Here is a 288,358-nt window from a genome sequence, read left to right on the forward strand (position 1 = left end):
GAAAACACAATGCTGTGTAGATAATAGAAAGATGTAGTTAATGATTCTTAGACATTAAGAGAGTTCATATACCCACATATTTCATGCTAATACTAATACTTAATTACCTAAATCTAATATCTATTTATCTCTCTTAAAAATTATAGTAGTTCTATTTGTAGAGGTTTGTTAACAGTAGTTAAATGTTCACTTTTTAAATCTCTGAATGTTGTTGTTTACGTAGTTTTTAGTATGTGCTCCGTTTTTTATTGAATCGTTGAAATGTTATATTATTTTAATTGATTTGTGATAACATTTTATTAATTTTAAGTATAAAATAACTATTCATCACTCCGTTAGGGCAATGCGGATTGATGAATTGTAAATTTTGTAATTTTTTTTTACATTCATTTTAATGCAATGTAAGTGAACGCACGCTCCACGTTCTCTGATCTGTCTTACTAAGAGTAGTTGAGATTGTTACAAGTAGAAAACATTAATAAAGCTTATTCATCATCGCTATTCAATTAATGTTTAACGTAGATCAATATTAATGTATTCGACGAATATTTAAAAGTAGTTATTAGAATTAAACACTACGATCAACAGTCATATCAGCCATTGTGACTCTTGATCATTAATAAATTTCTTTGTAACTACGTAATATGTACTGTGATTTTTATTTAATTACATTCCCCTTTCTATCAAAGTCAATAACGTCAACTAACAAGAAAGTAAGAGCAAAATTTTTCCACGTTGGATTTATTTCTAATATGGCAATACCAATTTTTATAACGCTTTCTCTACTTAATTCAAATAAACTAAAGGTAAGCTCAAAAGTTGTCATGCTATTATGGTATCAGACAAACAGCGACGACTCTTATAATTGCTGTGATCGTTAAATATCAACCGAAAAGTTAATAAACGTATTAGGTATAAACCAACTTGTTGTGTATGTTGCTGTAAGTGTATCTAATTCACGCGCAAGTCTATGACACGGTAATAATAATACCGTGAGTGAGAGAGATACAGTTATACACAACTCCTGTGACGTGACAAAGACAGGGATAACTATCTTCTGTCCCTTTCTGCGTACCAGGCTTTGGGGTTTGTTTGGAACAAAGGTTGTCCCCTACAAACAACCTAGGTTGTCCCTAACAAAGTTTGACATTCGTGTTATTTTTCGAAAATTGTGAGTACTTAGTGGCTGTAATTGTGTAAAAATATTTTGATATTTCAGTTTTAGTTAGGTAAAGTTTATAAAACATGGTATACTGCTGTATTGTTGGATGTAAAAGCCGTAGTGAGCGAAAAGAGGAAAACATAACCTTTCACTCGTAAGTACTGTAACTACGCACCTATTCAAATGTATTCATACAAAATAAGGAAGAAAATACAAAATAGTTGTTCTTTACAGTCTTTGTAATAACTAATATGTTAAAATACGTGTAAAATCAGCTAAAATAAAATCGTATTTTTCGAACATTATGCGCCCAAACGCAGATGTCATGTGTCAAATAATATACTGTAGATCTGGGAAACAAGCGGCCATATTAAACTTCTTTTCAAATTGGTTGGTTATTACCCGTAAAAATAATACCACCATCTTGTAAAAATTACCCTGAATTTAGGGGAAATAAAGTATAGTATTTGTAATGTATATAAATGAAACAATTCACATTTTTTATACTATTTTCAACAGATTTCAAAATGAGTAGTTTTTAATTCTGGTATATGCTGTGTTTTTTTTATTGATACTTTCTTATCCCGTTGATTTTAAAGAGTATATTTTTTAATTTGTCCCATGTAAATTTTATCGAAATCGGTTACTTAATTTCTTAGAAAGTACAATCAAAATAGTTAAATATTAAGTAGTTTTACATATAGTGTTCACTGTAATGATATACAGAATAATTTAAAATTATATGACTTTAATATTGGTATGTTTTTTGTAGCTTTTTAAGAAGACTGAGGGCTTCGTGCATATCGAAGAAAAATAGGACATCGTTTGAATGCTGGTCTAATGGACCTAAGACTGAAGAGATGCCGCGCTTTGTTGAAGCGGTACGCGGGAAAAAAATATCGGGAAATTCTTTTTTTTGGAGTCACTCAAGACATCCTAGATTAAGGCAGCCGCCGATATTGACATGGACCTCGTTCGTGCTGCGATAGACAACTGGCCGCGCAGATTGAAGGCCTGTATTCAAAATCACGGAGGTCATTTTGAATAAACTTTAGTGTCATAAGAATCTATGTTTTGTTAAGTTCATTTTGGTATATAAATAGTCACATAATGAATAAACTTTTTTCAATTATTTTATATTAAACATGTGACAGAATTTATGACCTGACTAAGTATTACTAAAAAATCTGTTTACCTAATCTTAGTCACATAAACAAAAAATTACGCATTGTTTTTTATATTTATTACATTTATTAATTACAATATAATTGGGAATATATAAATTGGTATATATTAAATTATATCGTAATTATTCATTTTCGGGACAAAATAAATAACTGGTAACCCCAATCCTTTTACTTATATATAGGTATAGTCTATAGTACTCTCTATCTGTCCCTTACGGGTGAACGCGCATGCCATATCTATATAATTCTTCATCTGAGTTCACGCGCAACATAAAGACAGAAGGTATTGTCAATTCGTAATTTTTTTTATTTCTTGGTAGTTTCTACAACTTTACGAATGGTCACTCTGGCGACATCTACCAAATGTAATTTCAAGACAGGCCAAAGAGGCCAAAGGACACCGATATCCAATGCCTTCAACAATTTTAAAAAAACATCATATGTCGACTTAGCAACAGGTTTTCAAGTGTAAAAATCGATTTTGAATGAAGAATTAAAATCAATTTCAGCAAATGAAAATAAATTCCAATTACTGTTTCGTACATACAAATTTCATAAACAAATTCTATAGGAATTAAAATTACAACTTTTTATGGACATTACAGTGCAGATGTAATTTTTTTTGTTTAGTCATACTCTATTCGTCCCAATAATAGTTAATGGTTTAATTAATCTAAAAGATTTCTAATGATAGTTTTAATTAAAAAACCGAGATCAATCATACCCGAAGGACAGTGGAAACTTTTTATCACAATCGATTCTTATTTAATCGAAATAACAAAAATCGTTATAGCATCTGTGGATGGACCTGTAGAAAGAAAAGTCAAAAGTGGCAAATTGTGAAACCATAATTTAACCTGTTACCGTTTTTTCATTAATTTTGTGTTAAAAAAGTAATCTCTGTGAAAACCTTACAATACAAGAATTAATAAGAGAGATATTTTACACGTAAATTCGATATTGCTTAGAATTTATCATGGATAATAAGTCTGATGAACAGTCCACTGCGGAGAAATCGATTTTTAATGCAATAGCGCAGGAAGATATGGACGAGTTTAAGAATATTTTAGCTCATCACAAGGGTAGTGTTGATTTGTTTGACGAAAATGGTATGACGGCACTTCAGCATGCCGCTTATAAGGGCAACAAGGATATGGTTCAAATGCTACTTGATAGAGTAAGTTACTTACAAATGATTTGACTTTTATAATATGATCTGGGTGTCATAATTGTGTATTGTACTTGCTAATCAATCTTTTTAGGGTGCGGACGTGAATTCTGGAAAACATGAATATAATTATACCGCTCTACATTTCGGGGCGTTGTCAGGCAACTCGGATGTATGCAAATTGTTGTTAAATGCTGGAGCCAAACCCACTGCAACAAACTCTGTAGGAAGAACCGCGGCTCAAATGGCTGCTTTTGTGGGGAACCACCACACAGTGGCTACAATAAACAATTTTGTACCTTTATCTGAGATCTCATACTATTCTATTCCAAGAGGTCAGCAGACAGAACCCTACCTCCCACCAGTGTTGGTGGATCCATTACACAAATTTGTACTCGGTGTCAATATTCATCCTGTCCGATTAGCACTTAATTTACAAAATTCCCCTGCTCTGCTAGACAATGCTGACAAAGCTAGCAAAGTGCTTGAATTATTAAGTAAAAAAGAGATGACTAGAGGAAGTGATACCAATGAAGTAATGGCCTTTAAATATCATTACCTTTCTTATATTCTCAATGAAATATTTAACATTAGAGATAAGCAAAAACCAAACACCGAAAATAAAGAGGAAAAGAAACACGATCCAATTGAAATATTCTCAAAGAAGTTACTAAAGCCTGGCAAAGATGGCATATCTCTGGATCTGATGGATGCATTCCTAAAGGACTGCGTAAGAGAGTTCCCATACAGAGAATGTACAACATTCCACCAGATGGTGACCTCTCTTACCAGTAAAGATCCCCCTCCTGCTCTGTCGGTGATAAACTGTACTATCAATGGTCAGCGTGGTTTCGTTGATGCAATACCATACTGCAGCACTTGTGGTGAAGAGAAGCCGGCTAAGAAATGTTCCAAATGCAAAACTGTGCAATACTGCGACAGAGAGTGCCAACGTCTACATTGGTTTGTGCACAAAAAAGCTTGCAACAGAGAAACTGCACCTGTGACTACGTCTACTAATACTAAACCAGTCATAGATGCAACAGAATTAACGTCTCAGTTGCAAAACCTGGTCGCTGGATAGACTTCCAGTGTTTATTATAGAAATAGTATGCTTCTACTTAATCTTTTCTACTGTAATTCAGTAATTTATTAACCGTCTGCTATGATTTAAATTTTACAGTATATTTCAATATCTGAAATGAATTCCAAAATATAAATGTCAATCTAATGAGATTCAATGAGTATTCTCTAACAGTGTTACAGTCAAATTTTGTATGAAAGGAAAATTTTATATAATATATATCTTTATACATGGTTTGTAACCATTAATTTGATATCAATAGTGTACTCAAGTTTGGTTAAACCCAATTTAGTATAATCGTACCAATATTTGATAAAATTGGTTTATCCATGTAACAGTTTTGGTTATAAAAAGAATTTAAAACTCATAAAACTTTTAGGTAGAAAATTCGATGTTGTGATTGCTTTCAATATAGTTCTGTGTGCATTTTAATATGTAAATTCTATTATCATTATTAGAGCTGAAGTGTCCTTTTTGTTTAGGGCACTAAAAATTATAATGAAATTGTTTTATATTTCAAAATAATCCTTACTTGAGTGTTGTACCTGCAGTAAAACACATTTTTTGTTGGAACAGTAAATGGAACATGTTTTCAATTGAGTGCTAGTTGGCATTGTCTTTCCTTATAAAAAAGTTTGTTAACAAACTATTTTAAACTTTTATAGATCCTGAATTCAATAAATAATTATCACATTCTATGTTTGTTTTATTTAAATTTTGATGCTAATTTAAATCCCAAGTGATTTAAAAAAAATTACTGCATATGTAATTATTATATTAATAGATGAGACGTGAAAATTTGACCGCAAACTGTAAAACCACAATTTATTTTTTAAAAGAAACACGTATGTTTATTCAATTTTAAAGACCCGTGCCTTTCGCGAGATGGCGCTGTTCGTATCAGCTTCACAATTCAAACGCTTCATGTAGATTAGTAAAAAGTTATTAAAATAAAACAAGCAAGAAGAATAAAAAAATATATATATTTATTGTCATTTATTATTATTAGAATGAAACATAATTTCTATTTACATTATTTACATAAATTATCAAAATAGTATTTTCACTTAATTCTTACTATGCTCATAAAATCTTACAACTAATTCCCTAAATATAATAGTTACTTCTTCTTTATTAAGCGATATTGTTATGAGTAGCTTTAACTTAAGGCACTTTTATCACATTACATAGATTTGCTCTAATAGCCATGAGGTAGGTGAGCGATGTGGTTACATCGAATATACTTGGCACAAGCTCATACTTTCTTTGACTTATGTCACCCTTCGCCAAGGAGAGCACTTATTGTGAAGTTCTTAACTCGACGGCAAGGGGCGGGAGCGGGCGGAGCTGGTGAGGGAACTCTCGGCGGCGGCGGTGGCAACGCTTGGCTCCAAGCGAATCCATTAGCCATAGGACTGCTCGCCCAGAATCCTAGGGGCATCGGCATATGAAATTGACCGAGATATGGTAGTTCCGGTGGATAAAATGTTGGTGGAGGTGAGATGTTTTCTGGTGGAGTGATGAGAGGTGCGGGGGACTCGACTAATGGCGGCGAACGAGGCGATGAAGACCGAAGACTGCCTTCTTCAGAGCAGGAAGAGGCGGCGTCGGAGCACGGCCTCTTAGGGTCGCTAGTGTCACCTCTGGCCGGCTCAGTGCTGCCACTGCTGTCGGTGTCCACGTTTTTCCTCTTGCATTTGGATTGACCGCAAGCTCTGAATCCTTTCGCGAACGGATTGTTGTCTATTTTCAATTTCGTGATGCGATCATTCTGTGAACAAAAAGTATTAACATTACTCTTCGGGCTCTGTCTCGCATAGTCTCATATTAATCACGGTCTAAAATTTTATGGTTACTCTTAGAATATCTTGATTAAAACCTTTAAGTACATATTTACATTATGTGATAATAATAAAAGTTAAGGATAAATATTATTAAATACAATAACATTTAAAAATAAGCAATTTTAATCTATCCTAAAATGTTTTTCACTTTATAAATGTAGCACAAACATAAAATTGATTTGATGAAATGAGATTTGTTTGTTTACTATGTTTTCTGAATTGACAGTGAAGGCGATGTATATCATATTACCTACAGTATTTGTGGGGAAAAGATGTTTTTTTATAAATTCGAATGTTCGGTTGACAAGTTGAGTGGGATAAGCGAGCTCAAGGAAACTGTCTTATCTTTTTGGGAATGCAATTTAAACATCCGTTTCCGCATACATCTCCTGCTGACACTAATAGCTGGTGAGGGATAATTGTTGCACATGTGCGGTGCGTTTGGCGACAGGCCAATTAGCGCGGCGCCGCTCGACGTCACCCGCCCGGGACACTGTGGCCCGTCCGGCGCCCAACTGCTTTGCAACACCGGAACGCTAGGCGACACGACAACCGCTCCACAGTTTGCGCAAATGGTACGGCAAAACTATATCGACGAAAAAACTCCTGTATTCTGTTTGCACACATTTCGGAATTCGAAATTATCTAGCAAAATCCTGACCGCAAATACGTTCCCAACCCGATACGTGAAATCACTTGTAAATGATTGTTTACATGAGTCGATAAGGCGGCGCCGTCGGGTGCCGTTTGCTCAGCGCGGAGATAACCGGCCGACTCGCCCAGATAATGGAGAGTGCTAAAAGCGTGTTATTAGACTACGAAAGTGCACTTTTCGTGGCGGTCGGTTAATACGAGAAGGGCGCCCAGGCGCCGCCCCCGGCCCGCCCTGTCGCCCGCGAGTGACATCATGCCTCAAACCTTCAGTCGGCTACGGTTTTTGCGGTACCGTTTCACATATTGGCGACTGTCGCCAGTTTTTTCTTTGACTTTTAGAAATGTGTAATTAGGTCCTGTGCATATTTAGTTACGATATCAGGCGTAAAGTTGGAGAGGTCCAAAGTGGTGTTGACATACGATGACGTAAGTAGAGGACACGGGCAGGACAAATAAACAGTAGGGGTCCCGTTGCGTGGGCATTGTGCCGTCATGCCACCTAGTTACGCTTTATAATAAAGAGTCGGACGGTGGCAAAGGGAAGTTTATAATTCGTCGGTAATTCGCAACAATGGGTAAACCGTGTAACGATAGTCCGGCTAAGGATAATGTGCAATGATACGCCGTGCGTCATTGTCCGGCGCGCGGTCCCGTTACTCGGACCACTGCAGGATTATCCCACAAAGCGGCCGATCGCCGTAATTGTTAATGTAAATGGAAGCGAGATGTGTTCGCGCCTCGCTGCAGTCAACATGAAGGGAGCCGCTGCGCAAAGGAGCCGCCACGACCTAATTACCGGCCAATGGATTATGCAAGGAGCCGCAGCGCCGACGCCGACGTGGCCGCCGCGTGACAATGCCGCGTCTGCCGCCTTGCATCACGCAGCACAGCGGGAGTGTCCCCACAAACAAATTAGTGCAGAGGATGGATTTGATAAATCTTATTAAATGCATCATGTGTTCTGCTTTATATTTTTATTCTACAACGCTTCGTGTTGAAATCTTTCTCTGTTAATTTATTACAGTAATACAATGTAAAAACCCAGCCCTATGTTTGACTCGCAGTCTTAGTAACTGCGCCCTAATTTTACTTAAGAAAAGTACTTGAAGATAAGAGCCAGTAGTAGCATCTTCGGAAGCATAACGGTTCTTAAAAGTTTTCTTGTAAACCACTAAAGAATGCCGTGTTATCGATATAGCACAAAGTGATTGTTTAAGTGTAACGGATCTATGTAAGATTCATCGTGTGAAACAATACCGCCTTGTGTACAGACAAGAGCGTCCAAATTAGACTGCTTTGTTTTTGTAACGCACAAGTGACCGATAGGCGCCGCTATTTCAAATTTTTTTGCTCAACTCCGTTTTCAAGACCATAAAAGCTTTGGCGCCTATAGTATAGCGTAAAAAATCGGTCGTACGCATAAGTGCAAATCACGCCCGGTTCTAAGAATACTAGCGTATTTTCTTGGTATAGTCATAAGTGTGACTGCGAGTTAGTAGCGGAGTTCCCAGTGACATTTGCTACTAACTTAATATAAACTGGACTTTAGTAGTTCTTGGAGTCATATTTATGATAAGATGAGATGGTGGAGAGTATTTTATACTTCTGGTAAACCCACCATTTTTACTTTACAGCGCTCTATCTATAAACATTATGGCTATAAGTTTAAATCAGGCTTTTACCAAGTGTAACTAAACATTTCGTACTGAAACCTGTTGGTGTAAAATTTCTACGAGTTTTGAGCATCATCATAAAAATTAAAAAAAACCCAGTTTTTTATCCGTAACGACCGCATCCGATTGTCTTTTAATTTCTACATAGTTTTAATACGACTTGAATTTTCTCAGTTGCTTCCTTCTTTCCTAAGAATACTGTCAGAGATATTATTACAAACCTGATATGCAGTAACAGCGATGAACTCAGTCTCCGGGAAGGAGAAGGCTGCGTGCGGCGCGCCCCACGCGAGCGCGGCTGCGTCGCGCGCGCGTACCACAACAGCACGCGGCCGGTACTTGTGCATCGACGTCAACACCATCTGTCGAAAATACATTTTTATTGACATACGAAGATTTTTCAGAACATTAAGAGTATAACACTTCGAATTATTTTAAAAGTTTATGCGAGTCAAAAAGAGCAATTTGGATAAAATTACCAAATTAATATGTACAAGGGACTTTAAGATCTTTGGTGGTCTTCAAATAAAAAATCTAATTAATTTTTACCAAAAAAAAAGCTTAAAGTTTTAAAGACTGATTGCAGATGCAGCATAGAATAAAAAAATTACCAAAGAGATACTGAAGAATTTCGATAATTATAGACGCGACGAATAAAAGCACCATTCTATTTGCAAAACAAAAACGTTTACAAACGAAAAGTAATTTGACGAACCATTCGTAAAACATTTTTCGTTGGAAGAATTATAAATTTAGACATTTATTATGTAGGCTTGGTTGTATGTGGGTGATAATAGTCGGTTGATCAATGCTCATCTCAAGGAATGGAAGTTTTATAGTCAATAAACTATTTTCGTATTATCTTTAAATAACAGTTAAACGATTGTTCACAAAACTTGTTGTCCAAATTTTTGCATGAAAAAAGCTTTTTCAAAATTAATTAGTGTTGATAGAAAATTGTTTGAAACGCTTAAGCCCGGCGTCAGATGTCGCGTCGGGCGGCGGGCGACGGGCGGCAGCGGCGTCTGCAATGGGCTCTTATCTACAAGTACTTGACGCGCGAAAATCAGCTACCTGCGCCACTTGCGACCTCTTGAGACATAAAGGGTTTTATACAATACTACAACTGTGTCGTATACTACGGTAATTCGTACTTTTACTTGCACTTTTATTTACTAAAAGTAAGTTTATATGATGAACAATTTTATTATTGACAGAGTATGCTTTTATCTTTTTTCACATTTAATTTCAGTATAAATATTTCGATTCGATAGTATATTAAAGTGAAATTGTCTTAGTATTTGTGTCTAATGTAACTTTTTGCAAATATTTTCTTTTTTTACCGCAAAGGAAACGATACGTGTAAATAAAAGATAAGCTTGTCTAGACGAACTAATTGGTGGTTGGTTTTTTTATCTTTAATTGCAGCTACTTTTCGTCTCGATTGAGTTCCACTTTACCCCATACTTATTTAACTTATGTGTTCTGTTTATTTTTAACTTTTTTCAAATTGAGAAAGAAATAAAGTTAAATAGGCTTAAACTAATTATGCCAAGCCTATTTCTTTTGCTTTTCAATTACTAATTACAATTATAACTTTTTTACGTTACGTTAAAATACATATTATATACATAACCTCCTTCTTTATGAAGTCGGCTAAAAAGAACGATCATCGCTTTCATTTGTTTTTAAAAAAAGGAGATATATTTTGTTTGTTTTTAACATGAATTTAGGCAGTGGAAACACGTAGTAACACATTTGATATATAGATAGTGACCTGACAAATGTGTTCACATGTTACCCCGAGGTGCGACGGACAGATTGACAGACGAACTTTAGAGTTTCACCGAATACGGAAGCTCGTCCATCAAGTGGATATGTATTCAATCAAATCAGATTGAAGTGCGTGATATTAAGGGAAAGATATTTGATTCCTAGTTTTTCGACTTTGATTCAGTTTTTTATAACAACTTTATGGAATATACAGTGGGAAAAGAACGAACTGTTGTTTTGTTTTTAACTATTTTAATTTTTATGTTACATTTGCTAAAGAAGACTATTTTTTAAACAATTTTTTGTCTGTAAAATAACATAGTTTAGACAATATGACTGAATATTCTTTGGTTATAAATAGGTCAAAGTTTATGTTTGTGAAATCGTTATTCTTAGATGCCTTCATGTTTTCAAATTATTGATGTGTCAACCGCGACTCCATGCGCGCGAGTTACAAAAAAAAGAAATAAGTAGCCTATGTGTTATTCCAGACTATGTTCTACATCTGTGTCAAATTTCATCAAGATCTGTTGAGCCATTCTGGAGATACTTTCAAACAAACATCTATCCATCCATCCATCTAAATATTCGCATTTATAATATTAGTAAGATTTTTTTTTTTCTCAAACGAAAAGACTTCAACGAATCTCGATAAATTTTTCACAGAAAAGACATAGTTTTTATTCCATTTGAATTTGAATGTACGACGCATAAAGCTATATAAAAATAGGCTTAATTTGTTTCAGTACTTTAACAATTAATATTTGTAACTGTCATGAATTTGAAATACAAATAAGAATAATTTAAAAATTATGTTAATTAACTCATAATAAGTGAAAACGGATCATAAACGCCTACAGACAAAGTTATCAAGCGATAAACATATGTATAATTAGGTATAGTAAAGCTTTGCATATATTTATTACAGTATTAAAAATGTCAGAAACGATAAGAATCAATTTTAGTACATTTAATATGTTTACCTGATGTTTGCAAACCAAGAGATCTTAATCTTTAATTTAATTTGTACCAAAGACAAGGTTTTAGGAGCGTGAAAAGATATGTATGATAAGACGGGGTTGTGTTGTGGGGGACAGTTTTTCTGCCGCGTTAGGGTCACATGTGCCGACGGCGATTGGTTTACAAGATAATAGTATGTTTAAATTAGTGAATATTCAAATATATTTAATATAATGTGAGCGTCGGTGGCTCAAGGGTAGGTACGTCAGTACTTGACCTGTAATCTGGAGGTTCTGGGTTTTGGTCCTGGGGTACCAATATATTTTTCGATTTACATATGTATAATTATCCGAAGTTCTTACTTTGAAGGAAAACATCGTGATGTAACCTGTACATATCTGCAAAGAAATTCAATATGAGTGAAGTCAACCAACCCGCACTGGGCCAGCGAGGTTGACTATGGTCTAGTCACCCCTAACTTAGGATAGACTTCGAGCCCTTCATTGTGAATCGATTATAAAAAATGATACTTCAAAGTTAAAATACTTAGTTCATATAAAATTACTCTTCGAAAAAAAAAACAATGACAACGATATACGTTTAAGAAGTGTTACGGCAGTGGAATTTCACTTAAAACGTCGATTTATATTTTATTATGAGAACATTTAATACCAATAATAAGCACTTCATTTTACCTATTAGTTTATCAGCAGCTTAAATGAGTTCTCACTTTCAACTAAACATCATAATCCATTCAATATAAGTAATTTCGGGTATCACTAATCCCTTTTGTAATTACAACCTTTTCCCACATAAAACAGTGTACGGTTCTTTTGGGTTTTTAAAAAAACGTTTTAGTAAAAAAGGTAACAATGTGCATAATAGAGACCCCTTTTATTTCAGGTGGCATGATTTCAAGTGTACAAGCGATGGGGATACTTTTCGCATGGCTGCTCTGGCTCCCGGCTACATCGGCCATTGTTGTACTGGACAAAGATGCCGCCTGTAGCGCTATTGCCTATTTTTAATTATAATTTTTGTACCAATATTGTAGTAGTATGTACCAAATTTGTGCCAAATTTGTAGTAGTAGTATTGTTGACAGATTGAGCAGCTTTCTTCCATCATATCATAATATACATACTAGCCAAGTAGCCTTATATAGGCTCCTCTTCTCATAAAAAAATAGAATTACTACAAAGCATTCAAATAAGTTTTTATTTATGCAATAAATATTTTACATCGTAATTTCTTTTTTTATAACAGTGATGAATATTTCAGTATGTGAAGCTTACGGTGATCTGGAAGTGTATAAGAAGGGCAATCAGGCGCAAGACGAGAACATTTTTTCCGACATGAGCCCAACTCCCAGCGAGTCACAATAGTGCGCGATATGATGTTTATATCTATTTAGACAGCCGTGAAAAGCGATTGTTTTGATAACGGATCACTGGGACGAGGTAGCGTATAAAAAATAAAGCTTTTTCTATAACCAGTATAACCAAATATGCTAAAGTACACAAGATCATTTCGAAACCTTGAGCCAGACTTTGAATAGGTAAATTTTTATTTTTGGTATTTGTATATAGATAAGTATATTACTTACATTTAACTTAAAATTTTCATTTCTATAATTACTGGCTACATAAAATATTTTTGTACTCAATCAAAATGTAGAGGCGTGTTAAAAAGTGTGGAACGCGAGCAAACTTGCGCCGAACAAACATTGATTCAGTGATTCCGAGAGACACTGAATTATTCACTTTGGAGGTGTTTGTACACATTGGACAGTGTACACTGCGTACATAATACTTTGAAGTGTACATGTCAAGGTGCAGTCAAAGAATTAAAATCGCTTCCCACTTAGGATTGAATATCGGACAGGGAAGTGTCACCATAATAGGTGTAATTTAACACGTTATGTATACTATGACATTTTTTCGACCTAATTGTATTGTAGGTGACATTTTACTGATATGGATATGAAATAAACGTCCTCTACTGTACATCATTAATTCAGCCGTCATTAACACTGTGTAAATACACAACCATTTCATGCCTCAATGCAACGCTTCTTTGTGTGTACAAACGCCTTTGTGTAAAAGAACCCCTGCAGTGTACAATTGTACTTGAACGAAGTTATTTATCAACCTTATTATTTGTATTATATGTTTCATTATTCCATATCATATTTGAGTATTCATACCATAAGTGATGGGCAATCGATTGAAATTTGTATTAAACTTTATTCCAATAGTTTAAAGTTTAAAATCGATTGTGTATTCAGTTACAAAGGGGGACGTGTATCGGTAGGCGTTTCCTTTGTTGATGGACGTGCACGAGACATCGTCACGACTCCACTCATGGTTTCAGATTAAAAATTTAACTAAGAACAGTTTAAGAGGACGCCTATGGGTGAACTAATAATGACTAGATTAGTGATATAAGATTATTATGAAGCTTAGCGAATGAAATGTGCCTTTACAGTGTAACTGTAACCTTGTCTATGATTATACCCAACAACATATGTGTACTATGTTTTTGTTTTTTCTTTTTTTTTGGTACCAGTATTCAATATTATATTATGTAGGTAAAGATGATTTCATTGTTATCTCACAACAGAAAACCGCAGTAAAATATGATCCACGGAGGAATTGAGAATCTCTTTCAAAACTTTATTACAGTATAGTAAAGTGTTATTTAAAATCGAATGTACTTACATGTCCCTGAGCGTCCATAGTGTTGTTGGTCAGCTTGAGCTTGCTGAATGAGATGGGATTGGCAGTCCAGTGGTGTCCGGGCGCGGGAGAGTCCGGGTGCAACATGAGGCGACGTGGCGACTGAGGCTCGGCGCCTCCCGCCGCTGCCCACGCACCGCCTGCCCAACGCCAGCGCCGCCGCCCCACCAGCGACAGCTCCAGCAGCACGCAGTACTCCTCGCGAGGGTCCAGACCGCTTAAAGAGATGCGCAGCGACGGGAACATGCGCCTGCAACAAACGAACAAAAACATTTTTTAGCATGTGCTGGTAAACTTTGTACGCGGGAAACTTTACTATTTAAATCTCTTATAATCTATAGAATACCAATTACTTTAAGTCCCGAAAAAAAAAACAGGACAAAGCGTATGATTTACTAATATATATTTAAAATGAAATTACATGTAACTATTACTTTTATCTAAAGTTTATTTCATAATCAATTATCAAACTATGAGTTAAACCCAAAGGATTCTAAACTATTACCACCAACAGAACACGACGCTTAATAAATAAAAGACACAAAACTAACATAACAAACAATAAAAGATAACACCGTACAACGGCTCTAAAACAAACCTAACACAGAAACAAAGAAGGCGATAATAAAATTACAGCTGCCATGAGGCGCGAGCGCAGACAATGGCCGGCGAAGATGTATTGAACATTTTATCGTGATTATAAAAGCATGTGATAGGAGTAAAAGTGTGGATCAACGAGGGCTTTTGGCACCCGTTTGTTCCCTCGTAAAGCGATGAAGAAATGTTGAGATACAAGTGGCGCCGGTCCTTATCAATGATGACGGACCACCGCCCTTGCTGCGGTATTCACTGACTAATTCTTGCTTATCCTGTTCACATATTTGCGATTAATATGCTATTAGAGGTGAAAAGCTTTAACCAAATTTTTTTTTGTATTTTTTTATTTGTAATATTATGTGTAAAATATTATGCGTCATTATAAAAAGTTATATATAGAAAATAACATACATTTTTTTAAGTGAAGTCAGTCAAAGTTTTATAGTTGTTTATTGTATCAAGAAGAAGGTAAATTTTTAGAATAAAATTATTATTAAAGACCGCTACACACCTTCCGTTTTAACTGAAGTTAAGCGAAATGTCAGTATTAATTGTACAGTTCGGCTGAAGTAGCGATTGTGTGTAGCGGACTTTAAATAATAAATAAGATAAATTTCCTGAATAATTTCCCATTAAAACTTCACATTCTTTTTCACAATGCAGATATAAAGGTTATTCCAGTAACTTCACTTTAATAACTTCCACACTTATCTATATTATTAAACAACATACATTAATATTCAATCGTGTGCTTTTGTCATCGCGTCAGTTTCCACACGGTATCGACCTGAGGACCATCCGTCATAACATGTTGGTATCAGTTGCGCGGGCGCCGGCCTCCCTCGCTAATGCAGCCTCCGATAACACACGCCGACAGAAGCTCAATTAACAACACACTAAATTAGCCCCCATTTAAAGTTTACGAGCACCGCTACCGCCTTACGTGTATCGATACAGTAGCGACTGCAAATGAAAGTCTTGTGAAAATATCAACTACAGTTGAAAAACTGAGTGGCAGTGGTCAACAACATCAAAGAAACATAAAGAGTATGTGAGGGATAACAGGTTCTTTTACAAATTTACAGAAGAAACACACGGCTATATTTTCCAGTGATGACTTAGACTTTTATCTTTCTCTTAGCTTCACGTTTCTGGAAATCAGTGAAGTGAGTCCTGCGTTAGGACTTAATATCGATTTGACGTAGACCATCTATTCAATGCAAAACGTTAGAAAATAGGAAAAATCAGTTAAGGACCTTTCTTATTTGCAACATACTTGTCAATTTAAGCTATACTCACTTGTACATATGTTTTTAAAACATTGTAAAATATTAATTTTGTCCAGTTGGAAATTTAAATATCTATAAAGTTTTTTTTTTAAATACTGCTCATTTAAATTACACAATCGATTTAAATAAACATTGATTCTTAAATATTGTTACTTTACGTCAATAGTTGAACTTACAAGCACAACGTGTACGAAGAATCCGAAACAAACAGACAAACACTCAGCTGAAACACAAATATGTACATGAATAGGAGTTGTGTTGACCGTACGACAAATCCGTTGGCCGGCTACCGTTCCTCTTATCACTCACCGGCCACTTATCGCACCGTTTGATGTCGCCGACAGTGACGCTACTCGAGCCAAGTTAATGCAAATGAAGCCTTATAAGCTCTCATTAAAAGCCTTTACAACATTAGCTGTGGCAAAGAAATTGTTGTACAAATTATGCTAATATTATTGATTGATCGGACACCATAACACACCTTACCTTTGTGTTGAGTGAAATTAGATCCAATGATTTATAAATGACTTGTATGAAGTTGTGATGACTAAAACTAACGGTATACACAATGTTACTGGTCAAGTTTCGACTCGCAGTTATTAACGAATGAAGAAACAAATTCGAAATAACAAATACTGACATTTAGATTGCATTTTCATAAAATACAATTTCATTTAGACTAAATATTTAAAATACACATTTTGTATTTGGCAATAAATTCCAAATGAACATTCCTTCATATTTGATGTTCAATGTAAATGTCAAATATTTAAATTTGATACTTTAACGATGCGATTTAAACGTCGATGCAAATGAAATAAGGAGACTATAAAAACGAGATGCCATAAAAGGCCTCTCGAGGCAGCGTTAAGCCTGGGCCTCGCCGCCGTCGGTGGGTAGGGACTTAGCGGAATACAATAGGACCACCAAAATCGCGTCGAATAAACTTTAGAGTGGGTCGTAAATCGGTAACGGCTCGCCAATTGCCGCACGGAGGCGCTAACAGCCGAGGAAGAAACCGTCGCATCCGCCCTAACATCCGCACTCGAAAACACGACGCAAAACGTTCGATGCCGCCAATTTTATGAGTTTGTTTAACATCGTTCAACAGTTTGTAAAGCCATCAGAGCCGTTGCTTTCGAGAGCGATATCTTTACGGCTGATTTCATGGGCTTTTTATCGCTCAAGTTCAATGTTAGGCGCAGGAGCCGGCTATTAAGTTGACAGTCGCGTCCTTGTCCCGGCACGACATCTGCGCTTCATTTACACAAATGTCCGACTACGACGATAAACAGTATCTAATTCTCGAGACGAGAGCAGAGCTACAAGAATGCCTACAAGAAGAACAGGGCCCGCTTACCCGCGCTTATTAGCGCGCACACGAGAGGTCCGGCCGGTTTTTTCGTCCGCCCAGATGTGGGCCTGGGCAAACACTCCTCCGCTATTGTCTGGATGCATAAAAAATTGGACACCTGGACGTGTCAAATTGTTCACTCGAGCTGTGTGAGCGGCCCGTGTGAAGCCCAGCCTCGGGTTCTCACGGATTCAGTGTTTTCTCTCTGATTAACGTTATAATGCTAGTAACAAAGATAAAAATTGCCTATATTATATACACAAGGCTAACAAAATACATAGGTGTAATTTTTTTTAATACATATATAGTAGTTAGGCACTTACAAAGATTTTTTGGAGAATAGAATAACAATTGTTAAAGTTTGAACCTGATTTTTTCCTGGCGTGTATTCAAACATATTCTGTATGTAGGTCCGATAACGTTTCATTCCCCTAAAATCAATTTGAAGCAATTTATAGTTAAATTAGATAAAAAAAAATAGTACGAAAGAATAAAAAAGACCGCCAATGAAGAAATCAAGTTTTAAAGCTAAGCTTCAATTGTTTTGATTGCAAAGTTATGAACTGGTAAGTACCGGCGATCAAAACAAATAATTGTTGCGTGCGGCCGACGCGACGTGGTTGTTCGCGCTTACGTCACCGCACAACCTCGCAAATTGTTCAACTCCTAAACTAACCGTCGATTCGATTCAGCCAAGTGGCTAAAGCGGAACTGATACTGAATGGGTCAATGCTGTATTACCATTTTATAATTCGATACATATTTAGGGTGGTTCGATTTCCTTTCTGTCTGCACGAATACGTGATACATATTCATAAGCTTGTAGTTTCAATACATACAAGTTGTTACAGGTTACACCTACATTATATTTATATGTCTGTCACTACTTATTTGTTAGACAGAAATAGAAACGCAAACAGCATCAAAGTTGCATTAGGGTTGAATGGTTTTATTTATTTTCTCTTATGTTGCTGTTGTTTTATAATCATATTATGATATAACTTTTCGGAAATTTTTTTGTTATTTTTATATCTTTTCGAGATTTTTCATTGCACTGAAAGTTTCTCAATAACAAATGCTTAATTAAAGGAACAAAATGCTGAAGATAGAAGCGAAAAAAACTTTGTCAGTATGTTACTTTACCGTTTTCAAAAGATAACAAAGTAATTCCGAAACTACATATGCTACGAGTTTGCCTCTGCAAATAGAGTTCACTCAAAAAGGAATAAGCTCGTAACTAAATAAATAAACCAATTTGGGCGCGCCCACAAAAAAGTAAAGGAATCGTCCCGAGATATCTTGGATTAGCATATTGATGGGCGCCGTCTATCTGTCGCTCTTTGTTTAAAATCAGCGACAGCACCTTCCATCATAACGATTTTTGACAAAAAGTCGTTTTATATTATTTTATTGGCGGTTTTTGCCGGTTGCAACTGCAGGTGGCTGCCGACAAAAAATATGTAGCGTTCGGACAATATCGGCTCATTATAAATAACTGCTTTTTGTTTAAAAGGTAGGATATTTATTCGGTGATTTATAATCTGTCGGATTTGTTTTGTTTCAATGTGTATAACATTATATTCTGTGTTCATTTTAAATTACATATCCATTGAGTAATTGAGCTACCACTATTAAGTATTGTTACAGCATTTTTAAAATGAGTGGAAAAAGGGGTTGTTGCGGAAGATTGACTAAAATGTAGCCGACATCATTCCGATCTGAATTATAACTAAAAGTTGCTATTACATCGTTGTTTTAGCAGATAACGGTAGTCGGACAGAGAAGAGTGCTACGACGGTTATGACAGGCGACAAAGCCTCGCCGCGGGCACCTGCGCGACAGGTTTATGCGCAACTCCGCGCCAAATTTACAGCAGGTCCACTAGCGCCGCCGCTCAGAGGAAATTGAAAATTTTTAATCACCGCGTCGGCGCCCTTTGCCAATAAAGTTGACCGCGCAATTGAATTCGTCTCAATATACGATTCGCAGATTGTAAAATGTTTCTTTTGTGAACACCGCTACATTACGATTCTCACTTACGCATTTAATTATGCATTTTATTATCACGACACGTAATATCGTTACCGCAAATTCGGCGTTTTACGTATAATAAAATCAGTTTCGGTTTTTGTTTATTGCATTACTATAAAGAGAGCGGCCGACTGAACTCGAAATAAGGTTGTAAATTTAAGTTTTAAATACAATCTCTCTCATTTGCGTGAAAATACAGTACACAACTGTAGCGGTACATTTTAAAGGATTTTAAAAATAAATAATAAAAATAATTGACAGTCAAAAATGTTACTAAGCGAGCACTCTAATAGAATTGTCACGCTTAGTTTAAGAAGATATTCAACGCAATATGAACTCTACCAGCAATATCATATTTTTTCATTACTTTTTGCACTTGACCAAAGCTAATTTGTTTCGTTGGAAACTTTCAATTTATACTTTCTAGCACTTTATTGTCGAGATTTATGCGTATTAAAAAAACTGTGTAATTACAACAAAGGAACAATGTAAAAGGTTTTAATGTCTCAAAGTTTAGCACACTGAAAGGGCAGTGGGCGCCGCGGCACGCGTTTCAAAGTAACTTCAAAGTTCGTAAATTGCGAACGCATGGTCCCGACAAACGAGCGGAGGTAATTTAGTTGACAGTTAGTGCGGGACTGAGCGGGACTGAGCGGGACGAAGCGGGACAAAGCTTATCTCCCGCCGCATCTATAGCCTATTATGCGCCTTTTGACGCCGTTTACTATAGACAGTAGATCGTTAAGATAATGCACAACAACTTGTACAATCTATTAGATTTAGATCGATTCGCTGTGCAGTGTCAGATAAATCGCTCGTATCGATTTGTTGCATCGATTCTGTATTCGAATATTGTGATTTCAGTACACGATTCTGGATATCAAAGGCGAAAGGGTTAAGGATTTATGTTTTATTTTATATTATTCTGTTTTAGTTAAGTGTTATGTACAAGTTACTGCTTCATTATTTCATTTTATTTGTACATACAAAAATCTGCAATTTAATTTCGTACAAAATAGCCAAACATATTTCTTTACAAAATCTTCAGATGTTGTGTATTACATTAAACATCTTAAAGATGTGCTCTTAATGTTTAAAGATCTTTCAAGTATCAAAATTAAAAAAAAAAAAAAAAAACAGTTACATTTTATAATCTGCAGCGCGGCGCGTTACGTATCCGCAAGTCCTCGGGTCGTCCCCGGCACGGCAGTGGCGAGTGGCGATCGCTCGTTAGCTCCCGACCCCGGCATAAATCACACAGTTTTATGAGGACTCACAATTTTTTAACATTGGAGTTAATGAAATGCGAGCGCAGTATGGGATCCGGCTAGCGACATTAAAAACGACAAACCATAAGCACGGACAGTTTCTAATTATAACCCTGTCAAAGCGGGGATATAAGAAAAGAATTGATGATCACCTGAAACGCGGTGATTCTTATCTTAGACAGAGATTGTATAGATACCAAGTAGCTCTTGTATTTTGATATTCGATTGGCCGACTATCGCACGTTGTAAAAAATCATATTTTTTTGTCATAAAAGTAAAAACGTTGTAAAACAAAAACTTATAAAATGATAACACTTTTAAGACCATTGAATCATTTTCTCATTTAAAATTTTTATAGCCCCTATAAAAAACTATATTGTTTTATTTTTTTATTTTAATTCACTTACCTAACCAAGTCTGTAATTGCTTAATCTCCATAAAATTACATATGCGATTCTACAACAGATTAAAAAAAATATCTAATAGATTTTAATATGGTTAGTTCAAAAATTAATTTGCAGAAAACTAGTCTTTCAAATTGAATATCATATTTATTTTCAAAGACGCCGTCTTTGATATAATCTGAGAAACGAGCTTAATTTTAAATATGATTTATGTACTACGAAGGAATAAACAAGTTAGCATGAACATTAAGAATAGTTAGTAGCTACTTAGTGCTTAGAACGCGTAACGCAGAACATACGAGTATTAATAAGGATCAAGCAAACGAGTACGAGTAGAAACGATCCATCTCAGGCAGGATCTCCGCTTGTCGTAGCGTGATGCCGTACGTAGAAGTGCAGTCAACCATCGCCCGATCTAATTGCAACCGTATGCCCCGGCTTTAAATTTCAATATCCAACGGAAGCAGAAAGTATCACGGCGCCTGTATTTTAGGAAGCTTTTCGAAGAAGCGAAAGGGAGATGTTCGCGAATTAACGCCGGAGGGAGAGGCTTGATGCCGCCGACAAAGAGGCCGCCGCACGCGCACGCCGCCCGATTCACAATTAAGCCAGTGTGTGTTAATTGATATTAATTCGGTTTGTATGGCGTAAGACCGTTGTTGATAGCGTGTTTTAATAAAACAACAAAATCTATGCGTAGGTATATTAACCGCAATGAATAAATTGTACAATCCCTTATTTGTTCAAAGGAAAACTAATTTATTTGTTGGCAATAACTCGAAAACTGATCAACCGATATTGATAACTTGCAACGATGGAAATTTCGACCACCACACAAAAAACTATATTATATACTAACTCCTACTAAATAGGTAGATATATGCTATAAAATGCAGCTAGTATTAAGAAACATTGCAAATAAGTAAAATATTACAAGGTAGTTTAGATAAACAATGTTCCTTTCAGATGAAATGTAGCCTATAACATTAGAATAATCTTGTCAACGTTTTTACGTTTTCCAGAATCCGCTTAGCACTTGTACATAAGCCGCATACTATAATTGTACTAAGAAGTGCGTCAAGGCTGTGATGTGTGATGTGGAGCACACAGTACAAACGCGCCGCCGCGTCACCGCAATTAGTGGGCGGCCTGCGACATCCCACTTGCGATATTGACATTGAACAATTGTTACATATTTCACAGAAATGTGTCTTTGACTCGGTGATTGTCTTCAATTTGCACCGACGTTTATCATTTGATGAGAATGTGTGTTTTAACGAGTATATTATACTAGTAATTATAACATACAATTCAACATTGCGTAAGTTTGCTTTTCTGGATTCAGGAATGGAACACATTCTTACTAATTACGATTACTAATTATAAATACGAAAGTTTAGATGGCTGGATGGATGGATGTTTGTTAGAAGATATCTCCGGAACAGCTCAACGGATCTTGATAAAATTTGGCACAGATGTAGAACATAGTCTGGAGTCGCGGGCGGTAGTATAACTGATAATTTAAAAAATTAATAAAGACAGTTTTCAATTCAGTTATAATTTTATTGTAAGAGGCAGTGAATAAGATTTTAGACGAACTAATAAAATGCAAAGATTTTGAAAGCGCAATTCGTGGCATTACTCATAAACTAGGTGTTGCTAGAATGACTGGGCAATGACACCAAAGAGAGTCTTTTATTTAAGAATCGTGCATCATTCGAATGCACCCATTTTGGTGAAGCGTACGCGCGGTGACAATATTATGTTGAAGATTACACTTTATAGCATACTATTATGGTTCTTAGTACGTGTGAATAAGAGTAACATTTGCTTCTTAATGCTTGTTGAGTTATCGCGTTGGGTTCCAGTAGCGTGGCGATATAGATCGCGGCGTGACGCGACGATACGCAGGCGAGACGATGTCGCGGCGATGCGATCATATCGCGGCCGCACGGGTGGCTGCCTACCCGCCTACCATTTGACGAACTGACGCTAATAGACTGCACAGAGGTTGATCTTTTTCTAGAATATAAACTCTTGTTACAACATGTTTGACAATATTAAAAGTTGAGAGAGAAAAATTTTTGGAAAATTAAATTGTTTATTCAATCAAGAATAATGAGTAACAAATAAAGTAGAAATATTTGTTTCCTTTTTGATACATATACTACAAGATAAGTTTCTATTTGATACTTTTAAAACCTATTTCAAATTATAAGTTACTTTTAAATCTTTCTATGGATATTTTTAACATGAATACATCAAGAACGAAATAAACAAATTACTGTAGACTTCATCTAAAATTATAAAACAAGTTGAAGAATCGACAAGTTCAAATAAAATACATTTGAGTTGAAGATCTAAATAGTTTGTGTTAGGGTTGTACGGTATGATATATGGCGGCGCCAGACAGCATTTACATACGGAACGGTAAGGACTCGCCGCGCCTCTTGCGCCTGCGCAACCCGCGCCTTTAGAGATCTTATCCCAAACTCCCGACTTACTTTTGTGCTCCGCTGACAATATACGTTGCAACTGTTGACATTTATTTATGTAAATTGTATATAAGGTAATAGAGATCTTGAGTTTTCTTTATATGTATAATGTAAAATATCTTTATAGGTAAAATTGAGTTATAGAAAACGATATGCTTTCTAAATTTAAAGGCAGAAGAAAGTAGAGTAATGTATGTATGTCATAAACACGAAATACAGAACTATTGTCAGTTTCCAAAAAAAAAAATTCTTTAGACGAAACAAATAAAAATTCCATTCAAACAACAAAAGTTACGAGCCATAGTAATACAATAAAAATAAGAAACGTATCAAATAAGAGTTAAGTCCGTCTATAAATCTAAATGTAATTAAACAAACTCGTGAACTATCATAAGTGTTCGTGCGTTACTTGAAATAAAACAAATTTACAACTCGGCCATGTTTTTACTCACGCTACGCGTACGTGCCTAAATTTTAATGATTGTTATGAGTGACGACGCACCCTGCCTCGTGTCAGACGTAATGGTCGCGCTGGGACACGCATTATGAACACGTAGCGCGGACCACGGGATCTTATCACTGTTTCTGGTATAAGATGCCATCAGTCCACAGCCACTGACTCGCCAGACTCCCAAACGTATGTATTAAGTTTCCAATCTCCCACGTTCAATTACTCTCTCAACCCACACTTCAAAAGACAAAAATTTAAATGTTCGTCAGCATATAAAAAATATTACTCGAAGCTTTGAAAATCTTGGCGAAATTCAAACTTTAAAAAATCCGGATATCAAAGTATATATCTTCGTTTGCAATCGCTAAAACTGTGACATGCGTCGTTACAAGTTGTTAGCGAACCGAATCGGAGCCCGTGAGAATAATTCCCGGCTTCCACGTAACATGGGTTAAACGCTCGTATCGAGAGATACCGATCTAACCCGCGCTGCTCGTTGGCGCCATAAAAACAAAACATCTCCAACACGACCACTTTCTTCCCCAAATTATTCGAGGAATTTACGACGTTTCAACCGACAAAATGTTATAACCTAATGAGAAATTATCATCAGGCGCGTTGTCTTCGAGCAAAAAACGAATCGTGCGCCGCACTGCACCACGACTGGGGAATGCGTATTTTTTATGGTCTAAATTCAATTTATCTTTTTATGTTTGTGTTTTTTTTTTGTCTCTGTATTCGTCGATTGTTTTAGATGGATCCAAAGACACGGGAGCCGTGGTGACTCCGCATATTTTACTGTCGTTATGTCGGATTTGGTAAACTGATGACTGTTGCGCTTTGAGCGACATACATTACTGTGTAGATAGAGGTTTGTGTTTAGTCAGCGCGTTTAATCGTTGCAATGGAATGTGTTGCTATCGAAGAGTTTCGGATGATCAAGGGTGGTGGTTGTTAGTCCCGGGGGTATTGCGATATGATCAGTCTGTGGCGACGGTAGAGCGGCGCGTGCTTCGGATGCCCACGCCAGAACCGCGCTGCAGCCTTCATCCGGAATTAACCATTACTTTCCATGACATTACACTTTTCATAGCAAGCGACAAAAGCCCCAGCGTCACCTAAGCTTTTATTAAGTTAAACGTCTTCAATCACTTTAAACTGTACAAACAACACTTTATAGATGTTAAAATGTAATTGTATTGTGCTACCGGATTCAAAAAAATCGTCTCCTCTTAACCTTAATGGGTTACGAGATAGTAAACGTATTTTTTTTCACTTCACTTCAAGTCCCAAAGTAATAGGCCGTACACCAGGAGCCTTTTGTATTTGAGAATAAACATTTCAGATTTATAAAACATTACATAGTTAATGTTTTTTTTTTATTTTAATATTTTCTATCTATGAAGTAGGTACTAGATGTTCACGATATAGATCTAGTCTGGCATGCAATCGGAAAAGAAATGCTAGTGTCATTTTTTGTATGTTGATAATGAGTGACAAGGTTCTGTGTGGTGGACGAAGAGCGAGGCGCCGAGGCCAAGGCTGTCATAATCTGATTATTAGTGGTGCTGGGCGGGGCGCGCGGCGGGCGGCCGGCGGCGCGGCAGGCGGCCGGCGCCCGCGCACCTCCCGTTCACTCACGCCAGCGCGCCCCCATGTGCGACGGAGACGGCCTGCGCCCCACGCACCATGCAGGCGACAAACGACCCGTGGTAAAACAAAAGGAATGCCGGCCGAGACGCTTTGAGGCGCCGGCGCCGCTCCCCGCGCTCTAATCACCCATTTTAATTACGACACAGATCAAATCAATTAATCGGTATTTCTGTTAAAGTGAGCGGTCGAGTCGGAGGTTACACACGGCGTATGTGAATCGGACGAGAGATGCCCGGGGTGATAACGCGCTTATTTCCATCAGTCGCATGGTTAACTCAAATGTCGTACAAAACCAGATCGACGGTGAACTGGGCTATGCTACGCGCAACGCTAGACCAAGGAATCGAAGGGAAATTGTGAACATGCCTCTGCAGCCTCGGACGTTTTTAATTATAACTTATGATTTTTTCAAGCGAATTCGGGCGCGCCCTACCCTTCGGATAACACGAAAATAAATAACGAGTTTTTGTGCCGTCTGTTTGTTTTTAAAATGGCGGGAGGTCCGCGCGACGACACGCGAGCGATCTGCGCCGGCGCGCCTCGCCCATTTGTCATATTTCGGTTTAGAGAAAAAACAAATAACATACTCTATCCTGACCGATGTTTATTTGCTCGTGCTATGATTACTGAAGACCTTTATTGTCTCTCTCAGTGGACAGATGAACTGTGTCAAACTTCCTAATCTATGTTTATTGTGTTAACTGGTTTTTGTTGCGACCCTTTAAGAATTTTAAAAATTATTTGTTTTGTAGCAATATGAAATATGTTACGTTAGATAAACAAAGTATTGTTTTCGCCGTCAACCCCAAATTATAAACAAACGAAGACGGAGCAACAATTGTTAGTGGCACGAGAACATGCTAACTATGAAGATTGATTGGTGCACTCTTTGTAGAGAATATTCATTAACAAGTGTGACCAGGTGGGAAAAGTATAGGGCCGTCATATAGTGCAAGTTTGAGCATATAGAGCTGGCATGGCGGCGGCGCGGCACAGGTGTCAGCCTGCACTATATACGTCGCCCGGCCTCGCTCTCACAAATGAACCGCCCAAATTTCACTGTTTGCGTTTCCAATTCACTCTACAAACTTTCGCCCCACTCTGGGCTATGATGTAAAAACTTATTTGAACGAGGCCTAAAAGCTTCGAGGGACGTTTAATTTAAATAGTGAGTTTGTATGCTACACGAATAACTCAATTACGGCTCAACTAGGTTTCTATAGGAAATAAATTAAATATTTTTAAGGCATTCCATTCGGTGTGGCGCCAGAGCGAGCAGGGCCGGCGCCGGCGCGCCCCCGGCCCTGCGCCCCGCTCCGCTCACCTTCATTAATACAAAACAAACAAAATTGACCTCTAGGCGGGCGCGAGCGGTTAACGAGATTCACCAACGAGCCGGATAAAGCGGTAAATTATCGGGAAGTCGGTTACGCGGTGGTCCTCGCCGGGGGTTATAGGAAAAAACTTGTAGCAGACGTGAGGCACGCAGATGATCTGAGCTAATTACAAGCCGAGGCAAAAAGCGCGCGCGGCGTGCGAACGGCGACAGGCCGCGCGGCGGACAGCGAATACTGCTTTTTTCCGAGGTCCTCGCAATAATGTCAATAGGGTTTGCTAAGACATTCTGGAATATCTATTTCCGATATGAAAACAACATAACATTTTGATATCAAAAGAAACTGCTTAAAATTGTACCTACTTCTTAGACGGTGGTAATCATTTTAAATCCAGTCGAAAATGGTAAACGACAGCCACTTCAGTGTTCCATACAATATTTTTTATTGAACTTGTATCTCAGAAATTCAATTCAATCTAACGTAAGAATAATCAAATTAACACAAATAAAAGTCATTCAGCATTTTACAATCGTAAAAAAGTACGTTTGCAAATAATTGTCCACTTAATACCATTTCAAATTTTCAATGTAAAAATTGTAATGGATGTGACCTCTTTGAAGATGGGCGCGGCCAATGTTGCCATACGCTAATGACTACATGAATGTATAATTACATGTGCAGTGTGCGGTGTGCCGTGAGCGGGGAGCGGGGAGCGCCGCAGCCGTAAGTCTCTGAGGAGCCCGGACCGCACGGACCGCGTTATTTCTCCACCGCTTTCCACATTATCGATGACGAAAAAATAAATAATTGAAGGGTTGCCGTCGTAAAGCAAACAAGCTTATAATAAGCTGTAATTTGTGCTCGGCCATTTAGAGAAATGCACAAATTACGGTTCGAATGCTGGGCAGCTGTTTGTTTTGTCTATGACGGAGGTCCGGACTTGAAAATTATGCGTTAACAAGCGCCGCGTCAGATTCGGCAGCCCTAATGGGTTTTCGTTAAGTTTTTGTTACAGTTCGGAAATATTTATGGCTATCGTGTAATGGCGTTTTGTTAATTGCGCGTCTGGGAGCCGACAGCTGCGTCGTTTAATTGACTGTACATTACTAATACGATGTTTTTCCTTCGCGGCGCAGGCGCAGGTCGCGTCGGCGCGGCAGGCTCGTTAGCTATGTCGCTGCTGATATTTCGTTTAGATATCAACAACGTGTTTAGAATTACAACCGTTTATATTTCTGTAACTATGTTTAACAGCTTTTTGTAGCTTAATGTGCTAGTGATGTATGTACTACGGATTTCTAAAATTAGAGATGTACTATATTTAACTAGTAATATTTAACTGTAGCTAGTGGTCGAAAAATTCAGCTAAACAATGTGTTTAAAAAACAAGTATTTTGTTAATATTCAGTTCTGCAATCGTATAAACTTTATTAAAGTCTTTTGGTTCTTATTTTCTTTTATGTCCACATATATTCTTATCTATAATTATAATGTCTCTATGTTGATATTTTTCTAACTGAAAACTCTAAACTTTTATTTGTGCAAGATAATTTCATATAAAACTATTTTACATATCATTTTTAAATGTAAGCTAATATTTGTATGCTGTTTAAATTTTTTTGAAGTCCGATAAAGTATTTTCAATAGGCGATTCACAAATTAAACGTTTGATCAAATATCAATTTATTATGTTTATCAGTTTTACATGCACATTTGAAATCCCGTATAAGTAAGGAGTATGTTATAGATTTGTACAATGATAATATTTAATTTTCTAGGTATCTTATTCACACTCATTTTAATGTTAATATTTTTATTATTAACAACGATTTATAAAATTTTAATTATAATCAAAAAAACGCTTGCGACATTTATAATTTTTGTTTTAAATATATTTACTTATTTTTGTCTGTAAATTGATTCTATTCGCGTTTATCAACAACTTTAAGGTAGCCGTTGACTATTTAATCGGGCGGTAAGTTAGAAAGCACTTTAATATGCAAATGAGACGAAATAGCGATTACAGAAAATTACTTTTAATGAAAGTAACAAGATAAGACAAGGAAATGGATGTCGTATACAAAATTCAACAGTGTTAAATAAATTATCGCAAGTTTTCACTACTGATTCATTCCTAAAACATATTCAATATGACACACAAGCTGTCGCACGCGACTCTGTCCTCGCGGCAATAAAAAAATAATTAATAAATAGCCTATGTGTTCTTCCAGACTATGTTAAACATCCGTCCATTCCTACATGAACATTCGCATTTATAATATTATTGTAGTAAGATTGTTATTTGCAATCTAAAATGAGGTTTTATACATTTGTTTAAAAACAAATTATCTATTTTTTCAATCTATTCGAAAAAAAACGGGTACAGAAACAAGTTTTTATAAACGCAGAATTTCACGGTTATATATTTAATTAGCACTTAAAGACATATTATATAATAATATATAGATAAGTTTTAATAAAATCGCTTGTAAGCTAATTGTTTTTGTAATGTTGTACCCGACGGTGCACCGCGCAGGGTGTCGCCACTATCGCTACAAGAGACAAAAGCGAAGTGTGGCACTTACCGGCCCCCCTTGGTGATGATCATCTCTGTGCCGATGTCGTGGAAGCGGCGCCACAGGTCCGCGTTGAGGAGACGCGCCTCACACGCCGGCGGCTCGGCCTCCGCACCCACTCGGTGCTCTGTACATAATATAAAAATTAACTAACGAAATACATGGATTCATCAGACGTAGAAAGATTTATCTCTGAGGGATTTTCTATCTTTTTTCAAATTTTATTTCAGTCTTAATTTAAGCTTAATTATAACCGAGGTTTACTTTGTAAATTGCATTTATTGTGCACAGTCCAAAATTTATAAATTGTGTCGTAGTAATAAATGTATAAAATATACCTATGTATTGTTATAATTCACATTATCCTTGAAAAAAAACATAGACAATACTCTTTAATACAAAATTTCGCGGTTAAATATATATGTAAAACTAGCTTTTACCCGCGACTCCGTCCGCGCGGAAAAAAAATAGAAAACGGGATAAAAATTATCCTATGTCCGTTTCCTGATTCTAAGCTACCTGCCCACCAATTTTCAGTCAAATCGATTCAGCCGTTCTTGAGTTATAAATAGTGTAACTAACACAACTTTCTTTTATATATATAGATAGTAGTATAAATATAATAATGGCATAGATAATAAAATACTTTACTAGGTTGTAAAATTGCACAGTTGCTTTGACCTTTTGAAACCGAGAATTTTTTGGGTTATCTTTTTTTGACAACTGTATTAAAAAGCAAAAGGATAGAATTCTTAACAGGACCGGGACGCCTAGCTTTATATTTAAGTAGATTAAAATTAATGAAAAAGTAGTTAATTTTTAAAATACCGATGAGAAATCACATTTACCTCATAGTCCGGAGTACAGATGCGGAAACACAGCAGTTGGTCTTTTTATTATTGAAGGAAAAGAAGAAATTTGTTATATTTGAAATTTTACGGTACTTTAATTCATTCCTTTGATTTATATGATAATTTAAATATTATATATTTTATATAGATATGAAAGTTATCACTTAATACGTTAATTACCTTTAAGATTTTAAGGTTATGCGTAAATGGAAATAATCTGTAATTAAAATTTTTACGTTCCTAATAAAGTAAGCATTATAAATTTAAAAATGTATTATCGAGCTTTAATTTTATTGGCCATAAAATAATGTCTGCTTTAAAAGCTGATTTCTGTTAAATAATTAGCTAGAAAGCTGTGAAAAATTTAATATAAGCTGTATTACTTCAAATAAAACAGTAAGACGTTGTTTAATTTAACTCTTGTTTTAACCCTTTGACTGCCGCCGATTGATATTGTGGACTTCAACGTGATTATAAAAGAGTATGTTTTACCCTTAAATATCTATCACAAAACTGCTTCCGATATAAGTACATTGTTATGTACTAGGCAAGATCCTATTTCGGAAGCCTACACATAATCATATTACAATAATTATGATTTCTGATATATGGTTAATATAAGTTGTTATAATGCTATTTATCAAATACACTATTCAGTAATAAAACTTTTTTCGGTGTGGAAACTTTTAATGATTTGATGATTAATTTATTAATCTTTTAATTTAGTAATAACTTTATTAAGAGACTAGATATCGCCCGCGACTTTGTAAGCGCGGAATTAAAAAAAACATAATAAAGTATCCTATGAGTTTTTCCAGGCTATGCTCTACATCTATGCCAAATTTTATCAGGAGTCGTTGAGCCGTTTTGGACATACCTTTAAACAAACATCCATCCATTCAAACATTCGCATTTTAGTAATATAAATATAATAATTGCCTAATTCAGATAAACAAGTCTATTAGATTTGTATTACTGAAATAAAATAGAATAACGTTATATTTTTATTTTTTAATATTACATCTAAATCTGTAATTAACAATTACATGCCAATTATTAATATTATTTAAAAATTGCTAATATCATGGAAGAATAAATTGCGTAGTGAAAAAGACTTCAACGGGCAACGTGTCCACTTTTTAAATTTTGATTATATTAAAAGGTAGAGATTTGATAAGACAATAAATCACAGTCATGACATTACTCATTTTATATAAATATCTGTACTCGTTGTTACATAGATAAAAATTTAACTGTCAATCGCATGATAATCAGATTAGATTTTGTACTGCAACTTTTTTTAATGATGAATAATAATGAATTCATTGTCACGTATTATTTTATTTAATTTACCAATGTTAAATAATTATAAATATGTTAGTAAATTATAAACATAAATTATTAAGACAGAATATAACAAAATTTATAAGTGCTTCGTTTACCAAATATTACAAAAACAATACATAATTTGTTATAGTATGTGACCTTAATTTAGTGTTAAATATTAATTTGCTCAGGCACTTACGTAGACTACTAAACGAAGCCGCATGCAGCATTTGCTGTCGAAGGAGGTACTCTCCAAAATGCGCTTGATCCATCATCATCGTATAACAAAATTAAAACAAATAAATCAAGTAATATCCAAACCAAAAGTCACTTCACAAAGTCATTACGAGCCCGCAAAGAAAATAAACAATTCTATAACAAACAACACAAACACGCGTTTAAAAAAGGTTCATAATTGTCAACGACAAAATTATAAGTAAAGTTGTCGTGCGTGATGCCGAAACGACAGCTGGGAACACACTGGACCGGTTTGAGCGTTCGGGCGTCGCGTACGCATAGCCACGCCTTTAGCATTCATTGGTTGTTAACCACCTAATGGCTTGCTATAACGAAGCCTTTTCGACTTCACACACCTTGCTGAGAGCTTTCCGCCCGCCCTCCACCTGAGACCCGAACGATTGTTACGATTGACGCTTAACTTCGATGCGTAGGCGCATCCAAAGAGAACCATTGTTACGTCTCTTACAAATGCGACATTGTCCGAATACCAGTCGAAAGCAATGTAACATTGATATCATTGTCTTAATTGTATTATTTAAATGAATTTTATTGCTTAATAAGCAGGTAATCAAATAAATCTATTTTACCTTTTTGATATTTATCAGTATAGACATTTAAAGCTTACAAGTTATCAATATAAACTTAAATAAATAAACACCGAATCTGTTAAATGTTAAATTTTAATCTCTAACCAACATATTTTTGAAGACATATCTACAGCTAAATTAATAGCTAATTTTAAACCTAACATTTTCAATGGACTTTGACGTTATTCTAATATTTTTTATATACTTTTTTTAGTTTAAAATTAAAAGCTTTTTTTTAAACAAACATATATTTTATCTCAATTTTTAATTTATTTGTTTTATATCCTAATTAATGAGCACCTTTTACAGTTTTTATTGTAGTTAAGATTTATGCCACATAATTAATAGTTATCGTGTTTGATGAATCTTTATAGTTTGGTTATATCAACAACAAGAAAAAACAGTCTGCTGGATATTCCAAATGATTAGACAGAGATTATGAATTTCCAATTTATATGTATGGTATGGTATTCTCAATGATGGTGATTCAATGTATGGTAGTCTCTCGTTAAAGTCCCTCAAAATATTAAGATAATAAAAAAAATTCTCAATTATTGCGTAATCGCTTAAAACACGTTAATATTCCATTGCCATAGACTTTCAAGTGTTCTACTAAAGATCTTCTCCAGAAATTCCGTTATTATTGTTGCTTTAAATCGATTGCAATAAAAAATATTTTTTTTATCTTCGATCTTTCGTTGTAATCAATTTGCAAAAATTAATTTGTAACGAAATTAATACCATTTTAATTATGCTAAAAGGAATGACAACATTAAATATATCGATAATAAAACATATAAGGAAGAAAATAGATTAACGAATACGAAGTATAGACCTCCCATTATGCGTATACATAAGTCTATATATACCTATAAATATAATTCGTAGACAATGACCGCAGGCATTTGATCGCGGATACATTCTATGTTCCATCCGTGATCTATAAAGAATGCAGACCGCCCACAGTGATCTTCGTTTAACAAAATACACGATCTAAATTAAATCTTGCTCATATTTAAATTTTCGATTTAAAATACTTTAAACCTAAACTAAATTTTTAATCAAAATAGTCATTTCAAAAATGCACCAGTACCAGACGGCTTATACATAATCTTACATTTTTAATGTGACTGAAATAACCTTATTATTTAATTAGCTCTTGCCCGTGACCCCGTCTGGACGGAATTAAAAAAAAACAAATAGTAGCCTATGTGTTCTTTCAAACTATGTTCTACATCATTGCTAATTTCAACGAGATTCGTTGAGCCGTTCTGGAGACACCTTCTAACAAACATCCATCCATTTAAAATTTCGCATTTATAATATAAGTAAAATTGTACTTCATAGTAAATTCTTGAAATAATAACAGAAATCACGCCTGTTATCCTGGAAGGTAGGTAGAGATTATGTACTTCCATTTGGCTCGGTCCTGTACCGTACACACCTCTCTAGCCTCATTCGTAATTAATAATAATTTTAATAATAATAATAATTTATTGGATTAACACATAAGTTACACTTTACAAGTATAATAAAAAGTTAATAATATTTTTGCACACATTTGTTGTAACCATTCCAAATAAGCTCGAAACTTGTGCTAGGACATGGTTTACTACAATAGTCCAAAGACCGGATTCGAACTAACCACCAAAAGATCGGTGATCCGAATTCTTGACCATTGTCGCTTGTCGTGTGTTGATTGTCGCTTGGTTTTATATTATGCGAGTGCGCTACCGCTTACAAATTTAAATTGTTATTATAAATTAAAAAACACGTTACAATCATTACAAGATATAAAAGTGAGGAAAAAATTATAGCTATGGTCAAATTCAATAGAAATGAGAAATTACATTTACACGTTTCACTGGCTGACAATGTCAATTATAATTGATATAAACATGTCTGTTTTTAATTAGTCTATGATTATAGTCTTATAAATGTAAAATTGTTCAGATAAGTTTGTTATACTTTCTCATTTTACTTTGAATTTGACTTTCACATGATTAGAAATTGCTTGTCGGTTTCGTCATTTTCTTAAATCTAGTCAGTTTCTATAAAACGTTTCAAATTATGTATTATATACGTATATATATTTTTACCACGCACAGCCGCGCTGTGGAATGGTCTGTCCTAGGTGGTATTTCCAAACTGTCACGACTTAGGGTCCTTCAAGAAGCGAGCATATCACCATTTCAAAGGCTGGCAATGCATCTGCGGTTTCTCTGGTGTTGCATAGGTATGTCCATGGCCGTCGATAAACACACCGAGGTAACCGCTAATCGTTGCCTCCTTCTCTTAATAAAAAAAAACTTTCTTTTCATTAAGAAGTCACTTAATGTGCAAGCAAAAAACCTAGTTGAAAGTTACATAAATTAGACAACATTACCAAGTTTATCTTATTTAAATAATCTGATATTTCATTTACTAATTTATTTGTCTGATAATCATTGATGTGAAGAACTGAATTATTATCAAAAAGTAAACATATATGATTTTAAAATTATATTTACTTTGAAACAAGTTGTGCGTTGATTTAAATAAATATTTAACAGTATTCATGAACAACTATCTAGTATTTAAAAAAAAAAACTAGCTACTGAGCGTAAGAAAAGATGAGATGATTTTAAGATTATTTGGAACATTGCTTTAAATAATCTGTACGGAGTAAAACAGGATTGATTTTTAAACTAATAATTAGGGTTTTCAATTATTTATTTTTTTAAATGCGCGCGTACGGAGTCGCAGGCGACAGCTAGTTTACACACACAAAGCACAGTTCCTGCATCGGTCTCTTAACAGTCTAAGTTTTTCCCTGATGAAGTCTGCCTATTTTAATACCTAGCAACAAGAGCTTAAAGTTTTGTTCTATTTAAAAGGTTTTATTACTCAGTTTTATTGTTAGTGTAATTTTAGAAGCAGTTTTGAATTATTTTTTAAATTAGCTATATTAAATTATTTAGTTAATATTACATTTTATTTTAAGATATTCCTCCCAAGTAAGGATAGCGACAGGCAGGCGGCCGGCTGTAAAAATTAAGCCAAAACTTGAGGGTTTGTAAAACCTTGTGTGCCGACCCTACTTGAATAGGAAAAACCCAGGGAGATGATGAATTAGGGTTTTCAATTACTATTGCAATTTTAGGTTTTTTTTAAAAACTAAATGGATTAAAATTATTATTGTGATTACCTTGGACACGCACAAAATCGTTCGACATTGATTACAAATTTTGCCTTAAAACTGTCGAACTAAAAATTGGAAATTAAAAAGATTTTATTAAATTATTCAAAGTTTCATGAGACATTATCATTAACTTATATAGGAAGGCTAAAACATATATAACGGATATATATACAATATACGAGTAGGTACATGAGTGTTTTAGCCGTTCCTATAGAGTTAAAGATTTTATTAATAAATTTATTAATTTTGAAAATTCGTCATTTTTATGGCAGATTACAGTCACGATCCTGTTTTTTAATCCCTTTTAATCTTTTAATCGCTATAAATTACATGGTATGTAATTTCTTGCCACACTAATCTCTTAGTTACTTCACATAAGTGATAATATGCATAAAGCATAAGTTCGTAGCAACTCATTAGGTTGGTATTCTAAAATTTTTCGCCTCGTTCACTTCCGGTGATTAGGGTCAAAGCGCAATGAGTAAGTGTAAAGACAATAGCTTTGATAAGGACAAGTGTGATAGGAGAAACAAAAGACGAGTCAGTGATAAGGGGAATTGCAATGGAATTGCAGTGACTATGTCAAGTTTAGTTGGAATGCCACACGTAATGTACTTACTGATAAGTTCGTGCTTCTTTCACAAAATTATGACTATGAATACCTATGTTCTTCTTTACTTGGTTTTCTAGTAAAGTTTATAAAATTTTGTTATACCAAGAGGTTTTCAAGTAATCAATTATATGTTTGTCTAGTTATGTCCCTAAGCAATAAAATCACAGTTGTTTAATAAAAAAAAATAATAAAAGTCATTTGTCATTTGTTTCATTACAAGTTAGCTTAGGTATTATCTATACTTCTATTTTACTAACGTTATAAATGGGAATATTTGAATGTATGTATGGATGGTTGAATGTATGTTAAAAGGTATCTTTAGATCGGCTGCATGGAGCTCGCTATAATTTGGTATAATGTAGCTCATAGTCTGGGAGAACAACATTTGCTACCTACTAATTAAGTTATTTAATCCTGCGCAGACGGATTCGCGGGCGACAGCTAGTATATATTATAAGGTGGAAAGATTTGTATTTTTGTATGTAAGGAATGAACTCATAAACTACAGGACTGATTTTATTAAAATCTTTTGACATTAGAATGCTACATTAGTACTGAGTAACATAGCCTACATTGATTACTAGATTTATTTTTAATTCAGCGCGGACAAAGTCACCCTAAAACATTACATAACATACTTCTAAGTTATTTACATTAATCACACTTACTGGCTATTGTCTATTCATTTTTGTAAATTAAGTATAAACTTTATCAATGGGCTTCTGAGACCAAAATCTCTATTTCAAACATATTGTAACCTCTGTTTTGTCAAAGATAATGACAGGGATGACGATACCTTTTATTCAGAGATTTTGGTCTCAAAAACCCACGGTTAAACGATTAATCTTTGTTCTGCCAAATCTCCATGTTGTGAACGGGAACGGGTAGCGAAGAATGAAGTCTTCTCTAGAGATTTATGATAATTATAAATTATTAGCAAATTTTATAATCAGTCATAAAATTAAAAAAATATATATTCTTGGGTAAACTTACATGTAAACAATTTTATAACTTAGATCCGTTTCTTAACGTCTACTCCGTACTTTTTACTTAATGTTGATTTAGGATACCCATAAAGTGAGTTGAAGCGAGTTATAAAATGTATAAAACAACCATCTCTCCAGGGGGCCACGTTATAGCAGTACGCACAGATAGATGTTAGAGAAATGATTGGGCTAACGAGACGAGACGGAACTTTGTAATTATTTCTAGTTCAAGTACATAAAATTAAAAAATACATTACATTGATGTTGTTGTATAAATAAAACTTTTAACGTTTCATTTGATGGAAAAATATTCCTACCCTCAATAATTTATATTTCGTGTTTGTTGAGATCCCAGGTTGAAAAACTACCTAGAGCGTATATTGTAAGTCAAGAAATACCTTTAATTACTACTTTAATATTTAATATTTTAAAACATTTTCAACGATTGTATAGGCTCGGGTTCGAGACTTCCACGAGTAACATGATGGGTATACGAATTGACGTTTTACTTTTTTTTTACTTCATCCATTTCCAACTTGAAATATTTTAATTGAGGCTTTTATTTTATAGAACTATAATTACTATTCTCTCTTTGTTATAGTACAATTTCTTCATGTTATAGTACTGTTTTTATGGAAAGGTATTTAGCAAAAATACAAAGATACGTACTGTTTCACGCTTTTTCACAAAAATCAAACAGTAGCAATTCGGAACCTTTTTAAAATCTCAATGCACGTTTAAAAGTGTACTTTTAAAATTTTATCAAATAGCGCCATCTGTCAACCAGGCAAAACATATTCTAATTCGCAGAAGATTACATGCACAAAAATTTACTGATTGTGGTATTTAACACAATTAAGAAAAAAAACTTTTTCTTTCACAAACGCAACATTTAAAGAAAACGTATTTAATACTTTAACATGATAATATATCTTTTGCAGATTCTAATTTATTTATTGTATTTGGCAACAAAATGAAATTTAATGTCAAACAATATCTTAGTCTCCGTCTTGGCTGAAATATTCTTTTAAATTAAATAAAACCCACGAAATAATAATCAAATATCACAAACATGATACTATTCGAGTGTTTCGACCGTTGATTCATTTATCTCGGCTTTAAACATGTGGTATGGTTTAATTGGTGCAACCATAAAAATATAGAATCTGTAATGTATATGAACAAGATTTTATCGTGACATAGAAACAAAGCTTTTTCTGCAGTTAAAATATAAAACATTGAAATGTTCTCTAAGTCCTTAACCAGTAAGGATACGTTCCTCGAGCAAACAAAGGCCGCCAGGGAAGAACGGGCATTAGAGAAGAAACGAGAGACGTCAGCTATTAAGATCCAAGCAATAGTAAGAGGATGGCTTGCTAGACAGAAATTTGTTAAGTTAATACTGTAAGTCTATTGGTGTTACTTATTATGAAAATCTCTTATGATTTTGGACATAAATAATAACTAAAATTTATAGTTTCACTGCATTGTTTTTTTAAATAGAGAATACTAGCTTTTACCCGCGACTCCGTCCGCGCGGATTAAAGAATAGAAAACAGGGTAAAAATTATCCTATGTACATCTCCTAGTTCTAAGCTACCTCCCCATCAATTTTCAGCTAAATCACTTCGACGGATCTTGTGTTATAAATAGTGTAACTAACACGACTTTCTTTTATATATATAGATTACCAAAAAGAATTATGAACTGTTTATTAAATTCTATCAAAAGTTGTATATACCAGTAACAATTTTTTTTTTGTTTCTTATTACTTGATTTATTGATATTGTTAATTAATTCTTTTTACTAATTTGACACTTAGAAACATGAGTAACTTCAATGTTTTAGGTCTGAATTGAAGTGTCTAATAAACATGGAAATAATTAGTGATATGCCTCATAGCTTTATCTTTTTAGAAAAGAATTTGATGAACTGCTCCCCGAAGTGAACCCGCATGGATCACAGGAGGAACCATCGCCTGCATTTGAGCTGATTCCAGCATTAGATGTGTATAAAGCATCATGTCGCTTATTCCTGATATTTAAACAACAAAGAGACAGAAAGAGATTGGAGAAGCTCTGCAAATATATTGTGCAAAGTCTCCACTCAGACTCCGTTAAACTTTCATATGTTGGAGTGTTTCTAAATAAAGAATACAGGTACAATACTTAAAGATTAATAATACTTATTAAGTTACTTATTTTCTACAATGGAAGAAATAATTAAACATGTTAAGTTTGATGTTCCCATTGTCTATTATAGGGTATTTATTAATAAGATGCTCAATTATCAAAAAAAGAACAACTCAAAACTGAGAGAGTATTGTATTTTAGCTATTTAGCTTTTAATTATTTAGTTTATATTATATTTTATTTTAAGATACTCCTCCCAAGTAGGGTCGGCGACAGGCAGGCGGCCGGCCGTAAAAAATTAAGCCAAAACTTTAAGGTTTGTAAAACCTTGTCAGCCGACCCTACGTTAGTGGGAAAAGGCCAGGGAGATGATGAACTGAGAAATTATTGTGACACATAAGAAAGAGGATCTATAAAACCCACTACCACTACATTATATATTTCTATATCCAATTAATAATATTAATCATTGTATTTTTTAGCTTGCAATGGATAGCACATATAAAGGTACTCCTTTACAAATGCTGTTTATATCTGGAAGAACTAAAACCCGAATCACCGATAGACATGCAGAGTATCCTCATACTTCTGCATACACTAATAGCCTTTACTGCAACCAACACTTGGGCTCTCACAAGACTTAAGAACTTTGATAAGCTCAGAGGTGGTATGACACAACTGTGTGCCAATATCATGGGATCATTGTTTCATAAAGGCTATTATTTAACATTAAAGGTATTTTTTTAAATTGCTTTTTATTCCTGTTTTTTTAAAGATTTTTTGGTGTTATATATTTCGAATTGTATTGTTTCAGTCTTTACTACTTCGTGGTTTGTGTCGTGAAAAAGTCAGCCTGAAAAATATCTCATTAACTGCAATAATTACATTGTCATTGAGACCGCTCGTTTCCGCACAGTTTTCGGAGAAATTACTCACAATGTATATAATACAGATCTTATCTGTGCCCACGCTAATATACCATATGCAGCAGATATCACCAGAGGTAAGTTGATTGCAATTCAGGACTCCGGAATATAATATATTATGGTGTCCGGAATGTGAGTCTGTTTCTAGTTAATGCAGATTAGTTTTATGGGCTCTATTTTGTATGAGGACAGTTTCTCGACTCACTCGAACAACTATATTATAAAGGAAACTTACTAATGGAACAAGAATTTTGTTGTATACTACACTTACAGTGGTAGATCCCGCAACTACAATATTTGTTGCGTGCACGAATGGGTCAGGTGGACCGGTGCAATACCACAACCACACAGAAGACAGGCGTGAAGTGGGAGCGATTCCGCGTTTCATCTGATGAGTGTGCTGGAGACCTAATTTTAGTCCTCGTTCCCTTCCCACCCTTTTCGTATTAGGAAAGCATGGGAAGGGGAAGTAGATTTGGCGGAAGTGGGGACGCATAGGAAGGAGAAATATCCTCTTTCTGTGCATCCTCTTCTCCGTTGATTAATGGTAGGCAACGCATCTGCATTTGCGGATGTCTATGGGCAAGGGTCGCCTCACTATTTTGGCGAATACAGGTGCCGTTTGTTCGATTGCCACCTTTTGGAATAAAAAAAAATACTAGTTTTGGTTATGGTAAACTATGAGTTTCAGCAAATTGAAATGTTTTGATTCTTGTATGTGAATATAATAATTATTCTTATGTATTTTTTTTAAATAGAATGAAAGGATTAGCAATATTATAATTCAAGTAAAACGATAGTGGAGCCTTCGTTTAAAATTGTTACTTGTTTTTTTTTTTTTAGTCAATTGCAGCATTTCGTTCGCACGCCATGTTTGACAAATGCTTGGAATTTTTGAGTACTGATCAAAATATGCGTATTGTATTCAACACATTGGAAGGGAATTACGCATTGTGTTTGTTGGCCAACCTGATACAGATGGCTCATATAGAGAGAGAACATGCATTACCAGAGTCTTTTTATCCCACTTTTGTGGTAAGTCTGTTCAATACTAATTTTTTTTTGAAATGTTTGAATTTTTATGTTTTAGTGGTCTTCCTTGGGTTATATTTTTAATAAGCGAAATTTAAATTTTTATTTTACTCCTTTTACAATGGAAGAAGATAATTATTATATTTATCAATTCTAGTTAGAGTTATTTACTTAGTAATTTTTCTACACGTAATTTATTTTTGGTGCATAATACAATATTATACGAAAATGTAAAATTAAACATAATTTTTCGAATCATCATATTTAAAAAAATCTCTACTTCTAATAGTTGGTGGTGACAAGATTTCTCGATTCCTGTCAACAATATGTGGTTCTCAAGAAAAGTAATCTTAGTAATTGGCACCCAGTCCTCGGTTGGTTTTCTCAAAGCTTCGACGCATTTTTGCCTCCCGCTATGGGAAATCTTCGCAACCAACTTGCTTTGTTATGGGGAGGACCGTTACTGAAGAAGATAATGGCAACTCCGCTTAAAGAAATGGTTGAGGCTGGTGTGAGTGGTGAGGAAGGCGCGGGCCCTTCGCAACCTTCCACACCTATACAAAGTATGAACCCAGCGGCATTGATAAGGAGAGCTATTGAAGCAAGGACTAGTAGGTAAGAGAAAGTATAATATGTATTATTTTTATATAAATAACTAACTATCCTACTTTATTTTAGACAATAACATGGTCAAAAATACTATTTAATACAAAAGAGTTTTCTTTTGGTCTCCGTAACTCCCCAAGTCCGTCCACCCGCAGTTAAAAAAAACTTAATTAGTTACCTAAATTCTATTCAGCCTTTCTGGTACCTGGATACCTTCTAAAAACACCGATCCATCTATTCATTCATCTCAATTTTCGCATTTATAATATTAGAAAGATTTCATTGGCTGATATTGTTGTTTATTGTCTATGAATTTATTTTGAAAAAGTTCTAGTGTTTGATGATACGAACATGTTTTCTTTTAAATATCTGTGATCACAGCCTTATAAAGGTAAAATTGTTTAAATAGGGTGTTAATTACTCATTTCCATTGAATTCCATTTGACATGTTTTCCTTCAGATGATTTAATCTTTGACACCATAATATATTTTAGTTAGTGTACTTTTCAGATCTAGTTCCAACAAGAACTTCAGGAGACTCGGTTCACCAGATAGCACGAAGGCAGCTCTCATCTGTTCCATGTACCATACCGCGCTGCAAACTATGACGCAAGTCAAACTGGATATACTCACAGGTATTATTTTGTCTGAAATATCTAGAAAAAGATCTTCAGTGGTTCAAGAGTACACTTGATTTGTAATCTGCAGATCCTGGGTTCGAATCCCCCATGTACTAATTTTTTTCGATTTTTGCTTTACATATGTACATTTATCCGACGTTCTTAAGATAAAGAAAAACGTAGTGATGCAACCTGCACATATCTGAGAAGAAATTCAAAGATATGTGTGAAGTCAACCAACCCGCACTGTTCTAGTGTGATTGACTGGCCTAGTCACCTCTAAGTGTAAGCTTCGAGACTCTCGGTGGGGATGTATAGTGAGCTGATGATGATGTTGTAGAAAAATATTTTTATTTTCATATGTTTATTCAATTTTTATGTGTTATCCGCTAGACTTTTCTTGAATAGTGAAGTCTTACGATTCAAATTGTTAAAAAAGCCTTTGTGTTTTTCCAAACTATGTTCTATATCCATGCCAAATTTTATTCATATCCGTTGAGCCATTCTGGAGATACCTTGTGCCGAATATCCATTTATCTATCCAAACATTTCTATCTTATATATATATAAAAGAAAGTCGTGTTAGTTACACTATTTATAACTCAAGAACGGCTGAATCGATTTGACTGAAAACTGGTGGGCAGGTAGCTTAGAACCAGGAAACGGACATAGGATAATTTTTACCCCCTTTTCTATTTTTTTTTCCGCGCGGACGGAGTCGCGGGTAAAAGCTAGTTTATAATATTGGTAAGATTTAGATACTGCTGGAAGTCAGGTATAAAAAGTTATGGAAAATTTTAGTTCATATTCAAAATGTTGTGATATAAAACATTTTTTTCTTCCAGGTCTTTGTAATCAGGATGAAATTTTATACTCGCTATGGCAGTTTCTATGCACATTGGGACCAAACTGCGGTCTGAAGTCTTTCCTTGATCTCTTAGCTGTAAATACGAAGACTTCTGCGCCTGAATTTCAGATGTTGATACTTTTCGCTGATTGTATGACGCATTATGTTACGTGAGTTATGTTTTTTGTTATATTTATTTAAATACAATTTTTTTATTCGTTATTTTGTCTAACTTTAATATTAAGTCGATTTATTGTTTTCTTTTTGTCTTTTTTGTAAAATGTCTCTTTTTTTATTTTCAGTATTTTGGACGATATGGAAATGTATGAGCAACAAGATCCATTCAAATTGGAAGACTTTATTATTATGTCACAATTTCTAAATATGTTTGTATACAAATCGATCATGGGACAGTTATTTGGTAAGAGTTTTTGGATTTTTTTTATAAAATTGTCTCAGTCGCGCCATTGGAAATGTGATCTGCGACTGCTTAACTAGTGAAATAAGGGTCTAACTAAAAGTTACTAGCAAGTTTTAACATGGCATTTTGTAGATGTATATTTAGAGGTTTTTTTTTCTTGTTCCCCCTAACATATTTTTGGGTCAGGGACCTGGGGTGGGGGTTTATCTTTATTTCTTTGTTAATAATTTAAAACATAAACGTTACATTAAATCTTATACCTAGGTTAAAAAAGTCATAGTAGAAATATTAAAACTATATATACAAAAAAAAAAAACAATTTAAAATAACACAAAAATCACAAATTAAAATTTCAATTATAAATAAAAAGTTTAAACAATAATAAGTACATTTTACACATATTTGGAGTTTTGTTTATAAAAGACACTTGTTGCAGATCTGAAGAGCATCAGCAGCAATGCCTTGTTCAGTTCTCTGCACACTTTGCTGCTGGCGCTGTACCGGCGCGACTGTCGGCGACCTTACGCTCCTCCACATCACTGGCTTGTACGAGACATACGAGATAACCACTTCATGGCTGACCTGGAGAAGGGCAAGAAGCCGCAACAGGTCTCATTCTTTCTTACCCTAGCTAAATATTCACTGATTTATATATACCTAGCGATGTTTAAATATTTGATAATAGCTGAAATTCTGTCTTCGGATATAATTTTTTAAGTCTAATTATTTTACTTAACCGACGTGCTATGATTTGATGTATGAATGTAGAAGAACATAGAGAGAGGTGTGCCAGGACCGCGCCAAATGTCTAAAATATTCCCAAACAAAATTTCATCCCCTATTTTTATTTAGCACCCTTGAGGGTAACATTTTTTCACACGTCTAATTTCATATTTATTTATATCAAATTAGCAGCCACAAAAATAAGTTTTAAACTTGTAACTGTAAAAATGACGATACTTCCATACAAACTTTCACCCCCACTTTCAACCCCTTTTTCGCGTTAAAATATAGCCTATGTCCTTTCTCAGGCTCTAGACTATCTTTGTACCAAGTTTCATTTAAATCGGTTCAGCCAAAATATCATGAAATTGCATTTTTTTTTCAATTTTATTAATTGTATAGGTATTTTGTCGTATGAGATTGTAAGAAGTAATTTTTATTTTTCTAGGTATTAGTACAGAAGACACCGCATATGATAGCGCATGGTGAACGAGTCAGATTGTTTAGACGAGCAGTCGCAGATGAAAAGGTAATCGATATCAGTCGTTATTATTCAAATTATAACGTTACTTTGTACAACAACGTTTTTGGTGTTCAACAAAGCGCGGCATCTCTTCAGTCTCAGGTCCATTAGACGAGCATTCAAACGATGTCCTGTTTTTCTTCGATATGCACGAAGCCCTATGTATTCATTTAACACCCTTTTCACCGTGGTTCTGCTTAACCCCATCTGAAGGGCTAACAGTTTCTGCTTACGTTTGGGATTTCTTTGAATTCGCGCCTTCACAGCTTTTATCACTGCTGGAGTCCTAACAGACCGAGGGCGACCACTTCTCGACCTGTCATCTACACTAGAGTCTTCATTGTATCATTTGATGGTACGATAAACGAATCTTTTAGTTATATTCAAATTTTGCAGCATGTCAAAAATTTGAATTGGCGCGTAACCGCAACTATGCAACGCAATAACTGCAACACGGTCTTTTTTAAGCGTCCACTCCATATTTAAAAATGAGTAAAATTCAAAAAAGTATACAGTTTTATTTTCATGAACAATTCGAAATTAGAATTCAATAAACTTTTTCGTGGCCAGCATTCTAAAAGAAAAGTTTTTACTGTGTGACAATACTTATGACCTGACTGTGTATTTAGGGTAAACACTTTTTCTTACATTACATATCCACTATACTTGATCCTTACAGTTTGTATGTATGAAATGTATGGAATTAGTTGAATTTGGTATGAGGTATAGATGGTGGTGTGCAGGTGGTGCTGGGTCTGACGGAGCGGGCATGTGTGTCAGGGTTGAGGTCAACATTGGTGACAGTGAGACGCGCTCGTCTGGTGGAGGACGGGTACCGTCAGTTGGCGGCGCTGCCGGCGCGTGCGCTGAAGGCTGTCGTGCGCGTGCGCTTCGTCAACCAACAGGGACTTGACGAGGCGGGTATAGATCAAGATGGCGTCTTCAAAGGTATTGAAAATTATTTAAAAAAATTTATAATTTTTTTTGGTAAAATTTTCAATGTTTCAGGATAATTAATAGATAACATGATAAAGAAGTGACAGTTGATAGATTAAATCGATCGACTGTCACTGTATTTTGCTTCGTAAACTAGATGTCGCGCGCGACTCGGTCCGTGCGGAATTAAAAAAACATATGTTCTACATCTGTACCAAATTTCATTAAGATAGTTCAGCCGTTCCGGAGATACTTTCTAACAAACATCCATCCATCTAAACATTCGCATTTATAATATTAGTAAGATTCATTCAGAAAATTAGCTCTACGTTTCATCCCATTTAGATGTGTTGTTGCCACTGAATTATAAATGATCAAAAATGTATGTTTGTTCGTTGCAGAGTTCTTGGAGGAGACGATCAAACGCGTGTTCGACCCCTCGTTGAACCTGTTCCGTGTGACGAGCGAGGAGCGTCTGTATCCCTCCCCCACCTCCTGCCTGCAGGAGAACCACCTCCAACTCTTCGAATTCATCGGCAGGATGCTCGGCAAAGCTGTTTACGAGGTATGTTTCTATTGGAATCCTACACTAATTTAATTTCACTAGATAAATTATACATTTAACGAATTGGATGAATATCGCTTTGTGAGTGGTTTTATTTGATATGCAATTTGCTGATTTTTTACAGTATGTCTAAACTCTAGACAAATAACAAATGTGCGGGATTCACGATCGGTCTGTGACATGTAATTTTTTTTAATGTAATTAATATTGTCCAGGGTATAGTGGTGGATGTGCCGTTCGCATCATTCTTCCTGAGCCAGGTGCTGGGTCAGACGCAGCAGGCACTCTACAGCTGGATCGACGAGCTGCCCTCGCTCGACCGCGACCTCTATCGCAGCCTCACCTACATCAAACACTTCCAGGTGATGATTCCAGGTTCCATTCCAGGTCCTTTCAGGTCACCTATTAGTAGACATTTTCATAAACATAAGCCTTTGTCTACCTTATAAATTAATATTTTTTTAGTAAATATCATATCTAGTCAATCTTTATTTCTAACTAGCTTTTACCCGCTACTCCGTCCGCGCGGAATAAAAAATAGAAAACGGGGTAAAAATGATCCTATGTCCGTTTCCTTGTTCTAAGCTACCTGCCCACCAATTTTCAGTCAAATCGATTCAGCCGTTCTTGAGTTATAAATAGTGTAACTAACACGACTTTCTTTTATATATATATATAGATTTACATTATGCCAGTACAGGACAGTAACGTTCAAAATCATCGCCAGCGATTGTATGGAATTGTATTCCAGAATACAATTGACATAACTGGCGTTAGTGACCCAAAACAGTCCATGCCAAGCCAACGTTACTGGCGTAATGTAAACCAGGCAGGCTTATAAATTAGCTAGTATTATGGTATTTGATACCAATAATAAAAATGTCATTAGTGAGACTTTACTGATTTTTTTTTTGTTTTCAGGGTGACATATCAACGTTGGAGTTAACATTTTCAGTGGATGAAGAGAGGTTAGGTGAGATTGTGACACATGAACTTGTACCAGGTGGTAAAGCGATACCGGTTACTAATGAAAATAAGTAAGTTACTAATAGAAATGTACCAAAATAAAACTCCTAAAAAAATTACTAGAATTAAGTCTTTGTTGAAATTACTTTACAATGTTTTTTTTTTTTTTAGAATAAATTACATCCACATGATGGCACACTTCCGTATGCATACACAGATCAAGGACCAGACAAATGCTTTCATTAAAGGCTTTCGGACCATCATCAATCCAGAATGGCTCTCCTTGTTCTCTACTCCTGAGGTAAAACTTTGTCCTAACACCTAAACTTAGTAAACAAATTGTTTAATAAAGTTTACTTAACTCACTTAAACATAAGAAATGAAGTTAATTTTCTACTTCGCAAAAAAACATTAACTAATCAGGTTTTAAATTTTATTAATATTTATTACAAAACTAGCTTTTGCCTGCGACTTAGTCCCCAAAATTAAAAAAAAATAGTAATATAGTCTATGTTTATGTAACAGTAAAAGAAATTTTTCAATTTTAAATATTACTATAGATTATACAAAAATCTGCAATTTCAAGGGAATTATAGAATTCGCCTTATCATGTGTTTATTTACGTTTCTGTACAGTTCTTAAATTAAGATCATTATCATCATCTCCTTGACCTTGTCCTACCTACGTAGGGTCGGTGCACCAGGTTTTTGTCCTCCAAATGAATCAGTCTGCCATCATCTCCATTGTCACCTTCTTAATGTTAAAGATATAATGTTTTACTTGTTGCAATGTATAGCTGCAGCGACTGATCAGCGGCGACAACGTGCCCCTGGACCTTCGCGACCTGCGTCGTCACACGCTCTACTACGGCGGTTTCCACGACTCGCATCGCGTCGTCTGCTGGCTGTGGGACGTACTGCAGCGCGACTTCACCGAGCATGAGCGCGCCATGTTCCTTAAGGTAACACCCCTTCGCCGCATCTCACCCATCCTAAAAACTACTCCACACTACTCATTTAGACTTCTCCACACTGATGCGAACTACGCCATACTACTCCTTTACACTGCTTCAAACTACTCCTCCACACTACTCCTTCAGAATACTACTTGACACTGCTTCAAACTACTCCTCCACACTGCTTCAAACTACTCCTTCACTCTCCCTTTCAGAGTACTCTTCCACACTACTCCTTCAGACTTTGCCTCCACACTACTTCAAACTTATCCTCTATACTAATCCTTTGCCTACGTTCGCACTAATCATAAACACTGCTCCTACACACTACTTCACGCTACTCTTTAAAACTACTCTGCGCTACTCTTACACTCTTTATGGAAACCTCTCTATGATGTTCTTTTATCTAATATATAAAATTCTCGTGTCACAGTTTTCGTCACCGTACTCCTCCGAAACGGCTTGACCGATTCTCATGAAATTTTGTGAGCATGTTCAGTAGGTCTGAGAATCGGCCAACATCTATTTTTCATACCCCCCCCCCCCCATTTTTTAACTACGCGCGGACGGAGTCGCGGGCGACAGCTAGTAATAACAAAATTAATTTTCAGTTTGTAACATCATGCTCCAAGCCGCCTGTACTAGGTTTCGCTCATCTGAAGCCTCCCTTCTCAATACGTTGTGTGGAAGTTGGTGATGATGAGGACACGGGCGATACTATAGGTATGTCACTTTTTTATAGTTAAATGTACTAAAATAATGTTCTCTAAAATGTTTACATTTACAGGTAGTGTAATTAGAGGATTCTTCACGATAAGAAAGAAGGATCCATTGAACCGTCTGCCTACTTCTTCTACCTGCTTTAATTTACTTAAACTTCCTAATTACCAGAAACGTAGCACTTTGAGAGATAAACTACGATATGCTGTTAATAGTAACACAGGATTTGAACTCTCCTAGATCTAGGCTAAGATATGAGTCTACATATCCTAGATCTCCAGACTTTAATACTAGATTCGACTTTGAAATGATTGTTAAGAGGTTTCAAGTTAGTTAAACTTAAAGTTGGTTATTATGGGTTCCAATAAAAAATGTAGACCCAATTTTTACTTATAAAAGTTAGTCATCACATTTAAAATCTCGAATATACCAATGTAATAATGCATTACCTGTTTTTTTTTTGTCTTAAAGGTTAGTTTAGTTTTTTAATTTTGTTTTTAAAAATTTCCACATTAAATCATTTCAAAGTTCTTTCGGTCAGTTTTAGCTAATTATTTTAATTTTTATCTTAGTTATTGGATAGTATATTTATTTTTATTTTATCTAATTAAATTAAATAACATTCAATGCAATATTTTAATTAACTATAACTATGATTTGATAAATGCTAAAAGAGGCTGAGTGTAACCGAATTAAAAATTAATCAAAAAATGTCAGAAAATACTAAAAAACATAACTATTTAATTAAAAGGGAAATACGAAAATGGTAAATGTGTAAAGTCAAAATGACAATCACTAAAGTAAGACGATTTCTGAACTTATATAAAATGCTCACTATCCCTTGTTCCAAATGAAAGCCTAATTTTTTTCAAACAATACATGCCAAACAATATTTACGCTAAAGCCAATAATTTCAAGTTAAACAATATATTGTTTCACAACCACACTTTTGTTATTAGGATGGGATGGGGGTAGTGGATTTGATGGAGGAGGGGACGCGTATGAAGAGGAATAATCCACTATCCCCTCGTTCCTCAAAGACATTTGCAATAGCGGATCTCTATAGGTAGCGGTCTCTTTACTATTTCGACGAATTCAGGTTCCTCACGCTCGTTTGCCTTATGATATAAATAAATAAAAAAACATACGCTATCCATGTTTTACAAGTTTTCTTCACTCTATCTGACATTATTTACATAAACATTTCCATGAAAAAAACCAAATATTTTGATGGCCTGATGTATGAAATTTAACGTGTGTATATTTGTAAGATTTAGGCGTTCTTTGAAATAGGATATACATTTTTGTATATAAACATTGTAACGAATTCTAAAGCAAAGCCAGTCCAAAGTATACATAATGTAAATAGACAATAATGTATTAATGTTTTGTATTTGTGTATATCTCCATTTTACTGTACAAAATCACTTAGCTCTGGTAGTTTAGTTGTGAACACGTATTTGAAATTAGATCGTAGGTAAATTTTAATATGTGTGCTCGTATCGGATAATACTTCTAATAATCTTTTCTTTCTTGTATTTTTCATAACAATTTCTCTGTCACGTTTCATATTTTTCAATTAAAAAAAAAATATGCGACTTCATTTCATAAAATCAAGTAGTATGTAAAACAAACCGATCCGATTACAAATATAATTAATTATCTAATATATAATATTCTCGTGTCACAGTTTTCGTCACCGTACTCCTCCGAAACGGCTTGACCGATTCTCATGACATTTTGTGAGCATATTCAGTAGGTCTGAGAATCGGCCAACATCTATTTTTCATTTTTTTTTTAACTGCGCGCGGACGGAGTCGCGGGCGACAGCTAGTATCTATGTAAAATACTCTCGGAACTGTTCAATTTAGTAATTTTATTTTAAAGTTTTTTGCAATAATCAAAGATTTTTATGTTGATTTTTTTTAGTATGATTTTTTAAATTTTATTTTAATATAACATTCAATAGACAAAGATAGTATTTTGTAGTAATGTTTCCAATTGTAATTTAAGTATTTAATATTAATATATATATATATACAATGATGTAATTATGTCATATAAGGAATATTTTATATTAGCCACATAAATATGTTGTATAACACAATGTGATTCTCTGTGATAAAGTCATTGATATTTATTGCAATGTTTTTTATTTCACCTTCCACCTTTTCAAAAAATATGTCTGTTAGATTTGGGAAGACAATAATTGTATACCGTGGAAAGATACCTAAACCGGAGCTGAAACATGAAGACGGTTTTTATCCTACAAAAAAGTTTAATAGATTGTCAATTGTGACATTTCTGACACATTCAGTATCGACGACTTGCCTAGAGTCCAGTGAAATGTACGACCCATGAGAAGACATCGTAAATATCGTAGTGACTTGGAACCTATTAATGCACGAATGGGCCGGGTGAAATACCACGACCACACAAGACAGGCGTGAAGTGGAAGCAGTTCCGCGTTTCGTCTGATGACTGTGGAGTCGGAGGTCTAATTTTAGTCTTCTTTAAGGGCCTAATTTTGGTCCTCTTAAAGGTAGGCAACGCATTTGCGAATGTCTATGGGCAACGGTTGCCTCGCTATTTCGGCGAATTCCGGTGGCCGTTTGCTACTTTGCCACCTTTTGATATAAAAAAATATGTATTAAACCATTTTAATTGTGGTACTAATAAACATTTGTATATCGACGCTGGAAAGCGTAAACGCTGTAACCCCGAAAGTATGAACTTTACAGGAGAGCCAAAAAATCATAACTCGTGAGCTGATACGTCTACAAGCACGCGGTATTTAGCAATGTTGTGTAGTTTGTGCTAACCTATAATAAAATCATTATCGTTTGATAATGGTTGAAATTATTAACGTGTGAAAAACATATTCGCGATTTCAAGGGTTACAGCGTTTATGCTTTCCAGCGTCGATATGCACTTTCTCAAATTTCGAATAAAGCCGTTACGCTGGTAACATTTGCAAGGGTATTTAACCTCTTTGGAAGACATTGGGGAAGTTACTGGATAACATACCAGTATCTGCAGTAGACTGATAGCAGCTGATGATATTCTTACAGTGAATCTTCACTGTCATAACACTTGTAGTACGACATTATTGCTATCCCTCTCATACTTTTGTAAAAAGAGAGGAATAATGTTGATAAGTGTCACGCCATTGGTTTGCCATGGGCACAGAGTGAGAGAGGTGTATAAAGTTCGTTGTACATGAAATCCATATATGCCTACCCCTTTGGGTTACAAGCGTAATGATCTTTTTAGAAATGTATGTTTAGGTTATCAACGGATTATGTTTTCAAGCTGAACTTGGTCTCACTTTTGAGATATGATTTTATGAATAAGCCTTATGATGACGAATAAGTAGCTCATATTATAAGCATTTAATGAGCATTGTGGTGTGACTTAGATTTTTTTTGTACCAGGTTAATAAGAGTATATTTTTATAGTTTCATAGGTATTGTACCTCCTTACTAAGAAAAAAAACGATATTTTACTACAGCTTGCGCTGTGTATATCCCTGCATATATAGATTGCTCATCAAGTTCTTTCCAAATTTTGCACTGATTGTATTGTACGGAACAATACAACAGCAGGCATACTGTACTGCAGAGCAGAGTTTGTTCCCTTCAAAAGAGGATATACACGACACGCCAAGCGAACTCGGTGGAGCAGCTGTTCATAGTGCTGTCGCCATTTTAACATGCCGTCTCTTTCTTGCGCCGCTTCCTCCCCCTTCTGCAAAAGAGTCAGTCTCGCTCGATTTTTGTAGCGTGTGGACGATCGCACGTATCGCGATTACAAAATTTTTACGGTCTCATCCTTTGTCCAAATAAACTCAAAACTGAGTTTTAATTTAGTACTTATTTAAACATAAGTAATTAGAATAAAAACATTGAAGCGAGACGTAAACTGGTGAAATTGACAGGTGTTATTCGGGACATTTGTGGTGTGCGTTTGTGGTTCCCGCATAGTCGTTCGAGCATGAATAATAAAGAAGTAAGCGGTGATAGCGTCGCGTTTCCGTCGGGAAGCGAGAGCTGGTGATTCCGGCACGACGGTCGGCGTGTGATGAGTCTGCGGTGACGGCTCGCCGCGGAGCGGTTGGATGGCGGCCGTAAGTGGCCCCGCGCGGCACTCTCGCGTCTCCATGAGTGTCTCCATGTCGCTGATGCAGGGCGGTACGCAGGCTGCGCCGCAGGGCGCCATCCTGGCGGCGGCGGCGCCCTACTACCAGACGCCGGCCATTCCCACCGATGTGCAGCCTGACCGCCCCATCGGCTACGGTGCCTTCGGTGTCGTATGGTAAGTTTTGCCCCTTTTCTCTGTACTTTTTTATCTCTCATTATTATTTTAATTTAAATTTTCACTTGACCTGCGATATGGTGTTTCTCACACAACTTAGTAAATACATTTGGTTAACCAATGGCTGTTCTATTTAACTTAATTAAAACTTTGATACTCATCCTAGACGTGGTTTCGTAAAAATATTAAATTTGTTTTTCTATTTCCAAGTATCTTACAAATTAAAACTATTTAAGTGACAAATTTTCAGTAAAATATTTGTCACTACAAAATTCAGTTGATAGTTCAGAGTAATATTATGGGTAGAGATAAAAAGGTTTTGAAACAGAAGTGTTTACATATAAATATCTCATACTTATGTAAATAATGCCAGAATTGAATTGTGTTATTACTTTATTACCTAAATTGTCTTTAAAAACTTTTTAAATAATGTTATAGTGCAAGTTTGATGTGTATATTTTGTATTGAGGAATTGACTTGTTCAAAGCATAATTTATTTTTGAATTGAAAACAATTTGAACATGCTTTGAAAAATATGTAACATTCTAAAGATCACAATGATTTGTTATGCATTCTTTTTAAATCTCACAGAAATGTATTTCCAAAGAATGATATTTTCAAGTATGAAGTTTTGTGACTATATTCTAATATTTAATTAATTTGAGACCACGTCTTGCTTATGGATCATCTATTTAGTGTAATAAAAATATTACACTTATTCAATATCTTAAGAATAGATTAACTTTATCAAACATAATAGGTACCTATACTATTATTGTTTCTGATATCCTAAAATTGTGCACCACTAATATGTGCATATTATTAATTTTCTTCAATGTCTAATTCATACAACTTATGATCTAATAAATAATTTGATTAACATAATATGTAAGTATGTTTGTAGAATCTAAATTCTTAGTGATTTTATCTGATTAAATGTGTTTTTTTTTAATTTACTGTCTTTTATCAGATAGAGAAAAGTGTGAGAGAGTTGAATGTAAAAGAATCATGCATTGAAAATTAGCCACATAACAGTATAATGTTTAATCTAGTATTTTTATGTCTGTCTTGAAGTATAACAGAAGTTAGTTTATTGTATGACTTGTAGGCATGGTGTTTGGCGCGGGAACGACGCCCATTGTCATGTTATATCACAATGCAACCGCGATACTGTTGCCTTTGCCCACTGTATTGTAACAACTGCTTATTAACATTGCTCATTAAAACCCAAACGAAAACATTTATTTCTTATCATACATAAATTATAGCGTCGGTGGTTCAATACTTAAGTATTTGACTTGTAACCTACAGGTCTCCTGGGTTCTAATCCCGCCATGTACTTATGTGATTTTCGATTTACATAAGTAAATTTATTCGACGTTCTTACGATACGATTACTCCCTAACCTAGGGATAGGATCCGAGCCCCTCAGTGGGGACGTACATTGCGCTGATGAATTATACGTTCATACAATCATAAGTTTAAAATGACGTTTGGATGACATATTTCAATCTGTCACCAGTCTTTTTTCTGTACAAAACGTAGAAAAGTTTAGCCGTTGTCTATGGTTTAGTTTTAATAAATACCAAAACAAAAACGGCCAATGAACCACATTATTTTATTAATAGAACCGTAATTAAACTTAGTTTTGCCGCTTTTATACCATGTCCATTGATCGTTAAATTCTTTCAATAAACTTTAAGACGTTTTTATAATGGTTATATGTGATTCTAAACCTATTTGAATAGATGCCAAATTTATTTTATTGTGGGTTTTGTGGTTGATAGATGTCGTCGACCCATACATATTTCACCTTAATATAGCCCAATAAATCCAATTCAAATTGCGACCAGAGTTGTAACTTTTGACATTAAATAAGTCTGTTTTATTTAAATTGCAAAGAATAAAAAAACTAATGTCGAGTCTAAATAATCTAAATAACGTCTTAATGCAGGTTTCATTGAAAAAAAAATTGTTTTAGGGTGCACAAACCATTTAGTGGTACACGAGAAGGGTTTTATTAAAGTCTGTCCTCTAGTGGTTTAAAACTCATTGGGGACAAACGTACATACGTTGGTTTTTATTTATATAAATCCAATATCTTAATGTGAATCGAAATTTCACGTCGTCCTTAAGCTTGTTTTCATTGAAACCTGTAAATAACAAGAACAGGTAACGGTTAAGTAGGGCCGTCTTTCGACTATAAGACTTCGCTCAATCAAGCCAATAACGTCGCTTTCAGAAACGAAATGACTTCGTTAAATCGAAAAAGAGCGATAAGTTTTTAATTTGGCGACACGTGAAACCTTTTAAAATGTAATTGAAGCCAACATTCACTTGCCGCACTGAGACGTATTAGTGGTCAGCTAGGTAGTCCCATAGTTTAATTTTAGTATAATACAAGCTGTATGTATCCATTTGAATTTTCTTTAACTTCACTCTTTGAAGTTGGCTATCGCATTTTATTACGATACGTCGTCACTCGGTACATTGCACGCTCAACATGTGCTCAAAAGTTAGGGGCTTACTATTTCTAATCTACGGTTACTAGTTGTGCTCTGTAAACACGTGGCGCTTGTTTGTAACCGCCGTTGACGTGTATTCGATTCAGCGTCAACAGACATAAGAGTGCTTTTCAATATTCATGTATTCCGCAATCGAGTGCACATTGAGAACCCTGATGTTTCTTGACTCCATGCAATTTTGCACTTTATTGTCGTTCACTGTAGTGGATTTTCGCAAGTCGTAGTCTGAAATCGAGATGGCTGCAGCGCCTGCGTGTAATAAATGTAATTAATTTTATACCTTCCGTTGAGTTGTTAAGGTCTAATTTTTAAAATATTGAGTAAGTAGATGTTGTGTGGCGGTGTGCGTGCAGCGAGGGTTGCGGTCGCCGGTCGCCGGGTCTGGGTGGACGCTTTATGCGGACTCGTCGTGCGTAGGCAGGGCCCTGATGGCGTTCGGCGCGTCGATTGTGTGTGAACGACCGCGACGAGGGGAGGCAAGCCTGATTATTCTGAATCGGCTTCGATCGCCGCTCGAGAGCCCTAAAACCCGGCCCGCAGACTCATCCTTCATCCTCTTTGCTAGTTCGTGAATGCAAATAAGATCTCGTTTAACATTATCATTTCGATTTATTTCTGTCCTTTCGTGGAGTGTCGGATTTCATTGGTAAAATTAATTCAATACTGGTACGATGTACCTGGTCTGTTGCCATTTACGGGGGTTATGCGTTTGATTCTTTAAGAAACAATTGCGGTATTGTGTCACGGTGACGAGCGACCGCGGTGCTGTAGAAAGCTGCGAACAACGCGAGCATCAACCAACAAATGTCCATGAATAGGAACAACTTTAGTTCTTATAGCATTTTCTCATAATAATGGAGAGTACATACTATTTACCTAGTGTTCACTTTATATTTGCAATTTTTTTCCAAGAATAAATTTCGAATGCAAAACCATTCTGCAGTAAAAACTGCAGAAGACCCAGCCTCTTAAATTTCGAAACGTTGTAAATTGAAACGCATTTTTGTGTTCGTAAATAAATACACCTAATTGAGACAGTTATTTTCGCTAGATATAGACAATAATGGCATAAAATACACTCAGAATGATATACGTGCGAGGAAAATTAATGAAAGAAAATGTGCGGGCAGACGGTGGTACTCGGCCTGATTAATTGCAAGCCGCCGGCCGGTAGCCACCACAATTGATCATAGGATGGATGCGTTTGCACGTCCTGCCCTGCCCTAATCGAACTCAATAAATTAATTAAACAAGGGTAGAAGGAGCAGAGAGAGGGGAGCAGATTGATCGGTGGAGGTTGTCCGGGCGGCACTGCGGGTCGCGCCTAGTTGCGCCCTGCGCCGTGTCTGATTGCCGCGAGCCACATTCAAAAACTTGATCCTTGCGCCTTTATGACCTGCTGCCGTGTCGAATAGAGCTCTGAACGTTCCCCTTGAATACAATTATAAAATTGTGCACTCGAAACTTGAACCACAATTTTCTCGTTGAGACGCCTCCAAAGGTGGCTATCGCTTAAGCTAAGCATCAACTTGTTTTTCCTTCAGTCACACGGACTTCAACTTTAGAGAAAGTTGTCTTTTGTGTATCCCTTTAAAGTTTTTAAAGCTGTTTTTGTAAGGGATCTCTCTACCTGCTTACAATACATGCTTGAGCTGGAATTTTTTGCGCTACCTGCCATTGGTTTTACAAATGGATTCTTATTACTTTATCGTTTGGGTTACTAGGATTGGGTTCTTATAATATTACAGTGTATTAACAAATATGTTACCGCAATAAATATTTCAAAATTTTAAAACATCGTGCTTACTGACCACTTTTTTTTAAACTGGAATTTAATGAACAAAAAAATTACTCTTCGCAATGAGAAATTAATTAATTTTGAAAATTTCATACCATTTTTGACTCTTGGTACAACAGTGTTCAATTTTTAAGAAACTGGATCGATCGGATTGGATTAAATTCCAATAGCTTAAATGTTGTTCGTTTAGCGGCATGTAATTGCATACCAAGAACGTGTTAAATACAATATTTGCTGCGTCTGTCACTGCTCATTCGTAACCGGGTTAATGTCGTGAAATGAGCGTCATATATTTGTAATGTTTTATTTAATTGGTTTTATAATCAAAAGGTTGGTATTATGTTAAAATGGTCGACAGCTAAATTTGATCTTGAATGATTTAGGCGCAAGTCATTCTCGTGATTTTATTATCTACGCTGTAATTGACGTCGTGGGAAAGAAACGAATAGATTGACTTACATCTGATGAGAAATTAAGTTTGATAGGAAGTGTATCGTATATCTTTTTCACACATAAAAAGGCACACAAGAAAGCAGTTTTGTAACTTAATAATAGATCATTCTTGTTGAAGATATATTTAGTTTTAGACTGAATTTATTAAATAGCACTATCTGTAACCATAAGTTGCACCGTTTATATACCGAAGCACCTATAGATATGAAAATGCAAATTTTAATTTAAAAAGAAGAACGGAGCGAGTGAGAATGAAGTTGCGGCTGACACTTCACACAGCGAACGAACTGGTTTTGAATGCATCGAAATTTATAAATCGACTACATAGACATTCAACGATCGTACACAGAACTTTGGTATGTAATAACAATACGTTCGTAATGTAAATCAGTTTGCATGACTGAGTCGACAGTTATTACAGATATATTTCCCATGCGGTCTAGACAAAGATTTTACCTTAGCTAAGTGTTTTTTCTGCTTCCTTTCCGTAATAGAATCGTGGAGTCTGTATTGTTTCTCGGCGGTGATTACTTTTAAATGCAAAGCTATAAATTTGCATTGAAATAACGTATCTGAAATACGCTGTTCAAATATTAATTTATCGTGTCTCCTTCGTGGGGAGGGCTCTCCCTAATGTCCTCGTAGATTAGCTCTTTATATCGACATTAGTATATATATTGCGTACGCTATACCATACTATCGTGCACTTTAATATTAAACAGCTCACCTTTACTGAGTAGAACAAGTGTTAGAATAGCTGAAAGTTGACGATATATAGGTGATTATAATGTGTAATGTGTAACTTTTGGCTGATCAATTTGAGTCAGTCATATTATACCTAGTTTTTTTTTAAGTGCTATAAAAGTGTATCTGACGATTTGAAAGTGTTTATCTTCACTTTGTAATTTCTGAAGCAATTAACGCTTAACACGAACACTTCTTAATAACATCACTTTCAACTGTTCACGGATTAAAGTTTAATTATAAATGGATAAGATAAATATGACTAATATTAATTAGTGACTAATTTTTTTCGTTGCTATTTATGAAGTAACACGATTCGTTTATCACATCAAGTTTAGAATTCGATAAAATTAATTCGAAAACATGAAAGTTACAAAAATTCGCGTCCACGCTAATATCATTTTTTTTCTATGGCGACAGACATGCCTTGTCTTGTCGTAGTTGTAGCAGAAATAATCCTTTTTATTAACTTTCTTTTTTTTTATAATATAGCGTTATTTTAGAAGGTCGTGATTTTATTTTTATATACGTGAAAAGTAACATTTTAGCGCTCGGAAATTTTCCTTTATCTATTAACTTTTTCTCTATTCGATTGATATATGTAATTGTATCACGAAATGAAAAACACGCAAACTTTTCCCTTGTCGATGTTTACGTCGCTTTGCAATGCTAGTGGTCGATGCGATTGTCTGCACGAAGAATTATTTGTTTTAGTTTCTTTATAAAGAAAAAAATGAAAGTTTCATGATAATATTGTGCGCGATTGTACACCGATGTTTGTCATTAACCTATTGTATTGAAAATGTTATGTCCCAGTTATTGTTCCTTGGTATAAAGATGGGACGGTCCTAGTCTGATCGTTATGTTATTTCTAGTAGTTTCGATTCATTACATTTCAAGTGTATAAACTTGGGTACGGTAATAGTCAATACTTTCAGCGATATTGTGCAATTATTTTTATAACTGACATCAACTGTATTACAATTATGGTCGACTGTTTTCTGTCAGCCGTTATACTGATAGCCAATTACTTACGACTAGGTCTGCATATTCTTGTATGATTACTACAGGTGTTCTGATAGTTGCAAATATTTAACCATCAGTGCGTAACGGATGGTCGTAAAATCGTGCTCGTAAACACTTCAACCACATGCTCGTAGCTATCGGCAGATGTTTCTTAGGTCCAGCAGTCACCAAGTCGGCCACAGGGGTCATTGACCTGGCAATTTTGTTTATTTACGCTACAACTAGGCTGGCGTTGTTAGGTGCGCGTGCGTACCCGCGCCTCGTTTACGTGCCATTGACTCCTCCTCCCGCGCTCCCCGATCCGCACCTCTACTCGCGATCGAAATAGCGCACCTCGTTACTGAGCACATTTTGCGAATCTACATGCCCATCTCAGATGTTAGATGCCAAGATTATGAAGTTCGAATCTGGTGTGTAATCAAAATAATATATTCTTTACTTTATATTAAAAGGTTTTCTACTTGTATAATGTATTCCTAGTACCTAAGTAGTGTACATTTTTATTAGCAGTAATTTTCAACTGTGGAAAATAATCGGTACCTTCAACAATGCAGGTACCAGGACGGTAGCGCGTATGTTAATCTTACCCTTGAACCAAATGCCTAATTTAAGTGTTAGCTTTGTTCGCGATTGCATTTTGAGGTCAGTGACTACAGTAGTCTGTTGCTATAAGATTAAACTCCGTTGTAACGAGTTATTATGAATAAATTATTACCTGAATGCGCACGTTTCTACCGTACAAAAACAATTGACTGACACTCATTGGCTTGTATTTATTAAAGATTAGTTTTTAGGCTGTGTCAATTCTATTCAAAACTAGCTTTTTCCCGCGACTCCGTCCGCGCAGAATAAAAAAAAAAAAAGAAAACGGGGTAAAAATTATCCTATGTCCTATTCCTGGTTCTAAGCTACCTGCCCACCAATTTTCAGTCAAATCGATTCAGCCGTTCTTGAGTTATAAATGGTGTAACTAACACAACTTTCTTTTATATATATAGATAGATATAGATTCAAAATATATCAATATGGCCTTAATTTTCTCATAATATGTTTATTATTGTTTATATTTGCCTTGAAACGTAGTAATAATACAATTTAAACTCCTTGGTTAGGTCAATATTTCGATTCTTTGACGAATGTACCTATTCCAGAATTGCTTGTTTGATATATGGCAGAATTTTTTTTGTGATCCGGTTAGTAAATAAGTACTTGGCATGCATTTAATTCAATTATAGTAGGTACTTAATTCTCATTAAGTTAACAAACTTAATAATGCCCTTCATATCACCTTATTCAGTTAAGGTCACCACAACTTTGTATATTTTAAGGAAATGTCCTTGCTAATTAAATACGCAGGTTGTAATTTATTTTTTTCCTACTTAATGTTGTTAAAAAGTAAATAAAGTATCATCTGCATGTATCAAAAGCATTGATTATGAAAAGATTTATTTTTGTTTTTAATAATTTTCTTTCAATTGTTTTCCCATGATAAGATAAAAGGTATATTTGTGATTAAAATTTTTGGTTGTATACCTTTCTACTGATAATTCTCATGGAATGAAATAATTAGATAGAAGAGTCAAGAATAGGAATTTTCAGCCGATGTTGCTCCTGTACTAAACGAAGTCTACCAATAGTCTATAGAAAACGTATAAAACATTGATAGAGATTGCTTGTTATCTTCGTGATGTATGAACATTTGAACACGAACGTGTCTTTAGGTGTATTTATAAATATACTACTATACTATAGCAATGTCAACTAACATGACTAGATCACGCGAATTGAACACTTGGTAATTGTTCGTTTCTCTATAATATCGTAGACACTACTGAAAGTCACCTTGCTTCCTTAATTAGTCATAAAGCGTGTTACGATCGGCTAACGCCTTTTTCGTGTAACGACCAGTAATAATTAAACTATTTTAGAACGTGCTTCAGTTATATAATAAACGTTCAGTAGGCGCCATTATCATTATCAGAACGATCGTCGAACGGTTCTCATTTTGTAAGTGGGATCTGGCTACGTCGGCCGTATCGGCTACGCGTACTTGAGCATAATTTAGAAAACACAATTAGTATTTAAATTGGGTCCAATATTCCCACTGTTTCTCCCAAATGAATTCCGCCAGGGTTCAGCCGGGGCGAGGCCGCCCCCGGACTGGGGGCGACGCCGTAATTTTTGTCTCCAGTCGCACCCGGGGGGCTTGGAACCCCGCCTCGGGTTGCTAACGCCGCCTTATCCCACATCCGTAACATGAGAGTCCCTTTTTTCGGCCTTCACAGACATTGTAATCGTGTACGATGTTAATGTTATAAATTGCCTCCGCTTGCGCTTGTTTTTGCTTACAGAATTAAATTATCCGTAATAACGAGCTTTAAATTCACCTATGAATTATAATTATTTTCATTAACACTTCAAGTTTTCTTTGATTTGCTGCTGCGATTACGTAATTCGTTTTACTACTTTCGCTTAGTTGTCGCAAGGTTTTCAAATATGACGCTACAATGTCACTACTTCATTAACTTGAGATTTTTACATTTTATCATACGACCTCCGTTTCTTGCCTCTTCGTTATAACGCGTGCAAATAGATTATTATAGCTCTTCTGCTCGTGTTCGTTTCAATATAAAGCACGTGTCTTTAATAATATTGAATGAAATTAAACGCATAATTATCTGCTGCTGTCTATGTTATAGATGTGATAGAAAATGCGGTAAACGGTTTGAGGAAAGTATATGACTCTGTCGTCATGCGGACAATACCATGACACTAGTAACATAAGGAAAAGATTTATGTATTAAATTGGACTTGGAAACTAGTCTGTATGAAATATAACAAAAAATAATAGCATCATGTATTTAAAAATAAGCCTTAGATTTCTGTGATACATAGTAATTGAAAATTGTGTGCAAAAGTTGTGTGACGTAGTGGTGGGATCGCACACGACGTTCCCAGCGCCCTCCCGCGTGCTACGGGATAGCATCCATAGATAGATCCATCAATCACTTCCTTATCGAGTTTAAATTTTAAGACTAGCACCTATTTCCTTTACATATTATGTACGTCATCTAAACATAAGCGTGTCTGATGATAGATGTTAATATTAATTTTGTTTTATAACGTATAAAGGCAAAACGAAACTCGATTAATAATGAACGGAGACAATACTTATAGGTTGTCTGCAATATTATAAATATTTCCAATAAGCCAATAATAGGCCCGCGTGCATCAGCTCCCTTCCCGTCAAAGTTCCGTCAAAATCAGTCCAGCCGTTCCGGAGATTACCCGGAAATGTAGAACATAGTCTGGAAGACTATTTATTATGTTTCTTTTAATTTCTCACGGATTGAGTCGATGGAGACAGCTAGGAATTTATAAAGATTAGATGAGCATGAATAGGCGAAGTTATAATGAGTGGCATTGACATTTTATACTTGCAAGTAATAATGTTTATTGAAGGCTTAGTTGAATATAATTCGTTAATATATGTTTTTGAAAGTGAGCATAAGTTGTTTTTTAGTTGATCATTTCAGAAACACCTGTACAAAATATTGTAATTTTTGGAATTCTAGGGATGATATTATTTCAAATGACCAAGAAGTTTCAGCTGTGGTAAAGCACGTTAAACGTGGATTACAGAGTAATTTGGTCCAGTAATTGTATAACCGAAGTAATTGAACGAAATACTAAATAGGTATTATCTAATAGTTATTTAGTTATCTATCTAGATAGATGTTTTGTCTTTAACATATGAAAATATTTTCATATTCAACTTCTGTTTAATTTAAGTGTCATAACAATTATCTCATGATATAATAATGATACATTCTTGAGAGGCGAATTAATGTTTGCACCAAAGCTGTGTCAAACTAATCTCACGTAAGTAGCTCTCAACTCTGTTTCTGTACAGAGTTATTCTCGAGCGCTTTCATTTCCTTATAATATTTTCCTCGAATGCTCAGTTTGAGATAAGTCCGCATTTCACAAGTTTAAAATGTCGACTTTTCAGTAGGAGAAGTTTTGATATAAACGTAAGAGCTTGCTTCTTAAATACGATTTTGAGTTCATTTTCGTGTTTAGAAATATAACTTTTTTAACGAATATAAATATTAAGACTGTGACTGGCGAAAGTTGGTATATTTCGAATTGTTTCTTTTTCATGTTTATGGAAGATGTAAAGAACAAAAGATTTTCATAGATTTTTTGATTTGTGTGTTACAATTTGCTTATTAATAACTTGTCTCATTACTCATCTATACAATTGTACATATTAATAAAATTGGAGTGTCTGTACGTAATATCGAGAAAAAAATCATATATCGTACATGATATGTGTTTATGTTGCTGATAATGAAAAACATTTTTGTCTGTCTGTACGTCTGTCTGCAAGGCCGTTTGTTTCGTGTAATCTCCGGAATGGCTTTTGAATCAATTTTGAAGGCAGCTGGTGCTGATTACAGGTTTTAATTTAAATCTGCGCTAACGAAGTTGAGGGTGACTGCTAGTAATATAATAAAATACTTCGGGTATTGGATTACAAAGTTTGATTCAAAGCGCTTTTGTTTCATAGCCTCAAGATAAAGGGATTCCTATTGTTATTCTAATAAATTTCTCTAGCCTAAGGCCTAATCTGTGAATTGAATCAGCTGAGAAATATACGATTCAATTCGATAAAAATATTTATCATTTCTTAGAACATAATCTATATGTGGGAGATAATCCATACATAAAGAATTTATTTGTCGGAAAATTGTGAAAAAAAAGGAAATCACACAGAGTTCAAAATTTTCATTTTAATAACGTTTATAAATGTTTTCCAAAAAAAAACATACAAGGTCACACTAAAGACAACTAAGTTGACCGTACCTAATTACAATTTTACGTTTTCTTCGTTCTTAGGATTTTTAAAATCGACTCTAACCTAAAGTATAACGCAAAACTAATCTTTACATTTGACCTGAATCGATAACATTGCACGGTAACACGCCGCCTTATGTAACGGTTTGCTCATTTAGGTCTCAAGTGCGCGTTACTCTATACCAACATAAAAAAAAAAATTGTGAAGCTCTTCAATATTTGCCTTAGGATAAGGCATATTGTTATGTGAAGTCAAATCTAGACTCGTATGTTGTTTTGGTTTTTGGAACTAGAAATAGCACCAATCGATTAGAGAATCGGTGTGTTTATCAAGGCAGAATATAAACTGTCACACAAGTTGTAACCTGAATTAATAATTTGTAATTTGTACGTCGCATTTCATGAATGATTGAGCTTCTACTAGTTACTAGACCTTTTAGTTTTTTTACATACAGTGTGTAGTACGTAAGTGCAGTATGGTTACGCTATAAATGAGCACTGAAATTTAACCTGGCAATGAACGTTTGCACAAACTTCCTTCGACCTGCTTGTATTGGTAATAATAATATTTTCATTTAATACTAATTGCGAAAGTTTATTTTCCGTGACGTAATTCTTTCAGTACAAGCTATTTTATTAGTTTTAGTCATGTCTTTTGTTATACTCATGCCACTTTTGTATGTGAAAAACATTATATTTTTACTATACGTTATTGTACTAGATTTTCCTGTTACAAGTGAATAATATGTGACTCAGAACTAGAGAAGGTTGTATGTTTTCCCTAGCGAGTTGGCCGATGCCATTAAAATAAAATTCACTCAAAAGTAACATAAAAAAACAATTTCAAACAAAATGCATTCAAAAGTACCATAAAAAACAATCTCAAACAAAATACACTAAAAAGAAACAAAATAATGTCATGAAAACTTCTTTCTTTCCTACTTCTCTCTTTCAAAAACCCTCTAAACTCTAAAGAAAGTTCTCTTCTTTCTTGTAACATGTCTATATTGTATAATTATTGTTATTTCGCAGTCGGTGTCGGCCGAAGTAAATAGGTGACATTTTATATTTGAGATGTATTAGACATACTTACGTTTATGTCCCTACTTAGGCCGAAACCGACTCCAAAATAACAATAATTATACAATATAGACATGTTACAAGAAAGAAGAGAACTTTCTTTAGAGTTTAGAGGGTTTTTGAAAGAGAGAAGTAGGAAAGAAAGAAGTTTTCATGACATTATTTTGTTTCTTTTTAGTGTATTTTGTTTGAGATTGTTTTTTATGGTACTTTTGAATGCATTTTGTTTGAAATTGTTTTTTTATGTTACTTTTGAGTGAATTTTGTTTGAAATTGTTTTTTTACGTTACTTTTGAGTGCATTTTGTTTGAAATTGTTTTTTTACGTTACTTTTGAGTGCATTTTGTTTGAAATTGTTTTTTTTAAGTTACTTTTGAGCGCATTTTGTTTGAGATAGTTTTTTTTGTTTTGAAGTCGGCTATTTTTTTTTCTTAAAATGTTTGTTTTATTTCTCAATTTTTAGTGAATTTGAAGTTTAATTACAAATTTCCTTAATACGTATAAGGACATAAATAAGACAAATAAAGAAAAGGACTTTCCTATTTAATATGTGTGTACTTCAATTCAAAAACTAATTTAGAATACACCAGATAACCACTTATCCTTTAAACAATGAAATAATTATCAAAATCGGTATACAAATTGAAAATTAACGAACTAATACATCGTAGCGTGCCTTTAATTTTGTCCAGCCGCGCGCCGCAGTAGCATTTTTCGAATGCGCGTAGTTTTTAATAATTTAATATCTTCCAAACTATTGATCAGAATTACATAGTTTAAAGGCTAATGTAATCTGCATTTAATACTCTAGCCATCAAACATATTTATTTGGATAAGGATTCATATCGAATATAATATAATAGCGCCGTAAGCTTACGACGCTGTTTTTCGTGTGCAACTTAATCGAAGTTTGTTCATAATAACATGGTTTTTGTGAGACATCCATAGATGATAGATATATGCCACCTGAGACTTTTATTTAGCAAATTTAAGGATCTATAATTACTCGATACATCATTTTAATGTAGGTCATATAGTTTGACCTACGTAAGCCCAGAAAGCAAATTTGTGCTATTCATTGTAACGCGATGTAGCATTTTTCGTTTCCGCGTAATTTTATTCTTACGATATCTCCTAAACTATTTGACAGAATGATATAGTTTCAATTGCAAATATAATCTACATTAAATTCTCTTGATAATGAACATATTTATTTACATAAGGGTTAATACTGAACTTGAATAATAGCGTCGGAAATAGGGCATGAATTTAATTAATGTTTCTAAAGAAAAAAATGGTTATTGTGAGAAAACTATAAAAGATAGATATATGCTATCGCGGACTTTTATTTAGCACATTTAAAGAGCTACAATTCGCCATACATCATTTTTATGTAGGTCCTATAGTTTAGCCTACGTAAGCGCTGAAAGCAAAAATGTCCCTAATTTCCGCAACAAATTTTGAAGCTATATTCAAAATCTACTAGTCTTCTAGTTATTTAAAAAAAAAAACAAAAAAATGGGACCCACCTGCAAGCACTTCCTTTCGATTAAAACAATTTTTATCAAAATCGGACCGCCAGGGGCGGAGTATCGCGGTAACACACATAAAAAAAAAAAAAAAAAAAAATTCAGTCGAATTGATAACCTCCTTCTTTTTGAAGTCGGCTAAAAAGTAAAATTTGGTGATAGTGTTTTGTTACATCATGTTAGCAAAAGGTCACCAGAGACACAATTACTGTTAACGAGACATTCGAGCCTTCGCCCTTTGTGAATAAAACGCTTGTATCTGTTGATTTTTACCTTTTTTCGTTCCAATTTTTATAATCTTTTACGGTGCTATTTTTGTATTGTATTAAAAATATGAAACAAGAATGAAAGATTTGTATTATAAAGACGGGTCATCACATAAGATTATTGCAAAGTAAGTTTAGCTCTCGTTTTGTTCGAATTCGTGGTTTGGAAAATGTCACACATTTACAAAGGCAAAGTCTTTCCATTAGAAGTAATATAGTAGCTATTTGTCGTGTGAGCAGGCAATTTGAATGGTCGTTATAGATTACAACTTATGTTTTAAAATAATGACTCGAGACTATAATAGTAAAGTTTTCGGTCGTGTTTAGTGCGCACAGAGCGTGACTATGGAATCCGCTGTGAGGGCGGTTTCAACTCGCAGTTCATGGAGCCTAACGTTGCGAAATATGTTTACTGGCCAGTATAAAGCTGACATTATCCCATGTTTTTTTAAAACCTTCATTGGGAAAATTGTTAAATGAAAAAAAGTTACAGACACCTTAAGCTTTCGATGCATGTAAAAATTACGTAATTGTAGCAATGGTTAATGGCTGGCTACCTCGTCTCATAATAACTCTTGTCAGATATTATTTTGTCATCAACATGTGCCTATTGTTGTGTTAATAGTAGAGTCAGTCATTTTTGTTGCGATGAGAGCGCCACGTCTTTGCAACCTGTGTTTTAATATGTGGTTGAACATAAATATATTGATTGTCTACGCTATCTACCTTAGCAGGATTATAAGCCGTGAGAGTATTGATGCGCTCATAGTAGTCATAACTGGGCTCAATACTTTCATGTCATATTACCCGGAGGTAAAAAGATAATGCTATTCAAACGTTATGTTATTATAACAATTCATAATTGTAGCTTATCGCTGTGCGAGACCGTTAGACGACCGGATGGCCAGGTCATTGCGGTGCTCATCCGCACTGTATGACGTCATCTACCATGGCTATTGGGCCGTTGACCCAAATTGTGGGTAGTCTGATTAACAGCGTTAATGCTAATCCGCGCTGATTTTTTTGTTGACGTCGAAACATGAACCAGACATTTATATAATACGGCTTAATGTTTACAATATTATGTAACAGAGCCGTGGAAGCGACGCGTAAAGACTCCGGGGAGGATGTGCGTACTTACGATAGTTTTTGTTTTTAGTTAGGTACCAAATTTATAATCGCGCATCTAATTCAATCTTTCATCTTGTTTAATGGCTTTCTTTTTAATAAAAAATAATGATATATAGTTGGTTCTTTACACCATCATAAAGACCTTACGTCCCCCGATATTGTAGGTACTATATTCTTTTCTAATGCTTTCCTTCGTGGTGTGCATATATTGCCCGCTAAGTAGGTTTACAGTGTACTAGGGTGTAGAATAACTTAATAATATGGTGCAAAAGTTATATGCAATATTATCTTACTAATATTATAAATGCGAATGTTTGCATATATGGCTATTTGTTAGAAGATATCTTTAGAACGGCTGCTTGGATATCGTTGAAATTTGGCATAGATGTAGAACATAGTCTGCAATAATACATAGGCTACTTTCATGTTTTTTTTTTAATTCCGCACGGACTGAGTCGTGGGCGGCAGCTAGTAATAAATATTTGTAACAGCTGTAACACTATTCTATTAGTAAAACCTTAGTTGCTAAGTTGGGATCACATTTTCGCGCACTTACCAAACGGAAAGCAACTCGGTAGGTTATCAAACGGATTGTCCGTTGAATTATAATTCGTGCGCGGCGCTCTCCGCTGTTGAATATTCCGTACAGTCGCGGTACTCTTTCTACTCATGCGGCGACTATAAAACCCTGCTTATCCGGATTTTGTGCTCGTCCCACACAAGGACCCGCCGAGGTTAGGCAAACGTTGCATAGTAATCGTAGAGAAATTATACTTTGACAAATTTAGTTTCTCTTTGTTTGGTTATATTTAGTTTAAAACGATGTAGATCTGACTACATTAAGTCAGAACAACACTCTTTTATCCAACTCGTATTGGTTTATTTGGTCAGTTTTTTTTTTAAGATTGCTATATTGAAATGTAATGATCTATGTTACTTAAATACATCTGAAAGATGCTCGAGCTTCCAACATAGTCATACATAACGTAATTTTTTTTTGTGATATACATAACAACATTTTTTTGTCAAGGATTAGAACTCGGAACGCTTATTAATAACAACGTTTCTCTTTTAGATGTATTTTTGTAAAATGGAGCGTTTATCTTTCTTTTGGCGTAATGACGTATGTGAGCGGACTTGCATAAATCATGCGGGAATGCCGCTCGCAGTTTATACGATCTTTGATAAGCTGCGAGTGTTTTTTTTATTTAGTGACGCGTAGCTATTGAGTATTGTTGCCAGACTAAAAATATAATCTATAAATTTTTATAGTACGGAAATTTAAGTTGAGTACGGGCTTTTGTAATCTATGCGTCGTATTAATCTCCAGGACATTTGTAAATAATCTTTAAAGGATAAAGGACGCGTCTAATTAATCGGGATCATGAAGTTGACTTTGACTTCTTTTTCTACCTTAAGTTTTTTTTTAATATTATAAGGTGGCAAACGAGAAAAGATAATATTTCCCCTTCCTATGCGATTTTCCATCAAGGTTAAGGTTATCCAGCTCAGCGTAATCATCCAGACCGATCTGTTAAAAATCTTGCCTGTCTGTTAATGTGTTTATCATTTGATTTAAATCATTGAAATGAATTACTTAACTATGATGTTGTTTAATATTTTTTAATTATTAAGTTATTAATTTGTAATATTCTTAGTCGATAAAATTCTTTGTTACAACGTGTGCTAATTATGTTAGTGTAGCACTAAGTTTAATTATTACTGCCTGAGTAATGGATTAACATATTTAATAATATCTGGCACAATTGTCTATTTTAAATTTGATGAAAGGACATCGCCACAACACTATTTTATCTATAATTCGGTCAATTTTGCGTACCGTTATTAAAGCTCTTTGTTTTTACAATTCACCAATTATGTTTTAGATTGCAATACTATTATTAATTTAGGTGCTAAGGTGTGACTGCGAGGTAATTCTAGCAAATATAACGAATGCGTCGCACGGTTGCGAGATGCATAGAGGACGCGAGGGCGCGTCGCCGACGCGTTCGTTCTGAATCCTTAATTTAACTGCGCTCCGCTGTACCGGAGATGCAGCCGGAATGAGATTCCCTGCTTACAGTGACCATGTTTTTTTTTAAATACATGGACGTAGCTTTAACAGGTTATAATTAATATTTTTTTTAAAATTAAATTAATTCATGTTACTAAAAATTAATGTTGTGTTTAAAAATATGTCATTTCGTTTAATTTTATCCGTCTCGAAAAATAGACTTAAACCTTGACTGGTGTAGATCGTTAAGTTCTAAAACGTTGCTTTAGTTTGTGGCTTAGATAGAAACTGGAGACTTTCCGTATAATATATGTATATCGTGTGGTGCAACTATCGCCGGTCGTGATTGCGTTCTTGCGCGCCCCGGCGCCAAATTAACGCCACGTCTTGTGTCGGCCCGGTCTGCTCTATCGGGCCTGTCGTATCCTCCTCGTTGCAGTTGGTTTTCGAATATGCAAAAGCAATTAATTAATTCGCTATTAATGCTTCGTTGTAGTTTTTTTTTAATAAAGTTGTACGGTCTAAAACTAGTTTTGGTTATTAAAAAGTTGCATTAAAATGTCATGACAAATGATTTTAAATGCTAACCGTGGGTTTCTGAGACCAAAATCTCCGTTCAAAACGTGTTATTATTTCTGTTTTGTCAAAGATAGGTAAACAACGGTTAGCATTTCACAAGATTGGCACATGTAGTACCTAATCGCTTTTGTCTTTTGTCTGGATTTTTTGGTTACTATTTTTTATCCCCGTATGAGTAGGCTTTGTGATAGCATATAAAGTATTTAATATCAGAAAAATTAGTAATACAATTTGAATTCTTATACATATATTTTATGTACCGTTCGGTAATGTTTATGAATGATATCACGTACACTCGAAATATTAACCTAAAAACGTGACATGATTGACAACAGTATCATGTGGACTCAGACGATCATAAAATTTGAAATCTCTTGTATCTAAAATTAGTTTTTTTAAATTCTGATCTTGACACAGTAAATTTCGAAACAAAACTTACAAATAATTTAAGCTTGGCTAAAGTTTATTTAAAAAGTTAGTTTTCAACAACATGGAAGTTACAGAAATTGGCGAATACAAATATAGGTTAGAAACAATTTTGTTCCACTTTCTTTTTGGTTTTCATTTGATAAAAAAAGAAATAATTTAAGCTTGGCTAAAGTTTATTTAAAAAGTTAGTTTTCAACAACATGGAAGTTACAGAAATTGGCGAATACAAATATAGGTTAGAAACAATTTTGTTCCACTTTCTTTTTGGTTTTCATTTGATAAAAAAAGAAAACAATAGCACTAATAATGATAAGTCAATATTACTATGCGTTATATTTATCGTCGTACTAGAACATGGTCCTCGAACATTAAACAGTGAAATAATCAAAGTACGCAATTTATGCAATATTTGCTCATCGTTTGCTCTGTGAATAAATTGTTTCTACATTTGCGTTTAAAATGATTTGCTAGTCAAATAAACGTGATTCGTTTTCCAATTAGCTGTTTTGTTTGTCAGCGCGGTGTCCTCATGTTATGTTGTATGTCGAATTGTGTCGGTTAGTGCACGCATGCGCCATCACACACCTGCTTATCATGAATTAATGAATAAGGTCTATTTACCTGAACTAGTGAAAACTTGTTTATGGTTTGTACATACATAATTTTTTTTTTTGTTACAGGTAAGTGTAAGAACTACTGCATATAGCTATCATTATTACAATACTGCGTACTGGTGAGTTACAAATCTATATATATAAAAGAAAGTCGTGTTAGTTACGCTATTTATAACTCAAGAACGGCTGAATCGATGTGACTGAAAATTGGTGGGCCGGTAGCTTAGAACCAGGAAAAGGACATAGGATAATTTTTACCCCGTTTTCTATTTTTTATTCCGCGCGGACGGAGTCGCGGGTAAAAGCTAGTATTTTATAAAAAACACGATATTTTGCTTCAAATGAGAATAATTGTAAATATTATATATGGGCTCGCGTGTAAAAAGGTATATTTTAAATTCCCAAAGGACTATTTTAAATTTTCCAGTAGTCAAGGCTTTATTATGAACGTCTCTGTTTTTACTTTAATTACTTTAACTCGACAATTTAACAGGCAAGCAGGTGTTTAATTAATTATTGTTTCCGCCTCCAGTGCGCCACGCTGGCCCTCTAATTACGTTGGCTATTTAAAAGGAGGAATTATTCCTGCCGGCCAACGCGATTTTATCATCCCATCCGAGGGAAACGTGCGCTAAGATAAGCAAATATTTGCACACAAATTGCACAATGAGGTTTGATTCAATTCATTGGAACAATTTGACAATCATACCTGTCTGATTATGTCGTAGCTTCAAGTTATATTAAAAATTATGTAGTAGTCTATTCCTTTATCTCATAGGCGCTTCCCACTCGTATAATGTTCTAATTTTTAACTAGTGTGTACAGCTTCACTGCATAAAACTGCATATGAAAATATGCCGAGCCATTTGCGAAATTGTAACAGAGAGTGTGGCACGCAGGTATAAGAAGGTTCTAACCTAATACGTTCTGTTCTGATTGAGATCGTGACTACCTATCGTGGGTTTCTTAGAGTAAAGTCCGCGTTTAAAACATACTGCTGTTTCTATTTGTCACAGATAGTGAGAGGGATGACGATAAGTACAGAGATATTGGTCTCAGAAAACAATGGTTAGTCACATTATAGTTGCGGTCCTTTCAGTTGGGCATAAAGAGAGCGCAGTCGGGTGCAATTAATATGGCAGCAGTCGCTTCCACTAAACCAGCCCGTTAGCTTTTGTGTAATTTCACAGGAAGGTGCCGTCGATTTGTGCCTAATGACGTAGGTGTATACCTTAATTGGCTAATTAATTACCGATGCTTGTTCGTTACGAGATGGCGTATTTCGTGGGCTTAAGTGTTTCGACCCACTCTGATAACGTTCCAAGAATTAATTCCGTCCTATTAAATGTGATTACGTATGACGCTCTGTGACGAGAATACCAGATGTGTTTAGATTAAAAAACATTTTGATTTTAACTAGGTACTTAAATCGATTTATGTAAATTGTGCAAAAATCGATATTTAATGTTCTATTATTTTCTCATTTTTATTGTCTCATTGTTATATGCAGTCTTTGTGCGTTTATAATAATCCATTAGTATTAATTCATCGAAATTGAGTGTCGTTTTTCATTTTGAAACGAACAAAATTATTTCAAGGACTTCCATGGAATATTCGATACGGTCTGGCCGCCGGCGTTCATTAATTATATACCAACGAGCAGGGAGACCCGCCCGCTCCTGCACGTTCCTACTCATTCCTGCCGTCCTGACCGTTTCTGCCTCTTCCAACCTACGCATTGAACTAAGTAGCAGCAGGCACTACAATGCAATGACGTCACAGACAAAACGGCCAAAGCTTAGGCTAGGATCATGTTCCTTTAACTTTAATAGAGGCGTTATTTTGTTTTTTAAACAGATGACATAGGAAGTTAAAAACTCAACTGATAGTATTGTTAACCGTAGCGGAAGTGACGGAACCGATTTTGAGAAGTGAGGAGTCATTCGATTTGTATTCTTCCCGTTGTACGTCTGTACGTTGTGTGTATTCTCGAGAGTGTGTTGTACGCGTACAGCCTGTCGGGTTCTTAGTTTGAACACACTACTTCAACATGGATTTTAATTCAAGTGTCATGTGTATTATTAAATTAGAGCTTGAAACGCTAGTGCGTTATTAAGTCGGGAATTTAAAATATTCGTGAGCTCTCATGTAATTTAACGACGTCATGGGACGGCCCCGATTTGTTCGGCGACGCGTTTTTAGGTTTATCTGTGGCGGCGGCGGGCTGCAGCTTCGTGACTTGGCCCATCTATTCCACTCGGCTCTCTCCGGTTGCCGTCCGGTCGCCGCTTGCAGTAATTTTACCCGTTTCGAGTGGTCATTAGTTCCGAGGGGTCGTCTCTTGGGTTAGTCTCTGTCGCTCGACCATTAACATTAAGCGCATACCTGAATTCTCGACTCTAAACTGGAAGCTTTCATTGTCGTTCTTTTGGGAAATCTATTTTTAATTATAAATTGTTATCTACAAGCTACTAATGTTTATTTCAAACGATGAAAGTACATTCATCGGTTTACATAGTGAATAATGAAGTACATATCTAACTTTTTAGGTAAATTAAGTTCATGTAAAAAAGCATACCGAATTTAATAATAATCGCGCCGGTTTGTCCTCGTTCATACTTTAATCAAAGTTTTAAGTGAATTAGTACGTGTCTGGTGCGAGGTTTGTGTTGCGAGTTAGGTTGGGCGTGCGTTGGTCGGCGGGCGCGTCGGGAGCGGCGCCATGAGTTCGGGGAGCGATCACCGCGCGATCGATGCCCTACCCCAGAGCCCGGGCCCGGTGCCCGCCCGGCCTCGCTCACGTTCCATTAATCATAATAAGCATGGGGTCGCCCCTCGCAACGCCTCTATACCGTGCTGTAAATATTTTCGTCTTTATTGTTCGCCAAAGTACCTCGTCGATATGGAAAGAAATCGTCTGTCGACAACCCAATTAATTTTTTCCACAGTATTGATCATAGACCATTTTGTACAGCTTGAACTGCCTTGACTCACGCGCTAGGAATCCACTCTAGTGTTGATCAACCCTTGATCGATTGAATTATATCGATAAGAGCGATATACATCGATTATATTAACACGTTATCGAAAAGCGAACACAAATATCACGATAATGTCATGTTTTGTTTTGTGTATGTGAAAACAAAACTATACCTTTCCAATTATTTACTTATTTGGCGAAAGTAATATTGCAGCTGTCGGTTAAAAAGAAAATATTAATATCATGATCGGTGTTTTTACTAAATCGATCGCCTCTAACATCTTATATTTTAACGCTTGCGTGTTACAAATTTAACGATGTTACGAAAACGGCTGGTATCTTTCTATTTCAATATAAAGGAAAGATCGGAGGTGCGAACGAATTCACGGAATCCGCTCGTACCGTTATTAATGCATCGCTTTTTATGATCTCGACTACGAAACTAATCTCTGGGATCGGTCGTCGCTCGAGTTGAAAGGACGGCTTCCTTCCCCGAACGCGGCTACAAACTGGTTCCTCACAGGTAGAACGGCCAAAAATTTTACATAGACAAGATGTCTTTAAGGCAACAAACGTTTCGGCGTTGATGTAGATCCCTTAAATTGTAAAGCATTCCATATGTCTGCTACATAAACGTTTTTGTATTTTATGGCAGGTACTCTTTCGCAGTGCATGCCAAACTGAATTTGTCTTTAATTATAGGTTATACTACATGTTTTCTATAGAAATGTGTAGGTACCTATATTAACAATCACTAATTCTACCTTTGTCTTTGACATCCGATTTTTTTTTCTTATTCAAGTTAAAATGTAGTAGATCAAGTAGTAAAACCTCTTGAATCTTCAAGATGTCTCATGATGACTACTCTTAATCTTTATCTAAAGATTAAGAGTAGTCAGACATATATAAATAAGCATTATGCTCTAAATTTAAAAGAAAACAAGTGCAATTTGCTGAATTATTAGTATTTATGTAGCTTCTTTATGTAACGATTGGCGACCGATGCTCTTTATTTAAAAATAAACATCAAATACAAGTATTATTAGTAATTTTGTACCAAATCTGGAGAACTTTAAAACCTCAAGAACCTTAAAGCCTCAAGAATTCATATAAAAATAGATCGTTGAGAATTTTTAACTTTTCCTAAGTAATGTAAAATAAGAAATAGAACTTCTTAAATTTTGAAACAAAAAAACAATTTTGCCTTTGCACTTTTTCATTGCATTGATGTGCATAATATATTACTCTTGTATTGCATGCCATTTTTGAAGACTATGTAGAATCTTTCCAAATTACATTATACAATTTAATATATGTATGCGTTGCATATTGATTGATAAGATCTTAAAATTTAATGTAGTGATACAATGTTCATCTTTGTTTTATTGCGGGTGCCGTCTGCGATTTATAACTCGTTTAGAAGTAACGTACATTTACACGACGTCTATAATTTTGGCAGTGTAACGATCCCTTTCATATCCGTCCATAGAATTTAATGTTGAGTGAATACTAGATGTCTCCGGATCTTCAAAGACTTAGCCCCATTTAATAAGTTTCTTTATGCGGCACGCTCGTAAATTGCTTCTCGCAGGCCGCTGTCGATTTTATGGCCCTCGCTTTGAGCGAAGCTAGCTCCGGACTAATGAAGAAATTACGTTTCACCGGTCCCCGCTCCGCTTTCTACGCGGGTTCATTACTTAACTCGTATTTAATAATGGATGAACTTGGCTTCTACACGAAAAAAAGAGGTCTTCAGCGGCGCACTTTAAAGTTTTCAGTCCGCACCGTTAATATTTCAGTTACATTACAGCTAACGTCGATGGTAAAAGCATGTGGTGATAATGCAGCGAGCACTCTATTTAAAAAATTTCGTATATCAACTCAATGTGCGTATATCTATGCATATTTTATAATCTGTGAGTTAGTTACTTCAAAGCAAATTAATTATACTGATTTATAGTGAGTGGATGTAATTAAATTTATTTCTCGAGCGCTAAGAATTATGAAATTTTTAGTTAAGATTCCTTATTAAAATAACATTCCCCAAATGAAATATTAATCTATGTACGGACCATAATTCAAACAAACGCCGCGCGATGCTGTGGTCTTCTGGTCCGTGACTTGTGCACGAAAAAGTTTAGATCGTCCAGTTGTTTGCTCTGTGTCAGTTAAGACTAGATTTATTGTTGTATCTTCGTCTAAAGTAAACAATATTATCAATGTTTGTTCCTGAAGTGATTTATTTTATTTAATTGCTGCAATTCTTCAAAGTTATATTTTTGGATAGGAAATTATATTTACGTTTAGTGTTGGTTTATTGTTTTTATGCTTTATTCACAAGTTAACCAAACATCTATCGTTTAAAGCGTAGAATTTCTGAACATAACCGAGAATTTTTTTCTTTGTGGACAATGCTTTTAAGTCATTGACCGTTAAAAAAAATCTTGGTTTCCGTGACATGAGGACAATTATCCAGTAGTCTGTCACTGACTGTCTGCGTGGCCGGCATGGCCCACAGGAAACCGCGTCAGGTGACGAAGGATTACGACCCTGATCGATGCATCCGACAAGCTTCGATTACGCATCCAGTGCAACGTTACGCATATATTCATTACTTGATATTGAATGTTAATTGCAAGGCCCTTTGGTCCATTGTTGTCGATAACTCACAGCCTATATAGACTTTTTTATTTAATTGTTTTTTAATGTTCTATATCTCATATTCTTGGTAATTCTTTACTTTACTACCTGCGCTTGAATGTTTCTCAATAGCTCTATAGCATTTCCTCTTTTCATATAAAATTTAGTGATGGCTTTGGGCAGACTTTTTACATTATAGCATGTATGTCAAAATATTTTTTTTATTGGCAACGCATTCCTAATTTATAGGTTTTGGTGGGTTTTGATGCAAAAACATCAAGTAAGCCACTTCTTTTGCCTTCTCCAATAAAAAAGTAAATCCATCTAGAGTGAATAATACTTTAAAATACGTGATAACTTATCATTATTATATATGCGTTTTAAATCATAGATATCCTTTGTGTGATGCAGCGGCAAGAATTTGACGTCACAGTTTGACGACTGTATTGCACATTACACTACGATAATAATGCCTTGGCTTAACTCGGATGCGAAACGTATCTTTTTAAATTGAGTTAATTGTAAGATCCTCTCCAACTTATACCGTCTTAAACTTAGACTCGATTATGCAAGTTCATTTGAAAATTCCTCTCATTACTAGAAACGATTCGATTAATACTCGAGTTAATTCAACTATTTCCTCAACGTTACCGTTCGATCCGGTCTTATCTCGATTCGGATTCGGGGTTGTTGATCGGAGCTGCGAGAGGAGCGGAGTTTTATCCCCTTCCCTTTGGTTCCCCCTCGCCTCAGCCCCCGCCCCAGCCCCCGCCCGGGTCCGGCCCGATCGTCACTGAAACCCTTGGTGAGTTCGCAACCTTTACCTGACGACCGAACGTGAATAATATACGTAATGATTCCTTTAGAACGTGTTATTTTCGCACACCTGTTTCGATATTGCCTTTGCTTTGTTAGTGAGTGTTAAATGTCTACGTTGAACATTAAGAGAAGTTTTCTGTGCCAGATACAAACATTTTGATTGCTGACAACTTTATTGTATTTTTAACAAACAAAACAAGAAATAAAGGTGAGAAGCAATTAGGTGCGGAAGGTGTGTATAGACCCATTTCCTACCCTATATAAACCACTATACCGATAGCTAAATTTTATTTTTAAGAAAGCAAAGAAAACTGGCGAATCACGCACAAAAGTGTTTTGCATACAAAGAGTTGTAAAAAAGATATACCTTATCTGAAACCAGAGATTATAAGAATAAGGTGTAAATTCCATAAAATATACATTTATTAAGTTTTAAACGAAATCATAATTAGAACTGATTAGATTAAAAGCAGGCAAAGTTTACCTGATAAATAATTGAGCTCCGCGTCTGGGATTAAAGTTAATAACGATAATGATTAAAATTATTTTCATTAACATTAATCCTATTCAATTTATCATCAACTCGGTTCTGTGGAATACCACACTGCAATGTGCGCAGGTGACGTGAATTCCGTCGTGTTCAACAAACGCGTGCCGCTAAATTGAACCTCGCAGTTGATGCGTTACCAATAATTCGATTAATTCCCAAATAGTACTCGTTATGCTCTTGCAGTTTGGCGAAATTATTGTATTGCAATTAAATTTGATGTACTAAATAAAAAAAAATCCATTTGTTATCTTTAATCGATCTACGATAAAATTTATAGTTACCTTTTATAATTTACCCTGTTGAAGAAATATTATATTTTATGTATCCAGATTGTTTTCTTGACATTTTTTGTAATATCATTTTTGTTGAATTCTTAAGTCACAATTTTTAGAATTAGCACAACTTATTATTTAAAATGAGCGAGAAGGTAAAAGTGTTAAAGCAGTCTGGTACGGAACCTGTTTTTGTGTTTTCTTTTGGTTCGCTAGCGCGATAAGTGTAAATATATGCACAAGCAAACGAACTTAAAGCTCCTCAAAGTAATACTCATGTATCCTCGACTTCTTATTTATTATCTTACAGCGGGTAACTTATCGGTTGCGGTGAATGCTAACGAAGAATTTATCGTGCTATTTTACTAAGCTTATGGATTTAACGTCATTTGTTTAAGCAGAGTAATACTCTAGTGTATTTGGCACTTAATTATCGAATTGTAGAATTTCTGCATATAGAAAAACATGTGTTTAATCTGTTGCTATATTCACAACTATTGTAGTACACAACTAGTAGTAGTATTGTAGTCTCTGACTACAAGTTCACAACTTGTAGTCAGAGATGGAACACAATCTCACTAATTAACTTTTACAGAATAGAACACCTCGAAGAAGTGAATTTGTCAAAGTAAAGTATTGTATTTCACTACTCTTGTTATAGTATTTTATCGTAGCCTATAAAACGACGAAATGTTTTTGACGTGTAAAAATATAACTAGAATCTATAAAAACTGGAGTTTAATTTACAAGTTTACCAATCGTGTAAATGTAAATTAATTGTTTTCGTAAGAATTGCGCGTACGTTCGTGGCGAGGCGATAAAATATTTATATGTACTTACTTTTTTGTATACCAAAGACTTGAAGGTCAAATATAGGTACAAATATTTTTTTGGTTTAAAGTAAAATTGTTTTTTCTAAAACTACGGAGTAAAGAAAAAGAGGTTTGTAATAAAATGATTTGAATTATTAATAGTTTGCTCAAAAGCAAGCAGTATATTTAATCAATCTGTTTTGCTCACTAACTTTAATCCGTATTATGGGATTATCTCACGCAATATCGATGAAAACTCCTTTATAACGATTACCAATGTATCTGATTAAATTATTTTATTCAAAACGGAAACGTCGGCACGTTAGGGCGCCTCGTGTTACAGTTTATGAACGTTTTGTCGATTGTATTTGATGAAGAATAAATTGTAATGTATGGCCGTTGCGGTCGGAACAGCAGGAAACCATTAATGTGATAATGTCGCTTATTTATGTCTCTTCTTTATGACTTTGATGTTCAACAGTGTTGTGCAGACCTTGAATATGCGAACGTACTTGTAATTTCTTGATTTCAAGAACATTTACTTAATTTATTATTTAAATTATACGTTACCTTTAAATGTAAGTGCATAAGTTAAAAATATACTCGAGTGTCTGTTTGATTTCAACTAATAACTCACTACTATTTCTTAGATAATTTTTCTAGTAAGTCGATAACTTTGTCCTAAAATTTAAAATATCACGTGACGAAGTGATCGAATAATGATCATTACACCACTAACATTGTCGCGTTTGTTGTTCCAACTGACTCAGTTTGCGCAACACAAACAATTGCGTAATTTTGAAATCGACTGGAGCCCATTGTCCGGCTGCTTCCGCGCAAGGAGCCGCCGTCCTATTTGGGTTAATTGCGCCAGCCTGACGATCTAAATTAACTAACATTGTTATTCTAACCGCAGTAAGACATTTGTACCTTACAAAGATGCCTAACTAAATTATACATACACTTGTTAATTTATTTGATTGAACAATCCTAATTATTAACATCAGTCATGAATGTTACACTAAATGCAATTAACAAGTGTTAATTGATTTGCGGTGGAATTCTGAGACCAAAACTGATATAAAACACTGTAAGTATCTTTGTCAAAGAGAGGTATTAAATAACGTAGTCGATATTTTCTTTTTACATGGACTTTTTTCATCTTTTTAAAAGTTTTGAAATGTATGAAGGATTCCTTGATGTGTATTGTGGTATTTAAATAAGTTTAAATAACTTCGATGTTAATGTTCAAGGAACATATTTAAAAATAGTTATAACCTCCGTGTAATGACAATATTGTAAAGCGTTATATGTTTAACATGTTGAATATATTATACGCTAATGCCCTTAACCCAATCAGCGACTACTTTATTTCTTTAGGTGAAGGGTATGCTAACTATCAGTTGTTATTCCATACAACAGCTATATTGTTATGTAACGTTTGCGATACTGGAGCAAACGGACACGCGGCACTGTGTAGTATGTAGGTCGCCTCGGTGTCGACGCGGTGCCAACGCGCCGAGCCCGTCAGATGATCACGATACGGACAAAGGTCTCTGGGTTAAACGCACGCCAACATTATTATAGATGTACCTGACGCCTGATGTGATAACACAGGCAAAATAACATATAGGAGTCGATTCAATTCTTGGTTTTATATATAAAATAATATCGTCCCTTAGCTTACAATACCGCTCAGGTCGAAAATTGACGGTTTTCACATTTTAATGCCATTAGATGGAGCTATTCATTCCGCATCTAACCATTGATCACATGAAAATTCAAAGGTAAAGAAATATAGTAAAAAATAAACAAAAACTATAGGAATAATTATTTCTTAACCGCTAAATAGCGTATTTATTTATAAATTACAAAAAAAACTGATTTTTTTTAAATAGACAGTTTTTTTCGTCTTCTGTAAAGTTGATAAAAATGACTTATGCGGTGTTAGCTAAGAGACGATATATGAAGTAGATATTTACATCGTTCTCAGAATATATTTCTAAGAACGATGTAAATAGCGAATTAATCGTATTTCCAGATTCGATGAAAAGCAGATAGATTGCCAGCGGATAGATAGAATGAAGCAATTCATCTGTGTGTTCATCAACTTAATAAGCCTAAAAGATCCAACACTTTATTTTATTTCATTCTATTATTGGATAAATAGTTCTTTATCGTCGTGTTCCATGTCCAAATTTCATTACGGACAAGGACCCAAAAACTTCACCGAGCATTTGTATGTGAACAAATAAGCGAAAGCGGCTGGGAACTTTGGGAAATATTGTAAGGGTGTGGGGACGCAGCCCCTCAGGATGTTGAGGAGAGGGGGTGCAAGAAGGCGGAGCTGCGGTGATTGATGCCCGCTCGCAGCCCCTAGCGAATGAATGAACGGAAGGAGTTTTTCGCGTCTTGTTCGGTCTTTGGAGATTAGATAAAAATAAAAGCATTATATAAAAATATATTGTACGAGACTATTTTTTGCTGTAACAACGATGCAAGTGAGGTACAATGCTTTTAATTTCAATGGCCACACTAAGTAAAAAAAAATCTTACCTAAAAATGTAATTGACTAAAGAAGAACAAATGTTAGGAAGAAAAGATTTCTATATATAGACAATGATGGTAGTGAAAATTGAAATTTCAGGAATGCATATTTTTGCATCTCAAACAGGTTTATTTTATGACAATGATGGGAGAAAATTATTTTATATGTGACTATTGTTTTACATTGTAACCAAGAGGCATGTTTTATTTCAATAATTCTGGTTTAAATAGCACACAGCATACAGTATGTACAGTTAATATCTGCTCTGATCCGTGAATGTTATTTTTTAATAGTATAACGTGCGGTTGCGCAGGTGACGACACTTGATTAACTGCCATTCTCTATTCTATAAAGATATCGTCTATATTATGCGTTTCTAATTGTCTTGAAAAGATAAAGAAAAGAGCCGTGTCTTACGAGATTCGTACAACTGTCAGTCACTGATATGCACGATAAGAGTATGATGTCCAATGATGTAAAACACATCCTAATTTTCTTAAGTGAACGATCGTGTATTGACTATAAAAATTTAATGGATACAAAGAAGTAACGTATAAATGTAATGGCTCATATAAAATCGTACCATTTTATAGTTACTAATGTAGCTTGACACATAACTTCTTCGTTTAACTTGCATTACAACATAATACATTCCTCCGTTAGTTTACCGAGTCTGAATTATTTATGTAACAACGAGCTTTGTACTTCTTACTGTTGTGATATCAAGTTGTAACAAACAAACATAATACAAATAAGGAGGAGATTTGTTTGTTAACATGCGATAGATGCAGCTGGCAGTGTTGCATGCGGAGCGCTGACATACGATCATATGATTCTTCCGCAAATACCTGACCTTTATTTACCGTTGTTTCTGTATTAACGGCAGTCGTGAATCTTGTACAGCTAGGAATGTATCCACTGCGGGAAACTGGGAGCGAGATATGAAACAACTGGTCGATGTGTCAGACTTAGGTGTGGGTCATTGACCTTCCAGACATTTATTGTACCGAATATCCAGCATTGAGAAAAACAGCTATTTAAAAATGCCAACGAACGCATTAATTAAATAGCTTATGTGCTAATTACAGCTAAATTTTGTTATCAAATGCTCACAGAATTTCAGTTGTTAAAATTATAATTTAAAAAAGTAATGAACAAGTCTATCTGAATTTAACCATCTGACAGCGCATAATATTTAGTCACGCGTCGTTTTGAATTAGGATTTTAAACTGGCAAACTATGTCTGCTCCTCAACTTTCTTTGTAGTTAGTTTGTTTTACTTTGTTTTAATCCTCTTAAGGTTTTATTTTTATGAACCTTTTGTTCTGATTAAATATACATAGTAATAATAAACTAAGCTAAATATGGCTTACCTGAGCTCCTCTCCGGTCCATTGGCGTTGGACGCGGCCGATGACCCGGCCAGCCTCATTAATACGCCTCCTTAATTACCTTATTGAAGAACAAACACTCGCTCGGAGATAGTCATCTTCCCTACGCCCTTTGCATAACAATATCGATGAAGATTCCATATGTACCTACTCAAATGTTTTAAAAAGTATTTTTCGTAATATTATCATTTAATTTGAATTTAAATGGTCATGTGTTATGTTATTACAATTATTCTGATTTGAATTATCTCTAAATATTGTGGTTTTTTTGTGTTGGTATTTTGCGATTCTAGCACCTACATGTGGCCTTTATTTCTTGACCGTGTTTGTCCTATAAATGAATAATAGCACACAAATATTTATTTTGTGTTTACTATTCATTTTGTCTTGAAGGACATATAGCCATTTTTTTAAGCCACTGTTGACATTTAATATACACGATTATGGACATTCTGTGATGTTTTTTCTTGTTTGTTTCAGGTAAGCTATCGCGTTAAAGGGAGTGAGAGTCGTTCGATAGGTCTGTGGTAACGCACTGTTGATTTAATTACGCCTAGTTATGAGAATCCAAGTATCAATTACAGGCGACGCCATTAATTATCTATCCTTTTATGTGCGTCTCCTAATGTCGGCATCCTATATACAGCGTGTGTCAATAATTTCTTTCTACGTAGTATTTGCCAATGTTTCCGTTTTTGTAGTTATTAACACAACCGATTAGATCAAATTAGATTTTATTTATTTCATACGAAAAGTTTTTGCATTATAGCGTCGCGTCGTTACTTGAATGTTATCTGTAACTTATAAATAAGTATCTCTTGTTGGAATTAGAAATCCAATCAGTATTTGTATTGTTGTAATTCACGGTGTATATTTTTTTAAGTCGGTGATAAGTCCGGTTTCGATACAAATAATCTTTCGTAAACAGTATTTCCAACACATCTGTTTAAGACCACCTCATTAAAATAATTGATTTATTTATTAGTACAATTAATACAATGCCAAGAGTATTTGTATGGCTTTTTAATTTTTGTGGTGTACTATAATTATTTCATTGGTCCGTAAATTGCAATTATATCGATAGATTTTATAGTAGCTGCGTCAGTATGACGGTGTACAGATGTGTTACCACCCATGGCAGATGGCACGCGGCGCACCTGCGCATCTGCCGACTATGGGCGCCGACCTACAGGCTGATCGTAATTACAAGTATTAGTGTGTAACATTCATATGTACGTTTAAATAGAGCAGTGGAAAAAAGAGCTGCCTGTATTTTTTTTCATTCACTGCGGAATTTTGTGTTGCGAAACGTTACACGTTACAGGATTATGATGATTAAATTGTTACACCTCGCGTGTTACCGTTGGTAATAATAATTATTTGCATTAAATATAATGATATACATAAAGAATAAAATTAACTTTATCTCTAAGGTTTTTTCACTAAAATCTTTGATTTATTCGTGAATTCACTCTAATTAAACACCATCGACGATATTCCATTAAATTCACCATCTGTCCAATAAAAAATCGATTAATATTTATTCGATGTTCATTCCATATGAATAATGTATCTAGGAATCGATTAAAAGGCGCAGAAGCATTACTAACGGTTGCGATAATTTGGGCACCGAAACTGCGTGCTATCGTTCACTATCAGTTGCTAAAAATCGAGCGGTTTCCGATTCAGAACGGTACATTACGCAGCGCTGTGATGTGTGAAGGTGTTCTTTTCTCACGCTCGCTAGCGTTCTATTGGCAGCCTCTTTACCATTTATGTAGCTTAATGTTTTTATGAATAATATAGATAACTGTCTCACCTATAAAACGTGTAAAAACCGCATTTAGTCGAGTTAATCAGGGCTCGATAGAAACAAAACACAAATATCAAAAACATGTTGGAATTCGCCAACTTGAAAAATATGATTAGCCTGATTATTTAATAAGTCACACATCCAAGATTTTTAGCGAATAGTAATAGAAAAATAAAAAAGTAAACTATTTAATTCTTTTGCCTATTTATAATACGATGGTAAAAGTGTTAATAGTTTTAAAATAAGAACTACGAAAACAACGAACATACAGTGCGGACTAAAGGGCATTCACACCAAGGCTTCGAAGAAAATGCACACGTAAAAAAAACCACTTAAAAACCAAACCGAGCATGTCTGGCCCGATCAATTGAGTTTGCAGGCTGCGTGAGACTGCGATAGGGCCGGGTGCCCGGGCTCAGTGAATCACGCTAAGCCGAAATGTAAGCCGACGCCCTGACTCATTCCACATCCTTTCGTTGAAGCACACTAAAGCGTTTTATTAATAAATTATAGCGTACCAAACTGTTATGTGGGAACAAAACATTTACAGGTGATTCATAACGCCTAACATTAATGGCACCCTAAATTAATTAAGGTGATTATGATGAATATAATGATGCTATTATTCCAGTTTTTTAGTCTGTTATGTGCTCTCAGATAATTATCGTTAAGACGGTTTGATCGCAAAAGCAACAAAAATGTTGACATACGCATATCTTCCCAAAAGTTAATTAAGTTTGCTTATGAAGGTAAAACAAATGAATACTGTATAGAACTATTAAAATATAAAAACTATTATTCCTAGAAGGTATCTTGAATTCTAAACAATGTTCGTGAGACCGTAAGCTATGTCGCCTCGTGTATTTGACTATGAAATTCGAGCAGCTAACGTTTTACAATGGCCGCTATGTACCTAGATCGCTTAAGCCCGTGAAACTATAAACCGGACGGTACATTGTCGATAAACCGCAACAAAGTCTCGACGTCACTTTATCTTTGTATTAACGAGCAAGTTCTTTACGGCCCATAGATTATGCGATTAGTCTTTACCAATACTGTACATTTTATTAAATCACTAAAGCTTAATCAGTTATTAAAATAATAAGTGACATTTGTGTCACTTAATAAAAATATTACACTTTTATTGTTAATATTATTATTAGCTAAGTTTTGCGTTCTATACTTTACAAATAAATGTTCACAAATATTGGTATTAGTTGACGTAATTTTTATCTTTAAATTTCATGGAAATCGCCGACACTAGTAATACTTAAATTGTAATTGATTGCCTATCGTTATTGCAATTAAGGCGATTCCTTGTGCGACGTGGCGTGGGCGCTCGAGTAATGCGCTGCTTGGCTCCCTACATAAAGCCGGCAGTAGGCTCACGGACCCCACCGTGTTACGTCACCAACATAATTAATAACCTTAAATCCCGTGTTGTGTATTGTTAGATATTTGATGCAAAAGTATTTTAAAAGAAATAAACTAACAGCGAAATAGTGAATTTAACTCTACTTCTAAATAATCCTCGCAATAGTATAAATTCAAACCGAACGTAAGTAAACAAAAATGTAACAAGAATGTCAGACGTTCCGCAATGACGGATGGAGAGAGACTGCCTCGAGCAGCAGCGCACGCTTCCTTATAAAACCTTTTGTGAGACTACCCTCAACAGTCTGTTAGATATTTGACATGTCTAGTGCTGCGCCGATACACCGGCAGTGTTGATTTTTGTCTCTAACAGTATATAGTTTGATGCATCCTCTAATTTAACAGGATTATTCTTTATGTGGTATTATTATTACCTATTCTATTCAAATTAGACTATATGAGCACAATCACTTTACAGTTAAGTACTGATTCGATGGTTAGTGGAAATAACTCCTTCACAAAAATTAATATAGCTGTTAAAGTATATGGAAATTAATTAAAACACATGATGTAATTGTTTTAAAATTACTTACACACGGAGCTATTCGAGAAATCCAAATTTTCTCAGCTCTATAACCATGTGTTTTCATAACATTTCCTTGCGAATTGCTCAATCATGAAACATGATCGGGCTCGTAGCCGCACCCAATTTGTGAGAAAATTGCAATCGATATTTATTACTTTTAATCAGTCTTGGGTTCAAGTGACTCTTCATTTAAATCTTATTTAGAAACACTCTACAGAGACGTATTTAAACAATGGAAAAAATCATTCCGATAACTTAATAATAGCTCAATTTTCTTCCAATCTTATATTAGGAAGTAATTTTTAATAAAGATCAATGAATACAGCCACCGGTGTTTAATGTTCTGTAATATGTCATAGTATGCATTCTTACGTAATGCCTCAGTACATCCACAAATAATTACGCTATCCCGCTTAATCATTCGTTATGTGACTGCTGCGAACAAAGACGTATTGATAGCATTGATATCATTATTGAAATGTCACTTACACGTACATAGAATAATTTTCACAAACGTGCCAGCTAATATTTTATTATAACTGAAAGGAAATATAGTAACTGTTATAACTGAAATATACATATTAATAGAATTGTAGTGTCTATATGTAATATCGAAAAAATTATTATATTTCAAACACGATTTGCGTTGATGATAAGGAAAAAAAATTTTTTTTATTTTTGTCTGCGTATGTCTGTCCGCAAGACCGCGTTTGTTCCGGGTAATCTACGCAACGGCTGAACAGATTTTAAGCGCGTATATTATAAGGCACTTTTTTAATTCTGCGTTGATAAAGTCGAGGGTGACCGCTAGTTAAAAATATTTTTCGTAATTGATATGACCAATTGAAAAACCTAATTACTTAAAGAAGAACTCGTTTTCCTTTCTGACATTAATGTTAAACCACTGAAATGTGTTTTTGCCTTTCGTGTTTGCCTTCAATCTCCAAAATTCTTAATGAAACGTCTTAGAAAGAATTTACTATCGTAGATAACTACTGGTAAGTTCTGAGTACCTACCTGATAGGGTACGGATGGCCAATGTGTATTAAAAAAAATAATTATCAATAGAAAAAAAAAAATTCATAACTTTTCGTTTTGTTTCTTAAAGTTTAATAATCTAGATTATGTTTAAAATAAAAAATGATTGTTGAAATTGTTGAAAATTGACCTTCTTGCCCATTCTTACCCAACTAATAAAAGAATTCGTTTCAGTCTGCCGTATCTTGATTACGATGGAATGTTGAATCCGACGACTACTATGGTAAAAGGAATTTTACTTTTTGTCCAAGCTCACCTTAGTGTATTGTAAGAATTCAAATACGCGCATTCCAGTAGCGTCCTCTTATTGAGTGCTCGCTTCTCCGTCATTCTTATGTTTTTGTGTTGTTGCTATCTAAAAATTTGCTACCCGCTGTATGAAGATAAATCGTTTTCGATTGACACTAATGCATACAAATTCCTTGATATGTCTATTATACTTTGCGTGGTTAATGTTTAATGCATTACGGTATGTCTACAGCATTGGCGAAATAATTAGAAGCTAATAAAGGCCAATGTAAATTGTTAACATAAATGAAAGTTTATTTTTGTCCCAGTGACGCATAGTCAAACGTCTCTATGTTTCTTCGGCCGAGCCTAAACACTCGACCCAGTCATCATTCGCCGCAGTTAAAGTTTTAGTTTTTTAGGTACTGCAGATACCTACTGCAAAAATATCAACAGTCGAGCGAAATATAAAATGTAAAGAGAAAGTTATCTCTATATAAGTAAAAGTTATATATTTTTTGTCTTAAAATTATTTCCATTGTTATAATCTGTAACTAAATTTAACAATAAACTTAGAAAACAGTTTTTATAAACGCTGAAGTGCATGTTTTGTTCAAGAATACTGGATCCCTCAGGAGCTAATTTTTAAATATAGTAGCATTTAAAGATGAAATGTATCTGATTTTTCACAATGTAATTAATATAAATTAATCCGTGTCTTCCTGTCTATCTCAAAAAAAAGTTCAAAGCTATCGGAAATCAGCTTTCTACGTAAAATTAATTAGCGTGTTGATAAATTTATACCCGCTACACGTGTACAGCCGACCTTGTAATTTGTCCGCCTTTGATCTGCCTCTTGTACACTCTCAAGTGAAGTCAATTTAGTCTAAAAACATGATGTCCCTGGTTCGCACGATTTCTTTCATTTTCCAGTCAAGTAAATGTGAATATAATTTCCTTTCTATGTTCTTCTTTGTTCAAATATCAATAAGGTATAATCTTTTATTACTTCTTTCGGAATGTTTTTAGAGTATACCACTTTGTAAAGAGTTTTAAAATAATTTTGCCTTTTTTGAAACCTGATATGTTAATCATCAACTTACCTTTAATTTGACAGTTTTAGCTTGTTGATTGTTTATTAATTAAAGGAGGATATTATACTTTTTATGAAACTTTATCATCAGATACGTGATAACTTAGTAAGCTACGTGATAAGGTGTAAGTAATCGTTACGCTGATATTACAAATGTCATCTAATGGCCTTTAAGGCTCGCTAAGGTGACAAGTTTGCCGCTCGATTCATCGATTTCATCCATTAAGGGCGCATGTCCCCACTGACTGGCGCCCCGCTTGCGACTTGTTTGCGAAAATGTCACGTTGCCGAGTTTCCGGATCCCCTCCCACTTTCGCCCTTTTCGTGACCCACCCCTGTTATCTCGAACAACGACGTCGAACGCCGAGACTAGCAGGCTAGGCAGGGTTTTTAATGGTGGATTAAGTTTTTTATGTATTTTGTAACGTTGTTAATTTATAGAGAAAGTATTTTACGTAGATGTAATTTAAAAACAAAGCAATTCATTAGTATGACAAAATGCCGTGTATCATCATAAGTGGCAATTGTATTTATCTTAATTTATTACCATTAATTAGTTTGTCTTCGTTGCCAGCGTTAGATATTACATAGATTTTTTTAAATAACAAAATTCACTAACAGAGTATTCAGTAACGAAAGAAATTTAAGAATTCGTCATACGCTTAGTTACCAAGACAATGAACTAAAAGAAATACGTACGATGTCGCCGCCAAAAACTCTTACAAGTGCACTTGTACTTGGTAGATTGTTGCCCTTAAAAGCCCGGGCAGGGAGCGAGCCGCGGGGGGCGTAAAGATTCTCAAAGGACCCGAATTCCGTGTGCGCCCCAACTCTCCTTCCGGGAGGGAATTAAACTAAGAATGTTTAGTTTGTATTAAGTTTACGTTGCTACACAGCAAAACCGGGCCGGAGGCATGAAACAACATGTTCATATATTAAGAAAACTAGTTGTTGTGTTTACTATTTTACTACGTACAAAAAACAAAGTTGGGAACACGATTGCAGTCAACTAACTTATTTTGATAACATATGCGAGTTCAATTTTATTGAACTTACATTATTTGCTGTGTGTTTGTTAACGTAGTTGAAATAAATCTGCTAAGGTCGATGCGCTTATCCAGATTTACACACAATGGTGATGGCGTAGCGAGCGCACTGCGGACGCAAACTATGATATGTAATTGGCTATAGTCACTAGAGCGCGCTCGTGCCCCCCGTGCCGAATACTATTCGTTTGCTCACATTTTTGGAGGTATAGTAAATAGGGCTCTTTTCAACTCTTAAGCCCGTCATATCTCATCGGTTGTCACTCCACTGAGCGTACCTAAGCCTTCTGAATCGCAAGGGCTTGACGTACCCTCGCCCTATCGCCGACGGCCAGCGGCTCTCGGATTATCAAACTCACGTTGCGCCCTATCCGTTATGGTAAATGCCGAATTTTTTCCTCCTCGACTTTGTTGGGATGTACATAGGTAGCTCCTACTCACAGGGGATGTAAAGGTTTTATTATTGACTAGCTGTATCCGCAACTTTGTTCCTGTGAACTACAGTCTTCGGGTAGCATTTTTAATAACTTAGGTTAATTATTTTACTTAAAATTATAAAACATTCTAACAAAACATATTAAACTTACAAAATATTCGCATAAACACTACATATTCCCATACAAACTTTCAGTGTACAATTTTATTTTTGCAAAGTTAGCTTATGTCTTTTCTCAGGATATATAGGTAGACTATCTGTCTATCAAAGTTCATTTTAAATCGTTTCAGCAGTTTTGGCGTAAAAGCGAGACATAGTTACTTTCGCATTATTAAGTAAGGATTACTGAATAATTTTCATACCACGTGTTTTGTACTTTGTCATGTAAAACTAAAATTAAAGCTTGCTATAGCCATTTATCCATATGTACAATTAACAGCAGACATTATGTTTATACTATTAGCCACGCTTAATAATGATAAACATTATATTCTACTAAATTGGTTTTTCGTTAACGAATTAACTGCTTATAGAGATAATTTAGTTGTTCGTCGGGCTGATATCGGTGGTGGTGTCAGAGATGAGGTGGTGGGCACGTTACGTTCCGCTTGCTTATCAGAACGCGCAATTTCTTTGTTTGCCGCGTACGCAATTTCCTAAAGCACGGTAGACGGCGGCGGGCGAAAGGCGGCGCGAGATAAACCCAACAAGGCCTCGCTACGCCTGCAGATGGCAGATATCTTTCCCCAGCACTGAGCACACTCGCCTGCCTAATATTTCTTCCCGACATGTCGCTTTTGCTCTAAGAAACGCTATTAACTACTCTGTCTTGCTTTTTGTAGATAATTAAATCTCTCAGCTTTTGTAATTTTAAAAACACAAAATCATATAATTTTTGATAAAACTTTAACAAGTGGCGGTAAGGCGTCGAAATTTCTTTGAATGAAGAAGAAAAAAAGAGGGTTCACACATCTATTTTAGCCATCTGGTGTTGCCATACCAGGTAGACAGATAATGGTCAATAAATATAATATATGTAACTACTTAATGCTTTTGACATGTTATAAGTATTTATTTTAAAAAGTAACGTAAAATGTAAATAGTCGTAAAAAGTAAAGTTATTAGTTACTCTCTCCGATGCCCGGGCATATCACAAATGCTTTATGAATTCATTTTGGATTTATATATTTTTTAAATTACACACCAGTCCAATCACGCAAAAAATTACCGCAAATCCGAGCTGTTATCTGACGGACAAGGTTGCGGTTTTGTGTAAAAGTTTTTGTACATTTCGCAATGCCGAAATAAATCAAAATCGAATTTTAATTATCGTTTCAACGAAACATTGCTCGATTTCCCAGTAAACGTGGGATTAAACTTTTTATGTAAAATGTACATTAATTCATTATTTATTCGTAGCATATTAACTGCTGAAAGACTGACACTAACGAAATTGTATTGAAACAGTCTTGTTTAGACGCGTGGAGTTAACACTTATTAATCTTTGGAGATTGAAATATCTTACTAATTTGTATAAATGCGAAAGTTTAGATGGCTGGATGGATGTTTGTTAGAAGGTATCTCCACAACGGCACAACGGATTTTGATGAAATTTGGCACAGATGTAGAACAGAGTATAGAGCAACACATAAACTACTTATTAAGTTGTTTTTATTAAATCCGCACGGAGGTAGTCGCGGGCGACAATCATAACTAATAAAGATTGATGAAGATTGTAATCTTTTGTCACTAAATAAGAGTGAAACAAAAGTGCATGGTCATTGCAGTTTTTTTGCAAAATAAATCGCGAGCAGGTGTGACGATGCGGGGTGTGGTGGGGAGGGTGCGACAGCCCGGCAGGTGCGCCGGACATTAGCTTCGTTGAGGACACTGTTCAATCACAGAATAATGAATACATTTATTTGTAGCTTTTAAAAAAAATAATTTTATTGTCTTTACATTACATTACTAAGAATATAATATATCTTAGTGAACCTTCTTGTCCTTTAATTAAAAAATCAAGAGGTGATGGGTAAATGATTACTGATTACAATAGTCAACTTGGCATATCTTTACAGCTATATCTACATATAAAACTAGCTGTCGCCCGCGACTCCGTCCGCGCGCAGTTAGAAAATGGGGGGTATCATAATTCATAGTGAACATAAACGGTTACGTCTTCTCTGGCTCTAGCTCTATAAGTTACATTTGCGCTTACCTCTATTTATAATTGCAATGCCATCTGTTTTTAATCATAATTCCGTAGTCTAATCTTGCACTGAAGTTATTACATGTCGTAGGTTACGTATATGGTGCCATTAGCATACAACGCTTTACCTGCAACATTGATGCACGAAAATAGTCATTTCAAGGTGACTGCATAATATAATTGAAACATAAATAAATTTTAAGAGTGGATTCTTAGTCACGGAACACTAGATACTTTGGTGTCTAACACTTCGTTGTATTTGAGCAAATATTTTAAAATGTTTTTCTTAGTTTAGCTATGTCTATATTTAAGTAAAATGTACATATTTCCATACCTTATGTGTTCTTAGATGCAATATTGTGTTTTTTTTTGACTAGACAATTTTATTTTGCAACTATAATGTATTGGAAAATGAATTTAGTATTAGGGCTGTAGCAATTGTACATCGTCTCGTTCTCATAGCGAGGTAAGTTAATGTTGTGACGTCATCCGGCTGTCAGCCGGTCGGTCGATTCACACTGGTTGACGAAGGGGGGTCTTCATAATTTTTTAAACTATATAAGCTTCACGACGGAGATGTTACAGGAATTCAGAGAATTGTTACTAAAAAAAAAGCTTGCGGCGAGGGAAACGCCGTAGTTATAAGTGGAAATTACATGTCATTGTGCATCAGCTGAGCCATTAAAAAATAAAAATTGGTTTTCCCAGATTACACACAGATTTGTACTAAGTTGATACAACGAAGGCACTCTTGTGACTGTAGGTTTCGATATTGAGCGGTCAACCGCGTAAACCACAGGAGGCATTAGATGTCAAACGCAAAACAACCAGCGGTCTCGCTCGCCTGTCGCGCAAGTCGCACCGCTGTATTTGACCCCGATGTCAACCGGCTGTATTGCAGCCGATTTTGATGCGGTATCAAATCAACGTCGACCGGTTTGAAGTGGTCGCTTAATAACGTAACTCTGTACGATGTCCGTGCCAGTTTAGGAAATTTATCAATATTCATGATAAATACTCGATTGTACTCCTCGTCGAAGGTATTTGTACGTCACAAAGCCAGTTTAATGCGACCTTCAATTTGCGCCCCAGCTTTTGTTTTACGATTTGTTTTAGGACACATAAATGAATAAACACCAATCATCTGATATTCTTTATATTAAAGAAACGTCTGAACACGGCTGAAAACTAAGTCAACTAACTGAACATATTATCTTGTATGAACGAGATGAAGCGAGACGGAGCCGTGTTGATAGTGATAGATTTGTAGTTAGAACGCGTGGGGACGGTGCGGGCGCGGCGGCGTGGGAGCTACTATGATTTGTTTACGGCGCGATCAGCTGAGCGCATGACGCAAGCTGCTTCTATGACACGACGTCGCACGCGCACCTTTACATTTCTAACGTTCATGCCCTCAGTAAGATAACGGAGTTAAAAGACGATCGTGGTACATTTTGTTTCTGTACATATTTTAATACGGTTTTTTTTTAGAAAATCTCTGAGGTTACATTATAATGTATAAATTCCAATCTTAGACATTGTGACGTCATAGAGAACTTAACGCTATGCAAAAACGGTAGGCGCAAGAGAATGCGATGTTTAATTACTATTTTTATCTTTCCCGACTGAGTTCTGAGCGGATTTTTTGCCTTCTCGTCTAAGAATATACTGAACTCCTGACCGGAACGTTACGTAATTCTTTTCTTTCCACATTCTTCGAATTGCTGTGACTAGTACGTTAATTAACTTAAAGTAATCTTAATGTGAGTGTTTATTCTCTTTGATTTATTGTAAAGTTAACCTTTACTTGTAAGGTTAAGGTCTAAATGATAACGTGTATGACTTCATTTATTAACAGCTGAGAAAATGAGTCATTGGTTAAATTTTAGATTAAACACTAATAAGGCCTAAATTGCTTTAATATAGGTATGTCGACTGGATTGCACACATACATATTAGGTTCGATGAAGTGAAAAATATCCCCAAAGGAGAAAAACCTGGAACAAACGGAATTACGGACAGACAGACAATCAAGCAACGTAAATACAATCATGCTTTTTTATATCATAAGATGGCAAACGAACGAGCGGCCACCTGAATTCGCCGAAATAGCGGAGCGACCGCTACCCACAGGCATCTGTAATTGCAGATGCATTTCTAAAAAGAAGCTAGCGAAATATATATTTTTTCGATACATAGACTCCAATTTTATTAGTTGTATACAATCTGTTACCTAAATTTGAATATGTATTGCTGATGCGACGCGGTATAACATCGATCGTAATAAGTTCAACATTGTTGGTATATTATGTCCCCCGTAAACAAAAATATTAACAGTGGGTAATATAAAACTACGCGTTGTTTTCTTGCTTATCGTTAACGGAGGCGCACACGGCGATCCTCTGACCTTTCGATACTCGTATTTTTAGTTCAGACGCGCAGTATGAGAACTGACACGACAACGATTTGTCACATTCATTCTAAGCAGGTACCGTCGATAGGTCTGAAATTTGGTAGATGTGTTCACCGGACTTTTTAACGTGAGTTTAGTTATTATAATGAATTCTCTGTATGTTTATTATGTTATTACACTTTAAAATATATAATTTTGAATAAACATTATTAGATTTAGTTTGCTTTGATACCATGTCTCTTGCATAATAAATGCAAGTAAATGTGTACTGAATAAGAATTTCTTAATATTATCTTGGTTCATATCACATATGGTTCGATACGAAAGAACAAACTGAGGCTGATATACCCCTGCGGGACACGGGGTTTTGTATTTATAAATTCCAGGTAGAGCGGTATTGTTATGTACATCTTTGTATAACAATAAGTAAACGCCCTCAATCTATAGTTGCTTTGTATAAAAACCATTCGAATTTTAGTACATTATATTAAGCGTTAAAGCAAGTTCGTTGCCTTGTTTCCATTGTTTCCCATATACTTACTCGTATACATAATGGCGGCAATGTTTACTTTCCATTTTGTAGTTGTTACACTATACAACGAGTTCCGAATTACTTAGCAACACTAATTAAAATACAACAGCCAAATGAATGGTTTGAAGTAAAATATGAAAATTTAATGGAAACGTGTCATTATGTATTTACCGTAATAACTGTGATTGAAGTCCAGCTTTTGGAAATCGGTAAAAGTTAATTTCACAAACACACGACTATTATAGTTGGAAATTATAATTATATAGGCAAAGAGCAATTACCAATGTTACACTTTTTTTTTCTAAATAATACAGATCCTTTATACAAACTTATTCGTATTACTTTAAACGGTAGAGCCGTTTTAAATCTCTTGAGGATGTTCTCTGATTCTGAATTACTCACACATGCTTACTCGGTAGCTGTGTGTGTGCGTGCCAATAGGCTGGGTCGTTTGAACCGCGAAGCCCCACGTAGCGGCGGAATGAGGGCGCGCGCTATCGCCAGACCTATTCTAAGTTAGGTAATGCCGATGTATAAATATGTTAGGCTCTGGTTTAACTCGATCTCGACAGCGCTGCCGTGATTTAATAACTCCGAATATTTTAAATAGCGCCGTACTGATTTAATAAAATAAAAAAAATTGCGCTGTTCCATTTTGGGTAGTCTCCGTTTTTATACAAAGCTCAACTTAAATAGATTAAAAAAAGAACATCACCCACAGAAAAATAAAAGACTGTCTCACCCAGTAATAAGGCAGGTGAGGATTTTATATCGCAAACGCGGCTTATCACGAAAATAAGTGGCATCGGGAATTGTGGTTCGTGCAGCGATCGAATGAGCGAACAATAATACCGATATTATTTTCGAAATTGTAAATGAAACTCTAAAGTGTATGCGTAAAATGGAAATTGCACTACTAGTATTTTTATAATAAATGCGTTGTTGAACTTAACTTTAATAACACAATTCACAATGTATTAAGGTACTTACAAACTTTGTTTGTTGACGGACTTTGAAGAATTATTGTTTATTTTCATTGTTAACGAAGGACTGCCGCGTTTCAGTCATGGTTTCTTACTTTTGTCTTTATTAAAATTTGATGATTAATATGTTTGTTGAGAGCATTAAAGACATGACGTTGCTTATTTTAAACTGTAACATTCATTGGCTAAATTATAAACTTAATATTAATAACCTCCTTTGTTGTTTGTGCGACGATAAACTAATTTTATAGGTCAAGCGTCAGTTCCTTGTATCGACTTCCTGATGGTATCAGGTTTGAATATCTCGATACATTGCTGACTACAAATAGAAATTCATGTGACAGATTCAATGTACGATTGCCAGAAATAAAAACATCGGTCTAGATAACCGTCTTTTACTTTGCTTTTGACATAGTTTTTATAATTATTATAGACTTCTTTATAATTGTCTTGTTTTGCCATAAAACTATCTTGGTTTCCATTTTTTATTTATAGTCAACAATACCAATATGAACTTAATTATTTTTTCATTGATTTACCGCATATTTCTGAGACCAAAATCTCCGTATAAATTATACTGTTATCTCTGTTTTGTCAAAGATAATGATAGGGATGACGATATGTTTTATACAGATGTTTTGGTCTCGGAAACCAATGGTAAGAACTATTGAAAGGAATGGAAACTTGTAATAACGCAGTTAACAGCAATAAGTGTGCGCACTTACCAAGTAAACTCATACTCCTATTCATACTCCTACTCATAGACCTATTCTCATCATATTACTCCATACAAATTATTCCATGGACAAATAAGTGATTTTAAAACAGACAATAATTGTAACAATAAAAAAAGTTTTAGACAACTAATGGACCAAATCAGTAAATACATAGAGAATTGAATACTATTTATAAATCCCGATATTCGTTCTAGTGATGTATTTTTTGGACGTGTTAAAAAGTTTTTAGCACCAGACAAATACTGGCCGCATGACATTGATGGAGGCCGGCCGGTGCACTAAAAAAATGAGTAAAAAAAGTCCCTGATACGCTGACACTGACACAGTTACCCGCGTGGACTTCCTGCCCGTACCGCGCACCCCGCAGTCTGCTCCTCGCCCCTCGAGTATGCAGTACGTCTTGTTTTGTTATGTTATTTTTAATATGGGCGTGACGACGGACGACGTTCATTGAATTGTTTTCTGTCACACTTTTCGTATGTTCGGTACTTAAATAAAGTTCTTTGTTCTTCTTTGTTTAAAACGAAATGAGTTAGACTTATCACGATAATCTTTTTACTGGCTTTATGGTGTAATTAACGATTACACAAGTTTTACACATTTCTCACTATCTTTCAATATGTAAGGAGAAATGTAGGAGAATTTTGTGCTTCATTAAATAATTAAAAATACAGTTGTTGCACGAAGTTCGGCATCGACTGCGGTCGGTCAATTCCTCTTTTCCGTGAGATAAGTACAGGACCTTGTACTGGCCGGATTTAATATCGGGATGCTATAAATATTACAGAGCGATCGTCAAACCGCCCACGGGAAATTGGCCCAACCCCGATGTCCGTTATTATTTTGCATTATCCTACCATTGTATCGCTGCTCTGGCCAATTATCTCATGATTTCCCACAACTACACATCAGGGATATATTTGATATTTTCGGTCACCTTTATCGGCTTTGTCCTATTCGAAATTCAAATAGTTATTTCCTATGTTATAAAAATAAACAAACGAATTCCTAGATATTTGAATTGTGAGATTATTTTGTTGCTTTAATTTTAAAAAAATCCATTACATTTTTCCAGGAATAAAACATGCGTCCGATATTGTGTAGCACAATCTGATATTGACAAGGCGTGGGAGGAGGTCCTCTTTTGTCGACACATTTTCTGTGATCGCTTCTATTTATAGAGATTGTTCGTCCTTGTGCTAAAAATCTACTAGTCTTCTCTGAGTTACGCAAATAAAATATTACCTTAAAGTTTGTCAGAGTAAATGATTTGTTTGTTTACTCAATTAAATGATATTGATTAAGTAGGATTTTTTTTATTTATATACACATCTACGCCTTGTAAGGCAACTTTCCGGTTATACAATTCAATTCCGTATATTTTAACTTTTTGCTCCAAATTAAACAAAATCTTTATTTACTTGAGTAATGAAAAGAAACGAATCTTTATAATTAGACAAAATGTAAGCCGCAATGCTCGCAATGTCACGGTAAAGTTTCCTTTAAACACGCTGGTCACCGTCCTTTGTCTTTATTTATATTAGGGCTATATAAAGAGCCACGGAATAGCGGTTTCGGCTTTGTTCGTCGAACGAATCCGCTCAGAAATTGCGTCTCTCCCGACGCATGCCCTTCACAAAGCGCCCTCTGTGGCTTCATTCTCTCCCGTTTGCTGGTATTCGTCTTTCAGGGAATTATTTTGTGTAACCAACGACGTAGGATGGTAAATGTTTGCACGAATATTGCTAAATTTTGTGTTTAGTTTGATGACGTACGTTTCCATCTCTTAAGATATCGTTCATTAATGAAGTGAAACTCGAAAGGGGGGGAAGGGAAATCATGAAGAATCACGTGAAGGGGGATGGTCTAAAAAATTCGTGATTTTAGGTATATTCGGGGAGGGGTAATCAAAAACCTCATCAATAATTACCCGGGGGGTGGGGCGGTTGTCATAAAGATGAACGTGACTCCTTCTCCTTGATTTAAATGAGTAGATATTTCTTGTATAATAAGTAATAAGATTTCTTATTCGTGGGAGATACATCCACAATAATGTGTCGAAATCCTCCGCATAACTTCCCAATATATCTTAACTTTTCAGGTAGTAATGAATTTCCTCATCTATATAATACATTTGAAACTTATTACTATAAGAGGATACAAAGAGGAGAAACGTATGAAAGTTTCCGTTGCGGCGCCGCGTCGCCACATTACGCACGTGGAAAGCGCGTATGAATACGTAGCACATTGTATGTTTATATAGAGGCGGCTCAACCACACTACGTAGCCGGCGACAATGGGGCTTAGAAACGGCGCACATAGCTGCTAGTATAGCTCCGTACATCGTCCCCGTTTCGCCAAGGCTCGCAAGATATACAATATGAAGCCTTGTAGGTCCACCGCTTTTGAGATGCCATCTCAAGTTCCCTTTATACATTAAACGTCGTTTTTACTCTACTCTATTATTTTATTATAGCTCGATAGCAAAAAAAGTACGTGATTTTATTTCTTAAAGTTTTACCTAACTTTATTACCAGCTGTTGCTTGCGACTTCGTCCACATCGTTGCGGATTCACTTGGTTTGAAACATCAAATTTTCCCATTTATAATAATAGTAAGATTACTGCACAAATTTATTATCTAAAGTTAAACACAGAAACCAATAATGTTGGTATATTAGTTTTGGATTAATATTTCTATTGTATATAAACAACTTCATGTACATTTCTGGCTTGTTGACGTCATTCGGTGACTTTAAGTTGTTACCGTTTCAATAACATATTATTGGCACGAATCTTGCGAAGTGCTTTGTGTAATTACCTACATTAAATCTGCACGTGTCGCAAATGTTGGCGCCCTTTGTTTTACCGAACAAGGAGAATGAACGAACTGATGTTTATAAATTCATTTGACAAGAGTTTTTACAAAGGTTATATACCAGATAAAGATCAAAAGTACAAGTATCGCTTTTCAGTGTACCAATCTTCATCAATTGTACCGAAAATTAAATCGTTTCGGGTAATTTTCGTAGTTAGACATGAATTTTTAATATGGGTCGTTCTGTTTCGAAGTGTTTATAAAATAAGAAAGATTTATGCAATGTCCATGTCTATGTAAATATTTACTAGTGTTTTCAATATTGTTTTGCTTTAAACATTTACATAAGACTTGATAAATAGTTAGCCAGTCGAGAGATAACAAACATGCTCAGTCTGAACCTATTGAGCACGTCCTCTTTCGAGACGACACACCAATGGGTTCGTGTAAACAATTATATATTACAATGTATTTCAAATATAATGTCCACGAACCCGCGCCATATTGTGAAGCCATCTCGAGTCCATAAAAAGAAGGTCGAAAAAAATATGTTTATTTTTGTTTTGAATCTCCTCAGTTCATAAAATAATGTATATGCAAATAATTTTTGCTTAACATCTGTAGTTTTGTAGTGATTTTTGACAGATCGAAATTATTGTCTTGTTGCACATTCTTTTTTGAAACATACTGTATCATAAAGCAATCGCGACAGAAACAGGTCATAATAAGTCTCGAGGAATTTGCGTTATGCGCCGTTTCAATATGGCGTTGTGCTTTGTTTCTAAGCTTACATCGCAATAATGCGCCTCGTAAATTACTTGGAACTCCTTTTTTATTGTTATCCGCTTCCTATATCACGCCACTTGCCAACTTTGTGGCGTTCTGTCTCCTTGAAGCAATTACGCAGCTCCAATATAAGTTATTGTTGCGTTTGTTATTGCTTACAACAATGAGTGCAATTCCTTGGTTCCTCGATCTATTTACGTTCGGTATTTTAACAATAGTTATTAATCGTGTATACACAAAACATTAAATTACAAACTAAGATTCCAGTAATATGCTGTTTTCTTTAAATCGCTATTGATCCATATTTCTAACGTTTAATCACAATATTATATTTAACAAAAAACAAGTGACATAAAATGTTTTTGACACAATGTGATTTTGAAACCAAATTATGAATTAAATAGAAAATACTTTCGTTGTTAAAATTAATTGCTTATTTTTAATTTACGTTTGTATATGTAATTAAATAAAGGTAAGCAAGAACGTATCATTGCATACGTTGCCATGGCACATTTTGTGTTTAAGATTACGTGCACATATCCAAGTATTCATACGGGGCACGGCTCATTATGTATGTATAATTTACTCCTGTTGTTTTCTGAAATATTGTTTAGTACAGCTCTGGAAAAAGGCTCCTTGTTATCTCAGGCTTATGGCAAGATGGGTAATGTTTAATCAGACGCTACCTATCTTGTACTACAGCTGGCAGTTGTCTACATTTGAAGGTGATGCGCGCTTTTTAAATTTTAATTTTTAAGTAAGAATGTTCCTAATGTGATTATATCGTAAAGTTAAGTGATAAATGTTGGCGTGTCAATGATCTTTAGTATTGTAATTGGTTCGATATCTTTATCTAATACAACTATGAGAGTTATAAGTTATAGTGTTCCATTTTACCTAAACTACACTCGAAGTACATTTCGATGTTGATTTATACAGTGTGATTGTACATTACAGTACAATTACTTACGATGAAAATTGACGATGTTGCTTCGTGACTGCAACGTGTATCTTAATTGCTTTAAAAATTAGTTTAAGGCTGAATAAATGAATGACTTTTAGAACTTAACATTTAAATATATGCACGATTTATTATTTAATTCATTTATTTACACTTTTTCACTAGATTGTTTTGAGTTTTGAATCCACCTGTATGTATAAGGTTACATAAATACAAAGTACAATCTGATAGCAGAGATGGTCCCATGCTCTCGAAACCTTTGTAAACAGAAGGACCTGGTGACTACGCTCTGTAATCTAGTTATACGATAGTGCGTTGGTAAAGCCTCGCGTCACGCTTCCACACTACTGCGTAAGTAAGGGCCGGTTCACAATGACCATTTAACCCTTTCATAGTTTTCTGTGGTTTTAACATTAGAAATTGTATTTTGTCCGTAACAGTTCATAGGCTCATAGTTCAGGTAGCTTATATTGAATTCAATACCTAAACTTAATTTAGTTCTCTAAAATTTAACTCACCGGACGTATATTACGGACCGCAGCAAATAGCTGCGTTGTCCGTAATATATGTATGTCAAACGAATCATATTACATTGCATCAGAGATTAGTTCACTCGTAACTCATTGATTCTGTGAAGACTTTATGAAGTTTTATTTGTTGCACATTTAAAATGCAATTGTAGTGACGAATATTCCAAGTGATTTCTCAACGGCCAGTGCTCGCTTCTGGAATTTTCGATCGATTGTTTACGAACATTCCTCAAACAACTTGTTTGCCAATCTGCTGATAGTCAATCAAACTTGATCAAACTTGATATGAAATTGCTAGTAGGTATTTATTATTAATTATAACATACGTTATTTATAATATATATTAATTAAAATACATTACAGATAAAAGAAGTACTCAATTTTTGTAAGAGTTCGCGAAATGAATACAAAGTGATGTAGTTCTGTGATGTGTAAATTATTGCCAAAGGCCTATTTCCATTTAGTGTTTGGTGTGAAATGCTCCTAGTAATAAGCAAAGCTGGGTAATATAATATACACCAAACATAATAAAGTGAACGCGTGACAAACCGTAATACAAACATTCTAAATCGTCTCCGAGCGCTGTAAGCACGCACAACACTTACTACAAAGTCACATCATTTTTTTAAATAATTTACCTCATACTGAACTGAACTGTCTGAAAAGTCGAAAGTTTAATATCTAGTACTAGACATTAACCACCAAAAAAATCAAAGGTTAACCTAAACAGTAGACTAACTAAGGGACTCTTTCTGAATATAATTAGACAAAAGACATGTAAAAAAACAGAAATTCTATATTGTTAAAATAGTGGTTTCCTTCGAAAAACTCGAATAAACAGGTACAAGTATTTTGTATACATTGTTACAACAGTTTAATGTTTCCATTTAACGTTGCCAAAACTAGTTATCGTTAATTATTCCGCAGTCATTAATTGCTATTAACAATTGCGTGTCCATTCGGACAGCTATTAACATTGAATGATGGTGCGTGGCTCCTGGGAGTTATTGACCTTTACCAATGCACCGCGACCCGCACATTTCCTGTCATTGTTCACAATGTCCAACTCTAAAACAGGCCGAATTAGGTAAGTTTTCATTGAAGTAACACTTGGTATAACAATTGCCATCTCTTTCTTTATCTTAAAATTAAACAGAGATAATAATGTTGCCAAACAGGTGTTACGATATTAGAAATTCAAGATTGATTACTTTTTTGTACAAATGACTGTATTATCAAATCCTAAGTCTAAGAGCAAATTATTTGCATTACCTAATTCTTGAAAACTTATTCAAATTTCTATACGAGATTAACGTTTTTAAGTACGCAGTATGTACGTTAAAAACTTTTGGCATAAATTAGACTCCAGTTGTAGCGTACTTCAGTGTGTTAGTTAGTAACTATATTCTAAGTGACCCCGGGCAGAGCTGAAACACTGTTTCTAAATTACGCCCCAAGGTGTTTTCAATGTTGAAACTCCGACTTTTGTAGCGACTATTTTTATTATTTCACCTTCGTGAAGCAAATGAAAATAAAGCTATTGGTTCAAAAAACGGATGACTGTACGCAGAGTTCGGGAGAGCCCCAACACCATACTAAGAGGCCTCAGTGACAAGCCTGACTGCCCGATAGTGCGAGACTGTCTGTGACTGACTGTGCGTGTACACGTCCACATAACCGGCGACAGACCGTCTAGATTTCTTATAAATTTTAATTGGGATTAATGTCGTCTATTGTTTTTTTTTTGGTTGTATGTAGTATAATGAATCTGCAAAATTTTTTAAGGTGTGTGTGTGTAATGTTGTAATCTATATATATATAATAGAAAGTCGTGTTAGTTACACTATTTATAACTCAAGAACGGCTGAATCGATTTGACTGAAAATTCGTGGGCATGTAGTTTAGAACCAGAAAAAGGACATAGGATAATTTTTACCCCGTTTTCTATTTTTTATTCCGCGCGGACGGAGTCGCGGGTAAAAGCTAGTTATATATATAAAACATTAATGTAATATTTTTCCAATATGTGTATCTACCTATTATATGACATAAATAAATAAAAAGGCATTGATCAGGAAAGTATAAGTTTTTAGAAAGAACAGAGAGTGCCCTTCATGATGGGTTCATTTGAGTTTATTTTCTACGATGGTTAAAATGATTACATGTCAGTTACGAAACCCTTTTTTCGAGCCCTTGATTTTATAAGAGAGGGATGTTAAATGCCTACTAAATCAATCACATTGTTGCTATAACGCAATTTTGTAAAAAATGTGATATGCTAATTACACTTCAACATTGGAGCATTTAGTAGAACAGAAATTCCTTTTAATGCTTGTGTTTATACTTTGTACGAACATAAAAGTTTTACTTAGTCTGTGATCATTTCACCGAGAAATTCTACTGCAGTAAGATGTATTGTATATATTTTTTCAAAGAGATTAACTATAGGTTTCTGAAATCAAAATCCCAGTTTATAATTTATTGTTATCTTTGTTTTGTCAAAAATAATAACAGGGATGATGATATGTTTTATATAGAGAATTCGGTCTCAGAAACCAACAGTAAGAAGCACGGCAAGATATTTTGAAAGTGATTCGAATGTTGAAACGGTTACAAAGAAATGTGTTGGTCGTTTGTTTTTAACTGGCTACCGATTATATCGCGAATCCGTAGGGTTTGGCTGTAGCGGGCTCTGGCATCCCCATTTCCCCTGCGCGGATGGTATCGTGCCCCGCCGGCGATTACTGTCATGTTATTGAGCAGGGAAGGGTCCAAGTACGTTGGAATATGCATTTGGACGCTTTGATAAAACCGTCGGTACATTTGGGAGCTGTTTATTTTTATTGCATTAATAATTTGACCCTTTTTGATAACTTTTCATAATAAAATTCAAGCTCTGCTAACTACACTAATATCAATTCAGTTTTATGTCTGTTGTATTGAACGTTAATAGATCCTAATCAGAAACGTAACATAATAAGTAGTTTAATAAAAAATACTATTGAAATTAGACATTTAAATTATACATTTACAAAACATGAGACCATAGGTCTCATTATGATGTAGATAGATTTAATTTACAGAGGCGAACTCAGTTTCTCAGATTCAAGTTTGACAGTACGTGACTTAGTTAAGTTCGCGAACGCAGTGGTCGGTTTAAGGAGTTGATTTTTAGTGCTATCTTGACACGTTTATTTGGCGATGAGCAATGAATCAATGATTCCGACAATATTTGCAACATTCTGAATGTACGATTTAATTAATTTAATGTGTGATTTTAGCAATATAGTTTAGATATTAATGTTTAAGGTATCCATCTTCTTAATGTCTCCTAGTTACCAATCATTTAATGTTGAAGACGCTAGTTTAGTTTCACGAAGTTTTTTTTATGCCTTTTCCAAAATTTTTTTTGAAAACCCTAATAAGCCTAATATAAATGTATATTTTGTGTCAATGTTTATTAACACGTTTTGATTATTATCAGGGCGGTGACGGACCCGCGCGACGGGCGGCGCGTGGCACTCAAGAAGCTGCCCAACGTGTTTCAGTCGCTCGTCTCCTCCAAGCGCGTCTTCCGCGAACTCAAGATGCTCTGCTTCTTCAAACACGAGAATGTAAGTACTGCGAACACTCCTCTAAGAATCAACATCAATCACCCAAATATAGGTTTTTAATTTGCTGGGTACTAAATTTTTATTTTACTGGGGTGTTTTACACGTCTACTTCACGATAGTTCAGTCATGCATAACACTTATTTCTGAAAAATACATAGTGTTATTTCAAATGTACCTAATAACTGAATTGAGTGAACATTTTGCATTGTCCAGTATAATAAAATGTGAGTTCAGCCGACTTGCGCATTTTCGCTTTGAACCGAACAAGCGAAAACTTCACAAGGGAGCCAATTTTTCAATCATCCGCCATTTTCATTTTATTGAGTGAGCTTTTATCATGATAATGCGGCTCATTCATTATCGAGATATAATTGTGAAGCGGCTCGACCATATAATTTATTCATTTTCCCGTGTGTCTATCGATCGAGGTGTATTGTGTGCGGTTAGCGCGCATTTAACGCCGCGTATAAACAGGATTTGCACTGAAACGACAAAATTGGATCCTCAGTATGACGGGCCGTATTATACTGCGTGACTGCTTTGTGACGACAAATTACGCGTCACTCTCAGGTTTCATTAGGGCTTAGCCGCTCTCTCGCTGCCGTGCTTGCCGCGTCGCTCCTGATGTGTCGGTTTGTAGCGCTAATACACTAGTTTTATTACGCACAAATTTCACAAGATAAAATAATCATGTTTCTTTGAACATTTTGCTATTTTTTTTAATAAGATGGCAAACAAGCAAGCGGCCACCTGAATTCGCAGAAATGACGAAGCCAATAGACATCCACAACTGCATGCTGTGCCTACTTTTGATCGACGGAGCAGGCGAAGCACATAAAGATAATATTTCCCCTTCCTCAATATCCCCTCCTCCATCAAATCCACTTTTCTTTCCCATCCTTCTCTTATAAGAAAAAAGATGGGAAAAGAAAAAGGACTAAAATTACGCCTTTGGAACAATGTAAAATTAATTGGTACAATCAACCGATATCTAGCCTCATTTATCAAGTCGTCTTTGGCGAAATGTCTACACTCTTCTTAATGATACAGTAGAGTTAATCGTTAAAATTATAATAAATAATTATTGACTAGTGAAAAGTTAAACAAGGACTCAACGTTCTATGTGTTCGCTTCACGTTTGTTAGAACCAGAGGACATTTGTGTAAATTTTTCTATAAGGAAGTTGTAAATAACTTCAACTTTACGCGATTCATTCCTGGAAATGAAACACTGAATTATTGCGAGCAAACAAAAAGTGTAGAAAAACAATATTAAAGTTGTATACAAAGCAAAAATACCACAAAGGACAATGTTAAGTTTCCCGTTGGTTTTGCCACAAAGTGTTAATATAATCTAAGTAGTTCTCTCACAGCCTTAACGAAGTCCTATTTATTACTAGCGAGCGCCGATGATTATGTCAGCAATTTTTATTGTACCTACTAGGATAATGGCCTTTTGGGAACATTTTACCAAGAAATGGCGATTTCCCATGTAGGTTCAGAAAGTAAGCACAAAATAGCCAGAAACAAATTTCTTCTTTGTTACTGACCGCATAGGATTTTTATAGTTTGTCATGACATAGTTTTCTGAAATGTGACACTAACGCATGCGCGATACACACACACTCATAATTTACAGCGTTTTCCAGTAGTACAAATGGAATGGTAGTTATAAATTGATTTTTTAGTTGGAATGCATTTGGATATAATTACATTTCAGTTTGTGTAATATATACGGTGTACGGACATCTTTTGATTTAATTTTCTACCATTATAAAATGTTAAATTAAATTGAAGTTTGTTCAGTGCTTTAATAAACATATTATGAATGGTTTTTATATAACTTAGTTCTCAATGGGACCATCATTTATTTAAATTTTAAGACGACTATTACAAATAACAAAGTATTATGTAGCTATTTTGTTTTTGTAGTCTTTAAACTTTAAATTATTATTCCTAATAAATTAGGTTATTAATTTGTGTTCTCTATCCACAGGTACTATCGGCACTAGACATCCTGCAGCCGCCCAGCCTCGACTTTTTCCAGGAAATGTATCCTTTTCACTTAAAAACTCACGAGACGCTTTATTTATTGCCGCTTTTAAAAATACCGTGTCTTAGATATAAGCTACAACTTTGTTTTACTCGTCCGGCACGTTGACCCCCGCGTGTGGGCTACACTATAATGTAGTTTCTGCGAAACGAATCCTCTTTTACTTCACCTAACTTATATCTTACTTTGAATGTAAAGTGGCTCCTGATGTCGACGCAAAAACACTGCGTCTAAATTTAATGATTGAATTGTTGGGCTTTTTTAAATTAGATGCGGAAAAGACGTTGATTTTTTTATTCGCACAACATCGAAAACTATTAACTTCATTGGTTTATTGTCTATTTTGTGAACACCAATCATCTTAAGCGTGATATGCAAGGTTACTAGTTAGTAATGTCTTTATGGTTACAGTGAAATCGTTAGTATTTTCCCAAATCATAGCTGATAATAAACCACGTTAATTACGATATGTGAGTTGTCATCGTTTCTATTGGATATAACGAGTATAAAGATTAGACAAAGTTAATTTTTATATATGCTTTATTCTATTTGCGCGTTAAATCGCTGAATTGCGAATTTGAATATTTTTAGTAAACATCGTAAGAAAATACTTTTTTTGAGCCTCGGGTTATTGTAAAATAAGGTCGTCAGAATTTTCATTATTAGGAACCATTACTAGGGAAGTAAGTGAGGCTGGCAATTATCAATATTATTATCATAGAAAAAGTTATATTTCCTGTACTACTTTTTGACTTTAAAATACATATTAGATAACAAATTTCTATCTACCTATTGTTATTTATGGTTTCGATTGTAACTGAAAACAAATAATTTAAATTAAACGTTATCTCGATACTCGTATAGAAACATAAATTGAAACTCGGACGCGTAATAAAATCCCAGGCCAAACACGGTAACGGGGGGCGAAATTGATGTTACGGTGAGATACAATTTCACGCTGTCAAATCATTCAGGCGACCACCTCGCTCTAGCCGGGCCAACATTTTTCACCTCGCCTATCTCGGTGTCTGATTTCGTCATACTTCGACACCGTCTCGATTTATCGCGCCCGCTATGTCTACTAACCCGCACCCATCCAAACTGTCTAATGATTTGTCACAAGCGATAACTGAAAGAAGAACCATTTTTATTATTGTCTATTTCTGATTTGTATTAAATGTTATCTCGAAAAGTTCAATTAGAACTCGATATTTAAGGAAATGGTGTCGCTTGAAAAAAGTCACCTTTGCAAACATCAATTGAACCGTCCGAATAGACAGCACCTAATATTTGTTTTTTGGCTATATACCAATTAACGGTATCATATATGAAATGTTTCACTGACTTATCTCCGTGAAATTTAAACTAATTGACACCTATTTTTAACCCTCTAATTTATTTAGTTCCTAATTATACTGCGACAGCTATATAGACTACAGTTATTGGACATACGAATTTAGTTACTTCACCAGTACAAAAAGCAGTAGTAGATTTTGCAGTTTAATTCGCTATTTGCTTTTAAAGCCCGTGCGTCAACTTAATTATCAAAATAAGTTAAGTTAAAACAATTTTAAGACTTGTACCTTTGACTTTGGAGGCTATAGTTCTATTTCTCAATTTGAATTTGAAGCGCGGTAAAGGGTTCGAGGGTTCAAATTCCGCTATTTGATTTTTATTGTAATCCATAGCCTATTGCAGTCCTCGAGCTTAGTTGGAAAGTTACAAGAAATAGTAGTAAATTCGAAAGAATGTCCTATTTTTGTAGAAATATAACGATCTGACACTTTATAGTCTATATTAAAAAAGATATGCATGCATTACACAATTTATTTTTTTCGTTACTATCAAGATAAGTTTCTATGTTGGTGAAATGATAATGAAATTCTAAAGTGATCCTTGTGACGTAACGTTCATTGATAAATGGTGGTCAAGGTGGATTTATTTTTAATCCGTGGATATAAACGCTTTTTTATATCGGTACTTTTAAATAAAAAATTTATTTAAACCTGTCAAATGCCGCATGCTTTCAGTCCCGTGACTTCTGTTGAATATTATGGTGGTAATTTTTTGTACTTGTTTCAATTACTCGTTTACTATATTTTAAGATATTAATTGGTGTATTCTGAATTCTATTCGTTATCTGGAAAGTTGAGCGTCAATATTTTTGCAGCTTCCATTGCGCGCTGTTTAGTTTTTAATTTATGCTCTTCACATTTTTGATTGAATGCGAGAGTTGAACGGTCAAAATATAGCACCAATGGTATAAACAGCAAAATGATGGTATGGGTATGTTATAGGAAGGAAGAATGGCATTTAACAAGGAGAGTTTGACTTGAATGTGGAAGGAAATGTTAGGGAGCGAAATATTTGCCTCTAAGATGCTGTTGAAAAAAAAATTTGAAAAGCACTTGTTTCCTGGTTCGTCTACATGTACTGTATGTATTACTAAATTGATGTTATTATAAAACGATAAGTTACGGTCATAATTGGTTTCATGCTTTATAAGTTGTTTTAGATATGTGATAGATGTATAAGCTAAATTGGTTGAATCACTGAAAAAAATACATGAACATATTGTTAATTTACATGTTTATATTTTCAGTGTTAGTAGTAAGCTGTGTAATTTGATAATTGTTAATGAAGTTTGTTTAATAACGAGACTAATGTGTTTGTAGAATAAAAGAATATAAAAATATATGTGTTTCTGTCGATACCTAACTTAATTAATGTTATGATCCCTCCTAATGGGTCGCAGCCACAGGGCACGTCATCTGGTGTACGTCATCATACAATACGACTCCCTCGTCCGTCACCTCCCGTCCCTTGGCCCTCGCTCCCCGCTCTTCGTTCCTCGCACCCCGCCCTACGTCCCTCGCTAACAGACCCTCGTCCCTCGCCGCCGCCCAGACGGTCTGATCCCCTATTGAAAAGGTAGGTATTTATTGATATTGACTGGCTCTCGTTCCCTCTCCGAGCGCCCTCTCCCGCATCCCCGGCGTCGACGCGAAGCTACACCCCTGTACAGTGTTCGACGGCTATCGAGATGAAATTACGTGTATTTTGTTGCGGAGAGTTATTAAAATCAATTAATATTTATGTCCTTAGAGATTTAGAACAAAAGTGTCTGCTGTTAGAACGCGAAATAGTTGATGCATAGCCAAAGTTGATGCTTAGTTGTGGCAATACAAATAAAATAAATTGCGTCGTACAACATCGTTTATCCTATGTCGTCAATACTACGTGTTACAGGTAAGCACTGTTAAAAATCAATAACTTTCATGATTGCGTTTCAATTTCTTTTGTGACTTCCAGCAACGCACTTAATATTTGTTTTAGCATTCTACATCAATTTAAAAGATAAGAAGCATATTTATTGAATTTATATGAATTTTGAAATATTAATATTGTATGCAAATTTTCTTTATTTGTGCGCAATATGTGTTAGTTTCTATAAGGTTTTCAAACAGGGTTGGGAAAAACGGAATGGGTCAGTTATTGTAAGCATGATAATTAATGGAAATTGTAAAGGTTTACAATTGCCATCGTGGGTTTCCACTGCCGAAACACTTGTACAAAAACATATCGTCATCTCTGTTGTTCTCGTAGAGTTTGAGAGGGATGACAATATGTTTTACGCAAGTGTTTTGGTAATGGAAACACACGGCTTAACCTATTGAGTGGCGATCAATTTGTACTCGCGGCTCGTCGTCCCCGGTAACATCTAAATTTAAATAAATGCTTCCGACAAATGAAGCGCCGCCATTTTGTGTTTTCCCCCTCAGCCTTTCATTACTCTTTGCGCCGCGCCGAGGGTTATTTGCAACAATACCCGTGTTGGTTCATATTATGGATCTTAAATTATAGCCTTATTTTTTCGAGTTGCGTTTATAAAATTTGTTGAATAAATTTTAAGTTTTCGACGTTACAACTGTAATGTGGACATCAAATGTTGGCATTTTTACATACTTCAAAATTATGGTAGTCATAAATTTTTCTCTTTTTTATTATGTGTATATTTTGTGGTGATCTTTTTATAGCGTTATTAAGTTGATTTTTATTTGTGTGTATTTCTTATTTTGTCTACTATACATGTTGTTTCACAAGTTGTTGATGTTTTCGTTTTCGAAATATTGTTGAACTTGTTGTAAACATAATTTGCGATTTTCATTTTACTCGACTATGAAAATTATACTTTTATGTTATATGGAAAATGAGTTCGGATAGAAATATATTTTTCTTACGTAAAATAATTTTCAAATATTAGGTATGATTTATGAGTGTGTTTAATATATCGTTTGTTTTTACGTTTTTGTACGTTTTTTATAAAAAGTAGGCTGATGCATATCTTCTTTACTGTAATTGTTTCTTGTAATTTACTTTTGATTTTTCTGCATTATAATTAACTATAATTAAAGCCATTAAATCGCAAGTACTTTTTTATTTCATAAGATCGCAAACGAGCGAGCAAACACCTGAATTCGACGAAATAGGGAAGCGACCTCTGTCCGCAATTACTGATGCGTTGCCTACCTTTAATTGACGGAGGAGGGGACGCACAGAATAAGCATATATTCCCTTCCAATGCGATATTTTCCTCCGGCAAATCCACTTCCTTCAAGAAAGGAAGTTTTTAGTACATTCGAGTTTTAACTTCGGTTTGATGGATATTGTTACCGACTGTGTCCTCTAATTTATTTTAAAATACCTTGTCTCGAATAAATTTAACTAATTTCGTCGTAAAAGGGAGCTGTAAATTGTGGCGAGTCAAAGAGGAACGTTCGTCTGGGGCGCAGCTGTCTTTGAGTTGCGTTTGGAAACAAAGAAGGGAAATTGTTGGTTGGCAAGTACTGCGGCGCGATGATTGAACTTTGTTCTTTCGGGACGCTTTTGTCCGGAGAATTTCATTATTAGGGTTCCGCGCCCCATTGCTTATAATCGGTGTGTTATTATCGCTGTCGACGCTATTTTGGTAACTCTTAGTAGTTACCTTTGAATTTTGCACATTCGTCTCCGCTCCCTTTTACATTGGACATAAGATTTATTAGGGTGAAACTATAGTAAATTTTGTTTGAGTAAAATTCTTCTAGATGTGACAAGCAATTTACATGCTTTTCAATCAGAATAGATATATCTGTTGATTTTTGGAACGAAGTTCCTTATCGCGCGTTGTGAAAGGGGGCTAGACGGAAAAAAATCTTACGAAAAGTTGTCACGACACTTTTTGCTGAGCTTAATGAGCGCTACTTCACCATGGCAACGACGTGACAATATATAACGAAAATTCATAGAAATAAAATGTACTTCTTGTGAAGGCTTAAGTTTTTTATTCATAGAATAAACATTGGTTCCTTCACTAATTAATAGAAAGGAACTTCGTTCCATCCGGGTGTCCCTTGACACCTCTCAAGTTTTTTTTTTAATTTTTATTTCTGAAGACATGTTACTTTTTGAGGAAATTTAATATATTTGGTATAAAACAAAATGATAGCTTTGGAGTATTTTGTATTTTAAGATTATTTATAAAAAGAACCGAGATAAAACGGTCCTTTACTAAAATTAGTATTTCACGCTTGTAGATAAAATAGATGGTTCGCACTTTAACCGGCTCTCCAATCTTCTCACTCGAACATTATTTAACATAACATCCCTTTGTGCTTCCAAACAACTCTGTACCTCTCGTATTACTACTGGGTATAGTACCATTGTGATAGCACCATGCACATTTCTTTTGTCTCGCTGCCAGTTCATTTTGTTCCATTACGAGTTTCTTTTGTTCAACTGCTGGGTTCCTTTGTTCCACCTCGCGTTATTCCGTGACATCTTTGTGTGCTGGAGTCGTGCGAGTCGCACGCGCATCGTGCGCGGTGCAGCGCCCTTGCGCGTGCGCTTCCTAATTAGCGGGCGTGGGTTGCACGTACTAATATAACGCCGCGTCACGCTTTGAACGTGTTCTGTTGCATTAATATTACTGTTTCACACATTTGTTATATTTAGCGATATGAAGATTTATCACAATTTAAATTTGTATTAAAAGTTACAACTTCAATTAATGTTTAAGTTCTAATGCAATCATTTACATTACCTTTATCCATTTTCGGATTCTCTCTTGGTATTGGTTACAATTAAAGGTCGTTACTAGTACCCGGTGCGGTCGATAGGCCCACCGTCTGCTGTCCGTGGGTGACAGAGAATTGATTGAAAGTCAAAAGGTCATCCCGTCACGAGACTTGCGCTTGAAAGGTTTCCACACAAATTTAGGCATCAATCAGAGCTGTGTCGATGTCTTGACCTTCACCGCACAGCTATAGCCTATTAGCGCGAGCTCCGGTGTTTGATTGCGTCAACTATGTCATTGACTTTGTCACATATAGCGGTAATTACTATATCTAAAACTAAGAAAGAAACATTGAACAATTTTAGAGAAATGCAAAAATAAGACTTCATTTGCTTATCTACTAATGTGATTAAAACACCAATGAATCTTACTAATAAAGGGGACATAATATTTTTTTACTTTTTTATTATCTTCATTATGCTAACTGGACAGTATTTTTTTTGTATATCTGTTATGTATTTCTTTCATTGAATGAGTTGTTGTTGGATTTATAATGAGCAACCGAAGTGAGTCAAATGTCAAACATGCTGTTTTGTGTTGACAAATGCAAAAAAATTAAATAAACTCGAAATTGACTTCTTTATCTCTCTTCGTGGTGACATCCAACATATATTATTTATATGCGTGATTTTTTTTTTCATTTTGGACATGTTTGACTGTTGACGAAGTGATATATGAACACATCTTAAATGTGAATTGTAACTGCAAATAAGCAAAGGCCAAACATTGTCACCATTCTACTTCTTGAGTGTGTTAATGCCCAGAAATGTTCTATGGGCCGAGGGTAGCACCGAAACTGTAAGTTCTATCTACAGTTTTGGTACTATCTTTAGTCCCTTGAACTCAGTGCCGTCTAAATCATGTTAGAAGAGAACGTAAGAAAAATTTGTAACTCGAAGAATGTCAGATGTCGACGCCGCTCAAGTTTATAAATGGTGCATATTCATTAGAAGTAAGAATTAAGTTTCCAGAAGTTCTATGGACCGGGGGTAGTACCGAAACTGTAAGTTCTATCTACAGTTTTGATACTATCTTTAGTCCCTTGAACTAACTGACAACGTCAGAAAAAAAAAAATATACGGGGACTGAAGATAATTCTTGAAGATCGTCAAAGAAAGGTTAAAATGCAGTTTACCCTTTGGACTTAAAAGTTTAGAGTATTAGAAAAATTATGTAATCGCGTATGTGTATTGTTAAAAAAAATTCTAATTAATGTTGTTTCAAGGGGATGTTAAAATTCAGAGATAGCTAAACATTAAGAAAATCTGTTAATTTTGGCCTTCATTATGTTAAGAGTACATCTTTTATAAAACTGATTGAATCTCGAGCGATAAGTGTTGGCGTTGATTCATGGCACGTCGCGGCCCAGCCAATACGCCCGCATTGATCGCTCCAGGATATCTTCATACGTTATAATAAGAAGCACATTAATAAAGCACTCATGCTCCCGACCGGGTATTTTATTGGATGGCGAAGATATAAAGAAATGTTAGTATTTCAGCACACAATAATTACTATAGAGTTTAATTCAAAATGTCTAGAATGTTTATAACATATGCAATCGTTTCATCAAAATTATCATGATTGTAGAGTGAATAGTTGATTGTGTAATAACAAAAAGAAATAAAGAAGTTATTTTATTGTTCTCGTGACCAAGTAGTTTAAGAAGCATTGCCGCTTATTTAATATTCCCTTGTTTACTGATGTGAAAACACGCCGTGATTCATGATCCCACCAAGCTCGTTGGCGTTCGTTGTCAGTCGTCTTGCGACTTATCGGCGTCGATTTGAGACCAGCAACGTGTTTATTCACATAAAACATAATCATGTATATTATATTATATTATACATTTAGAATATAATTAATGTATTTCTTGTTAGAATATTTTTTTTATATTTTTCCTATGCAATTTGTTGTACCATAAAAATCTCGTATTTAGATGTGTTTAGTGTATTAAAGAAAATTTGTAAGTAGCATTTTTGATGACACTCTGGGGATAATACGTACATATCTAACAACAATTTTCTCTACAAAATCGGTCAAACCGCTTGGACAAATGTTAATACATGTGCGCAAACGTCTCTGTAAGTCGGGCATGAAATGTATGAGTCTAAATTATAAGTTGTTATGAAACGATAAAATTGCATTACACAAGATGTTTCAATGATCAAACTATTATTAAAACATGATTTTTTCCATAATAATTCAGGCTGTAATATTCATTTACACTACGCAAAAATATTAGTGCGTGTGTTTTTTCGTATAATAAAATTTAGAAACATTACTCTCGCCTCACTTCCTCCTTATTCAGTTAAAGGTAATTAATCATATTATGACTTCCATCCCTATTTATAATATGAGAGCCGTGCACAGATAAAAATGGTTAGCGGTGTAAGTGACCGCGCATAAATGTGGACTTGGCTAGGGTATTTATAATGGCTCGATTGCCGTTTATGGTTTACTTGCGCTCCACGCGTCTAGACCCCCTCCGCAACCATAACACGGACAGATCATATCAATTTTTGATACAGTACGATACCATGCTTCTGAAATGTGTAAATTACCATATGAACCAAAAATTATATAATTCTTAATTTGAAATCATTCGGGGAATATAATTTCGCATCTACGGACCACTGGGTGGTTTATTATGGTCATGTAATTGCAGTTAAATGTTGGAGTAGCCAGAGATGTATTAAGTGTGTATTAGTAATTGCAAATAAAAAGCAAATTGTCACGTTATACTTTCTAGGTGGTGCTAATTATTTTGACGTAAGAAATGCCCCAGGAAGTCCTGAGGGCTGAGGGTAGCACCGAAACTGTAAGTTCTATCTACAGTTTTGGTACTATCTTTAGTCCTTTGAACTCAGTGACCACGTCTGAAGCAAATTAATTACAAGAAAACAATTATATGAGGAAATAAGCAACAGATGTCGACTCCAGTCAAGTTCCCAATTGATCTATACTCTTCGAAAGAAAGAAGTTCTATGGACCGGGGGTAGCACCGAAACTGTAAGTTCTATCTACAGTTTTGATACTATCTTTAGTCCCTTGAACTCAGTGCCGTCCAAATCAAGTTAGAAGAGAACGTAAGAAAAATTTGTAACTCGAAGAATGTCAGATGTCGACGCCGCTCAAGTTTATAAATGGTGCATATTCATAAGAAGTAAGAAGTTTCCAGAAGTTCTATGGACCGGGGGTAGCACCGAAACTGTAAGTTCTCTCTACAGTTTTGGTACTATCTTTAGTCCCTTGAACTCAGTGCCTTCTAAATCAAGTTAGAAGAGAACGTAAGAAAAATTTGTAACTCGAAGAATGTCAGATGTCGACGCCGCTCAAGTTTATAAATGGTGCATATTCATAAGAAGTAGGAAGTTTCCAGAAGTTCTATGGACCGGGGGTAGCACCGAAACTGTAAGTTCTATCTACAGTTTTGGTACTATCTTTAGTCCCTTGAACTCAGTGCCGTCTAAATCAAGTTAGAAGAGAACGTAAGAAAAATTTGTAACTCGAAGAATGTCAGATGTCGACGCCGATCAAGTTTATAAATGGTGCATATTCATAAGAAGTAAGAATTAAGTTTCCAGAAGTTCTATGGACCGGGGGTAGTACCGAAACTGTAAGTTCTATCTACAGTTTTGATACTATCTTTAGTCCCTTGAACTCAGTGCCGTCTAAATCAAGTTAGAAGAGAACGTAAGAAAAATTTGTAACTCGAAGAATGTCAGATGTCGACGCCGCTCAAGTTTATAAATGGTGCATGTTCATAAGAAGTAAGAATTAAGTTTCCAGAAGTTCTATGGACCGGGGGTAGTACCGAAACTGTAAGTTCTATCTACAGTTTTGATACTATCTTTAGTCCCTTGAACTCAGTGCCGTCTAAATCAAGTTAGAAGAGAACGTAAGAAAAATTTGTAACTCGAAGAATGTCAGATGTCGACGCCGCTCAAGTTTATAAATGGTGCATGTTCATAAGAAGTAAGAATTAAGTTTCCAGAAGTTCTATGGACCGGGGGTAGTACCGAAACTGTAAGTTCTATCTACAGTTTTGATACTATCTTTAGTCCCTTGAACTCAGTGCCGTCTAAATCAAGTTAGAAGAGAACGTAAGAAAAATTTGTAACTCGAAGAATGTCAGATGTCGACGCCGCTCAAGTTTATAAATGGTGCATATTCATAAGAAGTAAGAATTAAGTTTCCAGAAGTTCTATGGACCGGGGGTAGTACCGAAACTGTAAGTTCTATCTACAGTTTTGATACTATCTTTAGTCCCTTGAACTCAGTGCCGTCTAAATCAAGTTAGAAGAGAACGTAAGAAAAATTTGTAACTCGAAGAATGTCAGATGTCAACGCCGCTCAAGTTTATAAATGGTGCATATTCATAAGAAGTAAGAATTAAGTTTCCAGAAGTTCTATGGACCGGGGGTAGTACCGAAACTGTAAGTTCTATCTACAGTTTTGATACTATCTTTAGTCCCTTGAACTCAGTGCCGTCTAAATCAAGTTAGAAGAGAACGTAAGAAAAATTTGTAACTCGAAGAATGTCAGATGTCGACGCCGCTCAAGTTTATAAATGGTGCATGTTCATAAGAAGTAAGAATTAAGTTTCCAGAAGTTCTATGGACCGGGGGTAGTACCGAAACTGTAAGTTCTATCTACAGTTTTGATACTATCTTTAGTCCCTTGAACTCAGTGCCGTCTAAATCAAGTTAGAAGAGAACGTAAGAAAAATTTGTAACTCGAATGTCAGATGTCGACGCCGCTCAAGTTTATAAATGGTGCATGTTCATAAGAAGTAAGAATTAAGTTTCCAGAAGTTCTATGGACCGGGGGTAGTACCGAAACTGTAAGTTCTATCTACAGTTTTGATACTATCTTTAGTCCCTTGAACTCAGTGCCGTCTAAATCAAGTTAGAAGAGAACGTAAGAAAAATTTGTAACTCGAAGAATGTCAGATGTCGACGCCGCTCAAGTTTATAAATGGTGCATATTCATAAGAAGTAAGAATTAAGTTTCCAGAAGTTCTATGGACCGGGGGTAGTACCGAAACTGTAAGTTCTATCTACAGTTTTGATACTATCTTTAGTCCCTTGAACTCAGTGCCGTCTAAATCAAGTTAGAAGAGAACGTAAGAAAAATTTGTAACTCGAATGTCAGATGTCGACGCCGCTCAAGTTTATAAATGGTGCATGTTCATAAGAAGTAAGAATTAAGTTTCCAGAAGTTCTATGGACCGGGGGTAGTACCGAAACTGTAAGTTCTATCTACAGTTTTGATACTATCTTTAGTCCCTTGAACTCAGTGCCGTCTAAATCAAGTTAGAAGAGAACGTAAGAAAAATTTGTAACTCGAAGAATGTCAGATGTCGACGCCGCTCAAGTTTATAAATGGTGCATATTCATAAGAAGTAAGAATTAAGTTTCCAGAAGTTCTATGGACCGGGGGTAGTACCGAAACTGTAAGTTCTATCTACAGTTTTGATACTATCTTTAGTCCCTTGAACTCAGTGCCGTCTAAATCAAGTTAGAAGAGAACGTAAGAAAAATTTGTAACTCGAAGAATGTCAGATGTCGACGCCGCTCAAGTTTATAAATGGTGCATGTTCATAAGAAGTAAGAATTAAGTTTCCAGAAGTTCTATGGACCGGGGGTAGTACCGAAACTGTAAGTTCTATCTACAGTTTTGATACTATCTTTAGTCCCTTGAACTCAGTGCCGTCTAAATCAAGTTAGAAGAGAACGTAAGAAAAATTTGTAACTCGAATGTCAGATGTCGACGCCGCTCAAGTTTATAAATGGTGCATGTTCATAAGAAGTAAGAATTAAGTTTCCAGAAGTTCTATGGACCGGGGGTAGTACCGAAACTGTAAGTTCTATCTACAGTTTTGATACTATCTTTAGTCCCTTGAACTCAGTGCCGTCTAAATCAAGTTAGAAGAGAACGTAAGAAAAATTTGTAACTCGAAGAATGTCAGATGTCGACGCCGCTCAAGTTTATAAATGGTGCATATTCATAAGAAGTAAGAATTAAGTTTCCAGAAGTTCTATGGACCGGGGGTAGTACCGAAACTGTAAGTTCTATCTACAGTTTTGATACTATCTTTAGTCCCTTGAACTCAGTGCCGTCTAAATCAAGTTAGAAGAGAACGTAAGAAAAATTTGTAACTCGAAGAATGTCAGATGTCGACGCCGCTCAAGTTTATAAATGGTGCATATTCATAAGAAGTAAGAATTAAGTTTCCAGAAGTTCTATGGACCGGGGGTAGTACCGAAACTGTAAGTTCTATCTACAGTTTTGATACTATCTTTAGTCCCTTGAACTCAGTGTCGTCTAAATCAAGTTAGAAGAGAACGTAAGAAAAATTTGTAACTCGAATGTCAGATGTCGACGCCGCTCAAGTTTATAAATGGTGCATGTTCATAAGAAGTAAGAATTAAGTTTCCAGAAGTTCTATGGACCGGGGGTAGTACCGAAACTGTAAGTTCTATCTACAGTTTTGATACTATCTTTAGTCCCTTGAACTCAGTGCCGTCTAAATCAAGTTAGAAGAGAACGTAAGAAAAATTTGTAACTCGAAGAATGTCAGATGTCGACGCCGCTCAAGTTTATAAATGGTGCATATTCATAAGAAGTAAGAAGTTTCCAGAAGTTCTATGGACCGGGGGTAGCACCGAAACTGTAAGTTCTCTCTACAGTTTTGGTACTATCTTTAGTCCCTTGAACTCAGTGCCTTCTAAATCAAGTTAGAAGAGAACGTAAGAAAAATTTGTAACTCGAAGAATGTCAGATGTCGACGCCGCTGAAGTTTATAAATGGTGCATATTCATAAGAAGTAGGAAGTTTCCAGAAGTTCTATGGACCGGGGGTAGCACCGAAACTGTAAGTTCTCTCTACAGTTTTGGTACTATCTTTAGTCCCTTGAACTCAGTGACAACGCCTGGTACAAATTTATCACACACTGTGTTCGTCAGAGTTATTACCTATTTTGTATTGTTGTATTGTAAAATTTAATTAATCGTCCTATTTGTCATTTAGAAATAAGAAAAATATGAACGAATCTGGAAACAAGTTGCTGAAATATACTAGCATATAAGTTATATTTTCATGTTTTGGAGTGTTCAATATTTAGTATTTATAAGTTATTGTAGAAGGCATTCGATGTGTTTTTAAGGGTAAAGTGTGGCTTAAAAGGTTGTGATCTAAAATGAGAAAGGTATGCTTTGCCATTTCGCACTTATTGAAAGATTAAAAAAAATTGTTGTGAATGTTAGTGTTTGCACTGCTTACCCAATTTTTTTTCTATATGACATCGTTTTTTCGATAGAAATACTACTACTTCAGAACTATGACCTACAACTGATTCTTAGTTAATCATTTAAATAAAATTTTTCTTCGATTTGATATGTTTTAAGGCTCAATTTGACGATCAGATCTCGTAATTCAACAGCTTGGTGCACTCAAGTTGTACCTTGAAGGAATAGCGCAACCAAATAGACGTTTCTGTAGGTATACGTGTTTTGTAAGTTAGTTCAAAACCTATTAGGGAACGCTGCTGTTGTGAGGTCAGCCCGGACTCGAGCGAGCACGTTTTATGTTTATAAAGGAGTCCCCGCGTTATAAATTTAGCCGGCACGCTGTTTACGCACTGCCTCCCGGGAAGAGTAACAATCGAGTATTAAAAAAATAATTGAGGTCTGCGCTGTGAAACGAAACTCATCTAGGTTCACTGTTGATGTGAACGAAAGCCGTAATAAAAAATAGCACTTACGCTCGTAAAAACACTCATAAAGCGCCGCTGTAAAATCTGATGGACACAGACAATGGAGGCATGCATTAGTCATCCTGAAGTATGATGTCGGTCAGGATGTAAGCTCACGATCCTGAAGCCTTGATGATTCAGTCGTTACATACTTATGAGCTTTACTATGAACGATACCTTCCAAACATATGTATTCAGTAACACGCTTCGAAGAGATTTTAATAAGGTAAAGTCTTAGGCCTCCAATAGGACAAAGGATATCTACTTTTTACGTTTATGTCCAAAACAGTTGATTAATTTTAATACGTTTTTATTCGTACGTGTTACCTACTGGTTCCGATTACAAATTTATGGATTTTTTTAATAGACAGTGCTCAATTTTTGTTTTTACAACACAACGCTATCGTGTCGGTTCTAACAATGCGGACGCTTAGCACAAGGCATTCTATTAGACATAACATGGGCCCTACGCTCACAGTACCTTGGCTTTGTTCATGTTACAATTAAGGCAAAAGAATCTCGTCATAAACTCATGGCTCATGTTTCACGGCATTCTTCGCTACACGCGTCCAACGTGACGTAAGCCGCTAGCTATGTATTACCTTTCATTACTCCGTATTATTACATGTAAATTCCTTGAAACAATTTAACAAGTTGTTCAATGCTGTTTTAGACTCTTATAGCTTTTTATTTTTTAAGTTGCAAAAGTTTCTAAATAATGCAATAATGACTGAGTTGCAACGGATTAAAATACGAAGTGATCTCGTGATACTATTATATTACCTTAGAATTTTAACCTTAGAATAGCTTCCTGATAATCTTGCAAGGATTTAAAAAATATCCGAATATTAACCAAGAGCCTTAAAGAAAAATGTCTAGTTGTTGCCTAAGTAATTAGGTTTTTTACTATAAAATTTATTATAAATTTATTAATTTTTTTTATTATAAGATGACTATGGGCGTCGACGAACACCTTGGTGTTCCCGCTGCTCGTTTGCCCCCTTCTCTTATAAAAAAACCTCTGTAAGGAGTATGTACAAATTGATCTACAATTACATTGCGTTATTTATTAAGTGTCGAACTACTAGTATTGAAAATGATTGAAATTAAATTTAATGGAAAACATCGGTGTAAATTTACATTTTGTATTTTGAATAATTAAATATGTACTAAGTTCCAATTTCCATTTCTCAAATTACTTCGTGACTAATTTCCCATAGACAGTTTAAACCGTGGCTTAGTGTTGAAGTCGTTGAGATAGGGCGACGGCCCTTCGCTTAATGTATTCAGGCAATTTCGGCGAAGCGAGCGTTAGCGACGCCGCCCGGGAGCCGCCCGATACCCGGGCGCTGTCTAGGCCCCAGATTAAATTTGTACCCTTCTGTTTGTCATTTTGTAGCTTTCATCTTGCCAATCTTTAAAAGATTTTGATTTATATACATTGATATATAAATTTGTAATAAAATAACTATACAACTATATACTTTGCTTTATGTATTTATCAAGGGATTTGAGAAGCAATATAACGATGATTAAAATTTATTTACTTTGGCAATGGAGGGCAATTATTTTAGGGTCGTATGAGCCCTTTATTTATTCCCTCTGTACACAATTCCGGTGCAAACTACCTATATTTCCTTTTGCCATCTCTCATAATGTGAGTTACTCTGCCGTTTTCATTCCATGAAAGTAAATAATATTATTAATGTTATTGCTCCTACTTTTTGACCATGTTCTTTACATAGGTAATGAAGTCTCTTTTTATTAAAATAATAATGTCTTTGGCAAAACAATATTTGATTTTAATTTTAGTTCCAATCCATCAACGTTCTGGTGCAATCTTTTTGGAATTGGTTGTCTAAATCTATCTTAGATAATTAAAAAAATGACTGACAAATAATCAAATTTGTCGTTACAATTGTTTTCATTTTTGAGTTGATATGATGAATTTTAAGTTTATTCGCTACGCTACATACAAAAGATTTCAGCCGAGCCGTAAAATTAACTTTGCAAATAGGGACATAAGTTTGATAGGAAGCGAGAAGCGAGCTCAGTCGGCACTTGGCATGGCTGAGAGGGTTCTTGGCGTAGGCCGTTCGCAAGGGACGGTCTCACTCCGTTGCCTTGGACGGTTGCCCGATAGACTTTAGATAACGCCCGCCGTATTGCGACGCGGGTATAGTTTGTGCAGTTTTTATGCTGACGCTCTTAACACTAAGCCTAGTAACTTCGTACTGCTTGGGTTGAATGAAAATGTCTAAATAGAAATTGCCTTGAGATATTACATAGTTATATTTCTTAATTTTCTTATTGTTTTGTGTATATTCTCGGAGTATGTTAGCATGTATTGCATGGTATATGCCATGGTATACCACAGAGTGCTAGTTTCTCTACTTCTTTAGAAAAATACGTAGAAACAAATTGTACAGCTTTATCGCATGGCGGAGCATGTGTCGTTTCATCTATGTATTTAGTTTACAAATCTCACAATCTAAAAGAGGTTTTAAATTGTGAGATTTGTAAAGGTTCAAATAGTTGCTAATCTGACTTGTTACAGGTTTGCAGTCTATAATTTTTTTTTTTAATTTGCTACTATTATCGGTGTATGGTCCGAAAGTCAGGGTGATAATTTCATATTGGTGTCATATTATATTGGTATCTAACGATATACAAGTTCGAAATACAAAACAAGTCTAAAACGATGCTAATGGGAATCTAAAAATAAAATTATAAAATATATTCCGTTTCGCTCTTTATTCGGTTCAGTGCCGGAGCACAAATGTATATTTCTGGTCAGTTTTGCATTCTTTATCGGTATATCTGACTCATTTCAAATACAGTTTAATATTTCTGGATAATTAAGTGAATTTAGTGGCGTGGTGCGCACGTGATTTTAACCGTTTTTCCAGTCTCCATAACCCACACATTTTGATATAATTTCCGAATGACCGCTTCTAAATTTGTGATGTATCGTGTTTTGTCGTGTTTTGTGTTTTAGTCTTGTATTTGGTAGGATTTTAAAAATAAGCTTCTTTTAAATTAAAACTCTGCCCATTACCTTGATTAGTATCCTGTCACTAATTCAGTTGACTGGGAAAACTGACAGTAACCGATATTTAGCAGCAGCAGTAGCGGTCTTTAAAATAGGTTTATTTTTCCACATTGTAACAACAAATTGTCTATTAAATTGACTTATAGTTTTAACTAACAAGAGCCATAAATTTAAAGATAAATTTAAAAATATAGATATACAACACTACCTCGTTTATTTATTTCGTTAATTTAATTGCAGGTTATGTTGTGTTTAAAAGAAATAACACTTTAAAGATACGGTAATAAGAAATAACTCGTTTACTATTAAAATATATGAAACAATACATTTTATGAGGTTATTGTCAAGAACGTTATTTAAAATAGGCATAAAGATATTTCTCTTTTATGTAAGTGAAGCCAAAGCGTATCAAATGTTGACGGTCGTCGTATACCCCGAGACTAAAAGATCACACGGGTGCGAAAGGGACGGGAAATCGGGAACGGTCTAAGATTACGTTTTATTATTGTCGTGGAAAAGGGAGCGCGGTCGTTTGCCTGCGGTTTCATCCTGGGACGTTTAAGGACTCTAACTAATGTCCAGCTCTAACACAACTCCAGAAAGAAATGGCGGACTTACGTCGACAAATGGCACTTTCTGACATGTAAAGTGATTAAATATACAAGAGATTCTTTAGATAGGCCGTGATTTGCATCATAGGGTGACTCGGACCAATACTTCATGTGTATAAATTGTTTTCAACAGTTCTTATAGAAATACTCCACTAAAAATAAAAACAATAAAAACTAGTTAGTTTTTTTTCAGTCTCAGCAATAATGTGCGAGATCCTAAGAACACGTAGTAAATATTGGAACGAAGTTCCTTATCGCGCGTTGTGAAAGGGGGCTAGACGGAAAAAATTCTTACGAAAAGTTGTCACGACACTTTTTGCTATAGTAAGTATGTTAACGACGAATGAGCGCTACTTCACCATGGCAACGACGTGACAATAATATAACGAAAATTCATAGAAATAAAATGTACTTCTTGTGAAGACTTAAGTTTTTTATTCATAGAATAAACATTGGTTCCTTCACTAATTAATAGAAAGGAACATCGTTCCATCCGGGTGTCCCTTGACACCTCTCAAGTTTTTTTTCATTTGATACGCTTTGCATGGATGTTAGATATATTCTGTTCTGAATGTGATATGAATGATATGAACTTTTTACGATTGCGTCTCATTTTATTGAGTTGAGAAAAAACCGTGGAATGCATAAAGTGGTTATAGATGTGGCGTCCAGTCCTTTGCATGGTCGATTTCTAGCGATTTATCAATGTCTTCCCCGTCGCGACATGCTCGAGTTTGCGCCTTGCTGCCGATAGTCATTTGCCGAACAGTTTTTTAAATTTACGACTTTATTACACTTTTTATCGTTGTTTCATTTGTACGTTTCTTATAATAACGTTGATGTTCAGTGTTAGGAATGAATTGCTACAGTTTTTTATTCCATATAGATGAATTTATAGCCCTGTGATTGTCAGTAGAAAGAAAATTGATGACATTATGTCTTACTGAGCTACTACTTCTTTACGTTTATACCCCTTATAACATTCTTTAAAAAGAAAACTGGAACCTTTACATATTATAAATTGAATCATATTCTATGTTCCAACGTCTCTTTATTGTTACACATTTTCAAGTTATGTTAAGTTTACAGTTTCCAACTAAATTACAAATGTCGATGATCCATCACTGTCGACTTTTTCTTTTCTACTTCATTTTAAAAATGTATGTTCCGGACACTCGAGCACTTGGTCTCATAAAAGGGACACCGTAACAACGCAAACGTTACGTCATCACAAAAACCGATTTGCATTTTAAAGGAATATTCATATATTACGTATAGTAATTAACACGAAAAAGGCGTTTTAAGTATGTTAACTGTAAAACTGATGATTTTGTTAATGCACGGATGTTTATTTGTCCATGTTACGGCGAGTATTGTGTTAAATATTCGATTGTTACTTTTGATTAGCAAAAACAATTGATAATCAAAGATGCTTACAAATAGTAAACAAAACACAGACGTATATAAATAATAAGGTTAGTCCAAGGAATTTAATGAAACATTCCAAGGAAACAAAGATGGAAACATGTTCATAATGAAATTATGTTTGTATAATCAAATGTTGTTGAATTAGCATTTCTGTTATACTGATTGATGTGGTCCTTAGTTTTTGATACTGAAATTAACTTGACATGATAGATCAACGTACCCTCAATTAAATTCCAGTACGTTTTACGTAATATCTAAAGACAGTAAAATCACCGTTAAAATTATCTCTCGCATTAAAAGTTAGTAGTAAAAAGACGTTCTGATAAAAACCGTTGGAGTAAATTGTGTGCGACAAACGAGCTATCGGTCGCGGCAGAGATGCCCGATAACGCACTCTGTTTCTTGCTAATCGACCTCTAGATAAGGCGCGTTTTATTTTCTCAATCGAACTTTAAACGGACTAGCGTTCTATCTGAATATTCTGAAATAAAAGACAAGGGAAATTCATCCTTGTTGTTTACCAGTTCGAGGTCAGATTGGTTTGATTGTTGGAAGTGCTCGGTCGGTTGTGCGTGGAGGATTTTTTGTTAGGTCGAAATGTATTAGGAGCGATGCACGACGGTGGTTTGGGTGCACAGCTGCACAACATCCGCCCGCGTCGTTGTATGCGTACACAACTGCGTTTTTGTGCTGTATACTCTTGTACCATCTACTTCTGAATAATGTAACGGGTATTGTGCTATGCTAATGGTATTTGCTTGTTTGACGATGAGGGTTGCTACAACCTTTTTAAGTTCTATTGCTTGGTAAAATATCGTTTACGAAGGTTTCAAATGCACTATTCCAATATTGGAATATACTAGACAAGTGGAAATTGAATACATTTTTATCAATAACGACGAGAGTGCGGATGTGGCTCTAGAATTACGAGTGAAGTTAATATAAAAGCCACACATATATGCAAAAAACTATACTTATAAAAATTCATTCATTAATATAGTTCTGTGTGATATCTTAAAGTCTCGAGTCTACATTATCAAAATTACGGTCTATGTGATGCTATATGTAATTCTTTGTATAACATTTCAATAGTTTAAGGTTGTTTATACATTACATAATCATTGGTTATACGAAATTCAGTCACTTGTTCGTATAAATTCATAAAACATTGTATAACTCTGGGTCCTGTCTCGTCACGTAATTAGGTGAACGCCTGCTCTTTATTACTGTGAATAAAGAGAAATTGAGTGTTGTTTTTGTCATAAAGGTGAGTGAGCCGTTGAAGGCGTGCGTAACTGTTGATAATTTGACTTTAATTACTTTCACTGCGGCCCGGGATAATAAAAATGGAATCGATTCACTACGACTCGGTGACTCCGAACGAGTAATCTCATTGGAAATATCATTAAATGTTAAAATAGATGAGCAATTGACTGGTAATAATCATTAAACTGTATTTATTAAAGATATTATAAATTAAATTGTTTAATTAAAGGTTTAAAAGCTGATTTTCAGCTGTCTAGTAGATTAAATTCGACCTTAGGAGTCCCTGGAGTAGTAGTATGAGAGAGTTTTATTATTATAGTCTTTCGGTTAGACAGTTAATCACATAACGAAACCGCTTAATTATCGCAGTTCACGGGTTTTAGGAAAATTGTATTGATTGTACCTTAGGGAAAGCGCGCAATAAGGCAGGGGTAACCGGGACGACATCTCGGCCCCTCAGTAAACAATTACCACGCTTGGCGTAGGGGTGCATCCCTGTAACTGGCTCCGGCTGGGCGATGCTCCTTTGCTTTCATGGTTTGGCCATTTCTTATGTATTTTCGTTTGTTGTTTTTTTTTTTTTTCAATACAATCAATAAGTTGGGCTCAAAGATCTTACGTGATTTTGTACGTGAGGTTTGATGTGGGGAAATTGGAAAACAGAAACTGATTAAATGGAATGTCGCCTTCTTCGTTTTTTATCCAATTTACAGTTAGTATTGCACCAACGTTTTAAAGTCCAATGTTGCTTTTATGACCAACTAGCTCATCAATCTCCGTTGAGCCGTTCCGGAGATACCTTCAATCAAATATCCATCCAAACATTCGCATCCAGCCATCCATCAAAACATTCGCATTTTTAATATTAGTAAGATTTCATTCCCTTAGCAACAATTCTTTTCTACGTCATATTTGAGCTCAAATCTTTTGCATAATTGTTCTTTGTCGTTTTTAACCTCACAGTTCTAATATAACTAGCATTTGGTTTTACAAACGCTACCACAATTCCCGTAATCACACTATTTTATCTCTTCCATTGTTCCTAATTATTCTACTGGACTTGATTACTTCAATCTTAAAGCAGCTTATAAGAGCCGCTATACACGAACTGCTTCAAGTAGTCGGTACCTACTGCAAACTGCTGACCATGACGGACCTTAACTGCTGCTCGCAATCGCTGTCTGCTTGAAGCCTTCAGAACGTGTGTGGCGGTCCCAAACGAGTCTTGTGTGCTAGTTTTGTGGTCTGTATCGTATTGAGATGCAGGGACCAAGCCACTGCGCACTACGTGACCGAGATTTTAAGTTGGATATCTTCATATTTTTTATGTCTGGCGTTTTTTTCCAATTTTGCTGGATTGAAAATTTAAAGCTAGAAATAGTTTGTTCTTGTTAAAATATGTCTTAAAAATGTTTATTACAGTACGTTACAGTGCATTGTGTTTATATTTTAGAAGGTAAATGCTCTCAAATATTTGCGTAAGGTAAATAAGAACGCTACATTTTAGTTGTTCCTAGCGCCTGTTCTAGTCTGGACGTTGGTTTCAGTAATACTTATCCAGAAGTTTGTACATATTTAAAGCAAATTAAGACAAAATAAACACAACCAGATGTGTATTTGATGGATTTGTGACAAAAATACTGGTTATGATTTGTTTAAACAGCAACTCATTAAAATTATTTTAATCCAGTATTCTATTCTGTTGCCAATTTCGACACTTTGGTCCAACTTGAGAAAATGACATGTGACGTCACCGTACTATAAATTGCACAGCGTCTACAAATAACTTGTGCTTTACGTGCGCAAAGCAAAAGGTTCAACTTTGTAGGTCAACGAGGGCCTTTTCAAGTGCCCCGAGAGACGGCACACGTAGGCCTGTAAACTTTGAATGTATGCGGTGTGTCTGACACGTGGTATGAAACACGAATATATCATATGTGTGGGAGTGCTTGTATGGAGGTGATTTGCACATCGCACTCCATACCGCGTACATTTAACTGATACGCTCTTATCTATCATTCCAGTTTTCTTCCAGTATCTTTTTAAATTTACTTGTATTAATGAGCGTTAAGAATGTATACTGAAATCGCTTGAAATATACATAGACATAGACTATATGTACTTTGTATAGCGTACCTGGTATTGTATAAAAAAACTAACCTCTTTTAAAGGACGAGGTATTGTATTTTTCATGACGCTCTTTCTTACAATCCGCTTTGCTTCATTCCTATAATGCGTATAAAATGTTGCTGATATAACATTCCCATTTTTGAACTGTCAGCCAATTTTGATATTGCACATCTTAATATATCCACGTAAAATATGTTTTACATGCAGCAATTTATAATAAAAATGTTCCTTATACAAAATAGAAAAAATGCTTTCAAACTTATCAAAATTTGTGTTTCTCCGATATTGGAAGTCGTCACCCAGGGGACGGATCCTGGAACACGCAATTTTCTTAAACCAACATCTCTAAATTGACTTGAGAAATAACTGACGAAAAGAGTTATTAGAAAATCGGTACTATATTATGTGATCGAATCTGTTAAAGATGCCATAGTTTAAATAAGTAAAATTTTATGCACCAACGAAGTTCAATAAATTGTATATTAAATCTTAGATTAACAACTACGATTGGCGAGGAATACAGTAAAATTTGGTATGGTCATGGTAAAAGATTCATAATTACCTCAGCGTAAAACTGTATTGAACCTTTATTCACGAAAAATAGCACACACAAGGCTATCGCGGTGTATAATCCTCGATATAGCTTTCCTCGTATTTCAAATATCCCTTGGCACACACGGTCTGCGTGTCCTTTAATTTTGATAATGGCCTTGCGGGGGCGGTCTGCTGCATACTGGCCGGAGATAAACGCGATAACGGAGACCACCGTCGGGCCGCGGTATTCAGCCTCCGTGTTCTCGCCGCCTTTAAGCCGAAGGGGGATATAGGGGAGAAATTCCCTTTGGCTCCGTGCCCACTCTGGCCCACCCTCCCCATGCGTGAGCGTTTATATTACGCTTCACTTGTCGCGCCTCGTATCTCAATACTAACGTAATTCAGTTTTGTTTTCGTTTCCATTACCGGCGTATGTACAGTGTACACATGCCGCAGGCCGCGTGCCGGGCGAGTTTGTTTACATACCTTATTACATTTAATTTGTTTTATTATTAGTTTATTAATAAAAGTACATAATAATATAGACAACCAAGATCTGTCCTGAAATGCAATTTGTAGCTGTATAATTTTCGTGAACTTTACGAATAAAAATAGTTTGAGTAATCTACATTAGGCATTCGTCTTAATAACAGATAAACTTAACATGATATAGAGATAACTTATAAGGTTTCTTATCTTCAGTGATATATTTTTAGAACGTATAATATATGTTGAATTTCCTTGACTAAGTACTTATACAGTTATGTGATTACGGAGCTCCTGCAAAGCGACTTGCACAAGATCATCGTGTCACCGCAACATCTCTCTGCTGACCACATCAAAGTCTTCCTCTACCAGATATTAAGAGGTGAGTACAAACCCCCCATATCTTATGACCCCTATGCCTTACTCCCCCGTGAAGCTTCTAATTGTGTTGCTTTAATTAGACGCTTTAGCGAATGTTACTCAAAGATTCACACGTTAGCAAATATCTTGCATTTGGTTCCTTTTGTTTTAGATTTGCAATAATGTTAATATAATTTTCTTTATGTTTTATTTGTGTTTATTTTGTTGCGTTGAAATTTAAATAAGCTGATTAGTTTTATTGCTATTTGTACATTGCGCTATTTATTTGATTCAGACTATTGCAAAATTTGTGCTGTGGTAATAAATAATTTTATCCTTTTTATTACGTACTTTGATTTTAAATAAACTATGTCTTCATTTGTTAACCTACCAGACATGAGAGTTTATAATGAAACACAATTTAGTAACAATTTCATTCATACTGTGTTTTTATATTATTAAACTTAAAACATAATAATAATAAGAGTAATTATAACGAAAATAAACGCTTTATTAAGCCATCTAAGGTGTCTGTCTCTAATGCACATATTTGTATGTTACGTGACGTTTGACATATAAAATTGTCTTAATCTTTGTTTTGGAGCGTACTGCAGACATAAAAACATTGACAAAAGCTTCATATCGGATATGAAGGTAGTTATATAGGTTATTGTTCTCTCGGAGCTCGCTTTTATGATATGGAACCGATTTAATGGTCAAAGTAATGGATAATACGGAATGTCGCTTAATGCCCGCCTCCCTTATACACTCGGGAAAAGTTTTTACATCACATTTACTTTATCTGGCTTAAATGAGACTTTTATTTAGTTATAGTCGTAAATAATTCTTGTTGTAGTCTATCAAATCACTTAACTAGAGCGATTTTATAGCATACAGACTTCAGATCTTAGATTAAATCCATGTCCTAAAATGTAAATTTCCGAAAAGAATGGTACTTGACATTTTTTTTAATTAGAAAGTTAGTTTGGCTGTTAATGATTAGTATCAGGTAGGTAGAGCTACGCGGACGCGATTATAAATGCTAGTTTAAATCCGGGCGGTCTTTGGGCATTTTCACAGAGACTTATATACCGTAACTTTTACTACATACCCCTCTAGCACATAGGCTGCAGCTGCAGTAAACCAATTAAAATTTCAAAGACATTTTTTGGAAGGGTGGCTCAAATTTTCTTTTAAATTTTGGGTGATGTACAGTTTTCGTTAGCTGTGTTCAAATATATACTTTATTTTAGTCAATTTCGATTCACTCAAACATTGAGAACTATTTTACCCTTGAACGACGATTGACGATGAAGTAGCAAACGCTCAGTGACGGAAACTAATTCAACTTTATAAAGTTTTCGCTACGTTAACAAAACTTGTGAGTATGCAAACATAATTTTTGCTGCAAATGAATGGAATCACCTCCCAACAACCGGAGTCATCTCGATTCCGCGTTATTAATTCTTGCAATTAATCCCGCCGCCTGCCGCCCGCCGCCTGCCGCCCGTCGAGAGATTTCCCGGGAGTGGAACGTGCTAAGGGAATCTAGAAAAATGTGATCGTTAAGCTCCCAGCGCTCGGCGTGTTTAATTAAAAACTTTATAGAAGTAGAGGCTCGACGAACCCGGCCTCGGGACTTAGAACTCAAATTACTTCAAAATATACCACCGACCCAGAAAGGCGCGGTTATAACGCACGTCGACAGCTTTTATTTCATCTCTATATCGCTATACGCTCACGGAAAATATAGAAGTTACTTCCAAAATATTTGCCGACTGGATCGGAATGTACTTTTGTCTGATTGGTAACTTTAAATAATTTAAAATAGCTAGCAAGGACGTAATATTTGAAGGTATAATAATGTAAAGAATTTTTCCTATTTTTATTACTTGAAATTTTACGTGTCGCCGGTTCGAGGCTCCTTTCAACTTGTCGTTTGCGAGGCACTGAACTGTATATCCTGGTTGCAACGTTATTGTGCATACTCGCAACTGGGGGCGGCTAGACAGTTTAACGATCTTGATATATTAACCATTGATTTAGTTGTAATTTTCTTAGAACTGAACAATTCAAGCGATTTGATGAACCTAGTCGCTTGCAAGGCTCGTCTAGACAGCGTTTGAGTTCCATTCTGGCGTATTGATTGCATCCCGAATATGTATGGCCAGTCCTGGTAGTCTGTAGATGCTGACAAGTATGCTAATGGGGACTCGGTTACGTGTCTACTATGGCTCGTTGTGCAGCCGGGCAAGGTGCTCCCCGACATGCCAGGGATGCTTTTAATATTGCTGCGCTTCATATTATAAACTTACGTCGGCTTTGTGAGCATAATTTTCGGCTTGCGTGAGATAGTCTCAAATATTATTGTATGTTGAGTTTATACATCTTCATATAGGGTTTTAAGTTTTAATAGCTGATTGGTTATGGTCGTGATATTTTTCAGAAATATCGGTTGGAATTTTCAGTTGTTTGACAAAAACAACAAAGAAATGCATTTATGCTTGCATTGAGTTATTCGGCATGTTTAATACCCATATTTCAAAAGAACACGAACAATTTTGTTACGCGCATAAATCCCGGAGTACGATTGAAACCAATTCTTTAAAACTCCGTTAATTAATATTGTCTGTACGAAAGGACGAGATAGAATCGTGTGTTGCGCTCCGACTAACGAACGAAATTATGGAAATGCGTCGCCTGACCGAACTCGTTGCTCTGCGTTTCTCTTTGCCATCATATCCACGCACTGTACCGACCGGGAGCCGTTTGGAGTTCACGTTCACTGCAATATAAAATAATTACTACAAGCATTTATTCTCCATACGCTGTCCTAAATTAAAAATTTTTATTTAACTAAAAGTTGTGAGCAAAAATGCAATATTCTAAAAAAAAATACGTTAATTGCGTTATGCTAAGCTTTATAATCTTAAGACATTAGTTTTTTTGACAGATTATTAAAAGTAAAAAAATGTTTTTTTTTTATTAAAATACTGTGAGAACTAGTGTCTCTGTGGATAGGCGGTCGACGTGCGCAATCTCCGTGCACATGTTCCCTAAATCCTAGCACGTCAGTTCCTTTACCCACATATATCATTGTAGGACACAATGACAGTATTACCTATTTCCACAGTCCGATGTGTTCCCAGATGTGTGTGTCATCCATCTTGGAGCACGGCTTATCGGAGATTGCTCAACGCGCAATTTCCCTCTCCCGTACGTCATGACTTATTCAAGTGTTATGTAGCGCACATTATTATTATCTATTTTGAATAATACATTCACTGTCAATTCTACTAAGGTGTACAAGACTATGGTCCCTTCAGTTGTCATAGTCGATGTTTTTACTTGTGCATAGTATTTTGTACTGCTTCTTGCTTAGAATGTTTTTTTTTATATCTATAATAACTGTTCCTCCAAACAATAAACCTTATGATAATAAACTTCGTAACTTAGTACATGTTGGTTTAGATCGCCTTTTTATATAAAACTTACTAACATCTAGACATTCAGCCAAAAAAAAAATACTTAATAAAATAAATCTAAAATGTGCTGGAATAACGAGACTTATAACTCAAATTCTTCTGTTTGTTCATCTGTGAATCTAACGGTTTGTGATTGTATGTAAGATGCTACATGAAAGGCGTTAAAGTAGTTTCAACTCACACCAAGGCGTGAGCAAACAGTGATATACTGTTACGAGCCTTATGAGCTTGAACACTTGTATTGATAACGTGTTCTGATAAATTATTGAACTGATTTGAGAACATGTTGGAATCGTTTTCGTTACGGGAATGACTAATAAAAAATCGACTTGATGTAATTATTTTAAATTCATATTTGTGATATATAAATTACGTTGGATTAAAATTGAAAAGATTCTAGTCAATATTCTTAGGTCGAATGCAAATAATTGGAATAATGAAATCATTGTTGTTTAACGGAAGTCCTAAAAAAATTAAAGTGGCCGTTACATCGAGTAAACTGAATGCTCTCATCGGACCGTTGTCCTTGTAGTGATAGGAACCGGGAGGTCGCGGTCTGTCGCGCGGCCATCGACCCCCAACTCACCAGCTAAAGCACCCGATGCACGATAATCACGATATACTGTTACTTCTGCTGTCCTGGTACTTTTATTGCACCTTTCTGATCCTAACAGAGCTTTTCTTCTGAATTGAACTAGTATCCCAAATTCTCTGCTACCTTGGAACTACTTATATTGTACTCCTAACCAATTATTGGCTAATTGAAAAATCTTTTTTTTTAATCGGACAATTTTTATATGAGAAAGGTTTCTTACTGGTTTCTAATCAATTTGATAGCAATGATTTGTCAGGATTGAACTCTTAATACTGTTAAACTAGCTGAATTAGCTGATCTATTCGGTATTTCGGCGAATAAGCCTTTGGTATTTTAGGTTAATTAAAATCCATTGATAATATTAGCAGTAGGAGCTGTAGAGCGTGGTAAAAGACGGTTGGTTTTAAAAAAAATATATTGAAAAATTGTTTTTTTTTTCTTTGCCGAGACTCGTGTATGTGAAAATTGATGTTTATCCGCTGGGAAATTATATCCGGCACGAGGCAGAAGGAGGCAGCGAGCTGTCGTTAATTTGTTGTGACATACAACCGCCGCTAGGAGGCGCCACTGCCTCCTAAACTGTCTCCGTACATTTGCGCTCTTGCCTAATTTGTACTTTGATTATGTTTTATTATCTTTATGTAGTTAATAATCTAAGATAGAAATAATCATTTAGAAAGTTAAGCAAATAATAACTTGGAACAGCTTACATATAGTCTTCCAGGATTTCTATGAAGTTATAGTACGTTGAATAGGTTCTTCGTTAACGTTAGACCGACTTAAAAGTGGAAGAGGTTCTCAATACGTCTGTAATTGGAACGAAGTTCCTTATCGCGCGTTGTCAAAGGGGGCTAGACGGAAAAAATTCTTACGAAAAGTTGTCACGACACTTTTTGCTATTGTAAGTATGCTAACGACGAATGAGCGCTACTTCACCATGGCAACGACTTGACAATATATAACGAAAATTCATAGAAATAAAATGTACTTCTTGTGAAGACTTAAGTTTTTTATTCATAGAAAATCATTGGTTCCTTCACTAATTAATCGAAAGGAACTTCGTTCCATCCGGGTGTCCCAACACACCTCTCAAGTTTTTTTTTGTTTAATATATTCTTGACTTGATGATATCTTCTGAGAATCTTGTAGATCATCTATTGGTAAATAATAACCAATGTAGAAGGTAATGGCTAAAATCCTTTTATCCGCACTTCAAAGTAACAATATTTTACTGAAACGTATACCTTTGTGTATTATATCTATTAAGCTTATCCTTACGTAGAGGAAGTGAAATAGCGTTCTCACGGGTATTTCTAACTCGAGAACATATTCGTGCTTGCGGCTTGCAGCACCTAGTTACAAGTCCGCTGCTTAGAACTAATACTAAGTGAAGTATTCAAGAACAGTATATTTTGCAGGGTAGCTTTGTAGCTGTTGTTGTTGTTAGCTAGCTTTTTAATTTAATTTAGTTCGTCGTACGTGAAAGTCTCGTGTTTTGTAGAACTAAAGTACTAAACTAGATTGATTTTCTTTGTCTATAGAATTACGCAACATCATTTGGCGCTTTTCATGTTGAGATAAAAAAGTAAAACCTAGTAAAAGTGTCTCTCCAAGTATAAGGGATTAGAGCTGCCTCTGTCAAAGATAACGTTGAATCTTGTGTCATTTCGTCGTACTTAGGTTCCGTTAAAATGCCGTTAATCCATCAATTTTTAATAGTAGGATTTGCGAAAAAAAAGTTGAGTTTAAAACTGACTAAGGCATTTTTCCTATGAAATATAAAATCCTTTCTAGTAGAAAATTCGTATTAAATTGTAATAACATTATCTCACCTCGACACGAATTTATTCTCTTTTTATTGCAATGCCAGCTTTTTGTGACAATCTCTCGAGACCAGAGCGGTGCTGCGTCGCGTCTAACGAGCAAAATTCTCGCCCCTGTCATCTATTATTTATGACTACGAAATCTGGCGCACTGTTAGGAAACCGTTTCATATATCCAAGAAGTGGGGCGTCCATCCGCACATATTTATGTTGTAGAATAATGCAGACATATAGTGCCTTCGTCCGGGAAATCTCTCGATATTATCCCGTTTCGAGTGGACAAAACTAGATTTTGATGTAGGAAGTCTATTTTATATTTTATCTGCTGCTGCTAGATTATACCGGTTTTAGGCAGTTTCATATTGCCTCTGGTTTTAAACTGCTTGCATTAGGAATTTATCGGTTGCAATGGTTAAAGATTCTTGTCGAAGCAATCCATTGTTTGTATGATTTGTTTTTATCAGAATCAAATACATATAGCAATTATGACTTCGTGTACTATTTTACTAGTAAGCTAGTAACCGCCCAGCTACCATAATAGGGACCCTGAAAATGTGTAACGGCTCATTGCATTTGTATATGACAATCGTATATGCATAACTCGCTTTGTGTGTTCAGTAATTGTGATAATATGTTACACAGCATTTCTATTCGATCACCAGGTCTAAAGTATCTGCACTCGGCCCGTATCCTGCACCGAGACATCAAGCCCGGCAACCTGCTCGTCAACAGCAACTGCGTGCTCAAGATATGCGACTTTGGTCTCGCGAGAGTCGAGGAGCCCGATGTTACGAAGAACATGACGCAAGAAGTTGTCACGCAGTACTACAGGTATGGAGTGAAAATAGATTTCACTTACTCTTCTAAATTATATGTGACTGTAATCCATAGAGTAGGTACTCAAGAACTATTTTTACTTTTATTTTGAGGGATTCTATTAAGTTGCATTAATAAGCTATTATCAAGATGTACAGACGATTTTGCTAAGGTTTCAAAATTCCGTAAGCTTATTAAGCATTGAAATACTTGTATGTGTCGGAACGTTCAAATAGGTTTTCTTTTTATATTAGGTTAATGTTCCAATTCACTATTCAGCTTAGTTTAGATGGCACACATTTGAATATTTCGCTCTAGAGAAAGCCAATCTTATATAGTGGATTTAAACGAACATTGGGCTTGATTGCAGTCTACTCGCTTCTCTAAAATGTTTTTGTTCTCGTTCCCTCGTTTAGTAAATATGGAAGATCTGAAAAAGTAAAATTTAATGCATTGTTTTTTAAGCTCAAACCAAAAGTTCTTTAGTTTTTATTTTTGTATCATTATTATGGAAGATACAGGAATTATATTAAAGCGACATTAAAATATTTGCTATTTGTATCCATACCCGGGTTTATTGCATTACCCGTTAAATAATGCGCTCATACATTTCATGTCAGGCAATTTATACAACGCACGTACGTACCTACATAAGTAGAGTATATAGGCATACATAGCAGTTGGAAAGTTCTCGCCTTTGCCTCGCTCAGCAGACGGGCTCTATATCGCCGGGATATTAAACTTTACGCCGCAATTTGATACCAACTGAACCTACGCTTATTTCACTTGGAATCTCACTTTGTCGTTTGAAAAAAGACGTATTCTCACTTCGTTATTTCGATACTTGCAATTTGAGCGAATTACGATTTATGATTCTTATGTAGATTATAATATGTAGACTAGCATTTGTTACAAAAAATTTTGGTTTCTAAGATTCGTAGTGGCAAATATATAAATCTGAACAAAAACATAGTATTATCCTTGTTTTTTTTTTTTTTTTTTAAAAAGAGGCTGATGTAGATTACAAATGTTTGGCAGAGAACTTCATTGGTTACAGAGAATCGAAAAGTCAAATATGTTGCATATAAGCACTTTTCGATTCTACTCACGTGCTGCTGATTTTGGATTCCAAATAAAGGGTGAATCCAAGGCTATAGAAGGCGCGAGCTGTGAATGAACGGAAAGACCTCTGTCAAATCCGCACCGACAACCAGGCTACGGCTGCCTTTGATATACTAAACTCAAGAAATTGCTAATTCAAGTGTACACTTATATACATATTAAATGGTAGCCATCTTGTATAGGTTTTCAAATGCTACTTATATTTTTATGTTGGAAAAGCCATTGTATTCATGAGTGACCATTTTAAAATTGTATTTGATGTTTTCTCATATTTCTTTAAAGTTGAAATAGGCCGTCAAACTTCAAAGTATATAAATTATAAACAATTATAAGTATATAAAATTGCTTCTTTTGTATCTGAAAATAAATAAATAGCGGTTTTTCCTGCCAACCATATGTCAATAATGACACAGCCAAATGGCGCCCCATTATTATTGCTAAGCAACTCCCCGTCCTTTGTTAATATCGCCCGAGTTACCGAACCCTTATAATTTATCAGATACCAACCGATACTTTTATTAATTCTCACGTTTACATAGGACTTGTGCACCGAGACATAATGCCTACATTAAATATGTACGCAGACTTTATTAGCTGTACTCTGGAATTTAATGAAATATTGCACCTAAATCTCCAAGTGACAATGTCTGAAATTAATGCTTTGAAGGGCCTCTCGTATTCTGTTGTTCTATATAGGCATTATGCTGAATATTTCGATCGATACCTGCGCCTGCAGAGCGGACTCTGGCATTGCACGGCAAAATACACGATATTTTTTCAGTCACTTATCCTTAGTGTATCGAAAGGCATTTATTTTTTGCCTTGGATCCTACTGCCGTCTTCTTGCTTATTTTTCTTCTGTTGCGAGGATCATGTAGTTTATATTATGATTTAAAATGTTGCAGAGCACCAGAGATTCTAATGGGCGCCAATCACTACACGGCCGCAGTGGACGTGTGGTCTGTGGGCTGCATATTTGGAGAGCTGCTCGGCAGGCGCATACTGTTCCAAGCTCAGAGCCCAGTACAGCAGGTCATACTTATATCTATAGTCAACTTTTCATTATAATAGTCATGTTATTGAAGTTTGGGGCAAATTATGTCTGTCGGTATTGTTTATAAGGGTAGTTATAAATAAAGTAAAAATAAATCAGTATGCATCTGAAAGTCGCAGCTTTATTACGTCTCCCTTGTCGACATGGTCTTTTTTTTGGCCTTGATTGCGAAGATTGTATAGCAGATAAATTAATTGGTAAATTTGATATTCCAGTTGGAGTTGATAACGGAGCTGCTCGGCACGCCGTCGCTGGAGGACATGCGGCACGCGTGTGCCGGCGCCCGAGCGCACATGCTGCGCCGCGCACCTCGCCCGCCCGCGCTCGCCGCGCTCTACACGCTCTCCGTGCAGGCCACGCATGAGGCTGTGCACCTTCTCGCACAGGTACCTAGACTACCCTCTCCGCTCCTCCGCTCTCCTGACATAGTGACAACTACACTCATCTCACTTACCATGATAAAGCTCTGGTGTAGATTTACGAGGATAGTTTTCTAATATAATCATTGTGTTCTTAATCATGAAATTAATGTCTTACTCCAGTTTTTCAACTTTGGAATAGTTAAAACCATCATGAATGAGTACATGCAATATTTTTCAGTCTTGTTAATGTTCACTTCATACTATATTTGACGCTTTCAGATGTTGGTGTTCGATCCGTCGAAACGCATATCTGTGGTGGACGCGCTGGCACACCCGTACCTGGAGGAGGGGCGGCTGCGCTACCACTCGTGCATGTGCAAGTGTTGCTACAGCGCGCCGCCCGCCGCGCGACACTACTCGCCCGACCTCGAGCCCGCCGCGCCCCACGCCTTCCACGACGCCTGGGAGCGCAAGCTCACCACTGTGCACCAAGTCAAAGGTAACTGCACCCACACAACACCCTTTGTACACTGCCTCCACAAAGAAAATTGCACTGTGGAGGCGGAAAGCATATCTTTTTTATAAACAATCTTGTTTGAGGTATAGCACTAGTCAAACCTTTTTAGTAATACTAACTTAGTGTAAAAATAACGACCACGAAACGGTAAATCGGTCCGCAGAGGAAATTCACAAGTTCATAGCGGAGCAGCTGCAGACGTCGCGGGTCCCTCTGTGCATCAACCCGCAGTCGGCGGCGTTCAAGAGCTTCGCAAGGTAAGGCGCCGCCATCAACAACCGCAACCAACAACCAACCGACACTAGGTGATTTCTTTGCGATACGTAACTAACACGCTCTGCTACAACGACCACCCGCACCCATGACCTGGGCCACGCCGCCCTTCCCCCGCCCACGTGCAGGCAACATTGACATTTCACACATGTCAACTGTCAAACTGACACTTGCTACCGTCTATGACGTTTTGTTTTTGTAATGATTCGTAATTGTGTAACAATTCTCTCAGTGTTACCTTCACGTGTCGCGACGATAATAAATCAGAAGATGCATACGGTACATCACAACTAGGTGTGTCACGGTGCGAACTGTTTAGTGTGTGCACGTCGGTGTCACGGCCATGTGCCATGTGCTACGTCGGTGTCGTTCATCCCGATACCACCATACACAAGCGATATGGTGGTCGCAGAAGTTAGCCTATGTCGAATCCTTTACACCGTCTTCCCATCTCTCCAATCCTAACCCCGCCTAAAGTAGTTGAGTTTTGTAGGTATTATAAGCCCTAATTATTTTATAGCGTCACAATAACTTTACGCGCCTACGGGTCGATTTTGCGAGAGCCCGATTTGTGCATGGATTTTGCGATTTTCTTAATCGAAACCCGTTACGCTAAATAACATTTCGCTCCCGCACAGAACCGTTGCATCCCAGCAAAGTCAACCCTATTGAAATGGAGCCTAAGATGCTTCAAAAAAATAAAGCTAGTCGGTAATAACGTTATGCTTTTTTCTGTGTGTTTGCGGCAGTTCTAGAGCGAGCTCGAAAGCAAAAGTTTGTTCCCCTTTCAAGACTGCGGCAAAAATACTACTTCTGTCGCCAGTGATATTTCTGTGCGCCGCGTAACGCGCGCCGATAACATAACGAGCCTCAGTAAGCCCGCACGCAGCCTGTCTGTCCATTACACTACCAATGCACTCGCGGACGCCGTTCGACAAGCCACCACTACCTGTGCTGTCTCTTCTTAATTCTCCTCTCAATAACTAAATTTGATTTATCTAACAAACCTTAAAAGACAATTAAATTCTTGTCACTTTAACTAGCATGTCTAAAGTTTTGCAATCAGATTTTATTTCATTTTTCAAGTGAAAGTTGTTTGCAGTTAGAGTTGACTTCGCGAACGGCTTTAGTGTTATTTCAAAAGGGTTGATCGTTTCGTTCCGTCTCGCGGCGGTTCGTTTGCATTGCATGTCTCACTGGTCCACCATTTATATACTACGGGTTCAAATATTTGAGTTTTATTTCTATCATTATTTATGGCAATCACGTATGATACAAATCGCATGCGACATTACGCCATATAAAAAAAATTGCATGTACACGGGTGTTCTTATTACTTGTGTGTTTTAAAAATCTTATCCTTGTCATATTTTTCAATTGATATAATTTAAATTCTTTCGTCTTTGTTGCAGTAAAATCGCAAATTACATTATTCCTTAAATAAACGCAATATTAACTAAACAAAATAATGTTGAATTTAGTTTGATTGAAATTGATATATCTAATTTTGTGGGCCGTAATGTTATTGTCTACCACTAACACTGTTTTCCAAATTTGTATCTTGTGGCAATGATCACATGATTCATATTTCGAAGACAGTTGTTACATATCCTTTTTTTTTGTGTTTTTTTTTTTGCGTAGTGCATGCGTAGACTCTACAGCGAGCACAGTGCCGAGTACTTGGTTGTGGTGATTTTTTTAATCTGTTGTTTCTCTTTACGTAGCTATTGGTCAGTAGAGTTTGGATTTGTGATGCAGTTTTACCGTACCAGTTCTCTTTTATTATCGTAGATAAATTGCCATTTGGAAGTTTCTGATTAAAAATCGATTGCAATATGCATGGTCTTTTCGGTTTGCTGACTCGACTTCGGATACAAGAGACAAAAAGAAATAGTGATTTAATTTCAAATGAGCCTGAATCGGCTGATTTATCAGTCCAAAATTAAGTTTACATGTGTTTGTTGACTGAGTCCGAAATCGAGTGAGGAATCGGCGTGGGCGTGGGCGTGGGTGTGGGTAGCGTAGTGGCGACTGGCTACTGGACTGACCCGGTTGACACACGCACTTTGCAGTTCGACGGTGGCGCATCCTTCCGAGCTGCCGCCCTCGCCTCACCAGTGGGAATGACGCGAGTCCACGCGCGCCCCCGACAAGCGACGCGCCGACTGTACCGACACGCGATAACCAACCTTATACACCGCGTCATTGAGATACTTTTACAGTGATTGGACCTGTTTGACATACTTTTAACACAATTTAATTGCAATAATGACGTATTTAGTTCTTTGGTATTGTCCAATCACTACTTCGAGGATCTTGATATGTTTCTTACTTATTGTGAAGATGAGTCTAGTATAAAATTTCTTGTTTTCTTTTATCGTAATTTGAACAAAATTAATTATTAATTTGTAACGTTTAGTTTCGTTTTTTATTTTTGTTTATTTGACTAGACTCGTCTATTTCTATACAATAAAGAGCCGCACCATACCTCATTAATGTGACTTCCAATCTAATGAACACCAATTTATATCGCATATAACTAATTACGAACAGAGAATAGTTTTAATGCAAACTTAGTATATTGTTACGGAGGTAAATTGCTTCGAGTGACGTCACTACCAAATATATTTTGTCCTATTCCTTTCTGATAGTATAGCATTATGCCAAGTATAGATGTAGATGGATTCCCTGTGAATATAGTTAAAGGAATCGGCGACAAAGTTTGCGGTCGCAGTAGTTGTAAATGTATGCAATAATATGCTTTATACAACGAAGTGTAGGGGTGAAAATGGCAAGCGACGCCACCAGCGATCTGGTCTCAGTGTTTACGATAGAATTGTTTGTGGGAAGATAACATTCACGTAGGTTAATCCATCATTTTATAAACGCGATTCCATTTTATATGCACTTGTGAGAGATAGTTGTGTGAGTGTGCGCCTTATTTGTGTTATATATAGAACTTGCAAGTAATGTATTGCAGTATACTTATTAATAATGAATAATCGTAATTGTTTTTAATTTTTTTTTGTCAAGTGTTCTATTTACGTTCTTAATGTCTATGTGTTCTGTGTGTATTCATAGTTTAAGGCCGCGCGCATACGTTGGCTTCGTACTTAAAAATAATAAACTTAAAAGCTTGATTATTTCAAATTAGACCCGTCTGTACGCGGCTTTAAATTGTTAATTTTAAGTGTACTATAACTCCAACACCATTGTATGTAACATCGACTGAACATTTTTACGTAGTTAGGTTAGGTTAGATTTATTAGTAATAAATTTATTAATATTCACCTGTTTTGTCAGAGAAAAGAAAAATGTGTCTATGATGATGACGTTGATACTTTTTTCCTTTATCTCAGAACATATAGTATTTGCGATGCGTAAAATATATATAGATGATTATAATATGTATATGTAAGAACTGTATTCAAATACCAACATAATGTAGCGTGACATTGTATAGCGATTTAAAAATGTAATAAATACATGTGTATTTTATGCATTTATAGTTAAATTAGCAATTTAACTGAATAACTTGTGGTATGTTTGTGTGAGTGACAATTTAAATGGGAATTTTTTTAATTATATTTCGTATTAAAATTAAAGTTAGTTAAGTGATTTAATATTTCCATATGTTTATGTAGAATCGAGGTAATACCGCGCTGCTGTAACTAGTATATAGAGACTGTGTGTGTGTCGGGACGTCGTAGCCTTAAAACTAGTTCAAAACTATATGAAAAAAAAATATTAAAAAATAATTAATTGTAAATAAACAAAGCTGTAGTTTTAATATTTAGCTGGTTTGGAATCTAAGCAGCACTCAGTTCCGGTTGGCTTTCTCGTTTGATTCGTTGCGCTACTGAACTATCAGACAATTTGTTTTTTTTTTTATTAGAAGGAATTGTTTCCAACGTATATAAGACATTGTTATCTCTCAGTATCAGTGACGCAACGTGTCAAGTGAGAACGTAACGATGGTACAAAGGAGGCGCGACCTTGTACTCCGCTTTAAACGACGGCTAGATGTCACTGTAAACCCATTTACTAATTGTTTATATAACAATGTACATAAATACAGTTTTAAAAGTTAAAAAAACGCAAATTAGATAATTTCCTTGCAGTTTGATTAAGATGGGTGCCATCTAACGGTACGTTTATTTGCGGAGGCGAAGGCTCGCGACGGACCCCACCTTGCCTTAATTCAGATAACTATCACTGTGATCCGTTAGGCGTAATTATTGGATTCTGATAATGACAAATAACAGAACTCGACACCAATTCGCTGTACATATAGAATAGTTATTATTGTTATATGTAATGACATATTCATCTTAGTTTTGCGTCGTTTGCTAATGATTCGCTTTGTGACGTAAGCTGTTGATGTAATGTAACTCTTTGTTTGTCAGTTCTTGTCTCTTACCGTTGGGTTTCTGAGACCAAAGTATCTATATAAAACATATGGTCTTTGACAAAATAGAAAAAAAAATGTTTTAAACGGGTTTGGGATCAGAAACCTACGGTTAAAGTCCTTTGTATGTAAATGAAAAATAATAATATGAACAACTTTTAAATATTAATTCAATGTTGTGAATGTCTCCGAAAATTTAAGAAGATATTTTTTTCATAAGGGATTTTCTAATATTTCATTCTTTTATATGTAATTTTACGTATATTGCGTTTCCAGACTTTCAGGGATCTCGTATATTTTAAGTTATAAGTACATTGTTCAATTTACAACACAATAGTGATCTTTAGTTTTTAAGAAGTCACATTTGAGTTCACACTTGTATCTTAATACGATTTAATTTCTAACTTAAGTCGGTCAGAACTTTTGTAATAGCACACTCGAATATCGTCGGCACTTGAAAGGAAATTATTTCCTATTTTTTTCCTTGTAATTATTAGAAAATAAAATAATAAGACTTTTAGTTAATATTAAAGTAAGCAGAATACGCTCTTAGTTTGTGTCGTGTAATCTGCTATTTAGTTTTGTATTTTAACTCCTATATATAAAAACAAACAAAAAAAAATCACAAAATGAAAGAAAACAATAATTTTCTTTATGTAAAAGTAAAACAATGTTTTAGTTTAATTATTACCAGTCTAATGTATATAGATATTTCGTGCACTGATGTCGTTTTTAAGTTCTCGTATTTTTAGATATTACTATGAAATGGCTGTATCTCGCTGAGAGGCGCCACTGGACTTGCAGTCGTTCGCTTCGCGCGCCCTCTGCAGAATTCCTATGTATAGTTGGATTTAGTTAATTTGACACACGACGACATTTTGTAGAATTGTGATTTAATTTGTCCTGACAACTTAATATGTGGAGGAAGGCGATTGTAAATACTAGATATGCGTTTCCGTCGGACAACGGAGATGGTTGCATTTTACCATTGTTGCGAACTGCCAAAATAATTTTGTAGCGTCAAGCATCGACCGACCAAACCTTACCTTGTAAACTGTCAGATTTCTATATGCATTATTTTACAGTAATAATCTTAAAATGTTATCTGTCTATATATTTCATTATTAATTATTCAACCGATAGCGTGTTCCGAGAAATGTTATTTTTTAAATCGTATTGCAATTTTCATTACTTATTCGAATAACAGTTTGTAAAAAAAAAACTATGTAAGCGTAGTGACAGGGCGGGAAATATGACAGCTTGCACGCGGAGGCGCGGTCGGCGGCGCGTAGGGCGGGCCGCGCAGCTCCCGCGTCGGCCCCCGCACTCTAACAATAAAACATTACTGCATATTTATCCACGAGTTTTATTTAAGACCCTTCCCTAAAAAAATAATAATATGATGATATGGAAGATAGTATTATATAAAAATCCAAAGTTTTCCATCCTTGCAAATGGATTTTAAGAATGACAATTTCAGTGTGACCTTCTATATAGGCTACACGATAAAGGTTTCCTTAAGGCGTAGAAAAAAGAGGGTGCTGTAGAAAACTCGCCCTAGACGCTAGTATAGCTAAACAGTTAAAGTCTATAGTAATATATGTCTGGCCCGGAGTTGAAACGATAATTTCAACGAGCGACGAGCCGCGTCCGCGAAATACCAGTCCCACTCACCCTAATGAAGGGCACCCGATGAACTCGAAACTAGTCACCGGTAGTGCCGACACCGGACAAATATAAGTGAATGTTTTAGCCGTTTGGAGCCAAAATTATATTTTTAATTGCCCATAGTAATGATAATGTTCTAGACATTATAATTCCATAAATTAGGCGGATACTTAGGTATTAAACACGTAACGGTGGATTTAGAATACCGTGTCTTGTATTGCTGTCTCTTTTTGATTTAAAAACAACTAGCTTTTACCTGCGACTCCGTCTGCGCGGAAAAAAAATGCACACAAGATAAAAAAGTTCCTATGTCCGTCTCCTAATTCTAAGCTACCTCCCCATCAATTTTCAGCTAAATCAGTTCGACCGATCTTGAGTTATAGTGTAACTAGCACGACTTTCTTTTATATATATACCCCTCACATCTATGTGAGGGATGACTGGTTCACTGCAGTCGAAGTTTTGATGATTAAGTTCTTTCCAAGGAACTAGGGTAATGCCAGATTCATAAGGTTTTTGTATGTAACAATAATTAATGTTGGAAATATTAAGTACCTACTAAAATTATACTATACAGATAAAATAGTATTCGACTTTTATTGCCACATATCGTTAGTTACTAAGGGAGCTTCTTAGTGTAAATTTCCTCTTTCTGAATATGGGAAATCTATTGTTCCTAGTTAATCAAGTAGCGAGCCAAACTTTGATCTTACAAATAATAAATTAGGGGTGGTTTCGAGTAACTCCGACTAGGGGCTAGGGTGCGAAAACAGGCTGGCGATAATTGTTACTTAAAACAATTTAAACGCTATTTCATTGGTTAACACCCCTAAAGGCACGCCGCCCGAGCACCCCCTAAGGCTTGGCGCAAGATGTCCCGCATTCCTTGCACCTCGGATTAAAATGACCCTGAATGTATTGTATGGAATACGTTATTGTTATAATAGTTACAAACTTTTATCATTTGAATGCGCATAAAAAGTTCATAAGATTATCGCTGTAGAGGCGGAATACCCCACTGAACATGTAAACATATGATAGCAATGTAAATATGAACATTTCATACATTTACATTCATTCAGACATAAATGTATGTATATCTACAGTAACATTATTATCACCAATCGTCCGGCGTTGACTTGAAGATTGATGAGGTCTAGGCCTTAAACGTAAGTAGACATTTCAATAAATATTTTGCGACGAATCAGACGCGTGTGAAGGCGCAATGCTCTTTGTGTTTGTTGTTTTGTTTTGTAAGTTATTTTTTTAATTTTCTTTACTTAATTTGACATTACGACATAAATATATTTGAAAAAGTAAACAATTATTGATTTGCGTTTGAACAGCAAAATACTAGCTATGAATATTAAAATTGCGTAGTATTTATAATTTTATTTACACCAAATAATAAGTAGTATATAATTTCTTAATAGATAAATATGACCATTTAATTTCTTTACTAAAAAAAACTATTTCTACTAAAATGCAAAATAGATGAAGTTTAAAAACAAAAATAAACATCAACAAGTTTCTTCCCAGCATTGGCGACAGCTAGCCCGAGACACAAACAATACAGAACCGACTATGAGTACAACTCAAAGACAGATGCCTTCTACAAACTGCATATTGCGACCGCAACAGACAATGAGGCGAAATCGCGTTGCCAAGAAGAAGGTGCTGAATTGATGACTATCTCTTCCCAAGACGATGTAGTACAAGTTCATAAAATGCTTAAGCAGTTCCCAGATATAGGGAACTATGTGTTGGTCGCATCCGATGGGTTGCAACATGAATCGGCCGAAGAACCACCACTTATATACAGTAAGTTTAATTAATTTAACATCGCAGTCAAAATAGAATACCCCAACAAATTATTTGAATTGATATCTAAATGTAATTTTGTACAGTGCCGTCTTTAAGGCAGGGCCCGCAGGGCCCTGGCCCGAGGCCCCGAGGTAGGCAGGGGCCCCACAATTCTAAAATTTTTCGATATACAACAACAAATTTTATAACATAATAAGAAAAATATCAAATCACACACTTGGTAAAATAGAAACAAGATTTAGAAAATTTGTTTAAAAATTTATTTGTGCACTAAAATAACAGTAATTATATACAGCTTAAAAAACTTTTTTTCTCGATTTCTTCGCAGCAAAATTAGATATGAGTTCATCAAAATCAATCGATTTTAATAAGTCCGATTCTATACTCATTAATCTTAGATGATTCAATCGTGACTGTGACATTGTGCTTCGATGATCGGATTTTATCAACTTTAATCTAGAAAATGATCGTTCACCAGCACAATTGGTGATCATTAGGGTAAGGAATATTCGGAGACTTATTTCAATATTTGGGAATGTAGACGTCAGAAATTCTTTCTTCAGTTGCAAGTATAGATCAGAAAAATGATAAAGTTAAAATTTAAGGATTTTCCATCCCTTACATAGGCCCCAGCCAGTACCTTGGCCCATAGCCTCGTTGATCCTAAAGACGGCACTGATTTTGTAATACTAACGTGCGTAAAATCTAGAACATCCAAAAATTGGATCTTCTTGTTTTAGTGGAAGATCCCGAGTGGTCTGAGACATCAAGGGGACAGTGTAACGTGGTCACTCGAGAAGGAATAGTAGAGACCTCCAACTGCGTCAATAAAAAAACATTTATGTGCAAAATTAAATCAATCGACGTCATCTATGATCCAAGATGCAAAGTCTACTCTTCAGGTATGTTAGTGGTATTTAGAACATGCGACTGTAACGTGAAAGAAAGGGTAAGGTAGAGAGTTCAAATTTTTTGACATAACTAAGTTCAATTCCTTTTTTCTACGTGGTTTTTGGCATGCAACCCATCAGCAGTTCCTCTGGTGTTGCGGATGTCAATGGGCGTCGTTGATCACCTTAGTATTCCCGCAGCTTTTTTTCCGTCATCTGTTATAAAAAAAATGAAGACCCCAACACTTTGGTTACTAAACTTCAGGAATTGAACTACCTAATTCTATTACAAAAATTAAACTACCTACTTGTGCTTCATCATCATCATCTCCCTGGCCTTTTCCCACTCACGTGGGGTCGGCACACAAGGTTATAAAACCTTAAAGTTTTGGCTTTAGTTTTTACGGCCGGCCGCCTACCTGTCGCCAACCCTACTTGGGAGGAATTTGTTAAAATTAAATATAATATAAAATGAATTCAAAATAAAGCAAAAATAAAAATAAGTAAGAAAACATTATAAATAGAAAAACTTTAAGTTCTTCTCGCTGCAGTTACTGATCCAAAAAAAAAAAAAACTACCTACTTGTGCTTAGGATACAAATATTACAACAACACGGGGAGCTGCTACAAGATCTCCCAGACCGCAGCGCCGTGGAACAGGGCTTATTTGGAGTGCCACGCCGTCGGCGCTCACCTTGTCATCATCAATTCTCAGTCTGAGCGTACCCAGCTCTTCAAGGTCATGAACGCCGCCCCGCGGGTCGCCACCTCTGCTGCCTCCTGGTTCATCCTAGCTGGTATTAGAGCAACCGATGCCAACAATACCAGAATTTTCAAGACTATTTTTAGTACGTTTTTCTGTTTTTTCACACACACCTTCGCTAAACCATTCGATTGTTTTGTTAATATGGTATTGCCAGACTGTTTCTAACCAATATAAACAATGAATCTTGAATCATTTATAATCCTAATAATACTTTAGGTATATAAAAATTGATAAATAAAATAAACACATGTTAACAGATCAGACATTGGAAGAGGCGGGCTTCGCTGAGTGGTCGCCCGGCGAGCCCAACAACGCTTCCGAGTCAGAGAAATGCGGCAGCATCTTCTTGAATGACGCCAAATACAATGACGTCGATTGTTCGCAACAATTCGCCTACATGTGTGAAACGGAAATCTGAATTAATCCGGCTTAGTATTATTCATGTAAAATTCATACGAGTATGTTATCATCAGGCTGCAGGCATTTTTCATTTCATTCAATTGTGTTGGTAACAAGATGTAAAGATTTCATATTTTCTTTAGTTAAAATATAGTTGTTTATTATTTGTTGCTCTTTTTATTTGTCTATTCTGAATTATAGAATATATCAAAAACGAAAAACGTTAGATGCAACATTCGAGTAAGAAACGTGTATAGAAAATTTAAAAATGATGTAAATAAAACATTTCACTTATTTAGTTGAAAGTAATCTTTATTAAGTAATTTAAAGTCTTAACTATCAGTCGGTTTATCAGTTTTATCGACTTCTAGTAGTTTATTCTGATCGTCAGGTGCGCCGGCGCCGGACGCCCGCGCCTGCGACGCCCGCATGCTCTCGCGCAGTAACATTGTTCGTCTCTGCAAATGATAAATATTTTTTTGCAAATATCTCGCAGATAATACTAGGTTACTAAAGGGCCAATAATTGTAAATCTAAAGTCCTTGTAGAGGTAATGATAACTTTTTTAGTAACAGTTAAGAAAACAATAAGAGGAGGAACTAATTTAAAAAGATTTAATTTTCCTATTTTCTTGAAAACTGTCTGTGTGTTAAAAATACTTTACAGTGACTGATAAAATATTTTTAAATGTGATGCAAATTTTAGAACAAAAGTAAAAAGAGTTTTACCATGCTCTGCCTTCTGACGTCTTTCTTCAGATCTTTTAGTTTTTCCTTGTTCTTTCGCTGCAAGAAACCGCACTGAAAAAATACACGCTCATTTATCATTTTAGGTTTTCCATACACCAAGGAAATTGTTTTAATTGTTATAAACATACCAATTTATCAACACAACTATTAAAGTATTTATATAATGTACTTGATATTTATTCACCAGTTTATGTAATATATAATATTATTCCTATTTACATATACATTTACTATGAACTCTGATTTAATTTTAAACAAAGAAATGTACTAAAAAAACTTTATAAACATAATACTTACTTCATAAAATATGATTATTATAATGACTAAGACAAGAATAGCGATTACGCCTGCGGCTAAATAGATCCAAATGGAGATTTGTGGCAATTCTACCCTTACTAATGTACTCAGCGCACTGAAATCATATTTCAAATAATTTTTAAGCGAAACAGTCAATTAATACCACGGCAACTCGATCAAAGTATAATATTCTTCAAGTTAAGAAAGTTAGTTAATTTAAACTCATAGTCTATGTACTTTCTATAATTTTAATCTTTAGTTACTTGCATTTGTAGTTTAACATAATCGGGGATAATGAATGTTTGTATCATCTCCCTAGTCTTATCCTTAGATGAACTTAGTGGAAAAGGATGTTAACTGTCTACCAATTTGAAAATTGTTTGACTACCACTATTATTAATTTGTTGAATAAGAGATTTAAAACTGTATCACTGAACTGAACCTTTATTTTACTCTTAGTGGTTTAAGTAAGCTTTGCAAAAATTAAACATTTTAGAGAAAACTTGCAAAAAATAAACTAACCTTAAAGTTTTTATTTCTTCATTTTCCAGTAAATTGAACCGCGTTGTGATACTGATATTTTTAAACTCTTCTGAAATATAAAGTTGTTGAATTTTAAACACTGTTCATGAAATTGCAAATATATATTTACCTATACATGTTTTAATAAGCATAAATAAAGTATATTCATACAAAAATATATTCACACAGAAGACAGACGTGAAGTGGAAGTAATTCCGCGTTTCGTCTGATGAGTGTGGTGCCGGAGGCCTAATTTTAGTCCTCTTTCCCTTCCCACCCTTTTTCTTGTAAGGAAAGGATGGGAAGGGAAGGTGGATTTGATGGAGGATGAGATGCATAGGAAGGTTAAATATTCTCTTTTTGTGCGTCTCCTTCGTCTATTGAGAGTAGGCAACGCATTTGCAATTGCGAATGACTATGGGCAGCGGTCGCTTCGCCATTTCGGCGAATTCATGTGGTCGTTTGCTCGTTTGCCATCTTGTAGTATATAAAAAAATTGAAAGAGGTCAAGGTCAGTCAGAGGTCATTTAAATTGAATACTTCGTGTAATCGGCAACATAAATTTTTCCAGTTTTTTTTAATTAAAAGTTTAAGTCCTTACTAACTTTGTTAATAGAGCATTTTTTGTCATGTTGTCATTCAAAGTTTAATATAACTTAAATGTAACTTTAAAATCTTGTTTCACATATGAAATTGATATCATTTAATGATTACTTACCATCTGCAATTGGTGGTATTCGTAAGTTCACCATTATGTATATTTTTTGATTTTTCCTAATTTCGTCTATCGTACAATATGACTTTAAGTTATAGTCACATGTCATATTTCTATTATTTGTGTAAATCTAAAATCAAAAATAAAGAAGTTATTGAAATAATATTGATAAAAAATAAATAAATAAATATATAAAATATGTAGTAATAACTGTAATTCAGGTACACAATAATACATACTATTATAGGGTTCTTGATTTCCGCATATTTACTTTCTAGTATTATTTCACTTTTCATGTCGACCCAGTTTGTAGAACCTTTGTTTGTAATCTGAGAATTAATGAGACTTCATGAGATTTTTAAAAGCTTATTAAATTGCTATTTAATATTTTTATAAGTACCGTGTAGAAATGACTGATTTCGGTGTCCAAATTAACGTGTGAAATATTAACAACTTCGGCCGGTATTGCTTCACTGAAAATAAATTCATCAATAACAAAGATAACAATGCCGATAAAAATATTAAGTAAATCAATACATATAAATGAAATTAGAGTGTTTGTATGAAACATCGAGAAAAAATATATATATTTTATACATGCTATGTTATGTTTTGTCTGTCTATCCGCATGGCCTCGTTTGTTTCGGGTAATCTCCGGAACGGTTGAACCGATTTTGACAGGACTATAAGAGGAAGGTGATGCATTTTAATTCAGCGCTGACGAAGTCGCGGGCGATCACTAGTATCCGGAAAATTACTAATGTAGGTACAATGATCCAACAAAATTTTATAACTTTGCTAACGAAGTTTGTACCCTTCAACATTTACTTCTTCTTACTGCTTCTTTCTACTCTATTCTTCTTGTGTCTCACATTGTTCTTTAGTGGTTACTAAACGAGTACTACAGTGTAGACTCAAAGAAATCTACCCTTAAACCAGAATTTAGAAAGTAATCATTTAAAAATTCTGGCAGTTGGTATCAAACAGAATTGTTGACCTTTAACTTTTGTATAAAAAACTAAAAATTTTCTGACCTTGTCAAAATTAAATTAGTAAGATCATTTTGTAACTCAATAACCAATTCCTCTGTTATTTTGTCAGTTTCGTTTTCGCAATGATTGTACGTGTTTACCGTGATGTTAATTTTTTTGTCCCGATTCGTCAAGAACTTTGTTTCGAGCACTATATTTGGTAGTTTCTGTAAAGAAAAAAAAGAATAATTAATACAGTGTCATCGTCTACCTTATGCCTTCGTAGGTTAAGCAAATGCTAATATTTTATTAGCTGTCATATCTGATTTCACTGCCGTCTCACTCATGTCATATTGTATGTTTCAAATATTTTAGTAAGTAGTAGTTTAAGTAACTAAGTAAGTACTAGCTGTCGCCCAAGAATCCTTCGTCGTATTAAAAAAGTAGTAGGTAGCCTTTGTGTTCTTCCAGACCGTGAAGATACCTTCTAACAAATATCCATTCATCGATACATCCAAACATTTCAATTTTTAATATTAGTAAGAGTAAGATAAGTAAGATTTAGAATATAACAATCTCCTTTCCCATCTCATTATCTAATCCCATACTCTTTCATACATCAATCCTGCACATAAGATAATTACCCAAGTTTCGTTTTGTTTGAGTGGAGTCCCAGGCTCACATATTAGATCATGCTCGTCGCGGGTGCAGCCGGGGGCCAGCAAGACGCGTGCGCTACTTATGCGTACACGCAAACATGCATTATATGCAGTTTCACCAGAGTTAATCATGATTAAATTGATGCTTTCGGTGTCCGTGGAACCCACTGTATATGGCAACCTGTTGAAAATGACTTAGCATAATACAAACGTTTTGCTAAATAAAGTGGAGAGGAACAGTAGAGACTCGGCGGAGCACATACGAAGATATAAGGAGAGGCACTTAATGGGGGAAGCAAATATTGGCTATCCAATAGGGGAAGTATAGCAGTGGAGGTCTTCATCATTCATCATCAGCATCCAGCATCATTATACGACCCCACCGAGAGTCTCGGAGCCTACCTTAAGTTAGGGGTGACTAAACCATATCAACCACGCTGGCCCAGTGCGGGTTGACTTCACACATATCATTGAATTTCTTCTCAGATATGTGCAGGATGCATCACGATGTTTTCCTTCACCTTAAGAACTTTCTCACGGTAGGGATCTTGGCTGGTAATAATTAAAAAATAGGTTATACTTACGTAAATGACGTCGAAGTTATTGTTGTTATATTTGGTACGCAGTATGCGGAGTTGCAATCTGACACCCGACACTTATCCAAAGCGAACAGAGAGCTGTGCTCAGCAATAATTGCCCGGTTAGCATCGAATCTTTCAGAGAAACTTGGATCATTGGTAAGTTCGGCTTTAGTCGCAATTTGTATTGGATGCAGCTCGGTATTTTTATCCTGAATTAATATGACAAAATGTCTAATTAAAGACTTTTTGTTTCTAAAACTATAGAGTTAAAATAGTTTACAACTGAAATATTATTTCTTTGTCCTTAAATAACGTCCATAGTACAAACTAAGATATGTACGCACATTTATTTTTGGTCGCATTATTAGTTGCATGAAATTATTACTTACTAAAGGAGTTAGCACTTGTATATCTCTACAATATACACTCATGTTTCTGTTCAATTTCTCTATATATGATATAACACCATTTTCACTTCCGTTAAATTTAGCGCTTGGGTGCATTATGTTTACAGTAACCAATATATCTGAAACAACAAAAACGTTTTATATCTCCTAATTTTTGAATTGATAAAGCAATTCTGGGTTAACTTGATGAAGATAGGAAAATAGATTAGGTATATAATGAAAAATAAACGAAAAAAGGGTTGGGACTTTCTTAAATGAGTCCGAACAAAATGTCTTTCTTCATCTTTTTCTAATTGTTGGTTTCCGAAACCAAAATTCCTGGTTTATCTGTATTGTTAAAGTTAATAAGAGGGATGATAATATATTTTATACGGGGATTTTGGACTCGGAAGCCAACGATAACTTGGCTATACTATGTTCACACATATGTGTACCAAATATCATTTAAATCCGTTCAGTACTTTTGGTATAAAAGCGAGACGGACAGACAGATTTACTTTCGCATTTTTAGTATAGTAAGGAGTATACCCCATTTGTTTCTTGCTGTTAAAATCTTACATCAGAAGTGCCGCTTGATTATGAATTAAAAACTTACCGGCTACAATTTCTTTTGGCTTCTCTGGAAATTTCGCTTCAAGACAGGCCTTAAATATAAACTGATCCTTCTCTGTGCTATTACGAATCTGAAACAAAAACCAAATATGATTATTTATTGAGCTTTGAGAACATACAATTTATATTTTGTGGTAAGGATAAAATAACTATGCAAATTAAATTGATATTAAAACAATTTGGGATCACACAATAATTAATAAAAAACAATTTTTTTTACTACGTTACGTGTGTTATTTTTAACCTAAAAAATATTATGTTAACATTAGCAGCCATGTAAAGCTATGTATAAAGCAAAGAGATTCAAACATAAAACTAGTTATAGAGCGGACATTACAAGCACTTTCTTTCGAATATTTTAATCTTGATTGCCTTATAATTGCCAGTACCATTATCTGTCAGAGTGTCAAAATAGAAAACAAAAACTCTACCGGTCCCGTCTATTGATATATGTGAATGTTAAATGTCTTTTATATAGCTGAGTTTAGTGAAGAAACTAATTAAAATTACCTGCAGATTTGGAAGCTTTGAGTAGACTCTTAAAAAAATCGAAGGAAAACAACTTAAAATGAAGACTTCGTTGGTTTCCGGTGCCCCGATCGCCAATTCTGTGCCAGACCAATTTTTATTTTAATGTTTTGTATATGTATTAATTGAGATGAAAGACTTTGGAACGCTTGTTTTTTTTACATAATGTTGTTAACAGTTTACTAATTCAATGTTAACAAAGTCAATCACATTTAACATTATAGTCAAAGAAGGACCAGTGTGAGGGGCGCTGCTATCGCTGTTAATCCTGTCAGAAATTATGTGAAACCTACATACGCATAGAAAATGATAAAAGAGAAAACATGACATGTCAGAAGCAGTACGAAAAGAATCTTGTGACACTTATTTGATATTGACTAGAGGGCGCTAGAGAGCTATCATCATTTAGTTTAACTTATGAGCTTATGACCACCGGGTCAGATATTCAAATCTATATACTTTCCAATTAACTTTAGTGTTGTATTTTTAAAATATTGATATACCATTGCAGCTGTTCCCGTCGTGATCTTGCATTGCAGTCAAACTGAGACCGAAAGTTCTAGATGTTACTGCTACTGGCTGCACCTTCTGCGTGTATTTGACATCCATTTTGTCTGTCAGAATATTCTTCGCTGTGTAAATGTAGACCGCTCCTTTACCGTCGTTTTCGTATGGCGCTGCAATCGCCACATCTGTAGTCAAAACAACAATGGTAATCTTTTCAAATAATTTGTTTCTTTTTTGACAGAAAAAGTATTAAAGTAGCACTAAAAATTAAGAATTACTGAACCATCTAATTGATCGGAATCAATATCTCCGAGGTTGATAATAGCACTGCCGAACCGACCGCCGACATCTCTTCCTATGATAGTCTTCGTTAATGTCAGTGACTGGAATCAAAAACACAAAATAAAAAGATACAAAGTAACACTACAGAAATACATTTTTTGTTTTTCTTCAGAAGTATCCTTTGTTTATGACTTAACAAACATTCGATCCTTAGTTCCTCCGTTTGAAACTCTGGCAAATTGTTTTTTGTCATAGGACGGTTAATGTTTTCTTAACCTTGGCCTTGGTAGAGCTTTTTTCGGAATAAAAAGTACTTTAAGTCCTTTTCTATGCTCCTGAGTAAAGTGCGAACACGATCAGCAGAGTCGCTGCGTATTAAAGATGGTATAATGCGCTTCAGTTGGCACGTAGGAAGCAAGAGTATTATTTCATTCGACGTGCCAAATCAAATGCTGGATACTATACCTTATCGTTCGGCATGTAAATATGCACAGCCCCGATATCAGCATCGTCGGTGTCTTCAGGTACATAAGTCGGAGCACCAACTAATAAAGAGTCGCGTTTGCCAGTTAGTTTCACGGTGCATAGAACTGCACCAAAGAGAGTTCCCAATCTTGAGTCCGAGTCCATTATCGTCTTGATATATACTCCATTTTCACTATAGAACAACAGCTGTAATTGTATAGATTATGGATCAAAAGAAAACAAACCAAAGACGGGCTTTGATATTATATGTTGAAAGTCAGTATGTCCTTATTTTTACATACAAAGAAAAGGTAACTAAGTACGACACTGATGATAAAATACAATGATGTCTAATAACCTAACCTTGTATGTATATTATCCATTGATTATATTACCTGACCAACTCCATTGTTACCATATGGAGTGCTGATAGCATAAGTTATGTCGTTAGAGAAGAAATTACCGCTGGCTATACCGTAACCTGAAAATAACGTTTTCATCAAATGTAGTGTCTAATGGGGCGAAAAACTGTATATTTATGATTTTTTTTTAAATAGTTCACAAATTATTTATAACAAATTGAAAAAGAATACTTTTTTGGAATCGCTAGAATCACAGCTTAATCTCGACGCTAGCGCCATCTACTTAGAGCTTTCAGTTCGCGCCATTCTGATTACACAAATGTCTAAGTTTTCACAATTGTGTATTTAACATTTCTTTATTTAATTTTAGCACGTTTGTTAGATTAGAATATAGACGGAAAGACAAATGACGATAAAATGTAGTGGAAATAAGAAGCAAAGAAAATTAACGAAGTTTTTAATACGAGCAACCCCCTACAATTATGTACCATTAAAATATTATTGAACGATAGTTATGATTTAAATATGTTGAAAATAACAAAAGATGTATTAATTATTCTTACATGCGTTAATCTTTTAATTAAATTATGTAGTGAGTAAATAACGATTAAAACAAAATTTTTCAAGGACTCGAAATATTTTCTTGATAATGTTGCGTTGTAAGTATAACAGTAAACTTACCAAAGTTGAAGAATTCCTTGTTACCATTTTGAGGCGATATTAGTTGTGGTGTTTTAGTAATATTTTCGTACTGAATTACCCGACCTGAAATGTAATAAAATATATTATACGATTGTTTTATGATTTAATACGATTTGTTTTTTTTTAATATTACATTATATATGCATTTGTTCTTGAAGATAGAAAGAAAGAAGAGGACGAATATAATATGAAGACGCGGATTCTATTTCATCAAAGATACAAATGCTATTGTACAATTTTCGAAACTTAATGTTCGTTTTAGGTAACAAAATAATTGGTGACGCCATTTAAGGGAAACATACGAGGCTTAATTAATAACCTAATTTTATAATTTTAGTTAACAATAACAAATTCAAATTCTTAGTCTTCCTTCTCATCTCATCCAATTATAAAATGGAAAAGATCTGAACGAAGTACTAAAATAACGTTATTCTGTACCTTTTACTATTCCTGGACTACCGATCAATATGCGGTCGTGTGCCGTGATTTCAATACTCCATCCAAATGTATCCATTCTATGTCCTGTTTAAAAATAGACAGATGTACTGGATGAAGATATGTTTTGTTTCTTGTATACATTCAATGGGACGTGTCTATCGCGGATTTTAATTTTTTTTTTTTTGAAAAAGCAGCCATCTATGTTTTTAAAGCAAATACTTAAATAGGTTTTAATAACGTACCATATGGAACTGTACCCTTTAATCTATCCTTCTTCGATATCTGAGGCATGGCTACCGTTTTACTCCCTTCCCGGAAAATCTTTGTGAAACATATTCCAAAAGTACCAAGAACGCTATCTAGAAGTAAATAATTACAATAAATATTAAATGCAATAAACTGTTATTTAAATGAGCGAAATACTAAAAAAATAACAAAATCATCTAAAAACAGCATTGATAACCATTTGGTGGTATTTTAAAAATACTAAAAAGGTCGTAGTATAAGTGTTGAGTGCAGAATCAAAGATTTTGCCAAAGACGTGGCATACTGTCCACTAAGAACCTTTGCCTTTTTAATTATGAAAATAAACGATTCCCGCGGGAAGTGTTAACAACATAAAACGTAAACGAGAATTTTTTTTCAATTTTCTACTTACCCATCGTAAGAACTGGTCGTGGAGCGCAAGTCTGAAATATAGTTTATACTATAGAAGTTTTCATAAAAACAAAATTACATACAGTTTTACTTTTTTAAATTACATTTAATAAAAGTTTTTATTTATGCCAAGATATATTGATGAATTAAAAACTGATCTTTATGGAAGCGAATAATTAAGCATTTTACAAGTATTTTAGATGAAAAAATTAAATAAAATTTAACCAAAAACATTAACATTTATTTATGTAAAGGTTAAATGAATAGAAAAAAAAATTATATAAAAGTATGATACCGTATAAAAAGATTTTCCCGTTTTAACTGTTGCCCCAAGCCACGGGCGCGTATTGTTGTCATCTGAAAACAAGTTTATTACAAAAATTTAATATTATTTGATAAAATTAGAAAAAAAACCCTTATGCCAAAATCGAAATCGGTGCTATTGTTTAGGCTAAAGGACATACATGCAAATTCAGATAAATAAAAACATTCAAATGCTCGAGAGACATGACCTTCACGAGTCATTCGGGTAAATATTATTATTCAATTGTTTTACCTGTAATTATGTTGATGTTATCTTTTATTATATGGTCTTTGTCTATATCATAAATATATATGTGTCCTGTAAAGTTCGCCATAGGAGCACTTATCACCAAACTGTAGATAGAAATGAACATATTAAGAAATAAATTAAATTAAATTTTTTCCTTCTTTTTTGACAGAATTAACAGCGATTGCAGCGCTTTTTTACCGGTTCAGATAACCTTGTCGCACTGAAACTACTATACAATTGACATTATCTTGTTAATAACTGTGTTCATAGTATACGTTTTTAAAATCTCTATTTTATTTTGTTATTCCAACTATCAACTATATAAATTTTTCCATTTGCTAATATTTTCACTATCCCATACAAATTTGGAACTGTGACTCAAATCAGTAGAGTCTTAATTTAAGCTCACTTTATATTTCTGACACGTAACGTATTCCTATGAAACTCTACATTTAAACATAATTATAAAATAACTAGCTATCACCCGCGGAATTAATTGAAAAAACTTAATTAGTAATAATATGTGTTTTTCCAGACTATGTTCTACATCTATGCCAAATTTCATCGAGCTCCATTGAGCCGTTCTGAAAATTCCTTGTAACAAACAGTATCGATCAGTTCATCCATCCATCCATCCAAACATTCGCATCTATCTTTATATATATAAAATAAAGTCATGTTAGTTACACTTTTTATAACTCAAGAACGGCTGAATCGATTTGACTGAAAATTGGTGGGCAGGTAGCTTAGAACCAGGAAACGGACATAGGATAATTTTTACCCCGTTTTCTATTTTTTTTTATTCCGCGCGGACGGAGTCGCGGGTAAAAGCTAGTTTATAATATTAGTAAGATTGGATTACCTTCGTATATACGGTTGGTAAGTGATACTATATCCAAAGTAAGAATCATTAGGTAATACTAGATTCATTGCTGGAACTATTGTTTTCATTGATTTTATATGATAGAATGCAAAGTTTGGTATAACGAGTATTTGCACAATGAGAACCGTCCATTTTATATCTGAAACAAATAATAGTCGTGGATTAATATGCTCATGTTACCGTAATCGTGAATTCCGTCCATAAAAAAAGATAAAGTTACTACAATAACTTTTTTTTAATAGGTAAAACGTTTTTGAACATTTTTCACGTGTTACAAAATCATATATAATTATACATTTATCAATCCCTCGAAGAAAACTAAGATCACAATGTCTTTGCACGTTTGGACAGTTTGATACCACGGCTACTTTCGTAAGTCTTCTAAAAACGTATCAAAACCTTCTATGCTATATTAATACAATTAAATAACTATAACTAAAATACAAATAATTAACTTACAATGCATCCTGCGTTTAATTAACGAAATAAATATATTATATTAGTGTCTGGTTGACGCACATTTGAACTACACTTGTGTTATGTTTGGAGGAATAATTGATTATTTTATTGTTTTCCTTCCTGTACACATATATGTTTGTTTTATAGATGCGGATTTAGGCATTAAAGTAAATTTTTTCGAATATAAATCTGTGGAGTCTTCTGTTAACCTATTTAAATTTTGTTATTTGAGCTAGTGACTATGTTAAAATTTCTTTGCAGTGAATTTTCTGTCGTAACCCATGTATTGTTAACTCTCTCATACTGTTTGTAAAAAAAAATAACATGTTTTTTTAGTTGAAATCGGTTAGCCTTTACTTTCAACTATCAAAATCTTTATAATAAAAAATTAATATTATCGGTAAAAGATTCCATCTAGTTTTAGTTAAAAATATTTTGTTACTTTATTCTTTGATTGTTTTCGTGGTTTCTATAATGATTGCAAGTTCTAACATTACTCATAATTTAGTTATTTTTGAAACAACCACCATAGTACATTCGATACGAAGTCAAATCGCTGTCTAATGTAGTTCAAAGTTAATTTAATGCTTTAAAATGTATTTGAAATCTTTATATATATTGACTATAGTAATTAATATGGTTTTTGGAGTGCTTTTTCACGAGCCATCGTCATTAAAAATAATGCCTTCGGAAGATATAGAAAATATGGCATTTGGATTTTCAATCGGTTATCAAAAATCCGGGAAACTGGGTAAGTACTGTAGTTGTTAAGCCAACGAAGACATTGTTAGCTCAAATAATCGTCAAATCTCAACAATTTTAATGTTATTTAAGCTATAACCCAATTGTTATAGTAATCGGTGCACCGTATAGCGATCTGAACGGACGAGTGTATATATGTGCTATTGAAGATATATTAAAAAACAACGGCATCTGTGAAAAAGCTAACATAGACGTGGAAAGACTCACCGTAAACTCTACTAGAGGTAATGTATTCTTCTCTAGTTAAAATATACACAAGGAAACAATTAAACCATTTCATATTTTTATGCAGATTTTGTTTTCTTTTTTATCTCTTCCATCTTTTCTATGGTATCGGGTTCTTTATTCAACAGTGGAATCGTTAAAATCAAAAGCAAAAGCGGCATATGTAGGGCGTGGTCCTTCAAGCAAATTATTTTCTTTATCTATGGCCGGCAATGCACCTGCAGTTCCTCTAGTGTTGGGGATGTCTATAATAGTTAATGATCAACTTGTTTGCTTCCTTCTCTTCTAAAAAAGCTACGTCTATGTAGAAAAATTTCAAGTTATGATTTTATTTTTAGAAGATTATCCCGACCGTCATTACTGTCTTGGTGCATCAATTACTGCAACGGACGACTACTTCTTGGTAAGTTATCTTACTTTTTTTTTTCAAATCAAACGAACAAAAATTCATTTTATTTGTATTAGCGAAAGCAATTGAGTTGGATTATACCATAGTATGTTCTACTTGTGCAGACTTGTGCCCCATTTTGGAAGTCATCGTATGATAAAATTCAGCCAGTCGTTACCTCCAGCTCCTATGGTACTTGTTTCATTTACAATGGTACAGCATATCTTTATAATGGACCTTACGAACAATTCATCAAAAACAAGATCAATAGACGTAAGTATCTAATAATAACAAGGTTTAGTACGAGTTTGTAAAACAACTAGAAATTGCAGAATTAGTATGCCGTCGATATGGAAATGTATAGGAAGTATTTTTAAATAGCAAATCTACTATTCTATTTAATTTTCTGTGGGTTACCACTATCGTTAAACTTGTATGAAAACATGTTTTCATTCGTCATTAACTTTGAAAATTAAAAGACAACGATATGCTTTAGTACAAATGTTTCGGCAGTTAAATGTAAAGGTAAATTGTTCCAGTAAACTACAAATAGTTTAAATTATAGTAGAAACTGAAAAAAAAAATACTACAAAACTTTATTTCCCAGATTCTTTTGGCAATGGACTTGGTTGGACTTCATTGTATGATCAAAGTAATAATTTAATACTATTATCCAAGATATTTGACAGAGGCTACTTCAGTTATATTTCAAGCGAAGATCCTTTAAAACCTTCATGGTCCATAGAAAGCATTGGTGGTTCTGCCTGGTTCCAAAGTATTGTCAATAAGTTCCGCTATGTTGGTAAGTAATGCAAAAATATCAAAAATTCAGAGCGAGTGAATAGAGCCCTATACTATCGTACAATGTTTACAATTATGAAGTAAACTTTTTATAATATTTGTAAAGCAATTTGTTAGAAAATTATGAAGCCAACAAGATATGTATAATATCAAAAATTAATATACATTAGAACCTGGATGAGATTTCTGTCTAACTTAAGTTTTTCGCTTATGGAAGTCTTCCGTCCTGACCCCGACAATTACTCTCCCTTAGAAGTTAGATTAAATTAAAACGTATATATTTTTAAAATACATTTGAAAAATTATGACAAACTAGATAGAGCAACCCTAAAGCACCACATTTGTTAGTGTCAAATATCTCTTTTTTATATTCAGGGTCTGCTCTGGCATCGGGAACGTTCTTTTATTCTGGTATTAATCAAACATTGTATGCATTTAGTATGCGAACAGATGACACATACGGAAAGGTATGTTAATATATTTTTTAGTATATAAAAAGCAAGCAGTCAATTGATATTGTGAGAATATACTCTGCACCAAGCTATTGTGATTCAGATACGTTGACAGAGAAGTATTCGTACTAGTAATAGAAAAAAATAATTTACTTTATTTATTTTCCTATTACGTTATCTTCTTCACATTTTTCCTAGTTTAAAATGTTTTTACAGATATCATTTTTGCGATATAAAAATCAAAAATTGTATTTGGTGCCACGCATCAGCATCGATTTTGAAGCGATTAACACAATGTTCGGTTCGGCGATGCTCGGGGCAGATATTAATTCTGACGGATACACGGAGCTACTGGTGGGAGCGCCTGCCTTTTATGAAGACGATGCCTATGAAACAGGCGCCTTGTACATCTACACAGGTGGCGATTTGGTAAGTTGCTATCTGGTAAAATAAATTAATTCATTAATAACACCACGTGACAGAACAGGAATTTTTGACAGTAAATAAATCAATAATCAGTAAAAAAACAATTCTGCCCTTGTATTACTTCATAAAAAATAGTATAGAACACTTGAGTTCTTCAGTTCCCAGTCTTGACTGTTCAGTTAAAAACCAATAAGTCTGACTGACAGTAATCGAAATTAGATTATCAGAGAAGTATCACAAACTCGTGTGAAAAAAACGAAAAGCGAAAAAGGAAATTCGAATACAATAGTGCTAGCTTTTTAAGTCCACTTAATTGAATAAATTACTATGGAAGGTGGTATTTACAAAAATTGTAAAGTATCTATCTTATTTTTCATATTAAACTTTGCAAAGGCCACTATTGGAAGCAGGAACAGAACGCGGTTAATCGTTGGTAATAAAGTGGGTGCGAGGTTTGGCAGTGCTATCGCTTCGACCGACGTCGACGGAGATGGTTTCCCAGGTAAAAATATCTTAAAAATGTGTGTGCTTGTGTGCGTAAAAGAGTTTACATCTCTGGGGTGGCGTTTATCAACACAAGCTACTGAAGCTACTTGATTTTATATCATAGTTTAAATTTATATTGCAGAAGTGATTGTGAGTGCTCCATACGAAGACTTAGGTATTGGCGCTGTATACATCATATATGGGAAAGAATTGAACAAGAAATGTCTGAAAGGCAATGACTTTAAGGAAACAATGTACCTCTCGCAGTTCGTGTCGACACAAAGAATTCAGAATGTTGACTTCAAATCTTTTGGAGTCACGCTTCAAGTCATCAATGATGTAGATAACAACGGTGCCGATGGTAAGTTTTGTGTAAATACCAACGTACTATAATCTTATTGTGATTTTACACTACAAAAAGATGTCAAATTTCTTATTTCCTTTGAAGACAATGACACAACGACACTTTGAGTACAAGTATTTCGGCAGGGATAGTGGACATGAAGTTCTTGTATAGTGTCACACATCTTCGATAATCGCTTTAAAAGCCCTTATCATTTTAAAATGTTTCAACGCTACCAAATTAGAATCAAATTCCACATTTGTAGGGCGTGTGTTTTTTAAACAACTGACTCTTGTTTACAGAATTGGCTGTGGGATGTCCTGAAAGCTCGCGTGTAATTATGTACCGAGGCGTCCCTTCGGTAGGTGTGACTGTAACTTCACACCTCGTCGGTGATCAGGTAAATATCATATTTACACTTGTCTGTTTTCATCTCATCTCGCATTTTTCATCATCAACTACCATCATTTCTTTTGTTGGCTAAACTTTATATTACTTAACGTCGAGTTGGAGATTGCAACTTTTATGTAAAATGTATGGAAAATGTAACCTAAAATTAGAATTCAATAACTAAAAATCTGCGAGGTTCCGCAACTTTAAACTTTGGCTAGTAAGTGCTTAGATAATACCCTATTCGCCATTTAAGTTGCAATCGCCAACTCTATGTTACATAATCTAAAGTTTAACCCTTTTGTCATTTATTTTTTAATCGTGTCATCTTCCACGTAATGCATGCTATAATTTTTACACCTAACGACCATTGAGTCTGTATTAATTTTGTTATCATATTTACAAAGTTTTTTTTGTCATTTTACTATTTTAGGTGGTTCGCATAAAGGCCAAGAATTTTACGGTCCGAGTGGTGATTGATATAAATATTCATGAAAAGCCACTGAATATCACTGGAAGTATGTATTTAGTGATATAGTTTTCAAATATCGTAAGTTAAGAGAAAAATGAATGGCATTGAACTTCATAAGGTAGAAGGTTGCTTGTTATTGGCGCAATTCAGTTACCGATTTTTTCATCCAAAATTATAAAAACAAATGTCAAATCTGTGGGTCTATCACGAATATTACCGATTTGCGTTTATGATGTTAAAATTTATACAAATCTAATGCAAATTTTGTTTATGATAATACGAATACTTTTTCGCAAATTTTCGTGCTAGGCCCTCTGTAAATGCTTTGAAGTTTAATAGTCTTAGAATCCCTGTTTCAGATTTATTGATTGAAAACAATGTTGTGGGGGATGGTGTACAAATAAGATACGATCAAGAATTGAAGACAATTAGTTTATCACGAAATAAAACAAAGTGCGTGATTGATGTTGATGTTGATATCGTAAGTTTATTTATTACTGTAAATTATATTTGTAATAATACTCCATTAAAGTCGTAAAATAAGATTATATTCGTTATTTTCTTAAAGTTTTTTTAATTTTTTTTTTTCAGAGTAATGATGAACCTGGTACTTATAAGTTTACGACTTCAGTAAAATTAGACGAGGCAATGTTTCAAAATGACGGTAAAAAAATAATTTTAAGTTTTTAAGATTTTTTTTCTAAGTTTTATGATATAATACATAAAGCACGCAGAATTCACCGAAAAAGTTCACCCATAATAAACATATTAAAACTTTGTTTTGTTTTCAGCATTCAATCCGTCATGGGTGGCAATATATCCAGAAAATCCTACGTCATCTCTGGACATTGAGCGGCGATGCTCAGGCGAGAGCTGCTTACCGCAATTAAATATGACACTGGAATGGTCTGGAAGGTAAAAATATTTTAATTTTGTTCTTAAACCACAAACAGTTTACCAGAAATCATTGGAAGAACTACTCCAAAACTACGAAAACTTGAAGGTTAAAAGAGTAACGATTTAAAATAAACAATTAATTGTAATTAAATTAAGAACTAGCTGTCGCCCGCGACTCTGTCCGCGCCGCATTTAAAAAAAACTTAATAAGTAGCCTATGTGTTCTTCCAGACTATGTTCTACATTTGTACCAAATTTCATCAAGATCCGTTGACCCGTTCCGGAGATACCTTCAAACAAACATTTATTAAATTAAAACGATTTTAGTAAATCTTACAAGTTGGGATCTACAAAGTCGGAGCAAGTGATAATGCATTTTAAAAACCACGGCAACAATTCGTACGTGCAGACATGCGTTTATTTGAGGATCAGTGGAGGCCGCGTAGGGAGGAATACTTGCGACGAACAGGACGGAACATATAAGTGCTTACTACCATTACCGATAAAGAGAAATGAAGAGGTAATCATTTTCCTGTCCATTACTATTTTAATTCAGTTCCTCCGATCTTCCATTATTACAGCATTATTCTTTCTGTTCTTTTCTTTACGAAGGGTTGGAACAGTATGTATGTACAACTCTCAGTCGTCTCATATCCTATTTTATACAATTTTAATAATAAAACAAAAATCTTGTTTCCAGCATATTTTAACAATCCCTATAGATATGAGTAGTCCGACAAATGATTTGAACACTTTAGTGGTCGACGTGAAATTCTACAACAGCAGTTGCGTTATGCAAACCGAATACCAAGAGACGCAGCTAGTCGTACCTTTAGAGTTGAACGCCGAAGGCATTGCTATAAACGGGTATTTATAAAATAAATTCCAGTAGTTATTATTAATGATTTAGAATAAAGTCAATGCTTGCTTTTTTACTTCCACGATATGTGTTCGTATGTTGTATTTCACAAAGTTTTTTTTTTTGTTGAAAAAAATTATTATTACCTTTCTGCCTAACGATATTGTAAAGCTTTTTGTACACTTTCAATTTAAACTGCACAGATTTATGTGAGCAAAATTTGAACTATTAGATTGTACAGTTCTCAGTTTCGCTTACACACGTCAGTTTTAATTGTACCGTTCGATTGTGCAGTTAAATCTGAAAGTGAGTAGCAGGCTTTGCAAACTGCGTTGGTCGATTGCTAATTCGTGTATGATAAGTTAATAGATAATATTTAGCTGAAGATAACTACGATTTGAACGAATTAACATTAGTTTCTGAGACCAACATCTCCTCACCCCAGTTTTATCTTTGACGAAACAAAGATAAAAATATGTTTTAGACGGAATTTTTGGTCTCAGAAGCTCACGGTAAAAGAATTTTGTTAACAACTTTCAGTGCATCACGTGATCGAGTGGTTACCGACAGCGACGTAATGGATAAGACAGTGGAAACTTGTGAAAACTTCCAAGAATATGCGGTAATCATACTAATATTATAAATGCGAAAGTTTAGATAGATGAATGGATTGATGTTCTATTGAAGTTATCACCGGAAGGAACGACTGAATGGATCTTAATGAAATTTGACACAAAAGTAGAACATACTCTGAAAGAAAACATAGGCTGTTTATAAAGTTTTTTTTTTAAATTATGTGCGGACAGAGTCGCGAGCGACAGCTAGTTATCTATAGTTAACTGTTTTGTAATGCTTATTTCATCTTTCTTACGAACGATATTTTTTCCGTTGAACTTTCGTCAAATTTGATTAAAATCTATGTGTGTAATCATCCGTAATTTTTTTGCCCTTACTTTAACTTTGCAGATTATAAACAATGGCAGCATATTGTGGAGACGTGTTCGTGCTATAATTAAATGGAAGAAGCAAATATTTATTAAAGAATATAAAGTGAGTTTTGATTCAATTAGATAAAATGAGATTTTTATTTAATAATTTCTACTCATTATTTATTATTTGTTACAGATATTTCAAACTTCCGTAACGACGGACTGTGTCAGACAAGACACGAGTGAGGAAGTGACATACGTGTGTATGCTAACCTTAGAACCGAATTCCATATTCAAAATAATTCCAACTACAATTATAATGGAAAACGACGTTGGTTTGTACAAAATTAATCCTTATTGATTAAAAACAAATTAATTCACTGAAAGACATTTATAATAATTAAATTGTTGAATTCAACACATTAATATTTAATAATAATAATAAAATTGATATTTTTAGAGAAATATCGAGTTGGAAACACGCTCAACATATCTTCAAGTCTAGAGTTATATTTGCTTCCCACAGAAGAAAAGAAAGAGTTTTCGTAAGTAATCAAATGTTTGTTGATGTTTTCTCGTTTGACTATTTTGCATAATATCGTCCCAAAAAAATATCATTGATACTTTTACTACAAAATTTAACTTCATATTTTATAGTAATTGTCATAGATAGAGGCCTAAATGCAACAGAAAAGGTTTGCTTTTTAACAATATTTGACAGGACTTAAAACGTAATTAGAAGACGAGTGACAATGTTTTTCGTTTTATCTAATTTATTTAATAATACAAGCTGCACATATTTGCGAAGAAATTCAAAGATATGTGAGAAGTCAAGCAACTCACAGTGGACCATCGTGGTTGACTATGGCCTAGTCACCACTAACTTAGGGTAGGGTAGGGTAGTGGAGTCGTAAAGTGAGCTGATGATGATGATAATTAATTTATTGATTGTTATAGATTAACTACAGTTATAAAGTACCACAAGGAGCTATCAATTGGACAAAATAAGCCATTAATAATAGCAATAGCGGTTATAGTGGCTTTATTAATATTAGCTCTAGTCATTTATATTCTACGTAAGGTAATCTTAATTATTACTTTCTATAAAATTGTTTTTTTTTTGTTTAGTAAGCAAAAAGCTTTTCATCTATAAATTTTTTCTTGGAAATGAACTTCTGTATAATAATAATCTTTAGTACCGATACTAAAAATTAAAGAAAACTTTTCAGATTGGCTTCTTTAAAAGAAACACAAAAAAGAAATTAATACAAGAGAAGAGGGAAGATGAATTAAGGAAAAGTGTGGTAAGTACATTTTAATCGTTATTAAATTTTTACAAACATTTATTTTTTTCGTATTAAAACCGACGAAATAAACGTCCAGGTAAATTAATACTAGAATATTTGTTCTAAATCTGATTTGATTATAAGTTTTATGTTACCGATGTATTTATTTGTGCATAATATTATAGAAACGAATGGCGCCTTCTGGAGCAAACGATGCCAGTACGAGCTCGGGTAGCACAGGACTTCATAATGTAAGAAGCAATAATACAGAAATTGGAAAATAAATATTTAGAGTAGTAATTATAGTAAATAACTTTTGCAGCTCAAATAATTACAAATTCTAAATAAAAAATAATTTAATTTTACAATTTGAAATAATATTGTTGCAAATAATTTATTTATTTATTCCATCGAATTAAGAAAAAAAAACTTGCATAAATATTTCTCCTGAAATTGCAACTGAAATTAACTTCGATAACTAAAAATCGGTAAACTTAGGTAACTGAAACTAATAATTATTTTAATTAAATTCAAATGACTGAACTCTACGACATTACAGAAAAGAATGCAAATGGAATTCGGTATTTGTTCTATTGATTTATGACAAATAAAAAAAACAAGTAATTTGTTCCAGAAAGCCTTAGAATCTACAGAAATACCATTCAAGTCAGAATGCTCAGATATAGAAATTTGTGAAGAAGACAACCTCATCAAGACACGGGAAGTTGAAGTTCATTAGAATATTGTAATATTTGAGTTAATAAACATAATTGTTACTTGAATAATTTTTAATCATTTGATTTCTATTACATAATATTTATAATTCAATACCGCGTCATTTTAAAATCGTCAAAGATCATGAATCCACGTATTGTGTGTGTAACAAATACTTATACTAAAAAAACAAACAAATACTGATGGTAAAAAGTTGTGCTAAATAACTTTATATTATATAATATACGGTCATCCGACTGGTCTTATATCGCAATAAATATGTTACAAGATGTTCCCGTCAGCCTTCACACGTCTGATAATACTCCGCCTCGCATCACTTAAATGAAATCCATCAGGATTAGTTGCGGATAAGACATGCCAATCGAACTGATCCCTCAGCGCTGTTACGTTCAAGTTAACGCGTGTTAACACTTGATTGATCGTGACATGTATACCATTTTTGAAAATAAATACTACAAAACAAATGTAACGTTGAAGTAAAATAATATAGGTATTATTTTTTAACTATTCCTACTGACCTAACAATAATTTTTATTTTTTTATTTGTAACATTACCAAAGTAATGGAAAAAATGCTTTCGAGTATAGATTTTTATCAGGAAATGCGGACTTGTCGCAATGATCCTTCACTTGATGACATTTCATGCTCGTATCCTTGTTGATTGATGAAATGGCAACTCGTTCCGATGGAAGTAATCTATTCTTTTCGTCGGTAGACTGATTAGATTAAGCTCTCACTGTTACATGTATTTCGTAAGGTCACGGAATGAGTATTCGCAATATGTCGATGTCATTTTAATTAAGTCTACCCACAGAATTGTTATCTGAGTTTTTTCCTTATTAAGGATGTACTGATGAGAGTATTTTAATAAAGAATGGTCAGTAAATATCTTTGACTTCAAAAGTAATTTTTCAAGGAATAAAAAAGTAGAGATTTGTCGGGGAAGGGGATGTATTGGAATGGGAAATATGCATTTACAATTATGTAACTTATTGCACGATGTCGATTGGTAAGGTCAATTCGCTATTTTAGGGATTTCAGAAGGCCGTTCGTTCGCCACATCTTAATATATATAAATCTCGTGTCACAATGTTTGTCCTCAATGGACTCCTAAACCACTTAACCGATTATAATAAAATTCGCACACCATGTGCAGTTCAATCCAACTTGAGAGATAGGATAGTTTAAATCTCAAATTATAGTCGCAATTTTAATTTATTGCTAATTATTTGTCTGTTATTATTTGACAGTCACAATTATCTGTTAACAGATGTCGATACCTTTCGACTGGGTTGAGTAAGTAATCAATAGATGGCGCTGCTATGGTAAATCTACGAACGTGTCATATAAGCTACATTTATTTTTATCTATTTTTCATACCCCAATTAAGTTTTTTTTAACTGCGCGCGGACGGAGTCGCGGGCGACAGCTAGTTATACTATAAAAATAAAAAGAAACTTCATTAAACAAGTAGTAAAAAAATGAGTAACAAAGTATGGAACTACTTTAAACCACTAAAGCGAATACCATTCAGATACGAAAGCGAGTAACGTTCAGAGATTAGTTTCAACAAACTTTTGCACTTTGTTGTAACCGCAAAATATGAGTTTGAACTTAGTTCTCACAGATATCTTTACCGCAAACGTATATTTTGTTGAAGTTTAATTTACATTAAAAAGCATAGTCAGTGGTTTCAATTACGCAAATATCAGAATTTGTGTGTTACAAAGAACAAACAAATTCTACTAAAAGGACCCATTACAGTACTATGATAATAGTTTATTATAAAGTTAATTTAATTTCTTATTCATTTCCAATATATTCAACAATTTAGTTTACTGCACACCCTGTATTTACATAAATAATAAAGAAAAAAGTTCGTAATTATTTTCAAACATTCACCATCGACGACGTATAATTGAGTCTATTGAAGAAAAAAAAAAGAACAACTTTGATTCTGTTTGACCCGTCGTATTTTTAGAGTTTGGAGATAAAACTAATTAGCTTGATATTTTCATTTCATCAAAAGACCTCTCGTCGATTTAAATAAGAAGACTGCCAGATAATTAAATTTGCCAACGCCGCTACCGAACGTCGCGACAAGATCTTCGGCGTAAACAGATGTCGCTCAATGTTTTACAACTACGTGCGTGGAGAGAGTATGAGACATCGAGAAGACTTGCTTAATGTTAACAATTTCTTGTATATTATTGCGTTGCTTAGCTTTTTTCTTTTTCCAAATGTTCCTTACTCATGAACAGAGTCAACACACAAAGAGATTAAGAGAGCTAAGGAAGTATTTTCAATAAGCGTAAGATAAATACGAAATGAATGATTTTCAAACTTAGTATGTACGAGTACATAGTTTTAAGAATTTTCCATGTACACGCATAAGATGTAAGTTTATTTACAAAAACAAATAAACAACATTTTTTTTTACTACAATACAGGCCATGACTCTATGATTATGTGTTAAGGCCGATTTTATTTTATTAAGTGTTTATAATGCGGGTACTTAACGGTTTACTATCGTCATTATCAGATACTTTGTTACAAACTCGAGTATTAAAGGAACGTTTAGTTTCATAGAATAAATGAAAATTCGCAAAACGATTCTGTCTTCTTGTTATTCTTTGTTAGTAACAACTTATAATATGGTTGGCATTTACCATTTGATTTTACAAAATTTTCAATAGATACTGAGTTTTCTAACCAAATAAACACATTGTTTCCATTATTAACGTCTAAAATGTTTATATACTTTTTATGTTTGGGATAAATTATTAAATCTATTTTGACAATATTTCGTAACTATTTGTAATTTTTACAGACTAAAAAGATTTCTGTATTACGTTCACTTTTTATTTCAGAATAACATTGCTTGGGGTTAAGTCTACATTTTTTTTTGGTTTTATTTTCACTTGCATGTAAATGCAGATTATTTTAGCACAGAATTGAATTCTCTTACGTGCTATTAGTATACTGGTGTTAAGTGCAACGAAAAATTCTGCGCTGTGGCAATCGACTAAACGGGCTTTACCGTACGCTTGAAATTTCAAGAATTTTGTAATCAGAATAGATCCCTATATATACACGTGCAAATTGTTTTAGTAATAAAACCAGATTGCAAAAATATAGAGAAATTTTAAAACATGAAAAAAATAATATCACTCTGTGTTCTATTTTTTGTAAATTTTCTAATAGTTTCTGCCAAAGTGCCAGGGTATAGGAGTTACAAAAATTTTAAATGTTTCAACGTTGAAGGCGACAGAACTAGTATAGAAAGATTACGTAATGCGTTACAGGAAAGAGATGTAAGTATTTAAAATACATTTTAAACCGCTGTATATCAAATAAAAATTATAATATGTATGCTTTATAAAAAGAAAGCTGCTTTGACAGCAAATAACCTGAACTATAATTACATCCTATGATCCCTTTCATTTACTTTAAAAAATAAACGCAAAATATATTGCAGTTTGTGCAATGGAAACGGTTAATAATGCCATAACCAAATAAACAACAATTGAATATAAACATAAAATGTTTCAGGAGACTCTTTCATACGCCGACACTAGAAACGGCGGTGAATTTGTCGTGGCGCCTCATTTAGAAGATTTCTTCAATAAAATAGTCGTACAAGAGAATCTGAAGGCTACAATGATCTATGACGACATTTCTAAGTAAGGAAAATACATCGATGTTGCTCTATTATTTTTATTACTTTTTATTTCAGATGTAAGATTAAGTTCACATGATTTATCAGAGCAGCTGTTTACATTATTGCGGAATATAATTATTAAAGTCTAGCAAAAAATAGTTTATTTTTGTATTCTTTAAGAAGTAAGAAATTATTCGTCTAAGTTCAAATTATTAAATTTGATGTAATATTTTACAGAATTATTCAATCAGAAAAGTCGATGCTAAGAGGTAATAAAGAATTCTCATGGACGGCGTATTATGACATCGACGATGTACGTTTATTTAATTTAATTTATTTGATAACTAGCTGTTGCCCGCCACTCCATCTGCGCGGAAAACAAACTTAATTAGAAGGCTATTCTTCCAGACTATGCTCTACATCTATGATAAATTTCATTAAGATCCGCTGAGCCGTTCCGGAGATATCTTCAAACAAACATCCATCCATTCAAACATTCGATTAAACTGTCACTCCAATTCGTAAAATGATCATTAAGGAACTCATAATGATACCATTGAACGTCCCTGAGTACTGATTTATGAATTAATTTGTGTATGTATTATTTGCAGATATATAAATACTTGACAAATATGAGTAAATCTTATTCAAATTGGTCTGAACTAATCATCGGAGGCAAGACTTATCAGGGTCGGTCCATATTAGGACTTCGTATAAATACTCCTTCACAAGAATATACACCTAAACCTGTTATATTTATTGAATCGGGTAATAATTTTAATTATATTTTAAAGCTATTAATTAAAAAAAAACAGAAACAGAATTCACTTGCCTGGTAACGAATACATAATACGACAATGTAAGCATGTAATAAAGCAATACGACAGCTCTTTATACATTGCTAAAGCCAATGGTTCGTTGACATATTACTAGTATACGAGTATTATTATCTGTAATATTATACCGTTTTTCGTTTTACCCAATTTAAAAAGAAAAAGCGCGGCCAAATGAATAGGTCCAAGTGTAAATGGCTCATGTTAAAATTAACTCAATTAGAATGTTATATACTTAATACTAGATTATAGCAGTTACATAGTACTTTATATTTTAGGTATTCACGCTCGAGAATGGATAGCTCCTGCAACTACTACGTACTTTATCAACGAGTTGTTAACAAGCAAGGACGCGAACATAACAGCCCTGAGGGATCAATTCGACTGGCGCATCTTCCCATCTGTTAATCCGGACGGCTATCACTACAGTTACACCGTGGTATGAATTTGTTTACGTTATAATTATTACATGACTAAGAATTTAACACGCACATTGTAAACGTGAAGTCACTTAAAATAATTACGTAAAATGTTGTCTTGTATAATTTTTCTTGTAACCACTCCAAGTAAGTTCTTGGCTTATGTTGTCACACAATAGTCATACACTCAACCATGCTACTCGCCATTTTAAAAAGATGCAGATTATTACTATGACTAGATTTTTACTAGCGAGATATCGGTGTGCTATACGCAGTTTTATACATTCTATAAGTTGAATATTGGCAACAATTGGAAGTACCCTACAACATTATAGAGCCTTGCCACGTACTCACTTGTTGAATTCTTGTCACGTCCGACATAAAAGTTAGATTCAGCGATAATATACACGTATATATCTACCCTTTATATTTCGGACCGAATTTGAAATTTAAGATCAAAAATGTACCTAAAATAGTTCGTAATTTATATCCCCTGTAGTACTGTTGAAGTTTTGATTTTTAATCTTGGTATTAATTTTAGGATCGACTTTGGCGAAAGACTCTATCAAAAACCACTAACCGATGCTTCGGTGCTGATCCTAACAGGAACTGGGATTACAACTGGGGTCGTAAGTATTGTGTTAGAAGGGTTATCTAGGCTAAGGAGTTCGAGTGTTCTTTATAGATCCTACATTTCGTAGACAGGTTAGATTTCTACTTCAATACTCTACAACAATAGATTTTATCCCGTTAGGTAGATTTCTAACTATAATATTTGTTTTTGTTAAACAGTGTGAGATTGATAACTAAAACCAAAGGAGCCCACATTCATAGGTAAATTATAAAAAGAGATTTCAATCCTTTTAATTTGCAGAACACTCATCAACGCACAATCCATGCGACTACCAGACATATGCAGGCTCCCGTCCGTTCTCTGAGATAGAAACACGCACGCTGGCGTCCTACATACAGAGCATCGACAACATGATGGCCTACATCAGTTTCCATTCGTACGCTGCCATGCTACTGCTGCCGTACTCTGATTCTACAGAACATGTGCACAATTACGACGACTTGGTATATTTCTGTTTATTTTACACGATAAAGTATAACTGTTTTAATATGATTATTCACTGGTACAAAGGTTTCTATTCTTTTATTAGTTTCAGTAGATTTATTTGTTAATATCTTATGTTATAAGATGTTTTATAATAAAATCTTTTAGAATCGTAGTTATGAAATACATGTAGTTAAATGTAATTTAATTTTAAATTGCATGCAATTTGTATAATATTTCCAGGTTAAAGTGGGTCAATCATCGCTTGATTACGGCTACAAAGTTAACAAAGATAAGAGATATGAGGGGCCCGGCACTGCGGCTGAAATACTCTGTGAGTTAAACTTTCTGAATATTCCAACTATGAAACTAACCACAACTACAATCCACGCGAAATGATCAAATGTAATTTATGAAGCATTATATTATATTAAATTTAAATGGGTTTCGGTGAACATGATATTTAATCTTCAATTATTGGACCTTCAATTTGGACCCTCTCACCAACGCACATTCCTTCTAGTTATCCCGTGGACCTCAAATGGTCTTGGACAACTTATATACTGATAGTACATACCAGGTGTGGTTAACTTGATTAGACCACAGGTCTACTATTTACAGCCGAAACCCTGTTTGATTCACCAATTACAAAGTTCTTGAAATTATAAATGAGACAGGATAGTTCAGTTCAGAATTATTATATTAAATTAAAAAGGAAATTCTAAGACTCCACTTATATTGGGGGTACAGAGTTTTCGTCCTCCAATTCGACAGTCCGTAACACTTTTCATTTCTTGCAGACAAAGCTTCAGGAGGCAGTATGGATTGGGTACGTCATGCATTAGGTACACCTCTAGTGTTCACATACGAGCTACGAGGTAACTCCTTCCACTGGCCCCCATCCAGAATTCAAGAACAAGGAGACGAGGTGACACAAATGATGCTAGGGTTGGTCACGGAAGCGAATAAACTGGGATATTACTAAGATTGTAATTTTAAAAGTGTTTTGTTTTGATTAATAAATATTAAAATATGTAATGGATTTTATTTAATACTAGCTGTCGCCCGCGACACCGTCTGCGCAAAATTAAATAAAAACTTGACGTGTTTAAATGGCCTATGTCCTATATCTATGCCAAATATCATCGAGATCCGTTGAGCTATTCTGGTGATACCTTCTAACAACCATGCATCTAAACATTCGCATATATAATATTAGTAATATTCCAGTTAAAATATTACAACAATAATTAACGTTCAAAATGTAAACTAACATGCATCAATACGTAATAAGTGTAAAAAAAAATTCTACAAAAAAGTAAAGGAGAGATAAGGAAAATCAGTCTCTAAATAAGGTAAAACAGAAATACAAAACCGCAATTTTATTTTTTAAGACTCGCAAAAAAATAAAAAGAACAGTCAAATGCTCGTTATAGAATACGTACGTAAATTCGAGTCAGTGTTCTGAGATAATATATTTTTTCGCTCTTCAGAAGAAAAAACCTTTTCTTCTGACGCGAATAAAAGCGTTATTTAAATAATAAACCCCTTTAACATTTTTTTGTCACGTCAAAGTATGCAATGAGGCGTAAGCAATCTCCAGTAACGGCTGTGACGCAGCCTGCTTAATTTGAGGGAGGGAATAAGTTGTGACTTTTTTGTAACAAAACGTTATATTTTTAAATAATAAATGTGTTTTGTATAAACATATAATATAACTAAAAAAAGTATAATATGTCACCGATTGATCGTGAACTTAGTCAATTTTTAATCTTGTCATACCTTTTGGGAATTGCTAGCAAATGAACAATTTATATTCTGTAACTTTTTTATATTTTATAACTTTAAATATATATAATATATTAACACCTCTTTCATTGAATTTTCATATTTTTTAATTTTGAACAATTTGATATTTTTTTCTGTTATTAGGCTCTAAATATTATATACCACTAAATAGAAAGGTACATAAGAACCTGCCTGGTTAACAGCCACGAAAGCTGAATATCCTTTTATTACGTACATTCAAGCAAAAGAAAATGTTTAATGAGTTTCTTTCAGTTCACAGAACAATATTGGAGAGCATCTCGCTACAAAGAATTTCTTTTGAATTATCTTTAAGGTAATTTCGGTAAAGACGGCTCGAATATTCTAAAAGATATTAATAATATTTTAATGTGATGAGTGAAAAAAAAATAAAAACTTTTGGAACGCACATAAACACTAAAGTACAAAAATTAAATAAATCCTAAGGTTTGTATTTCAAACAGTGTTTTCTACTTTACCTTCTTGATTTTACTCTGTATTTTACGAATGTGCATTTCTCACATTTTCCCACGTTGTACGAGGGTCACACTGAAAGTTCTTAGAAAATCAAAAACTGAGCAAGCTAGCAAGTTGTTATTTACATTATATATTTTCAGAATATTACTATTAACATTAATACATCGCTGCATTCGATAGAACCATCTAGAAGACCATTTTGCCCAATCGTCCTTAGGGCTCTCTTCGATGGCCTTCTGGAACGCAGCCACTGGTTGTTTGGCGTCCATAAAATTTTTTCCTCGAAGTTTTTCTTTTATTTTCGGGTATAAATAAATGTAGCAAGGTGCGAGGTCAGGGCTAAATGGTGGGTGACCCAGCAATTCCACCTCTGACGACGCCAAATAGTCGATCGTTCGTCCGGCGGTGTGCGAAGAGGCGTTGTCGTGATGAAGGAGGATCCTACTTCAAGGTCGTTTTTCTCGATCTTTTTCCAAGACAAGTGGCAAACATTTGTTAGTATACAACTCTGCAGTAAGTAACTTTTAATCTTCTAAAACAATTGTCGTATAATGACCGGTCCTTCCGAAGAATGAGGCCACCATCTTTTTTCCTACACTTCGACCTTTCTTCGATTTAGTTGGCAACTCCTTGGAAGGAAACACCCCCTGAGCAGATTGTCTCTTGGTTTCCGGATCATAGCAATAAATCCAGCTTTCGTCACCCGTAAGCATGTCGAACACAGCTTTTGAATCACCTCCGTTAAATATTTGTATCATTTCATGGCACCAATCAACACGACGGAGTTTTTGGGCCTCGGTCAAATAATGGGGTATCGACCGGGCACAAAGCTTCCTAATGGCTAAATGTTTGTGGAGGATTTTTTGCACTTGAGTCATATCGATGCCTAAGCTTGTCCGAATCTGTTGATAGGTTACTCTTGGATCAGTCTCTTTCATACATCGCACAACACTGATGTTAACTTCAGTCGTCGCCGCAGAAGGCTGTCCTTGACGCAGAGCATCGTTGAGATTGGTGCGACCACATTTAAACTCATTAAACCAGTTATAAACAGTGGCCCGAGAAGGGTCTTCAGCGTGAAAGGCCAATCGAAGTCTGTCATAACATTCTTGTTGACTTAAATGACACCGAAAGTCATACAAAATCAAGGTACGAAAATTTTCTCGCGTTAAATTCATAGTGGCCTGACACCAACAACTTTCAATTTGCCGCCAAATCGTAAAACAAATGACAAACGAATTAAATTAGTACTCAATAATATTAGCAAAGAGTTCTATTTTCAAAATTTAATCTTATTTTTTTAATTTATTCTTAAAAAGTAGCCAGTTCTAAAAACTTTCAGTGTGGCCCTCGTAAATAAGCTTTGCACATTAATTAAAACAAAATAAGCAAAAGTCAACATATTGTCGTATTTTTTCGGTCTTAACCTTTAAAGGTTAATACACTTATTAACAATGAATAACTTCGTAAATTCATAAACATTTTTAAGGTTTAAGTAAATTAAATTAAATTATAAATACAAGTTTAATGTATACATGAGTTTAAATTAAGTTAAAAAGAAGAGCGATGAAGGCTTAAACAATGAGATTAAAGGAGACGCGGCGAGGGCGAAGCAATCTAACTTGTTTTTGAAGTAATATGTGAATGAACTACGCCGCGTTTAAAGTCTATATGACACTTATCGATTTTCAATTTGGTCAGATTATAATCGGCCTAGACGATATTAACGATTAGTAATTAGTGGACGGGATGAAACATTAGCAATTTTCAGAAAAAAGTCGAGAATCAATGTTTCCTTGATGAATTTTTATATAAAATAAAAGTACAAATTAAAGGCAAAAGAACAAAGAGGCCTTTTAGTAATTTCTTAAGTCGAAGAAAGTAATGGTACGTCAAATTTTAAATTATTCATTAAGTTTACAATTAACTAAAAGTTTACAACATACCTAGTCAGATTATTATCCGACAAGGTTCACAATCAATCAGTGGCATATATAAAGTTGATTAGAAACGCCCGTGCGTTAGATCTGTATTGTTCTGTTTAACAATGTTAAACAGTTGTTTGCCGACACCGCCATCTTCAGTTTGATCAATATTATTACAACAATTCAGTTAAACAAACAACTAAAGTCTTAATTGGACTTTGGATTAACATGTTCAGATTGAGCTTATTCATAGTAAAAACAATATCATACTGAAGTTATAAAGGAATGTAAGGCAACAGGGGTACGTGACATTCGGTATACAAACGCCTATTGCCTATTGGAACAGTTTATTGAAGAAATATATAAGGGAGCATTCCTATCTACACGTGTTAGAAATGTTATGGCTTACTTCAGAATGGCTATAACTTTTTCTTGTTTGACACATTTAGTATTTTGTTTTTGCCGTATTGTTGACATTGTTGTTGTTTTGGCTGTGTGTTTTGTTTTTCTATTTCTTGCAAAAAGGTAAAAATAGTAAATTTGAAGTCTCAACAATATGTAACACCAGCTCTCGCCCGCGTCTCCGTCTGAGCGGAATTGAAAAATAAACTTTATTAGTATCCTATGTGTTCTTTCAGACTATGTTCTATATCTGTGTCGAATATCAGCAAGATCCATTGAACCGTTCCGGACATTGGACCGGTCCTACAAACCTCCAAACATTCGTATTTATAATATTAGTAAGATTATCTAAGAATAATTTAGCCTGTGCCAAAGTAAAACATTTTGTGTACGGTATAATATTCATTAAAGAAAACTGCAGATGTTACATGTTTTCGCTAGATGACGCTAAGTGTACTAAAGCTTAACAAGTTTAAAGTATTGTCGCACATTTAAGGAACCGTTTCACTGTCTGTAATTTTCGAGGAAATTCTGAGAACTTTAATTGCACTAGTATACGTGTTATAGGCATTATCGTTTTTAAAATGGACGAGATTTATATGGCACCCTCTTTTTATCATACTTTTGAGGGTTTAACGAGGTTATGTGACAATGTAACAACGTCATGGGCGGTCGCCCAACAGCGCACAACACTAACGTCGGCACTGATTATTATAGGTAAATTTTAATAACGTTTTTAATATTTGAAATTAGGCATTTTCTTAATTTACATTCGGGTTATAAGAAAATAAAGACTCCATAGAATAAAAATACTTCGCCTTTTAAATGTGTGACGAAAACAATATGATGTTGTACTCTAAGTACTTTGCCATAGACCAGCTATAATGATTTCACTGGGAAACAAAGTAGGTTATGAAAACAAAGAGAAAACATTTTTGGGATGATATCTCTTGTTGAGAATACACAGAGCACGTTTCAAAGTGCTTATTGTGGATATGTAACAAGAAATACGAGAACTACGTATGTTGAACTCGTTGAAGAATTTTCGGAACTCATTTCTAGTCGTTTGTCACGAAAAATGACTACTTTTTTTTTAAATAATGTAAAAAGATGAAAGCAATTAAATAAATTCATATGAACAAATAACTAACTTTTTAGGATAAGTTTAAGAAAATGTTGTATATGCCATTCCAGACGAGCTCATTTCCTGAGTGTCATTTGGAGTCATTTTTATATATAGTTATATGTAAATTCTGTATGTAGGTATATAAATGCCATTGTAATAGCCTATAAGCCTACAACATAAACGACTGTATCGATTTGCACGTTTAAGGTGTCAAAATGTGAATTTCCCATCATTTTTAAGATGTTTTCGATTATACGTGTTGTAAAATAAGAAAGGCTTACATATAGTATTACTATTTATTTTAAAATTTATGAAGTAAATTTAAAAATCTTTGTTTTATAAAACAGCCAATAGATGGCGCTGTTTTATTCATTAAAGAGTCATTCAGTAGGGTTTTAAAATGAAGGTTAGTTTATTAAATTAACTAGTTCCTTGTTGTACTTTTAAAATGAAATTTAGTAATATTTACAAGCCTAATAAAGTCAATAAGCGAGAGATATAAAATGGACTCTGTTCACACTTATTAATGTCGTATAAGTATGGAGTAACCCATAAGTTAAGAGTGAACAGTTCAAGGAACAGTAATGTAATAAAAAGTTGTACGTGCAAAACAAGAAAACATCCGTTTATCTCGTCTAAGATTTTCAGTTCGTAAGACCGTTTTTATTGTTCCAATTTTATTAGCTTTCTTAATGCCAGTTGGATAAAGATTAAACAAGCAAGTACTTATAGCTAACATACAAGTAGGGATGTTTTTTACTTATTTGTGTTTAATAAATCAATTATAAGACAAACCTCTTTTGATAAAAGGATGAATCTACTTTTATATAATAGTTTAATAAAAGTAAATTCAATATAACATCGATAAATCTTGTTTAATTTTCATTTTGAATTTTAAAATTGGGGTAAACGGTGCCTGGAATGAACTTCGTCTTGCAATTTCCATTTTAACGTTTTCAACTTTAGTGTTGCAACGTTAAGCTATTAGCTTGTTTCTGTGCGTTTTAAATTTACATTTTCACTTCATAGGTTAAACAGAGGTAGAAATATGGAACAGTGAATACTATAGTGTGACATACGCTTGTAGAGTTTTGTATGTAATGAAAGTAAAATAATAATCGAGTAAAGTTGAAAGAAAATTATGCGATTTCCTTTCCATATTATCTTATCGCAATAAGGAAATGTTTTCTACGTGTGCAATTGAAGATAATTTCTTAATTTGAAAAATTACAGATTAATTATTTACAACTAGCTTTTACCCGCGACATCGTCCACGCGGAATAAAAAATAGAAAACGGGATAAAAATCATCCTATGTCCGTTTCCTGGTTCTAAGCTACCTGCCCACCAATTTTCAGTCAAATCGATTCAGCCGTTCTTGAGTTATAAATAGTGTAACTAACACGACTTTCTTTTATATATATATAGATAGATAGATTAATTTAGCAGTATCTTAAGTGACGTTTAATTAAATCTTTACAATTTACCTGAATTTACCCGTAATTTATCATCTCGAAATCCTTTTTAATAAAATAATTTAATAACGTTATTCTAATAGAAATGTTAATTTATATTATTTTAATCTTTTCAATAAGTCGGAACGAGCTGTCGTTTTCAAATTAACGTATTTCTTAGAAGAAATTCACAGAGACGACGTACTTTTGAATATCGTGTCGTGAACTGGAAGAAAATCTTTACAAGAGTTTTTTTTTTTTGTATTTACGCCTACATAATAAGGTAAAATGTAATAATCTTTTATTTCGTAAAGCGATGAAACTTGAGAAATGAGAAGTAAATATTGTTTATTGACTTGAAGAACAGTTACCAATAGTTATATTAAAAAAAAAGATATCGCTAAGTAAACATCAAGTAATGTAGATGCAAATACTTATAGTGTTTAAGTACTAAGTTGATAATTATGAAGTCATTTTTGTACTAGCTAATTTGTAAGTACCATGTATGCCTCTAGAGCGTCGGTGGTTCAAGGGTTAAGCACTTGCAATCTGCAGGTCCTGGGTTTGAATCCTGTCATGTACCAATGTGTTTTATGTATGACGATAAAGATGATGATCGCCAGTGAGCAAATATAACGTAATTCAGTTAAATGTGTTACATTAGATACGTATTCATCTTTAGCTAAAACAATTACGAGAGCTGACGTTATTTCTATAAGTCGTAGTCCCTGATTATAAATGCGGTGTGTTTTCACACTAATGAGCTTGATTCTTTACTCTTTTTCATCTATAGTTCTAATTTAAAAAGAATTTATCGTTTCTTTAATTGATTGGATGGGTCAGTAATGTAAATTACGTAATGGATTGCATCGGTACGACCTCATCAATTCAATGGGTAAGTCTATTTGTTAATCCTGATGGATAGTTAGTTTCACAATTAATGCTAGATAAATAAATACATAGCGATGTTATGATCATGTTAAACTACCATGAATTTTATCTTCTATCTCTCAGAGACGTTTTACCACTAAGGGCGTCCGTTAGTGTAGATTTAACATGAGATATCCGCATACAAACAACAGTTAAGAGATTACAAATAGTGATAATGTCAGTTAAGTTAACAAAAATAAGCACTACGAAAATTTTTGAATAATTGTAGATACTAGTACTACTACGAGTACTAGATGTGTTTACATACGTTTTAATTTTGTATTTCGTTTAAACAATATTTCATATAACAAATTGTATTGTCCATATATCTGATTATACGTATGGAAAAGGGCCCACTATATAGTATATATTTTTGGGTGAGCAGAAATTGCAAATTAATGGACAAATAATCTTTGTACAATCAACGACTATGAACTCTATTATAGCATAAGCAATCAATATGCAAGCGTGGCCTTTATCAACTTTATAAATACAAATATCGAAAAAAATCTTGGGCTATTGTAGAGCATTAAGATTCTACTGGTTTTATGTACTACCACAATATACATCTAAGCATTTTCCTCGTCAATTTAAACTGTGATGTATTCCAAAAAATACTACAATTATAAACTTACTTTGACATATAATAACAGCTCTTAATATAATTTTAGCAATAAAGGACTTTAATACTGACATGACAAAATAAGTTTTCGTTTTAAAAAAATTAGTAATAGTAGTAATATTCGATTAGAAAAATCAATAATTCGTGGTAAAGAAGATTTTTCATGGACATCGTATTTATGATATTGATGATGTGAGTTTTATGAGTAAAAACTATTAAAATCTTCGTTTTCACACAGTAAATAATTAGTTAGATAAAATCTTAGAAGTAAAGAGAGATTTAGAGTAGATTAAGATTTCAATTATAATATTGAAAAAGTAATAAAGAAATATTACAGTAATCACTATGTTTTTTATATTTATTCAAGATTTATTTATATTAACATATTTATAGCTACTTGACAAATATGAGCAAGACATACCCAAGTTGGTCAGAACTGATTGCCGGCGGTCAGAGTTATCAGGGACGGCTTATATTAGGTCTACGGATCAATACGCCCCGACAACGGAATACGCCTAAGCCTGTCGTCTTCATAGAATTTGGTGCAAAGATATACTACTATATTGATTATGAAAGCCTGAAAGAGATGAAAAACATTATCCAAATGTCATATCCTTGTTTTTGCATTTCTGTAAAATAATGTAAAATTTCGGGGTCTTATTTGTAATGTCTTTACCATAATAAAGCAATATTACATCTTCAGTTAAACCTTTTTATCTTGATTATTAAATAAGAGTTAATTTAAAGATCTATCTACAAAATAATTAGGCATACACGCGAGAGAATGGATCGCCCCGGCAACAACGACACACTTTATCAACGAACTGCTAACAAGCAATGACCCGGATATAACGCGCATGAGGGATCAGTTCTACTGGCGTATCTTTCCTTCGTGTAATCCTGATGGATACCACTACAGCTATAATCTGGTAATTTTTTAAACATTTATAAAATGAATAAACTTTTTGATCTATTTAACACGTTACGTCACACGACACGTCCTACGACTGGAATAATATATACGTTATAAGTATCCATAAGTCCAAAATTTATATGGAATCAGATATTGAAAAATATTTTTAATGTTATTTATATACATATTTGAATTATCAAACAGGATCAATTTTGGAGGAAAACATTATCAAAGTAATCAAATTGATGTTTTGGCACTGGGGACGTAAGTTAATGTAGCACTAAAATTAAATTATACACAAGTTATACACACTTCACTTAAATTATAATTTCTTGTAAAGGATAAAAAAGGAAAGATCTTTTTTTGTTTGACGTCCATTTTGCTATTTCTTAATAAAAAGTAAGCAAATTTTTGGTTAGCATACTTTGCCTTCTGCCACCAACAAGCGCTAACATGTCGTTGTCCTCTGTTATGCATATGCTACTTTATTTAATAAACTAAAGAAACACGGGGAAAATTCATCAGATGATCCATGCGACTACGAAATATTCGCTGGAACGAAGCCATTTTCAAAAATAGAAGCACGATCTTTATCGTCTTATATAAAGGGCATAGACAACTTGCTGGCATATATAAGTTTCCATTCGGATGCTGAAGTATTATTAGTGCCTTATTCTGATTCCACTGAACATACTGGTAATTATGATGACCTAGTGAGTATATAATAAGTAGTAATTACTAATGTTTAGTTGCCAATTAAAATAAAATAATATGTATATTTATAGGTTAGGATTGGAAATGTATCTCTTGATTGTGGACAAGAAAAGAGCAAAGAGTATAAATATCATGGACCGGCTACTGCCGCGGAAATTCGTTGTAAGTAAATAACTTCGGATCTTCCATAATATATAATTGCCTAGGATATATTTTATTGTTATTTGTATGTCTATATACCCGGCCAACATCGCTAGGGTAGTAATCATAACATACTTACTGCCGTCCCTTAGGGGAGTCTACGTAAAGATTTTGAGTGTAACAGGGACTTTTTTATTATTTCAGACAAAGCATCCGGTGTAAGCATGAATTGGGTCCGAAATGTTCTGAAAGTTCCATTAGTTTATACATACGAGCTACGGGGATTGGCATTTTATTGACCGCCTGAAAAAATATCAAAGCAAAGGGATGAAGTGACGCAAATGTTACCAGGGCTCATGAAAGAAGCCTGTAGATTTGGATATTGTTGAATATGTTTAAATTGATATATTTTTTTATTTAAGGTTAAGTTATTAAAATAAATGAATCAATTTTTTTTATCAAAGCAAGAAAACATAAATTTACTTTAACTAACATTGATTTGTATCATCTGAAAAGAAATGTTCTAAACGTAAGCAAATAATTATCTAAATAACCAACTCGGTTCTAAATTGCGAGCTAGAACGATGGTCAAAGTTTAGTTAGAAGCCACAACTTTGTTACGTGAGTTTTCTCTGTAAGACGAAACCGCATTTAGTCGTTCTGACAAAGGTAATTTAGAAATACGGACAACCTATTTATCTGTGATGCGACTCGCTTGTTCTGTTACTGTAGTTACTATGTACAGAAATAAATAAATTGATCAACATCGATCAGTGATTTTATTATTTCGAACGCGTTTTTTTAATATCATAAGGTGGCAAATGAGCAAACCGCTACCTGAATTCGCCGAAATAGTGAAGCGACCGCCGCCTATATACATACGCAATTGTAGATGCGTTGCCTACATTCAATCAATGGAGTAGGGGCACACAGATAGAGGAAATTTCCCTGTTCCTATGTGTCCCCTCTTCCGCCAAATCCACTTCCCCTCGCCATTCTTTCCTAATAAGAAAAGGATAGGAAGGGAAAGAGTACTAAAATTAAGCACGGACGCTCATCAGACGAAACGCAGAATTATTTCAACTTCAAAAGTAATAAATAATAAGCCGATTGAAGTGATCTCAGGCTAGCTTTTGATACTATTCTCGTCAGTATTATTTTTCACCAAATTCAAGTGATAAAGTTCTTTTGGTCTCGCGAAATTATATTTATCTTCCCAGAAGGTAATGAATATGCGATGATTCATTTTGTTATTATTGAGTTTTTCCTTGGTAATATGAATTTTAAATTTGGGCGAAATAATTTGCTCTTTTATTCTCTGTCAACAAATATCTTGTTTTGGTTTTCAAAGTAAATATAAAACTTAGTTCTTTATTACATCATTTTAATATAATTACAAAATTTTCTATTTTTACAAATTATTGCTTTTCTTTGACTGTACTTATCATCAGCCAGTGTCAATTTACTTGGATTATTGCTACCTCATGCTATTGGACGCAAAATTTCAAGTTATTACAGCCTCTATTTATTTATTTGTTATATTTTAATATTACTTGAGCATAAAAAATTATTGTGTTTACAGAAAAAGATTATTTTTAAACATTTCGTCACATGTTAGACGTACAAACATTTTCCTTCCTTTATGCAATAAAGCAGCTTTATTAAAAAGCGACGTTAAGGCGAACGGGAACCTAGAGTAGAGGCGCGTCATCAACTTGCCACTTTAAAACAAGTTAAATTAGTTTCCCCTAGCTGACTCACTCACTCGCTCAATTTTGTGCACAAACTATGTTTTTAATTGAAATAAAAATATTGCTTTTGTGAAAAACTTTACAGGTTCGTTTATAATTTTCTGACGTAGCTTTATTTTTGCGGTGAAACTTTACGTTGAACTCTGATTTTTTTTTTAAACTTTTGGTAAAGATTTGTGATAGTTTTTTTTTTAAGAACATGTGGATTTTTATTTTTCAACAGCAAAGTGCAACAGCTTATTGTTTTTTTTTTAATTTAAAAAAAAATGATAAGAAAAAAAAAATTATATTCACGTATAACAGTTTTGTAAATATTAAAATACGTGAAACATGTAAGTTTCAAAATAAAAATGTTTTGAAAAATCTTCCACATGTTCACTGTCTGCAATCCCTTAGAGAAATCATGCTTTCGGCAAATATCCGATACTTATTTGATAGACAAAAGGATAATATATGTAACGAAACCAAAAACACATTTACCTGCCGTATCTCATGTCTCTTGGTAGAACACATTAAGTAAATTGAAAATAATGGTTATACAATATTATATACTTTATGTGTATGTACAATATTTGAATTTTTGATTCGGTTCTTTGAATTACTAATATAATTATCGCATAGCATATCTATATATATAAATAAAATTGAAATGTCTGTATGTAATATTGAAAAAATAAATATTTCGTACACACGATGTGTTTACGTTTCTTAAATATCGAATTTTATGTTTTATTTATCTGTCCGCGAATTTACGTTTGTACCGGGTAATATTTGAAACGACTGTGCTGATTTTGATGGGTATTTAACGGGAAGCTAGCTGATCCATGCGTGCATATTATAAGCTACTCTTTTCTGAGCCGATGAAGTAGCGTGCGACTGCTAGTCTATATATATAAAAATTAATCCCTATATCAATTGGTCACACCAGCACGGCTGGACCGATTTCACGTTTTTTTTTTGTTGTGTTTGGTTTTTTTGTACTGTCTGGAGAAGGTTCTTATGACAGAAAAAAATTAAAAAATTTAGATGGATGGATGGATAATGTTTGAAGGTATCTCCAGAAAGGCTTAATGGAACATATAGGCTACATATTAAGTTTTTTTTTTTAATTCCGCACAGACGAAGTCACGGGCGATAGCTAGTATGAAATGTATTTATTAAAAGGAATAAAATATTTGAAAATATTTATACATACTTAGTTTTTAGGTATCCATGTTAAAGATCAACTACAGCGATAAAAGACGTGATTCTTCAAAATATTTTTAATGCTATTAAAACAAAGAAATCACGAAATTTTATGCTAAAAACAGAACCGCTTTCGAATAAATGAACTCCGGACATTTACTTTTTAATCATGCTTAATATTTCCAAGAATGTTTATTATTATGTAAATATAAGCCACTTATCGCTAAGAGGCAGAAACAATTTTCTACCCAACAATTTCACCGCTCAGAGATGATTCTGTATTATCTGGTCTCGTTACCGTCTTTTACAACTTCATCCCATTTGTTATATGGTTTTAACTTATCTTTAACATACTTCCGTAAATATTGTGCGGTATATGTCGTTAAACAGTTAATTCAATTAAATATAATTAGGGTTTTAGGGTGTGAATTAAAGTTGGTTTCTGAGACAAAAATCTCTATATAAAACATATCGACATCCCTATCATTATCGTTGACAAAACAGAAATAACAATATATTTTAAACGTGGATTTTGAAACCCACGGTAAGTGGTTTATAAAGTCTGATTTTTGTTTATTTACTAGATAACTGCCTAAATACTTAATTGACAGTGGTAGAGCCTAAAATAATGATATACCTTGCATGCTTTTATAACTCTAGTACCAATTCACAGAACATATGAGCAGATAAATTTTGTAGTTTACGTTACACATTATTTTTTCGTTTGCCATAAAATACACGTTAACTATGTAAAATAACGAAGAACAAACCAAAGACAGTTATTTCATGTTAATACTATAACTATAGGTAAATAACAGTCAAAGAACAAGAACACGTTTATAAACAATGTTTCTTATTACCAAAGCGCGTTCCTTAGCTTCACACCTTCATGAGCACAGTTGACAAAACAAGAAGCGTAATGTAATACCATCTCAAAGACAAAGACCTTCTTTATTTCCTTAAGGAAGTGTATGTGTCTATTTAATCAGGCCCCGTGGTGTCACCAGCTTTGAGCTTGTGTTGAAATATGTCGCGAACAAACATTACACTGTTTGTTTTTCATATATTAATCCATACAAGCATTTTGTTTGATATTATTTACCTATAGTGAACTGCCGATAATTTTGTAACCTCTCATTCTTGTTAAAAAACGGATTTAACCGTGAAAATATTAACACTATGTTATATACAAGGTTTGATTATTAAATAACACGTTAAACTATTTGAAAAGATCGTACTTTTTTAATATTTATATTCTTACAAAGTTATATTTTTTAAATTATATTTAACCGAATAATTTATTTATAACTTAATAGTAAAATGTAATTATTAATATGTTAATAACTAACTGGATGAATAGTAGAGATAGATGACATATACGTGTGATGGGAATGGATATGGCGGACGAAGTTGATTAAATATGCAACGTATCTGAAATTGCAAGATATCCATGGGCAGCGGTCGCGTCGCTATTTCATCGGTGGCCGCTTGCTAGTTTACCACCTTAACATATATTATTAAAAAATAAGTGAATTTCTTGTGAAAAGGAGAACTTTAAGTATGAAGGAGCCTTCGTATTTAAAGTTCTTCTTTAAATATCAAACCTAGGGCAAAACTGCGATAAAGGAAACACGATTATAAGGAGACTGATTTCGAGCACGTTTCTGCGCCAAAATCTGTAACAATCTTGTAAACCTTTCCACGAATTTATCTTACAATTTAAACAATCAACTTTGTCTAAAACTAGTTTGTATACTTTATTAAGCTGAAGATATTACTGTAAAATTGTGTCTGGATTGTTACAACACAAAATCAAACAAGAAACATTCTGCGAAACTACGATTAACCAACAATGAAAAGAACTATTCAAACACTTTATAGTTGTTGGAATAATCAACACGCGGAAATATTTTGTATCCCTTTTTAAAATTCTATTTCGTAGATACGCAAAAAGAAGTTGCATTTTCAATTTTCGATATAAGTACGCTGTCCGAATGTTATGTTGAACTTTGTAGAAATCCTGCTGGCTTGCCAATTTCCGGTCCCCAGTACTTTTTATAAAGAACGCTTTGTTGATCTTTTCCAATACTTTGTATATTTTTCGTTTAAAAATATCCTACTGGAATAAAATACATTGTATACAGATAGATACTTATAATTTTTTTACGATATACTGATTACTGACAACTAAGAAAAATTTTCTGTCTTTAAAAAAAAAAAATATATATAAATTCAAGATGATATTTTTCCTCGGTAAAAAAGGTTTAAAAACATCTAAGGTTCAATAATGAAATGATAAATATAATACATTTTTTAATAATCAAAAGGGAGTTATTAGTGAAGATTATTTAATGTTATAAGATTGTAGTCAATTTCAATGTAATTTTAGTACAAGCTTTGTATGAGACAATGGCCTCAGATAAGTAATATATCTAGTTAAGAAAATTTATATTCTACAAGATAATGGTTTAAACATTTAATTGAATTCTACGAAGACATACTTGGGATTAACAATGTTAAATGTAAGATGTGCTCCAATCAAATATTTAAATTAGACTAGTTAACAACTTAATAATAGGACCTATAAAATTAAACACATAATTATTAATTTAAGTATTAAAAGCTCAAATTTTTAAATCTACTTAATATTTACATGCTTAACATTATATTCCACTATTTTAAAGACAACACGCTACTGGTACGCGTTGCGTAAAGTAAAAAAAATGTGAAATCATTTTGCACAAACTTCGACTTGATTGTTTAGAAAAAAGTTTTTTATATCCTATCAAAAGGAAATCATGCAAATAATGTTTTGTATAATACATTATAATAGAAAAAGGCCATACATACTTATTCTATCTGCTTGTGTATTCTATAACTGTAATGCTTTTTAAATTAAAATATAAATCCAGACGGACACAAAGCCCGAATGCAAGATAAATGCTTCTTTTGAGCTAAAGCAATAAGCCCGGTATCCGTCAGTTTTCGCAGAGTAAACATTTTTGTATTGTACTATTGTTTATCATTCTACATTTAATTAAAATAAGTTTTTTTTATTAATAACCCAGGAATATATCTTAACTTTTTTTGATAGTTAAATAATTAGAAAAAATAAATCAGAATGTATTTCTTGATTTTAAAATTTCTGAATCTTAAAGAATTCTTTTTGAAAAAGATTCCGTTATTTACTTACATCTGAAACAACGAAAAAAGTTTTCTGGTTAGTTTTCTATTAAAATATTAAATATTATTTGATCCCTTATAACTCAAATACAAGAGCACACTCCATTCGCAAACATATCTATTTGCTTTATTCAAAACTAATTGAAATATGATCTCAAACAAATACACTGGAATGAACAGTTAAATTGATTTTGTTAAGCCTTTAATCAAAGTTATTAAGTACTTTATAATTAAATATATTATTTTATATAGTCTGATTAAAAGCTTAATGAAACTTTTTGTGGTTAAATATTAGATATTTCAAAAGTAATTGGAACACACGAATTCCACTCATCATCATCAACCTGCGCTTATCCCTATTGATGGTCGGTACAGTATGTACTACTCCGTACTACATCTGTATCAGTCGTCATATCTGAATTTACCCCCTTCTTACGCATATCCACTTTCACACAATCCAGCTCTTCCTTTATAGCCATCCACATTCAATCTTTTTTGTTTATATGATTATCATACCTCCGCATAACATGTCCAAAGCACGCTAACCTTCTGCTCCTCAATTTCTCGGTAACTGGCGCTACTTTCAAACTTCTTTTGATGTACATACACATTCTTAACTTTATCTTTTCTTGTCACACCACACATCCATCTTAGCATACGCATCTCAGCTACATGCAATCTTCTTTCATCCGAAACCTTTGTGGCCCAACATTCAGATCCGTACAATACGACAGGTAATTTATTAACGAATTCCACGGAAAGAAAAAAAAATTGTATCAGTGGATTTAGTGTGCAACATAAATCAAAACTTTGTATTGTCTATTTTACGAGTATAAAATAACACAGAAACTTTAGTCAGAAATACACAGTAATCGGACAATATCAATAAACTTAATCTTTCAACTGTTCCTAATTTAAAGATGATTCTTGAAAAAGCTCTTTAGAGAGAAAATAAAAGCGGCCGGGCTTTCAAAAGCTTTTAAATAATAACATTGAATGTTTCACTCGTAAAGCTTTCTTTTAATTGTGTTCAGAAGGAATAGAGAATTTTATTAAGGTTTCGTGGATCCATATAAAGCTTAATTTAAGTGGTCACATTAAAGACGTTTTGCTTTGTCCATTTCTTCATACATTTAGGTAATTTTAAAATTGAATATATTAAATAAGTGAAGATAAATATTAAGAAATAAATCAATTATCATACATAATAAACAATAAACAGTGCCGTAATAAATATGTACACTAAATTTTATATTTATTCAGAACTAAAATAAAATATGTTAAAATATTAGTGTTCGTTAGTATAGACCTGTAGCCGCTCTCGTTGTCGATCACTGTAAATAACTTTACATATTATCTACTGTTTAATTTCTCAATTTCTAATACTTAATATTGAATGGATTGTTTCCTCATTCATCGCCTATTCTAAGAGAAAAATAAAAAATAAGATTTCTTTTGAATGCTAAATCAGATTTTATATAATTTACTGTTATTAAACTTTGACTTAATTTCGATTATAAAGTATGCCAACGTAACTCGTATATAATCTTTTAATAACAAATTTCATATTTCATATTTGAATTCAAATTAAAAATAAATCCTTTCGGGACGTTCGCTTACTCTTTATTTCAATCTTGGAAGCAAACTGAATTTTAAAACGCTTTGAATGAAATACGATTCCAGTAAAGACGGCACAAAGGAAAAGCACTTTAGTGTTTCTAAATTTAAAATTATATTTTGCTAAATAAAAGGTTAAGTCTAAATTATTACAAGATTAATAATGCAATGATTAATTAAATAAAATAATTCCAAAACATAAACGTTAGTCACCTTTTAAGTTCAATGTTTTGAAGTAAAACGATATAATAATGACCTTAAGCATTGTAACACCTAATTTTTACTTAGTACGTAGTACGTTTCTTATTTTTGCTAAGTGGACAGAGTCGCGCGACTCGCCGCTTAGAGAAAATTGGCACTTAGTAACCTTTGGTCTGATTTAATCTTAGGTTATGCAACGAAATATGTTCTAAAACTTCTATGTTCAAATACATCAAGTAAATACCACTTATACACGTTAACTTTTTTCCTAAATACCTAATTTTTGCTTATAATAAAATGAGCCGTATAATAATGCTTTCAGCGTTGCAGTAACATTTAGTTTAGTAATTTTGCGAGGTCGACTAGTCAGGCGTCACACCACTTTGTATGTTAATTTTCAACATAATTTATAATGTGTTGATTTTAATAGACCGCATTAACCACTTTACGGGACATTTGAACAATTTCACGCTTTAGTAATATAATACTCAGTTATTTAAATTTTATTAGGTACATAGCAGTATGTATGGAATTGCTAGGATTTAAATTGCTAACAGTGGTAGGCGCCAGCACAAGAACATCCGTTGCACAGATCGGCCGGCTCGCCCGGTGAAATACCACGACCACATAAAAGACAGGCGTGAAGTGGAAGTAATTCCGCGTTTCGTCTGATGATTGTGGTGACGGAGGCCTAATTTTAGTCCTCTTTCCCATCCCACCCTTTTCTTATAAGGAAAGGATGATAAGTGGAGGTGGATTTGATGGAGGAGGAGATGCATTGGAAGGTTAAATATTCTGTTTTTGTGTGTCTCCTCCTTCGTCGATTGGGGGTAGGCAACGCATCTGCAATTGCAAATGTCTATGAGCAGCGGTCGCTTCGCCATTTCGGCGAGTTCATGTGGCCGCTTGTTCAAAAAAAATACTAGGAAATTCTTTATCTTCGAATGTTCGCGATGATAAATTAATTCATCATTAAGTGAAGGCGGAAGAAAGTGCGAAACCATGTTGTACTGTTAGCTCTAACGTGAAGCATTTTATTGGAAATTAATACTATTTATAAGATTGATTTATACAAAGTATTCGTAAAAATACTGTACGTTGACAAGACCTATAAAATGAAATCTATTAATTCTAGGGGTGGCTCGTATTAAAACTATTTATCATTGGTAATTTTCTTTATTTCTCATTTATTTCCTACTGCATGATATCGTCGTTCGTCCTTCCGTCATTCCATCCTCCGTCGCACTATCATCTCTATTCTAATCTAATTTTTAAAAAACGTCAAAATAATTAAGAAAAAGAAACAAAAGAGGTCCTACATATATTTGTACATACGTACGAGTATTAGAAAACTTCTATCTATCTATATATATAAAAGAAAGTCGTGTTAGTTACATAATTTATAACTCAAGACCGGTCGAACTGATTTAGCTGAAATTTGATGGGGAGGTAGCTTAGAACTAGGAGACGGTATAGTAACTTTTTTATCTTGTGTGCATTTTCTTTTATTTCGCGCGGACAGAGTCGCGGGTAAAAGCTAGTATTATATAATAGACAACTTGTTTTCTGGATTTTAAATTGCGAAATATTATTAAATAAATCCCTTTTTGTATTATAAAAAATTTATGAAAGACATTTAATTAATGTCGGACTAATAAGTTTTATCTTACCTTGAGCTGACTAATTAATTTTTCTGAGATTTCTGAGACACAAACAAATTGTATATTTATACAAAAAAAAATATCATTTTTATTTTAAAGTAGCTTTTACCCGCGACTCCGTCCGCGCAGAATAAAAATTAGAAAGCGGGGTAAAAATTATCCTATGTCCGTTTCCTGGTTCTAAGCTACCTGCCCACCAATTTTCAGTCAAATCGATTCAGCCGTTCTTGAGTTATAAATGGTGTAACTAACACAACTTTCTTTTATATATATAGATAAGATGAGATATAATAATAAGATAATAAGAAAGTCATTTCATAAAATATGAACAAAAAAAATACGCTAAGAAATACAATCAAGTTTCTTGTATATGTTACTAGCTGTCGTCCGCGACTCCGTCTGCACGGAATTAAAGAAAAAACTTAATAAGCATTCTCTGTGTTCTTCTAGACTATGTTCTGCATTCAAATTTCATCAAGATCAGTTAAGCCGTTCTGGAGATACCTTCATACATCCATCCATCCAAACATTTGCATTTATAATATTAATGTCTTAAATGTTGTTATTTTATTTTTGAATTATACTGTGCTTGTACTGGTCGCCTATTGAAATTCAACCATAATTGGCATTGAAAGATATTTTTTAAATAAAAAATTTGAAATGTTAAAAAATGCTTTCTTTACGTAAATTACGTTGTATTTAAGAGGTAATACGCTGTATCCTCCTCAGGTGTATTCATCAGGCTTATCTTATAAAACATCTTAGGATACATACGTTCCATTACGATCAACACGCTAAGATAATGGGGACAATTTGCATTTATGATGCCGTTAAAGGGAATTGTGTCGTAATCATCTCCAACTGTATTGCCTTCATAACATGGTATATTGAGTTTTATACATTTTCATTTTAAAGATTTTGTTAACAGATCTGCCGACTGTAACCATTTGAGGAAGCTTAAAAGGTTTCAAATGTTTTATCTGCTTGTTGAAGAGTTTGAAAAAAATTTGTAAATGTTCACGAACATATTTTGTTATTTGTTAATAAGTTTTTTTTTATAAAGGTGCCAGCTGAAAACCAGCGCTGTTTAGTCAGTTAGCCCTGCTTCTCTGAGCGCCCTTTTGCCACACTTTGTGCCTTGTATGTGTTTTTTCTTTTTTGATTTTTTTTTGTGTGGCAATAAATGTTTTTCTTTCTTTCTTTCTAATAACCCATAAGATATTATAAAAAACGTTCGATTTTTGAAATATCTTTATCGAAGCGTGCTTTTTGTGGACGTTTTAGGCTTTAAAAATTTAGATATCTTTTAGTAGGAAAAGTACTTAAAAAGATTTTTATTATGCAATTGATTACGTAAAGTTTTTTCTTTTATATTTAATACTTGAGGTGGTATGCACGTAGTAATCTGCAAAGATTCTTTGACTGCAGGGACGTTAATCAAATGCAAATGAAATTTACGTCAATGCAGTAAGCGGTAATACTCCGTGCTTACTAACTATTAACATATTTAATTCCAAAATGCAGAAGCTTTATTGCTCTAGTTTCTTCAAATTCTTTTAAACTTTACTATAGTTCCATAATCATTCAATAAAATACAAATTTTATACAATGGAAAAATAAACTTGATTTTAATTATCGTAAAATTTATTTACGCCATAAACAAATAGATCCTCTTATTAATTATCATTAATTTAAGCTTTTTTATATTACTAGCTGTCGCCCGCGACTCCGTCCGAGCGCAGTTAAAAAAAACTTAATAGGGGTATGAAAAATAGATGTTGGCCGATTCTCAGACCTACTCAATATGCTCACAAAATTTCATGAGAATCGGTCAAGCCGTTTCGGAGGAGTACGGGAAAGAACATTGTGACACGAGAATTTTATATATGTATATAAGATAAGGTGGCAAACAAGCCTGCAGCCACCTGAATTCGCCGAAGTGCAGATGCGTTGTCAAAAAGGATGTTAAAAGGCACAGAAAGAAAATATTTCCTATACGTCCTCCTCTCCATAATTAAATCGAAAAAAAATTAAATTAAATTGCAGTATATTTTTTTATCCAATCCTTGAACGTCGTCAGCGTAAAAATGAGGCTTAATTATTCAAATACACCTATGAAATGTGCCAATCAAAATTTATTTTAACTTTGAAATTAGATTTTTCTCCAAGTCTCAGCATAATATTTATCTTAATAAAGTAACTTTATGAATATGTATATCGCCCCGATTCTTTTTGTTATTGTTGGACAGTTTTTGTTGAATATATTTTGAACTATGTTTTTTTTTTATAAAACAGAAAGAATAGGCACGAGAAGTTTAGTTTTATTAAATTACATTTATATGATTTACATTTGGTTTTCATCATATAAATATAATTTTAGAGTTACTTTCACACACAATGGCATAAGTTCATTATACTACTCCAACTCCAAACTCCTTGAACATAAATATAGTAATTATAATTTTTAAACAATATACCACGTAAGTTAATAATGTTGTTTGTAAGATAAATAAAATGCTAAGCTTGTCTAAGATATCAACTATTGTATCCTTAATAAAATATTTCTATTCTCCAAACATTGTACTATGAAAGAATCATCAATCTAAGAAAATATTGACAAAAAGATATCGAAATCCTTAAGGCCGGCTTATTTCTTATAACTATTCTATAGTCCCATCTATCTTTTGTAAGTGTGATCTGAATTCCTTTAATAATCTATATCCAAAAAGTATCACTAAAAAGGATGCTGTGTTATATAACTTCAAACTTTCGTGGTTTTTACTAATATACTGTTCGCTGACTACTATGCTGTCAACCCGAGAACATGGCGCATGCAACTGTGCCGAAATATCGGGAGCTCAAACAACCTAATCGTGGTAAGAATCCCGTTTCTTACGAACAGTATATTAGGATGCTGTGTTATCTTAAATCATATTTATACCAGCAAATACTTATAAAAAATATTATACTTACGTTCTTCAATCGCTATTTAGGCGAATTCAGGTGAATGCTTGCTCGTTTGCCACCTAATAATATAAAAAAATGTGTGTAATGTATGATATATATTCGATGATTGCTTTCGTTATTATTTATATGCATTTTAAATGTTTTGATTAATTTAATTTTTAATCTTAACTTTACTAACATAGTTATAAGTATTATTTTACTAACAATGTATGGACTTATAATGGTCTGAATTAAATGATTTTTATTTTTATTTATTTTATTTTATTTGACTTAATAAAAACTCTGTGCCAAGCTTAATTTTGTGAGTGCTTTTTTAATCTTATGATAATTTCAATACTCAAGTGTAAAGATTAAATTGAAGTACTCAGGCAGAAAATTATGCTGAAATAGACTTAGAACTTAAAATCTTTGACAAGGGATTAATGTAGATATAAGAATAATGTACCAACGGTCTGGAACGTCTATTTTCTTACCAAGTCTTTACTTTTACAACTGTGTAAAACTTCGCCAATCCTGACTGAAATATTCTTATAATGGAATATGCGTTAAAACGTTATTAGAGAATTTATATGCCGACAATAAATTATTTGTTCTGATATTGTCGTGATAGGTTTAGTGTTTGTATCTATGCAATAGATACAATACACTGTCTCACGTACCACACTGGGAGGGACAGCTGTCAATGTCAATATACGAGGGTAGTTGAGTGACGAACGTGGTATGAAGCGGACGTGCGCCTGCGCTCCAGTGTGGTAGTAGTGAGCCAGTGTCTGTGCTAAATCATCTTGAGGGACCGAAGGGTCCTACAATAGGTACTCCTCAAACGATTTTAACCATTTAAATCAACTAAATAAAAATGAGCTACATTTCTTTTTAATTTTTTAAAAACAAAAGAAAAACTTAATTATCGAATCTTAACTGTATTCAAATTTATTTTAAACCAAATATGGTTGCAATTCATAATGTCGTTATTTATAAAATCCGTCGCTATTTTACCGATTTTGAATATTCAAATCATTGTTATTACATTTATGTTTTCAATTCCATACAACAATCTTATTTAGGTAAGCTCCAAAGGTAAATTAAACTTGGAAAACTTTCTGTTGTCGTTAATTAATAGGGAAAAAAGTCGAATGAAATTAATAAAGTTGTTAAGAGTTGTTCGAACTCTTCGACAACTAAACAACGCCCATTGAACGTTTGAAAGTATTTAAAAATAGAATTAATATACGTTATATTCTGAATATGAATTAATGAACGAATAACTAAAAAGAACTTAAAAAAAAAGAATTTACGAGTTATTTGTTTATTTCAATCAAAATAATTATTCCCTTCCATCTTAACATAATTTAATTAATTAAACAAGTAAATCAATTTTCTTAGAACGCCTTCTTCAAACTCACGTGGAGAAAATTGATTCAAAACTTTATTACTTTGAGCATGAGATTAATTTTGTGAATAACTTTTTAATCTGTAAACACTCGAACGGCGCGTGTTATAAAGTGTGAGCGCGTCCTTTTATATACGTAATGCTTTAATACTGTTCTTTATATACCTTAAGATAGGAGTGTATAATCAAAGTTTATAGACATGTAGGTGCTTAAGACCCTTCCTATTAAATGTACACTAATGATCTCCCTTAACCGATTCCGAGTGCGGCAGAAAAAATTGTTATGATCCATCCTGAATGGTGATAAGAAGTATTTTTTTTTTATATTACAAGGTGGCAAACGAGCAAGCGGCCACCTGAATTCGCCGAAATGGCGAAGTTACCGCTGCCCATAGACATCCGCATTAGCAGATGCGTTGCCTACCCTCAATCGACGGAGGAGGAGACGCACATAAAAAGAGAATATTTCCCCTTCCTATGCATCTCCTCCTCCATCAAATCCACCAAAAGAGGTCTAAAATTAGGCATATAACATAATAATTAGCCATAAAAAAAGGAAAAAAAATAATTGGAGTGGTAGTGACTAATTTTTTAGTTACTAGTGGTAGTTACTAATTTACCTTCGTATAGTAATAATAATCGTAAACCAACAATGTGATAGAGCTTTATTGTTATCACATTTTTCAATAAAAATGATATATTTTCAAATAAATCTCGATCTTTATAAGGAAATGATGGAAACGTTATTTCAGCAAATATTGCATTCTGAATCCATCTCTTTAAGAACATATTGAAAAACAACATATTGAAAGTAATATCAATTTCTCAAATTTATTGTTTCCACTCGTTCGTATTAATAAAGTTTAATTTACCGAATAATAGTTATTATGTTATTTACTAGTTTTGTTAATTCTATTTAATAAAAATTTAATTACTAATATGCATTAATACATTTTTCAATAATCATAATATATATAGTATCTACTTTTTATGTCTTTGATAATTCATGGTACCGGAGACCTAATTTTAGTCCTCTTTTCCTTCCCATCCTTTTCTTAATAGGAAAGGACGGGAAGGGGAAGTAGATATGGCGGAAGAGGGGACACACAGGAAGGAGAAATATTCTATTTCTGTGCGTCCCCTACTCCGTTAATTAAAGGTAGGCAACGCATCTGCGTTTGCGGATGTCTATGGACAACGGTCGCCTCGCTATTGCGGTGAATCCAGGTGGCCGTTTGCTCGTTTACCACCATATGAAAAAAAAATATTCAATCATATGGCTTAAGATATGCGAATTAATACCCATTATTCATTCGTGCACTCATTTTGCGGCATGAAATCAATTCCCGGCACGATTCCGCAGCCTTCCGAGAGCTAAATCCATAATCGTGCCTTGCATAGAATGGACTGAAGAAATTTTGAACGGACTCTTCATTTTTTACTAATTAATAATAGATACTTGTTAACAAAATATATTTTTTTATTACTTATTTATATAAGGAAACGGTTTCTGTTTTCTAGATCCCATATTACACTAAACTAAACTAGACAATGGTTAAGCATTCAATATATAAGCTGCATAATCTCTGCACGTGATCTTTTCTTATCTTTCAGCAAACCGTTCTATGGAACGGTTTGCTGAAAGATAAATATTTTTTAAAACTGGATCATAATCCAGTTTTAAAAATAAATAAACCAACGTCTAATCTTAAACTTAACTGTATTACTCCAAAAATACTGTTAGAAACTGTTTAGTTAAACAAGTCTTTTAACCCTTTGACTGACTCTGATTGATAATATTGTCGTCAACGTGGTTATATATTATCTTACCATAAATAAGTATCACCACAGTGCTTTCTTTATAAGTACATTATTTATTGACGAAGATCGCATTTCGCAAGCCTACACATAATGTTTCAATAACCGTGATTTGTCAAAAATCCCCGCGGGGCGCTAGAGTCACGGTATAAAAGGGTTGACGTATGTTTAAGCTAAAATGTATTTGAAACACTTTATGAGTTTTTTTGGTAAGGTCTTTTGCTTGCTTTACAACTGCCTTTTGATGCTTTAAAGTCTCATTTTGTAACTTGTAATATTAAAACATTATTAATTACCAAATTATTAATTGGTTACCAAAAACTGTTTCGGTTCTTTCGTGAAAAAGGTTTTTTTTATTGCCGTTTCTAAGATTTCAATACTTTCTTATCGAATACACATTCCTTTTCGCATTTTCGCCTTTGTTCGTATAACAGTATCTAAATAGGCGTTAGATAAAAGGAAGCAAAGAGGAAAAAAATACTTTATAAACTTCGCAAGTGAACTTGGAAAATCTTTCCTAACTTCTTCAGTATTATACGTAATTTGTTGGTTGGTTATTTATTTTAGTTTTTAATATAAATATTAGGTCCTTACATATGAAATTGGCGTTTTTCGTACTGGTCACTTTAATCACGAATTTCTCCTCTTTGGTAAGGAATTCCAAATTCAAATTTGTACAGCTATAGACTCATGTATTTGTGGTTCGATGACCGTCATTCATTTGGTTTTTTTCTTCTGTTTTTTTCTGTTTGCGTCACTCATTTTACAAAATGGAAAACTTAAAATATCGCATTATTTACGAGTACGAGTTCCGCCGTGGCACTAGTGCTGCGGAAACGACTCGAAGGGTGAATGATGTGTATGGCGGTCGTGTTGCAAAAGAAAACACAGTTCGTTTTTGGTTCCAACATTTTCGTTCTGGAAATTTCGATCTGCAGAACAAGCCCCGTGGACGGCCTGAGACTCAAGTTGATAATGAAGAGTTGAAGGCTATTGTGGAAGCGGATCCATCGCAAACCACGTCCGATTTAGCTGCAGGCTGCGATGTTAGTGATAAAACTGTTTTAATTCACTTCAAGCAAATTGGGAAGATTAAAAAGCTTGAAAGGTGGGTACCTCACGAATTGACTGAAGCAAACCGGCAAACGCGCGTCGACTGTTGCGTTACATTACTAAACCGGCACAATAATGAAGGTATTTTAAACCGAATCATTACCTGTGATGAAAAATGGGTTCTTTACGATAATCGGAAGCGATCAGCGCAATGGTTGGATCCTGGCCAGCCAGCCAAATCCTGCCCCAAGCGAAAATTAACCCCAAAAAAGTTACTTGTAAGCGTTTGGTGGACTAGTGCCGGTATTGTTCATTACAGTTTTCTCAAATCTGGCCAGACTATTACGGCTGATGTCTTTTGTCAGCAATTGCAAACCATGATGGAAAAGCTAGCGGCTAAACAACCTAGGCTGGTCAATCGCTCCACGCCACTGCTGCTTCACGACAACGCTAGACAACACACTGCGCAACAGACGGCTACTAAATTAGAAGAGCTTCAATTGGAAAGTCTAAGACATCCTCCGTACTCCCCGGACCTTGCTCCAACAGATTACCATTTTTTTCGAAATTTGGATAACTTCTTGCAAGGGAAAAAATTCAACTCCGATGGGGCAGTCCAAATCGCCTTCAAAGATTTTATTGATTCCCGTCCGACTGGTTTTTTTAGTAAAGGGATCAATGAACTACCTATGAGAAGGCAAAAGTGCATAGAAAATAATGGTTCATACTTTGATTAATTAAATATATTATATTAAAAAATATTCGACTTTTTGTTCCTCCCATACAAAACGCCAATTTCATATGTAAGGACCTAATATGTTCATTTTCTGTTCACTTCATTACTTCCTTTCGTTTCATTACGTATTATCCGTCAAGTAAACTATACTATAATTTTCTCATTATATACCAATTTATCTTTATATATTTTACTAGCTGTCGCCCGCGACTCCGTCCGCGCGCAGTTAAAAAAAAAAAACTAAATGGGGGGGGGGTATGAAAAATAGATGTTGGCCGATTCTCAGACCTACCGAATATGCTCACAAAATTTCATGAGAATAGGTCAAGCCGTTTCGGAGGAGTTCAAGTTCGAACCCCGTGACACGAGAATTTTATATATAAGACGTTATAGTGAGTTTTATTTACGTAATAGTGAAAATGATAAAGAAAAAAAGGATATAACATCAAAAACACTAGACAACCATTGACAATTCAAAAATAACAAAAATTAAATCTTAAACTTAGTGACTCCATTACTGTTTTCAAAATTACTTTACCGAGTTTTAAAATTTTATATCAGATGTCTAGTTCCAACTAGAAACAAACCCTCATTAAGATAACAAAAAAACCAGGATACTTTTTTCGAATTCAGTGTAACTTTCAGATTGGAATACTAATTAAACCTAAGCACCGTAACTGTTTTACCGTCTTCAATATTCGGGGATCGATCGGATTACAATCGTTCCGCTACGTCGGCGTCGGACTGAATGCTTTATGCTTTACGTCCCGCTTGAATAACCTGAAAGTAGATTACCTATTAACCTACAGTAAGCCGTCAATCGATCAGAGTTAGGTGTCCTGGGAGCGAAACTCCGAATTTAGGAACTGTTTATCTTCTTTAAATGGCTTAATTTGACATATGATATTTAATTATTACTATGTATATCGACGCTGGAAAGTATAAACGCTGTAACCCTTGAAATCGCGAATATGTTTTTCACACGTTAATAATTTCAACCATTATCAAACGATAATGATTTTATTATAGGTTAGCACAAACTACACAACATTGCTAAATACCGCATGCTTGTAGGCGTATCAGCTCACGAGTTATCATTTTTTGGCTCTCCTGTAAAGTTCATACTTTCGGGGTTACAGCGTCTACGCTTTCCAGCGTCGATATATTATAGTAAAAATTTATACGCAGTATTTACATTTTCAGATACTGTTGTAATGTTAGTCTACATTTTTAAACTTCTATATTTTCATTATCATCTTGAATAATTATAATTTATTACACTTTAAAGTTTTTTAATAATTTCTACCCTAAAGTTGGTAACGAAAATTAAGAGCAAAGTCTAAGATCACTTTAACAAATCTCTTTAAAATGATTAAGAGAGGCAGACTCCACTTGGTTTAAGGACGAGAAAAAATTAGCCATTTATTAAATTTCCAAGATTCAGACTTAAATTGTTAAAAAGTAATCTCTGAAGTACATTTAGATTACTTTGTCGAGTATTTCTTGTAAGTATTTTATTTATTAACAATTATATTATTGAGTAATGATGACTTATCTTTGTTTAAATCATAGAAAGTGAGGGAGGTGACATGATTAACTTTATACAGGTTTTAAACCAGTATCGGCTTATCGTAAAACTACCTAAAGCTAATTTCCCTTACTTACCTAAAGCTCAAAAAACTGTTGTCAAACTATAATTTCCTATTGCTGACGTATATCAACGTAATTACAAACATTTTATTACTAAGCGTTTTACCTAGGACCGCTTGATAAATTTCATTTTCCTTTTACAACTTGAATTTTAATACTTGTTATTTTGAAATATCCATGAACCAAACTATTTTTTTTTTATATATAAAAAGCGTTATCTAGCGATTCAATCAATTGTTTTGTTCACGCTATTCCATGTCACGAATTGAAAAGTTGTTAGCAAACATGTAGGCTGTTTTAAACGTAAAAAAAATAACAAACGTTTTATCTCTACTGGGATTAAATATCTGAAATACGGGCGAATAGAAAATATGTCCTGACGCAGGATAACTCGGGTCACCGCTTTTACCAATTGATCGATTGAACTCCGTATATTTTTTTAGGGATTCGCCGTACTCATTGAATTATAAAGTAAAGAGATTTAAAGTAAATCAGGCATAGAGCGGACATTTAAAACATTTGCCTTGAAACACTGAATTTATACTCGTCAGTGTCAAACATATTCAGACATCAAACTAGACTTGTTATTGGTCACGAGTCTCAAATTATATTTATTTGTGTTGTCTTGTCTATTTATATGATTGAAAGTCTGTTTCAAACTAATAATGCTAAGCTTATTGCGGTACGTTCAATCTAAACAAAATCCGATTTTACTGTATCAAAAGAAAAAACGATTAAATCAAACTGTTTAATTAAATTATGCAAATTAACAAATAACAAAATAAAGTGATAAAATAATTCACCATCAACAAGTGCTTCTGATGAATTATGGCAGATTGCCACAAAACAAATGACATAAAAATCTTTATATTCGACAATATTTGCCAAATAAATTGCGTACTAAACAAACTTATTGCTGGCAACATCTATACATCGTATCATCCTTACTTTCTTCAACACAACTTTACGAAATCAATTTTACATACCAGACAGACGATCCCTACACTTTGTTGATTGTACATGAACTTTAAGAGGTTATAATTAAGACTTGTATGAAGTATAATAAAGTATCTAATATTTTTTTTTAAATCAGCTTAAAGACATTCTTTTAAAGACAGTTGACATGCGCGAAATGTAAAAAAATGTAGAACCTATTTACATTCCTTTGTTTCAGTATTGTCTGTCTGCAATATATCTCTCAAAGTAAAAGCAAATTTAAAGAAAATTTTATATTTTCATCTACATTTCTAAATGGGGTTATTTATTGTGTGATGATATAAACATTATAGGTGTATGTGAGCCATTACACAAAGATAACGATAATATTATGCTTACAAATTTCCTTAACACGTCGCAGTATCTGGTAATAGAACACTTAATGCAAATGTTCGCCATTATCTCAGAGTGTTGATCGTAATTGGCTATGAATACACCGATCTGAATAAGGAACGGATAAAGGATTGTGACAAACGTAAGAGCCGGAACAAACGAGTATAAATGTCTCTAATTCAGTCTTTTTTAGTACCATGTGGTGATTTTTACTGTACAAAGCAGCTAGTGAAATTACTCAAATAACGAAGTGACAGTTGAAAATAGATACATACTGTTTGATACTGTAAAGAAAGATAGTACTTCGGTGTTGGTTTAGTAAGTACTTTTTCATTATACTCTTAGAGGCAGCATTTTTCATTAGATGGGATAAATAAACACTGTTTTAAAATATGACTTACTTTTGTTCGGCTTCTAAAATTATTAAGGAGCTCTTATTTCATTTCCAGAAAGTTAGCAATTTCGAACAGTCGTTTGTAAGCCTATCTAAGAATAAAAAGATTAAAAATCCAGATCACCAAATGCTTTATTAGAGTTGAGTCATATAATTAAGGAAAGTTTGCGGCAATTTAAATTGTTTCCAGCCTGAACTTGTGCATACTTTTGTACAAGTTCAAATTAGATAAGTTGAAAAGGAATGACTTTAGTGTTTTCACGTTCACTAAAGAGATTAATTATAACAAAAAAATAAGTCACTGGAACGAATGAAAATTATGCAGAGAAAAAAAATAATTTAGATATGTCATTTTAAGTTTACATCTGATGATAAAAGAAAATTGCCGCTGTTTTTTTATTGATTCATAGATTTTTTTTCAAAAAGAAAATAAGGTGTACTCTACGGGAAATTGTTCTAAGAAACAGTATTTATAACGCCTATAATAGAACCCATAAAGTGAAAAATAATTGGATTCCTGCCAGACGACATTTTCTCATATAAAGGAAAGAAAAATTGACGGGAGAAGAAATACAGGAAGCGAGAGACGAAGCCACGAAGAAAATAAAAGGTAAAATAAATAATATTTTACACAACAAATTAACGATTTCTTTATAAATCTATCTACTAAATACTTAAAAATCTAGTTATATTTTTTGTATTAAATATTTATAAGGGCGGCTGTTGCCGGTGGAAACAAACCTTAACTTTGAAAACGATGTTGTCTTTCTTTTTATTTTCTATTGCTAGTACTTCAGATGTAAAGTTAAGTAAGTCGAGAAACTATTAAATTAAAACAACGATACACAATACATTTCTGTATAAAAAAAAATTCTATATTAAAAAAAAGATCACATTCAGAGTTGATTTATATTTTCCAAATCGGCAAACGAAATTGGACAGCATATTTTCAAGCGATAAAGGTTTTTGATGTGGATTTATAACTGCGTTGTTTTCGATTATTTCTGACATATTACCACTCGGCGACTTGCGCTTGGGATTAGCACTTCATATGAAAAATAAACTTGTCTATGCTGTTGTAATGCTTAGATAATTCTCGTTAGACGAGTATTTTTACTCATTCGGATGTTATGTATTTAATGTAATATTACTAGTTTGAAATATAAGTTTATTTCATCAATTAATTATTAAGTTAAAAACAAATACAACAATGCATACAGTCTCGTCTGCCAGCATAATAATTCCGACACATATTTCCTTCCAACATACATATGCGCAATTCTTCAAGTTGTAATACTGCTTTCAACATAAAAGTAAATTAAAAAATTTGGTTACAGCAGTGTCGAATATTCCTTAGAGGAATCATATTTTCAGCTTCGCAAAATTTCCAATATTTTACGTAAAAGGATGAAAAAAATGTGACCAAAACACATTTATCAAGTTGTCTCCATCAACAGACATGTCAGTTGAGACTGTATTATTTTAACACGTTTTTTCATAAATTACAAATATAACTAAATCACATTGCCGTCAGGAAAAATACTTTTATTGTGTATATTTTATTTCTAATCTCGGTATTATATCAATATTATTATTTTTTAAATTCTTAATCTTGGTCGTGGTCTCAATGTAACTATTAGTACAATGTAACTAGTAACTTACTGTGTAATATTTTTATTAAAACGCAAATCTAGTACATAAACGTTCCTTGTTTACGTGAGTAGCTAAGCCACAGAGAACTGTGGCGTTTATTCAAAGCTTGAAATGAAAAGCATGCATTCAAATATAAAATAGAAGATAAATCGTCTCTTTAAAACTGAACTCTTTAAAAATATTATTTGATAAGAGAGTAATGAAGTGAGAGGAGTACAGAAGGAGTGAGAGAAATACTAACGCTTACTTTCCTCATGATAAGCCCACAAACATTTATTGTTAAACTGTATTGCTTTTACTATGAATTAGATAGGTCCCTCGCCGACCCCCATGTAGAGAAGCTTAGAATATCTGCAACGTTTTGTACACATATTATTCACTTCTTAATGAGATTTCTGATTAAATATTAAAGCAAGTTGCAAATTGTTCCGGTGGGACACATCCATGTAGCGAGCAAATCGTTTTGTTTTATGTTTATGAATACAAAATTACTTCGTGGCTGAATATGTTCCATTTTCTTTAAAAATACAACGGTAAGCAATAAAACTTTTGACAATTTTGGATAATGGCCACTCTTGTCCGTAATTTTCATTTTAAATATTAACTTATTCCTTAGGAAGTTATTAACAGCTAACTGACTTTGCAAAAATACAGCAGTAGTAAAAAAAAATCAATGGTATTCTGCCACTATTGATTGCTCTGTATACTATATACTTCGATACCTTGAATTTTTTTCGAATCACCACCAAAAATATCGCGTTAGTTTGATTTATATTCAAACGTGATATTCGAAATTGGGCAATACATTACTCTTTGTTATGATGGTTTGATGTTGATCTATGCCTGTAGAAATTATTACGTTTTCTGAATTTGTCTGTGGTCCTGGCAACTGGCAATAATATTTATAGTTTTATTTATTAAATTCTACAGATATTGCAATATCCCAATTAATCATTTTTAACTGACGTTTTCAATTCATTTATTTCAAATTTAACTGCCAGAATCAAAATAGTGGTCGAAAAACCTGAGAGCTTAGACAAAGTGAATTCGCTCCGAAGCGATTCCATTACGATGTTCAAAAATACTGGAACGTTGGAACTGACCCGTGTCAACTAGTGACTTATCAAAGATATTGTCAGTTCTATAAAATTTTGAACTTCGTTATGAAATAGCTTCGGAGCGAATGCACTTTGTCTAAGCTCTCAGGTTTTTCGACCACTAATTGATTCCATCAGTTAAATTTGAATTGAATGAATTAAAATCTTTGTTACTTTATCTAGAGGGGGTGATCAATTGATTAGTAGGCAATCGATCCACTTAGTTCACTCCTGCATTCAAATTTATTATTATCTTGGGATAGATTTCAGGATCGCTCATTGGGCCAGGCGGTAAATGTGCTTCACAGTATGCCTTGACCTTTATTCGAAGTTTTACCCTAAGTTTCGTACGCTGTAATATGGATTAACCAAAAAGACCCAACTGTTTTCTTGCCTTATATTACGTTATTACAAATGAGGTCTTTCGTAAAGTGGATTCCAAAGGCTTATCCTCTTTTACCTCCAACAACTGTATAAAGGTGTAATAAATTGAAGACATTACCTCCTAGTTTCTAAGGACTTTGTAATCCAGAATAGTTTATAAGAATTTTCATTGCATTGTAACTATTTCGAGTTGATTTGTCAAGTAACGTTAGAAATTGAAGTGACATTCTTGATTCTCTGACATTCTTCCAGTAGCTTCGCTTTTCAGCAGCTATTTGTAACAGGCAGGAGGTTTTAACTTTAATCTGAAGGTAATTGTAAGTAATTAAGCGCAATGTTCCCTAAATTATATATTTACTTATATATGTCGCAATCAGAAGAAGAAATCAACTTTAATAAATCGAAATTAGAACACGAGCTGTGTTCGAAGAGACTTCTTGTACGATGCGCGTCTGACATTAGTCATTCTGGAAATATGGTTCGTAGCTAAAGCATTGTTCGTTGTACATGAGCCTGTGAATCAATTATAACGAGTTGAGAAGTGATAAGCAGTGTATTCCTTGAATCCGATATTACCCATAGCCGCCCACAAGTGATCTCAATCAATAATAATTCTGATAGCGAGCCACCCCAGCCGTTATCAGAAGTGGGATCCATATCGGTTCAAGTCGTAATTGAGAAAATGAAGATGAGCGCAATTTTTTTCAGTTGGTATTTGTAAAATTCTCCGTGAAATATGACATTGAGAAAAGAAAAGAAATAACATGACGTTCCGTCCGTCATTAAAGAAAATTATTCCGACTACGCAATTAATTTGGTAGAACGTAAGTAAGAAACATTGATGTGGAAGATTATGAGAATATTATTTGATTTTGTGTATGATCTAGAGGTTTCAGCAACTAAATACGTAAACGAAGTATGCATGAGTCGCTACGTAGCAGTACGAGGTATACGCAGACCGATACAAGTGAGCCGCTAACGTAATTTGGGAATCCTATATAAATGGATAAATTACGAGGAAAGAAAGAAAAATCCAACGCGCATGCGTGGATCCATGACATTATGCTTCGAGAAACCAAACGTCAAAAGAAAATAATCGAAAGTTTGAGTTGAAAAATCATGAAGTTGATATTGAAAGATTATGTAAAAATGTATTGCATACATTACAGGAATAATAACAAGCCACTTTAGACATTGGTTCAGCATGGGCATTGAATCACTATTTGGAGCAGCGGGGAATACAACCCGGTACCCGAAATAACACCTCAAACCAAATTTTGAGTACAAGTCTCAAAATAATTCAATGCGGGTTAATACGGAAGTCCAAAATGATCATCAACAATTAAGAAACGATATTCTAGAACAGAATGAAATGAATTTAAATTGGAAATAAAGAATGAAGGCTTGAAGAGCAAGATAGATGCAAGGGGTCTAGAGGTCTCCCAAAAGCAGTTGGGTTGTGCAACCTATTGAATGCTTTGAATGCATTCTGCGTGAATGTGTGTTGCTTTTATATCAACAGTAGTTGGTTTCAACTTAATCATCCGGTGAGTTCGTTTCTGTACTATTTTGTGTTTTAGCTGTTATGCTATTGGGCACTAGTCGTGACGTATTCTAGTAAAATTCGATAATTTAAAACTATTGGTTTAATGTGTGGCACCAAAATAATAGTTCAATTAGTATTTCGGTTATTTGTGCAATGCAGTTATGTTCGGAGTTATTTAGTGAGTCGGTTATTTTACTTTTCGGGGTTTTTATTTGTCATTAATCAATAATGTCATGTTAATTTTGTAATTAAAGGATGTTGTTCTCAATGATTGACGATTCAGAAAAATGAAACTGATTGTCAAAATTTTAAAAATATAGCGAGTTCTTTGAATGTCAACTGACATGACCCTGACAGATTTAATGAAAATTATTTAAACAGAAATGAATTAAATCTTGTAGCTGTTTCTTAAAAGCGAAAATGCGTTTAGACGTGATTAGATTTGACAGATAGTAAACTCTTCTCGGTCTTAAGTTCTATTAAATTCATTTTCTTGTTTATGGCTTTCCCGTAGCGGATTGGGCCTTCGGTCTTAAGTTGTAATAGTGCAAGTAAATAAATGGTTTGTTGACATTAACTAGTTGAAACGGTTTTGTGTCTAGGACTTAATGTGGGTGTCGCAAAGATGTTAGAATTAACGAGTACAATTCAGTAAAATCGATAAAAACGGGTTGGCATTGATATTAAATCTTTGGGTTTTAACGTAATCATAAATACGCTTACGAGAATTTGAATCTGGTGCCTAGGAGCTATGCTTGCTAAGAAAAAAAAAAGGACTTAGAGTTTGCTACTAACTGAATGAAAATATGGCATGTAATGACAGGATGTTTTCATTACGAATATTATTGTTGTTTCTTTACTGGTTATTTTTCCTTTACTTAACGTCAAAACTTTAAAGTCTGTAAATTGGGAATAAGGAAGTTTGACTTCTACTAAATTTAAGAAGTAAATCTTTGAAATGATGTTGTCGACGTTATCGTACGAAATGACATTTGGTGCAGATGGTTTGATTGTTTGAGCCATGTTGCCATGAGTTAGTAACGGAGAGAATTTTGTATTGGAGTTATTAATGTCCTTAAGGTCAAACATTCTTACAGTTAATTGATATGATTATTAACTATTCGTAAATCGTAATGATACGTATGATGTCAGAATAAGACGAGCGGTGTGACACAGTAATCTCTGCGGTTTCATTTTGTTTTTGCAGATGTACAATATGAAGGAAGTCTGTTATGAGGATAGCACGGGGACGTGCTAATGTCAGTATGGCCGAGACTGGCGGGTTTAAGCCACTGCAGCAGCGTCTGCGTGGCAGCGGTTGGTGGATACCAGCGACGTTTGCAGGATTGCAAAGCTTGGTGCAAGATAAGTCGAGTTGATAATGAATTTGGTAATATTTAGTAAAGCTAATTTGTAACAGAAACTCGGGTAAAGATCTCTATCGGCCGTATTGTGTTCGACCGTACCAGTAGTTATTACGTCGTAACCGTAGCCCTGTGGAAATCGGTATCTCTTGGGGCAGCTCAAGTAGTCCGTGGGTGAGCGGTGCGCGTTCTACTCTGGCGGAGGTCGGGGTCAGGAGGACCGGTTTGTGTAACTGTCATGTCACGGGGTGACAGGCAGGGGTCTCAAGGACCGTGGTGTGGAGCTGTCACATCACAGGGTGACGGGCAGAGGTCTCGAGGACCGTGATGTGGAACTGCCACGTCACAGGGTGACGGGCAGAGATCGAGGTCTAGAGGACCGCAGTGTGTGTGATGCACTGACCTCTATAAATGGACAGGCTGAAGACGTGGTGTTTTGTGTATTTGATTTTTGATTTTCGCTATTTTGGCGTTGACTGTATTGTTGGTTGGTAGCGGTGGTGATGATTCAAACTAATAATAGAAATAGAATTAACTGTTACTACCGTGAACATGCGCTTTTAGGGCAGAACTAAGCAAAAGCTATCATTTCCAAGCAAATAGCCTATCCATTTGTACAGATCGGTGGTGTGATATCACGGTAACACAGGTGTTTGGTCGGCCGGAGAGCCGTGGAGAGAGATTCGGCGGGAGAGCCGTGGTGAAAGATTCGGCTAGAGAGCCGTGGAGTGAAATTCGGTAGAGAGGCCGTGGCGTTAGAGATCTTACTCGGTGGGTTTCTGGGAGATTGGGAGTAACTAACGTTGTAGAGTATTTAAGTTGATTTTTACGGCGGTGTCCCGTTAGATAATAGAAGTTGGGCCAGGAGTGGCCGAGCGTAACAAAATATTTCCTTGAGTTAATGTTCACATGCTAAGAGCACACTGAGACCGGTGTTTGCAATCTAACATCACCCGAGGACGGGTGTTCGCAGGACGGCCGTGTCGCAATCAGAAGAAGAAATCAACTTTAATAAATCGAAATTAGAACACGAGCTGTGTTCGAAGAGACTTCTTGTACGATGCGCGTCTGACATTAGTCATTCTGGAAATATGGTTCGTAGCTAAAGCATTGTTCGTTGTACATGAGCCTGTGAATCAATTATAACGAGTTGAGAAGTGATAAGCAGTGTATTCCTTGAATCCGATATTACCCATAGCCGCCCACAAGTGATCTCAATCAATAATAATTCTGATAGCGAGCCACCCCAGCCGTTATATATATATATATATATATATATATATATATATATATATATATATATATATATATATATATATATATATATATATATATATATATATATATATATATATATATATATATATATATATATATATATATTGTTTAAAGTATCTAAGCATATAACAAATGGATTCAACAAACAGAATCGTCTTATATTCTGAGAGTACTTATCTTCAACGTCAATAAATAAAAAATCGCTGTGAAAGTCTTAAATATTAAATAAGCCACAAAACATGCGAACGCTTTTTTAAAATCCATTAGAAATGTTGGTGGCGTGTGTTAAATTCATTCACTGTTAAAGAAAAGGTCAAAGTGAAATGTTTGTTTGGGTAAAAAAGAAATTGTTTGAAAAACAATTTGTTTGTGTTTGTATTTATTTTATTGAGGTCACTAGAATATCTGCTTAATAATTTTAACTAAAACAAACTATTTGGACTCGATTCTTCCAGATTACATGTCATTCAATTAAAAAAAAAATAAGTTTTTAAACATTATTAAATTCAACGCATCAGTATTTCTTTAAAAAAAAACTTCCTTAGTCTATTTTATTGTTAATTATTATTAATTTAGTATTATTAATTTTAAGAGTTCAGTAGGTTTTTTTATAGTAAAAGAAGATGGAAAACGGGAAAGCGGCCACTTAAATTCGCCAAAATAGTGAAGCGACTGCTGCCTATAGACTTCTGCATTTGCAAATCCTTTACTACCTTTAATCGACATAGGAGGGGACGCACAGAAAGAGGACATTTCCGCTTCCTTGATGGAGAATGCGTCCGCTTCTCTACCAAATCCACCTCCCGTTTCCACATCCCTCCCTTATAACAAAAAGGTGGGAGGGAGATTATAACTATAATTAGGCCTCCATCACGCTCACTTATCACATGAAACTTGGAATAACTTCCACTTGACGCCTGACTTCTGTGTGGTCGTGATATTTCACCAGTCGAGCCCACCCATTCGTGCCAAAGATGTTATTGCGGGCTCTACCACTGCTAAATGTTTTATGCCTTGTTTTCGAACCTTCATTAGTATTAACAAATCTAATTTTTTCATTGATGTTAATTTTTATAATATTAATTTGTTATATTATAAGGTTTTAATAAAACTGATAATTATATACGAACAGTTTATTGATATTAAAATTCCATTTATTATAATTCTTAATTTTAATTGTATAAAATGGCGCACAGCGCTAAAGTAAATATAACAATTCCAGGAATCAAACTTGTTCCTTTCCCCTGGTGTAGTTCCGCCAAGCTTTCCCCTGGAACAAAAAGAAATATTTACAAATAATGGTAACAGTTTTCTTACGAAAATTTTTTAGAACTAAAAATGCAATGTTTCCGCGCATGAATATAAACAACATTATTGTTTTTGGCTTAAAAAACTTAAGCATGAGTTAATTAAAGCCGATTTCATAAAACTGCAAATCTGTGATTCAATTTATGAAAATTGACCTCCAGAAAAAGACTTATGTAAATGGATCTTTATGATGATGACTATGGGACAAAAATCAACTTCGTATCATTGCCACACCTTTGATGACATGTAACATGACAGTGGCGGGCGGGGGCGCTGGTGGTGGGGCACGCGCCACACTGCATGAGTAGCGGCCGGCATCGTCCGCCCGCACTCGAGCCACGCGCAGCACAGAATTCGCACCATTAGCACCGAATTCCGTGCGAACACTAAACACAAAGAAAAATTACAATTAATTATTTGTTTTTACATTCTGGCTGAACTACGCAATGCCACGTAATCGGAAATGTCAAATTAGTGAAAGCGTTGTTTTTTATTTTTAAGATTTTAGAAGACTAAATGTCTCAAGTATCTTCAGGACAACCTACGTAAGTTTCATCACAATTACATGAAAGATTTAGGAATCTAATACAAAACATTAATTTTAATTTCAAATCTAGGTTGAGAAACGTAATGTCCCCGATGTCATAAGTGTAGATATAGTTGGCGTCAACAATGAAGACATGAGCGTGGGAAACATTGTGTGGTTTGAGTCGGGCCCAAGCTCCTGAGATTAAAAACAAACAAAGGCATATACTTCATAATATAAGTGGAGTTTCTCGGCTCACTTGATACAAAGAAAAGATAAATATCGGAACAAAAGAAATATAGAATAGGGAAAATTGATTTCCATTTAAATGAGTATAGAAAAAGCAGAGTTGGATTGCGAACCCAAGGGGTGCTTATTCATCGATTAAAACTAGGTTACTAGGCAAAGGTACTTACGATAAAACAAGTTAATAATACTTATAGCTTGTTAAAATCAACAAATATTAATAATAATGTTCATTTCTATTAATTACGACATAGTAATTTCATTATAAAATATGTATAGATAATTAATTGTTCGCATTTCAAATTCGGTAAAATTTTTAGGTAATTAAAAAATCTAAATATATGGTATTTGCGCAAAAAATTGTACGTACTTTTATTCCGGAATATGTACAAACCTGATGCCACCCCTGGTGGTGTCGTCATTGAGCAGATACTCCCTGCGGTACCAGAGCAGCGAGGGTCCACCCTCCATGCGCAAACCGCGGACCTCGCACCGCAGCGCCACCGTGCTGCCCAACTCGCACACCTGCTCTGTTACTGATGCCCCAGCCCCGTCCACGATGCGCACTGACACCTCTACACAAAAGTATACTTTACATTAATGCCAGTAGATTGAAATTAGAATAATTTTATATTATTTATATAAATATTCCTATAATTTTTTCTACGGTGATGTTCTAATTCAATTTTACATCAAATTACACAAGTCACACAATATCGATCAGATAGGAGGTTAACTGTCTTATTAAATTTTTGGTTCATAAGGCCTGCTCATTTTGCACTGGCACTTGAATATTGATTCATTTTCTTGGCTCTTGAGTCATTAAGCTTACGTACTATGTGCTTTTATCTTTGAAAATATTGTTTAGGGTCTTATTGGCCAAGTATAGATTAAATGTTTTTATGTACGAATTGTTTGAATCGCTATTGTTATCAATCTTACCTGGCACTAATAACGTGACACGCGCAGTTCGAGGCGGGTGGGCAGATAATTGACAGTCGTAATGAGCGGCGTCAGTCGGACGAACTTCTCGCACCTCTAGACGCCAGATGTCAGGCGGAATAAAGCGGGCGGAATATCTAAGATAATAGATTTCTAAATTTAAGCATGTTATGTCAAATATACATTTGTTGTGAATGGCCTAAAAATAGCTATTGTAAAATAAAATTTGTGAAAATTATTACTTATTTATTATTGCACTATTATTATATTCATTATACGGAAGTAACAATTGATTTATATGTTAAACCATATTCAAAATGAAAGCCCCGCATTTTCCACTGAAAACATTAGGCTTAGATTAAATGAATGAAATATGTAAATGCCGTATTCCATCCGCTTAATTCCGGGTCGAGAATGTCTTAGCCCATTGAGTCCTCGACGTTCTTTTTATAAGGGTAAATGATGTAAAAAATAAATAAATATAAACCTATAAAACACCCAAAAGATAACGTTCCAAAATATACTTTCTTCACACAACTGAATAAACAATGTTATGATCTGCTCAAAGCCGCTGTGACAAGTTCATCTGCCTTTCGTTACGATAGCGTCCTTTTCTCTACGACTTCTTTTAAATTTTTTTGTTATACTAATTCCGGGCAGACGCTATATTTATTATTCTTGTAAGTGTGGTTCTACTGCGGAAGACATTGGATAAGTCCTATGTCTTGTAGTCTATGCTATCGGCCGAACATAATGATAAATGAAATGAAAATATTGGTAGATCCCGCAACATCAATATTTGTTGGGTGAATGAATGGGACGGGTCGACCGGTGCAACCCCACTACCACACAGAAGACAGGCGTGAAGTGGAAGCAATTCCGCATTTCGTCTGATGAGTGACCGACACGTTACCTTCTTATTAGGAATGGATGGGAAGGGAAAGTAGATTTGACGGAGGAGGGGAAGCACAAGTAGAGGATATATCCTCTTTCTTTGCGTCCCTTTCTGTGTCGTTTAACGATCGGCTACGCTTCTGCAATTGCGAATGGTTATGGGCAGCGGTCGTTTCGCTATTTTGGCAAATTCAGGCGGCTGCTTACACATTTGCCATTTCGTAATATAAAAAATGTACAGTCAGACTAACCTTTTGTCAGCAGTGTACAATTGAGTACCCGTTGTAAGGAGCTCCATTGGCTCTTCATCATTTTTTCGTCGCACCCACGACACCTAACAACATATTAATGTTTTTAAACGTTAGTGCAGATAAACCATAACACTTTACAATTTTTTTTTCTCTAAATATTCCTTATAAAAACAGAGACGCGCGTATTTATTCTTACAAATATATAATTTAAATATATCATGTATTATCAAAGAAAACAAACAATTCTACTTATCTTATTTATAGGCAAGTATTATTGAATATTTATTTGTCATAAGTGAATAAACACAATAACATAGAATATTTCGTGTAACGAAATATTTCTTTACGTTCAAGGTAAAAATATTGTTACGTAATAAAAATACGGAACAGTGAGATATTTTTCTTTATTACCAACAAGAGTTGTTGATAAATTTATCAAATACTAGCTGTCGCCCGACACTTCGTCCGCGCGGAATTAAAAAAAAAACTTTATAAGTAGCCTATGTGTTCTTCCAGACTATGTTCTACATATGTGCCAAATTTCATCAAGATCCGTTGAGCCGTTCCGAGAATACTTTCTAGCAAACATTCATCCATCCATATAAACTTTCGCATTTATAATATTCGAAGAAGTAAAATTTATAATATATAATGTCCGAAGTGTCCAGCTATTTGAAATTGCGCGTTTTATAGTTTGAAAAATTCGCCGACCTAATGCAGTGCAGTGATATATATTTAGTGGATTTATAATGATTCGAATTTTAATTAATGCATCTTGATAGTTTATTTATAACACTGCGAAATGGCTTTTAGCAAGTCTATTAATTTTCCATTTCCACGTGCACTATATCACAAATTATACACACATTTGACTTAATAATCTGCATTGCATTTCAACAAACATTTAGTAGCAATTTCCACTAAGCGAAAAGACGCGCGCAACCGACATTTCGATGAAGTTACATGTTCTATTTCCGCTGTGGCGAACGCTACTTGTACATAAAATGACAATCGCGCCTGACCAAAGTTGCGCGAACAATTTGTGGAAATAGTCGATTTCTTATAGTTACGCTTTTCAACGTCTTTAAAACTATTGCCTACAATTGTAAATTTAAATCATTTGAAGATGATAGAACGTAAATAAAATCAACAGTATAAATATATATTTTTAACTCTTAATAATTGATTGAGAGTTTACAAGTTTGTATTGCGTAGGAAGCCCACCTACATAAGCTTTCCTATTTATTAGTTTCGATATTTTTGCTACAAACATCTTTGTCCTATTTATGGTCCAGTATATTTTTATATTAAAATTAGCAAGTTATATTGTTGTAGTTATAGATGATTATAAAATGTAATCTTCAGGCAAAGTATCAATCACTGTACATTTTCTTATAAAGAAAGTTAATATTATAGAGATTATTTAGCTAAGAATTGTCCATGTTTCTGAATTATTACATTAAACAATTTATTTTAAACCCTCAAAACTAAGTTGGTATAACAATGTGAATTAATGAAGTGAAAATAATTTAATCTTGTAAGGCGAACGTCGCAATAAATCTACGTTCATTACCAGCTTATCGTGTAGCGCATCCACTTTGCAGTCGAGGTGCGCGGTGGAGCCCACTAGCGCCTCCATTTCTGGAGCGGCCGCCGCGTAGATACTGTTTCCGTTGCCCGGCCTGAAACGTCAGCGTTGTTTATTTATTTGTTCAAGACTTTAGAAGGCTTATTTTAACTCAAACTACACTTAAACACATCCTTTGACAGCGGGGATTGATATTACAGACGTCGACGTGGTAATAAACGAGCCCCTTAAATATGTATCACCAAAACTCGATAGAAGTGCTTTTATATTTTCATATTCATATTTTCCTAATTGGGAAACCTTAATGTTAAGTGGGGTATGATCGAGTGCTTCGAGTACACGACACTTGAACCTTTTTAAGTACTGATCTCATAATCAAGCTGTTAAATTTCTCTTGCAACTAGATCTAAACCTAAGATGAATAATACCGAGAATATCGTAAATCAGGTCATGAAATTCCAATTAACAAATTAACTAGCTGGTTAAGGCGTCAGGGATTACAGTTCTCCGACGTGAAACTAAAGATGAACGTCTAGCTTATTGACTTATACTACGAGTAGCTTAGGTTATAAACTTCTAAGCATTACATCCCACTATTTCTCGAATATATCAAACTCGAAATCAGGCGCTGTGTAAAAATCCGTACAAGTGTAAATAGTACAGACATTAATGTCGGATACTTAAATATCGTAGTGCAACCGTACCTTTAAACTTAAATCACACAAATAGTAAGTTTAAAGATATCGTTAAAATAATTTACTTACTTTTCATTTCGGTGTTGATGTGTATTTGAATAAGTGTCGAATATATAATTAAGTAGCGGCGCATTGGACCCAACCTCTCCTATTTTACGTCTTCTTTCTATTACGGGTGGAGTATTTATCATTGGTACAGCCGTAGCTTCTGCGTAGTATCCGTAACCAATGAATTCTTCTGTTCTTGTTACATTCAGAACTCTTCTTTTTCTAAATTTCTTATGATTTTTAGTTATATTACCCTCATGTAATTCTTCTGTGAGTTTGTTTGCGGTAAATTGTGAAGAGAAAGAAACGTTATAACAGCATTTAACCTGTTTATCGCTCGGAGAAGAATATTCAAGTTGGTTATGGGGCTTAAGAGTTGGTATAATGTCGAGATTAGAAAAGTTTGAGTTCGCAAGGAGTTTAGTTTGATTATGCGAGTCCGGGCCAAGGTATAGCATTTGATAAAGTTGGTTTATTGTTGGATGCGAGCCTGCTTCGCGTGTTTCCTTCAAAATTGTTAATGTGGTGTCGGCCTCCGTCCCTAGAAGAGATAAGTACTGAAGTAATGTAACATACACTACTGTAGCGTTTGCTACATTCATTTTATTTAAAAAAAAACATTGAATAATGATTTCTAACAGGACAAATGTAAAACCAAAACATACGATTTTATTAAAACAACCCTTTAAACATGTAATTATGTCTTATGGCAATATTGTATGGATTACTAGTTTGATATAGAAAATCAATAGTTTTATACAATAAATGGTTGTTACCTCGACTCGGCAGGAAAGCAAGTGTACCCAACAACAGAGCCGCGGTGGCTGAGGCGCACATCGCTTCTACATTGCTGAAGGCACTGTAACAAACAACATTGTGTGATCCAACTAAGACATTTTTAATTAAGTTAAAATAAAATTTCAGTTTATTAGTATTGTTTGACCAATAAATTAAACTTAATTAACATTGTTTTTTTTTATTTAAAACTACGAACGGTCAATAAAACTGCACTACAGAGACTTCTATGTTATTCGAATAAAAGTTACAAAGATCGCAACTCATGCATGTAAATAATTCTTATATTTGCAAAGATTTGCAAACTAGTTTCCCATTTACATGAATTGGTATAAAATGCTCACTTGGCACTTACGAAATTTCGTACAAGAACTACTTGACTGCAATTTCATGCCAGCGCCAATGAAAATCTTGCATATTTAAGTGATTCACAAAATAGTTTAAACTTTTATGACACTTGATACAATATGATGCTAAGTAATTCCAGTATTTATATAAGTATTAAATTTAATTCCTGTATTTCTAAAATCTTCTAAAAGAATTACACTGGCACATAAATCAATGGCATGGCTCTACCATGGATGGATAAAAATAATATTTGAAGAGAATTTTAGAAATTAAATTTTAATTATTAATGATCCTGTAAATTTTATGATCATTAATTTGAAAAAAAATACCTAAAAAGATAGTACATATATGTAGTAGATAATTAAGCCAGATTAAAAAACGCTAAGCAAATTAATTAAAACGAATAAGTAATTCTCAATTTGACCGCTATTACCGATTCAGACTTGAAGCAATTAAGCGTTTTCGATCGCTTTGTAGAGAAAATGTCAGAAGCAGATCAATGTGAAGTGGGCAAGGAATTCCACGCCTAACTTATTGAATTTAATGAAATATTATGGATCTTGACAGCATCGTTTAATATTATACTTTTGTAAAATTTTAACAAATAATAAGTAAAACTAAATTAAACATCACAACACAAACCTAAAGTTATATTTAATAAAAATAATTTACGGTATTGATTTCACACATATGCGCGTATATTCAATGAGATCTACATACAAACATAAATGTTCTAAGGAAAATGCGCGTGAAGTTATCAAAAATGCCTTGCGTTTACAAAGCGTTGAAATGCGGAAACACGGTTTAGAAAACAAAGCTTACGGATTTCCTTTTAGCACTAGCGCACAGGACTAACAAGGATAGTATGAAACCTCTCCTTAGTATAAATTTTACGTCACATTTCATTTTAATATTATTAATTACGATATTATATTACAATATACGTTATTACTACGATAATATTCTATCAAAATAATGTCAAAATGATACAATAATTAGTTAATTAATTCAAACAAAGAAACTAATTAATTTTATATGTATTTGTAATCTGTTTCAATTTGATTACGATTATTCCTATAACAATGATGTATGATTGCAATTAAAATCATGTGAATTTAATTGTACGTTAAATCAAAATATGCTAATGTTTTTATTTAAAAGATAATAAGTAACAGAACAACAACATAAAAAGCTGGAAGTATGCCAAAATGGTATAGAAAGGATTGTGCAGAAGTAAGGAGAGGAGATAGAATAAGACAAGTGGAAATAAAACAACGAACTAAGTTCAAGCAACGCAACATATACATACAGAAGACTAAAATGAAGATGGACGGGACATATGATAAGAGAGAAGAATGAGAAATGGACCAAATTAGTAGTAGTAGACAATTTAAGCGTGGGGAGGACGATTTTAAAAAGTTAGCGGGTCCGTGATGGATCCGAGTCGCGAAAGACAGAGAAGAGTGGAAAGACTTAGAGGAGGCCTTTGTCGAAAGACAAGCCGTTGCAGAAAATCAAACCGTTGCCGATACAGACATAATGTAATATAAGGATTAAGTTCTTTGTTTAATATTTTAGAGATTAAGTATAGTATCTTTGTTAAACAGCAATAAAGGCTTATTTTATTTTATTTATTTAAGTAACCTATTCAACAATCCAGACAGTAATCTTTCATAATAATTTTCATTCAATCCGTTTAACTGGTTTGGAGTTACCTGCTATCAAACACCCATAAAATAAAACGTTCTTATTATTAGTAAGATGATCCATTTAATTTTATTCATGTTTTACTTTGCCTACTTATTTTTGCAGTTTAGTTGCAAAATGTAATACATAACTCTCGAGTCATGTATAACCAGTGAGTCAAGACGCAAGACGTGTCGCATTAACCTTACATTACCCAAGACAAGCCCTTTTTATAACGTCGTTATAGATCCCAGAAAGAAGGATTATTAATAAATAAATAAAAAAGAAGTAATAAAGCGATGTAATACTAACGAACTATTTCGTTACTATGAAAAAAGTTGATTACATTTTCCCCAATTAAAACAGTTGAATAAAAATATATAGTCCGGAAAAACTTTAACAATATTCCTAAGAGAGTTTAGTAATGAGATTGGATTAACAACTGGGTTAGATAATAGCTTGATACTGCGTCCCTACGGTATCGAAACAAAGCCTGAGAGTGGCTCCTAATCAAATCGACTTGGTACAAACTTTATCTTTAATAGTCAACTTTTTCAACATTGGACATAATTAGAATTTATAGCTTTGTGATGTAATAAATTTTAATAAAGCAACAAGTTTTGGAATATTCGATGTTGAAAAAATAAATACGCGATCAAATACAATAAGAATAAGTAATATTAATTTGCCCAACTATTAAGTTACCTATTGGTATTAAACGCAGAACAATAAAAAACACAAATATCATCAGTTGAGTTATAATTATACTTGTTAAATTATATGAACGTGCATTACTATTAAGCCATTGTTTTATAAATATTTGCAGATATTAAATATAAAAAACATTGGAAAAAAAATGCTAGCGTTCATTATGTTTTAATCCACACAATTCTACAATGTGAAAAACCTATGTTGAAATCCTTCAGTAGTTAGGACAAAACTTTGGGCTCGAGTTCATGTCAAGGCTCGTATGAGGAGAGATAAAGAGAACTGGACGCGACATTTCTCTAAGGGATATAAGACTAAATACATTCGATGCATTATTCCAGCAGATGACTTTTTTATTAACTAATATTAACTGTAACCATTTCAAGTGATCTCTAGGCTTTTGGAAGGACATTTAGGACAGGCATTTACGAAAATAGTCGATTGGCAGGATTGGAACTCTCGACCACATGACTGGAAATCCGCACTCTTAACCATTAGTCTATTAGCGCTTCAAAAAGATTAAGGTATATATCTACGCCCAACTATAATTATAAATATTTATGAAAAATACTTATTTCAAAATACAGAAAATGGGAAATGAGTTAGTTTTAAAAACCTTTTAACGAACGAAACTATAGTATTACATATTAACTAAAGGTTTACTGCACTCTGAACTTTCTCTTTCAAAGCTTTCACCTCAAACAGAACTGTTTGCCGGTTTCTATTAGTTCTAGCTCGGTTAGTTAATTAATGTTAAAACATCTACTTAATGTTTTAATAATAATATTTACGTCTATAAATATGGAATTTACTAAAAGTAATATTCTGTTTTAATATCCGTAGCGTTTAAAAAAAATAGATACTTCAGACATTAGACCGAATCGGTTTAACTTATTTTTAAAATAGATATACAGATTTAAAAAAAATTAATAATTTCATCATTAATAAAAAAAAAACATTCTAAAACCAATAATGAATAGCTAGAGTTTAAAAAACGTTAATACTAACCGTTTTTAAACATTCCTCACATTGCAACACACTTAAAACAAATGATTATCACTTATTATTTCAAGCAATAATTGTCGTTAACTTTTGCCGCGTTTCCTTCGCACGGTAGCGTGTAGTCGACACAACTGGACAAGTCCTACTGCCGTAGCGCTACGATCGGCAACTGCTACGCGTGTAGTCTGCTACGATCGTAGCAGCAAGGACAGTCAGCTACTGTGAACTGCATGTGACAAAAAACAGTAACGGAATGAAATAAAATGTGCTTAAAATCATTTACACACATTTGTTTAAATTTCTGCAATGAATATCGACAATAATTGTAGATAATCTGAAGATATTTTTAATTCTTAATTAAATTTTAATTTTTATGAATAAAACCCTAAGAAGTTTTCAATTATTTAACATTGACATTTTGAGTTTAAAAAATTAAGCAATATACGTTAATATCATTTTTATAACATAATTTTATTGAAATTAAATTGAATAGCGCAAGTACTTGCGTATTCAAATAAAAACATAATCGTATATACGCTACTATCAGACAGGTTGAGTTTTTTATTTGTAAAAATAAAATCCTAATTTATCACTTTTAAGAATACTTTGAAATTGATGCTTATAGTAATTTAAACAAGGTTCATTTTCCTGTATTAAATCAACGTTATCATGCGTAGGTACACGGCATTAAGCCGAGATACTTCTAAGCCATTAACTTCGGGAGTGCCCACGTTCGCTATTTTTTTATTCATCATGTACATGTACGTATGTTTTAAAAGCTATGAAACATATAAGTACCTAATAATTATTTAATAATAGCATAATATTTATTTATCTTACTTCAGTCTGTATTATTATAATATATTGACAATATTTCAGGAGAGGAAAAAGTTATTAAAGTTTTAACCATATATGAAAATAGGCCGATAACATTTATGTTGTTAAAGAAACTAAGAGGTACCTTTAACACAAAAAAAGTAAAAATCTACAATTTGTTACTTTTGACTCTATACAAAGGACCCATCAATATATGAATAACATTGAAAATATTTACCAATCGAATTTCCGAAATAGATTTTTTGTTACTTTTCTAAGTAAACAATAAGTTAAAAGTTAAGAGGCGGCTTGTCTGTATCTATTTCAAGATTTGTATTGATTCTTGTTATCTTACAAACAGCAGCAAATTAACGTTACAACAATTTAAAACAAATACACTACATTAGAAGTTCTTTTTAGTTGTAAAGGAATCGGAAATTACAGAAATTACAACAAAAATGTAGACATAAATAAAGATCAATAAATCAATTTAGGCTCAGGTCTTAAGATTAGATTTATGTTATTTACTTTTAATTATATTCATCTTATGCTTAATGTATTCCAAATATTTAAAATATTTTTAAAATGAGAAACATTCCTTTTTTGAATGTTATCCTAATGACATTTTAACGACTTTTTGTTAACGTGTAATGAATGTTAATTGTGTAATAAACATTAAAATGAATACGTTTTGTATCGTTTCTATAAAAAAAAAACATTATCACGACAAAGCTGAAATTTGTTTAAAATATAATTGAGGTGAAAACTGACACAATACCCAACACAATTTAACGCGTACAATATCGTTGGATTAAATAAAAAGGGATTTCGCCTCGGCCTCTGTTTTTGAAATTGAACGAATTTGTTTTTTTTTTGTATATTCCATAAGATTTACAATGATAGAACTGTCTGTTCAAACAAATCTACTTTACTAACTGTATACCAGACAATTTATTCAGATGTACAGATAACGTTTTCAACGTTTATTTGCTATTTATAAAACAAGTCATTTGTGCAAATTTTAACATTGTGAAAAGCATTGATTTCTACCCCTTTAAGTTAAGGGTTTTAATGTTATAATTTTATAGTTTAAGGGTTATAATACGAGCTTAACAATTCAATAATTAATTATTAATATGAGCATTTACTAATCGTATCTAAGCAACCAAAGGGAATATTGAGTACAAGATTCAATCGACAATAATCATAAATTATATTGTCACGCATTAATACCATCTGACATAATAATGCTTAGTTAAATCTACCAATATTATTATCATATACAGGCCAAAGGGCTCCTTTGTAGATTATCAATAATGATGTACGATTCCAAGTACATAGTTAATTTATAAAAATCGGCTACCAAGTACGATACAAGAGGCAATCTTACTTCTTACTTATATTAGAAATGCGAATGTTTAGATGGATGGATGTTTGTTTGAAGTTACGGAGCTACGAAGCTACGGAGTTCCGGGCGACAGTTAGTAATTAAATAAAGTTACAAAATGAAAAACAATACGCAGCTATTATTGGGGGAAAAAATCATAAAAATTTGTTTTGGAATTAAATCACAAAATGAACTTTTGTCGTTTTAAGTGTTAATAGTTCCAACTTATTCGAATTGCTTCAGTGTGTGTGCACTCGATAACGCGAATATACTGTCAATGGTTATGACAATAGTATTCTAAAATTGCAAAGTGTACTTTGTTGTTTTCAGTTAAATTTGTTTGTTTTTACTTTGTTTATTTTTTGGTCAAGTTTTTTTTACTACATTGCGTTTCCTTATTTCAAATTTAAATATCTTCGCGAAAATTCATCGTCAACAAAAGCCATTACTAAAACTTGTTTTGTGTTCATAAATTAATGAATTAAAGATTACTGCTTCTTATGATATTTTCTTTACGATAAGTTTCCAATGCTGCCGAAACTCCAAAACAATTGTTATCTCTGTATTTTAATGGAGAATGTGACATGATAAGTGAAATAACAAAATATTTATCAACGACTGTTTCTGCAGTGAAAAACAAACATGAATCGATTAATATCAAAAATATAATGGTCGTATGTATTTTCCCGTTAGGAATAATTTCCATGTTAGAAGGCAGGACACGCGCCGCTCTCGCAAGATGTCAAAGTTCCCTAACCACTTTATTGTGTTTGTTCCGTAATGCATCAATCAAAAAGTTGAACCGAAATAAGCTATTGCTAAACAAGTACAGTGACGTCAAATCATTTTCACAACACTTTTTGATATAATAAACAAAAGACAATCGGAAACAAAAGTCAACAAGCAGATTTGGAAAAGATAGATTAATGGATATGGAATTCCAGCGACTGGTTTAATAATATAAAACGTAACAAAAGTATTGATTCACCAAAAAACCATTCATAACAAAATATTGGGTATTGAAAGTACGGACTCGAAATTTTTCATTTAGGTACTTTTAGGTTAGCTTTTTACGGCGAAAAAATCCTTTTCTAATATCATTGAACATTAGTTATAAAACTTGTCACTCCATACAGCGGATTTTAACTTTAATTAGAAAAAATTTAATGAGTTTAAAGTAATTTTATTTTAGATTCCTTATAATGCATAATAATTAAAATGGATATTATCCTTTTCCCTATGGAAGGTACTTTTCTTGTACATCTTTATTCCCTACTACTGTAAACTAGTTCAACTAGATATTACATTGTACAACGTTTCTCGGACATGTAGAGTATGCAATGAAGCAGGAACGCGTAGGACGCTGTTGTAATTACTGATAAAGACCCGGTCATTTGGCGCATATTCTTAAATTAAATCGAGGCATTGCAGTCATTCAGAGCCATCTGGAGCGGTCAGTGCACATTACATCGACTTTATTAAACACCCACGTCCCCATACATTGTGCTTTATCTATCTAGGTATTTAAATTGTTCGGGTTATTTATTTCTATGGAAATTGTAGAATAGTAAGTTGTGTAGCATTTATACACTTTTTTTTTGTTAAAATTCTCAGGATATTGAATGTAAAAAGGAATTTACCTGATTCATTTTTTTTAACAAATTTATAGTAAACACTAGCTGTAGCCCGCCACTCCATCCGCGCGGATCAAAAACAAAACTTATTTAGTAGCTTATGTGTTCTTCTAAACTACGCTCTACGTCAAATTTCATCGAGATATGTTTAGCCGTTTCGGAGATACCTTCAAACATCCATCCATGCATCTAAGCATTCGCATTTATAATATTAGTAATATTTTACTTATTAGTGGTAGAGTAGCGTGCTTCCACAGTTTGTCCACCATTTCCCTTTGTTCCTGAATTCCTTCCATTAATTATTAAAATAACGCTAGTTGTTAAAATGAAATTGTCCGTGAAATCATTTAAATTTTAGTTCTCCACCTAAAGTGTTTAGACTGTTCTAACTCTAGTAAATTAAAATAAAACAAATTTCTGTAAACGTTTAAAACAAATGAATTCACAAATCCAGGTTCTTGTTTATTTAGGTCAAGTATCTACCGACTTAAGTAGATTTTATTATACAGCAAGAAAAGCAGCTAAAGCGATGTTGATTCACACCAATTATTAAATTAATCGTATTTAAGAGCTTTCGTAATATAAATTCAAATTAATTCGGGAAATTTAAAACTTGGTTTTTGTTTAAAACAAGGAAACGATGAGTTCAAGCTTTATTGTAGGGAGAAACGAATTTCTCGAAACAATGACGAGCAATTAACGTCGTTAAAAATAATTCGGTATTCAATTAGTGCTGATAGTAAAATTTATTCAGGTAGATAATTTCTTCTCGTTATGCAAATCCCAAGTGCTGTATGAAAAATCCATAGGTTATATAATAATATATTTTTACTGTGCAATGTGAAGAAAAATGTTGATGATGATGAGATGATGATGTTTATAGTTTTGTGTTTATGCTGTTGAATGAAGTGCCACTAGATTCATAGTCTATTCCGATATCTTTTTTATTTGAAAAGGCAAGGCTTTTGTGTACGGAATTAAACATTCTGCCAAAGACGTGGCATACTGGCCACCTATGCCTTTTTAATCATGAAGGAAAAGAGAATCGCAATCGCGCGGGAAGTCGACGAGTTAACAACGAGATATAGGAGAGAATAGAGTTCAATGAAATAATTTTGTTAATAGCTTTAGTATAAGTGTTTTAACAACGGAATAAAGCATTTTTTCTACCGTGATAGTGTTTTTTAATTTATACTAAGACATCTCCGAAATACATATCCAAAAGACAAACTCTGCTAGCATGTGTGTTACAATACGTGAGATTTAAAACTATGTTTTATCTGCAACACCCACATTAGTAATTGTTATGTATAATTCGTATGTCTTTAATTAAACATTCACTCCAAAAGTTTACGAAGCGATGGTCCAATTTTAAGATTCGTTGAGCGCAAACGTAATGAAGTCGGTTATATTTCACACTTACTAATTCGTGGTTCGGGGATTTTTGTTATTTTTCCGTGGAGTTTTTCGTTGCGGAGGGGACTTGAAAAAAGTTTGTTGTTATAAAAAAGTTTTTATGTGTGGAACGTTGCGCCGCAGTGCGGTGGCGCGGAACATCTGTAGCGAGTGGCGACACTAGCGACACCGCATTGCTCGGCTACACAACAAAACTACGCACGTGCTGCTTTAATGTTATATGGAATTATTGTCTAGCCTAATTTGGCTTTCTGCATTCCTAGTACTTTATTTTTTGCAACTTGAAATTTCTAAGTTAAAATCCGTATGGTGAGATGAAAAATGTGGTCTATATTAATTAGTTTAAGAGGGAATCTACCTATTTTTGAAAATCTAGTACATTGAAAAAGTGAAAGTTTTTAACTGAAGTATTATCGTCGTATTTACTTTTCATACGTAGAAAATTTTAACAAAGATTTATTTGTTCATATTATTTATCTCGCATGTACTTATTTGTCAAAATTATCTTCGCCATATTGAAGAGTTTTTAACTTAAATTATAATAAAGCGGATTCACATATATGACGCTTTGAATTCCTTTAAGCGCCCAATTAAAATTAAAATATAAAAGTTTAATGAATCTCATATCCATTCATATTTGCATTTATGAAATGAATTTTAAATTTAATTTTGTTTCGACACATTTTGGTATTCATGGACCAATGTAGTTTACCTGACTATTAAGAGCACAAAATCAAACCCTTTAATTGACTCTAACCTGCTATATAGGTCGTGAAAATTAAACTCGGATTGCACATTGAGTCTTAATTATTCAAAACCGTTATATCCGTATATAACCGTTTATAGGTAATAGGTACGTGAAGCATAAACGATGTATAACTTTTTTAAAGAAAATGTGCGATGAACATATTATTTGACACTGTTGAAGTTAATGTTTAAGAAATGAGTAAAGTTATTTTAAACACAGAAATAAATAAAATAAAAAAATTGATTATGAGGTATAACCGAATTTAAACTAACAGATCTGTGTTTAAATCATGTTTAATTCAAAGAATGAAATAATGAAAGTTGAATAAAATAACATTTATTCCCATTAACGATGCAACATTTATCATTAAACTCAATTTCACGGTGTGAAGCTCGACGTCGTTACCGCTTCCTACGTGTACAGACCGTTTATAACGCGCCAGACAGCTCGAGTAATTGCAATGCTCTGTAAAGAGAACACATTGAAATTATTTCACTAATACATTACTTAAGTCTGATTTGAACATAAAAAAACAACATGGTTTAGTTGTGCTTAATACATCGGTTAGTCAATATTATAACATCTATCGTAGGTTTCTGAGACTATCATCTCCGAACATATCGTCGTCCCTCTCATTATCTTTGACAAAACAGAGAAAAGAATATGTTTTAAACGGGAATTTAAGTCTCAGAAACCGACGGCTGAAGGTACAACTTAGGCAGCTAGTTCTATTTTACCAATCCGAAAAAGCGTGTCATTTTAACGGATTTTTAAACTATTTCGTATCATGTTAATCTGGCTTTTCGTGTCACATACTTTTGGAATTTAACATAGGTTATAAAACATTTATGTCGCTACGTTTCGAACGTGTGTTAAAATTTTGATGTAACAATTGTCATGAAAAACGGGGGCAAAGTTTGAAATTTATTCGTTTTAGTAATTTAAAATGTTTTTGTCCGTATTCAAAATAAAGATTCATTACATTGAAGTTGAAGGCAATCTTTAAAGTAATGGAAACCCCTAAAAGATATACTAAATACACAAATATACAACTAAATAAGTAAAAGTAAATTGCTTTACGAATGCAAGTTGTTTATTACTTAGAATTATCCAAAAACAGAAGATTCGCCAAAGTAATGAGTTTCAATAAATTATCAGCAGTCATGTATGTATCTGTCAGAAGTTTAGTAAAGTGAGTTAATCTAGTGTAACATTTGAACATAGCCTAACTCAGCCGTCGAGGGCTTATTGTATCGCCCCATTGTGCCCTTGATTTATACTGACTAAACTTCTCCCCAACAATAAGAATTGGCAGCCCTATTCTAACAAATGAATAGTGGAACACAGAATATAATCAGAGGAATACAAAAAGGGAAGATATATGTGTTAAAACATTTATGTTCTTGTACATTTTAATTAAATTATTATTTATAAAACAATACTACTCATTATTAAAATAAATAGCATAATAGCAAGGCAGTGAGGTCTGTTTTTTAATTATGTTTTTAAAAATTAATTCAGTTTATGAAAGTTCTTATTACATTTTTTATCTGTGAATATATGTTATTTTAACCTAGAAATAATTTACATGAGGTCACACGTGTCTGCGTGCTTTAAGTTCATAAAGGTGTATGTTTATTCAGCCAGTACTCATCTTAAAAGACATTATGGAAAGAGGTCAAGTGAGTCTCTCGGTTATGCTTGTGACTTACTACAGATGATATAAAAAAAACCTCTAATGTTCTTCATAAAGCACAAGGGTCGGGTAAGACGAGCACCGCTATTAAATGTAATCTAGGTTTAGCCCAACCAAGTTGATATAAGCAAAATATGACGACGTGACCTTTACTTACTTTGACGTTACTTGGACATAAATTTTTTTTATTTTTTGTTTGTGTGACTGTCAATTTTTTCACAAAACACATATTGTTGTTAAACTTTTTTTCATAAAGAATAAAAGAGGTAATGTAAGAACGATTTTACAATGGAATCCCATGTTAAAAACTACCCATAACCTTAATAGTAGCAATACCTATTTTTCAATTTATTATATAAGTTAACATCAATTACGTTAATAAAGCAGTGAAATACATAAAATATTTACAATTATAACTTTTGTTTCTAAAGCATTAAAGTTCAAATTCCTAAAAAAGGATTATTTTTAAAGTTATTAATTGTCATTCAACGTGGTAAGAAAGTAAAATACAAAATATAGCTGAAAACTGTGACAGAGATTGATGGCTTGCGAAATTTAATATAATTTTTGTTAAAAGTCGGTTCACATTATGTTAGTAGGGTTTAGTGTAAAAATTATATTTTGCCCAAGCATGCCTTTTGTGTAGGTTGTGATCCTTTTAACCCAAAAAACTATTGTTGTGTATGAAGATAATTATTATCGACATAGGTATATGCAAACGGTTGTCTTCAAATCCTAGATTTTTTAATTTTTTTCCAATAACAAAGAATCGTTTTTGTCCAGATAAGAAATTTAGTCTTATTATTTGGACATGTAATAATATAACATTTTGAGTACAGATGTACTAATAATATAACGAGGAAAGTGTTTATTGTTGGGTTGTTTGCATGATTCCGAAACTACCGAATCGATTTGAAAAATTCTTTCACTGTAGGCTATATTTATTAATTTTTTTTTTTAATTCCGCGCGGACGAAGTCGCCCGCGATTGCTGTTTAATATGAAATGGCTTTTTAGACGAAAACTTAAACCATGACTGCCTTTGTCTATAAAGTTAACATGATTGAGCAACTTTAGCTATTACATAAAAAGGTCGACTCGCCCACACCCTATAACCATTGTGAAAAGAAATTCTCACGTCTTAAGATCGACTTAAACGTTGCAAGATAAAGAGATAGGTATCCCCAGCAATACCTTTTTACAAAATTAGATGTTTTCATACCACACTATATACGTTACACATATACTAGGGTTTATGTAAATAAAATATATTAAATTAAAACCAAACCAGATTAGTGAAATACGGTTTTACCAGATACTTTTGAGTAACAAATTATGGAACTCTCTGTAATTTTTTACAATGAGCAAAACAGTAAATATATAGGTATATAAGATTTCCAATACTACCTAAAGAATATTTATTTTATATTACGCCTATACTATAATATTTTTTGTTAATTTCTGTTACAAAAATTAACAGCTGTTGCCGAACATAAACCAAGTAACAAATAATAGGAAAGCAAAGCTATTTAATTAACTTTGTATTCCGAACAAGATATGGCCGAGGGTGAACACAATTACTGTATCCACAAGTTATAACTTTAGTTGAAGTAGAAATGTACATAAGGCACGTTTCTTCTTTATAAACATTGGTAACAACTCAACTAACAAACTGCAGCACAAGTAAATATATACAATAGTTATAAGTTACTAGCTGTCGCCCGTGACTCCAACCGCGTGGAATTAATGAAAAAAAAAAAACAGTAAAAGTAATCTATGTGTTCTTCCATACTATGATCTATATCTATGCCAAATTTCATCGAGATCCGTTGAGCCGTTCTGGAGATACCTTCAAACAAACATTCATCAATCCATCCATCCAAACAATACCATTTATAATATTAGTTCAAGGTAAGATTTATGTTAAATTGTTTAAACTTTCGTGAGACATAATAATTAATTAATTAAAAACGGCCTAGTCGGTGCCGTCACCGGACGATCACACGTGAGCTAAGCCCTTCTTAATTAATTAATTAATTAAAGATTTATGATGTAGATAATATTTGGTTTTTTGTAATCTTTGTCTTTTAAAAAAAATAATCCTAGTAATCGTATTACGTATGAAAATAATTGAAGTTTTAACTTCATTAGCTATATTACGATTGAGGTTTTATTTTAAATGAGAGAAAATCTAGAAGCCGTAGCAGCTTGCAAAGAGTTTAATCTATATTCTAGACAAATCCGATTACTGGTTTGTGCAAAACAAGTCTCTATTTACAGACGACAATTGGCTTTGTACGGGATTACTGAAATCACAACTTAATTTATAAGACCTTTTCACGACTGAAAAAAAAAAGTTAGTTTTAATATTAAAAGATATACAGCGCAATTTATACGGGATACTTTTATGGATATATTCGTAGATGGATATATCCATACATGGATATATCCATATATGAACATATCCATTGATACATCTATTTTCACAAATATGTACGTAAAAAATATTATATTTACTAATAATTTCACACATTCATGTTAATATCAAAAAGTACACAAGAACAATCGATATAACGGTCGCATGAGGCTTTACCTTAATTTTATTGTTATTCGAGTACAGGGGGCCTTTATGACCCGATACTATTTTATGATCTCCAGTTAATTCTCAGTTTTATGACGTTCTGCGTGAACTGAGCACAATTATAATATTGGTAAGCAATAATAAAGCCGTAAATGATATTGCCTGAATTAAAAAAAAAGTTTGGAAAAAATGGTTTTTTTAAGATTAAACATCACCTCTTTTACTTATGTCATTCAAAAATAGCAATCCATTTTCAGACTTTATATGCCAAAATAATAATAAAATAAATTAAAATATTTAGAAAGCTATAAGTAAGTTTTTAGTAGTATAAGGTGGCAAACGAGCCACTTAATAATAAGGGAAGCGATCGCTCCCTACAGACATCTTGAACAAGTTATCGTAGCTCGCTTCCTTAAATGGACGAAGGATGGTCCCACCCCCGCCGAATTGGAGGAAAGGGCGAAGGACTAAAATTAGGCCTCTGGATTGAAGTTCATTGTCCATATAAACAACCCACAAGAGAACCTCACTTGTTTTAGGATTTATAGCGTAAATAAGTCATTAAAAATACCCATTCTTTGGTTCTAAGCAAGTTTTCAGTTAATATCATTAATTTATCCCATTGTTTTGAAACGGGCTCCATTAGTTAGTCCCTACATGGGCTTGGTGTGTCCCTCTTAATTGAATTCCCACTCTCGAACATTATATCCTTGTTCCTGAACCGTGACTAAGATGTGACGGGATTATAAATGAAGGTAGACATCGGTAGTACCATAGTTTATATAAGGTATGATATTAATTTAATAATAAACAACAAGAAAGTCATTATTTAGTATTATATAGAAAGCTACTTTACATCCATCCATTCAGCATGTGGTCATTATTCATCATTAGTTTAATAAAATAATATTAAATTGAAACAAAAGAGCGCATCAAAAGGACCGCAAGCCGCACTACTACAAATTCAAACAATTCCGATCAACGTAACTGAGGCGATCTCACATTGTTTTGCGGTCAAATATTGTATTCAATGTATAACCGAATCACTGATTCATATCAAAATATTAATTTTGTAGTCAGTGATTACGATAATGTTGCGCCACACGAGCATTGCAGCGACGTCACATTATGTAGCAGCCGTTGTTCTAACGCATCGTAAAACAATTGTTCTGATTACAATACCGCCGCTACACTGAACGTGTGGCATCGTTCTCACTGTTTTAATTTTAACTCACATTATACAAAACTTGTGCATTTTAACAATCGAACGTATCGCCAGCAAACGTAAGGATGGACTACGTGCTATATATTTTTAGTAACTTAAAATCTATTTACCTGTAAGTATATAAGAATAGATAGATGATTATCGAATACCTTGGGGAGTCGTTCAAACTTTTCGTATAAATTAAAGTGGATGTAATGACGACCGCACGTAGTTTAGAAAGTGGTGTAGAAGGTGAGGCGTCTTTTAAACTTTCCCCCTTCTTCAAATATCACACTTTTTGAACACTTCAGTTTAATTTTTAAACGACTTTAAAGTCATGAAACGTTTACAGCGTAGCGCTATTTTTTACAAGATCGTAGAAAGCTTTTAAATGGACATGTTTTATTAGTTATTTAAGTACCATATAGCGTAGATGCAAATAACGGGAGTAGGAACATCTATAACTAAGATACAAAACATTATATGTTATTTATTTAAAGGCGTAAATTAATGGAAAAACTGTTATTAAATTTTCGACTATTTCTGACACTGAATTTGCTCTTCACATTTATTATAAAGTATTTTACGACAGTCATATATATCAGAAGTATAACAATTTCTCGCTGCAGCGTTTGATAATAAAAGGCTCTGACCCTCAACGATACAGCAGGGAGCGAATCGTTATAAAAATAATTTTCTTTTACAACCTTTCATCATTGTCACCCTCATACTTTAACATCGTATTTTGAAGATTAATTTACGTTCAGAAAAACATACTCATAAATCATAATTTATTTTTCCAAAAATAATGTAAAGAATTCTTAATTTTTGCTTTTAGCTTACAACTTTGAAATACCGATCTAAAAATTTGTTCCATTTATTAAATTCACGAAATTAAATTGTAGCCAGTGTTAATCATTTTATAACAAATAACATACAAAAGTCATTTATAGTCATTTAAAGGTCGGCAACGCATCTGCGATTCCTCTGGTATTGCAGATGTCCATGGGCAATGTCAAGATGTCCTTGGTGTTCCCACTGCTCATTTGCCCCCTTCTCTTATAAAAAAAATAATTATTTTTGATAAAATTTAACTTCTACTTAAATTAACTGATTGATCGTTGTAAAATGAGCCTACATGTATGTAATATATATATAATGAGCTGCGGTAACAAAGACGTGTCTCAATTCTATTATTTCTTGTTCGCCGTTATTATGGAACGTGTTAGTAAGACTAGGCTTTGTTCGAACAATTACAACCGATTGAGCCTTACTTAATTAATTTTTATTTTAATTGCAGTGAAGATTATTAGCACTATAAGAGATTTTCTATCTAACTGGAAGTCATTTAAAAATCATTAAAAATATTTAAACTTTCCTGAGAAATCATAATAAACCTATTTGGTGGAGGTAACAAATAAAGTAAATTTGGATTAAGTCTGTATAATTTGTTTATCCCTTATTATTAATTAATAAAACTATAAAACAATATGTTTCAATTTAAATTATTTATATATTCTAATGTAGTAAGTACTAAAGTAGTTCAAATAAATTAAGCTGTCTCCGACCATCTACAAGGAAGTGCTTAAAAGCTGAAAAAATGGGTCGAGAATATTCGCTACGCCAAAAGCTCGATAAGCTTCCTTTTGAACAGGAAGGGACTAACATATACACATCACTTTGTTTTTTCACCATCTAATATAACTTATAATTAAGAACTTTAAGTTATTGTATGTCTAAAAAGTGTAAGGAAATTGAACACCTTTGTTGCTATTATTTTGTTTTTATTAACGTGATTTTGATGCTTCAGATTGAAATCTTTTGGTAAAAAAAAAATCAGTATCTTTTAAATAAATTGAATTTTTAAAGATAGTAAAGTGGTTAAAAAATTAATGAATGATAATTACAATAATAAAATTATTTCAACTATGGGATACGAATCAATATAATTGATGTAGAAAATGTTTATTAATAGCTTATCATTTATTGTAACACTTTGAAGTATGACCTTTCATTCAATTCGGATTTTTCCTAAGAGTGCCATAAGATAGCCAGGGTCATTGGGATTTCAAATTAATAGTGCTACAACTTTTCCTACACTACTAATTACTACTACAGAAATATATTCTCTCATTTTTTAAGATAGAATAAGAAATAAAATATTATTTTAATTCAATAATTCGACAGCGTATTTTTTATATTAAAAGGTGGCAAGCAAACGGCCACCTGAATTTTCTGAAGTAGCGAGGTCACCGTTGCCCATGAACATCCACAAATGCAGATGCGTTGCCTACCTTTAAAGTAAAGATTTACATACAAATTCACATATATGGTTAGTACAGATAAATTGTTAGTTAGCTCGCTAAGGCACTAGCTCCTCCTGTGACGTCATATATCACGCTAGACGGAGCATTAATGCTTTGCCAACATTCATTACTCAAGAGTACGCATTCTACGATACCAATTCCTAATACAAGTCTAAGATAAAAATAAAGCTTAACCACGAATTTTCAATATCGGAATTATACAAAAACAAACTGTAACTTTTTATAATTCAAGGATATGAAGAATAAGATGTTTAAATATAGTCTGTTTTTTGTACTAACACTGTATAGATGTAACTTCTCCGAAATAAAGGTTCATTTAATTTATTTATTTAGAACTAAATATAAACAAAACAAGCTTTGTTTTCTAACATCGAGAATTACACAAGTGGTCGTAAGTCGACATAAGCTTTTACCTTGAATACGGAAAGGGAGTTTTTACAATTTACATGTAAAACATATACTGAATGATTCAAAAATAAATTGCGATGCTGAAACAACAATGTTTGTTATTATATCCATATACCTTGAAGCGGAAGAGATGTTATTCGTCATGTAAATTTATGATTAAGGAAAATAAATTCGAGGAAAGGAAGAAATTCAATCGTATCGTTTTGTTCGTTTTTCAAATTGATTTATGTCACTTGTGAAATGCAATCACATAGTAATATTGTAAATCCGTTGAATAATATTATGCTTACCGTTGGTTTCTGAATACTTTGACATAACACAGATAACAAAATGTTTTAAACGGGGATTTGACGTCTTAGAAACCCACTTTAAATAGCTATTAAAGTAACAGTTTAACAATGAGTAATTAAGAAATATAACTAAAGACATATCCCTTTTAAAAATTCGATTCATATTGATTTGATCAATTTATATAAATCAAAATAAACAATAGCATAAAACGACTATTTTTCATTCTTCTAATATTCCTCGAAAATGTAATAGAGACAGTGATTTTAATAATACTTTACAGTTAGTTTAATATAGCTAGTTCACACAATGTTCGCCGCTTGCAACGTTTTATACGCTCACATTAAATGAAACCGTTATGAAGTAACCGAGCAATGTATCAAATAATATAAAGTTTTTAAAAACATTTTGTTAGAAATATCAAAATCTTATATTTTTACTTAGTGAGTTGCACTTGTCTATAATATTGCGTATTCTATTGCCATTTTAACTGCCATTATTTTGTACTTATTTATATACTGAAAATAGAGAAGACTCTGACTAAACTTTAAATGCTCTATCTGTGTCACTGTTCGAATTACTTTGTGTTGATTATTTTATATATTTCATGATTTTGTTAATCTAGTGAAGTTAACACGGTGACTAAAACAATTTCCATATTAAGTAAGTCTGAAAAGTTTATTTATTTGCATTATTCAATATTATCCAGACTGAGTCGGGTTTTGGAAACTTTGTATTAGTGTTGTTCACGAATAATTATTATTCAGAATGTATTTGAATAAACCTTACCTATTTCATCTGGAAGAAGTAAAATCTGAAATACGAATTTGTAATGTCAGTTTTTAAACAAACAAAATACCTGAATGTATTTTTATGAACGATCAAGTTTAAAGTTACGCGTTAATTACGCAAATAACTTTCTTATTATTAAACTATTAATTTAGGTATATGCAATAATCATTAATTTTCAAGAAGAATTATTCAAATATTACATCGCATGGTAACTTAACAATTAATACTAGCACGTCTTTTTCTTAATCTTTTATTTCAAATTTTTTAATTAAGAATAAATTATATTTTAGTAGTAAATTTTTGGTTACTCAAAAATTATAGTTAATTAACAAAATAATTTAACTAGTCATTTTTTAAATGAGTTTCGAAATAATTTATTTAGTCTAGTCTTTTTTAATAAAATAATTTAATAATAGTCTTAGATAAATGATTCTTAAATAGTAAAGTTGTAAAAAATATATAACTTGGTATAAATCTAAATTAAAATATTGACAACAAACATGAGTACGGACATATGACTTATCGTGAACAAGACGCTATCGTGTCATCGCTGACAGCTTATGTATTGACGTTGAAATTGGAAATCCGTACTGATTCATTCATAAAAGTGATAACTATGGATTACAAACTAAAGAATAAATATTTATCCATATAAGTGCATATAGATAATCTTTTAAAGAATAAATTAAGATAGAGAAACGTTTTGAGACTAACATGGTTCACGATGTGTTGCATTTGAATCAGTTAACTTCAAAAAGTTTGTGTAATTGCTGAAGTATTATTGTACTTTCTTTTCATTAATTGATTATGTTATTCAAGATCAAAAGAGCTTCGTTCTGAGAGAACTTTGAATGTGGACATCTCAATATCTTTTAGGAATGTAAAGAAAGGTATCGAGTAACGTCGTATCTGACGATTTTTTTTAAAACTTTTTGTTGCAGCTGATGATATTTTAATTTATTTCCCTTTCCTTTCTTATTAATTCTTTCTTGAGATATTATTCAAGAACATTGTATGCTAATCTCTTAGGAAAATAACGTAAAAGATAATATTCCGGGAAAGAAAACAAGCGACCTAGTTCTCGTGTTACATGACCTGGCCATCAGACACAAATACAGTCGGACATTTGATATAGAAAAATGTTATTATATTTTTAACGACCTACTTAACAAGGTTATTTAGTAAACAACAGCTCTAAGAATGTAAGGATATGCGTGCAACGATGGGTTCCATTGCATTGTGTTTTGCTTGAAAAAAAACTATAACAAAAACATGTTTTTCTATGGGTACTTCGGCAATGGAAATTCAAAGCAATCTGCAATAGTACAGTTTATAAGAAATGCTCAAAACATTTGTCTTTGCATAAAAATTAAAGCGAAATTAAAGCTAATTATTAGTTAAATTGTTCGATTACATTCGAGTTGTATTTTACTTGTTTGTAATAATACCAATAGAAGTTTAACTTTAAATTTGAACTAATTTACGGTAAGCGAAGTACTTTAGGAGAGTGTAGAGAAAAGGACGAGGTCGGCTTATCTCGTTATAACCAAAAGTTTTAATATACGACGCCTTTGTAGTACACAATAAGGATCCCTTGGTAAAGATATAGCGTGGGTAACGATGACGCGAAGAGATTTGTGTAACAAGAAAACTTCTCTTTGTTAGTGTGCAGCTTAGACTCCCTGGTCATATCGATATAAGTAACTAATAGACTAATATAAGGAACTATGTGTAAAATTCTGTATTATATTTATTATTTTAATATATGTACGCGCTATGTACAATGGATCCCACTCCCATGTATTTCGTATCATTATTAAAACTTTATTACTTACGAATTAAAAATGAACAAAGTTCTAGAGATATGAAAAAAATGTGTATTAACTTTAATTATCAATAAATTTAATTAAAGTGAATGTGGGAATAATAACTTGTTTGGTGTTTCACCAGTGGAAATTCAGTTTGTATACAATCTGGAGCACTATTGTAATATTTATGACTGATACTCAATTTATGAGCAACATTTCAAAGTAAAACAATAAAGTTCTTAAAATATACTTCACAATTCTTTTATTGAACTGCAAAATATGTGGTTATTTTATGATAATATAAATCCGTTTTCAATTTACAACACGGAGGCAATTTGATAAGAAAGTATAGACCATACAAAATTCTATTTGCATGGATATCAAAAAAAAAATATAACATTTATTGTATATAAATTAATAATTATAATATTCCATAATATTTTTTATACTTTTGTGAAAATTAAAATATTTTATCGTTTTACCTTTCATCGACAAATTCTAATTAACAATTTATAGGAACGACATTTGAAGTCGAAAGAACAATTCTGATAGATTCATTTGCAACAAAACGACCGCGTCTGCGGTCACTCCAATTACCAAAGAGTACGAATGTAGTGTTATTTATTCACTGACCTCTATATACATGGACAGGCTTCAAGCCATGGTCTTTAGTGCTTATTTGATTTTCGCTATTTTGGCGCTGACGTTTGCGGTTGCTAGCGGTGGTGAAGATAATTAATTTTCATGAACTTCAGGCGCGTTTAAGTCGGAACTACCAATCATTTGCAAGCAACGAACTATCCATTTATAGAGATCAGTGTTTTTACAATAACATTTAACGATTTCGAGACTTGTGGGCCTAGGCAATATTTGTAATAATCGCCTTCGTATCGTTGCGACAAACCATTAAAAAATTGTGCACAAAAATAAAATCGTAAAGCCAATACAAGAACACTATTGAGCTATTTAATATTTTGATGGTAAATTCTTTAGGTCCCCAATTTTCGGAAGAAGTAAACTTAGCATTTTATAGCTCGATAACAAGGGAATAAATTAGGTTTATTACTGCAAGATTTCAAGAACAGCTGTTAAAATGAAAGTTTAATAGTTATTTTAATTGCAGATGGCCGACAAACGGTTAAGTTGAAAATAAACTTAAACAATTCACGTTATCTGTGATGTTTTTTATTTATCCAATTAAAGTTTTTAATTAAATATTAAAAATTTTTAGTGTTGTAATTGGCATTATTTATATATATTACATATATCTTTTGCCACAACTTGAGTGGAATATTACTAATTTCAACCATCTCTTTTAAGTTGTCAGACTTTGTAGGCATTTCTGGCTTAAAAAAATAAATTACGCAAGAAATTGGAAAACGCAAGAAATTTACGACTGTAACAACTGAATTCTCAGTGTTTTTGTAATTTAACGAGTACGCAGTTGTGAACTACAGCAAGTAACGTAATCATTCCAAAGTTCACTTGGTTTATTGAAATAGGTAACTTTTTCGATTTAAAATGTTTGCAGTTTGCCGACCGTTGATTTATGTACGGGTGCTGCGTACTTCTACAAAACTTTTCGGTTGCCACGTTTCAAAGGTGTTACGTACTTATCAACAGCGAAAACACCGCTGACAATTTGGCGTGCAAAAAGACATCGAAAGAAGTTGATCTATGCTAATGGTTGAAAGGAAGTAATTAGAAATTATTAATCGGAGTGAACGTACAAAAGCACCTTTTAATATAGTTGAACCCGGGAGAATGAGAATAATCGAGAAACATCTATATGAAGGAGTCATTGTTCGGTCCCGATAGACCTTCATAGGCGAGAAACTCGGGTAAGACAGAAATCTCTATAAGCTAGAAAAATCTCGCGATCCCTTGGACTCCCGCTTATTTTAGCTTTTGCTTTTGAACAAGATATATTTAGCCCATTTAATGCCACAATCCCAACGCAAAAAGGTCTATAATGACTCCGATAGGAAATTAAATTAAAAGGGACAGACAAAATTCGTGTAGGGACTAATTAATTGCTACTTGTTTATGGAACGTACGTTTGCTTTCCCTCAATGATGTTTATCTTTTCTTCAAACAAGAGACCGGCCTCCGTCGTAAAAAGCTCAAAGAAATGAGAATCTCTTTCAGACTGAAAGTTAATTAAATGACTTTACTGTTAAAGAAAAAAATTTTTGCTTCAACTTACGCAGAATTTATGATATAAAACACATCTTTCAAAAAAATGGAATTAATTTCGAATAAATTTTTTTTTTGGATAATATCCAACAAATTTTAATCGTGTTTTTTGATTTTTACTTTATTTTTATTTTTATGAAATGTTTTTATGTATGCGATAATCGAAAGATTTTCTTTGTTATATACTGCTGTTTCCATTTAACCGTACAGAAAATCGACATAAAAATCGCCAAAAAAAACTGCTAAATCTCATATCCAAAGGCGTCTTTGAATTTAAAATTTCAAGGACTTTCTTAATTATTTCATGAGAACAGTCTCAAGTTCTGTTAAATTTGAATTTTAAGGAACTCATTAAATTATTTTCCAAGCCGGAATATTTTCATAAGCCTCGTTATGTGATTACGTGTTCATTAAGATCTTTATATGAGGATCTTTTTTCAATTTAATCGAATTTAATCGAATTGAACTGAATTGAAATGTAAATTATTTAAGCGATAAATAAACTATTAAGATGAGATTAAGTTGCTTAGTTGTTGAAATAGTTGTACAAGAAAGCTGTTGCTGTTTAATTTTGAAAGCATTACAAAATATAATTTATTTAATAAAAATATTTTATCATTTCCTTGTAATAAAATTTCAGGTTCTTGTTTTTTTGCATTATTCAGTGTTGTTCCACGATGGTCTGTATTATGTAAATGTACTTCGAAAGTTTAAGAAAAAATTCAAAACATCAACACGAAAGCTTAATTTATAAATTGTGAATGTGAATAATTTTTTCCATAAATTTTAAGAGAAATTCTTGATGAATAAATGAAAATGATAAAAGTAACAGAAATTTCTTCTAACTTAAATTAATAATATTACGCATAGAAAATTTGCAATGGTGTCTATAATTTGTGTACTTAAACGTTAATTTTATAACAAAAATTCAATTTTAATTTAAAAATAAAATAAATACGTTAACATCTTAAAACAATAACATTTCAATAACATCGATTGCTTACTTAAATACTTGATTACTAAATATAATAACTTAAGGTTTATTAAAAGTTTCTTGTATGTTATCTGTTTACACGACTACGAGGATACATTTTCCATAGTATTTCATAAGAGGCAAGAGGATCGTAAAACTTAGATACGACAATATTTAACTTGGCTCTTTTCATCACATAGTGGTTATAGCTTAATTATAGATTTAATCTAAAGCATTTTAAATAAACTATTTACTTCTTATGTAAACATGTAATAACATAGACCAGACTTACTGAGTATATAAAGATATTTTTTTTTCTTTTAATGAATTCTGGTTGTCTATGAGCATTTCGCTATTTCAGTAGGCCCCTTGCTCTTTTGCTTCTATTCTCAAAAATACATATTAAGTATATGGGAAACAGGAAGTTACTAGATTATTTAATCTTAGTAGTTTTACTTTTAAAATGCATGTCTTGAACTATGAGTATATCAAACAAACATTAATCCTTACTTTGAATTTAAAAAATAATTTAAATCATTAACTGACTAGCGCCTAAACTAAGACCTAGTCAGCCCTAACTTATAGTAGGTTCTAGACCCTTCGGTAGGAATGAATATATTTAAAGAGAAAATCTTAATAAATTAACTAACATTGCAAGGAGTATTGTTCGCAAATTCTCGCTTCCATTAAATTTCTCTCAAATTGGAAACCGATTTCGTACGCATTGGCGATCTATACTCGTAGCGTAATTAATACGGTCTACTTCAATAAATCCTAGAGTAGAGGTAGAGTATGAGCCAACTAACACATATATTACTTCGTGACAACACTTGCTAAACGAATATAACTAATGTAATTCTTCCCAGCCTATTCTTATGAGGAAAGGCCTATTCTTGAGAGTCATAGGAATAGGAAATATTCTCAATTTGTGCTTCCCTTCCTCTGTCGATTAGAGGCAGGTAGCGCATCTGCAATTGCCGATGTCTATAGGTGGCGGTCGCTTCGCTATTTCGGCGAATTCCACCTGAATTTGCCGAAACCGTTGGCTCTTTTGCCACCTTATGATAAAAATAACATTTAATAAAGAATGTTTAAAAATCTATAATTTAGTAAAACTTTTGTTGTAACAATATTATATATTAACTTACTAATTCCATTTGTATACATAAAAATAAGCATTTTGTGGACCTAGTTCAGAGTATTATAGCAAGAGCTCACTAATCCTACTTTAAATGCGTGCTGTATCCGTGCGGCGGCCGCTTTGTTTTCCAACTTAAACTGCAGGTCCACGAATATTTCACTACATACAAAATATTTTTACTGTTTTAACAAGCTATATAACTATAGAATTATCTACTACATAAAATATTTTATGCATGACAAAAAAATACACATTTGTACTTAAGTAAGTCCAGATGTTAAAAAATGCTTGGACCAATTAAAGGTGAATAAAATAAAACGCCTAAGGCTTTGAAGCAAAAAGTTAATAATTAGAGTCAACAAACACATGATAACATTAGCACATAATAGAAAAAATAAAAAATATTTCTCACCGGCCAGTTGCAGTTGTACATCAGCAGTGTCATCTTTACAATATAATTGTGTGAATTTTTGATTTATCATCACGTTTAATTCACACTTTCAATACGCGAACGCATCAGTGATAAAGCCATAAAATCTTCACGATCCCAGTTAAACTGAATTGCTTTTTTATTGTGGTCACTAATATGTTAACATCTGGTTTTATTTGCGAAAAGTCCTTGGCTTACATTCTGTTTTATTATGCGTTCTTAGTCATAAACCCAACTCAATCACACTCAATGCTTCCTTGATATAAATCTTTATATGTTATATTTGTTTCCTGTTAGGAGTACAATAAAAGAGTAATCATCACTACAAACACTAGTGCTGTATCTGAGAAAAAACTTGAAAGAGTCTTGAATATAAAAATCCGAGGTTAATTAGGACGGAATCAGTGGTCGTCACTACTGCAGCGTCTGTAAATAAATCTCAGTTTTGCTAAGACAATCGAGATATATTGGTCTAGTAAGTATCGAATACCTTTAAAGCAATTGTATCATATTTTTCTAATAATACAGCGTTAAAAACAACTTCAACAGGGATAAACAAAAAAAACTAAATTTTTGATCCTATTCTACCTATCTGTATAGTTAATGCTTGCTTGTCCATTCTATAATATTCTTAATACATCAAATATTAACATTAAACACGTGCCGAAATCGAGTTCAAGGACAATTGTTATATCGCCTTAGCCTCAGAGGATATGAAAACAGAATTATAACTGTGGCGAGTAAGTTATTCATCGGACCGGGCGGCTGGAAATGTGGGTAGAGAACAAAATCCTACGCTCTTCTATCAAACGTCTACATGAATAACGCAACGTGTTCGCTTGTGTACGAAAATTAATGGAAATTATTATAATGTTGACATGAAATGGGGAACGTTAATATGTAACTGACAAATGTTTGATCATTGTTTCCGTATGTGTTAGCGAGTTCAAGTTTAATCAAATTGTCAAACATAATATTGTTATTTCCATTTCTCAAGGATGAAAGAGGTGAAAAGATTTGAACAAATATTGCGGCAATTTAAATGCATGGTTAGACAACGAATGCCAAAAAAAAAAACTTGAGAGGTGTCAAGGGACACCCGGATGGAACGAAGTTCCTTTCAATTAATTAGTGAAGGAACCAATGTTTATTCTATGATTAAAAAACTTAAGTCTTCACAAGAAGTACATTTTATTTCTATTAATTTTCGTTATATATTGTCACGTCGTTGCCATGGTGAAGTAGCGCTCATTCGTCGTTAACATACTTACAAAGCAAAAAGTGTCGTGACAACTTTTCGTAAGAATTTTTTCTTGAACTTCGTTCCAATAATCTTACAAATATTATAAATGCGAATGTTTGTTTTAAGGTATCTCCGGAATGGCTCAACGAATCTTGATGAAATTTCGCACAGATGTAGAACATTGTCTGGATGAACATCGAACATCATGAACATAGTCTGGATGTTCATCCAGACAATGTTCTACATATATACGTGTATAATAAATAATAAGTAGCCTATGGGTTCCCATAGGCTACTTATTATTTATTTTTTTTAATTTCTCGCGTACGGAGTTGCGGACGATAGCTAGTACAATAATACATTGCAAAATTAATTGTCACATTAGAATTAGCAACGAAATTTTAAAATTAATTCCAAAGTAGTGACGTAGAACTTATGTTAGTTGTTGAAATACAGCTTTCATACGATTTTGTAGAGTACATATCGGATCAAATGGATGCAAGTATTGCTTGATATAATAGCTAATAACAATGATGTTTGTATGAAAAAAAAAATCACAAAAGGGATAAAATTGTTATAATCTATCGGCCAAAGTTTTACATCACTCGCTGTCACGTAATAGCCATTTATTTTTGTAAACCTTGCACACAACGTGATCGTGCCCAACGCGGGGAGAATTACAATGTTCTCTACTTTGATTTTTGTATTTTTTAATGTTTTTATTTCATACCAGAAAAAAACATACAAAAACTAATCAACTGTTTGATCGAAAACAATCGAAGAGGATTTTTATATAAACAATATTTTAAAGATTTATTATGATTTTATTAAAAAACTTAGTACCCTTCGTATTCTTCCATATTGAGTTCTACATCTTTGTCTAATTTCATCGAGATCCGTTAAGCAATTTGGGGGATAATAACAATCCATCCATTCAATCATCCATCCAAACTTTCGCATTTATATTATTACGATTAACGTAAGATTGCTATCGATGAGGCTTCACATTTCATAAAAAAAAAGATAATAATTATGTTCTTATACAGATAACACCACATAATAAAGTCACAGTCAAATTATTTCTTGCTGCAAGATACAATATTTAAATTATTAAGAGATACAAATTCTAAATGAGTCGCAGAGAAAATTAAAAAAAAAAAGAAGACAAAGAGCAACGGGCAGAATACATTTTAGAGTTCGCTTAATTAACAGAGCCTCGTCGTAAAGACTGTTTTTAATCTTTTGACTAAAGAGTGAGATATTTTAAAAAGTAAATATAGATGAAAAAAGTACATTTCATAAAATTATAATATCTATGTCTGTCTGTCTATATGCAATTTTTATCACGAACTGTTATTTTATTAATAAATATTAAAAAGTAAAGCAAAAGGTGTTTTTTTTCTTTTCTTTGCGACGGTCATCGACTGTGAATACCTATCTATCTAAAACTTTTTAAACGAAGATTTTGTAGCGCTGAAAGGCACAAAGTATGTCACCGAGGCGGAGCGAACCGTCGACAAAAAAGATATATTGACTATTAGGGCGTTTTTATAGCTACTAATTCACTCATAAATGGATAAGTTTTTTTATACGCTAAAGAGGCAAAGGAATGATCACCAGTTGGTATCACCAAAAACTTTTAATTGAACAACATGAACCAGAGATTTTATAGACACAGAAAATTTGTCAAAAAAAATGTAAAAACACACGTCACGATAAAACTACCGGTTTTATGTTCAAATATTTTATAATATTCCACCGGACATTTGAAGCCAGTTCCCACAATACTTGTTGTACTATTTATTTACAAAAAAATAATGAAATGTGTTGTGTGAAATTCAACGATGAAAACAATTGCATTCCTTAAAAGCTATAAATGTATTCCTAGCGTGGGTCAAAATTCATGACAAAGTCGTGTCATTAACTGTAATTAATGTCATATTTCCTATTCCTAATGTGAATAATAATTATATGAGAAGACATTTCTGTCAACATCAGTCTCATTGTCTTTCTTAATATATATTCAGTAATGATCATTAATTCTCTCATTAATTTTGTCACATGTAACATGTTGAAACAAAAGTAAGATCAGCGTTTTCTTAGTAATAATCTACTAAATTACAGGTTATAAATTCGATATGATTATTGATATTTAGATAATCTAATAGGTGGAAAGATTTCGTATGTTTGTCCTTTGGGAATGTTTGGATGGATGGATGTTTGTTTGAAGGTATCTCCAGAACGACTCGACGGATCTCGATGAAATTTGGCATAGATGTAGATCATAGTCTGGAAGAACACATAGGCTACTTATTATGTTTTTTTTTTATAATTCTGCGCGGACGGAATCGCTGGCGGCAACTAGTCTTTTATAAATATTAAGCCATCTATGATCTTAACTTTAAGATATGTTTTAGGTATTACATTTTATAAAGTCTAGGTCGTTGAATTATCTAAACAAACATTAAGCGGCTTAGGTATTCGGGGCATTGCTTCAATTTACATAAGTAGAGGAATATTTGTCATTTTCTGAGAACCTTAAGGCTTTGTTTTGAGACAATACATTATTTTCCTACCACTCTAAACAATTCACATCTTAGAATAATATCATGAAAATGACTTCCCAAGAGAAATATAGAAATAACTATTTTATAAGATAACAAAAGAATAAAATAAATTAATTGCCATTAGAACTCTCAAAACATCAGCTTGATAGCAGTTTCGTAAACAAACTGCTTGAATAGATCGCTTTAGCATGTAACGATCTTATTATTATCAGCTTTATATGAAATAATAATCACAATTATAGTTATACTAGCTGTCACCCGCGACTACGTCGGCGCGGAATAAAAAAAAAACTAAATTAGTAGCCTAGTAGACTATGTTCTACATCTAAATTTCATCGAGTAGTTCTGTCGATACCTCCTAATAAACATCCATACATCCAAAGTTACCAATACCTTATTTTAAGTTTTGTTGGAACTCATAGTAACAATGAAATAGTGTTTTGTTTGTCGACATAGAATTAAACTAAAAATGTATCTAAAAAAAAAAACAAAATGTGTCCGTGCGGTTTTCGCGTAGCTTTCTACCGCGTACCGCCGGTTTGTGGAATGGTCTGTCCTCGGCGGTATTTCCAAACCGCTACGACTTAGGGTCCTTCAAGCAGCGAGTGTATCACCATCTCAAAGGCTGGCAACGCATCTGCGATTGCAGCAATATGTTTCAGAGCAAACACCTTGATGTTTCTGCTGCTCGTTTGCCCCCTTCTCTTATAAAAAATATATGGTTATGAATAAATATGGTACAACTATGGAGTACGAGTATTATTTATGTAATATAATACGAGGTAATATCACAATAGCATTTATATAATATAATCAGATGAAATTACCGTATTTTCATATATTGAACATGAAATACTGAAATCGTTGTAGTATAAAAAAATATATTTTTCGATCATAAAATGCACGCCGGTAGCGAAACAGTTTTCTGACTCAAATGTCGTGTAAAATGACACACGAGCTTTGACAAAAAAGGTCCGCTTTATCACGCCAGGTGTTGGCAACGGTCAACTTTATATTTATACAATATATCGCTTTATGTTTTTTATGTTTTCCGTAAGTTAGATTTTTAGAATATTCCTTGAATCATTTGACAGCACAAATAGAAGTATCAAATCCATTGAATATATACTAATATAAATGTTCATGGCTCCATACCTAGTTCCATAATAAGAATTATTGGTTACTAAGTGAGACCCTTATCATAGATTTAGTATAATAAACTATACACTAAGGCACTCCAAGTGCGGCAATAAGACTACGATAGTCACCTTTTTTGATGACGACGAATGAAAAGTGAAAGATTTCAGAATTAAACTATTGTTAAATCATATTCTATTTGTTAATGTTTTATGTCAATTAAGAACCTTCAAATATTGTTCTATATTACTTAGTTTTCACATTTAATTATTTTTTATTATTCTGTTTTATTTTTATTACTCTGATGTGTTATAGAATTTAAGTAAGAGTGATCTCTTTAATGTTATGTAGTCGTTTCAATATAAACACCAGAATGAAATATTGTTATTTAATTTACACAAATATGAACAAAACAACACTCTGATATTTCCATAATATAACTGACTGTCACAAAACAACGAACATAATGTACCAAAACGTGAAAAAAGCTTTTAGCTAATAAACTTTCATATATGCTTCTTACCTTGTATAACGTGATCTCAGAAAGATAGTCCCGTCTTTTTTAACATTTTTGGCGACTTTATTAACAAAACACTTTTGTAATATTAGGTACTAGCTGTCGCCCGCGACTCCTTCCGCGCGGTATTCAAAAGAAAACTTAACTTGTAGCCTATGTGGTTTTCCAGACTATGTCCCAGACCTTCAAACATCCATCTATCCATACACCCAGAAATTCTCATTCATAATATTAGTAAGATTAATTAACATATTACATGAATAAATGTTTGATGTTATGCTTTATTTCCATGTAGTGGTTTCATAAGCTCATTAAAAAGTATAAAATATACACATTTAAGTGCATTTTATACATTTTGGATTTTGCATGTGGTAATATTATTTAAAATTCCGGGAAAATTATAACATACTTTCTAATTTAAAACTTATTTCAACTAATAAATACGAACACAAATTATTTTAAGTTAATTATATAAATAAAAGTGGGTACTTTTATATTTCTGTTACGTGAAAGAAAAATCGTTGCGCCACAGCGTTTGCGAAGTACCATTAGTCTGATGTATGCAAAAAGCTAATGCAAAACCTGTGCAAGCCCGAGTAGTATAGTAAATTATGTCTGCTTTTAATATCATTCACATTTCAAACTAATTTAAAAAGATCTTATGAAAAATATACTTAGTTTTGTTTCTTTTTTTTTGCCCTATTGAAACTCATGTGTTTTTTTTTTACCTTGGAATCGAGACAAAAAGTTTTCATCGCTTTCTATATATATTTTGCCAATGAATTTGAACCTTTGTTATTTTACAATCTTGAATACTTTATAAAGTACTAGCAGTTGCCATAATTTAAAAAAAATCTAGTAATAAATAAAGTCTGTATTACCCGGAGATAGTGTAGCTGTCCAACAATGAAAGCAGTTTTCAAATCGGTTCAATAATTTCGAATTCTAGTCAATGCAAAAAAACAAATAATCAAATTTGTCCACATAGACTTAATTACCAAAAAAATATTAGATACTTCTACTAGTAATTTATCTATGTATAGATATTATAATATTGTTATATTTTACATTATGTACAACTATAATACGAAATTAAAGCATTATATAACAATACATAGTAACGCGATCTAACTTTAAATAGCACAATGGCGCTTAGTTAAGTTCCAATTTGCATAACGACAGATCAAATAGCATTTGTCAACATTGTAAACACGAATGTAGTAGCTGTACATTTAATTAAAGGGATATTGTGTGGATTAAATGTAATTTAATTAATTATTCGCCAGCTTCAATTGAAATGAAATATTCATATTTTGCAACCTTAAACGTTAAACCTTGCGGTAGGCCTAATTTTAGGCCATGTTCCCTATCCAAACTTTTTCTTTTAAGGAAATTATGGGAAGTAGAAGTGGAAGTGTATGCGGGGGAAGAGGGGACGCATAGGAAGGAGAAATATCCTCTTTCTGTGCGTCCCCTTCTCCGTTGATTAAAGGTAGACAACGCATCTGCAATTGCGGATGCCTATGGGCAGCGTTCGCTTTGCTGCTTTTGCGAATTCAGGTGGTCGCTTGCTCGTTTACCACCTTATAATAAATAAAAAAAAACGTTTTCAAATTTATATAATCCCCCAAAGTTAATCTTATAGAAATTAAGTGACAAATAATGTGACAAACTAACAGTCCCAAATGTCTAAATTTAAAAAAAAGATGTTTAAATCAACACCAAGTAAGTACACTTATTTAAGATTTACCTTGATTCTCATGTTTCAAACTCTAATATCCCGTTAAATTTTTTAAAAAACTTTCATACGAGTCTTTGACATTGACTAACAAGGTCGACAATTCAACTGGAGATGAGTATTCTCAACAATGGGGCTGAAAATTTATCATACGGCCAACCTCTGACGTCTGTGTGCTGTGAATAACTTACTCCGCAACGAAATCGTATTACATTTGTATCCTCTGAGGCGATATAACTTCCACTGTCCTCTGTTGTTGGATTTATAGGAAGAGCTATGATATTATATGACTTTTTGTGCATAAATTTTTTTATATGTCTTTAAAATAAAAGAGATTTTAATATTATCCTACAAAATTTGTGATTTTTCAACAGGGAAGTTTTTTGGAACGAAGTTCCTTATCGCGCGTTGTGAAAGGGGGCTAGACGGAAAAACTTCTTACGAAAAGTTGTCACGACACTTTTTGGTATAGTAAGTATGTTAAAGACGAATGAGCGCTACTTCACCATGGCAACGACGTGACAATATACGAGTATAACGAAAATTCATAGAAATACAATGAACTTCTTATGAAAACTTAAGTTTTTTATTCATAGAATAAACATTGGTTCCTTCACTAATTAATTGAAAGGAATTTCGTTCCATCCGGGTGTCCCTTGACACCTCTTAAGTTTTTTTTTATCAAAAGGTGGCAAACGAGCAAACGGCCACCTGAACTCGACGAAATAGCGAGGCAACCGTTGCCCGTAAAAATCTGCGAATGCAGATGCGTTGCCTACCATTAATCAACGGAGAAGGGGACGCACAGAAAGAGGATATTTGCCCTTACTATGCGTCTCCTCTTCCGCCAAATCCGCTACCCCTTCCCATCATTTATTTATAACAAAAGTGTGGGTTGGGAAGGAGAACCAAAAATACGCCTAGGGCACGCACATTCATCGATCAAAGCGATAATCCAGCCCATTCGTGCACCCAACAAATATTGTTATTACGGGCTTTACCACTGTTTCCATACATCCATACAAAACCTTCGCATTTATCATTTTATTTTCTTTTATTTCTTTATTTTTGTGACTTTATATATAATTCCAATTGAAATAACATTTTAGTTTATTCTACTGGTTCTAGGTTAAGGCAAAAAGAACAATTTGTGAAGAAATACATTTTAGAAGTATAACGCGACACACGTACTTCGAGCACTTAAGGTAATGGTAGATCGAGAGCCGTCTGTTTCTGTTCAGATATTTACGTCAAGTGACGGAACATTACGTGACGTATTGACAGTGACTTATTCAATTCTGGGCAATTATAGTGGAATCTCTAATGGATTCTTTTCTAACGAACCAAATATTTATGAACGATGTTGATGATTTTTGGGTGGCTATGTCGCGACTGTACTGTTTTACAAGGTTAATTTTTTCAAAATTGCGTCATGAAGTTAAATGTAAATTATCTACTAAAATTCTTGTGTATGTCTAATGTTTTTTTTTTTCATTTGTTTATAGAGAGTTAACCGTATACATCTTGAAAGTACAACGAAAACGAAAGTAACAAGACGTGACAAGGCTGTCGGTTTTGAAAGGCGAAGCATCATATTTCATTTTACAAATGAAAGCATTAATAATGTAATGAGAGTAACTAGGATTAAATTTATCCTATTATTTAAGGCTTCAACTATCAGGCTTCGCCCATTGTTTTGCATTAGGATTATTAATTAACTATAGTCCGTGGATTCGAACGCCGATATAAAGAAAATAGGAAATCATTCCTAGCCGACTGACAAAGGGGTTATTTTTCACGGATATGCCTAAGTATGTTTTGCAAATTGAGATTAGGGTCATGTTCGTCATGTATGTAAGTAAATACAGAATTTGCTAACTCCATGTTTGGTCAAGAAGGGGGTGGCAATAGAGATGATGGACAGACAGATTGATTTGGAGGACGGAAACCTTGTACACCGACCCTACGTAAGTGGGACAATGTCAGGGAGATGATGTTTGGTCAGGTTTCTTAATTTACTACATAAATTATTAGTTTATTTCTTTACTCTTTCCAATCGAAGACTCCAAAGTCATATGAACGAATCGGCGTTGCGTATTTTTGTTACAAACGCGAACAATTTGTTAAGCAATAAAGGACGTTTGAAATTTATTAGAAGGCGGCACACGTTCGGCAAGCACTCGCAGTAATGGCGGATCAAGTGGATCATACGTCAGCGCCAGATGTGTCCCACGTTTACTCATATAATGGATGTCTTTATTTATTGACAGCACCTCCCAATGCTATAAAATCGCTTTATACTGCAGTTTAGCTATTTAAAGTGATTTATGCCAAACAGTTCGAACTTTACAACATAATAACTAAGAGGAAAACCTAAAGTTAATTATGCTCTGAATTGATATTATTTTTCAAACGTCTTACAAGTCATTTGTTAAGTTCTTGTTTATTTTGTTATAGGTTTTCATCAACGAGATCAAACCACTAACTACACACAGACCACTTAGTTTTCTTCACTTTTATGTCGTTATGATATAATGGGACTGTAACCAAAAACTTATTTTTCACTGAACATAGTTATGTAATTATTAATTTCGAACACGAACGCCTGTGCGAAATTCCAGTTACAGTTTCGTAACTTCATAACCAATTAAGTAGTTTTTGCTAAAATTTGGACGGGTAGTTGGTTTATATTAAATTAAACCAGTTTAAACCAGATAAGAGTGACTAGATTAGAGAACAAAAAGTATATGGCTTTTTTGTTGTAGAGTAGCTGTTACCCGCAAACGTCGGCGCGGTATTAAAAAAAAACTCTATTAGTAGCCTATATGTTTTTTTTCGAGATACGTAGTAATAAAAATCCATTCATCTTAACTTTCACATTTATAATATTAGTAAGATTTCTCTCACTAAACAGGGACCGTTAAAAACATTAATAGATAAAAATTACGTCTTTAAAAAATACACCACCTAAAAATAAGGAAATTGCGAAGTAGGTCACGACTCGACGTAAAGTATTCAAGATGCGAACAATACATCTCTATGCAGTTTTATGATCAAAGCATTTGAGTTTTGAATAAAAACTAAACTAAGAAATGTACGTAAACATTCTGCGTCATAAAGAAACTAAACCTTGAAAAATTAAAAATACTTGTTTTTATTTAAAAATAAAACATGGCTTGTAGCCTTTTAATTCCAGAAAGTTATAAGAGGATAAAATTATTTGAAACTGAATGTCATAATTATCTAATAAGACAACATAGATTGTCACCTCAAATTATTATTAGGTCCTTACATATGAAATTGGCGTTTTTCGTACTGGCCACTATAATCACGAATTTCTCCTCTTTGGTAAGGAATTCCAAATTCAAATTTGTACAGCTATAGACTCATGTATTTGTGGTTCGATGACCGTTATTCATTTGTTTTTTTTCTGTTTGCGTCACTCATTTTACAAAATGGAAAACTTAAAATATCGCATTATTTACGAGTACGAGTTCCGCCGTGGCACTAGTGCTGCGGAAACGACTCGAAGGGTGAATGATGTGTATGGCGGTCGTGTTGCAAAAGAAAACACAGTTCGTTTTTGGTTCCAACGTTTTCGTTCTGGAAATTTCGATCTGCAGAACAAGCCCCGTGGACGGCCTGAGACTCAAGTTGATAATGAAGAGTTGAAGGCTATTGTGGAAGCGGATCCATCGCAAACCACGTCCGAGTTAGCTGCAGGCTGCGATGTTAGTGATAAAACTGTTTTAATTCACTTGAAGCAAATTGGGAAGATTAAAAAGCTTGAAAGGTGGGTACCTCACGAATTGACTGAAGCAAACCGGCAAACGCGCGTCGACTGTTGCGTTACATTACTAAACCGGCACAATAATGAAGGTATTTTCAACCGAATCATTACCTGTGATGAAAAATGGGTTCTTTACGATAATCGGAAGCGCTCAGCGCAATGGTTGGATCCTGGCCAGCCAGCCAAATCCTGCCCGAAGCGAAAATTAACCCCAAAAAAGTTACTTGTAAGCGTTTGGTGGACTAGTGCCGGTATTGTTCATTACAGTTTTCTCAAATCTGGCCAGACTATTACGGCTGATGTCTATTGTCAGCAATTGCAAACCATGATGGAAAAGCTAGCGGCTAAACAACCTAGGCTGGTCAATCGCTCCACGCCACTGCTGCTTCGCGACAACGCTAGACCACACACTGCGCAACAGACGGCTACTAAATTAGAAGAGCTTCAATTGGAAAGTCTAAGACATCCTCCGTACTCCCCGGACCTTGCTCCAACAGATTACCATTTTTTTGGAAATTTGGATAACTTCTTGCAAGGGAAAAATTCAACTCCGATGGGGCAGTCCAAATCGCCTTCAAAGATTTTATTGATTCCCGTCCGACTGGTTTTTTAAGTAAAGGGATCAATGAACTACCTATGAGATGGAAAAAGTGCATAGAAAATAATGGTTCATACTTTGATTAATTAAATATATTATATTAAAAAATATTCAACTTTTTGTTCCTCCCATACAAAACGCCAATTTCATATGTAAGGACCTAATATAATACAGAATCTCATCAATGATATTAAGGTTGGCTTACTCATTTATCTTATTGTGGAAATAGGAAATTTAAAAAAATGTCTACGTGTTCTTAGTACTTTATGAGTAGAAAACAAAAAGGCCTCAGTCGTAGCTTCGTGAACATGAAGGCTGTAATAAAAAGCTTTCTTATTTGCGAAAAGCTTTCTCCTCGTACATATTGTTTACTGTTTTGCATAATTCTATTAGGGAAAGGCGTGAGAACATATAAATATCTGTTTCTCTAAGTACACATAAAAAGGTCTCCTTATTTATGAGGCTAAGGCAGAATATAATTTACCATTAATAAAATCATAAAAATTCCTTAACAAAATTTAAATATATAAAATATATACATTTAAGTTAAAATGCGGTCTTTAGCTTTCCTTCCCAAACAGCTTTTTACAAAGCGATGAATTTAAAACTTTTTCACTTTGTCAAAAGTTCAAAATATAGCTTTCAAGTATGAGTTTCACATGTCTAAAAATTCAACAAAAATATTTGACTTAATGGTCCGGGAGCCAGGTGCATTTTTTTGTCAATTATTTCCTCTCGAGCGAAACTTCGTAAAATGCATAAGGGACTTATACTATGAATACTCGCGACCGTCAGCTGCGACTAGGTGGGTGGGGTGGGCAGTGGCAGCCTCCCAAACATGGAGAAAGAAAAATTTTTTTCAGTCATTTCCTCTCATTTGAAAATTTATCAGAGTATAGTTTATGTTGTATTTTGAAAGAAAAACATAGTCAGCTGACCATAACACGGTGGATTATACGTCAGCTGGCTGTGCTAGTATAATGTAAAGTGTGTCGTCACAATATCCGCGCTAGTATATACAATATACTTAAGAAACGTTATTTCCTCCCGGATGAAAATTTATCAGAGAATTGTTAAAATACTCTAGTAAATAATAAAAAAAATCAGCTAGCTGTAAGTAAAGGGAAAAGTCGTCAGCTGATAAGTTTCAGTGGGTCATAGATGCTGTTGCGTTACACCTTTCAAGGTGCCAGCTGACAAACTTTCCACCGAAATACAGCAAGCTGACATTAATTTTCATTAATAGTAGCATATAAACGATCACCAGGTAAATTTTTAGTTGAGAGGAAATCACTGAAAAATATATATTTTTTTTTCATGTTAAGGAGCCAGCTGACGTATAATCCACCGTGTTATGGTCAGCTGACTATGTTTTTCTTTCAAAATACTACATAAACTATACTCTGATAAATTTTCAAATGAGAGGAAATGACTGAAAAAAAAATTTTTTTCTGCATGTTTGGGAGGCTGCCACTGCCCACCCCACCCACGGAGTCGCAACTGACGGTCGCAAGTATTCATAGTATAAGTCCCTTATGCAATTTACGAATTTTCGATTGGGAGGGACTTGGCCATGAAAATCTGTGGCTGGCTTCCGGACCCTTTCAAGTTGCCAGCTGACAAACTTTCCACCGAGATACAGCAAGCTGACATTAATTTTCATTCATAGTAGCATATAAACGATCACCAGGTAAATTTTTATTTGAGAGGAAATGACTGAAAAAAATTTTTTTTCTTCATGTTTGGGAGGTTGCCACTGCCCACCCCACCCACGGAGTCGCAGCTGACGGTCGCGAGTATTCATAGTATAAGTCCTTTATGCATTTTACGAATTTTCGATTGGGAGGGGATTGGTCATGAAAATCTGTCGCTGGCTCCCGGACCATAATATCCGCAGTCATAAACACCTGCGGTCATAAAAAGTCTACCTTTTTGGCAACCGTACTGTGGCATCTCACTGAACATTTAAAACCAACCTACATGTCTAGAATGCATTTTATTTCACAAAAACGTTCCGAAACGCGACACATCAAAAATGTAAAAAAAATCTGTAGAACGAAAATACGTCTGACACACTTACTAAAAATACATAGGATGTTCTGAGAACGCAAGCAAATGCTCTAAAGAATGTAAAATATAAAAATATTTATCGTTTTGAAAAAAGAATTTAAGTGCACTAAAAAAAAATTGACACAGTTAGTAAATTTAAATTAATAAGACATTTTTATAATCAACTGGGATAACATTTTTTGTTACTTAGGTACTTTACTTTGAGTCTGTTATTGCAACTCTTGCAGGTTTCAGCTAGTTTTAAAATATTAATTATCGTTCCATCAAATAGCGTCGGTGGCTCAGGGGTTAAGCACTTGACTTGCAATCTGCAGGTCCTGGGTTCGAATCCCGCCATGTACCAATATGTTTTTCGATTTTCGATTTACATATGTACATTTATCCGACGTTCTTACGGTGAAGGAAAACATCGTGATGCCACCTGCACATATCTGAGAAGAAATTCAATGATATGTGTGAAGTCAACCCGCACTTGGCTGTGGTTGACTATGGCCTAGTCACCTCTAACTTGGGGTAGGCTCCGAGCCCCTCGGTGGGGACGTATAGTGAGCTGATGATGAGTGAGTTCCATCAAATAAGTAAAAAAACAAATGCAAGTAATCGTGTGACATTTTGCTTTGACCTAACTTCCTAACCTATTCTTCCTGACCTATTCTTGTTTATCAATATCATCAGGTATACTATAAAATATATTTTAAAACATATTTACCAATACAAGTTATTTTGTTATTTTTACGTAGACTAACTAAAGTATGCATAAAAATGCATCCCCGAAGCCCTTGATTCGGTTCTCTATTCATACTTGTCTCGGAAAGCGTCTACAAAACCTCTTCAAAACCGGTCAAGTATCTAGTCTTTAAAATTCAATGAAAAATTTTGCAAGCCTTATGTTTAATTCATATTTAAAAATAAACATTTTCCAGAATTCCAAAAATAAAAAGTTTTCGTAAAAAAGGCATTTCGTAACCGTAAATAATGATAAAAATGATGAATTATTTTGGAAACCGCGTGCATATTGAGGAGATTCCTGCCTCTGGAGCCCTGACTTGTCACTTGCATGGATTACGCAGCCATTGGTGCACCATTTTTTATACAATATATATGTATACTAGCTGTCGCCCGCGACTCCGTCCGCGGGCAGTTAAAAATAAAATGAAAAATAGATGTTAGTCGATTCTCAGACCTATTGAATATGCTCACAAAATTTCATGAGAATCGGTCAAGCCGTTTCGGAGGAGTACGGTGACGAAAACTGTGACACGAGAATTTTATATATTAGATTTTTATAAAATGCATTATATAGGAAATAAATTAAAATAATAATATAACAAAATGAGATTTAATGTGCATGGCTATAAAAGTAAAAGAAGATCAAAGAAAGTATGGATGGATTGTGTGAAAGAGGATATGCGTAAGAAAGGAGTGAATTCAGATATGACGGCTGATAGAGATGTATGGAGGAGTAGTACATACTGTGCCGACCCTCCAAGGGATAAGGGATGATGTTGATGATGTATTATACAGAAAATAAGTAAATAACATGTGTTAATGATATTCAACATCCTAAAATGTTTTTTTATTATTACGCCAAAGAATTACATCAATTGATCTCATTTCATCGACTTTGGAAAGGGAAAAAATGACTTAAATATTTTTTATATATTGGTATAAATAGGAATTGTTTTATTTTCAGGACAATTTTCTTTAATATTAAAATATATGTACTTCGATATTTTAGGTAAAGTTTTGATTATCAGTAACAAAAGTCCCATTTATTTAATGATAATGATCTTTAACAAATAACTTACGAATCCATTGTACCGTAGCCTCCGATAGGATGGTGTTTTGACACGAAGTAAGATTAAAATTATCTTACATTTCAGTACATTAAAATGCCATTTCAAGTTAAAAAAGAAATACATACAACGCAAAGTTGTTCTAAATTATAGTACAGAAGATTTAAAATCAAAAGTACATCGTGATAAAAGGCACAACGAAATAAAAGTTTCTCCACAATCTGATCTTAAAATCGCATAAACAAAGAACACACAAATTTATATTTTACTAGCTTTTACCCGCGACTCCGTCCGCGCGGAATAAAAAATAGAAAACGGGGTAAAAATTATCCTATGTCCGTTTCCTGGTTCTAAGCTATCTCCCCATCAATTTTCAGCTAAATCAGTTCGACCGATCTTGAGTTATAAATAGTGTAACTAACACGACTTTCTTTTATATATGACGGCGCATCCGTCAAAGTCAAATGTCTGGTTGACTTTTAGCTGTCAAAAGTCAGCCAAGCGAAGCGCCACTGTCGATGGTTGTGAGGGCGGCCATCTTGCCACAGTGTTGTTCGAGACGGCGCCCGCGCACCACGCTTGCGACGAATCGCTTAGCATCTAATTAACAATTAAATCTAGCGCTTAATTAAGTTGGTGTCGCATTGGTTAGACACTACAGTGTTCATTCCACTGTGTATTTTTGGTTACCTAACCCTTATTAAACAACTGCGATTGCAACAAGGACTTGTGATCTGCTCACGCCCACCTGCCGACATACCCGCTTTTATACTCGCACAAGATGATTTCTGATGAAGGCCCTCCTGCCCCTTCATATATATAAGATTTCCATAACTAGCTGTCGACCGCGACTCTGTCCGCGCGGCATTCAAAAAATGTATAAGTAGCCTATGTATTCTTCCAGACTAAATTCTACAACCGTGCCAAATTTCATCAAGATCCGTTTAGCCGTTCTGGAAATCCCATCCATACATCCATATAAACATTCGCATTTATAATATTAGTTAGGATATATGTACTTAATTTTTTTATAAAACACTAATTCCAAATGAAGTGCACATGTTGCTTAATTTTTATTGGCATTACAACAATACAAAGAATCATAAAAATATCGATTCATTTGTGCGACTTTATTTCAGTCGCTTATTATCTTATATCTGAAGTCAAATTAAAATTTCCGTAGCCAATCTCTTTCTCGCAAACGAAAAAACATTTGAGGTTTTCGCAGCTGACGTCATTCAGACGTCCGTTGTAAAGCATGGCACCACATCTCTCATCTTCACCATCAATCTGATAGTTATCCCACACCGCGTATCCCGTTTTCTCCAAAGATTCCCCTGCGAAGGTAAACATTAACTGTTAACATCATCATCTCCCTGTCCCAAAGAGAATACCGATTATATCAAAGAGGTTATGTGTAAGGGGGTTTCATATATGAAGTACATGGACACTGCACATTAACACAGTGCGTAGCTAAAATGGCAGGGTCATCATGATCATCTCCATGTTCTGAATTATTTTGAGGCACAGGTTTCTATTACTTAATTATGCATGTCAAGACAAAAGTCAGACCAGCTCATTCAAATGAAAACTTCAACTACTTCTTACTATTTGCTTCAACACTCAAAGATTTAAAAAAAAATTCACCTTCAATCGTTCTCCAGTCATTTTCAGTAGTATCATAATGGTATCCTAAATGTACATAAGGGCACAAGTACCATCCTCGCACCATTTCCTTTGGGGTATTGTTAGATATGTTGACCAGATAATTAGCTTCCTCCACGGTATTGATAATGGCTAATTTTGCTTGCTCGTCGTCGCACGCTCCAAGCGCGTCTCTCCAGTTCAATCGTTGCAAATGAAATTTGTAACATTTGTCCATATTAGCGTTGTACTTATAGTCTATAAAGGAAACTTAAGCTTTTAAAATATTAGAACCATGTTTGTTTAATTAAGTCATCATCAACATGCCCTTATACCTATGGAGGGTTGGCACAGTATGTACTACTCCTCCATACATCTCTATCAGCCGTCATATTTCAATTTACACCCTTCTTACTTCTTACTTCTTTCAAACCCTCCTCGAAACTACTTCATAATAATCGTTTGTATAATTAAGTATATCTAATTTTATATTATTTAAGTTACTTATTCTAGTCGTAGTTGTCCTTTTCTCGGTTGTTTTATAAATAATGAGTATAATGACAAATGTTTGTATAACTGTTCCGTGGGTGGAATCGGCACTGCTTACCTTTGTCAGGTACATTGCAGTCTTTGTTCCACTCAATTGAGGCCGCTTTCTTCTTGCATACAAACGGTCGCTCTTCGGAACATTTGATGTCATTCAAAAAACCTTCCCGCGATAATGTGACGCAACTGTGTCTGCCATTGGCACCACTCGGTACCTTTCTGTACCACTCATTATACACGTTACGGATAGATTCTCCTAGAAAAATCGAAGAATTATATATTTATTTACGTAAACCTAATTTAATTAATAATTTAGGGTACAATAATTCGCGTAGTTCTAAAAATTGATAGGAATCTTGCATTACGATATATATGTGAACCCTTAAAAGCAACCATCGCTCCCAAACATGGGTTTCTCGAGTTTTTAAATAAGTATAATAATTTACTAATTTGGTCTAATTTGAATGACAATAAAGAACTCTTAAAAGTCGAGATTATTTTGCAAAGCTCACTATAAAATGCTTACCATCAACTGTCATGTATACTCCATTCGCTAGCCGCGTAGAAATACCAATAAACATGTATTGGAACCAGGGCTGAGTCTGGTTCAGATAGTGGATCACCTCGTGCACTTCGACTTCATCTTCAGGATAGAAAAGCGATGCACCTTCCATAATACATTTCCGCCTCGCACTCTCCCATTGCCTTGGTACTTGATGTGCTTTATAGAAACTATCTTTGTGTCCCAAATATTTGTAATCATTTCTAAAAAATTTGTCCTTCGATTTTTCTGCTGGAACTATATACAATTGATAAATTAAAATCTTTGTTACATATTCATCAGAACTTTAAGTCCACTTCAGCATATACTAACTCCAACATTCTCATTAGTATATTATACATGCAAACTGACGTTACGGGTGCGGTATCACGCTACGTTGTTGGGATTATTGGGATTCTTCTGAGAGTTTTGCTGTTTAGAGTGAATGTCCTGCTCGCACGCGCTAGTCGTGGAGTTGCGGAAAATGAAACCCATGCAACTATCACACTACGTCACTGTAACGTTCCTCGTCGAAGAAACTGTGACTTGTTGGTGGAAATAAGCCCTAAACATGAGTTCGCGACTTGTCCCTCTCTAAAACTAGTCACAGCCGAGTCCAGTCTAGTAGAGTCTAGATTATTAATTATTAAGTATACAATTTTATGATATAAATAGTAAATACATACCACTACTATCTCTGTTAGTCACATCTAATCGTGGCTGACGTTTTGTGCAAATATATGGAAATTGGTGTGAACAATCGTCGTCGTTGTATGTGCCTTCAACTCTAAGCACCACGCACTCCTCGTGTCCTCCTGCGTTATTCGGCTCTCCTGCGCCCCACTTACCGTAAACTTCGCTCATATTTCTTCCTTCAAAATATTAAAAATGCTTGATTAGTTCCGAGGATAAGCAAAGTCTTATATTAAATAAAATATTATATTATAGTAAACTTATTATTATTTTCCTGTGTGTCAATTGTTTGTGACGTAGTCTTTGCAATTGCAACATGCATTTCAAGTGTCAATTCAAACGTCATACGAGTATGATAAGAACAATATTTTTCCTTGTTTTTTTTCAGATGGCAAATGAGCAAGCGGCCACATGAATTCGCCGAAATGGCGAAGCGACCGCTGCCCATAGACATTCGCAATTGTAGATGCGTTGCCTACCATCAATCGAAGAAGGAGGAGACGCACAAAAAGAGAATATTTAACCTTCCTATGCATCTCCTCCTCCATCAAATCCACCTCCACTTCCCACCCTTTCGTTTTAAGATAAGGGGTGGGAAGGGAAAGAGGACTAAAATTAGGCCTCCGGCACCACACTCATCAGACGAAACGCCGAATTACTTCCACTTCACGTCTGTATTCTGTGTGGTCGTGGTATTTCACCGGGCGAGGCCAATTCATGCAACTGATGTTGTTGTTGCTAGCGTCTACCACTGTTGGCGTTTACATGTGTTACGATAGTGGACCGTTATATTATTTAAATGAGTAATTGTAAGTTGTGTAAAGAGTAAAATGTTAAACAGAAAGATTTCAAAGCCTTTCCACTTCGAGTTAAGTTCGACCGTATACGTGGTCTAAACTAACTCCAACTGGCAAATAGCGAACAGAATAAACCCCGTTGTAATTAAACAGGAAAATAAATTGAAAAAGGATATAATTTCTTTTGTTTAGGATTCAGGTCAACGGTGAACAGTGTTTTCAGTTATAATCATATATCAATCTAATATATAAAATTCTCGTGTCAGAGTTTTCGTTCCCGTACTCCTCCGAAACGGCTTGACCGATTCTCATGAAATTTTGTGAGCATATTCAGTAGGTCTGAGAATCGGCCAACATCTATTTTTCATACCCCTCCCCCATTTTTTTAACTGCGCGCGGACGGAGTCGCGGGCGACAGCTAGTATTATTATAATCTCTAGATTTAGCTAAACATACTGAGAATCGGAACCTCCTGATCACTTTGAAAAAGGTCCTTGGAAATAAAATCTGTATATTATTAAAACATACTAAGACAAAAAAAAAAATCTTTACCATCAATTGTCGTGTATACACCATTTTTTTCTTTGGAAGTGATACCAACAAATATGTGTTTTAATTCCATCTCGGTCATAAGCTTTTTAGCTATTATTAATTCTTTCTCATTTTTCGGATAAAACAATTCCCATTCCTTTGAAGCGCACTTTTCCAATGCAGTTTGCCATTTCAAATGCGGTGAATATATTTTGTATGTATTATTATTATATCTATAAGATAAACTGTCTCGTCCATCTATAAAAAAATATACAATAAGTGCCATTCCATGCATTCTCTGCATCGAACTTGCAACAGTCGAAGAATCGTTGTTGATCAGAATATCACACTGACTAAAATTATTTAAAAGACTTTTTTTGTCAAAACAAAGAAACAAATTAATATTACTTCTTACTAATATTATAAATGCGAATGTTTAGATAGATGTATGTTTGTTTGAATTTATCTTAGGAACGGCTAAACGAATCTTGATGAAATTTAGTACAGATGTAGAACATAGTCTGGAAGAACACATAGGCTACTTATAAAGTTTATTCTTAATTCCGCGCGGACGGATTCGCGGGCGACAGCTAGTATAATATAAACAAATTATCATAGTCATTAATTCACAAAACATAATAATCAGAAAGAAATAAAATTCTCCATACAAACTTTGATTACTTTAAACATTTGAAGATGAATTAACAAATTTCCAAAAATCCCGAAATAGATAACCATGTATATATTATGAAATTAAAATTTAAGTTCAAGAAATTAATGAATCTCGTTTCTTTTACTATAAAAGTATACTTACAACATGACACAAAAATGAAAATCAACAAGTAGATACTTCGTAACATTTTAACAATGCATTGACTGCAATAAAACTAGCGAGTTTTGAACACAAATTATATCTCACAACTGTGTGCAAAACATATTTATGTGACTTTAAATAGATATTTGATAACGTACATCTACACAATTAATTAAATTGAAGTGTCTCTATGTTATATCCAAAAAAAAAATATGTATTTGAGTTACTTTAACGAAAAACCCATTTTTATAATTCCTGTCTATCTATATGCAAAACCGCTTGACATTCGGATAATCTCCAAAGCGGCTGGATCGATTTTAACGGGTCTTGGACTGGAAGGTAGCTGATACATGCGGGATTCACTAAGGCTGTTTTTTTTTTAATTTTGCGTTGACGATGTCGCGGTCAACCGCTAGTTAATACCTACATAATTTTTTTCCTGCTGTTGGTAATTCCCAACCAGATCTCCTCTTGTTTATATTATATTATCACCCCTTACGTTCTCTTTGAAAAAACAGCGACAACAATAAGATAACCCGCCGAACTACTTATCATCTACAGTCAGCTGCATAAATATAGTGGCAGTAAAGATATCCAAATATATAGGAACACCTAAAGTGATCAATTATATAAGTACAACCAAAGTCGTCAAATTAATTGAAGCATCCACTCTGCACAAAAACATCGGAGCATACACATCGTCAAATATATGAGTACATTCAAAGTGCCCATAATTATATAGTAACGTCAATAGCAGTAACGAAGCATCCAAAGTATGCAAAAATATCGTAACATTAGACGAAATTGAACTCTATCTCTAATTCCTTGAGATACACTTTGAAATATACTACTTTTGTTAAATTTTTTTGACACTTTGTATAGTCAAGATTGACTGCCACTATATTTATGCAGCTGACTGTACAATGCATGTGTTTACTAGATGATAAGCGACTTGGTTCGCGTTCAGGCAGTTTTTCAATCCACTTGATTTAACTTCTCGTTTACTTGCATCGAAAATAATACAGAGCCTCTCGGTGGGAACGTACAATAACTAACCTAACAACGAAAATAACGTTACATGTGTAGTTTTATTAAATTTTCTATGAGTGCCTGGCTGAAAAAAATAGCAAAATTTTTAAAACAAATCGTACCACTGCTGTTGCATTCTTTTATTTTCTTAAAGTCCATCATAAACAAGCATATTATTGTATGTAATTTTTACGTTTGCATTGAATTCATGACACTTTAAATTAGGCAAAGGATACGTAGTAGGTATTTATATTACACATTAGGAGCTTGCTCGTAGCCTTTTATAACGAAACTTGAATTCTCATCCAAGATTTTCCAACTGTTTGTTGAAAGAAAAAGATTAGCCGAGGGAAAAATCGGAGCAGACGTTATTTCAACTCCGATAAAACAACGTACATTTCTCTATAGATAAACTATCGGAATCCTTTTTATAAACAATACGAGTTTACTTGTATTTATTTATTGGTTAACAAACTATAGTTCGAAATATATGAAAGAGCCTTTGAAAGTCTGAATAACAGAGGATTTTAATAATAAATTACTGTAATACTGGTGTAACTATCATTAAATAGAATTGTGCAGATAATTACGAATTATTATATTATATAATAATAATTATAGCATAATAAATGGAAACTTTTTACAGTCGTTGACGTCGAGTAATAAAAGAAACGAGAAAATGATAATGTCGAGCGGAGTGTTGCTGCAAATCAGGACAAGCATTATCTCGACACGAACAACACCCACGTAATTTCCTCAATAAATAAATTGTTTGCGAAAGATTTCTCGGTCTTATCCCAACTCTTTAATCACTTGTAAGCTGCAGGTCCTTGGTACAAATCCCGTCATGTACCAATGTGTTTTTCGATTTTCGATTTACATATATATTTACTATTATCCGACATTTTAAAATTCAAAGATATGTGTCAAATCAACCAACCGGCTCCGAGTCCCTCAGTGAGGACGTATCTCAGAAGACAAGAACTAAATAAAGACCATTATTTATTAAACAGCATTCGTTAATCGATTTTTCTAATTTCCTTAAAAGTAGGCCTTTAACAATGGATTAATGATGTTCAGTAAGCAGGCAGGATTTTAATTTGCACAGTTTAAACATTCACAAAAGTATAGTAGTGTGTTAAATAAAAAAATATTAACACTTCAGTCTTCTTTAATAAATAAAACGTACACTAAATATTGTACTGAATCTGACAATCAACTATAGTACTGTAGTAATTCTGAAGGTGACTTATCCTTAAGGTATTCGTCTACTAAAGGAACAATGTGATTCCAAAGAGCTTCGACTATAGTCGTTTGATATCCAGCGAGGATTTCAACGCCCTCATTATTCAGAATATCGTTGATCGGCCAAGAACTATTCTCCAAATAAGCCTGAAACAAACATTAAATTACTATCGAAATGTAGATTGAAAAATAGTATATAACATGTTTCAGCAAAAAACAAAATTTCTACTTTAAACATTTTAAAGGCAAGAAAGGTACATTTAAAAGTGAACCTTAGTCTAATGTCTTAAGTATCATTATTACTTACATCAACTTTTTGGAGGCTGTAATTTAGTAAAAAATTATGTATGTTTGTACCATTTTTATTATTTGTACCAAAACTAACGCTAGCCGTTATAACAGTTTCACGGAATATTAATCTGAAAATGAATATAAAATTAATAATCTATTCCTTTATGTTATTAGTTTGATTTAATTTAGATTTCTTAATTTATTTCACATACTGTATTTTTCCAGATCCTTTGAGTGGGTATATGTAATACGCTCTGCCTTTCAGTTTATATGTATCTGAAAAGTAATCGTACAATTTTGAATCGAATCGAATTCACGGTGAGTTGCGGAGACCAAAATCCCCGTTTAAAACGTATTGTTATTTCTGTTTTGTCAAAGATTATGTGACAGGGATGTTGATATATCTTTTGCAAAAATTTTGATCTCAGAAACCAACGATCAGGAGAGTAATGTTTTTCTCTTGTAAGTTAGCCTGTTTTTATGTAGTAAATGTCAAATCTATTGTGACATTCTGTATCGTAAACGACTGAATCGAAACGAATGAAGTTTTATTCGATTAGAATTCTTTCCTTAATTTAATATTCTTTCTGCTATAGATGTAAAGTCAGTTGAGTTTTCTATTGTTAAGTAAATAAAAAAAACTTACCAGAAAAAAGTGTTAATATTGGAAATCTTAACGATAAAGATACTTCCAAGGAATTTTCTAAAGCAGAAATATTTTGAATTATAAAACGATCGAGGCCATTCAGAATCATTTCGCCGATAGAATAATTCAATCTGTAAAAGAATTCAGAATCGATATTTCATTACCAATATTTAGGCTATAAAATGAAAAATAGTTCCTGAGAAAACTGTTCACCATATTCTTTAAAACTTGAAAAAGCTTGTTAGCTTTATTTCCTTTTCCTTCGCGTCCAATTAAAAAAAAAATTGTACAATCTATTGTCATACTTGTACTCTTTCAATCTGATCAGTACAAGTATGACAATAGACTGTACTAATATCTGATCTATATATGATGATAGTGACTGACATCAATGTCTATCTCAGTTACTCTAAACTCTAACTCTATTGAAATCAAATCTTTTCTAAGATCCGTTCAGGAGTTCTGGACTTACGTGGTAATTTTTTGCATTTATGTAATATTAGTAAAACGGTATCATATTTTTTATAAAATTACAATTTACCGTATTCCTTTTCCTTCATAGTAGTATTCTACTGGCGGTATTGTGACAGCTGACAAGGATTGAATGGGGAATGAATCTTGCTGGTGGCCTGACGCTTGCCACTTTATCAAGAAATTTAATATGTTCTTTTCTAACGCATTCTTAGCTGAAATCAGAAAATGTACAAAAACACATTAATCCAAACATCTATACGTTTTAATGATATTAAAAGAATAACATATCAGCAGTAGGCACGTAGTTAAAAGCTGAATTAAGATTTAGTTAAGGTTAAAGTCGTGGTTTATTTTATGGGTTTAAAATATTTCGTGTTGTAAAAAACAACTAAATATTTAATTTGTAAGTCATTCTAACCTCCGTGACTTTTTTTTACTTTTGGAGACTTTTAGTCTAATTCTTTTGATGTTTTAGTAACCAAGAAATTATAATTTTACTACGCTTTTATGAACCTTCTCTGTTAAATGAATACAAATCAATGAAACATGATATTTTAAGAAGTAATAATTTTCGAAATTCGAACAAAAGGCTATTATTTTTTCTACATTTAATGGCCAGTATATAACAAAAGAAAAATATAAATTCTATGTAATTTTAAATTTTATCATTTGTACATTTCTGTTAACTTCGCCTTAACAAGTACATATTTAACTAGGCTTTACAATAATCTTGCCCTGACACTAATCTCAACAGCAATTACCATTACCTTGACTTGGTTCTTATTTCTATTTAATAAGATACAAAAGTATGGCGTGTGATTCTATACGGAATATAATTTTGATTTATTTATTTCAGTAATTCTAACTTAGTTTTTGCTCATTAATTATTAGAAATAAAACTTTCTATTGGTAATTTTTAAATAAGTTCAGTAGTTATTGAGTTTATTTGTAATTTTTAAATAATAAAAACTCTATGGTAAATTTCTATATCTGTTGCCGTCAACTCCGTTGTTTATTTTCTCTCAACAAACATTATGTTATATTTAATCCTTCGTATTGTTATCTAATATGTAGGCTTGTGCAAATATTTTTGCAAGAACATATCATGTTATCATTCATTTATTTGCTTGGTATTTCCAAATTCGTTGTACAAAGGATTTGGAAAAAACAAGCAAATGTAATTCGCACGTATGATTGTGCCAATTTAGTTGCACCAATTATATGAATAAGCCGGATTCCGAGAAGTGTCACTTGTTATACGAAATTATAACCGTAGAACTTCACTGGACACTTACTTATTATTTGTAGAAATGTACATTGGTAATCTTAGAATTTAACAGTGTCCTACAAAACTATATAAATAGTTTGACTGTGTGGTTTGGGATCGTAATCGATCCCAAACCACACATTTATCATTAGATAAATTGAATTACAATAGGTAATAGAAAATACAATTTTAATGAATGAATGGTATGAAGTAATGGTGAAGAATCTATTAAATATTTCTTAAGATTTTTTTTAAGTTTCCATTTGGTTGTTACATCTCTAATGTATACTACTTGTTGACTACTACTACATATTGACATCCCTTTCATTTTCTTTCATAAAAAAGGAGACGACATGTGACAATATAGAAGTGTCACTGCACTCAATATGGAAACAATTTTATGTTTTTCCTTTTCCCTCTAAAAAAATAATACATATAAAACAATAACGAAGCATGTGATTAAGTAATTAAATAAAAACAATATCTTATTAAAGGCATATTTAAATAGTTACGCATTTTCACTAGATTCAGACTCATCATCAAATTAAAAAAAATTAGCCCAAGTCGTTTCGTAATTATTCCAGACAGTCAAAAGGGATGAATAAGACGAGGACTAGTAGTTTTTTAAACTATAAATTCTGGTTTTGTGTGTAACCGTCCTATAACTTCGGTTTACAGTATACAACACAAAATAGGTCAGTCTATTTGAAATTAAAGGTAATTAGGTTCCCTACAATTATGTAGAGTTGAATAATAAAAATTACTTACGTATAACTTGTCCATTTGTCGCAAAAACAAACAAAAATAAAATAAAAGGAAGTCGACACATTACGAATGCAAGAATACAACGAGCTGCCTCGACAGACTGAATCGTATCATTGGCCCCGTACCACGCTTATATACCCTAATTATTTGCTTTAATATTAAACTGAATTAAAATTAATAATTTCACAATTTTCCTTTTGATAAATTCTTCAATAACGCGTTTAAAATTTCTTAATAATAGTAACCAAAAATTAAATTATTTTATTAAAAAATTACAAAAGCTGATAAAAATATGGAAGTTGGATCACATTTTCGGCGAATTCTATATGTATATCATTGTAAACGATCGAATTCAACGTTAAATTAACTTAATTATATAATTAATGAAATAAAAATGTATCCTATAAGCTTGTCATACTCATATGTCCTAATCAGAGGGTCTATCAAGAATATTTGCGATATGCGTTTTCGTATTCATCGACAAAATATGTTAAAACTTGAATCACATTTTTCGTTGTACTTTATACCAGATAGAGCGCTGTACAAATGTAATACAATATTTTTGATGACGTTACGAATACTTTCTCACGACTTTTCCTTCTAAATAACCTGATTACATATAACTCAAGATATAACTCAAGAACGGCTGAATTGATTTGACTGAAAATTGGTTGGCAGGTAGCTTAGAACCAGGAAACGGACATAGGATAATTTTTACCCCGTTTTCTATTTTTTATTCCGCGCGGACGGAGTCGCGGGTAAAAGCTAGTTAAATATAAAAACAATAGACTTGTGTTATAAACAGATGTTAATCTTATTATCTGTATTGGTTACAGGTGATAAGATAAATTACATGGAGCACTAACAGAATTTGCTAATGAACTTAACCATTCGTGTTAAAAAAAAACAAGCCCTTGTAGGATTGTTTTGAATAATAGCTTGTAAGAAACATCGAAAGATAAAAACTCATTCTTGTTTTATAGCTAAAATAGACATTTTATTTTTTCATTTTTTAAATAGTAAAAAGTTTGGAAATTGACAATTTTGACAGTTAATTCTGTACCAGCGATTGTGCGCCATCTACCGGGTTAAAAAGTCAAAATGTTGCCTCATTGAAAACATTAATGAATGTTCAGATATCGCGGTCGCAATCTTTATTAAATTACTCACGAATTCAGTTAAATTCACTTAAACGCAATCAAAGCGACCGTGACATGAGACAAAGACGTTTTAACGTTCATTCTTCTAATCTTCACATAAAATGATAAACAAAACGAAAACTCGAAAGATATATAACAAACCTTGGTACAAATACATAAATAATACGTGATGTTTTATTATTTAATGTTTAAATATAAACACATAAAAGCACATGTCAAGGTTATAGACAACTAATACTATTAAGTATCCATCATTGTAAAGCAGTCCTATATAAAAACAAATAAAAGTAGCTATGGTTTTCTTTCCATGACAAAGGTATTTTATAAAAAAAAATCATACACGGATAAATCCATAGGAAGATAACCGGTACCAGATCAGTATTAAAGGATTTAAACTTATGGCCCGAGCCACTATAAGCGCAAGTGTTCTCAGAACACGGAGTTCCGCTTGTTCCCCTTTGTCTCGCCGAACTAAAATTTTTCACATCGTTTCATAGCAAATTGTGAACAGCCATTAAGTGCTAGCACTAAGATGTGATACGCGTGGCATGTCTAGTAAAGACGTCATCAGCTCTGACCATCCCCACCATCGTCTTAACTTTGCTCTTTTAACTATTTCATTAAATAAATTAAAATAACCCAACGCTTAACTACGAGTATACTCTTAACATTTTATCAGGGACTTGTATTAAGATGGATTTACGACAAGACGCAACACTACTCGTTAACCGACTCATCTTTAATTTGGAATTTGAAACAATGTTGTGTAAATTACAATTTACACAACATTGTTTCTGAATTTATAATTTGTCCGTAGCATGTACACATGCTACGGACAAATTATAAATTCAGACAAGTTATACCTAACGAATCTACGTACTTTATTAAGTGACTATAGACTCGAAGATTTCCGATGTAACAGATTATTGAGGTAATAAGTTCTTTTCTTAATAAAGGAAAACTAGGCATAAATAAGCTGCTTGGAGAATTACAGAAATTGTAAAACTTTCCTCATTTTAAAACAAACCGATAAGCGAATTGTAAATGCTAGTTGAGAACAAATGGCGCTACTTCTTACACAACTTCGACCTTCTTACAAGTTTACAACTGATACCTTAATTATTAAGATACTTATTTTAGATTAAATGCTTAAAATCGCAAACACAGATAATATAAAACAAAATATTAATTTACAGTTTCAGTTGGCTATTTAAAAGTGGTTATAAAATATTTATATTTATGTATATTGTGAATTGAACTAATAGCAGGTCACTCAGAAAGTATTTCGAGAAAAAGTTTTTATGTATGTGAGACTGGCCAGTTATAATTTATTTAAATAAAAATATACACGTTCTATATTCAAAACTTCCCTACAATACATTTCTTGCGAGCTAATTAAAATTACAGTTTCTCATTAATAATGGATTTGCGAAGAGAGCATAACAGTATAACATCAGGGGGAAAACTTGCAATCAGGTACTTCAAGACACATGGAACCCCTGTAAAGGGGCCCAACATTTAGAGCAGCTGATAAGAATAGTAAAAAAGAAATCGAGTGATAAAGAGCCTCTAGCTCTACAACAACAACAACCTCTAGCTGGACAGATTAAGACAGTCTAAGTTATATATGTGCAGAATGATCTACATTAATAAATCTAACACTTTGCACGTTGTATAAAGAAACAAAACTACTAAATGCGACTTTAATATTATATCACTTGTAAGAATTTTCTCCTACTTAGCAAATAGCTCTGAATCATTTGGTAAGAGGACAGTAAAGGTCTGTAATTTAAAGCTAAAAGGCGACATTGGTCTTGCAAAGCTGCGGTTGATTTAAAACGATTTGCAGTTCATTTCGAGTTCAAATTGATTTCTCTTTTCGGCTTTGAACTGAACGTGAAAACCTAATGAATGGAGAGACAATGTCATTAGTACTGTATGAAAGATCACTAGATATTTGCAACTTCATTTTCTTATTAATCTATGAATATGGGACCTATGTTTATATCATAGGATTTATATTGTTGTCATTGCTTTATTTCATTACGATACCGAGGTTTGAATTTAATTTTTAATTTAATTGAAGACCTCGGATTAAATTTTATGATATAATTTAGATTTTTCTTTTGCAAATATATTTGTATCAGATGCAAATATATTTATATAATTTTTCTTCTTAAAAACCATGCATCGCAAGCAATAAAAGGTATCTGAGAAGGCTTAACAATGAAAAATGATAATGCTTTTCTTTCTTTCCTTTCACAAACATATTACGCTCACAAGAAAATCTATTTAGAAATATAAGTTTTTGTTATATTATAAAGGTTGCAAGTGACATATTTATATATGTATATATTATATATATATATATATATATATATATATATAAAATCTATTTACATTACACGGTGTCAATATAACTAAGTGATACCTGAATAAAATCTACTTTCCGCTATCTTTCTTTTTTGAAACGGACACACATTTGACCTTTACCCTAAAACTACTTACTTAGGTATTTCGGTTAGGCCCTTTTTCCAAAGCCTCTATTTTAGCTATGTGTGTACCGAATCTATTAAAAAAATGAACAAAACTTGTAGGACTTTCTACATATATTTTTCAAAGCAGACACTTGGATTGGCATATTATTATAGGTATTGGAAATGCTCTAATTAAGAAGGAACTATACTCTTAATGAACTCTTAGGCTATTTTTTGAAACAAAATTACATTCTATATAAGGCTTTAGTAAAAAAAAAATTGTGGTATGATATTAGCATTTATATATATTATCGTAACGTTTGCATTACTCTAATATTGCTCTCCCTTTCATTCTCTTTGAAAAAAAACGAGACAGCAATAATTTTCATATACAAGTATCACGTAATTTGAGGTGTTATAAAACTCTTTACAAATCAATTCTTTTTACAAACTAGATCAACATTAGGAGTCAAAGACAGGTTTTACTATCGTGTTTCAGTTGAATTATTCAGTGCACCAGACGCGGCTAAATCGATTCTCGCATTCAACTCGACTTTTCTGTTCAGAATGTAATCTTCGGAGTGGAAGTAACACATGCTACGGTTTAAACAGCTCTTCACCTATTTTACATCTTTTTGCACTCATTCTCCAGCATTTTAACCGTTTATTGCAAATATTAAGCTAATAAAAAAAATTGAGTCAAAATTAATTAATCTATATATATAAAAGAAAGTCGTGTTAGTTACACTACTTATAACTCAAGAACGGCTCAATCGATTTGACTGAAAATTGGTGGGCAGGTAGCTTAGAACCAGGAAACGGACATAGGATAATTTTTACCCCGTTTTCTATTTTTTAATCCGCGCGGACGGAGTCGCGGGTAAAAGCTAGTATATATATAAAAGAAAGTCGTGTTAGTTACACTATTTATAACTCAAGATCAGTCGAACTGATTAAGCTGAATATTGATGGGGAAAAAAATTGAGTCAAAATTAATCTATATATATAAAAGAAAGTCGTGTTAGTTACACTATTTATAACTCAAGAACGGCTCAATCGATTTGACTGAAAATTGGTGGGCAGGTAGCTTAGAACTAGGAGACGGACATAGGATTTTTTTACATCTTGTGTGCATTTTTTTTATTCAGCGCGGACGGAGTTGCGGGTAAAAGCTAGTCAGTAATATTAATAAGAGACTCAAAAAATTAACTCAATAAAATCGCAAGGAAGTAAAAACCCTAGAGATTATAAAGAATATTTTCTTCACTGATATTAAAAATGAACTGGTTCAAATAATAAATTAATTCTAAGCATAAAATTATTCTTTTCAATTTCCAGGAAATTTCCCTTTCAATATCAGATATCAAAGAACGATATCAGAAAGTGTTTTTGTTTTTCAATAGCAATCTATCATTGAGCTTATATTAGTTTGAAACTGTATAAGTATTTTTCACATTCTGGCGTAATCCGGATACGAGTAGCGCAAATGTTTTATTATATTTACAAAATTATTTATTTAGAACTAATATTTCTGATAGTTCTTTTAGATATAAAGTTAAATAAAACAGTTTCAATCTTACTTATATTATTAATGCGAATGTTCAGATGGATGGATGGATGGATGGATATTTGTTTGAAGGTATCTCTGGAACGGCTCAACCGAACTTGATGAAATTTAACACAGATGAAGAAAATAATCTGGAAGAACACATAAGCTACTTATCAATTTTTTTTAACGACACGCTGACGGAGGAGCGTCGGTGGCTCAGGGGTTAAGCACTTGACTTGCAATCTGCAGGTCCTGGGTTCGAATCCCGCCATGTACCAATGTGTTTTTCGATTTTCGATTTACATATGTACATTTATCCGACGTTCTTACGGTGAAGGAAAACATCGTGATGCAACCTGCACATATCTGAGAAGAAATTCAATGATATGTGTGAAGTCAACCAACCCGCACTTGGCCAGCGTGGTTGACTATGGCCTAGTCACCCCTAACTTGGGGTAGGCTCCGAGCCCCTCGGTGGGGACGTATAGTGAGCTGATGATGATGATGATGACGGAGTCGTTGGCGACAGCTAGTTTTAAGATAAAACCGACTGATCATTTTGATATGACATTCAGGACAAGAATAAAAATAATATCAGTTAACAATGAAATCGACGTGCATAGCCATAATAACATACTAATACACAAGCTTAAAACTGAGCGTCGGTGGCTTGTAATCTTCAAGACCTTTGTTCAAATCCCGCCATGTACCAATGTATTTTTCGATTTTCAATTAACATATGATGATCGTAATGCAACCTGCACGTATCTGCGAAGAAATATAAAGATATGTGTGAAGTCAAACAACCCATACTGGGCCAGTGTGGTTGACTATGGCCTAGTTACTCCTAACTTAGGGTACACCTATAGTGAACTGATAATGACACGAGGTTAACCTTTGATGTTTCATACTCAATTTATAGTAAGTACATAACTAATCTCATTAAATCTTCTAAGTAAACTGTGTAATTTCGATTTAGTTGAATATCCCAAAGGGCTAGCCTTAATCTATACCGACTTTGTTCAACAAATTGATATTTGTTGAACAAAGACAGCATCAGAAACACTCAGTTATGAATCTGGTCCCCCGTGGCATCAAACGGCCTTTATTTAATTGATGTTCCGCAACTGTTTCTTAGTCTGATCAGAATTAATCGGTACTAAGTCGTTGTTATATTAATAATTAATATGTTCGAGAGATGATTCACGTAGACCTGTAGATTACAAGTTCAGTTCTTCCAATATATCCATTTGGAATCAATCCTGACAGATTAAAACTTTTTCTTTGGCATTACGCAATAACGACTCCTAAGTTTTTCTGTTCCTAAATAGTCATTTATAATTGTAACCTTTTTTATTTATTACAATTTTTGTAATTAAATTGTAAAATATAAACAATACCTTTATAAGTAACATTCCAGGATTACTTTCACCTTTGGATTTTTGTAACTAAAAATGATCGAAAGATAATGATTCAAAGTCTTCTTATTTTGTCCTTAAAACTAACTAAATACATCATAAACTTTAATTATAAATGTCAACTTAAAATGTTAATAACATTAGATTTTAGAGTAACAAAAAAGTAACTGAATTTACTAGAATTCTATGTCTATCTTTATATATATCTTTTTTTATGTTCATTTGCAAAATTAAAATTTGCTGTAACTTCAAATGAAGCTTGCGTTAAAAATATGCTTTGTTTGACAGAAAATTATGTTAATTCGAATTAACATTAAGCTAACAACGTCCCGGCTGTCCATCGTAAGAATAATATTTCTTTTTCCCCTGTCCGACCCTGTTTATTATCGGAGCTCGGCTGACCCAGGGCTCGTACCGGACCGTATATTTATTGCTTTCATATATTTCCTTTTTATATCATTCTAACTTTGTACAAACGTTAAGGTTTCGGGGTAAAAAAGATAAGAGAATAAATCAACTGAAGCGGTTGAAAGTATACGGATGAATAGATTACACCGCCCTTAACTTGATAAAATCAATACCTGTACGTAAGACGAACAAGATTTCCAATATTTTAAGAAGTTGGAGAAGAATAATATAGTGATGAGTCTCCATTCTCGTAACATCTACTCGTATATTGGAGTAGTTTCACTCTCTTTAGAACAAATAAAGAAAAACTATAATTTACTTTCACAAATGCCAAAAAATTACTATCACAGATGCCAAAAAATTCCAGGGTATTACATACATTTTGAATAGGTAAGCATTAGTGACCATCAATTAGTATGTCAAGAGTCACATATCCCTATTTTACTTACTTGGTCTCTCATATATGGCGAATCACTGCTTCAAATGAAAACCTCTTCTAACAGCTAAGTACACAGTTCATTAAAATGTTTCATGAATATGATAAATGTGATTTAATAAAAGTTATATATAAAAAGTGAAGAAATTCCACATAAGAACAAGTTCTTGTTATGTAGTAATTTAACACAACGCCTCGGTATTTGAGACTTTAGTATTGTTACATAAATTTCTTTGAAGTCGCTAAAACAGACAGAAGACTCGGCAGTGGCAAATGCTTTGTGAGAAATTGTTTTAAGTTCACGTTTCCTTAACATGAAGTTGTTTTAAACTTTATGGAATTATTACTTTGCTTGTTTTTATCGAAGTAGATAGCTATACCTTTTAGAATTAAACTAGCTTTTACCCACGACTTCGTCCGCGGAATAAAAAAAATGATACACACAAGATAAAAAAGTTCCTATGTCCGTCTCCTAGTTCTAGCTACCTCCCCATCAATTTTCAGCTAAATCAGTTCGACCGATCTTGAGTTATAAATAGTGTAACTAACACGACTTTCTTTTATATATTTTTAGAGAATTATTAGTCAAGATCATCTCGAGCGTATTGCGCGCTAAAGTTACCCAAAACCAAGTGACAGATAGCTGTAGTGAGGCGACGTAAGCGTTGATATTTGACATGTCTAGTGCTGCGCCGATACACCGGCACAGTGTTGATTTTTGTCTCTAACAATATATATATATATAGATATCAGCTGACAAAAGCCACTTATTTATACAAGTTAAGTATTTAGTAAGTATTTTTCCGAAGTCATTATATTACGTTTTGACCTTATGTTTATCTTACTAATATAACTATTTTTTCTTCGAATATGTTAAAAGTAATTCTGAACATAAAAACTTTAGTAAGATTCTATTAGTTTTTACAAGTTAAATAATAATTAATTACGCAGAAGTAATGTGTTAACGTATTGTGTAGTGGAAGATTTATTTTATTCCACTTCAACTACTTACGTCTTAATACTAAATCATGCAGAACAAGAGAAGGGCATTTTCTGGACCCGTTTATTTCTTAACAAATTAAGGTGTCAAGTTGAAAGGGAAATGGCTGAGTTACGCACATCAGACGTGACATAAATACTCAATTGACAAGTTTCGGAACTGATTTATTCTCATTACATTTCGATTTACAAAAAATTTTTGCATTGAAAATATATTTTTTTTTCTTATAAAACAACAACTTTTCAAGAATGACTACAAAAGTACGATTAATTTATTTTTTAATATTAAATATTAGTAAATTTTTATTAGACATATTTCTTGTATCGTTCCAAATAAGCTCTAAGGTCTGTGCTAGGATATTGTTGGATATATTTTTATTACAGGAATACTGATATATTTAATGTAAAGATTAAAATATACTGTATTTTATACATTTAAAATACATTTTATTTAATAAACTACACTCAGTATAAAATTAATAGTCTAAAGTATTTAATTGTATCATATACCGGGACTTAATTTAAATAAATATTCCATTAAGTGATCGTGATAAGGAAATGTTCGATTAAAAGTTTCAACGTTATCTAATAAGTTTTTATTAATGGTTGACGTAATTGAGAAAGTTGAGTTATAAATTAAATTAAAAACTCAGTAACAAAATTAAATAATTCACATTAAAATGAAAATTAAATGAGGTTAGATTTTTTTTTTATTAAATTGAAAAGTACAAACATATTCTGAAGTACAGTAAAGTAAAACACTACGCAAACATAGCATGTTTTAAAACGCGTTTCAAATAAAAAAAAACGAGTCATATTCATTTTCGTACATAATTTGAAAGGCATAGCTCGAAAGTGTAGTTTTGCCGTTGCCGCAAATACATTCATTATGACTCCTAAGATATGTCAGTCATAATAAAAATTATCTCTGATTAATT

General features: G+C 33.8%; 11 protein-coding genes and 1 pseudogene across 11 annotated transcripts; 7 read left to right on the forward strand and 5 right to left on the reverse strand.

The window, feature by feature from the left end:
• Nucleotides 1–3,178: 3,178 nt before the first annotated feature.
• Nucleotides 3,179–4,730, forward strand: LOC106720658 (ankyrin repeat and MYND domain-containing protein 2). The gene is made up of 2 exons (XM_014515386.2): nt 3,179–3,526; nt 3,612–4,730. The coding sequence occupies exons 1-2, from the start codon at nt 3,326–3,328 to the stop codon at nt 4,599–4,601; spliced, it is 1,191 nt and encodes a 396-aa protein (XP_014370872.1). The 5' UTR covers nt 3,179–3,325; the 3' UTR covers nt 4,602–4,730.
• Nucleotides 4,731–5,734: 1,004 nt separating this feature from the next.
• Nucleotides 5,735–32,335, reverse strand: LOC106720696 (T-box transcription factor TBX6). The gene is made up of 5 exons (XM_014515441.2): nt 32,074–32,335; nt 29,707–29,824; nt 14,225–14,492; nt 8,994–9,134; nt 5,735–6,372 (listed from the first exon to the last, which is right to left on the reverse strand). The coding sequence occupies exons 1-5, from the start codon at nt 32,150–32,152 to the stop codon at nt 5,878–5,880; spliced, it is 1,101 nt and encodes a 366-aa protein (XP_014370927.2). The 5' UTR covers nt 32,153–32,335; the 3' UTR covers nt 5,735–5,877.
• Nucleotides 32,336–38,479: 6,144 nt separating this feature from the next.
• LOC106720784 (ubiquitin-protein ligase E3B) lies at nt 38,480–49,828 on the forward strand. The gene is made up of 19 exons (XM_045686747.1): nt 38,480–38,885; nt 39,398–39,640; nt 40,096–40,348; nt 40,428–40,616; nt 41,383–41,574; nt 41,861–42,186; nt 42,688–42,812; nt 43,643–43,814; nt 43,947–44,065; nt 44,502–44,674; nt 45,237–45,317; nt 46,055–46,259; nt 46,649–46,812; nt 47,028–47,174; nt 47,734–47,849; nt 47,950–48,079; nt 48,575–48,739; nt 49,345–49,456; nt 49,521–49,828. The coding sequence occupies exons 1-19, from the start codon at nt 38,725–38,727 to the stop codon at nt 49,691–49,693; spliced, it is 3,246 nt and encodes a 1,081-aa protein (XP_045542703.1). The 5' UTR covers nt 38,480–38,724; the 3' UTR covers nt 49,694–49,828.
• A 3,397-nt stretch (nt 49,829–53,225) lies between these two features.
• On the forward strand, nt 53,226–147,754 carry LOC106720757 (serine/threonine-protein kinase NLK). Its single transcript, XM_014515533.2, is given in 11 exon segments — nt 53,226–53,767; nt 107,893–108,022; nt 110,018–110,073; nt 133,731–133,837; nt 140,381–140,549; nt 142,562–142,688; nt 142,926–143,096; nt 143,352–143,571; nt 143,753–143,846; nt 145,935–145,963; nt 145,966–147,754. Coding segments are annotated over 11 exon segments (1,422 nt in total). The 5' UTR covers nt 53,226–53,570; the 3' UTR covers nt 146,088–147,754.
• Nucleotides 147,755–151,163: 3,409 nt separating this feature from the next.
• Nucleotides 151,164–153,895, forward strand: LOC106720693 (C-type lectin domain family 10 member A-like). The gene is made up of 5 exons (XM_045686848.1): nt 151,164–151,174; nt 151,467–151,759; nt 152,503–152,664; nt 153,246–153,500; nt 153,676–153,895. The coding sequence occupies exons 1-5, from the start codon at nt 151,164–151,166 to the stop codon at nt 153,834–153,836; spliced, it is 882 nt and encodes a 293-aa protein (XP_045542804.1). The 3' UTR covers nt 153,837–153,895.
• Nucleotides 153,896–154,149: 254 nt separating this feature from the next.
• LOC106720606 (integrin alpha-PS3) lies at nt 154,150–165,173 on the reverse strand. Its single transcript, XM_045686849.1, has 25 exons — nt 165,167–165,173; nt 164,687–164,846; nt 163,828–163,928; nt 163,567–163,628; nt 163,273–163,303; nt 162,857–162,973; nt 162,615–162,698; nt 162,156–162,239; nt 161,508–161,593; nt 161,113–161,319; nt 160,649–160,748; nt 160,362–160,550; nt 159,841–159,938; nt 159,314–159,401; nt 158,701–158,837; nt 158,315–158,520; nt 157,716–157,911; nt 157,135–157,298; nt 156,501–156,573; nt 156,340–156,429; nt 156,104–156,230; nt 155,386–155,455; nt 155,127–155,199; nt 154,546–154,617; nt 154,150–154,275 (listed from the first exon to the last, which is right to left on the reverse strand). The coding sequence occupies exons 1-25, from the start codon at nt 165,171–165,173 to the stop codon at nt 154,150–154,152; spliced, it is 2,748 nt and encodes a 915-aa protein (XP_045542805.1).
• A 534-nt stretch (nt 165,174–165,707) lies between these two features.
• On the forward strand, nt 165,708–174,621 carry LOC106720607 (integrin alpha-PS3-like). The gene is made up of 24 exons (XM_045686850.1): nt 165,708–165,917; nt 166,021–166,152; nt 166,492–166,556; nt 166,667–166,814; nt 167,149–167,343; nt 167,718–167,809; nt 168,011–168,223; nt 168,614–168,722; nt 168,849–169,067; nt 169,352–169,449; nt 169,873–169,957; nt 170,271–170,392; nt 170,503–170,575; nt 170,703–170,826; nt 171,136–171,328; nt 171,509–171,675; nt 172,208–172,289; nt 172,634–172,717; nt 172,793–172,931; nt 173,057–173,141; nt 173,554–173,677; nt 173,826–173,900; nt 174,068–174,133; nt 174,517–174,621. The coding sequence occupies exons 1-24, from the start codon at nt 165,761–165,763 to the stop codon at nt 174,619–174,621; spliced, it is 2,952 nt and encodes a 983-aa protein (XP_045542806.1). The 5' UTR covers nt 165,708–165,760.
• A 995-nt stretch (nt 174,622–175,616) lies between these two features.
• Nucleotides 175,617–181,572, forward strand: LOC106720708 (zinc carboxypeptidase-like). The gene is made up of 10 exons (XM_045686851.1): nt 175,617–175,626; nt 177,822–177,931; nt 178,170–178,300; nt 178,516–178,591; nt 178,890–179,046; nt 179,390–179,550; nt 180,072–180,159; nt 180,405–180,607; nt 180,831–180,921; nt 181,388–181,572. Exons 1-10 carry the CDS (start codon nt 175,617–175,619, stop codon nt 181,570–181,572), a joined length of 1,212 nt encoding a protein of 403 aa, XP_045542807.1.
• An 8,162-nt stretch (nt 181,573–189,734) lies between these two features.
• LOC106720609 lies at nt 189,735–191,485 on the forward strand (annotated as a pseudogene).
• A 29,040-nt stretch (nt 191,486–220,525) lies between these two features.
• Nucleotides 220,526–230,509, reverse strand: LOC106720610 (vascular endothelial growth factor receptor 3). The gene is made up of 9 exons (XM_045686852.1): nt 230,397–230,509; nt 226,628–226,710; nt 225,873–226,392; nt 225,094–225,202; nt 223,521–223,603; nt 222,376–222,512; nt 221,828–222,008; nt 220,896–221,047; nt 220,526–220,623 (listed from the first exon to the last, which is right to left on the reverse strand). The coding sequence occupies exons 2-9, from the start codon at nt 226,686–226,688 to the stop codon at nt 220,526–220,528; spliced, it is 1,341 nt and encodes a 446-aa protein (XP_045542808.1). The 5' UTR covers nt 226,689–226,710; nt 230,397–230,509.
• Nucleotides 230,510–268,781: 38,272 nt separating this feature from the next.
• Nucleotides 268,782–273,349, reverse strand: LOC106720679 (macrophage mannose receptor 1). The gene is made up of 7 exons (XM_014515424.2): nt 273,257–273,349; nt 272,464–272,700; nt 271,108–271,293; nt 270,407–270,679; nt 269,942–270,136; nt 269,338–269,592; nt 268,782–269,027 (listed from the first exon to the last, which is right to left on the reverse strand). The coding sequence occupies exons 1-7, from the start codon at nt 273,300–273,302 to the stop codon at nt 268,837–268,839; spliced, it is 1,383 nt and encodes a 460-aa protein (XP_014370910.2). The 5' UTR covers nt 273,303–273,349; the 3' UTR covers nt 268,782–268,836.
• Nucleotides 273,350–275,449: 2,100 nt separating this feature from the next.
• Nucleotides 275,450–277,166, reverse strand: LOC106720711 (the record flags this gene model as incomplete). Its single annotated transcript, XM_045686853.1, has 5 exons — nt 275,450–275,677; nt 275,838–275,949; nt 276,034–276,097; nt 276,468–276,598; nt 277,009–277,166. Coding segments are annotated over 5 exons (642 nt in total), but the record flags the coding sequence as incomplete, so codon positions are not given.
• Between the last annotated feature and the right edge of the window lie 11,192 nt (nt 277,167–288,358).

The sequence above is a fragment of the Papilio machaon genome, chromosome 4, assembly GCF_912999745.1.
Source record: "Papilio machaon chromosome 4, ilPapMach1.1, whole genome shotgun sequence".
Taxonomy (NCBI): Eukaryota; Metazoa; Arthropoda; class Insecta; order Lepidoptera; family Papilionidae; genus Papilio; species Papilio machaon.

Coding starts and splice junctions, on each gene's coding strand:
- LOC106720658 (XM_014515386.2), top strand. CDS start 3,326: ATGGATAATAAGTCTGATGAACAGTCCACTGCGGAGAAATCGATTTTT. Junction 3,527..3,611: donor TTCAAATGCTACTTGATAGA/GTAAGTTACTTA, acceptor CAATCTTTTTAG/GGTGCGGACGTGAATTCTGG.
- LOC106720696 (XM_014515441.2), bottom strand. CDS start 32,152: ATGATGATGGATCAAGCGCATTTTGGAGAGTACCTCCTTCGACAGCAA. Junction 14,493..29,706: donor ATCATCACCAAGGGGGGCCG/GTAAGTGCCACA, acceptor CGTTTGTTGCAG/GCGCATGTTCCCGTCGCTGC. Junction 9,135..14,224: donor CTATGGACGCTCAGGGACAT/GTAAGTACATTC, acceptor TATTTTCGACAG/ATGGTGTTGACGTCGATGCA.
- LOC106720784 (XM_045686747.1), top strand. CDS start 38,725: ATGTTCTCTAAGTCCTTAACCAGTAAGGATACGTTCCTCGAGCAAACA. Junction 40,617..41,382: donor TGCAGCAGATATCACCAGAG/GTAAGTTGATTG, acceptor TTTTTTTTTTAG/TCAATTGCAGCATTTCGTTC. Junction 48,740..49,344: donor AGCGCGCCATGTTCCTTAAG/GTAACACCCCTT, acceptor ATTAATTTTCAG/TTTGTAACATCATGCTCCAA.
- LOC106720693 (XM_045686848.1), top strand. Junction 152,665..153,245: donor ATGCAAAGTCTACTCTTCAG/GTATGTTAGTGG, acceptor ACTTGTGCTTAG/GATACAAATATTACAACAAC. Junction 153,501..153,675: donor AATTTTCAAGACTATTTTTA/GTACGTTTTTCT, acceptor ACATGTTAACAG/ATCAGACATTGGAAGAGGCG.
- LOC106720606 (XM_045686849.1), bottom strand. Junction 162,240..162,614: donor TAGTCCAGGAATAGTAAAAG/GTACAGAATAAC, acceptor ATTACATTTCAG/GTCGGGTAATTCAGTACGAA. Junction 157,299..157,715: donor TCAAACAAAACGAAACTTGG/GTAATTATCTTA, acceptor TTTTCTTTACAG/AAACTACCAAATATAGTGCT.
- LOC106720607 (XM_045686850.1), top strand. CDS start 165,761: ATGTATTTGAAATCTTTATATATATTGACTATAGTAATTAATATGGTT. Junction 173,678..173,825: donor TCATTTATATTCTACGTAAG/GTAATCTTAATT, acceptor AAAACTTTTCAG/ATTGGCTTCTTTAAAAGAAA. Junction 174,134..174,516: donor GTAGCACAGGACTTCATAAT/GTAAGAAGCAAT, acceptor AATTTGTTCCAG/AAAGCCTTAGAATCTACAGA.
- LOC106720708 (XM_045686851.1), top strand. Junction 178,592..178,889: donor CGTATTATGACATCGACGAT/GTACGTTTATTT, acceptor TATTATTTGCAG/ATATATAAATACTTGACAAA. Junction 180,608..180,830: donor TGCACAATTACGACGACTTG/GTATATTTCTGT, acceptor TAATATTTCCAG/GTTAAAGTGGGTCAATCATC.
- LOC106720610 (XM_045686852.1), bottom strand. CDS start 226,688: ATGTGCGCCTCAGCCACCGCGGCTCTGTTGTTGGGTACACTTGCTTTC. Junction 225,203..225,872: donor CATCAACACCGAAATGAAAA/GTAAGTAAATTA, acceptor CTGACGTTTCAG/GCCGGGCAACGGAAACAGTA. Junction 221,048..221,827: donor ACCACCAGGGGTGGCATCAG/GTTTGTACATAT, acceptor CTTTGTGTTTAG/TGTTCGCACGGAATTCGGTG.
- LOC106720679 (XM_014515424.2), bottom strand. CDS start 273,302: ATGTTACGAAGTATCTACTTGTTGATTTTCATTTTTGTGTCATGTT. Junction 272,701..273,256: donor TTTCATTTTTGTGTCATGTT/GTAAGTATACTT, acceptor ATTTTTTTATAG/ATGGACGAGACAGTTTATCT. Junction 269,593..269,941: donor CTGCAATGTACCTGACAAAG/GTAAGCAGTGCC, acceptor TTTCCTTTATAG/ACTATAAGTACAACGCTAAT.